Below are 288,358 nucleotides of genomic sequence, written 5' to 3'. Positions count from 1 at the left end.
GTTCGCACACTCCCACCGGTACGACCATCGTTCTATACATGCTTCTAGCAAAGCGTCAATAGAGCCATTTAATCCAAAGATCTTGTGTAGTCTGGCTAGCTTTCCTTACTGACAATAGAATCCTTTCAGTCTGGAGAACAGTCCCAGAAAAGCCTGCCGCAGCTCTGTACGGAGTAGGTGTGGTTTTGTTCGACGCTGTAGATGCAAATGCAGTGTCTTTTGATAACAGAACTGCTGTACCGCACTCTCTGAATAGGAAGCCCTCCTCAACTTGCATGGGGACCTGAATCTCTGTGTTTTCTTTTATAAAGTGAATAAAGAATTATCCGAGACAGGTTCTCGCCCCATCTGGGGAACCATCTGAAGGGTCTAATTTCCATCTTAAAGCTCCCATTTCGCTAAGTTGCCAAGCTGACCTTGGTTACCAGAGGTTTTTCAGTAGTTGAAGGATCTGCTGCTTTTTCTGTCATCTCTAAACAAACTGAATGGAGAGCAGTTCTCTTTCACGCCAACAGGCTTGAAATGCCACCACTATCTTGTCTAGTCTACTTCCAGAGAGCTTTGCAACACTAACACACCACATAATAGCACCATGCACAGCCTCTTCTCTTCAAAAATGGGTATGTAAAACCGGTGCAGGACAGAGGCGAGATTGGAAAGAAAGCTACACAGATTTCCTTTGATAAATGAAACTATATTAAGCTACAGTTCTTAAAAAGGGGAGAGATCATTCCCTCACTCCCCCTCCACTTTATTGATAAAGCCCAAATGGCCTAAAACTCTCACACTTCATCTTTGGGCACATTATAGTACAGGAGAGAATAGGTGGGGGATTTGTTTTTTCTTTTCAGCCATCTCAGTGACAATTGCTAAAGTTGAACATTACCCAGCATAACAGAAGGTGGAGAATCGATAAAGCCTATTCAGGTTTTATTTTATAACCAAAAAAAATCATGAAAAAGAAGAAAAGTGCACTTTATAAACCAGATTTTTTTTTAAAATGGCTCTTTGGAGGGAATTTCTACATGTGCTAATTCCACAAAAATTAATTACATTGTCAAGATTTTTAAAATCTTCACCTTTTTAGTTATTTCCTTTAAAAAAAACACAAAGATTTTAACTGAATTTTCACTATGCTGTTTGCTTGATTTCCGCTTCTGGTTCAGTTTATACAGCAAAACAAGACTGGTCAGTTTCACTTTGTTTCCAATCCATTTCGCTTGCTGGTTCTCAGACACTAGCATTATGTATTCCTTCTGTGCCGCCGCCCTCCCAAGAACATTTTGATCTCCAAACTCTCAAAACTTAGCTGAAGCTGAAGAGTGTCACAAAACCATTCCTATGTAGTTCTATAAAATGCTTTTCCTTTAAACAACATTTACATTTTATCCTTAAAAATCTTACTAGAAATAAAACAATCAGTGGTAGAGGATCAAAGGGAGAGGGGAAGGGACAGGATTCTTTCCTTGATTGTGACTGAGGGTTCACCTAAACTGCAACGACAACAACAATCTCCCGTGGCAGTGAGTTTCAGAGCATGGGTCAACTGACTCGGGCTTGCGCTACACAGCTAAAAACAACAGTGTAGACCGGGGTAGGCAACCTGCGGCACACGAGCTGATTTTCAGTGGCACTCACACTGCCCGGGTCCTGGCCACCAGTCCGGGGGGCTCTGCATTTTAAGTTAATTTTAAATGAAGCTTCTTAAACATTTTAATACCTTATTTACTTTACATACAACAATAGCTTAGTTCTATATTATAGACTTATAGAAAGAGACCTTCTAAAAACGTTAAAATGTATTACTGGCACACGAAACCTTAAATCAGAGTGAATAAATGAAGACTCGGCACACCACTTCTGAAAGGTTGCCGACCCCGATGTAGACATTCTTGCTCTGGCTGGAGCGCAGGTTCAAACTTAATAATGGTGGTGGGTCTCAGAGGCCAGGCTCCAGCCTGAGCAGGAATGTCTACACAGCTATTTTTAGCCCTGTAGCACAAGTCGGACTCAGGTCACCTGGGATCTGAGACCCTCTGCCGCAGGATTTATTTGCAGCGTAGACGTACCCTGAGTTGCAGAGGTGGGGGAGGCCATTGTTGGAAGTTGGAGTCTGGTCAAGATTTTAAAGAGTGCTTAGTGATTTTTGGTATTCAGCTTGTGTCACCTTGAATGGGGCCTGTTGTGCACGAAGTATCCAGCACTCGTGTCTCTAGTTGGGCAGCCAAAAGACAGGCATCCATAACTGATAATCCCTTTTGAAAATCCTGACCATGCATTCTTACCTATCATGCAAGGCAGCAGATTAAAGGAAGGGTAAAAGGTCAGCTACAGTAGAATTTAAAGCAACAGCAGCATGTGACAAACCACTGCAACTAGAACAGAAGGTGGCTGGATGTATACACAAGTTTGTGATAGACCTGGTATACAGAAAAAGTTCCAGTGTAAAGACCTAATGGAAGACATCACAGTCCTCCTGCCCAGCCAGGATTCCAACACCACTGAGAAAAACTGAATCTGACAACGGAAGAGAGATTGTATTGGTTACAACCAATAACCACAGCAAGGGGCCTGCCAAAGGAAAGAAAAGTTCAGAAATTCCCAGTGGGAGTAAGGGTGTGGAAGGAAACAGGAACTAAAGATGAAAGGCCTGGAGGAAAAAAACAACCCAACATCTGCACACAGAGCTCTAAGTGATGACTGGGAGGAGACTGGGCCAGGTGCAGCGCTGCCAAGCAGCCGGAAAAAGCAGATCAGTGTCACCAATTCGGGCCTCGCTCTCTTTTAACAAAAGCCACGAGCCACCATGCAATCTGACATTCAGGCGGGACAAATGCATCAGTCAGTAGAGGGAAAGAAGAGGCACACGGTGTAGGTACATCTGCCTCCAAGAAGCTGCTTGAGAAATAAGTAGAGCTGGTTGGAAAATGCTATGTTACTTGCCATGAAAAGTTTTGAAATAAATGTAAATTTGTGAGGTTTCCTAGAGAGTTTTTGGAAACTGGAGATTTGGGGAGGGAGGGGGCGGAAGGCAGAGAAAACTGGACATTTTTAAGACAAATGAAAGTTTCTATTTAGAATACAAGAGGCCATTTTTCATTGAAACTGTTAGAAAGACATTGACCAGCTCTAGCAATAAGCATGCAAGCGAGTGGCAAACCCAGCCATGTTGCTGGAGGAAGAGGAGAAGGGTCATTCAGGAACATACATACACAGATCTAGCGTGCACATGAAGAATTCATCACAGAATGTCTCCCGCTCTCTCCTTTGCAAGACATGGCCACATCTTTGTCACAGGCCTGAGATGCAGGAAGGGGCGGTGGCAGAAAGTACAGGATGGTAGTGGATGGACCTCCCAGGGTAAATGCAAAGCCTATTCCTGCTTGAGAGTTTCGATCAAGATGACCAGTCCCAATAGACAAGAAGAACGAGAGGTGTGTCCTTTGAAGAAGAGTGCCGCTGAAGGTCTGTGACCCTGCAGGGATGGTAGGGGAGTCATGCAACCAAACAGTTTTGCAAATGAGAGAAAGGATGGCCCAGTGGTTAGGGCAGCAGCCTTGGGAGACTTGGGCTCAAATCCCTGCTTGGTCACAGGTGACGTTGGGCAAATCACTGACTCTGTCTACATGTCAGTTTGCCCATCTCTAAAATGGAGCTAACGGCACTTGCAAATCTCACCGGGTGTTGTGAGGATTGAGGGGTTTGGACACCACAGTGATGAGGGGCATATGAGTACTTAAGATAGATACCTGGTTCACAGAGTTTCTACAGTACTTACCAGCTGACCTGTATTTGTTAAAAACTACAGACCCCAGGCTGGATAAGGTTACGTGATCCTGTTTCAACCAGCAACTTCGATCACATTTTCCCAACAGCTGTAGGCATCACATCCCACCGAAGGCCAGTTTTCCTCCAATGGACAGAGCAATACATTTTGCACTATCAACTCAACTCCACTTAGGCTACGTCCTCACTACAGGGGGGGGTCGATTTAAGATACGCAAATTCAGCTACGTGAACAGCGTAGCTGAATTCAACGTATCGCAGCCGACTTACCCCGCTGTAAGGACGGTGGCAAAATCGACCTCCGCGGCTTCCCGTCGATGGCGCTTACTCCCACCTCCGCTGGTGGAGTAAGAGCGTCGATTCGGGGATCGATTGTCGTGTCCCGACGAGACGCAATAATTCGATCCCCGAGAGGTCGATTTCTACCCGCCGATTCCGGCGGGTAGTGTAGACCTAGCCTTAGTGTCTCTACATCTCCATACGACCTGTTGCTAGTGCAAGTTGTTAACCAATGGTTTCGATCTAAACTTACCGCACAGCTTGACTTGCTTCCATGCTCGCCCCTTTCATTTAACCCTTCCTTCCTCACACATCGCACAAGGTGTAACAGGAGAATCTTGCAATTCACGCCTTTGCTCTGCAAGGCAGATGAATCATTTAAAAACAACTATCAGCTGTAAAGACGGACTTCATTCAGCATTTAGGTCTGGTGCTAGTGCGGAGGTCTTCAAATTGACGGGAATCAGTAGGCTATTAGGTAAGGTGTGCAGGGAGGAGCAGGGGAGGAAAACAAACACCTCAAGGCACCTCAGTGTAGTTGGTATGGAATGCATCTGAAGCTCAGAGAAGTTGAAAATTCTGTCAACTGCCATTTAGTTCTTTACTTCTTATTGAACTACAACAGTTTCTGCCCTTAGCGGAAAGCAGAGAGTTTACCTACACCGCCGCAGGGCTTGTCTACACTTGGAAATCTACTGAAGTAGCTACTCCTGTGTGGACACACTTATCCCAGAATAAGAACACATCCACCTGGAAAAACTCAAATATCTGTATTGGGAGAGTTATTCTGGTAAGTTACCAAAGTTACACAAGCCCTTAGTCTATGGCAGGGGTTCTCAAACTGGGAGTCGGGGCCACTCAGGGGGTCATGAGGTTATTACATGGGGGGTTGCGAGCTGCCAGCCTCCACCCTAAACCCTGCTTTGCCTCCAGCATTCATAATGGTGTTAAATATATTTACAATTGTTTTTAATTTATAAAAGAGCGGGATTGAACTCAGAGGCTTGCTACCTGAAAGGGGTCACCAGTACGAATGTCTATGGCATCATCTAGCCAGTCTGTCTCTGCACACTCTAGCTATCGCAACAAAGCGATGATGAAAGCTACACAGTCTGGAAGCCCTGACATTACTGTTGTGTGACTCACGAATGAACACACAGAACAAGCCACCCTTGACTGTGCTGACGCAGATGACCACTCCAAGTGCTGCTCTCTAGCAACAGTTTGTCTAACCAAGCAAGGACAGCGAATAAAAACGGCCTTGACGGTGCCCGGAATTCTAGCACACGGGAAAATGAAAAAATCCAGATTTGCCTATCTGCTCTGAAGAACACACATCATTAACATCCGTTTTATTATCTATTATGTACCTAACAGGCCCCAAGGAAGAGCAATGACCCATTGTGCTAGGTGCTGTACAAACACAGAGTCAGTCCCTGTCCCAAAGAGCGTATCATCTACATAGACAAGAGAGGTAGAGGGCGGTAGGGGAGAGAGGAAGTAACTTGCTTAATGTCACCCAGCAGGTCAATGGCAGAGCTGGGAACAGATCCCTGGTCTCCTGACTCTCTCTCCAGTGCCTACCCACTAGACCATCTTTCCTTCCCTAAGAACTGGGTGGCCAACAGATTAAATCCTTTATTTTCTTGGAGTTCAGGCAGGAGCCTGTGAATCTAGATAAGAATTGGTCTATAAACTTGCCCTGAGAGTTCCATGGTTGTGAGGCACGTGCCAGCCTCACAGCACTTGCCTGACTGTTAAACTGTGTGCACGGCATGTCGAGCGACACTGTTCCAAAGGACGGTCTGTTGGCATTAAGGAACACAGGGGAGTTTTACGTCTCTGACTCCAGAGCAGGACACATCAGCCTTTCCTCCTTGCTACTCACTCCTGGTCCTCTTATGCACCCCAGAGCCCCGTGCACCACTTCCCGTCAGTGGGCAGGACATCCTGTGCGGATCAGCAAAACTACTTCTAGGGTGCTAGTGGCACCGGAGCAGAAGCGGAGGCGGAGAAAATCAGCAGGCTTGGAACACAGCATTCAGGGCGCACTAAAGGAGCTCAACTACAAAGCCAACTAAGGGCAAAGCACCAGAGAACTGCGCTTTCGAACAGGCCTCGTCCGTGCATTTCGAAAACTCCACGCCACTGAATTCAAATACTCGCCATTACACAGAACCACCGAGGGGAAGGAGTTTCTTGGTAGGAAGGAACAGGAGAAATTTCAACCCTCAAAAGGTGCTTCAAAACAGAGAGAGACCAAGGCCCTGATTCAGCAAGGTACCTAAACACATACCTAACTGCAGGGTGAAATGCTGGGATGCTGCTTAGGCTCATGTTTAAATACCTTGCTGAGCGTTCGTAGATTTTGTCAGACAGGACCACTGCGATCACCCAGACTGACTTCCTGCATAACCCAGAATTTCACTTACTGATTGTGCACCAAGCCCATCACTTCTCTCTGAAACTGGGGTACACGTGCTCCCTCTAAGGGTCTGTTGATAGACGCAGTGCTAGGCCTCTCTCTACGCTTCAGAGCCCGAGCCACAACGTCCGCACAGCCTTACTTAGCACTGCGCCCTGTGAGCCCAAGTCTGTTGATCCAGGCTCAGAGGCTCATTGAAGCAGGCTGCATACATATAGAATCATAGAAGATCAGGGTTGGAAGGGACCTCAGGAGGTCATCTAGTCCCACCCCCTGCTCAAAGCAGGACCAATCCCCAGACAGATTTTTGCCCCAGAACCCTAAATGGCCCCACTCAAGGATTGAACTCACAACCCTGGGTTTAGCAGGCCAATGCTCAAACCACTGAGCTATCCCTCCCCCCCCAAGTAATAAAAGACACCCTTATTTAACCTGTTTAAAGCTTCATTGAGATAGTATTCCAACCACTCTTATAGTATTCCAGCCACATACCCTAATTGGGTAGTCCATGTGTTCATTTATTTATCGCTTTTCCCCAGAGGATCTTACCAACATTAACCCTCACAACACCCCCAGCGGGGAAGGCAATCATTCATACTCCTCTGAGAGACAGATCAACAGAGTTCGCCGAGAGCCAGCAAGAGAGCGTCCCGGTTCCCAGGCCAAAATGAACGACAGCCTCACAATGAACAATTAGCTCCAGCCCCCAGTCCTTCTGCAATATCATCTACTAAACCTCAGAGACGCCTCTGCCCAAAGCCACTCTGAGCAGCCTCAGCTGCTAAGCCCACGGCTGGCCATGTGTAATGCCAGACTTCTGGATGTCTAGCAGTAATCCAATCACAGTCACTGCTTGCCTGTCCACCTCCTTTATTGTATCCTGGCTGGATTCCTGGGAACAGTCCAAAAACGAACAAATGCTCAACCTACAAGGCAACTGGGTTGGATTATCCATCTCCTCTAGGGGGAGAGGTAACCCTGCATCTCTTGGCATGAAAGCAGAGCTCTGTTAGTCTGCACACAGCTTCCTTATTAACAAAGGAGGCTGAGAATATTCCCCTCCCCAGATGTTGAGAGCATGACTCTTTAAACAAAAAAAACCAGAAACCCAGCATCAAGCATGAAATCCATACAAAATAGCCAACACAAGAAGCTCTCATGACCCTGACTAATTTAGTTTTATGAAGACTACTCCCAGTACCAACCATCTGAGTTTGCACCAAACGCTATCTGGGAGGCTTAATAAAGGAAACCTTTACACAGACACGGCTATGCTTTAAAAAAGCATGGCATTTCTGGATCTGTATTTAAAATACACTTGTCAGGAAGACACAGATGTCAACTGTCAGGCGAGAACGCAACAGAAATGCTCTTTTTATCCTAGAAAGGTTGGTAAAGACAAGGTTGAGCTACTTGACTTCTCAAGCCGCAGTCAGGAAAAAAGGTTACCCCAAGGACAGCCAGCGTATATGGCTAGCAGCACCCTTTCCCTGCATTGCTGTACATCTGGATACTTGAGAGAATTAGCTAAAGATTTATTTACTTTTCACAACCACCGCATGCATCACATCAGCCTCTCCCACGTGGCACTAAATTACTCCAGCTTGAAAGAATTAGCCCCGTACGGCAGCGCAAGGAGCCACAAAGCATTCAATATTTCAGCCTTTAAATGCGAAGAGAGACATGACAGTGAGTGCAAGATAACAATCAGCTGCAGATAACTCACTCGCACTGGAGGCTGTGACTCCTTCTGCGTGCGCACGGGGGGGGGGGGGGAGGGGGAAGGGGGGGTGCAGCAGAATGAGTTACCCCCGGCCTCGCTCAGAGTGAGATCCGGGGTTGACTTTCTGCAATATCCCCCCACCAGCAGCTTGGAGCACTCAAAGGCTGCGTCAACGTCAGAGGTTTTCCTGACTTCGATTCCAAGCAAGGCTGATAAATCTTGGGGGGGGGGGAGAGGCAGCTCTGAGAAAGCTAATGCACACACTGAGGTAGAAACACCAGCCACGCTCGCTGGAAGTGGTTAGTTACCCCTTCGGCCTGCAGCCCAAGCTGCCTCCAGACCCACCATCAGCCTCCAGACAACAGCGGCAGCCCCTTGCCCCTGTTTCAATGGATTAGAAACCAAACCCAGGGCTCGGGGAAGAAGAGGATGAATCAACGTGCTCCCTGCTGCTGAGCGCTGCGATGTCTGTGTTCAATTAGTGATCTCAAATGCCAGTTCGGTGCAGGAGGGGGGTGGGGAAGAGAGGCCAACTCCACAGGGAATCGTAATATAATCATTTAAGCTGGCTGCCTTGCAAATCACAGAGCTCCAGTTCTGCCCTGGCTCGGCGCCAGAGCCTGAAGCACTGCGAAAAGAGGCCTGACTGGTAAGCTCGCTAGTGTGGCTTGGATTTCAATGTAGGTACCAGCCCCGTAGGAAGCTGATCCAGATCAAACAAGCGGATTACACATCGGGCTTTCAGCAGGAGAAGAGGAAGAGGGAGAATCTGAGATGGTTTCCCATTCCCCTCACCCAATCCCAACAATTCCCCTCAGGAACGTTGGAGGGGGCCCACAGGATCACTCCTTTTTCTCTCCCCTGGTCAGGAAGCGAGCCATTCCCGCAGTTTGCAGTGTCAAACCCACAGGGAAGGCAGGTTTGGTAGCTGAGGTGCGGGACTGGCCCTCAGAGATCTGGGCTCAGGTCCCTGCCCAGCCCCAGGCTCCCTGCATCGCTGAAGCACACAAAGGTTAAGCTTCTTTGTTTCTAAACTGGGGATCACGATACTTGCCCACCTCACAGGGCTGCAGGGAAGGCTCATCCCTTCATTAAAGTCTGTAACGTGCTCCAAGATCATCTGAAGGAAGGTGCTATACGAAGCACAAAGGATTATCAGGACTTGGAAAACTGGAGCCATGATCCTTCCTGTAAGACTACGTGCCTATGGCCTGCCACAGTCTATGGACTGATGGGAACCTAATGGCCGAGATGGGTGCTCTCTTGTTCCAGGTGGAACTGGAAGAGGAACAAGCGATGAGGAGCCTGTTTCCTGGCACCGGAAGAAGATGGTGGCTCCAACCGAAGCTGGAGACATCAGCACTTCCTGTTGGCCCTACAACCTGAGCTCACATGACCTATTTCCCATTATCCTCCAGTCAATTCAATGCTTCAACATCTTGGATTGCTGCCATATCTGGAGTGCTGGGATCATTACCAGGCAGTTTAATGCCAGACACTGGAGGGGAGTTCAGAGAGAAGCAACAACAACAAGGAGATTGGCAGGAACGTTTCTATTTTAAGAGCTTCCTCCTGCTTAGCAACTTGAATCTGGTACCTACCAATGGCCGATGTACGAACAAAGAAACCACAATGACAGCAACATGTGGAGGTGGCAGAAGTGGAGGGATGTTTGCTGGATAGTAAAATGCAAATAGGTAGCAAAATAAACTATTTCATAGTAGGTGTGAATAAGTAACTGGTTTGCACAGTCACTGACCTCCAAGGGGAGATTGTTCCCTAGGAAATTCTGCAGCAAAACCAGTCCAGGGCAGAAAAGTTTCAGCGCACACTGGAGTTTTCAGGCTACCACTGTTCTTTCTCCTCATCCTGCACCCATTCCCCGCTCTCCAACGATATAAACCGTGGAAGGGATGTTAAATCTTGTGCTTCAGGGTTAAAGCTAATCTGACTAATAGAGACCAGGAGGAGATCTAATGTAGCGGGCAGATTATCCCACACCTTCTTGCACCTTCCTCTGAAGCACCTGATGCTGACCACTATCAGAGACAGGACACAGGGCTAGGTTGACCTCAGGTCTGAACCAGTCTGGCAATCCCTAGGTTCCCTCCCTGTTACTCTCTTCTTACTGCCACCCTCTCCGCTCCAGAAGATAGCCCCGTACTCTGTGCGCCCCACATAATCAGCTAGTCTCCCCCACCCCAGAGTTTTCGTACTTCCAAAGGGCATCTATGAAAGAAAACAAATTTGTCTCCTCCTCTCTACCCCACCCCAATAAAACCCAAATAAGGAGGCTAATTACCTGATGAGTGCGAGAATATGCTTTGTGATTCCTCCCACCTTGCATTAAGCTTGTCGCCCAATTAATCCGTGAACCATGTTGTCTAGCTAATGTTGTCTCTGCTTCTCTATTGCAAGATGGTCTTCTTTGTTACTTGCCTGTACAACACCTAGCACAATGAGTCCCCAATCCTTGATTTGGGCTCCTAGACGCTACCATGATAACCACCACCCACTTCTTGTTTTCTCCCCATTCACAGATTTGAAGGGCAAAAGGAACCACTGTGATCATCCACTCGGACCTTCTGCATAATCTAGGCCACAGACTTCACCCAGTGGTTCCTGAGCCCAGCCTAGCAGCCTGTGGCTGAATTCGAGCATCTCTTTTAGAAAGCTGGTCAGTGATGGGAAGTCACCACAATCCCTGGAAATAGCTCCTATTCCCATAGTTCCTGCTACAATGGTTAATTGTTAATTGGCATCTTATTTGCATTCTGAATTTTGCTGACTTCAGCTTCCAGCTACTGGCTCCTGTTATAGCTTTGTCAGCTGGAGCCTGCTAGTATCCTAACTTCTCACTATGTCGGTAATTAGACTCCGTAGGAAACCCTGTACGAAGACACGGTCCCTGCCCTGAGGGAATTACAGGTCCATAGCACCCACATGGCCCAAATCAACCAACAGGCCTCAACCCTGACCAGTGGGTATAAGCAGCTGTGTTTAGGCTCATTGAAATTCCTTGGCCTTTCTGCCAAGACGACCAACCAATCTAGCCAGTTGCAGCAGTAACTGTGGACATTTGTTCCCTAGGAACTGGACTGAGACCATCATACCATTTTATGGGTCCATCAGCGGGACAACGTCAGCCCTTGCTGGAATCTGAACCCTCAGCCTCAAGATAAAAGGGTTGTGTTCTATTCATGCCCTGCCCACCTTTTAATAAGGGGTTCCCACAAAAATATCCCAATTAGACTGCGGACAGGCTCATGCCCTCCCAGGGTGAGGATGCTGCAGAGGAAGGAATCCCCCCTCGCCCCTCCCTCCCAAAAAAGTAACAAACAAAAATTCCCCTCATACCAGTTCCAGAGGCAAAATAAATAAAACCTGCTCTTCAGAAGTATTTTTATGAGCCCCAGAGACATGTCATCTCTGACAGGGCTTAACAGAAGCAGAGAAGAACTGGTGAGCTCCAGCGATAGGGGAACCATTCCAGTTTAGTGGCAGAATTTTGACAAGGAGCTCACATGACACCCTACCCCTTCTGGCGCCGTATCCCTGTCTACAGCCTATCGTAACTTCCCTCAGTCATCAAGTCCCTTGCTCCCATCTGGTATTCTTGTCAATCTTTCCATACCTTGTAGGCAAGGGTCTCCCAGTGCCCCCAGGACACAGTATCTCACAGTGGTCCAGTCTATGCCAGGCATGAGTTTTGCTCTGGAGGCTTCGCATGCCACAGCTGCGAATGGGCCTGTGGGTTTTTGTAATGCCCTGTAATGGAGGCAATAACAGCTTTTTATGCCTCTGCTGAAGCCATTGTCTCTTACTCATCACAGACACCAAGCAGCTTTTCGAACCACCCAAAAGCTCCTTAGGATGTTGCTTTACACAAAATTCCAGCTTGCTAGCAGACTGTTTCCTCTGTGGAGACGGGGGGGGGGGGGGGGGGGGCGGGGCGGGGGGAGGGGTATTTACAAGAGAAGGGAGAGAGGAATGGCAGAGTGTGGGTTGAGTGGTTTCAGCATCAGATTAGGAATCAACTCCTGAGGTATAGCCACATCTTCTGCCTCAGTTTCCCTATCTATAAAATGGGGATAACACTGTGTAAGACCTCATTAGCTGAGGTCTGTACAACACTATGAATGTGGAAAGCGTCCTGTAAGTGCTAATGGTCACTGTACTACTCGGTCAAATAGGCTACTTTTCACGGGGGAAAATTCAAATGGTTCACCAGCCACAATTAACCCATCTTTTCCAGCACTGCCGGTTTACTCCCTGGCTCTGCTCATTGGACTATGGGTTACGTCTACACTTAAACCGCTACAGGGGTTCACTCACTATAGCCACAGGAGGGGCTCTCCCATCCCAATAGTTAATCCACCTCCCTGAGAAGCAGTAGCTAAGTCGACGGAAGAATGCTTCCATCGCCCTTGGGCTGTCTAAACCAGGGGCGAGATCGGCTTAACTATGTCACTCAGGGGAGTGGATTTTTCACACCCCTCAAGGAGGTAGCTGGGTCAACCCAACATTTTAGTGTAGGCCTGGCCTGAGAGCAATACCTATTCTCATTGCTCACCAACCTTCAGAAACATACACAGGTATGGTCTTTACCCATCACTGAAAGTCAACCTCCTCTGAGAGGGAACATAGCAGCGGTTTAAACTGTTCACGGGAGCTCTTAACTCTTTAGTGCAAGATATGAAGAAACCTATATGTAGGTAATCTAAGATACCCCTCTGGGGTACAAACAGTATATTGGTGAATTTAGCAGGGGGGAAAAACACCATGCTTAAAGAACTTTATGGTTAGTGCTGGCCAGGAAGTCAAAAAACTTGACCAATCCCTCCCCCCAGGAAATCTCTCTCCAGTTTTCCTATCCGTGCTAGCTCGGCTGCTTAAGACAACGCACGATCTACCACACTAGTAAATAACAGCTAATGTACTCCACATAGTACAAGGCTATCAGCTACAGTTGAGCAATACCATCACAGAATAACTCAAAAGACTCTACAAGCATGGCTCTTCCCCTGGTGGAAAAATGCCAGGACCTCTTTAAATGAACATGGATGGTCAAGAGCAAAATTACGGCATCTCATGCAGAAGCTGCAACGATGGTGTCAAAGATAAAGCACTTTCTGCTCACAAGCCAGGCATGGGCCGTATCTTGCATGGAGGGGGGCCTCTGGGGGTCTGGAGGGCAGAAAGACATCGAGCCAGCAAGCATTCTGTTCCACAAGCCCTGCTGCCCCCTGAATGATTAAGCACAACTTGCTCACTGGGCTTCCCAGCGAGTCCAGCCCTTCCGTCCCAATCATTTACACTGTAAATTCTTTGGGTCAGGGATTGCGTCTATCTGGGTTCTTAGGTGGCCCCTGCCTCCACAGTACTGAACATCTTCACTTTGCGTCCTGCAGACTTTACGCTTGGGGCTGCACGTTTACAACAGACAAGAACATGATGATCGTTTTATCATGGTGTCAGCAAATTCCCTTCTGGGGATACAAGAGGATACAAGAGGAATACAGCTGCAAAGATACAAGAGATAATGCTTTATCCCTGCCGCCACCCCTCCCCCGCACCACACACACACCCCTTGACTCAGATTAAACAGAGATAATTACACCACCAATATCTACAGACTGGAATTCAGGGTATTATTTCAACCCTTTGATGCCAGTCTCTCTATACACAACATGATTAGCTTGATACATGCTTGTCTCTAATCCATGCAAACTTTTCTGGCCTATCTTGTTCAGCTCTCCTGCTATCTGGATTTCAGACCGCCACACTCAGCCATCCCTGCATTTTCACAGCATCTATTATCTCCTGTGTGACTCAGTCCTGAAAGAGCCACAGTACCCTTTCCACGGTTGCTGCAACCAGACATTTTGTCCAGCAGTGGAAGGCTCATCGCTGTGAAACATAAAAACAAGACCTCAGCCTAGGACTCTGTGCTCTGGACACTGCCAGACAGATCTAGAGCGATAATGCACCTGAGAGCATTATTTACAGTGGTGACAGCAAGAGCAGACGGTGCCAGGGAAATAACTTTTTTCAATGCATCGCGTACTCTGGATTGGCATAATTTTGTAACCAGCCTTACTACAGGATCTGTTCAGTCTTGATAGGATCCAAAATGCAAATTAGAATTTTATTACCAAATTGAGTTGACTCAGGAGAACGCCATTCTGCCAGCAGTACTTTGCATGACTTGTAATCTAGTCTCCACAAATGCGCAGCGTGCAAAAGAGGCCTGCAGCCAGCACATGGAGCAGACTTCTGTTACATCTGCTACCCCCCCCCCCCGACCACCTTCTGGCTTGAGGTGTACGAAACAATCAGGTGGCTCGTAAAGCTCTCCCTCAATGTCAGAGCACTGTACGAACGCCAACTCTCATTACTCAGCCGTCCTTATTTACCGGTACTTGACCTCTTGTGTGTTTATCAACTTTGTTTCTTACACATCAGGCCAGAAGGTGGTCTGCAAAGGAAGTCAAGGCTCCACTGTGCTAGGTGACGTACAAACACATGGTAAGAGATCGGTCCTGCCCCAGAAAGACTTACGATCTAAGGGGATGTCTGGAGCTGTAATTTTCAGCTCAGGTAGATGTAGGTGTGCAAGCTTTGAATGACCTAGTGCGCTAAAAACAGCAGCATGGTTGCAGCGACGCAGGTGACATGACAGCTACCTGCCCCAAATATGTATCAAAGGTCTCTGACATGACTGTATTGGGGGCGGCTAACCTCTCCCATCGCCCATGGCATCATGGCTACACTGCTATTTTTAGTGCACTTGCTTAATCAAAGCTAGCACATGTACACCTACCTGAGAATGAAATCATACCTTCAGCTTCAGCATAGACACACCCTAGCCAGACGTGGAAAGACACAAGATGGGAGGAGAAAGAGACACATGGAGGGGATGTGACTTGCCCAAGGTCACAGCACATCAGTGGCAAGACCGGGAACGGAACCTACATCTCTTGGCTTCTGGTCCTGTGCACTCTAGCTGCTAGACCATATTAGCCTACTGATCAGCCTGCTATATATGCCCATAAAGACTGTAATGTAAAGCACAGTTTCCCCTCCTCAACCAGCCACGTCTGGTGTGGTGAGACCCAATCTGGAACACAAAGTTCTGGGCATCTCGCCATCATAAAGAAAGGATAAATTGGCAAGGACAACAACAACAAAGATCAAGAGGCTGAGAACTTGGTTTAAGAGGAAGAGTTTAAAGAGTTAACTGTTTATAGCTTGGTTAAAGGGGTCCTGCCAGCTGCCTACATAGAATCATAGAAGATTAGGGTTGGAAGAGACCTCAGGAGGTCATCTAGTCCAATCCCTTGCTCAAAGCATTACCAACACCAACAAAATCATCCCAGCCAGGGCTTTGTCAAGCCGGACATAGAGTCGGCATAGAGTGTCTGCACCAGACACGCTACAGCGGCGCAGCTGAGCCGACGTAGTGTTTCTAGTGTAGACTTGCCCACAGGCTCTCTTGAGCAGCCTATCCAAGCCAACTAGACGTGGGGCTGGCATAACGCAGAAGTTGTCAAAAATGAAGCCTGCCTCACCTGAAGGATGGGTCACGTGGATGAGTCTGTGAAAGGAAAATAATGGAGCAGGGAGGGGAGGGCAGGGCAGACAAATCAGAAAAAAGACTTATCCCTCGTGAAACACAGCAGAAATCCCAGTCAACCTTTTCACTGTACACAGGGATTTCCCTGTTGACAGAAGGGAATGCTGGAACTCAGCAACCCAGAACAGGGTCTTGTGCTGGAAAGAAGTGAAACGCCTGCCTTATTCCATATCTATCTCTTGAGAAATGGAAACAGTTTCTCTACTGAGAGAGTAAAAGAGAGCATGTGGAGGGAAGAGATTTGGAGACAGTATTATTCACACGGCCAGTCTCCGCTTCTGCCAGCCAATCCGCGTATCCCAGCTACCGGCACAACAAAACGGGAACAGCTTTGGCTCCCTCCCATACCGCTGGCAACATGCAGGTTTTCTGGTTTCTATCTGGGTTGTGAATCAGAAGCGGAAAGTAGGTTACTGTCTCAGCAGCCGCCACCGCCGCTGCAAATGAGTGTTTTAAACACAATCAGCGCATCAGCAGGCTGGAACTCAGCAGTCCCAACGCATAAACCCAGCTGCTGAGACTGGCTTTCAACATTGCTACGGACGTTACTGGGAAATTGTTCAATGCTCCTGAAGAGGATTTTTCTCACCCATGGGCGGATAGGATAATCTCTAAGAACATAAGAACTGTCATACTGGGTTAGACCAATGGTCCATCTAGCCCAGTATCCTGCCTTCTGACAATGGCCAATGCCAGATGCTTCAGAGGGAATGAACAGAACAGGGCAATTATCAAATGACCCATCCCCTGTCATCCAGTCCCAGCTTCTGGCAGTCAGAGGTTTAGGGACACCCAGATCATGGGGTTGCATCCCTGACCATCTTGGCTAAGAGCCATTGATGCACCTATCCTCCATGAAATGATCTAATTCTTTTTTGAACCCAGTTATACTTTTGGCCTTCACAACATCCCCTAGCAACGAATTCCACAGGTCGACTGCGTTGTGTGAAGAAGTACTTCCTTTAATTTCTTTTAAACCTGCTGCCTCTTAATTTCACTGGGTGACCCCTGGTTTGTGTTATATGAAGGGATAAATAACACTTCCTTATTCAGTTTCTCCACACCATTCATGATTTTATAGACTTCTATCATATCCCTTCTTTAGTCATCTCTTTTCCAAGATGTACAATCCCAGTCTTTTTTAATCTCTCCTCATATAGAAACTGTTCCGTACCCCTAATCATTTTTGTTGACCTTCTCTGTAATTTTTTCAATTCTAATATATCTTTTTTGAAATGGGGTGACCAGAACTGCACATAGCGTTCTAGGTGTGGGTGTACCATGGATTTATATAGTGGCATGATGATATTTTCTATCCTTTATTATCTATCCCTTTCCTAATGGTTCTTATCATTCTCTTAGATTTTTTTGACTGCTGCTGAAGACTCAGCGGATGTTTTCAGAGAACTATCTGGGAGGACTCCAAGATCACTTTTTGAGTTGTAACAGCTACAGTAGAACCTCAAAGTTAAGGACATCTCAGGTATGGAGGTTGTTTGTAACTCTGAAATGTTTGTCACTCTGAACACAATGTTATGCTTGTTCTTTCAAAAGTTTACAACTGAACATTGACTTAATACAGCTTTGAAACTTTATTATGCAGAAGAAAAACGCTGCTTTTAACCATCTTAATTTAAATGAAACAAGCACAGAAACAGTTTCCTTATTTTGTTAAATTGTTTTTTCGTCTCTGCTGCTACCTGATTGTGTACTTCCAGTTCCAAATGAAGTGTGTGGTTGACTGGTCAGTTTGTAACTCCGGTGTTCGTAACTGAGGTTCTACTGTAATTTAGACCCCATCATTGTATATGTATAGTTGGGATTATGTTTTCCAACGTGCATTACTTTGCATTTATCAACATTGAATTCATCTGCCATTTTGTTGCCCAGTCACCCAGTGTTGTGAGATCCCTTTGTAACTCTTCACTGTCTGCTTTGGACTTACCGTATATACTCGTTCACAAGTCGAATATTTTGGTAAAAAAGTGATGCATCAAAGAGCGGGGGTCAGCTTATAAACGGGGTCTACACCAAAATTTGATGATTTTAAACTCTATGGAATCATTGAATTGAATATCTAATACATTGTCGTTTTGTTTACCTGGAGTGTCTGCAGGCATGGAGCCCCTCAGCTCCCTGTGGCCGCGGTTCACCATTCCCAGACAATGGGAGCTGCGGGATCAAAGGACAGCAAGCTCTCAGCCTTGGCTAGCAGGCCGCTAGGCTCAGCACTCAGCCCCCCAAACAGACCACACTACCAACTTCAATCAAGCAGCCACATGGCAAGCAAGTAAGCGCACAACAAACTAACAGAGAACTAGAGCAAACAAATGCGATGTCAACAGGGCCCAGTGCAGCAAAGAGTGAGTTGCGATTCCCTAGCACACAAACAGAAACAGAAGTTGACTTCCAAGAGAAGGCAAACGGAGGAGGAGTCCAACTCCCACCCCACCTGCTATGGCAGACAGAGGTCCATACTCCTGTAGTTACCTTTGGGACAGGACTCACTTGCCATTATAAGCTCAATAGTCACATATATGTCCTCCCACTTGGGAAAAGAAAATAAAGACTCCTTTCTGCATAGAATTATGTGTGTCTTCCTGACAGAGGAGACTTTAGGGGGAAATATTGAGGCTAATCAGACAGGGGACAACGGCAGAGGGAAATGAAGCAGCAGATGAGAGAGGAAAAAAGCAACTCTCCCCTAGCTGCTCCTGTGGAAGATAGACCAGGTTGGACCTCATGTGGGCCTTTGTTTTGCAATAATTGTTTTAAGATTGTCGGATGCTAGGAGAATGAAAACAGCAAACAACAAGATTAGATAGCTATTCACCTTGCAGGTTGATGAACACAAGGAAATCCAAACGAGAATATTGCCTAACCCCTTCCGGAGATGGTTTAACCACTTCAGACAGGGAAGGAACAGGGAGACAAAGGTAGGGACTGCTGGCTGGAACAACTCAAAACCTATCTGATTACTGCCAAGAAAAGGAGCTACTCATTCATTCTGCATTGGCAGCATCGGTGTGGGGGGAGAGCTTCCAACTTCAGATGTTGCAATACTGCTTTAGAGGCAGGCGTCAGGACAAATCTGGCCCAAGATGCAGGTTTTGCAATAAGGTTATACATCAGCTAAAACTATTAGAAATGCTTTTCATAAAAAAACTGTTTCCATTACAGATATTCCCTTGCAACGTTTGCAACCCTCTAGAGTATCTGAAATGTGGCAATGCCCAACAGTGACATAGACTAGTCCATGGTCATTGCTCAAGCTGAGAGAAATTCAAGAGTAAACCAGATACATAAATAATGAGACGTCAGACTGACGACTTTCACTTTAATAGCCGATAGCGTTTCTGGTAACTGTGATTTTAAAAAAAAACTTGACAGTGTCCCTCAATTATAATATGAAATAGAAACATTCATATGGTTGATGAATACATTTAAGATTCACTGCTGTCATGGCAACCAACTATTCCTAAAAAGCTGAAATGATTCAGTGAAAAACAGAGTTAAAGCTGGAGTTCTGTACTGCAAGCTACAGGACACTGCAGTTCAGAAATAATGGAAATCGGAAAACTTCTGAGAGACAAGACCTTCAGAAATAATTAACCTTAACTCTGCCTTCCCATATGCTTGACTAATCTCAATTTATATCCTCAGAACACCCTCATACTCCAATACAGCCCCTTTTCTACATTTCCAATATAAGTAATATAGCAATACTACAAGTACACAAGGCATGTGTGTGGCCTATTATCCATTACCCTCTCTCTCCAACAGTAGCCAGTTCTCGATGCCTCAGAGAAAGGTACAAGAAACCCCATAATTGTCCATTAGGGGACCATTACCCCACACTACTACATAACTATACAGGGTCACCCGCAGCCATTTTCACATGGTATGCCCTCCCCTCCCCACCAGCCTGACCCCCCTGGTTCATGAGATCCTATACCCCGCCCCCCCAGGAGTCTCAACCCAGGGAGTCAGCCTCCCTTCCCCTCACAGGAGTCCCTCCCTCTCCCACCACAGCCCCCATCCTCCTGGCGAGCCATGGGTCACCCTGCTTTCCTGTGCCAAGAGGAACAGGAGCCTCAGCCACCACGTGGGTACGTCGAGGACCTAGTACGCGGAGCAGGACCCAGGTGCCATGCCAGCAGCGCTCCAAGAGGCCATATGACCTGCACGCTATAGTGGAAGCAGCTGCCAATATTCATGCATGCAGCAACAGTTGCCAGTTGCAATGGGCCTGAGTTTTTTTCCTCACTTGTAAGTTACAGGTAAAAAAACGCAACACAGGAGAAAAACCAGCCAGGTGAGAGCCCTAGCACCCCTGCCTGTGGCACCCTCCTCCACAGGCCATCTATGAAATATAGATCAAACACCATTCCTTCCCCATCCCACTTTTCTATTCTAGGAGAGAAACCACCCCAGTGTTACATTTCCCGCCTACGTACAGCTCATCCCACCAGTTTACTCACAACTGACACTGGTCTTTCTGTAAACAGAACCCTGAAAATCACCGGTTGCTATTGTGAGGAGGCAGCGCAACTCATTACCAGGTTATTTGACAGGTCTGGCCCTGTCTCCTCAACTGCCCGGGAATGGGGATCCTGCATGAGACACGCCCACTGCCTGCAGCTGCCTGTCAGTTCGCTAACTGGCAGCCAGGAACTCCCGAGTTCTAATCCTGCCTTCGACGCCGACTCTCCATCTGTGACGGGGCACGTCAGCTAGCCACACTACCCCCGTGACGGGGCACGTCAGCTAGCCACACTACCCCCGTTCTGTCACCTGTAGAACGTGGTAACGCCCTACCCTCGCAGGGGATAGAAGGAGTCGGGACAATAAGCACAACATGTAAATTGCTGAGATTTTTGACTTCACACCAGGACAAAAGCAGGCCGAGAGTATCCTCGTATGAACAAAACCGCTGAGTTAGCAGCAAACGGGGTAAGTCACAAAAAGTTGACAAGTAAAAGGTCTTTGTTCTGTTTGTGTGAGCTTTCCTTCTGTCCCAGCTACTCACCTGTCCCCCATTACTGGAGTCTCCGAGCACCTCAACCTGTAATGCACTGATCCTCCCAACGCTTTGTGCGGTAGGGCACTGCGGTTACCCCCTTGCACAGGTGGGAACTGAGGCACAGCAGAAGGGAAGCTGCTCGCCCGAGGTCACACAGCAGGTTCAGTGGCGGAAAAGAGAACTGCTCCTAGATCTCCCAAGTCTCAGGCTCGCACCTATAAAGGGGTCCACTCACAGCAGGTGCGCCTCCTTGGGGCTGGGAATTCACTCTCGCCCCATCTGAAACCCCCTTCTCTCAGTTGTTTGTGCTGTGGCCCCTCGCTCTCCAGGACTTGGGGTGCTCCTTCTTCTTGTCTCAGCCCCAGCATGATGCCAGGAGGTTCTGTGTGAGGTGCCATCTTTTACTTTAGGCAAATACCACCAACGGTCACTTGTGTTCATTAAAGGTGCCCCGGGACTTTTCACAGGAGCATTAACCCGGATGCCTTGGCTAAGACTGGGTAGTTGTATTCAGTCCATCTAAACCCGCCACGGGTACAATATTATTGACTTCCTGTCCTAAACTGCTACACAGCATTTCTGCGAGTGGTTCAACTGCTCCCCCAAGAAGTAGCTGCATTGTGACAGCAGGGGAAAAAAGCAAGAGCCACCAGTATGTCGTTTGGGATTCTTCAGGAGGACAGTGCCACCTGAATCTAAATCATCAACAGCCAGGCCTGAAGATGCAACGTAGTGGCACGTCCCCTAACCAGGACCACACTGCAGAGGAGCTGTGGTATCATTTCAGCACTGTTCGGACACCATAGGACTTGCTTTGGAAAGAAAAGCCAAGAGCCGCCTATAGTAAAGTGATCTCTACCCTTAATCTTTGCTACTTGAAGTCTCCAGCCCATGAAAATCGCTTCCAAGAGGAATCGCTGTTCGGGAGACTGTCTCCTTCCCTTCCCACCATCATTCCTCTGTTGTTCCCAAGCCAGGCAGCAGGCCACGCCTGCACAGAATGCACCTCTACACTAGGGGGCAGGAATCGATCTAAGATACGCAACTTCAGCTAAGAGAATAGCGTAGCTGAAGTCAACGTATCTTAGATCGACTTCCCGCGCCATGAGGATACGAGGTATCGATGGCCGCAGCTCCCCCGTCGACTCCGCTTCCGCCTCTCGCCCTGGTGGAGTTCCGGAGTCGACGGGGAGCGCGTTCGGAGATCAATTTATCGCGTCTAGATGAGACGCGATAAATCGATCCCCGATAGATCGATTACTACCCGCCGATCTGGCGGATAGTGAAGACCACGGCCGGCTTGAGCAGGTGCGGGGCCCCACGCCCAGATGGAAATTGTCTCGCGCCCCCCCCGCCCCAACTCCGCCCCATTGGATCCCTCCCCAAATCCCCGCCCTGGCCCTGCCCCCAGCCCCACCCCCTCACTATCCCATTGGATCCCTCCCCAAATCCCGGCCCTGGCCCCGCCCCCAGCCCCACCCCCTCACTGCCCCATTGGATCCCTCCCCAAATCCCTGCATCTTCGCCGCATTCCTCCTCCTCACCCCTCCCTCCCAGGCTTGCGCTGATCAGCTGTATGACGGCGCACGCGCTGGAGGGAGGGGGGAGAAGCAGGACGCAGCTTTTTTTGTTGTTGTTGGTTTTTTTTCCGCTCCGCCGGCAGCCCCGGACGTTGTGGGGCCCTCTTAGGCGCGGGGCCCCATTCCGGGGAATCGGCCGAATCGGCTTAAAGCCGGCCTTGGTGAAGACATACCCTCAGAAACCACTAGTCTGCTGGCTCAGGCTGGGTTGCACAGGAGCATATTTGAAGAGATCTCTGGGCATTTCCAAACCATGCTCCTGGACTGAGCTTCAACAAGGGGGGGAGGAGACCCCGCAAGATCGGTCCAAGAACAGCAGGTCTGCAGGCACGGTCACAGAGGAGCTTGCAGGACAGAACCTTTCAGACCGTGGAAGAACAGGCAGATGTTGCAAGCCTGGTCCATGCAGGGGAGGGAGACATTGTCCAAACTGGGGCTTGGGCCATCGCTGTAGCTGCATCTGCATCAGGGGTTTGCACCAGTGACAAATCCCAGCACCAGTGAGTCCTCACCCCTTCAACAACAATTCCAACTCTTGCTGTCGGCTTGTAGCACGACTGTCATACAGCTGAGCCCGTAGGACAGGCAGACCAGTCGGGGGAAGATTATTCATGGGAGTATGATGGGAAGGGCTGAAATGAAGCCTAGCACCAGAGTAGTTTCTTCTTGGGGCCCAGAATAAAGTGGGCTCCCCAAATCCCTTACCTTTTCCTTTGCTAGCCCATTTCCCCGAGAGCCATTTTAACTCTGTCTGCCGTACCCCCACCCCACCAAGACACATAGTAAGCATTTGCTTCCAGGATGCACGCAGACAACCTATCGCCTCCCCAAGCCTTTATTAAAAGTCTTGTGAGAGAAAACACTAACAATAAGCATCCCATCCCCCATCCCACCCCAGCGGGCCAGGCCAGCTCTACGGATTTCATGGTACAGTTCCACTGCTCACCGCACAGGGTTCTACCCCTTTCGAGAGGCCCAGTCCTGGGATTCTATACCCACGCTAGGGACTTCAATCGGATTTCTGGTAAGCAGAGCGAGACCAGCTCAGATCCCTATGCTCATCATGCTGTGAGTACAACCATGTTCCGTACAGTTACCCTGATTTATAAGAATAGGTGGTTACTGTCTGAGAAGCATGCCTGCAAAGCCATGCTCTGAACATGCTCATGGGATGCTCGTTAGCAGGATGGCTCAGGTGTTTAAACAATCAAAGTTAGCAGGATTCTGCATCTTCCATATGCCAGCACGTGGCCTGGTAATCGGTGGTTTCTATTACAAGCACACGCTTCTAAGAGGCACCTGTTGCAGAAAGTCCTCTGGGCGCTTGAACAGAAATAACTGGAAGCAACTGCATTTTTTGTATCATGGCTGGAAAAGAAATTCGGAACAACTTAATAAGAGATGACTGCTGGGTTACCCTGGTTTAAGCATCTAATGTGCATTAAGCTAAGATTTCTTAGTGAGTTACATCAGGCTAATGCTAAATGAAAGCACAAGTAAACGTAAAACAGAAGCGAAAGTGTATAGAATGCCATTAGCCATCCCCTCACAGAGCAGAAGTTATCTGTGTATCACATCCGACAGTCCTCTGCCTATGGACTGTTCACTGATTACTGCAACCAGATGAGGAACACAACTGTCTCATATGACTATGATAGTGTAGAGGAATGGACTGGGGAGAAACCAAAACGTTTACATTTATGCAACATCTTTCATCCAGAGATCCCAAAGAACCTTACAGACAAACTGGACCCCTACCCCACAAAGGACATGCAATCACTTCTGGGGGTGGCACACACAAGCTCTCTAACAATACACAGGAACACTACTGAACGGCTTAAGGCAGGAAGGGAAAAATACAACGTCCAACAGAAACTGTACATCCTGTTAATCCCACACCCACCACATACACATTACCAGCTTTACAGACAACATAGACAGTTACCAGCACTCAAAAGCAAATCAAAGTTAGTGAACTAGTTTTCATGCTAAAACGGTTCAAAAATGAAAAACTGTAAGTTTCAGAACATAACACACTGGAGAAGAGAGTGAGATTTACCCCAATATTTACCCAGAAAGCTGCAAAGTTTTTTTTTGCACAGATTTTCACCAGTTATTACATTTTTGTAATAAACAGTGATTAAAATTTCCTGGGATTTTTTAAACAAAATAAAAACCAAAAAGAAGGGGCCTTTCCAATCACAAACTATTTTTTAAAACTAGAAACAGGGTGTTGAATTACTGACACTCAGAAGGTGCTTCTGTAAGAAAACCCACATATGGAAATGTATTTCCCTTGGATCACAAGCAGTTCTGAAATGGAGAACTTTTTAAAAAGAGCTGCTGGTTCCCCAAAGAATACCTAGAAACGTTTCCAGTTTAGCACAGTTCTGCTTCGACTTTTCTTCCTTAAGGTTATTTGCATGAAAACCGCGTCTTTGGTGAAATGCAAATATTTTACATCAATGACGGTGTTTTACATACTAAATTCCCCTGGAGCATGCAAGAGAGGGGGAGGAAGTATTCTTTACATTTCAGACCCTGCAAGTCATACAATCAAGGTCCAAATGGCTATAATTCCCCCCAAATGCAGCATTCTGAAACATCACAGGGCCAGGAACTGCAGGATTTAGAATACTACACGGTTTCTTGTTTTTACTGCATCCCCTTTGGGCTACAGCATAAAAAGTTCATTTTCAAGTCTCGAAGTCACACAATACACTTAAACCCCCCTCTAGTCTGAGCCACTGTGGGATGGGTCCAAAGAATCCCTGGAGCCTGCGTGGAATCCAGTGGAATTCCTGGTAGCTGGGACACCACAGAATCAGGCATTTTGCTACACCAGAGTAATCTGGTTCCTGCTGGTGACTTTGCTCATCTCAAATGGATTGTGCGCCGCATGCCCCTCACTTCCTTACCGCTGGGGGGGCTCATCGGGCTTGGGGACACATACTTTACATTAACTTGTCCGATGGCAACCTGGATCTTGCCCACGGCTGTCCCAAAAAACAGGAGTGTCCCTTTTTCTTGGTGCCACGCTGGAGTTAGCTAGTATGTTAAGCTGTATTGGATGCAGGCTGTACGTGCCTTTTCCTTTGGAGACAAGCTACTCTGACCTGATGTCCTCCTCAGAGCATCGAATAACCTACGTATCTGACCAAAAGAAAATTTGGCTTCCCAGCGTAGCATGCCGTGGCCTGCGCTCTAGGGACAGGGCATACTGACAGGAAGTAGCCATGTGCACCCTGCTGGAAGGGTCCATCCAAGCTGGAGGTTCGTTTTCTTTTCCTTCACGTCGAATGAACTAATCCATTACACGGTCTGAGACACCAAGCCGCTCAGCAACACATCCCTGAGGGATGCAACACGTCCCATCCAAGCCACCGTTGCCAAAATCATCTCCAACGTCACCCGTCTTCCTCAACCACATCCCTCCCTTCTCACTCACCTCGCTGGCTCCCAGCTGTACTGCAGAACAAGCTCAAGCGTCTTCTCTTTGCTTTCCAGGCCCAACACACCTCCGCCCTGCCCTCTCCTCCCTCGCCCTTTCTACCCCAGTGACACCAGCCTTTATACCCTCTATGTCTGTCCCTTACAGCACGTCTCTCTCTGCTGCCTCTTATGCTCTGAACGCCCTTCTGTTTGCCAAGCTCCCTCCACCCCCGCCCCCCTCAAATCACTCCTAAAAACTTAGTGGTGGATGTTTACAATTTACAGATGTGGCCCCCAAGTCAGCTTACTGGACCATTGCATTTCTGTCACCTGTCTCCTCCCCTCCCCAACTCCCTTTTCATAGATTCAAAGGACAGACGCAATCACTGGGACCATCTAGTCCAGTGGTCACCAAGTGGCAGATCGCGATCGACTGGTCAATACAGGAGCCTCTGCCAATCAATCGCGATCTCCGGCTGCTAAAAGTCCGGTGGCACAGCAAGGCTAAGGCAGGCTCCCTGCCTGATCTGGCCCCACACCGCTCCCGGAAGTGGCTGGCATGTCTCTGCGGCCCGGGGAGGAGGGGAAGCGGCTCTCAGTGTGCTGCCCGTGTCCGCAAGCACCGCCCCTGCAGCTCCCATTGGCCGCAGTTCCCGGTGAATGGGAGCTGCGGAGTCAGCACTAGGGGGCAGGGACAGTGGTAGCACATGGAGTTGCCTGACTCCACCCCCACCCAGGGACCGCAGAGACATGCCAGCCACTTCCAGGAGCGGCGTGGGGCCAGGGCATGCAGGGAACCTGCCTTAGCCCCGCTGCACCGCCAACTGGGAACCACCTGTGGTAAGCTCCTCCTGGCCAAAGCCTGCACTTCGCACCCTCTCCTGCACCCCAACCCTCTGGCCCAGCCCAGAGCCCCCTCCTGCACCCAAACTCCCTCCCAGACCCTGTACCCCGTCCCGCATCCCAACCACCTGCCCCACACCCTGCACCCAAACTCCCTCCCAGAGCTTGCACTCCTCACTCCCCTCCTGCACCCCAGCCCCCTACCCCAGGCTCAGCCCAGAGCCCGCTCCCACACTCCGAACCCCTCAGCCCCAGCCCAGAGCCTGTACCCCATCCCGAACCCCAACCCCCTGCCCCAGCCTGGTTAAAGTGAGTGAGGGCGGGGAAGAGCGAGTGAGAGGAAGGGGGAATGGAGTCAGTGGGGCAGGGCCTCGGGGAAGGGGCGGGGCAGATCCTGGGTTGATCTTAAATTCAAAAAGTGATCATGTGTGTAAGAAGGCTGGAGACCACTGATCTAGTCTGACCTTCTGCAAACCATGGTGTGTCCTCATGTGCCTATCACATTCCTAGTTCAGCATTTATGCTCTCTAAGGGTGTGGTGGGCTGGGTGTATGGTTAAGCATCTAGAACATTAGTCGGCACTAGACATTAGGTTTTATTTAAAGAGCTCAATTTTAGGTCACAGTTTGGCAGGCAGCCAAATCTGAGATCCAGGTTGTCCTTGAACCAGTCAGCTCACAATATTGTTATCGCGCCGGCACTGAAGCGTCTTCAAACAAAGCATTTCTCAGAGTTCTCGCGAGCCCCCAGCCCATCTTTAGAATGGCGTTTCTGCCTACAGAGGGAATCCAGATGCAAGTTTGTGAACCAAGCCCAGGATGGAAAGGAACAAACTGGGCAAGCATGCATCAGTTCCATTCCTCGTTACGCTCCAAAGATTCTCCCATGCATATTGCTTAGCAAGCCCTTTGCTTCTGCTGAATGCAGACTTGGCGATGTCCCAAACACAGATCATGTTCACTGTTTGAAAAGAAAGTTCATGGGGGAGGGTAGAGAAAGCTGTCCCCTCTGGAGAGCAATATTCTTCCACCAACAATGAGCTTCTGCGAGGGATAACTGAAGCTTATGCACCTGCAGCAAGAGTACAGTTTACCTTGACCTGCATTAAGTAATGCTAGCCCAGACCCCTCCTATTTTGAGTAAATTAAGGATGCAACTGAAGCCTATAAATCATCATCTTTTTTTACATATAGCTGAATAATGGACATCCCGACACAGATATCTTGTTAGGAATGAGCCCAAAGTGCTGTATGAGGAGTCGCATCAGTACGAAATGCAGCCACTTCGGGGGTGGGATCCAACAGAGTCCCAGAGTGAGGGGATTGAACATTTCTGGCTCAGGAGAGCTCACCATGGCAAACATTTCCTCTTGTATAAAGTCAGGGGGAAATCTAATCTCCAGGCTGAGCAGAAGACCTGTGTCCATGAGCTCACCTGTACGTACATTCCTCACACAGCATTTCCCTCATGAGCAGTCACACAGTGCTCACTGCACAGTATCGGAGTACACAGATTCATTAAAAAAAAAAAAAAAAAAAAAAAAAAAAAAAATTATAGCACGAGAGCCTTGGGGGAAAAAACCATACACATCCCCCCCCCCTACACACACACACACACACACAGCAGCAGCCCTGCCCAGCCTCCTGGGGACTTCAGGTCCACTCCAATCACTTTCAGTACAAACCTGCCTCAGCCAATTAAGTGGTATCATGCAGCGATCTTCAGGCTCCCGGCTGCCCTTTGGGTAGATTTGCTCGGGAGAGAAGACAGCTTTTCCAAGCTTTAATGCTTACAGAGTGCCAAGTTATTTATAACCAGTCCTGTGCTATAACTTCTCCTTGGATCGATACCCAGCTTCGTACGTCAAACAGCGACGGGCAGCCGAATTGGTTTGTCTGAAACAACGCACGTCTTTCAATAGCAGAGAAACTGCCAGTTCTTCTCTCCGCTACGCATTTGCTGTACCTGTGGGCAACACGCTCTGGGAGTGACATCACGGGATGCTACACAGCAATGTTATGTTATGGCACTGCCACAGCGCTCCTGTCACGAGGAACTTGGAGGCAAAGTGACTTCTGCTCCCATTTACGTCCGAGTGGTCCAGCAGATAGAGCACCGGACTGGGATTCGGGAGAGCTGGGTTCTATCCAAGCATCCACTTCACCTACATGTCCCTCAGTTTCCACATCTGTGAAAAGGGCTAATATTGCCAACCCCCTCTGGAAAGAGCCTTGAGATCCATGGGGTGAGAGGTGCTCCAAAAGAATGAGGCATTATTGCCATTGACGACTTATGGAGCAGAATTAGGCCACAGTTTAGACACAATTCAGATCACGATATTTGCCCTTCTCTCCACAAGCACCTGGAAAATATACAGTGGGGAATCATCCTGCACTGGCCCCAGGGCAATGGACTAGCTGTGACCCAACAGGCCTTTTCCAGTTCTAACTCCTATGGCACAGTCGCCGAGAGGAAGCTCACCATGGCTTTTCATCACGTATGGAATATGTCATTTGATGTAGGATGCTTTCAGGAACAACCTCCGTTGCTGCATCTTTTCCCAGCGACGGGGCAATCCTAACTGCCACAGCCAGATAGTTTTCTGTGCATAGACCATCGGACAGGACTTGTCCCACTTACAACAAACTAATTCCTTCAGAGCAGGACTTTAAAGGCTGCCCGACGTGTAACACAAAACCCAACTCTCTTGCAGTCAAGGTAAGTGGCAACAGCATGCAGCTAGTTATCAGTTTTCAGAGTAGCAGCCGTGTTAGTCTGTATCCGCAAAAAAAACTTGTGGCACCTTAGAGACTAACACATTTATTTGACCATAAGCTTTCGTGGGCTACAGCCCACTTCATCAGATGCATAGAATGGAACATATAGTAAGACGATATATATAGATACGTAAGAGTTGGTATGGCAACTTCCACCTTTTCATGTTGTGTGTGTGTGTGTGTGTGTGTGTGTGTGTGTGTTTTATATTATATATAAAATGGATGTATGTTCTTACTATATGTTCCATTCTATGCATCTGATGAAGTGGGCTGTAGCCCACAAAAGCTTATGCTCAAATAAATTTGTTAGTCTCTAAGGTGCCACAAGTACTCCTATTCTAGTTATCAGGGTAGCTCTGCCTGGCAAATGTTTGAGGACAGCTATAGTTCCTTAAATTAATCTGATCAACCACCACCCACAATATCCCAGCTCCGTTGGGAACCTGAGCAGGGGAGAAAGTTTCAGGGCTACTAAACTCCCCAAACGACCACCATAAAGCAGTCACTGATGAAAGGCATTACTGACAATCCTGCCTCCTAGGCTGCGATCATGTCATCTCACAGAGTAAGTAGGGTCTGGCTGGGTCAGGATTTGGATATTCCTTGCAGGTGCCACCTTCAGATACCGAGGTTAGCAAGGGGCGGCTAAAATTCCACGCACCAGGACAGCATTAAGCAGCAAAGTGCTGTCAGAGGTGCTCACCAAATCACAGCCATGCCAGCACTGGTGTCCTGGACAAACAGCAGCTCAGTGATGTTCTGCCTACCTTTACTCACCTGGCACTTGCAATGGCATTGAGTTTCTTCACGTTGCTTCCCAAGCTGTGGTGCAGCATTGCGGTGATTGCTACACCGCTCCCACAGTCTCTGCACTGTAGCGACTGGCTAAGCAGGGTGTTTTTATACCTTCACTGCTATCACCCAAGACGACCCAAAGTGCATGGAGAGCTAAGGGAAGTACTTAAGGAAGCAAACTCTATGCAATGCTATAGAAGTGAAAGTTGACGCATAATGAAATAGCCCTTGGAACAATGCACAAAGCAATGCCTGGTCCCATCTGCTGACTTCCAGTTGTGTGTTCAGCCTCTCCCCCCTAGTACTGTGAAAAGCAAATCTGTCACAAAGTACTGCTTCCAGCGCTCGTCTCTTGAAGGGTCCAATTTTCCAGTGGGGCTGTGCTCTCTAGTTGAGGGTAGACGCTGACCGTGGGACTGCAGCGAGAAGCAGAAACCAAACTGATCTGGTGAAGAGGAGACGGGAATCTTGTCCTGCACTATTCTTGTATTAGACTGGTCACTCCCAAAAGGCAGAGTCAGTAGGAATGCAATTCTCAAAGTCAATTGCAATAAGGAGCACTCATCAACATGCCAGTTATGTGGCGCTCCGCCTCAGGATGGCCCTGTGATGCAGCCGGGCATCCCTACTTCAGAAGCAAGCGGACTGAGACAGATGCTGAGCAGCTGACCCAGGGGGAGACAGCGAGCGGAGCTGGGAATAGAATCCATGCTCTAGCCACTAGACCACAATCACCTGCCAAGCCAGTCTGATCAGCATGACACACGCGTTTCTAAGAGTCAATACACACAAACTCATCGAGATAAGTCTGCCCACCTGAATGCTCTACGCCGGGGTCCCCAACGCGGTGCCCGCCGGGGCGTCTAAGTGTGTCCGCGTACTGGCCGGCGGACAAGCATCCGCCGAAATGCCGCTGACAAGCAGCGTCATCCAGAGGCGTCACCGCCGAAATGCTGCCGATTTTCAGCAGTATTTCGGTGGCGACACCTCTGGATGACGCTGCTTGTCGGCGGCATTTTGGCGGCGACGCCTATTGACGTTGCCGCTTGTCGGCGGCATTTCGGCGGATGCTCGTCCGCCGCCACGGTCCTCCGTGGCTCGTCGTCTGGCGCCCGCGAGACAAAAAAGGTTGGGGACCACTGCTCTATGCTATCTGCCCCAAAAAAACGAGTTAAAAAAAACACAGGGAAGTGCATGCCTGGAAGCTAGAAACAAATGAACATTTCCTGTGCCCTCTCCACCACATTCTCCTGAAGCGAAAATTATAAATTAAATACCCCCTGGAATAAGGCATTCAGCACTGTCCACTAGCTTTCAAGGCTCCTCTCAATGGAAGGCAGCCGAGAAACAAGTCGCTTAAAAAAAACAAAACTGGGGAAAAAATCCCATCTAAGAATCCTTATGGAACAAAGATAAAGTTCTATAAGGCAGTGGTTCTCAGCCAGGGGTCCGTCAAGCATGGCTGGCGTTAGACTTAATAGGTCCCAAGGCAGAAAGACAAAGCCCCCAAGCTCCACCACCCGGGGCTAAAGCCGAAGCCTGAGCAACTTAGCTTTGTGATGCCCCCTGTGGCCCTGGGCAGTTGCCCGGCTTGCTACCCTCTAACGCCATCCCTGGCTTTTATATGCAGAAAAACAGTTGTGGCACAGCTGGGCCATGGAGTTTCTATAGCATGTTGGGGGGACCTCAAAGAAAAAGGTTGAAAACCCCGACAATAAGGGAATGTAACACACTGTGCACCAAATACAAGCTAAGTATTACTACCACCACCTGATACTCCTGGGGGAATTCTGTACCACCACGTGTGCATAATTAATGAGCCGTGCATATTTTTAATTATTTGTGCAGAAAAAAGCTTTTGCTGGAAAGTTGCTGCAGTTTCCGCCTTCTGCCCGCCAGAGGACGCTGTGGCAACAGAACAGAGCAGCAGCTCCTGGCCAGCTAGAGAAGAGAAAGAGCCTGCCTTCTTCACAGTGCCTGTCAGGTCAGATCAGGAGACAGGGAGAGACAGACAAAGTGGGGCTGCTGGGGGGTCACAGACGGGCTCATAAGGGCTAGTGGGGGAGGATAGACTGGGACAGAGGCTGAATAGGAGTGGAGGCACAGGGCCACAAGGGGGAGGGAGGTGCAGGGCCACATGGGGACAGGGGGTGGCTGAGTGGGGCCACAGAGACACATGGGGGCAGGGGAAGAGGGTGCAGGGCCACATGGGAATGGGGGGAATGGGTGTCTGAGTGGCGATGGAGGGACAGGTTGACAGGGGGTGCAAGGACACACGGGGGTGCAGGGACGCATAGGGACGGGGCAGTGTGCCTGATTGAATGGGAGAGGGTAGGGGTCAGCCAGGGTCTGTATGGGGGAAGCTCTCTAACAATCCATCCCCACCCCCCATAAAAACCTGTTTCACACTTTTCCCCACCCACACCCAACAACCCTCCAAGTTCACTCCCAGGCTCCTTCCCAGCAATTACTTCCCTCAGCTCCTCCACTACCCCTGACTCCCCCAAGCCTTTGCACTGCTTCTGAGGGGTCCGGGAAATACGGTTCTGTGTTGTAGTTTAAATGAATTATTACTCAGAGTTCTGTATTAATATGCCTAGTAAGGAATCTATTTCTCAAAAAACATTTCCTGAATCTTTTTTATTATTTTGACAAATAAAATATGTAGAATTTGAAAATATTGTGCGCAGAATTTTTAATTTTTTGGCACAGAATTCCCGCAGGAGTAACCTGGGAGCACCTGGAGAGAATTTCTAGGCTAGTGGCACCCAAGCTTTAAATAACAGAAAAGCCTCTTTGCTGCTGCAGCACTACCAACCCCATTGCTAGTCAGCCCCCTGCCCCCCAAATCTTTATTTTTAAAAATCTGTGATATTTTTCAACAAATATGTGGAGAGGGGGGAAGAAGGGGGATTATTTACCCTCTGGCTTCAGCTTTTAGGATGCACTTGGGTCACACTGTCAAGCTTTTTTCTTAAAACACGCGGGTGAGAAGCACTTTTTTGGTAAAGGAAACCTGAGGATCTCACCTAGTCACCTGGCTCCAGGAGCTGGGGCTTTAGACCTGCGTTAAAACTCATGAGAGTTAGGGGCACGGAGCTTCCAATGAAGATGCACAGAGCTACCGAGAGACCTTTTTAAAGGTAAACACGGTAGGTAACAATCACCTTTTTTAGAAAAAAAGCTAAGCAGGCTTCAACCTGAGCAATGAGACCTACCAGTTAGTCCATTGCAGATTTTGAGAATGTGAGCTATCTCCGCTACCTGCCACTGTCCACGTCCCTACCCCCACTGCGGGTATTAATGGTATGCTCTTGCATTGTTTCTCGCAACACAGGAAGTAAATTGCTACACAGGCGTATCTACAGTTACACAACAAAGTGCAGTCTCTTTCCATAGCACACAGCATTGAACTGTGTTCTCACCACACAGGCCAGTTTTTAATTCAGAACTTTATATCTGCACCTATCACCAAGGAACTTAGTTACCTTGCATCAGTAAAATCATTCAAATCAAACACCCGCTCCCTATTATGAAGTTCAAACAAAACCCTGGGCCAACAGATAGGTCTTCTGTCTTGAGGTCTGTCGAACTCTGGGTTTGACAAGCCCCCGGAGGGAGCAGGTCACCAACACACAAGAACCAACAGGGGGCGTGAGCCAAATGGGATTAGCGCTCAGGGTCTGCTGTGCTGCAAACACAGCATTTAAATTTAAGGAAAAATCTCTGTTAGTGCCAGTAGAATTGTGATGTACAGTAGCGATGTAGCCTTAAGCAGGCCAGCCACTAGAGCAGTGGTTCTCAACTTACCATTGTGGCCCATATATGCAGCGCTCTCACATATCATGTGACATGTGGGCCTCATCCACACAATATATATACTACCTGTATGGCCCTGAGGATGTCGCATGGGCCACAGCTGTGTGCTGATTGGGCCGCAAGGAGCCCGCGGGCCACGGGTTGAGAACCACTGCACTGGAGGGAGATAGAACCACACAAGCAAGTGCAACTACCAGCCAGCAGAGGGCAATATATCACACACCTACACACATTTCCCCCCAGCCTGGCCAACGCAGCCCGTAGGCTGCCATTTCCCTTGGAAGTGCCTCATCCAACACTGATCAAGCCTTCTTTATTTATTGGTTTTTCTTTGACGCTCATCTCCATGGTATCTAAGCACCTCAAAAACCAATGAATGTATCCTCACAGGGATCAAGTATCATCACCCCCATTTTACAGACGGGGACTGCAGCACAGCTATTGAGTGCCTTGGTCAAGGCCACACAGGGAGTCTGTGGCAGAGCCAGAGACTGAACCGAGGTCTCTCAAATCCCAGTACAGTGACTTAACACAAAGTCATCCTTCTGCTTTTGCTCAGCTTTCACGTTCACCCCACTCCCCAACCTGCCCCAAGAGAGAAACACCAGCTGCTCAACACAGCCATTGCTTTGCCGCTTTCTTGTAGGCTCCACTGACGTGTGAATGACCACACACAAATTTAACTAGCCTTAAAGCTGGGCAGCTTTTTGCTTTCAAGCTCTCCCTCCCTCACCACCACCACTTTCCCTTTTGCATTTCCAGCCTCTTCCCTACATGTCTTAGTAACACCCCATCTGCACCGATTCCCTGCCAGCTCCTCCCTCTCGCCTCCACATTACCTGCCAGGGGGCAGAGCCTGATGCAGGGGGCTGTTGATGGAGCCACGGAAGGACCGGAGCAGCCTGTGCAGGTACTCACGCCCCTGCTCGGTGGCACCGTCAGAGGAGCAGAGCCTCAGAGCATGCTGCAGAGGGAAGGCAGGCAGTCGGGCATGAGCGGCAGAGAACACCTGCATAGCAGATCCCTATGGGGGTCATTCCCTTGCTGCTTGCAAATGGAGCAAGAGAGCGGTGGGAATAGCACTGCCCATATAGCCCCTATAGGCATGAGGCCAGCAGTGCCCATTCACCCTACTTCTGCTGCTGGCTCAAGCACTCTCCCCACCCAGGCAGGCATTGCCATGCTAAGCCTTGCAGGGCAGACAAGATCGGGCTTCCGAGCCTGGGAAAGCCACTTGCTCTCAAGCAGCCGAACGCGGCCCCTTCAGTGGCAATTCAGGGAGACTGTCTGAACTGTAGAACAAACTCTGGGAGTAAACAAACAGCTGGGCAGGTGGCAATGCCGCCAGCAGAGGGCAATGAGGGAAGCAGACAGCCAGTTCCCAGGGGAAGTAAGCTCACTATATAGAAAAGGGCAGAGACAACCCGTACCTGCTGGTAGTGGGAGGCAAAGTGAGAGCAGCAGTTTCAGCAAATGTTACTGAAAATGCTCAGGCCGTGTGAGCTCGCTCAGTACAAGCCAAGCAGCAACTCTGAGGGAGCATGTGACCCCATGTGTCCCCCCTCACCCGTCGCCTCTGGAGAGAGTTCCCCTGTCCTCTGCTCCCAGCCTCTTTTTTTAAAAGCATTTATTGTTTGTATTACTGTAGCGCCTCGGCGCCTTAGTCATGGACCAGGACCCCCTGTGCTAGGTGCTGTACAAACACAGAACAAAAAGGCAGTCCCTGTCCCAAGGAGTGTACAATCTGAGTGTAAGACAGGAGACGACAGATGGATCCAGGCAGACGGCGGAGTATTTGTCGTCATTATAGCTATCACGTAGGGGGATATTACCCACAGCGGCTGCCTTTTCAGAAATACCCACCCCCAAAGCGTATGGGTCACCACAGCGTGGTGGGGGTGCTCCTGGAGTGACAGGAAACTTTGCATTGCACCCTCAGACTTTGTTCCGAGCGGGCCGTCCTTGGAGAACCGCCTACGTTCCCGAAACAGCGAAGTCTGCATTCCTCAGGTAGAGCTACAGGCTTGCCAAGTGTTTAACAGTGTCAGAGTGCTTCCCTCATCTAGAGAAACGTCACGTCCGACAGAACAGATGCTTGTGAAACTCTTTTTTTCCTCCCCCCCCGAAAAAAGGGAGCTCATGACCAAGCATCAGGGAGTGACAACACATTAAATTCTGGGATAAGTGAACGAGAAGGTTATACCGGAAACAGCATCACAAACGCCCAGAGGGCCACTTTGCCACACTGGGGAGATGCGGGAGGAGCTAGCACCAGTGACATAGCTGATGTGAGCAGTCGCAGGGCCCTGGCATGGAAAGAGCAAGACATCTGCTAGCAAAACTCCCCTGCAAGGGCCAACCCATTCAGAACACCGCACGTCCAGTTCAACAGCCGTCACCTTTCACCTGCCGTGAGGACAGGCTTCTTTACCTTTCCAAAAAGAGTCCAGGACAGCAGTGGGAGCTGGACCATATTCTAACAGTTTTGACCTCTCACTCTTCAAGGGAAACTGCCCCCCAGCCCCATGCCACCCCAAAAAAGTGGTGAATTCCTCTCATTTTGTGAGGGATGGTCTTCACAAGTGGTTGATGTGGTGGGCCCTGGTGGGGGGGAGGAGGAGGAAGGGGGAGGAAAGGGGGGAAGGCCAGTACTGTTCCAAGCTCTGCCCCCTGTCCAAGCTCTGCCCACTCATGCCAAAATGAGAAGCTCCTCAGAACACTGGAGTTCTTAATAGGATAGTCCCTCCTTTTTGCATACTGTGCCCTGGAGTGAAATAGTAAAGCTGACACTGAGAGACAAATTAGGATTTAGAGTCAACATCCTATGCCGATGAAGAGGGGACAACGCAGGCCTCTCAGCTATTGTTACAGGCTGTTTGGAGACTCAAGCAGACCTTGCTGCATTGGTTTGCACTGTATTTTGAAGGTCCTCTTCACAACCACGAAGGGCTTAGAGGCTCAATACCGGTTTAAAAATTAAGGCTTAGAGACTGGAGATTCCAGCTTGCCAAGGCACTCCAACTCAACCCCCGGTCCCTCTCTCTCTCCATGGCTGTCCTTTCATTCCATCTTTAGATGGTAAAACTGTCTGAGCAGGAAAGCACATCAAAGGTGATGTACACACTGGGGTAAGTTACAGGCTGAAGGGCAGGATTGCAGCAGGACAATGACCAGAACAGAGGTGTGATGTGGTGCAAGATACAGTAATTCCCTGCACTGCCTCTTTGCACATACTTCTGCCTTCCTGTTGATTGCTTTTCCTGCTACTATCCTGCCCGTCTGCCTCCTTTGCACGGTGCGAGCATTCTACGTGACGACCGTATATTGCATTCGCTTGCCTTCACATTTGCATATAAAAACCACAGCACTCACCTAACAGGCAATACAAAGACTAAATTGCACGCATGTGCATGCGTACACGCACATCCCCTTAAAAGATGAAAAGATCATTAAGGTTGCAAAGCCAGGCACGCGGAAGTTAGGAAATGCCAGAATTAAGGTTGCCTGGCTCTTCTTGTCTCTGGGCCCAGCAGGAGGGGCATTCACAGTGCGCGCACGCACACACACCACCACCACCAAAAAAGAGAATTCTGCAGTTTGGACCTACACTCAGGCTGGAGCAGCTGGAAACCACAGTTGCAAGGAAAGTCCTGCTCAACCCCAGACTGGAGCATGCTCACTGCAGATGGAATCTTCAGGGAATTTAGCTGCAAAGCTCCAGTAAGTTGCTACGTGCGTTTTTTCAAAGGCTTAGGAAACTCTGCCAGATTTGCGTGGATTTTCACGGGGATGACAAAAAGTCCAGCCCTGACCCAAAGAACACTTCCCCCCGCCCCAACCCCTCTGCCAAATTTCAAGTCCTTGAGCCAAACCACGGGGGCACTAGAGCTTCTAAAAAAAGAAATCTGGTGATTTTTTTAAAACATCACAAAACATATTTTTCCTTAGCCTCATTCTCTGAAACTGCTTAACTGGTTTGGCTGGGGGAGGGGGAAAAAAAATCAGCGTGAGGCAGACACCTGGCATTAAAAGTTTCAGCCCAAACAGTTAAAGTTTGGCCAAGTTATAAGCAACTGAAAACAGAGTGGCCGAGCAACCTTAACAGATGGCGGTACTAGCTCTGCCTACCTTATATACTGTAAGGATTGAATATGCTACTGTGCTGGAAAGGGTTAATTATTTTTAATAAGCAGAGCTTCCAGTTCACATCTGTACACGTCAATAATTCCTTTTAAAATAGCTTAAGAAACCTACTTTTTTTTTTTTTAATACATACACTTACATATGCGCAAAGCAAGGGTTATGAACCAATGCAAGACTTTCTCAGACTGTAGCCAAGCATCTGAAGAGCTCTGGAAAGGAGCCCTAAACCACAGAGTTTCCTATCTCCAACATATCTGAAATCCCATCAGATCCAAGAAGCCACTTTTTGACCCTGGACAAAAGGGGCTGTGAAGGCGGGGGGGCGGGGGATGGGGGGGAAGGGGGGAAGAGCCCAGTGAAAATAGGAGACCTCCTTAATGTCACTCAGTGGAAAGGGAACTACCCTGGGTGTTCTGAATCTGCCAGCGACTGAGGTCATGTGGAAGTGCTTAAGATTTAAGTCCCCCTAAGGGATTCATTTCAACATTCCTATCTTTCCTGAGAATGCCCCTTCTTGTAGGCTTAGAGGTCCCCTCCCCCTTCCCTATAAGAGCTGCTTTACTGATGTGGTTTAATTACTTGCTTTGAAATTCAAATTCTCAGCAGAGTCCCGGGTGGTCTCTCCATGTCAGCTCCCATTACAATTACACTTGGACATATGTGCATCTGAAATGGCACATAGCATTCCAGTTTCTGGGGTAGGACAGATTCTCCCCTCTACCTGACAATGTCTGCACCCAAATAGAGGCATTTAAAACTCTCTTAAAAAAACAACAACTGTTTAATTCATATGGGATCTTCAGAAATGGATTAACGGAGAATATTCCTCCCAGCCAACGTGAGCCAGTCATGCTGCCAATGTGATTTAGAAGGGAAAACAAAAAACAGCTGAAGGTTTTATTTATTTATTAACCTTGAGTGATTTCCTTTAACCCTCTCCAGAAGTGCAGAGGACATAAGAACGGCCATAGAGGGTCAGACCAATGGTCCATTTAGCCCCGTATCCTCTCTTCTGACAGTGGCCAGTGCCAGGTGCTTCAGAGGGAATGAACAGAACAGGGCAATTATTGAGTGATCCATCCACTGTCATCCAGTCCCAGCTTCTGGCAGTCAAAGGTTTAGGGACACCCAGATCATGGGGCTGCATCCCTGACCATCTTGGCCAATAGCCATTGATGGACTTATTGTCCTCCTTGAACTTATCTAATTCCTTTTTGAACTCAGTTATACTTTTGGCCTTCACAGTATCCCCAGCAACGAGCAATCTACAGGTTGCCTGGGCACTGTGTGAAGAAGTACTTCCTTTTGTTTTAAACCTGCTGCCTATTAATTCAATTGGGTGACCCCCCCCAGTTCTTGTGTTTCTTGAAGAGGTACATAACACTTCCCTGTTCACTTTCTGCACACCAGTCATGATTTTATAGACCTCTATCATATCCCCCTTCAGCCGTCTCTTTTCTAAGATGCACAGTCCCAGTCTTTTCCAGCTCTCCTGTATGGAAGCTCTTCCATACCCCTAATCATTTTTGTTGCCCTTCTCTGTACCTTTTCCAATCCTAATATATCAGTTTTGAGAAGGGATGACCAGAACTGCATGTATTATTCCAGGTGTCGGTGTACCATGGATTTATAAAATGTAATGGCATTATGATATTTTCTCTCTTATTATCTATTCCTTTCCTAATGGTTCCTAAAATGGTCAGCTATTTTGACTTCTACTGCACATTGAGCGGATGTTTTCAGAGAACCATTCACGACGCCTAGATCTCTTTCTTGAGTGGTAATAGCTCATTTAGACTCCACCATTTTGGAAAACATAATCCTAACTATACATACAATGTGCATTACTTTGCACTTATCAACACTGAATTTCAACTGCCATTTTGTTGCCCAGTTTAGTGAGATCCCTTTGCAACTCTTCGTAGTCAGATTTGGACTTAACTATCTTGAGTAATTTTGTATTGTCTGTTTATCCCTTTTTCCAAATCATTTATGAATATGTTGAACAGCACTCGTCCCAGTACAGATCCGTGGGGGGCACCACTATTTACCTCTCTCTCTTCTGAAAACTGACCATTTATTTCTATCCTTTGTTTCCCATCTTTTAATCAGTTACTGATCCATGAGAGAACCTTCCCTCTTTATCCCACGACTGCTTAGTCTGCTTAAGAGCCTCTGGTGAGGGACCTTGTCAAAGGCTTTCTGAAAGTCCAAGTACACTGTATCCACCCTTATCCAGATGCCTGTTGACTCACTCAAAGAATTTGGATAGATTGAGGCATGTATTTCCCTTTACATCAGCTGTGTTGATTCTCCCCAAACATATCATGCTTATCTATGTGTCTGATCATTCTGTTCTTTACTACAGTGTGACGTTGTGCAGTCTATATGGTTTTTACAAAAATATGATAATACGTGAATATAATGTAACTGGGATATGCTTCATGCAAAAGGTCTCTTGTAAGGTATCATTACAAAGCTTATAATCTACTGAGTGTGATCATCCTATTTGTATAAATGTACCACTCTTGTATCTAAAACTAGAAATATAAAATATAACTCTGAGAGCCTATTGTAAATTATGCAAAGTGTGGGCCATTAATGGTGGTTTGGAATCTTGATGACTCCCATTGTCTGCAGATGGCTGTGTTTTTACCTGTGAGTCTTCCTGTATGTGTGTGTGCTGGCAAGTGGGTAACGAAGTCTTGCAGTGACATGTGATCATGTCACCTGAACTGGAATCCATCTTTAACCTGGTGCTTTTCCAGTGAGGGGGGGTGGAAACCCAGAGGGACAAAAGATATATAAAGGGGTGGAACAGAACAAAGTGGGGAGAGAAGAATCCCCTAGCTACCTCCTAAGCTGGAACAAGAGCTGTACCAGGGGAAAGAATTGTGCCCAGGCCTGGAAGGTGTCCAGTCTGAGGAAAAAACTTACTGAAGCATCTCTAAGGGTGAGATTATCTGTATTTAGTTTGATTAGACACAGATTTGCGCATTTTATTTTATTTTGTTTGGTGACTTACTTTGCTCTGTCTGTTACTGCTTAGAACCACTTAAAACGGATTTATTTGGGTTTAGACCCCATTGGGAGTTGGGCATCTGAGTGCTAAAGACAAGCACACTTCTGAGAGCTTTTTTCAGGTAAACCTACAGCTTTGGGGCAAGTAATTCAGACCCTGGGTCTTTGTTGGAGCAGACGGGAGTGTCTGGCTCAGCAAGACAGGGCTCTGGAGTCCTGAGCTGGCAGGGAAAACAGGAATAGAAGTAGTCTTGGCACATCGGCTGGCAGCTCCCAGGGGGGTTTCTGTGATCCAACCCGTCACATACAGTTTCAACCAAGTTACCTGGTACTGAAGCTGGCCTTACTTGGCAGAATCACCTCTGAAGCCTTTTTTTTAAATTTTGGTGTTACAGTAGTTACCCTCCAGTCATCTGGTACAGAAGCTGATTTAAGTGATAGCTTACATACCAGATTTTCAAGAAGAGCTCAGGACCCCAGCACTCCCAGCTGGGTGCTCAATGTGGCGGAGAGCCTGGCCATTTCATTTAGGTGGCTAAATGGGAGCGGTGTTCTTTCCAAAAATCTGGCCTTACATTCACTAATGCAGGCTGAGTTTGGAAACAGCAAGGCTCTCAAAGGTAGCGGTCAGCAGTCTGGGTCTAGAGTCTAGTCTAGAGTGGTCATTTATGACATCGGAGCTTTGTCATAATGAAGTGGCTAAAAGGTACGTGGCTCCACCAGCCACTGCTAGATAGGACCAGAAATGCTCAACTGTGCATCATAACCTGAGCGCTCCCTTTAGGGATGGGATCACATGAGCCTTAGACAATAACCCTGTTTGGGCAGGTCTTCATTGCACAGTTAGCCTGGGTGGTTGGCATTCGGGTCGAAGCACTCGGGTTAGCTTAGCGCGGGTGTGAGCAGCCGTGCTGCAAAGCCCAACCCTAGTTACTTCTCCCTGTCAGGTGCTGCATTCCCTGGGTTTGTCACTAGGGCTTCTGGGGGCATATCCCATGGTTCTTTGTGCTGCACTAACCGGAGCTACTCTACGACCCAGGGAATTGTGGGAGAACTCGTCTCTCCTTCGGGGCACATGGGGCAATTGTGGGACAACACTGGAGGCCTAGCAGCAGTGGAGCGATTTAGCCTACGTTCCCACGGTAAAGCGGATGGGTTACCACCCCGAATGACAGCAGAACCTGGGCTCTAGCCCACCTCCCCAGCCAGGCCAGCTAGCCTGGGTTAAAAGTGCCAAACTCATGCGAGAGGGTTGTGTGTGTGGATGGGAGGGGAGATTAGGGCAACACCTGGGCTAACTGCAGTGAAGAAATACCCTTTATGCCTTCATCAGCACCTTGAGCAGGGGAGCAGGGTGATGGAAGTCAGGCTTTGCTCAGGGAAAACGCAAGCTAGAAGGGCGTAAAGTTTTAATCGGTGAGAGTAATTAACCTTGCTGAATTGTTCCAGTGGGTCGTGGTAGATTCTCCATCACTGACAATTTTTAAATTAAGACTGGACGTTTTTAAAAGATGTGATCTAGGATTTATTGGGGGGAAGTTTTCCGGCCTGTGTTACACAGGAGGTCAGACTAGATGATCTCACAATGGTCCCTTCTGTCCTGGAAATCTATGAATCAAGTTACAACGTGAGGAACCTAATGTTGCTCTGTTCCTTTGGGAGAGGCTGTTCATTCAGACTGGGACTGGAGTTCAGAACAACGGCGGTAACTAGCTTGTCCCAGCTTCAGACTATTATGTGTGAATGAACACAATGGCAGTCACCAAACCAGCTGAAACACATCCAAGAGAGACTGTTAAAGTTACCAAGGATTTGTCTGTGCAAGAACTGTACTGTTTTAACTCTACTGGTATATAGTTAAAGCACCACAACACCCTAGCATGGACTCTGTCATATTGGTATGTATACCAGTAGTATGACTGGTCCCACTTGGGAAGGAGAATAAAACTGCATGAGTATATGGCACCTTTATATTGGTACGACTGCCTCCATGCTAGGTGTTGTACCAGCCTAATTGTTTTGGAAGAAAAAAAATCACACCCCTAATTATATCAGTACAAGAAGCATGTTTTGACCAGCCCTTAGAGTAACACAAAGGTTTCCAGCGGCAGTGTTTGTAAAATACTAGTGGTAAGGGTGTTATTTTTGTTAACTAACTAAACGTAAGTTGCCCAGCAGTGTTTACAACTCAAATACTGAAGCACTGCACTAGTGCCTGAGAACCTAAAGGTGAAATCAACAAGAATGTGATGGTCTTCCTACAGATCTAGTCCAATCTGAGAGAATTGCAGGAAGTTAACAGTATAATTAGGGAACAATGAACTAGATCAAAGTGTTTCACAATTAAAAACAAAGGTTACAGTACAAATAAGGATATTCTTTAATCTGAAAATCCCCTTTTAAACAATCTTTCCATGTAAGGAAAAGCAACAAGGAGATCCACGCCCTACCTAATTCAATATGAACGTCCTTGTAAACCCAGACAGATCCACTGGCTGTTCTCAGCAATCGCATCTCCATTTAACGGCTTCTATTCTGGACTTGTTCTTCTCAGGCACTACCCACGATTCATATCTGCGAAGAGTAAAAACAGATCTCTCATTTACAGAGGTCCCAGATTACGCTATAAACATTGCAACCAATAGAAGGAGAGTAGTCAACGTATCTTTTACTCAGGAAAAACCTCATCAGAAAGTTGTGTGTTTTTTGTTTTTTTTTAATGTTAAGCATGGAAATTCCTACTTCCAGGGACACCATCTTCTTAGGAGAACACTACTCTAAACATCTTTTAAAATCCACTATTGTGGCAATTAACACCCAAGATCACGATCATTGGAAAAGATTAGAGAAACTGGAGATACCTTGACCAGGCAACGTGTTAAAACTACAGCTTGCCTTGTCTACGCTAGGATTCGAACATGTTTTAATAATACACTTTCTTCCTAGTGTACACGTGACCTACATGTATGCACAGCACCCAGCACAATAGGGACTGATCTCCATTGGGCTTTTAGATACTACTATAATATAAAGTCCCCTGCCTTCCCACTTCTCTGGCATTTTTAGCACAAACCAAGGAAAGAATTGTACCACCCCTGCTCCAGAGAGCTACTCTCCTTAGTATCCACCTATTAGAGCTATTACATCCCATCGGTATTAGTTAGCATATCTTCCTCATTTACTAGACAAGCAGCAGAGTACCACTGAAGCTTTAGTTACATACACATTCAATTCCTTCAAGATTATCACTGTAACTGGCAGAGTTAATGCAGCCGGCCAGGAAGCTCACAGTCCTCCGCGATACAACCCCTCCTCCTGCCAAGGTGAACAGCTGAAAAATTTGCCACCCAATCTTGCTTAAAGAGGGAGAACCCCACATGAGGCAGATGCAAATCACAGGGGGTTAAAGTCAAGGAGAAAAGCTCCCCTGTCTCTGCTCCATTCCCCCGACAGTTCAGTCTACTTTAACCGCTGCTAGTCTCAGAACTTCAGCCATGATCCATCAAGCACTTAACCACGGGAGTGTCCTGGTGAATCTATCTCAGCACCGCACAATGCATTTACCCCCCAATGCCCCCACTGGACAAGGACGTACTATTATACCCCCATTTCACAGCGACATAGACGCCAAATAAAAGGCCCGCTGGAGCCTGGGCTCTGAAACCCAGCGAGGGGGAGGGTCTTGGAGCCCTCAGAACACCTACACTGCTATTTTTAACCCTAATGCCAGGTCAGCTGTCCGAACTGGGCTCTGAGACTCAGTGTTGTAGGTTTTTCTTTGCAGCACAGAGATCCCCTCAGCGACTTGCCCAACTCACACAGGAAGCGAAGCCTATGCCAGAGCAGGGAACTGACCCCAGGTTACTTGAGTCCCAGATTAGCACCCTAGCCACTGGGCAATCTTTTCCTCTTCTAATCAACAGGACTGCCTCCATGCTTTCTTGAATCAGGGCCTGTATGCATTGAGATGCCACAGTGACGGGTGAACTACAACAACCTTAAGCAAACAGATCCCTTGTGGAGGGCAAGGGAACGAAGCTAATTTGGAGTTTACAGGCCAAGTCCTTGGTGGTAGGCTCCAAAACACAAAATCAGACAATGTAACAGAGGTGAAATACCACTGCCTTTGAAGATTCCTTTGCAGGGCTCAGCGGCTCTAACATGCTGCATTTCAGCCATGGCAGGACACCAGCGGAGTCCCCAGAGGCAATTCAGGCTGCTCCAGGCAGAGAGCTGAAGCCAACCAGAGGGCAATCCATAAAGAGAGTTCGGATAGCCTGCAAGATTATGAAGGTTTATTTTGACTGTCGCAACTCTCATTCTGTGGCTCACTCACTGCAGATCAGCAACGTCCAATGCTGACAGCGTACAGCACTTTGCATCTGTAAGTCACAGAGCACTCTGCAAGTGCAAGCGAGTATTATCCCCATTTTACAGACATGGAAGATAGAGGCACAGGAAGATAAAGTGACTTTCCTATGGGCAGAGAGGGAGTCCATGCCTGTGTGACGCTGGCAGACCAGGTGCCAGCTCATGCCAAGGCCCCTAGGCCTCAATAAACACTGACAAATACATCAGTGGAAACCAGCCTGGCTCACCGGTGTGTTAGCACTGTTCAAATAGGTGTTAGATTTATAAAACTGTGTTTAGTCTCTGTGAAATGCCTGTAAACTGCTGCATGCATTAATCCACTAACAATATTTATATTCCATGTGATAGGGTAATATTTAGGTGTTTGCTCTGTGACTATGAAAGTGTTTGCTCTGAAACTATAAACCCACAGTCAGGAGAAAAACATTACCAAGTGTGAAATACTAGTTAATCACAAGACGTGTCATCTCCTGCCCAACAAAAGAAGGCCTACAGACATCAGACAAGACACTGTGGAACATCAGTGGACAAAAGACTTTGTTGATTGCTTCCACCCCACACTCACGAAGAGGAGATGTGCACAAACACTTGTCCGATCAGCTTGAGCTCTGGGGGAAGGGAATAAAAATCCCTGTCAAGACAAAACTCTTCTCTCTCTACTGCTTGAACTCTGAGAGGCCAAGCCTTCTAAGCATAAGCAAGGGATCCCCAGCTGTTTAGCTGCCAAGTGCAGTACCTGTGACTGAACTGCATGACACAAAGCCAATGCATGAATTCACCTGCCAACTGCAAACCCCCCATTCCCAGAATTTCTTCTCCTTACCCTTCAGAGTTCTCTTTGCCCCAGGCAATTCCTACAGACTTATCTATAAAGACATGAACCAGGAACTGTGCCAACCGCTGATAACCCAGGCAGATTCCTTTGATATCAGAATGCCTGTAAAACACTGGTCTTTGGCCTGTACACTCCAATAAAATAAACATAACTTAACAAAATTATCACAGCCTATTTCAGTTACTGCTCTTTCTTCTGCCTTTGGAGCTTTACCACTAACCTTATCCGATGCCAATTTTAGCAGCTAGCAGAAGGAATTTTTACCCAGCTGTATGCTATGCTGATGCCAAGTTCCAACTACAATGCAGCTATAATACAAGGTTGAACAACACAAGGTGAACCCACTGGACGGTGCAAAGAAAAGTTTTAATTTATAAATTCATCCTAATGGCCCAAGCTCACACCTCAAACATCTGTGGCAAAGACGTACTTTACCTTTGTGGCGACTACAAAGTTAGATGTGTAACCACCCATACGATGCACTGTATCCGATTCCTCCCTCTGGGTATTGGTTTTCTAATTATTTTTATCAGATTACTTTACTTGTATATGCCAATAGATATTTTTTAAAACTGCAATCAGAATAGATGGCAAAGAAATTACAAACACCAAAGCAAAAATCCATTAAAAACATCAGAGGAACACATTAATAAAAACAGGCAAGATACACAGCTTTTGAGAGGAAATCTCAGAAATTGTTTCAGTTTTCTGAGGTAGTGGGAAAAGGAAATGCAAATTGTCAATATTTTAAAGATCCCTTTACCCAAGCAAAAGCCTAATCAGGGTTGCCCTCCCCCACAAAAAGAATGACAATCACATTTTTAAACACTAGTTTTTCAAGGGACTAACAGGTTGCTTTGATTTTCAAGGCAAAAACTTTTAAAATCTTGGGTAAAGCTTTCAAAATTGCCTAAGTTAGAGAGCCCAAGTCCCATTTTCAAAAGTAACTTAAGCACTTGGGAGATTAAATGAGACTCAGGTAATTCTGAAGACCGTAAATCTAGTCTCTAGAAATTAGGCTGTTAAATTCATATTTAGGCACCTAAACGGAAGTGGCCCATTTTTCAAGGGTGCTGGTTTTAAGCAGACTAACTTTTAGACATGCAGGTGTGATTCTTTTGAATGAGGCAACTTTCAAAACCCTGTTCAGCATAAGCCCCTGAAACATTCCTCTTTGGCTCACAGCCATCAAACCGGGTAGTTTCGAGTTAAGTAGGTTTTCAAGTTAAGAACATATGAAGTCAGCAAGCTGAAATCTTCATTCTTTTTTAAAAAAGCAATTCAAAGCTAGTGTGGGTTTAGAACATGGGCTTGTTTCCAATTCTAAACTTTAAAAAAGCTACTCAACCAAATTACTTCAGACTTGGTTTTAGGCTTTAAGTCTCAGTCAGATCTACAAAATAAACCAAGTCTAAAAACCAGTCTGTAGAAAGAAGTTCCAATTTGTATCATAGTAACTGGCATATTTGTAATGAGAGAGAGAGAGACACACACATTTTTTAAAAAGAGACAAGGTGGGTAAAGTAACATCTTTTATTGGACCAACTGCTGTTGGTGAAAGAGAAGCTTTCGAGCTCCACAGACCTCTTCTTCAGGACCTGAAAAAGAGCTCTGTAGAGCTTGAAAGCTTGTCTCTTTCATCAACAGAAGTTGGTCCAAAAGAAGATATTACCTCACTCACCTTGTCTCTATCATATGCTGGGACCAACATGGCTATAACAACACTGCTAACCATATTTTAAAGACATACAGTAAGTACAAAGGAGACAGAGCTAAGGCAGAGGTTTCAATTTTAATTCTGCATTTCCTGATTTCTCAGTGTTTGATTTCTCAGCCCTAATGTTGCATGAATATGAGGAGTTGTTTGGATAGTGATTTTTAAGGGTGACAGTAAAATGCATACTCCGCTACATCAGTACGAGAGCTCTTGCTTCCTTATTTCAACTGTGCTGAATTATATTTTTGGCCTGCAAAGTAAATAAAACAAAAAACTTTTTGGCACCAGTTAAAACTTTGCAATCCAAAAGTTCCAAGAAAACCAAAGCTTTTAATACACTAGTTTGTTCGTCAATAGTCTGATTTTTGAGGGACCTGACCCTGCATTTAGAGAGAGGAGCATTGCATTGACAACAATATTTTTGGTTCTTATGTGAAAACCCCTGTAATGCTCAGCTGCCAAGTCTTGAAAAAGTTCCCAGGAAACTAGCTACAGTTTGCAGAAAGTCTGTTCCTCAGCAGATCTCAAATAGAGCATTCCCTTGCTGGCTTACCACCACCTTGAAAGGAAGGTCACATCAATCGTAGTGTTCGAGAAGTTGCAGAAGCATTTCAGTGGCCAGCAAAGGGCCAAATGATCCATCAAAGCCGCCCTCCATATCGAAACATGCCAGACTGAACTTCCAGATATTTTGCAGCTATATGTCCAAGTACTCTACCTTTAAGGTATTTATATAGGAAAACTAACCATAACCTACTCCAAAAGTTACTTTCTTTTAGTGGGAAATCCACAAAACCAACCTACCCGGCACAAGGATTATAGTTAGAGGAGCTAAAACAGTCGTGCACTCTTCCACTTTCCTTGCAAGCATGTTTTCTATTATCTCTCTCCTCCAGTAGCTGGGGTCGAAATCTGAAGTTGCTTTGTAGTAGGAATTGTTTATATGAATTTATTGTTTTAATAACCTATGAATTAAAGTTTAAATGACTTAGCTCTACAAAGTAGCTTTGGAAGTATCTCATACTGGCTAGGTCTCTGCAGGTGTGGCCACTCCCAGTCTGCCTCAATAGACAGGTTTGGTTCTGCCTCCGTTGAGCTCCAAAGCACGAATAAGTTCTATTGTAACACACCTGCATGCTTTCCCGCTAGAAAAGGAAATTTCCAGTAAGTTATAATTTTCCTATTTTTTGTAGGGAAATTCTGCAGATCCATTACAATAGCAATGTGTCACCGAGGGGGAAACAAAGGATGAACAAGGAGATTTATATTAAAAAGAGACAGTGGAGACCTGGGAGTTCCATTGGTAGGGTGTCCCTTGCAATGATCGTGGCTGGAAGACGACCAAGGGGAAGACCAAAGATTCGGTACGTGGACCAGATCTCAGCAGACCTTAGAGAGACCAATTTGCACGACAAGCCAGGTGTACAATCATGAGTTTTGGAAGAAGGCTATAAAAGTTGCAGACCCGGAAAAGGGAAGTGACAACAAAGATGACAAAAAAATCAGTGACTGGCTGAGCACAGGCAAGATAAAGAAGAGATCAGTTATCTGATGAACACAGTATGCAGAGCCTTTACGCCAATGGCAAGGACCAATAAGGCCTGCATGTTTAATTTATTAAAAAACCTTCATGAAGGTGTAGAAACATTACAAGGAGGCCATGCAACATTTCTTTATGTGTTTCATACTAGTAGCTGAAAACTCATGCTGTCACACAGGTGTAAATCGCAAAGTCATGTAAAAAAGCTGACAATGGCTGAAAACTTAAAACTTGGATGATAACAGACCGCAAACCCCAGAGATGACTGAACCTGGTGATATTCCGAACAAGAAGAGCTCTCAGTCGTGTTTGTAGCTGCTCGTATTACTCCACACGGACTCCAACATTTCAGGTTTCAGAGACAGAGTGACAATGCTGGAATCTGATTATACAGATTCCTCCTACCCCCACCCCCATCCCAATTTCTTGTAACCAGGTTCATTTGAAGAATAAAGCCTGTGTTAACTCTTACCAGGACTTAGCCCTCATGAGACATTGGTACTACCGTTCCTCAATGAGACGGTAACCTCCAGAACTGCTCCTTTCTATTGTGACTACAAACAGGATGACAACCTTTAAGGACAGAAAATCTATGGGCACTTCTGACAAGGGATCAAAAGATGCTTTGGCAGGGCGTTTAGTACAAGGTTTAGGTCCCAAGAGCAAGTTCTAATTGGTGTAGACTTGAGAAGCATGGCATCTTTAAGAAAGCTACTTACGTCTGGATGAGAGGACAGTCGCCCACTTACTGTCTCTAGTGAGCTGGAAATGGTTACCACTTGGACATTAGAGTCTGAGGTTTTAGGTCCATATCAAGACTTTAAGAACTCCAAGAAAGATAGGCTTTGGCCTTCTCTTGACCAGATCCATCCATGCCAATGGCTTAGCACCATGTCTTACCCCTAGACTGGGCCCTTGAAGATGCTCTTTTTGTGGAACATTTTTGTGGAACAAGCTAAAAGGTATGATAAATACCGCTCCTATTTTAATTGGAACCTCTTAAATGTTCTGGAGCTAGACTAACTACTCTGTGCTTGGGTGTGGAATCCGGTCCTTGAGAGCAGATCCTCCTTGGACAGGAGGCATAACCAAGTGGTGGTTGTCACGTGAGTTGGATACGAAAACCAGGACGTCTTCAGACTGTCCTGCAGAACACAGTAAACAGAAAGACAGTCATACTTCTGGCCATGGGAGAAAGTGCCCAATCATAGCTGTGGCCTATTAATCTCTTCGTCTGGAATACAACTTCATCATCTTTGCAAGATCCTGGAGGCAAACAGGCCTTCTGGGGTTTGGGGAGGAATGACAACTCGGGGCCTGAGTTTCCACCTGAACACTTTGGGAAGGAAGGGAGACAAATTAGCCTCACGGGTCTCAGACACTGAGCATACCCTGATTGTACAGAATCCCCAGCCCCCAGCTATGTAGGGCAGAGGGAGAGTGGCCTGCCTGTTCTGAGATAAGATATCACTGAGGGGGAATCTGAAGGGAGAACCACACCTGCTGCTGTGTTATAGAAATAAGTCTTGAAAGGGTCACTCTTGAGATGATCCTTAAATAGGCTCCTTGAATTTTGTCGATTCACTCTAAGCTCCCTCCACCCTGACCCGCTTCCAGGAGAGGAATGAGACACCTTCCCAGGCAGCAGACCTGTAGTAGGCCAGGCAGGGCTCCCTAAGGCCGGACACGCCTTGTTAAAGGGGGCTGGAGAAATGGGACAAAGTAAGCAGTAGTCTGTCTGTTCCTGTGTGGCTGGGCTGCTCTCCCTCTTGTCCCTCCATGGCTGTGAGAAAGTTGTGGAGCCTGGCCGACCCACAGCATAAGCGGGATCCGGTTAGCCTGGCAGGTGTGGCACAGCCAGACTCCTGGCACCTTGGACTCCCAGTATGGTTTTACATTCTTTTCTGCCAGCTTCTCTGTTCCTCTGGATGACGGTGAGGCACATTCCTGCCAGAAAGGCCTGCTGCACCAGAGGCTACTGCAGCCAGTGCCCTCAGTATCAGAGAAGGGTTTCCAGCATGCTTGCCTCAGAGCCCCTCAGGCTAAATAATAGCCCAGCGATGCTTAGACTCCAATAAGCCAAATATTAATACAAATGATCCTTTGTGGGGGTTTTTTTTGGTCTTTTTGTTGCTCTGATCAGGCAGACTGGTAAACCCTTCCTGCAGTTCCAGGAGCCAGATTGATTTGGCTGGGTCTTCATAGGTGTGGCCACTTCCAATCTGCCTTGATCGACAGATCTGGTTTGGCCTCCAGTGACCTGTTCAGGGGAGCGAGAACCATTGTAATGGATCCTGTGGAGAAGAACAGCAGTATCTCCGAGCCTCAGAACACCCGTGAGGTAGGGAAGTGCTAACCACCTGTAAAATGGGATAGCGATGGCAGTAGGGAGACTCAGGGTCGTGGCCAATGTCAAAACCTGCGGTAGGCAACCTATGGCATGCGTGTCAAAGGCAGCACACAAGCTGATTTTCAGTGGCACTCACACTGCCCGGGTCCTGGCCACCAGTCCGGGGGGCTCTGCATTTTAATTTAATTTTAAATGAAGCTTCTTAAACATTTTAAAAACCTTATTTACTTTACATACAGCAATAGTTTAGTTATATATTATAGACTTATAGAAAGAGACCTTCTAAAAACGTTAATATATATTACTGGCACACGAAACCTTAAATCAGAGTGAATAAATGAAGACTCGGCACACCACTTCTGAAAGGTTGCCGATCCCTGATCTAGGTAATGAACCTATGTGCCCAGAACCCCAGGCTACCACCCTTACCACTGAGCCATTTTTCCTGCTGCCGGTTTTTAGTTCCAAGCAATAAGAGCACTTTGAAGATAAAGGTACTAAGTAACATATCACTGCATTGTCTCTGCTTTAATTCTTACCTTTTTCTTTAAAGAATAAAAGCCACGACACCAATCTTACATGTACATAGCGCCTGCCATCCAGAAGGATCTCAAAGCATCTTACAGACTTTAATAAACTGCACAGTACAAGATTTACTTTGCCTACCGCTGACCTGCAGCTATAGTTGGTGTGAAACACAGCCACAGTTCAATAGAACACAGCAACTGTAGACAACACTGAAAGCGAAGAATACTGCACCCAGCAGAAACTGTAGGGTGGAAAATTGGACTGATTATATTTATTTTTGCTATGCAGAGAATAGTTACCCAATCTGAAACCCGCGTTAACACCCTTATCACCACAGACTGTTCTATGGGATCTTCAATAGCTACAGGTGGCCAGGATCTTGGTTTTACAGCTCGCCTGGAAGGAAAGCCTCCAGCAGCACAGCATGCCAACACCGTGCCAATTCAGTAGCATCCAGAAGAAGAGAGACAGTCTACTCAACCACCTCCAGCAGTGTTCACTCAATTAACAATTAGGCCGAAGACCACTTAGCTTATGAAACCCAACAGCCTGAGCTGGTATGGACAAACAGTTTTCATGAAACTTGTGCAATAATTAAAAGAATAAAAAATTAACATTCCGTGTTTCCCCTCTCCATTTTCCCCCTACCCCCCCCCCCCCCAAAATTGCAATAATTTGATTTTACATGATAAGGATGCGAGAATGAGAAGAGGCTTCACTTTGCTTTCTCGTAACTCATCACTAGTTTATGTTTCAAAGCGAAGTAGTTATATCAATCAAATCCTTAACACTAGTTTAACGCTTTGAGTCTTTGAGCGGGGAGATGGGGAGGAACTACCAAAATACTTTAAAGGTGCTCTGCTCCATTTACTAATATTTAGTGTTTGGGTTCACTTACGTCTTCAAAGCACCAGTACAAAAATGAGTTAGTCCCCACATCAGCCCTAGGAAACTACAGTCCAATGATTAAGGGCAAAATTTTCAAACTTAGTTGTCTAACAATGGACACTTAACCAAAAGACATCTCAAACTGGGTACCCAAGATAGCAGCCACTTGAAAATTCTGGAATAAGTGGCCTGTCCAAGGGAACAAGGACCAACTATGGAGTTCAGACACCCAGCCCTCTACTCAATAATCCAGACCAGTGGCTCTCAACCTTTCCAGACTACTGTCCCCCTTTCAGGAGTCTGATTTGTCTTGCATACTCGAAGTTTCACCTCACTTAAAAACCACTTGCTTACAAAATCAGACATAAAAGTACAAAAAAGTGTCACAGCCTGCTATTACTGAAAAAATGCTGACTTTCTCATTTTACCATATAATTATAAAATAAATGAATTGGAATATGAATATTGTACTTACATTTCAGTGTATGGTATATAGAGCAGTATAAACAAGACGCTGTATGAAATTTTAGTTTGTACTGACTTCATTAGTGCTTTTTATGTAGCCTGTTGTAAAACTAGACAAATATCTAGATGAGTTGATGTACCCCCTGGAAGACCTCTACGTACTCCTGGTTGAGAACCACTGCTCCGGACCCTACTGTCCGAAGTCAAACGTAAGGGAAGATTAAGGATTACAGGTTCTACTTTGGAATTGCAAAAGTACAGGATTAAGAGTTAGGTGTATAAAAGCAATTGTCCATGAATTCCGGAGATTACAGACAACACTCGAAACAACTCAGGAAAGCCACCATCAGATCATTGTAGCTATGTGGGAAATGCAAGTCAGCGTCTGCAGAACTTCTGGGATTCTCATTACAGCAGAAGCAACAATGACTGCTAGCGTAAAGGTTGCAGAACTCTGCTCATCCTAGCCTGTTGTCATGCATCCAGGTCACTCAACTTTCTGGAACTTTTGCCTTTCGGGCTGAAGCTTTCCAGGCTTAGTTTCTGCCCAAAAGTGAAGCGCTCTGCTAAGTTTGTGCAAAAAAGTTCAGTCGTTTTGGGGGTAGAGGGAAAGATGAACGTTCTCTTGGTAAGTCGCTGAAAGCAATCATGCCAAACACGCATTCACAAATGACCTGCCGCATACCCACCCACCCACATCTGGGGAACTTGGCCTCATTCACTGTGCATCACATAAGGTGAACGTAGATGGAGAAGAGCTCTTCTCCTGCACAACTTAGCAGCACCACTCCCATGCAACTTTTAAGAGGGAGTGGATGTTGTTCTCCAAGAAGAGACACGCAACATATGCTGCTGATCGGATCAGCCCTAAAAAGCTCTGGGTGCCTTACCTGACCATTAGGCCCACCCCCAGATGCTGAAAATAGAATTTGGACTCCTGCCTTTAGAGTTCCTTCTAAGCAACACCAACTGGTAGAAGCATTAGATTCTCTGACCAGCCAGACTGATACTTTAACAAATGACTTCTGTCCCGTAATGTGTGCCACAGGAAAAGTGTATAGCTAATAGGTTCTACTTCTAGTAACCTGCTTCTACCTCTGAATAAGAGTTTTCTCATATTTTTTTAATTATAATCTTCATTGCAGATGGTTATGTCCTAATCCTACAGTTTTTAGTAGACTTGGACATAATACCAGGATTTTCCCCCACAAAAGTTTTCCATGGGGAAAAGTCTCCTTTCCAAATTTTCCCCCCCCATCAGGAAATTCCAGATCTTCTACAAGAAGTTAAAAAAGAAGTGGGCTTTTCGGCCCACTTTCAGGCCATACCCCTCTGCCTCGCAACTTTCGCTAGTTGGGAAAACTGCCAGAAAGTAGGAACAACCCCAACCTGAAAAGTTAAAAAAAAAAACTGTTTACCCAAAAAATTGTTTGGAAACTGATGTTTTTCATGAATAATTTTGTTCTCAACTAAACCTTATTTTCCAAAGGAAAAACAAAACAGTTTCTACTGAAAAGTTTCTAGCCAGCTCTAGCCTTTAGTGATCCAAGCTTCACAGCATCTTGGGAGTCCGACAGGATTTTTTTCACTTCTATTAATTTTATTAATGGATTACAATAAGTGAAGTAAAGCAAAGGGAAGTCCATTAAATAAGCACAGTAGCTTTGAGCGACAGAAAAGCAAGACCTTGACCTGACCTCTTACTGCAAGATTGTAAATAAAATAAGCTCCTGCCTTCAATACCTTCCGACTTAAATTTTAAGTCAGGTAAGGAAAAGGTGGCCTTTTACACATGATAAATAAGTCAGCTTTTATGCACACACACTTTAAAATAAGCCTGCAAATATTAAAACATAGGGTCTTTTAAAAAATAATAAAAAATAAAAGATTCACCCCCACTGGAACAATCATTCTCTGTTGAAACAGATTTCCCTCCCCACTTCAGACATCTGGTCACCATATCGCAAACTTCAAGGCTATTAAAAGATATCCTTCCCACCAGCCAGTTTTATTGGACATATTTAAAAAACCCACCGCCTTCGTGATGGATTTGAAAAACCCAATAAAAGATGTGTAGGTACATCTAAGTGGCATCACCATTCTGAAAAGTTATATTTCTATCTCAGGTTTTCTTTAACCTACTGTTATAAGCACATCGAAGGTTTAGAGAACATATCTTTTTCCCCCCTAATGTGCTTACTCTGTGCATTTGACTCATTGTGTTCAGACTGTTCTCCATTGTAGAGTCAGGCACTTTTCTATCTGTGCGGGTCTCACACACACCAGTAAAGGGAGGTGGCAGTTTAAATTACTGTATATAAGAAAATTTGATCGTAAAAAAAATCAAAATTAGGGCTCAGGAGCAACAACAGAAACTACTTGTAACTCCTATTCCAAAAGCGACTCAATTTCAAGCTGATGGCATCCCTGTAAACTCTGCAAACTTCATTAAGAGATTTAAGAGGTGTAGGATAGTCTTGTGGCAATTAATCTTGGTGTCAGGTACCAAATGGGATACAATGGACATCAAAGCATTCCTAAGATTTGCTGGTGAAGAAGGATAGGCAGCAGTCTGTGTTCCCTCCCACCTTACACACACCCAGTCTGCTGGTTCTCAGAGGATCGGTGGCCAGTAGAATACTATTGCTACTTTCCAGAGATTTTTCTTTTGCTCTAGAGGAGGTTTGTTTCAATTGCAATTCGAGGGCTTGGAACTTCCCGCTAATCTTCTAATCAGTTTAACTGGTCACAAATGATCAGCACTCCCAGATTTCTCACGCTTTCATCCCAACATTGGCCCAAGTCAGATCAAATGTTTCGAGGTGATGAGGGGGCACAGAAGAAGAGAATGAAATGTTCTCTTAATGGAGCTCTACACCAACCTCCATCTGGGGTGGCCAGGTGCCAGGTTTTCAACCGGACTTTGGGGACCTGAGAGTGTCCAGTCAGATCTACTGACCGGACACCCAAAGTCCGGTTACTGCAGGCAGGGGAGGCAGGGAGGTGCCGGGTCATCACTCGCGCCAGCCTCTACTCAGCCGGGGCTACCTCCTACCTGCATCGAGCAGCGGCAGCTCCCAGCCCCTGCTCCACAGGTGAGTTCCTCCCGACTCCGGAGGTGCGGGGAGGGGAGAGGAGAAAAGCAGTGAGCAACAGGGGAAGGGGGGGGGAAGAGGAGCAAATGGGAGCAGGGCCTTGGAGGGAAGGGGCAGGGCCTTAGGGGAAGAGGCAGGGCAGGGGAGATTCCGGCACTCCTGCTGGAGTGTCCGGTTTTTAAATATTACAAAGTTGGGAAAACTATCTCCATCTCACCAAAGGACAGTTCATTGCAATCAAGATAAGCCAAGCTTTTTCATCCAGTAATGAGAGAGTCGTCTTCTCTGCCCCGTCACAGCAAAGAGTATTTTCTCTTGCACATTCCTCTGCCTCCAGTAATCTTGTGAGAACCTAGAACGACTGCAATTCTGAAACCTGAATCTTCCCTGCAGGCTTGCTGGAAGCAATGGCCAAGAGCATTTGGCCAGCATCCCCGAGTAGTGTTCCACAGGACACCAGAATAGAGTTTTCTATAGCAGCATCTTGCCTCAGCGAAGTATTTTGCTCAGCAAAGGCTAAGACACGTCAGTGACTTGGGAGTGGCAAACGCTGCAGCCAAGATGCTCTCAGCACCAGCATGCATGCAGGCCTCGTCCTTGTTGCTGGAACTGGAGTAGCGTTCCAGCCGCCGATGCGGTCGCCACAGTGCAGACAATGGGAGCAGTGATTTGCACGAGTGGAACTTAGTCGTGGAGTAGTTGCAGCTTTCCATATCTATGCCTGGGGTTTGCATAGGGGAGCCACCCCAGGGGCTGGCCGGCCACTGGTTGCTTGAAATGTCTATGCTAGGAATGAAATCCAAGACCACAACCCCGGATGTCAGAACTGATCTGAGTGAATGGTGGGGGAACACTGGCCAGGATCCTGATGGAATTCACTACCCTTTTCCTGAAGGGCCATGGGACGGCTACTGGCCCAGGAGATGCTCACAAACAGGCAAGGAGAGGGCCTAGGACACTGGTCTCATCCAGGTTAGGTTTAGATGTGGGGTTGGAGATTGAGCTAAAGGACAAAGCAGAGCTAGGGATGGTGGTGCTGAAACACCATGAGCTGTTCTCAGAGGTCAGGGACAAGTCTTGCATTTCCACTGCCTCAGGCTATATTCACCAAATCTGGAAAATGGGTCCCTGTGGGCTTTGGATCCAATCCAGACTCAAAACCCTACAGGTAGGGTCAGATCAGAGGCACAGAAGTTAGGTGGCTCAGAGCTGGGGTTCCAGTTTAAGCCAGAGATGAGCCTCAAGTCCCAGCTGATGAACAGCACCTCAAACAAGTCAGCTTCCCTGGTGCTATCCTGTGGCATCAGCACTTGGCAGGAGGCCAAGTCTTGACAGGTGGGATTTAACCCATGTCCTTCTGGCCTAGTGGAGGACACGCTGCATGTTAAACCACATAGACAACATGTCCGTGTTGGCTGGAAGGGGGGGTGGGGGTGGGGGGAGAGGGATTGTTAAATACTTTGCTCATCTCTGGCTGCAGTTAGAGTCATGCATAATTTCAGCAATGAAACCCAAACCAAGCCATTTGCAAGCCCACAACGTGAGCCTACACGAGGCAAGCCTCGCTGTCCCCAGGAAACACGACAGGTGTGCCATTGTAGAGAAGGCTCCGGGGTTACCAAAGGTAGATGGATCTTTGCTAGCATGAACGCACCCTTCCAGACAGACAGCAAACTCAATGTGAAACCAAGCAGGCAGACTATTAGGAATCAGCCTGAGTGAAGTCCTAGGAAACATCATCGTTTTACTTTGGGCATCCAAGACCCTTCGGTTTCTATTGTACGTGCGAGTTTGCCAGAAACCAGTTGGTAATGACATGCCCATGCCGCTTCTGTAGCTAGGGAAGAAAGCCGTGTGCATGTTTCTGCTGGGCTCATTATGCAAAAGATCACCTCTCCCCTTCCCAGAATCAAAGAGGGAAGTTCCCTTCCCAACATACTGCTGCCTAACTCCTACAGTGTTCCTTAGCTTACCCAGGATATTCACGTCAGCAATTGGCACCATCTTCCTTATTCGCTTGGGAACATGAAATACCTCTCCTTGTTCAGAAATGCTTCAGATATTTACTACCAGCGCTTCAGGGTAAAACAAGCTGCACCTTCCCACCTAACCAGTATGGACATCAGGGGAAAGCAGCAAGTGTGAGATTCCCCGGTATTAACATGGACAGGATTGGGTCTCTTACGAAGCCACGCCCAGAGTTATCACACATTTTCAGTTGCTCCGCCTGCCGGTCACCTCAAGAAAGTTACATCCATTGGTTCGCCTGCCCAGGCTCAAGAAAACTGCACCAAGTAGCTTACACTGGTTTTTCAATTAATATCGCTAAACTGATACAAACCCCTCTGGGGGCAGGTATTCTGGTTTCAGAGTGGCTTATTTGGGTTTATCTTATAATCATAAGACCTACAATGATTTAAGAGAAGCAGAAATCCATTGCACTTTTTGCATTAATTTAAAAAAATATTAAGGATGTGTTTAAACAAGCTACAGAAATCAGACATAGAAAATGTTACAGTCTTGATCTGAAGACAATGAGAGATGGAGAATTCGCCACTTCCCTTGGTAGTTTGTTCAAGGATTCATCGCCCTGACTATTAAAAATGTGTGCATAATTTCTCATCAGATTTTCTCTGACTTCAGCTTCTACCTATTGGTTCTTGTTATGCCTTTCTCCAATAGATTAAAGAACCCTTTAGCACCCTGTATTTGTTTTGCATGGAAATACTCATACATTGTAACCAAGTCCCCTATTAGTCTTTTTTTTTTTTCCTAAATAAACTAAACTGACTGAACTCTTTATATCTCTCAATATCAGGCATTTTCTCCAACCTATGAATCATTTTAGAGCCCCTCTCCAATTTTTAACTTCCTTTTTAAAATGAGGACTCCAGAACTGGACATCATAGTCCAGTATTGGTCTCACCAATGCCGTACACAGTGAACACCCAAACGGACCACACATCTCTAAAAGTTTCGGTTTCTATGAGGTAAGTAACCTACCTTCCTTAGACATCTAAGAAAAAGGAATGCAGGTTGTACCTACAAAATGAGAGACGGTATTGTAGAAAGCAGTGGCTCTGAAAAGGATTTAAGGATTATAGTGGACAAGCATCTGAAAATGAGCTTCCTGTGTAAAGCTGTGGCAAAAAAGGCCAATGTGATCCTTGGATACACAAATAATAGAGTAAGTATTGCAGGTGCGCTCACTCCAGTGTCACAGATAACTGCACGCTCCGGCTACTTGACCACAGCCTTTATGTCTCTATATTTGCAGCTCAAAATTGCTTTCTCTTTTTATTTGATTGTTGGATTGCAAGCGCCCACCTAATCTGTAGTTCTGTCACACCCCTGGCCTCTTCCAGCATTTACTGCTGCCTCAATTTCTCCTTTCTATTGAATAGGTGCATTTGGGATTTATGTATATTTCTTTACAGTGAACTCATTTTTATAATTTATTTATGATCCTAAGTTCTTCAGCTCCATTTGTATTACTTCCCCCTTTCTCCCTGGTCTTTGCACCACCTCCCAATTCACTGTCTGGATTTTCTTATACTGCTTCTTATTCCCTCTTCTAGATCATTCAAGATGATAAATAATTGAAGCACTGACCCTATTAGACTCTTCCAACTTAAAATACGTGGCTATTTATTCTCATTCACTTTGTTCCTTCTCATATTTTGAACCATACGAGCATGCTCATACTCAAGCTAATTTAACTAATTCAGGTAAGATTTCCTGAGACACCATTAAATGTTTTAGCAGTCCCAATACGTTACTCCTTTTTCATCCATTAAATGTCTATCTTGGTTTAACTAGCTGTTGTAAGTCTGACCTAACTTCTTCAAAACCCAGGCTTTTTACTGCTCTTGGTTCCTTCCCTCTACTATTTTAAATATCACCCAGTATTTAAAAACTCTGTTCCAGTCAGATCCTTACACTGCGTCCATTACTGCGGTATCTATGCGCTTTCCAGTAGAACACGAAGTGACGTGACTAACATCTGTTGTGTGGGGTTCTTTCCCATTTCCTCTCACGAGAGGGACAAATTGCATGGGGATTTTAAAAGATTTATAGCTATGTTTTGCCAGCTGAAGCCGCTCACAGAAGTACATCGGCAAAATGTGAAGACTGGGCTAGGTTTCGGACTCAAGGCCCTCCATGAAATTGGACTTGGCTCCTCTTAAGACATCAATTCAGTTCCCCAAGCACCCTACAAATATTTCAGAAATAGCTGGGGAAGCACAGAACTACTTGTAGAGTGGGTTGCTATTTGTGCAAATGTGCTGTACTGGAAGGAAACTTGAAGAACAAGTCCCCCTTTTATAATGTATTCTCTGCTGGCGAGATGCCTATAAATTAGGAGGAATTCAGAGAAGAGCAACAAAAAAAGCCTAAGGGTCTGAGGGATTAGTTTAGGAGGAACAGACTGAGAGCTACATGTGTGACTAGGAGTTGGACCTGGGTCCTCTTTGTAGTTCTGCCCCTTGCTCGTCATGTATCCTGGCAAGTTACATGCCTTCTGTGTCTCCATTTCCCACCCATACAAATGGGGAATCTATTTATCCACCTTGGTGCAGCGGTTTGACTTTTACAGATGAAAAGCATTAAGCGCTAACAACAAACACTCCTGGACCAAATGACAACCCCACTGTGTGATAGAGGAACAGAAGTCTACACGTAATTGAATAGAGAAGAGATGCTAGCTGGAGTGATGGGGTGACAGGGAGGGGGACAAATTTAAGACACAGTTGGAGGGGGGAAAGTGTCCTGATTCCGGTGTATTATCCAAAAGGACGTGATGGAAATCTCATTGTCAAAGATATCCTCAACCGAACAAGTCATTGAAGGCCACACTGTAGTCAGTGCTGCAACAAGGCAGAGTTGCAATGCACTAGCTGACGCAATTAGTCTCTTCTTTCTCTGTTATGTTTCTGTGTTTGTGACTCTGAAGACGTGTGGTATTACGCCCTTCATGCTACGCTTGTCTGCAGCCACCCTGTTCAAATAAAAATGGCATCAAAGCAAGACGGCAACAAAGTGTACCTACAAGACTGTACCATTAATTGAAGCACTGGATTAGGATAGGCTTGCTCTGTTGCCACGAGCTGTTTGGTCTCATCCTACCACTCCTCTATCACTGCTATCGTTCAGCAGCTCAGCCTCCGTTCTGTTTTGCATCTCATTCCCCTTTTCCCGCCTGTTTCTCCTCTCTCCTACATTTCCCTTGCACCCCGATGAGTATCTATAACATTAACAAGTGTGCGCGGCATAAAAAAAAAAAATTGAAACAAGGCATCTGTGACGTTCCCCTCTGGTGTTATCCGAACCAGTGATCTGCTAGGTCACTCCAATCCTTGACTCTGGGAGACAGCCTTACCCTGCTCAGCTGTGAGAGCCCCCACTCCTGGGCTGCTCACGCACAGCCTCTGGCATGTAAGTTGCTCCTTGGATTGTGCAACCGAATGACACTAGCCAATATCTCCGGTCCCAGAAACAACCCTAGGAACCTCCGTCTTGCAGTGCCCAGTTATGCCCGCTGGACGCTGCAAGCTTATAGGAGTTCATCAATTTAACAAAGAAATTGATATGTACCAGGCTTGTTCTCCCAAGGGGAGACGCTGACACACTTCAAACCAAACGCACTGCTTCAGGTAGAATAAACAAACAGATTTATTAACTACAAAGATAGATTTTAAGTGATTATAAGTCAAAGCACAACAAGTCAGATTTGGTCAAATGAAATAAAAGCAAAAGGCATTCTAAGCTGATCTTAACACTTTCAATGCCCTTACAAAGGTAGATGCTTCTCACCACAGGCTGGCTGGTTGCTCTTCAGCCAGGCTCTCCCCTTTGATCAGTGCTTCAGTCGCTTGGTGTGGTGTCTGTAAATGTATGTGGGGGGGAGGGGGAAGAGAGAGAGAGCGAGAGCATGGCAAAATGTCTCTCCCTTTTATCATGTCCTTTCTTCCCTCTTGGCTTTTTCCCCCCACTTCAGAGTCAGGAGAGCATTACCTCATCTCAGTCCCAAACTGACCAAAGGAAGGGGGGTGACTCACTGGAGAGTCTAACAGATCCTTTTGTTGTTGCCTAGGCCAGCGTCCTTTGTTCCTGTGAGGCTGGGCTGGGTTTGTCCCATACATGCCCTGATGAGGTGTGAACTGCCCCTCTGTTCTTGGAGAGTTTTTGCCTGGGCTTGCTTTAAGCCATGAGGATACATTTTCAGCCTCATAACTATATACATGAAATTATAACCTATAACCTTACTGTAACAATTACTATAACATCACTATAACAACCATGCTCAGTGCATCATGAGCCTTCCGAAGACACCCAACATGACAAACTTTGCATTGGATACCACACAATCATTTTATAAAGATGAACGTGTTCTCCCGAGGTACAGAGCACCACAGCATCTGTCTGTGATCACACTGGACCCTTGCCTTGTATGTGGTTATCCCTTTCCTGCATCTTTTACCTGCTCGTGTCTTTTCCGAGCGCTAGGTCCTTGGGGCAAGCACTGTTGTCCTGTAGGACTGTGCAATGACTTTTTGGGCACATCTGCAGTTCACTGCTACAAGCATGGAAGAGTCATGTAAAAGTTGTTGCCTTTCTGACTCCGCAGTCAGACAGCTCCATTGTCTCCGCTGCCACTTGAGAAAGCTAAGCTCCTGAGACTCAGCTCAGTGCCACGGATGTTACTGAGTATGCTATGGGCAGCAGTGAGATGGTCAAGAATCATGTCCAGCCCAAGGCTGCATGGCCAGGGAAAGTTACGAGAAGCAGCAGCAGCAAGAGGAGTAGCTGTTATACATGGGGAAGATGATGCAAAAGCAGTAGCTGTGGACAAATAGTGGAAGTCTTTCTTCCTCTCTTCACGCAGCAGCTGGGAGGCTGGGTAAAATGCAGTGCAGCAGAGACCCAGCATGCCTGCTGTGGAAGGAGACACTGGAGCAGAAGATGCAGACAGCTCCCTCTTCCTTCCAGGGAAAAGCTTCATGGTTATCAGACCTTTAACTAGCCAGAAATCAACACAACACACACCATTCCCCAGCAGCGTCAAGACAGCACCTTGGTAGGAACTCTAGTACCTTTCACACCAGATCCTAGAGAAAGAGGAGGCTCTAGGTTTCTCTGGCCCACACTAACAAGCCCCCCATCTGTGCCTTTTATAACTCCTCCTGGCTAGCGGGTGTTTGGCAAGTTCTTCAAAAATCCCAAGATAAGCCTTTAGCCTCAACAGCACGGCAACTCCACATTTCCAATACTTTGCTGAGCCTTACCCTTGCTTACAAGTGGGGTAAGCATCAACAATGCCAGCTGTGACTTTCTTTGGGGTTTGCACACATGGAACAATCATGGTTATTGAAATCAGTGCAAACCAATCCTCCCAAGAGACAAGGCCTCAGATACATTGCACGTGAGCACATCCTGTTCTTTGTGCTTAATGATGAAGTGACTGAAGACCTTCTCATGTGGCTTGTAGCTCATTTCTGCTTCAAAATTCCAAATCAGAAACATATTGCTACCAGGAGAATTTCTACTTTTTCAAACCTAACTTGTAAGCTTTTGGAGGGCGTGTGACGGGTTGGATCACAGAAACCCCCTTGGGAGCTGCCACCCAATGTGCAAAGACTACCCCTGCTTCTGTTTTCCCTGCCAGCTCTGGACTACAGCACCCCGTCTTGCTGAGCCAGACACTCCAGTCTGCTCTAACAAAGACTCAGGGTCTGGATCGCTTGTCCCAAAGCTGCAAGTTTACCTGAAAACCAGCTCACAGAAGTGTGCTTGTCTTTAGCACTCAGATGCCCAACTCCCAATGGGGTCTAAACCCAGATAAATCCGTTTTACCCTGCATAAAGTTTATGCAGGGCAAACTCATAAATTGTTCGCCCTCTATAACACTGATAGAGAGATATGCACAGTTGTTTGCTCCCCCAGGTATTAATACATACTCTGAGTAAATTACTAAATAAAAAGTGATTTTATTAAATACAGACAGTAGGATTTAAGTGGTTCAAAGTAGTAACAGACAGAACAAAGTAAGTCACAAGCAAAATAAAATAAAATGCGCAAATCTATGCCTAATCAAACTAAATACAGATAATCTCACCCTCAGAGATGCTTCAGTAAGTTTTTCTCAGACTGGACACCTTCCAGGCCTGGGCACAATTCTTTCCCCTGGTACAGCTTTTGTTCCAGCTTAGGTGTTAGCTAGGGGATTCTCCATGATGGCTCCTCTCCCTCTCTGTTCTCTTCCACCCCTTTATATATCTTTTGCATAAGGCGGGAACCCTTTGTCCCTCTGGGTTTCCACCCACCCCCACTGGAAAAGCACCAGGTTAAAGATGGATTCCAGTTCAGGTGACATGATCACATGTCACTGCAAGACTTCATTACTCACTTGCCAGCACACACATATACAGGGAGACTCACAGGTAAACAGCCATCTGCAGACAATGGGAGTCATCAAGATTCCAAACCATCATTAATGGCCCACACTTTACATAATTACAATAGGCCCTCAGAGTTACATTTTATATTTCTAGTTTTAGATACAAGAGTGGTACATTTCTACAAATAGGATGATCACACTCAGTAGATTATGAGCTTTGTAATGATACCTTAGAAGAGACCTTTTGCACAAAGCATATCCCATTTGCATTATAGTCACTTATTATCAAATTTTTTATAAAACTATCCCAGTTACATTATATTCACTTATTATCATGTTTTTATAAAACCATGTAGACTGCACAACGTCACAGGGCGGGACTGTCTTTTTCTAGGTTTGTACAGCACCTAGCCAATGGGGCTCTGACCTCAGTGGTCTCTAGGTGCTACCCCAATACAAGTGTTAAATAAATAATAATCCTTCATTGTCAAGAAGGAGTGGACAATCAGATCGGTTATTATCCTGCGCCTACCTTCTGAGAGTCTATGCTAGGTTTTTCTCTCACTCTAGCCTAAAGCCACTTAAAAAAAATATTCAGTGGAGATCACTCAGTTGGTCTTGAGAATTTTCAGGAGTATAAGAAAAGGACTACATTGATCCAACACTTTTCAGGGAGTTCTGAGAGAGCGAGAGTAGCTGCAAAGTTTGTTTTTGGTTATGTCACGTTACCAGGCAAACATGAACAAAGACAGAAAAATGAACTTCCCTGTTAAAGGAAAACAGTTTTAATATTAAAGATTTAAAACCCCACAAATAAATACCATCCAGGCACAGCAGCAAAGAAATGGTTCACGGAAACTTTAATATTGAACAAGTCTGATATAATCTATAGCCCATCACCATATATTCAAAACTTCAGCTAAAATAATGTTGCATCTTCACAAAAGCTCTTCCTAGTTTAGTAGAAAGCTTGTTTCAATAACGCTAGACTTCTGAGTGTCACAGCAATATAAAACCTGCCTGTTTTAATTTTTTAGTTCATCGGAACATTTCCTAGTTTCCAGGATAATTAAACCCATTCCCTCATCCCCTTCTTTACAATGCCATGGCCCAGTGTGGAAGAGGACAAAACTCCCAAAGCCCGCTCTGCAATGTTCAAACCCTTAAATACTTGGCATCTCTCTTTAAAAGAGAAAATTTATTTTAAAAGCCGCTTTAATGGCAGCTGGGAATTACCACGGAGGCACTTTGTTCTGCGATTTCCCAGCTGCTGACCCTATTCACAAGAACAAGGCCTGATGCATACTCCCAGCTCCAGAACGTGTGCTGCAGGCCGATCTTACTAGGCCTTCTATAATGAGCAACATAAGCTGTTGAAAGAGCCGGTTCTGCACTCCGGCTGCCCCTTTTACCACATTCAGGAGCCCTTTTAAAGTCCTGTTCTTCTTTTTGCATCCCTGCTAGCTAGTACAATTGCAAGATTACTGTAACACTTGCTTGCTTGTCTTTCAGACATTCACTGGAAAAAGACGTTGTCCTGCACTTCGCCCAGGCACACCGGAGAAGGGTTGATTTTAAACAGCAAAGAGAGGATAGTTATATGTCAGCATCTTATGTTTTATTGCAAGAAGCTCGTTTTATATACACAAGAGCACCTACGCATACCAAGTACGCAGATGGCATTTACGGCTATGTAAGGGCATTCATTTCCTTGCCCAGGAGCGGTCCTAAGTGTTAATAACTGCTCCTAATGGCAGACTCTCCTATTAGGACGGCATTGCACCACCCGTATGGAGGAGACCAAAAGAGGCTGCAAGGAGATGCTGAATGGCTCGTGACACTCCCCCCCAAGAACAGGACAATGTCACCTGGAAAACAGAGGTCACCGAGGGCTGTTTTCCCTGTGCTGACACTTCCCTCCCCCGCCCCACATCCAGGGGGTCTCACATTTTTTTCTTAACATAAAGCATCTTAGGAGAGATCAGCTTGCGGGAAGCCTCCCACTCATCAGTCCCATTTGCAATCATGCAACACCTCCTTACGTGGAAAGGTATTCATGGTTAGCTTTAAATAAAAAAAATAAAAAAAATAGTGCAATGCAGGCAATGTTCTGCCACCGTTAAGAAATATTAATCACCATCCCCTTTTGGCTCATCTTTTCATTCGTTGCCTCCTCCCCATCTGTTCCGTTCCTGCCATCCCTCCTCCACCACACACTCCACCCTGCTGCCTGATCCTCCACATCTTTCTGGCATAAACTTCTTTCCCTTTCCCCCCTCCCCCTCGAGCTCCTTCGCACATGCTGCCCTTTATCCCTTCACGCTCCCCTCCTACCAGATGACTTCAGACTCAGAGGCTCCTTTTCCTTTCCTATGCAGCAGCAGGCACGGGAGGCGTATCAGGCTGGCTCCTTGTTAGCTGCCGAGCTGATAGGAAACCCGCTCGGCTGCAGAAGCTGCTGGCAATGTTGCCATGTTACCTGCCAACTCCCCATGGACCCCCAACAGGCGCACCACACCTGGGGACTAAACTGGCTTTCCTTATCTCCACGGCCCTTCGTGGTATCCCCACCGGCCCAAATGAGCCCGGGTCTCATCTCCTTCTATTGCCCCTTCCACGCTGCCATTTCCCGCATCCTCTCCATCCCCCAACCCCTCCTGGGTCAGAGGCAGATTGTCTCACTCCTTCTGTACAGGGCAACTGCCTCCACTCAGAGGAGAATGGGGGCTTTGGATCTTCAGGGCCTAGAGCCACAAAGCAGCAGGTCAGCCAGCCTGCCAGGCAGCTCCCTGCCCCGATAAGTCAGAGCGCAGCAGCAGCGCACCGAAGAACCAAGTTCTTGTGATTAAACACACTTGAGTAGATAGAAGGGAGGAGCAGACACGTAGGGATAGCTCAGTGGTTTGAGCATTAGCCTGCTAAACCCAGGGTTGTGAGTTCAATCCTTGAAGGGGCCACTTAGGGATCTGGGGCAAAAAACAGTACTTGGTCCTGCTAGTGAAGGCAGGGGGCTGGACTCGATGACCTTTTGAGGTCCCTTCCAGTTCTATGAGATAGGTATATCTCAATATATTTAAAATATATATATATATATATCACTGATGCAGCTGGGGAGAGAGAGAGCTTACGGCTTAAAGAAAGGTGTCCTGGGGAACTCCAGGCCCAAACCCTCACCCCCACCATGACATCTATGGGAAAGTGGAGAAGTTTGGCTAGTTTTCCCTCTCGGTTCTTCTTTAAAAAGTCACCCTACGGAAAGAGATTCCAGGAACAGCTAGAGACCCCATTCCAATCCGCCGCCCTCCCCATCCCCCTTTCTATATGTCAGACTCTGATCCACCATCTTCTATAAAGGTTAATCCACGAGAAACTACACTTGTTTCCAACCCAAACTTGCTTGCCTTGACTACAGCCATCAATTATTTTCTAAGTTCTGCGCAAGGTTGCAATGGTAAATAGCAATCGCCTGCTTATGGGGATCAACATCACAGCAAGAAAGAGCCGTAAACAGCACAGCATTAGCTTCGTTAGTCTGCAAACAGAAGCCTGAAATGCTAGTTCAGAGGGATGCGACTCCCATCCCATTCAATGTGGCGTTAACTCTGAAGCTGAACGGTGACTGTTTACCTCAATGCTTCCCCTTATTTCACTAATATCTTAGTAGTAACATTTAGATAATGGGGGTTTAACCTTTGTTGCTTGATGCGGCAGCAGCTATTCTAATGGCAAGTGTAACAAAGGTAAGGGTGCTCTTTAATAATCTTCTAAATGGTTATTTCACCCTGTGGGTCTGTCTGGGTAGCATCTTGGGGGAGAAAGAGGAGCTTGAAGGGTCATTAGGAGGCAATGCCAGAGCAAAAATCTTTACTGGCTCTAGCCTGCTTTCTTTGGGGAGCACTCAACCCAGTGTGAATGGGGTGGGTCAGAGAGAGAGGCCAGACCGAGTCCCCCAGACACACAGGACCATCGGAGCTCCACTAGGAGAACGTCAATAGGTTCCGTTCAGTTACAGGAAGAGACGAGGAAAACCTGTCTAGCTCAGTTTGTAGTGAAGGGCAAGATTAAAAGAGACTATGTTCCAACTACTAAATAAAAACCCTTTGTTTTAAGAAGACTGTTGGTCACTATCCATGGTCACAGATTCCTGACAGGAGGGCAGGCAGGTGCCTGGAACCCAGTCGGGCCTGCAGTGTGATCAGCGGCTGGTGATGTACCCAGGTCCTGGTCTGAGAGTGGTAAGATTATGAGATTTCCCCCCCCCCCCCCCCCCAAGACAGGAAAAGGCAGGGGGCTGACCACCTGAGAGGGTGCACTCAGAGACCAGAAGGGTGGAAAAGATGCAGCTAGCCCTGTAACTGTGATGGGAGACTGGCTGTTTCTTGGGGTCTCTCCTCTCAAAGCACCAGAGAACCTGCTCCTACTTCAGAAAATCAACACAGATGCCTCCTGAGTGCAAAGGCGGCTCTTCCCTGCCCCTGACTTTCCATGGATCTGCCATCTTGTCCGCCAGTAAATGATAGCTATCCAGAGGGGAGGAAAGATCACGTGTGCTGCTGGGGAAGTGAGAAGAGATAGGGGGAGGTGACAGCACAGATGAAGAATCCGAGCAGGAAGGGTGGGTTTGGAATACAGACACAGCCGCTCTCTGCTGCGCTGGGTGCAGGGAGCTCCCGGCTCCCATGCACCGTGGCTGCTCAAAGGCAGTAGGGCGTAGGAAAGAAGCTAATGAGCAGGTGCTTTCACTCTGCTCCCCCTTGCCTAGCAGCTCTACCTGCCTCCACTGAACATACTAAACCCACCTGCACCAGACTGCCTCCCAAGACAGCAGCTCCCCGACTCATCTGTAGCAGGGCCATCAGCAAGTCACCTAGAGGAAAACTGACAGATACAGGGCTGATATTTAGCTGACTTCTGAAGGCTAGATTTCTCTCTCTCTCTCTCACACACACACAAACACACACACACACTTTCCCCTTTTGTTGCATGATCTAACAGAAAAAAACAGGTTACAGAAAATGGTGAGAACAAGAGGAGAAAGCTTGACCGAAAGGCTTAAAAAAAATTGAAGGAAAAAAAAAAAAAATCAACCTTGGCTCCAATGGAAAGGTTGCTTGGCACCGAAAGGCACAGGCTTCCTGTTTAGTACCAAACTCCCCAGGGCACCCTCCAAGTGTTTATTCAGCAACTCCTACATTTTCTTCTCAACAAGCTGGCCTGGTAAACTGTTGCCATGAGGGACATAATCTGCGTCGGGAGCCACACACGCTGAGACTGTTAACTCTGTGGTGGAATGCCACACAGCAATACACAAGGCACTCAGGGAACAAACTCAGCTCGGACCATTTTAGAGCATCCAGTTCTATTGCCATGACAGCAGCTGCTCCCTGCTGCTATTACAACAGTTTGCCCAAGCATAGCAAGACAAGCAATATGTTAATTATCTGCCTAACAGCAAAGCCTAGCGCCCCAAATATGGTCAGGGCCCCATTTTGCTATGCACTATACAGACACACACAAACTGTCTCTTCCCTGCACAGCTTATAATGGTAACAGACCAAACAAAAGGTGGGAGGGGAAACTGAGGCACAGAGAAAGGAAGTGACTTGCCCAAGGTCACCCAGCAGGTCTGTAGCAGAGATGAGAACAGAACCCAGGTCTCCTGACTCCCAGTCGAGTGCCCTCCCCACTGGGTCATGCTGCCTCTCAGCAAGCAGAGTACCCCACAACCTGACCAAGAATACTTGTCCCCTATACTTGACCCCAGTTCTTCAAACTCCCATGTGTCTTGCCTCTGAACAGGGAGAGGAGAAAACCCCTTTCCCCGATGCAGTAAGTGTTTACTCATTGCACATGTGCAGATTTCCATGACAGAAGCAGAGAACAGCTATTCAAGGTGGGAAATATAAATAATCACTTCCTTGCCAATAAAAGCAAGCCATCACCTGCACTCAGGAGTCCCTTGCCATGGCTGCTTCAGATCTGTAACCTACAGATGTTAAAAATACTGGGCTGGTTACACTGTGTAAGCTGGAGAGATCTGGTCTCATGACTCAGCTCAGTGGGGGAAGCAGTTCTTGGCTCCCATGGTGTGGCACTACAGAGTGGTGATCCCAGCTCTGCCAAGGCCTTGCTGTGTAACCTCGGGCCAGACGCGTGACCTCATCTAGAAGATGGGCAGTAAGAGTGACTTGCGTCGCGGGCGGGGTTGGGAGGATGAAGTGTCTGTGGTGCACTTTGAATAGTAAGTGAAGCTGTGTGAGGTAGAAAGCAGGATCTGGCTCCTGGTTTGGGTTTTTCCATTTCATTTAATTACATTTAATCTCACTCACTCGCACATGCACACGCACATGCACACGCACACACACCTCTCTTTACAGAGGAAAAAAAAAGACTGTTAGCTGAAGGTTTCTGCAGCTGCTTACCAGCCCTAGACAGGGCTAACCATCCTATGAACTAAGGTCTTGGCTACACTGGCGCTGTACAGCGCTGTAACTTGCTGCGCTCAGGGGTGTGAAAACGCCCCCCCCCGAGCGCAGCGCTGTAAAGCACCAGTGTAATCAGCTCCTGCAGCGCTGCAAGCTATTCCCCTCAGAGAGGTGGAGTACTTGCAGCGCTATGAGAGAGCTAAGAATGTGGCTTTTGAACGCAAGCGCTCAGCTGACGGAAATCACACAAGCAGGCTGTAGGAATACAAAAAAAGAGAGATCTCTTATAATTGCAAAGTAGGTTCCTGTACGCAGATAACAGGACCTGTATGCAGCTATTGTGCAACGCCATGAGCTGTGCCCATGAAGACGTGTCAGAACAGTCATTCTAGCCCGATGTGGGGGAGTGGCAGGCTGGTGCTACGCAACGATGCCAAATGATCCAACTCCATTTGCAGAATGATCCCTCCCCGCATCATTTCTGCTCGAGTGAAGCGACCTCCCTGTCCTCCAGCCAGCTATTTAGGATTTCCATTTTGGCTCAGCCACTCTGATCTTCCGCTAAGCCTGGTTCTATTATGAAAGCACTGGCAGGAGCGACTCAATACAAGGGTAATTCTGGCAAGGTGGCAGGGCTAGAAATCCCCTTTTTACACCATAAGGATTGAATCATGTCTTCGCATCTGACAACACTTCAGAGGACAAATGAGTTTTCTATCTCTACTAGCTTTTGCAAAAGAAACATTTTAAGATGCTCCCTTTTGGAGATTCCCCCACCCCTCTTCACGTTCCTTACATTCCTCTACCCTATGGGTTTCTCAACAGGACAGGAAGTTACCAAAGGTCTGAGGAGGGGAGAGGCTGCAATCACAACCCTTTTCTTTGTGGCTAATCCAGCTTTCTCCATCACCCCTTCAACTTCAACCGCTTCCCCACAAACACACACGCTCTGTGAATACTACCCAAATCTGTATGCCAAGTCAGAACTCAGGATGGGGGTGTTTTTCCCCCCACCTCTTCCTTTCTGATCACTGGTCCAGGAGCCCAAAGAGTTTGCTGGATCAGAAAAATGCATCTAGCCTCGACAGTCTGCAATATCAGATGATCCCAGGACAATAGATGCCCTCCAGTTTACAGGGAGCCTTAAAAGTGAAGCAGAAAAAAGAAGAGGATGATAAAACATAGGATTTGCCATACCACCAGATCAAATCATTTACCCATCGAGTCTGACATTCTGTCTCCAGTAGCGACCAACACCAGATAGTTCAGAGAAAGGAAATAAAACCAGCTAGCCAGGTGCTTTATGATTATATATCAATGTATAGAGAGGGAATCGCCTTCCTGATCTCTGCAATCAGCTCATGTCCTGATGCATGAGATTGATTTACCCGTATCTTAGATCTGGGGGCGGGGTGAGAAACAGACCACATCATGCAGGTTTCTCAATGTTAAGAATCAAGTCTGACTCCCAACCTGACACTTGTGGCAAAATATGCAGGCGAGTTCAACTGGAAAGACTCCGAGTCAATCTACCATAGTGCACAGAACTGTGCATGGGAACTGCTATTGCCCTGTTTCCCCGCACCCTCACTTGCAACAGGATAACACACAAAACTGCTTTCAGCTCCCAAGTTAAGCACCCAGTGATCTTCAGGGACGTAGAAAGGAAATTATCAGGCAGTATTAAAAAGACGAGATACAGCAAATTTACCATTGATTGGATGAGATACTATAGCACAAAGACTTACATAGAAAATGGATCCCTCCCACCCCATGCCTTTCAAATCGCCCAGTGTCATGGGAAACTAAACCTGACATCCGAACAGCTAAGATACAAGAGACTAAGAGTAAAAATATTTCTAAGATAAAAACTTGCCTTCCAGGAAAACAGTTGGCTATAAACACTGCACAGCTGCAGACACCCCCTATCAACTCCATGCCTCCTGCACAGACTTTGAATTCGAGGGGAGGGGAAGGAGATATTGCAGCTGATCAGTTGCAAGGGCCTCTTAGCAAAGTGGTCCAGCAATCTCATCTGAAATTCAGACAGTTGCAATGAGCTTGTCGGCAGATCCCACACAGCTGAGAATTAGCACTCATGTGAACTGCACACATAGCAATTCATTACATCAATATCCCTCTTCCAATTGCTTTCCCCCACCCCCACCCCAAACCCACATCCATAAAAAGTGTTTGGAGTGTGAGTGGAGCAAAACCCTATACTATTTGACCAGCAAATCCTGCTTGACCTCAGGATACCACCACCACCACCACCTTTGGTTGCATTAACCAAAATCCCAATGCCCTTTACAGTCATTGATCAAAGCTCAGGACATCTGTGAGAGGTGGATGAACAGGTAGAGAGAGATTTCTTTGACAGGGTAACAAGCCTTGTGGATGGGGGGGGGAAGTGGTAGATGTGGTATATCTTCATTTTAGTAAGGCTTTTGATACTGTCTCACATGACCTTCTCATAAACAAACTAGGGAAATGCAACCTAGATGGAGCTACTGTAAGGTGGGTGCATACCTGGTTGGAAAATCGTTCCCAGAGAGTATTATCAGTGTTTCACAGTCACGCTGGAAGGCCATATTGAGTGGGATCCCACAGAGATCAGTTCTGGGTCCAGTTCTGTTCAATATCTTCATCAGTGATTTAGATAATGGCATAGAGAGTATACTGATGAAGTTTGTGGACGATACCAAGCTGGGAGGGGTTGCAAGTGCTTTGGAGAATAGGATTAAAATTCAAAATGATGTGGACAAACTGGAGAAATGGTCTGAAGTAAATAGGATGAAATTCAATAAGGAGAAATGCAAAGTACTCCACTTAGGAAGGAACAATCAGTTGCACACATACAAAATGGGAAATGACTGCCTAGGAAGGAGTACTGCAGAAAGGGATCTGGGGGTCATAGTGGATCACAAGCTAAATATGAGTCAACAGTGTAATGCTGTTGGAAAGGGAAAAAAGCAAACATTCAGGGATGTATTAGCAGGAGCGTTGTAAACAAGCCCCAAGAAGTAATTCCACCGCTCTACACCACGCTGGTTAGGCCTCAGCTGGAGTAGTGTCCCCCATTCTGGGCGCCGCATTTCAGGAAAGATGTGGACAAATTGGAGAAAGTCCAGAGAAGAGCAATAAAAATGATTCAAGGTCTAGAAAACATGACCTATGAGGGAAGATTTAAAAAATTGGGTTTGCTTAGTCTGGAGAAGAGAAGACTGAGAGGGGACATGATAGCAGTTTTCAAGTACATAAAAGGTACAAGGAGGAGGGAGAAAAATTGTTCTCTTTAGCCTCTGAGAAAAGGACAAGAAGCAATAGGCTTAAATTGCAGAAAGGGCGGTTTAGGTTGGCCATTAGGAAAAACTAACTAGCCAGACACTTAGGAAAACACTGGAATAAATTGTCTAGGGAAGTTGTGGAATCTCCGTCATTGGAGATTTTTAAGAGCAGGTTAGAGAAACACCTTTCAGGGATGGTCTGGAGAGAATATTTATTCCTGCCTTAAGTGCGTGCAGGGGACTGGATTAGAAGACCTCTCGAGGTCCCTTCCAGTCCTACAATTCTATGAATAAGTGACTTGGCCAAGGTCAAACAGCAAGTCAGTGTTAGAGCTGGAAGAGAACCCAGACCTGACGTATTCCCTTGCTCTAACACAGGGGTCTCTTGTCATCCTGAACAGCCTTATTGTATTCACCGTCTTTCCATCTTATTTCAAATCTCTTTCAAACACATCATTTAATCTTCACCTGGACCACTTAACGTTGTGACCCAAGATCTAGGATCTCTACAATGCTTTTATAGAAAATCAGAAACCAGCAGAAAAGTTTCAATTAAAAACAAATTTTTAGAAGCAGCAGTTAGAAAACCAACTTGCAGTGTCTGCAACTCATACTGTAGCACTGGGCTAGAACGTGAGAGAAATTAACACCAACTATTAACACCTGCCCAATGCTGAGAGAAATACAAAAGAAACAGCAGACACAGCAACAATTCTTTTAAAAGTACTTTTGGTTTTAAGCTCGTGTGCAGTTTATTAGTAACAGGTAAGGTTATTTAAAAAACAAAACAAAACAGGCTCTGATTTTTAAACGTAGAGCCTCTTTAATTTATAAACCCAACAAAGGCTGAGAGTAGGAAAGAGGTGGAGAACTCAATTCATGGTGACATACTGACTGATGCCGCAATTCTGATGACCATGCCAGGTTCTGCAGGGCAAGCACCATCAGAGAGAAGAAATAAGAGGGGAATGTGAGTAGGTAAAACCCAAACAACCCATCTAAAGGGGGGAAATGCCAAAGACATCCACTGCTCCACCAGTAAGGTCATGTCTTCACTACAGAATCCACTCAAGTTACACCTCTCACATTAGCCTAGCTTGAGGCCTTGGCTACACTCAGGACTTCACAGCGCTGCTGCGGCAGCACTGTGAAGCGCGAGTGTAGTCACGCCACCAACGCTGCGAGAGAGCTCTCGCAGCGCTGTATGTACTCCACCTCTCCAAGGGGAGTAGCGTGCAGCGCTGCGAGCGAGCATGTAGCGCTGCAGGCACTGATTACACTGGCGCTTTACAGCGCTGTACTCGCTGCGCTCAGGGGGGGTGTTTTTTCACACCCCTGAGCGCAGCAAGTTACAGCGCTGTACAGCGCCAGTGTAGCCAAGGCCTGAGTGAATGCGACCACACTATGAAATAACACTCAACATGACCACTCTGAACAGCTTAACTGCTGATGAGTTGTGCTAAATTGATCTGTAGCCTATAGCTACGCTTAGCAGAATTCGGAGGTGGAGGGGTGGTTACTCATTTCAACAGATGATACTTGTGTTTATTTTAAACTTTTTTTTATTTTTATCTATTTCAAATTTTCACAGTTGTGGGAAATTGGGGGGGCAGACAAGGGAAAGGGGTCAGAAATTATTTAATGACAGTAGACATTGAGACTCTAAATTAAAGCTTTAGAACAGTTAAAACACACAGTCAGCATCATGTGTCAAAATACACAACGTAAATATCCTTAAATCAAACTCTGACAGGTTCTCAAGCAGCATTCTTCTTACTTTGCCTATCCATACATTTCGATTATCGCCGACTGAAATATTTTTTCGTCTGTGCGTGCGTAAGGTAAAACTGACATTTACTGATAAAAATCTAAGGCGTCCAAGTCTATCTGCACCCGAGGGGCCAGCCAACTCGAGTAAAAAGCACCACCAACACTCAAGGTAAGCGTTTGTGTGTGGACAGGACTAGAGTTAACTCTGCAGTGAAGACAAGCCCTAAGATATAAACTTAAAAAAACCCTCACACTCCCACCACTGTGATTAGCCACTTGGTAATTCTCTACACAGACTGCCCTACTGAATGATCAGTTAGCTGGTGCCATTATATGCAAGTGGATATACAGAAGTTCTACCAGCACTACTAGCTTGAGAATGAAGTCTATTAGTCAGGTTGAGAGATTCCTTTGCTGCCACTACCCCCAATCAAATCCCTGAAACCTGCAATTTAGAGGAATAAGAAACTGTCTTGTTTACTGAGCCCTGTATTTAACAATAATCTACAATCAGTTTTCTATTCGATAATCACTCTTTAAGTGCATGCACAGATTTTCCCTTGTTTCTGTAAAACCCCTGCTGGCTTTGCTCCAGTTTTACTCTCTTCTTTTCTGTAGGCGAACATGGCCTCTTTTCTTTTGCATTGACCCCAGTCAATGTTTCTGTAACACCTTGGCCCAGCGCCCCCCTGCACAGTCCCCAACCGCTGGGTCCCACATGCTTCCACAACAAGTGGGTCTGAGTTGAGCTGTCTCTGTTTCTAGCTCTGGGTCTACAGGGCCACACTCCCAGGCTCAGACTGACTCTCCCTCCTTGTGGCATGGGACTCCACATTCCAGCTGCCCTAGACCTTGAAACAACTGCCTCAGACCTCCCAATCCCTCCTCCCCTCCCCGACGAGTTTTCTGCCCAACTGCAGGCGCTCTGGGCTTCTGGGTTAACTCCTTCTGGACAATATGGCAAGAAGCAAGAAACAGGCTTGGGAAAAGACCTCATTTGCCACAGTCACTTCAGTCTTGAAAGCACTCGAGAATAACAGATCTTTGCGAGATTAAAGCCTCATGACACACCTTAGTCTGCTCTCACCCAATCTGAGAGCCTGGGGTTTGTCAGCGTTTCAGGTTGGGCAGAGTCCCTCCTGCATAGCCTGCTTCCAAGCAGCAATGGTCAGCTTCCCGACCCTCTCCCCCGCATCAACTCAGAGCAGCATCCCACTCAAAAAGTCTGTTCCACTGGAAAGCCCCAGCCCTGCCCACAGTCAGGCTCACCACATATATGGAAGAACACAAGAAACAGACATTTAGGGTCAGACCAATGATCCACCTAGCCCAGTATCCTGTCTTCTGACAGGGACCCGCACCAGATGCTTCACAGGGAATGAACAGAACAGGGCAATTAAAAGTCCCTGTGGTGAGAAACTTCCAGCTGAACTGGACGGCTCTCTCCTGGGAATCCCCTGTCATCCAGCTCCAACTTCTGGTGGTCAGAGATTTAGGGAGCCCCAGAGCATGGGGGTTGCATCCCTGACCATCTTAGCTAATAGCCACGAATGGACCGATCCTCTGTGAATTTGTCTAATTATTTTTTTAATCCAGTTACACTTTTGGCCTTCACAACGTCCCCTGGCAACGAGCATGTTGTGTGAAGAAGTACTTAAACCTGCTACCTATTAATTTCATTGGATGACCCCTGGTTCTTGCATTACATGAAGGGGTAAATAACACTTCCCTATTCAGATTCTCCATGCCATTCATGGTTTTACAGAAAATCCGTTGTTCAATAGGCGTGAGTAAGTGGTTGAGAGACACTTTCTTGGGCAGGCACTGTCTTCAATGCAATAAAATAAGCTGCCTAGGGAAAGTTTAAACATGCTCAGCACATATTACAAAAATGAAGAAGGCCCTAATACAAAATGAGTTCACAATTTGATACACACATGCCACAGTCATGGTTTCCTTCCCTCTAACCCCACATTGTGTTCTAGCCTTCCTTCTCCATATTGTCCTCTTGATTTCTTCCAAATACTTCACTTCCCTAAGGGCTTGTCTACACATGGAATTGTTCCCGATTAACATCATATGTGGACACTTGCTCTGGAATAAGAGTCCACACATGGAGTTATCCAGGAACAGCCACGGTGCTTTAAATTCACACCCTACCTTAATCTACATTAATTTTCAAGTGTAAACAAGTCCTAATCTATTGAGCCTTCTTCACATACACCCGCCCTTGTACACATCCACACCTCCTAGTCACACAATTCAATGAGGGTTAATCAGCACAGTAAGCAACGCAATTGCTTCCAGAGTGTGAACACAGACAGACCCCTCTGAATTCTGCCCGACCAGCAAGATCTGCCCAGACCAAGGCTACGCACCGGACTTAGTATTTGATTCCAAGTGTCTATTTTTCAGCAGTGTCTAGACCTGATCCTGTGTCAGGTTGATATACAGCACAATGACATTACTTGAGTATTTTAACCAGATAATTAACAGCTAGACAAAACTTACACTCTCCAGGGTTAATGCTCAACACAGAATCCCTCCACTCCCCCTCCTTCAGCTGAGGCAGGTGCTGAGATTCCTATATGGATGCTGTTCAGAAGCTCTTGTCTTTCCTAGCAACCTCTGGCTCACTGGTATCTGAAAAGTTTGAGGCCTTTCTTGCCATCCCTCTCTAGATCTTGGAAGGGATTAAAAACCACTCTGTATTTCCCACCCATTCCAGAGCCACTAGGGTGCTGTAGAGATGGGAGAGCTTCCATTGTTCTCTGCATCCCGAAGTCTCTTTTGGATTGTGATACTTTGTGAAAAGCTCCACTCCCTGCTCTGGAATTTCCCAGACACCAGCAACACGAAACTGACCCAGATGCTGGCAGGAGTCTCAGAAGGGGCACTGACCTCTGAAAAGACTGCCAGGTTGCAGCAGAGAAGGAACTGGCCAGAGATATGAGCAGCAGCAGCGGCACTGAAGCCATCTCCTGGCAGATTCAGAAAGCACTGCATTGGTTTACACACCAGTCATGTTTTGAAGTCTATCATCACAGCCATTAGAGATGAACATTATTCACATGTTTTTAGTGAGTTCTTAGATTCCCAGGAGAGAGCCGTCAAGTTCAGCTGAAAGTTTCTCACCACAGGGAAGTGGATTTTTTCTCAAGATTCAATGATTCATTGCCAAAAAGTCTGCTCACCTGTTTGACACAGTTAGCTGCCAGTTAAATGCTCTCATCTAGTCTAGTAGAGGCTGGATCCAAACAGATGTGTTTAAGATTTTACATTTTTCATTGTGGGGCCATTTTATAAACACGCATGAGCTGCAGAAAGCTGTAATAGCACCCTATGGAAGATCTTAGAAGAACTGCTATTCTTGGCTTATTCCCAGGAAGTGGAAATGACTAGAACCACCACCCCAGACTGAATGGCTGAAAAACAATCTGCAAAAGCACTCAAAACTCCATCCACTTGAGAAGTAACTCCTAGATGCCCACAGCAGCCATGCTAAGAGCAGCACTGGAGATATACCTATCTCATAGAACTGGAAGGGACCCTGAAAGGTCATTGAGTCCAATCCCCTGCCTTCAGTAGCAGGACCAAGTACTGATTTTTGCCCCAGATCCCTAAATGGCCCCCCTCAAGGACTGAACTCACAACCCTGGGTTTAGCAGGCCAATGCTCAAACCACTGAGCTATCCCTCCCCCCTTACATAAGCACATAAGATGGCTATACTGGGTCAGACCAATGGCCCATCTAGCCCAGTATCACATCTTGAGATAGTGGCTAGTGCCAGATGCTTCAGAGGGAATGAACAGAACAGAGCAATTATCAAGTGATCCATCCCCTGTTGTCCAATCCCAGTTTCTGGCAGTCAGAGGTTTAGGGACATTCAGATCATGGAGTTGCATCCCTGAGCATCTTGGCTAATAGTCATTGATAGACCTATCCTCCATGAAAGTATCTAGTTCTTTTTTGAAAGCAATTATACTTTTTGGACTTCACAACGTCTCTTGGCAATGAGTTCCACAGGCTGACTGTGCCTGGTGTGAACTACTTCATTTTGTTTGTTTTAAACCTGCTGCCTATTAATTTAATTGGATGATACCTCATTCTTGTGTTATGAGAAGGAGTAAATGACACTTCCTTAGTCCCTTTCTCCACCCCATTCATGATTTTATAGACCCCTACCGTATCCTTCGTCGTCTCTTTCCTAAGCTGAACAGTCCAAGGGCAGTTCTACACTTAACATGCTGCATTGGCCCAGCTGTGCCATTGTAGCACTTTAATGAGGACGCTCTAAGCTGATGGAAGAGCGCGTCTCCCGTCAGTTCAGTTAAAAAGCCGTCCCGCTGACATAGCGCTGTCTACACCAGCACAGAAGTCAGTATAACTATGGTCACTCAGAGGTGCGGATTATTCTCATCCCTGAGCAATGTAGTTATACCGAAGTAATTCTGTACCATAGACAAAGGCCCAGTCTTTTTAACCACTCCTCATATGGAAGCAGTTCCTACCCCTAATCATTTTTGTTGCCCTTCTCTGTACCTTTTCCAATTCCAAGGTATCTTTTTTGACATGGGGTGACCAGATCTGCACAGAGTATTCAAGGTGTGTGGTTACCATGAATTTATATAGAGACCTTGTGCTATTTTATCAACTATCCCTTTCCTAGTGGCTCTTAACATTCTATTCGGGGTTTTTTTGACTGCCGCTGCATATTGAGAGGATGTTTTCAGAGAACTATCCACAGTGACTCCAAGATCTCTTTCTTGAGTAGTAACAGCTAATTTAACCCAATTTAGTGAGATCCCTTTGTAATTCTTTGCAATTTTTAGGATTTAACTATTCTGAGTAATTTTGTATCATCTGCAAACTTTGCCTCTTAACTGTTTACCCCTTTTTCCAGATCACCTATGGATATGTTGAACCACACAAGTCCCAATACAGATCCTTAGGGGACCCAACTATTTACCACTTTCCATTGTGAAAACTGCCCATTTGTTCCTACCCTTTGTTTCCTATCTTTTAAGCAGTAACTGATCCACGAGAGGACCTCAGACTCATAGACTTTAAGGCCAGAAGGGACCATCGTGACCTCCTGCACACTGCAGGCCACAGAAACTCACCCACCTCTCCTCGTGTAATAAACCCCCAACCTCTGGCTGAGTTACTGACATCCTCAAATCATGATTTAAAGACTTCAAATTACAGAGACGCCACCATTTATTCTGGTTTAAATCTGCAAGTGGCCCATGCCGCAGAGAAAGGCGAAAACCCCCCAGGGTCTCTGCCAATCTGACCCGGGGGGAGATTCCTTCCCAACCCCAAATATGGCAATCAGCTGAACCCTGAACATGCCAGCAAGACCTGTCAGCCAGACACCTGGGAAAGAATTCTCTGTAGTAACTCAGAGCCCTCCCCATCAAGTGCATCACCTCCGGCCGTTCCGAATTTTTGCTACTAGCAGTCGCAGATCAGCTACATGCCATTGTAGGCAATCTCATCATACCACGCCCTCCATAAATTTACCAAGCTCAGTTTTGAAGCTAGTTAGGTTTTTTGCCCCCATTGCTCCACTTTGAAAGATATTCTGGAACTTCACTCCTCTGATGGTTAGAAACCTTTGTCTAATTTCAAGCCTAAACTTGTTGATGGCCAGTTTACATCCATTTGTTCTTATGTCCACATTGGCACTTTACTTAAATACCTCCTCTCCCTCCCTGGTACTTATCCCTGTGATGTACTTATACAGAGCAATCATATCTCCCCTCAACCTTCTTTTGGTTAGGCTAAACAAGCCAAGCTCATTGAGTCTCCTCTCGTAAGGTAGGTTTTCCATTCCTCGGATCATCCTAGTAGCCCTGCTCTGCATCTGTTCCAGTTTGAATTCATCCTTCTTAAACATGGGTGACCAGAACTGCACACAGTGTTCCAGATAAGGTCTCACCAGTGCCTTGTATAATGGCAATAACACTTCCCTATCTCTACAGGAAATACCTCTCCTGATGCATCCTAGGATCGTATTAGCCTTTTTCATGGCCTCATCACATTGGCAGCTCATAGTCATCCTATAATTGACCAATACACCCAAGTTTTTCTCCTCCTCTGTCGCTTCCAACTGATACATCCCCAGCTAATGGCAAAAAAATTTGTTTATAGTCTCTACGTGCATGACCTTGCAATTTGCACTACTAAATTTCATCCCATTTCTATTACTCCAGTTTTCAAGGTCCTCCGTATCTCCTTGTATGATATTCCGGCCCTCCTTCATATTGGTAATACCTCCCAACTTTGTGTCATCTGCAAATTTTATTAGCAGTCTCCTACTTTTTATGCCCTCTTTGGTGTGAGATCTTCTCAAAGGCTTTCTGAAAGTCCAAGTACATTATATCCATTGTTGACACCAGCCTGTAATTGCCATGATCACCTCTGGAGCCTTTTTTTGTTTGTTTGTTTTTTTAAATCTACATTACATTAGCTATCCTCCTGTCATCTGGTACAGAGGCTGATTTAAGTGACAGGTTACATACTACAGTTAGTAGTTCTGTAAATTCACATTTGAGTTCCTTCAGAACTCTTGGGAGAATACTATATGGTCCTGCTGACTTATTACAGTTTAACAATTTATCAATTTATTTCAAAACCTCCTCTTATTGACACCTCACTCTGGGACAGTTCTTCAGATTTGTCACATAAGAATGGTTCTGGTGTGGGAATCTCCCTCACACCCTCTGTAATGAAGACTGATGCAAAGAATTCATTTAGATTCTCCACAATGGCCTTGTCTTCCTTGAACGTTCCTTTAGCACCTCGATCGTCCAGTGGCCCTACTCATTGTTTGTCAGGCTTCCTGCTTCTGATGTACTTAATTTTTTTGCCATTGGTTTTTGTGTCTTTTGCTAGTTGCTCTTCAGATTCTTTTTTTCACATGCCTTATTACACTTGACTTGCCAGAGTTTATGTTCCTTTCTATTCTTCTCAGGAGGATTTGACTTCCAATTTTTAAAACATGCCTTTTTGCCTCTAATTGCCTCTTTTACTCTGCTATTCAGCCATGGTGGCTTTTTTTTTTTTTAAATCCTTGTTTTTATTTTTTTATTCGGAGTGTACATTTAGTCTAGCCTCTATTATAGTGTTTTTAAATAATCTCCATGCAGTTTGCAGGCATTTCACTGTTGATTGTTCCTTTTAATTTCCGTTTAGCCAGCCTCCTCATTTTTCTGACCAAGGGCCTATTGTTCCAGCCCTACTCAGCACTTCATCTTCCTTGTCCCAGCAGTTCCAGGGGAATAACAGCTTTAGACTCTGCCAGACTCTAGAACTGAGTGCAGCAGGGTTCCGTGTTCCAGTGTGGGGCAGAAGATGAGCATGTTCACAGGGCAAGGAAGGACAATGTGCTCTGACACTACTCAGATCCTTCAGCTAGTTAAGGTCACAAGTGTGTTTCTGAGGACAGTAAGAGCTCACTGGCCCTCTCCCCCTGAGGTTTGCAAACTGCTGCTGTTGCAGCTATTTTTAGGGAAAGAGGTAAGAAGGAGAATTCAACAAGGGGAGCAGAACAGAGCATAGAGGAAGCAGCAGCAAAAGGAAGGGGAAGGGAAAAAAAGAAATGCCACCCACTTTGTCCCCCACAGAGCTGGTTGGGAAAGAAAGCGACAACAGAAAGCATAGGGCTTGTCTACAGGAACCACAGACCACAGTAAGCTGGGGTGTGAATTTACCCTACACTAGCTTGCTGTGGTGTAACTGCATGTACCCTGCTAATGCGTGTTAACAGTTCGTTAATGCACTGTGAGCTAGTCCCCTTCCAAAAAGAGGATCACAGCAAAGCGTTCAACAAGCTGTTAATGCATGTCAGCAAGGTGCACAGGGAGAATTAGACAGCTGCAGGCTAGCCCGGGGTTGCTGTAGTCTAATTGTTGGTGTAGGCAAATCCTTAAAAAGAGAGGTGCATTCTAAACTCTAGTGAAGACAAAGCAGTTTGCACACAAGTTAGCAAGTCCAAGGTAAACCCTAGGGTCTTCATAGTCTAACTCGATCTGGTAACTACAAAATTGCCTTGCTTTCACTCAGATTTGACTTAAGAACACACAACCTTAAGGTGTTAGAACATGGTTAAACAAGAGGAATCTGACTTAAAGCCCAATTTTTAACCATGGTTCCCCTGCACTCAATTTTTTTTAAAAAACTTATTAACTTATAATGAGCTCTGTAGTCAAACTTCATTGCTGCTATTATTGATTACTTTTTTACTGGAAGCAACCTAGCAATTTTTAACTACTAGGACATATAACAATAAAAAAGAATTTTTTGCTTACGCTGTATAAGAATTACTTAAAAAACAATGAGTGTTTCTTGGGAGCTGTTATATTACCTAATTAACAGCCATGTGCCAGTGACATTTTTAAATGTTGTGGAAGTAACAAAATATCACTAAGTAATTAAATTGAATTTATTGTGTTTGCTGGGGTGCAGCGGGGAGAACCTCCTTAGCAGCCCTTGCTCAGGTATGGGCCCAATTATCTTCTCAGTGGATGGCTGATTAATCAGAGGGCTGTTATCTTTTCTCAAAGCACCAGCTGGTTCCTAGATCTGCATTTACTCATGCTTCCTCTCAGGTGTAATTAATTCTATAGCAGAAGGTAACATGGGGCATCACCAATAGGTGGCATTGCCTAGAATAAAAAGTAGAAATATGCACATGTAACTGAAGTTGCCGGGAGCTGTGTATACACTGCCCTAAACGTGACTGGTTAGATGGTAAAGATTTCTTTCTTTTTTTTTTTTTTTGCATTGTCTTCAGGAGAGTAACATGGCTTAGTCTCGTTTCTAAGAGCTGTCTCCCGTTGCATGACTTGTATTTAAATATATAACTGTAACTCTGTGTGCAGATAGGTATTCTACACTTGGGACCCAAACCACCTCCCACTGAAGTAAATGGAGGCCTTTCCTTTGGCTTCACTTAGCATTGAATCTGACCCCTAATGTCCTTCTTTTATTTGAGGGTACATCTTCACAGAGTTCACTTGAGTTATCTACATTTAAATTTAATCCTAACCTGAGTAAGAGCAGCCACATTGTGAAAAAGCTTTCAAGTTGCTATGTCCACACTTCTCTGCACTCACTCATGCGTGGCACTAAGATTTCTGGGGGCATACACCAGGGTTCTTTGTAATGCCGTAAGCTGAGCTGCTCTAGGAATTCTCTCTCCCCCAGTGAATTGTGGGAGAACTTTGTCCTTTCTGGGCACACAGGAGGAATTATAGGAAGGCACTGGAGGACTAGCAGCACATGAGTTGAGCTGGCCTGCGTCCACCACAGTAGTCACGTTAGCAGCTGGTTGTGCTTCCTCTAGCATTAGCCTTTACCCCAGACTTGCCAGCCAACTCAAGTTAAAAGAACCACCACACTCAAGATCAGTCCACTTTGAGTGCGGACAGGACTTGAGTCAGGGCAGTGGTCCCCAAACTGTGAGGTGCGCCCCCCGAGGGGGACACAGAGGAACGTTGGGGGGGGGGTGTGGTATGCCCCACAGGGGACAGGGAGGGAGCGCCACCCAGCCCCACTCTACCCCCAAGCCCTGCTCTGCCCCCCAGCCACAGCTCCACTCCACCCTCTGCCCAGCTCTGCCCTCATTCCCTCTTCGGCCCCAGGCCAGCTCCGCCTCTAGCCCCTCCCCCCATCCCCAGTTCAGCCTTCAGCCCCAGCTCTGCTGTGGAGGAAGCCTAGGCTGTGCGGTAATGGAGGAGGGGCATGGATCGATTCCGTTACTGGTGGAGGGGACACGAAAAAATTGGGCACCACTGAGTTAGGGGCTGTGTTCAAATTATAACTCAAGTTCCTCAACTTTTGGAACCCGGGGCACAGTAGGCGCCCCCAGCAGGGGCACCCCAGCCCTGCCCCTCCCACACATACCCTAGATTTCACAGGGAGGGGGTCTGATTTCACAGCCCATGATACATTTTTCATGGCTGTGAATTTGGTAGGGCCCTACTTATAATTAGGGTTTGTCTACACTGGCAATTTACAGCGCTGCAGCTTTCTCGCTCAGGGGTGTGAAAAAAACACCCCTTTGAGCGCAGCAACTTTCAGCGCTGTAAAGCGCCAGTGTAGACAGGGCACCAGCGCTGGGAGCTACACCTCTTGTGGAGGTGGGTTTTTTTAGAGAGCTGGGAGAGCTCTCTCCCGGCGCTGCACCGCGACCACACGAGGCAGCGCTTTAGCATTGCCAGTGTAGACTAGCCGTTAGATTGTAATCTCTTTGGGGAAGGGACGGTCTTTTTGTTCTACATTTGTTCAGTGCCTAGCTCAATGGGGTCCCAGACTCTAGGGTAATACAAAGAATAATAGTGAAGACAAGCCCTGTGAGAAAGAGAATCCACTCACGTATGCTAGCATTTAAATAGTCACAACAAGGCTTTGAAGATCACACCTCACAAACATGAACAGGGTGGCAGTGGGACGAGTTCACAGCTTTGCTGTTGAGCTGATTTAGCTGGAGACTTTTTTTATTTATTTTTTTTGGCAAGACTGGGTCAACAGAACAGCAGCAGCACACCTGGGAAAGCAGTGGAGGAGGGCAGCAGCAACCGAACAAAGCAGACTTCAGTTCCTGTCTACACACAAAGTTGGACCGGTTTAACTAAAAGTATTTTTTTAAGTCACACACATACATCCAGCTCCATTCTATGTGGATACTGTAGAACCAATGTGAATGAAATTGTTTTTAGTTATTCACTGTACCATTGTAACTTCTGTTCACCATTTCATTACACTTGCCATTTTGCCTACATTGTAACATTGTAACTTCTGTGCAATATTGTAATTCAAAACCCATTTTAAAATGCTAACTCCATTTTGTAAAAGGCTTGTGCTGCAGCCTCCATTTTTGCAAGCCATACTGTAATTTTATTAGTCTAGTTGAGATGTGTGAATGAGGTATGTATGGGTGATAGAATCAACCTCCAGCACCAGCCCGTCCTGATGAGATAAAGTTCAAATACCAATGGCTGAAGAACTAGACAACAGCCCTAACTCAAGCAAGAAGCATCCACCCTAAAAAGAAAAAAAACAACAGAAGGAAGATCAAAGCCAGGTCCCAGGCTGACAGTCACGCCTGCAATTGACGGGTGATCAAGCACCAAACCCAGAGGCGGCGTGACACAGCAAGACCTAGAGACTTTGAATCCAAACTAAAAGCCTATAAAAAAGGAAGGGTAAGATGAGAGACTTTGGGTAATGTTCTGCTATCAACATCAAGGAGCATCGGTGCGCGCCCGACAGAGACCCGGCTCCTCTTCGTGCTCAGCTTTCCTGGCCAGTTAGCTGCCAGGAGCTCCGATCCCAAGCTGCGAACTCAAACTACAATCAGGACCGGTAACTATCCAGCAGCTGCAGAACATTTTGGTGTGTGTGTGTGTGTGTGTGTGTGAGTGTATGTGTATAAGCATTAAGGTATTTGCTAATAGTTACAGCTTAATAATAAATGTGGCATCTTTGTCTTGACCCCTAAAACGATCCTGTGTAAATTTGTGGGACAACAATACTCAATCTGAATTTTGGTAAGGGACCCCTTTAAACTAAGTCAATATAAACAAGGTTTACATTCAAGAATGTCCACGCAGAGGTTGCACCAGTTTAACTAAATCACTTTAAAATGGTGCGGCTTTGTACGAGGATCAACACTTGCATCATTGGGATGACTGTACTGTGTGCGTTCGAATGAAACTTTTACACTCTCCTTCCCACAAGCTACGCTAGGAGCAGCAGCAGTCACCCCCAGGGATCCTGCATCCTGGGAAGCAAAGGAGGTAGACCTTCATTGGGAATTGTTCAAAGATGCCAGGTGCCCAGGCCCACAAGTGATTTTTCAATCATCTCTCTTTACGAGTGTTTAAATTTCCCCCTCCAATGCTACCAAGGGCCAACTCCTCAACAAGTGCTACTCTGGAGGGTTTTTTTGATCACCTGTTTCAGTTACTGATGAGTAAAGGGTCTTGAAATGCTGTGTTTCACCCACACACTGTTGCCAGTAAAATACCTAACGGGACTTTCCCTCTAACTTTCAAAAATATCTATATCTATATCTATCTATCTATCTATCTATCTATCTATCTATCTAGAGAGAGAGAGAGAGAGAGAGAGATAGATATCTCTATCTATCTATCTATATATATCTCCCTCTCTCCTCTATGCTGAGACCAAGAATGAGAAATTTCAGTTGGTCCCAACTGAGAATTTCACAAAATAATAAGCATGTGAAAACAAATAAAGTTTTAACTTTGCAGGCACAGAGTAAAGATAGGGAAAGACACCTATGTTTGAAGCCAAGTGATTAAGCACCTATTAGCCTGCAGTTGTGCTCCATAATTTAAACTTTTATTTCTAATGACATTTCTAATCCTTATGGTTGAGAAGCAAACCTACCAAATTTAGCTTGATGCAGCCCTGCCTTCCTGAATTGCCAGCAGACTGCCTCAAACAGTAGCTCAGAAGAGAGTGAATTACCACGTTCCTCTCCATTGGTTAACTCTGGAACATAATGACAATTTTGATGTACTGCTAGGTGCTGCCAAGAATTGCTAAAGTGGAGAACAGGCAAATACACCTGTATTAAGCATTTGTGAAACACAAGATAGAGTCCCAAATCCGTAAAATCTCCCAGTTCTGAATTTAATTCCAACTGTTGTAGAATATAGCACAAACATGACACAAATCAGGGTGCCTTTAAATCCAGTCTGGTGCAAAGTAGGGGATCTTATGAAACGAGTTGGTTATATACACAAGGTATCAACTTCCATTGACTTGTGGTTTGTTTCTTTCCATGGCCATCAGTAACTGCACGTGCATCCCTATAGGGCTATACTGTGACGGGTTGGATCACAGAAACCCCCTTGGGAGCTGCCACCTAATGTGCAAAGACTACCCCTGCTTCTGTTTTCCCTGCCAGCTCAGGACTCCAGCACCCTGTTTTGCTGAGCCAGACACTCCAGTCTGCTCTAACAAAGACTCAGGGTCTGAATCACTTGTCCCAAAGCTGCAAGTTTACCTGAAAACCAGCTCACAGGAGTGTGCTTGTCTTTAGCACTCAGATGCCCAACTCCCAATGGGGTCTAAACCCAGATAAATCCGTTTTACCCTGCATAAAGCTTATGCAAGGCAAACTCATAAATTGTTCGCCCTCTATAACACTGATAGAGAGATATGCACAGCTGTTTGCTCCCCCAGGTATTAATACATACTCTGAGTAAATTACTAAATAAAAAGTGATTTTATTAAATACAGACAGTAGGATTTAAGTGGTTCAAAGTAGTAACAGACAGAACAAAGTAAGTCACAAGCAAAATAAAATAAAATGCGCAAATCTATGCCTAATCAAACTAAATACAGATAATCTCACCCTCAGAGATGCTTCAGTAAGTTTTTCTCAGACTGGACACCTTCCAGGCCTGGGCACAATTCTTTCCCCTGGTACAGCTTTTGTTCCAGCTTAGGTGTTATCTAGGGGATTCTCCATGATGGCTCCTCTCTCCCCCTCAGTTCTCTTCCACCCCTTTATATATCTTTTGCATAAGGCGGGAACCCTTTGTCCCTCTGGGTTTCCACCCCCGCCCCTCACTGGAAAAGCACCAGGTTAAAGATGGATTCCAGTTCAGGTGACATGATCACATGTCACTGCAAGACTTCATTACTCACTTGCCAGCACACACATATACAGGGAGACTCACAGGTAAACAGCCATCTGCAGACAATGGGAGTCATCAAGATTCCAAACCATCATTAATGGCCCACACTTTACATAATTACAATAGGCCCTCAGAGTTACATTTTATATTTCTAGTTTTAGATACAAGAGTGGTACATTTCTACAAATAGGTTGATCACACTCAGTAGATTATGAGCTTTGTAATGATACCTTACAAGAGACCTTTTGCACAAAGCATATCCCATTTGCATTATAGTCACTTATTATCAAATTTTTTATAAAACTATCCCAGTTACATTATATTCACTTATTGTCATGTTTTTATAAAACCATGTAGACTGCACAACGTCACACTAGCCACTACAATTAGGGCTTCTGCTGGCACAGCTATGTCAGTCTGGGATCACCTCTCTTCAAGCTCACACCCCTCACCGTCACAGCTGTGCTGGCAGACGTCTGTAGTGTGGACAGAGCCTAAGGCTCGTATTCTTGCTGAACAAGTTTACCAAGAAGAATGCACATAAAAAAAATCCATTCATTCGGCTTAAATCTCAGTTCCTCTGAGTGGGCAGATAAAGTTATAATTGAATTCGTTAGAAGCTGGCAGTAACATAAAACCCAAGATTTAGACTAATTGCTGGGATTAGTAATTCTGGTTGTATAAGATGTACACCACACACATTTTGGAATAAGACACCAGCATCCAGAGCTAGCGTCTCAAAAGGGTCTGTCTGGCTGAACATTGGTATTTTTTAATCTAAGCCCCAAAATGACGGTCACATGAAGAAGGGGTTGTTTTTTATTAACGATATCACACTAATGCCTAGAGCAGGGGGTGGCCAACCTGTGGCTCTGGAGCCACATGTGGCTCTTCAGAAGTTAATATGCGGCTCCTTGTATAGGCACCGACTCCGGGGCTGGAGCTACAGGCACCAACTTTCCGATGTGCCAGGGGGTGCTCACTGCTCAACCCCTGGCTCTGCTACGGGCCCTGCCCCCACTCCACCCCTTCCCACCCCCTCCTCTGAGCCTGCCATGTCCTCGCTCCTCCCCTCCGCCTCCTGCACACCACGACACAGCTGATCAGGAGGTGCGGGGAGGGAGGGTAAGGTGCTGATCAGGGCTGCCGGTGGGTGGAAGACACTGGGAGCAGGGGAGCTGCTGACGTATTACTGTGGCTCTTTGGCAATGTGCATCGGTAAATTCTGGCTCCTTCTCAGGCTCAGGTTGGCCACCCCTGGCCTAGAGGGCTCAAATGAGATCACTGCCCCATGAGCCCTATTGTGCAAGACACTACACATGTGCATGCACATTCCGCAAGACACAGTCACTGCCCCCAAAGCACTGAGAACAGAACTCAGGACTCCTGATTTCAGCCCAGAACCCATCCACTGACTAGACCGGGGTAGGCAACCTATGGCACGTGTGCCAAAGGCGGCACACGAACTGATTTTCAGTGGCACACTCACTGCCCGGGTCCTGGCCACCGGTCCGGGGGGGCTCTGCATTTTAATTTAATTTTAAATGAAGCTTCTTAAACATTTTAAAAACCTTATTTACTTTACATACAACAGTAGTTTAGTTATATATTATAGACTTCTAGAAAGAGACCTTCTAAAAAACGTTAAAATGTATTACTGGCACGCGAAACCTTACATTAGAGTGAATAAATGATGACTCGGCACACCGCTTCTGAAAGGTTGCCGACCCTGGACTAGACCATAGCCCTCTGCCATTTTCCAGATTCAGATCATCCAGTACAAATAGTCTGCAATAATTTGAGTTAAATACATAGCCTGAGAGGGAAACTGAAAGCTTGTCTACACATACAGCGAAGCACTTTAGTGAAGATGCTACTACACCGACAGGAGAGCCTCTCCCGCTGGTGTAGTTAATCCACCTCTGCGAGAGGCAGTAGCTATGTCGACGGCAGAAGCTCTCCTGGATTTTTCCCACCCCTCAGCGATGTAGTTATACCAATGTAAGTTTGAAGTGTATACCTGGCCAAAGAAATATTATGAGTCTAACCATTTAAACACACATTTTCATAATTGTAATTGGGTGGCAACTGAGAGATGCTGAGGACTTTCACCAACCTAGTTTTTATTTACTTAAAGCTGAAACTAATGGCAAGGAAAAAGGCAATCAAATATACTCAAGTATCTAGAACCATGCCAGTTCTGTGTGGCCACTACCACTTTTGCCATGCAGCACCTATTACTTCTGCTGCTTCAGATCTCAGAGTCCTCATGCACATTGCAACAATGTATACCACCACATATACACACATAAGAACATGAGAACAGACATATTAGGTCAGACCATCTAGCCCAGTATCCTATCTTCCGACAGTGGCCAATGTCAGATGTTTCAAAGGGAATGAACAGAACAGGGCAATTATTGAGTAATCCATCCGCTGTTGTCCAGTCCCAGCATCTGGCAATTAGAGGCTTAGGGACAATCCAGAACATGGAATTGCATCCTTGACCATCTTGGCTAATAGCCATTGATGGGCCTTTCCTCCCTGAACTTATCTTATTCTTTTTTTTAAACTCAGTTATACTTTTAGCCTTCACAACATCCCCTAGCAACAACCTCTACAGGTTGACTGTGCGTTGTATGAAGAATTACTTCCTTTTGTTTGTTTTAAACCTGCTGCCTATTAATTTCGTCAGGGGATTGCTGGTTCTTGTGTTACGTGAACAGGTAAATAACATTCCTTAGTCACTTTCTCCAGTCCATTCGTGATTTTACAGACCTCAATATCCCCCCTTAGTCGTCTCTTTTTTAAGAAACATGGTCCCAACCTTTTTAATCTCTCCTCATATGGAAGCTGTTCCATACCCCTAATAATTTTTGTTGCCCTTCTCTGTACGTTTTCCAATTCTTTTTTGAGATGGAGTGACCAGAACTGCAGAGTGTTCAAGGTGTGGGCATACCATGGATATATATAGCGGCATGATGATATTTTCTGTCTTTTTATCTATCTCTTTCCTAATGGTTCCTAATGTTCTGTTAGCTTTTTTTGCCTACCACTGCGCATTGAGTGGATGTGTTTAGAGAACTATCTATGATGACTTCAAGATCTTTTTCTTGAGTGGTAACAGCTAATTTAGACCCCATCATTTTGTATGTATAGTTGGGATTATGTTTTCCAATGTGCATTAATTCGCATTTATCAGCACTGAATTTAATCTGCCATTTTGTTGCCCAGTTTTGTGAGATCCTTTTGTAACTCTTTGCAGTCAGCTTTGGACTTAACTATCTTGAGTAATTTCATATTGTCTGCAAACTTTGCCACCGCACTGTTTACTCCTTTTTCCAGATCATCTATGAATACGCTGAAGAGCAGTAGTCCCAGTACAGATCCCTGGACTGCTCTGCTAGTTACCTCTCCCCATTCTGAACACTGACCATTTATTTCTATGCTTTGTTTGTTGAAAGTGTCGCTAGGCATCATAGTTTGCATGGCTGTACCCCCACCGACTTTCTCCAAGTGCAAAAATGTTCAGCGCGACTCTGCCTCATGCACGATGCTCTTCTCCCAACCAAAAATTAGGACATCCTACCCAGGGGATTTAACCCCGTCAGCACCCTCCTCCAGACTGTAAGGCACAATCTCTACCACCTAAGGATGCACTAACAAGAGGGAGCATTCGGCCAGCTCCAGGACATCATATACAGGGGGCATCCCCGTCTGCAGGAGCTGCACCCAGCTACAGAGTTCCCCACTCCAGAGCATCCTGTGCATGCCACCCTCCAGGGCAGCCCGGAGGCGGGGAGTGTGTGGGAGGGGGCAGGCTCATCCCCAGCGCCCCCCACCCTGGGCGCCCAGCCCCAGTGACCCGCACGCACGGGGGCGGGCTCAGCCCCAGCGTGCTGAACGCACCGGGGCAAGGGAGATGACCCCCCCCCCAAACTCCCAGCGTGCCCCACACACGGGGTCTGACCAAGCCGGGGGAAGTCACGGTCTCACCCCCCCCCCGCACCTTCCCATTGTTGCAGCTGGAGCTGGCACCGCCCCGCACCACCCGGGCTGCCCCCGCCGCGCCTCGTCCCGCACACTCACCTGCCTGCCGCGCACTGACCCCTCCCCCCCGCAAGGGCGCAGCAGTAGCAGCAGCTCGTGCACTCCCGCCGCCGGCCGTCGCGCGCCGCACGCGCTGGCTCTGAGCTCCCCCGGGGCCGGCGCGCACCCGCGCACGAGACACCACCCCTCCACTGCTCCGTCGCGCGCCCCTCGGCTCGCTCGCACGCACGCAGGCACGCTCATCGCCCCGCCCCCTTCCCTGCCGCTCGGAGGCGCTTGGTCAAGAGCTTGCCCCCCTTTACAAAGGGTGTCACGTGGGTGCCGGCGGAGCCAATGGGAGGTGTCAGAAGGGCTGTGATGCTCTAACGGGGCTGTGGGGGTGAAGGAGGAGGGAGGTGACTGGAGAAGTTAGAGGGGACAAAGGGGAGGGGCCAGGGGGAGGGGTAAGAGATAGGAGGGGCCAGGGGGAAAGGGGGAGGGGCAAGAGGGGGAGGGGGAGGAGAAGATGGGTTGGGGGTAAGAGGAGATGGGGAGGGGCAAGAGGGGAAGGAAGGGGGTGGGGTAAGAGAAGGAGATGAGGAGCGGGTAAGAGGAGAGGAGGGGGCAAAGAAGGAGTGGGGGGGGGCTAGTATAACTGCAAGATGGCTAGTTCTGCTGTTGCTAGGATGACCAGCTGTTCCGATTGTATAGGGACAGTCCCGATATTTGGGGCTTTTTCTTATATAGCCACCTATTACCCCCCACCCCCGTCCCGATTTTTCACATCTGCTATCTGGTCACTCTAGCTGTTACCGACATTAACGATTTTTACACAAGTGTCGCCTATGCCCCCCCCCCCAAGTTCAAGGAGCATTTCCTTTAACTGTTAGCACTATAGGGCTAGTGACACAGACAATGAGTAGTCTTGATTCTCTGCAGTATAGGACAATGGTTAACTTGCGTCCTAACCTGCTAATTCAATGACTCTGGAGGAAGAAGCTAGTGAAACTGTGAGAAATCCCAGATGGAGTTAAACGGCACAGCACGTTGGAAAATGAAACGTAACTTGTACAGCGTAATGTCACACACATATTTCCCAAAACAGGCAGATATCTCTACAAATACACCAAGAGTTTGGCACTTGCAGGCTCCATCGAGGAAGATGGCTCAGGAGTCTCAACCAAGTTACTTGCCCAATGTGAAACAGCAGTTAAAAAAGCAACCACCATACTAAGGAGCATTGAACAAAGGTGCAGAAAAATAATATTGAAAGGAACTAAGTAATGTGTATGTGCACCACTACCCTCTATTGGAGGGGATTTGGACTGTCCAACTGTGTGTCATGGGCTCTATACAAAAAGCACCTGAAGGTTACTCTCACTTAGCTCAAGTGGAAAAGGCCTCATCCAAAGCCCACTGACTTCAGAAATATTTGAGTTCTAGCCTTGTTAGCAGGTTCCATGCAGGGCCGGCTCCAGGCACCAGCCCACCAAGCTTGTGCTTGGGGCGGCACCTGGAGGGGGGCGGCGCGGCGCTCCGGCCGCCGGGGAGAGCGGGGCCACGGCCGGGCTCGCCGCCCTGCCCCCGGCACTCTGGCCGCCCTCCCCCCCGCCGCCGGGGGGAGAGCGGAGCCCCCACCGGGGCTCGCCGCCCTCCCCCCGGGGCTTCGGCCGCCCTCCCCCCCCCCCCCCCCGCTGGGGGGGGGGGGGGGGGCGGGCAGCCAGAGGCTTTTTTGCCTGGGGCGGCAAAAAAGCCAGAGCCGGCCCTGGTTCCATGCTGGCAGCCTGTTGACAGATGTGAAGTCCTAGGTAGCTGAGGATTTGTACAATGTTATAATGACCTGACATCAAACAATGATCTATCTTTCCTCTGGAGTACAGTGGTCAACTCACTTTAAACTGAGATGAAAGGTTCAGAGAAGTACAACAAAGATGACTAGAGGTACTTGCATACTGTGAGAGATTCCAAAACCTAGGATCAATTAGCATGGGAAGGAAAATAATTAAAATATGAAGACGAGTCACCTGAGTGATGTGTTTAAGATTCGAAAGGATAGCATAAAAACAGAAACATCCTTTCCTGCTTATACCATCCCCATAATTCTACAATAATGAGTTACTTGAAGTTAACAGCAGATTAATTTGGGACAAGCATATGGAAATATTTCTTCACACAGTGCATAGCCAATTTGTGGAATCGAGTGCTGAGGTGGGTAGAAAGCCAAATGCTGTTGCTGAACTCAATAGAAGACGAGAATTTCCTAAGCAATATAAATAATAAATTTAATATGGTGCAACTCGCAGTAGCAAAACCAGATAAACTCTAGATGGAATGACGTTACATCAGTGGTCACTACCCTGGAGACGTGAGTGATTTAAAAGCTGCAAATGCTTAGCTGTTCAGGGCAGGGGTCTTGTCTTGGGCTGTCAATATGTTACTTTATTATTATAAATCACCATGTATATCTAGGGTGCTATATAAATATCGTAAAGTTGAAGGAATGAGAACAGAGCACCTGTCTTCAGCACGAGCTGCCTCTCTTAATTTATTTTTGATTGATAGGTTTTTTTATGGCACTCATCACTATAGCATCTGAGTGCCTCACAGACATTAAAGAAGTATTATGGTCTCCTTTTTACAGAGATGAAATGAGGCACAGAGATAGATTAAGCACCTTGCCTAAAGTCACACAGAAAATCTGTAGTAAATCTATGAATAGACTCATAGAAAAGTAGGGTTGTAAGGGACCTCAAGAGCTCATCTAGTCTAGCCCCCCACGCTAAGGCAGGACCAAGTATACCTAGACCATCCCTGACAGATGTTTGTTCTGAAAAACCTCCAATGACAGGGATTCCACAACCTCCCTTGAATGTCTAGTCTAGTACTTAACTAACCTTATAGTTAGAAAGTTTTTTTCTATTATCTAATGTAAACAGATTAAACTAGTTCTCAGGAGTCCCAGAGATATGCTTTAATCTCAAGACCATCTTTCTTCTTTGGTGAAAGACACTGAAACTTTGTCTTCTAAAACAGAAATTCCTGAGAATACTTTTAACTTCTGAAAGCATTAATGAACAAATGTGGCCAGCAGCAGACTTTCAGCGGGGAAGGGATGGGAACTGCTTCCAGCCACAGGGCAGGAGGAGACGGATGACCTGGCCCGTGTCTTTGCAGAGCTCATCTCTTCTTCTCTCCTAGAGTGACCAGACAGCAAGTGTGAAAAACCGGGACAGGAGGTGGGGGGTAATAGGCGCCTATATAAGATAAAGTCCCAAATATCGGGACTGTCCCTATAAAATCGGGACATCTAGTCACCCTATTCTCTCTGCCCCTTGACCCCCCCCACCCCCGCTCCTCCCTCCCGTGTGGCTGGAAGCAGGAATCCCTTCCTGCCCGCACAGTGTTGAAAGGCAGCTAACACCTCCAGGCTGCTGCTGGCCACCAACGTAACCCAGCCGCCTCCTGTTCCCCCGGCTACAGCGCGGGCAGGAAGGGGTTACGCCCTAAGGCTGCATTGTGCACCAGGGCCCAGGGAACCTTACTGCAGGGGCTTTTGCGAACTCGGCCAGAGAGGTGGGTCAGCAGGTGAGGGTGCCTAGGGGACAGAGAGCCCTGCGCTCACTGCCAGGTTTCAGGGCAGGGGTGTGGGGTGTGAAGAGTGTGCTGAGCCCCTGCCCCAGAGGCTGCTGTGGAGCCTGCAGGTTCAGGGTGTGAAAAGGCTGGAAATTGCTTCCCCCCCGCCCACCACTCCAGAGCTTAGCTGAGGGGCGGAGAGGCTTCCCCGTGCCAGCGCTGTGCGGGGCTATGGCACATGCAGGGCTTGGCTCCTCCTGGCCAGTGGCCCAGGCTGGAGGGTCTTGGGCTTTCCTGGGGTGCCAGCTCAGCCAGAGGCAGTGGGGGAAGGAAGGAGCCTGCCGGCCAGGCTGTTGGTGAGCTGAGCAATCCGACTTCTCCGCACAGCGCTAGGAGCGGGATGCGCCACGCCGGGGGGGGGGGGATATGGAGGAGCAGCAGGGTTGGGGGGGGCAGGGCGAACAGGCAAAGCAGGGAGAGGTCAGTGAGAGGGGGAGGACATAAAGGGCCGATGGATGGGCAGCAGAGGCGACACGTAACCAGCCACCACCTGGCGCCTGCCTGCACTCATGAGCCATCGCAGCTCGCAGCACGCAGCTAGTGCCAGCCAGAAATGGGGTGGGGGGGCGGAGCCCTGCTGGCCGAGAGCTGGAACGCAGTGGGGGGCTGCGCTGACGGACCAGCGAGGAGAGCGGCCGGCCCCACGCTCCACATCTTTGCCCCACCACCAGCCTTGCACACCCACTCCCATCGTCAGCCACTGGACCCCCTCCCCCCGGCACTCTCTGCTGGTCGGAGGGCAGCTGGGGAGCAGGGATCCGGCCAGCAGCAGGACCCCCAGTACTGATGTGGGGGAGGCAGAAAACATGGGACAATTTGTCTGTTTTTAAGAAAAAATCGGGAACCTTCAGGAGAGCTTAAATATGGCACTGTCCCTTTAAAAACAGGACATCTGGTCACCCTAAATCTGGGTCCATATCCCATAGCCACTCTAGACCTGCCAGACTTCTATCTAGTTTAGAAAACCCACATTAGTTTAGAGAAATGTTTCCACATTTGGGTCACTGCCTTAAGAGGATCAAGTGGGATCTACGCTAACTGTAATTTCCTGGATTTGGAGGGCTTATTCAGCACAAATATTGACAATCTCCTTGCATTTCAGCATCATGTAATGTCCTTTTCAGCATAATGCACTGAAAAGCAATTTGGGATCATTGTAACCGTGCTGAAATTACTAACCTTATAGGGCTCTATCCCTCTAGTCAATGGGACTACTCACATTCTTAAAGATAAGCACATGCCTAAATCCTTCAGTGGATTGGGACTACAGTGTTCAGCACTGTGCTAGTTCAAATCTATACACGGAAGAAGAGGCTCTTTCTGCAGTAGTTAAGTTTAGAGGGAGGGGTTTACACTCTTGAAATGATTCTCATACACCTGCTTTGTCACAATTTCTGGTCCCTAATCTTTCCTTTTTTTTTTTTTTTTTTTTTTGATCCTTCCCTGCTCTGCCATAATGATTTTAATTTCAGCAAAATTCAAGATCTTTCACCTAGGATGACCTGAATCAGTGGAAATAATGATCCTATTTTGTGTCACAGCTGACAATACTTCTCACTGCTTCTGCAGAAAAGTGGTGATGCATTTCTACTGTTAACTCACAAAAAGTTGCTACAAAAGCCACTTCTCCAGGACTGGAAAGAACAGAGATTGCTTCCTAATATCTTTTAGTGTCACTGTCCCAGCACTGATGCCTCCTTCTCACCTTCCTGTTACAGACCAGATTCTCTCCTGAGCTCCATATACTCTTAGAGACCCAAGACAGACACTCTGCTTTTAATACTTTCCTTTAGGTTATCCTTAGAGTCAGGTGACGTTTTTGTGACCAGGCAGTAGGTTTATCTACAAATCCCAAACTTAAGCCTAATTTGTTGAGGTTTGTGAACCTTTAGAGAACCTTCTCTGAGTTCCAAGTGATCCTGCAGTTACGTTTTGGTCAATTGTGGGGTCAAAGAGATAAGGAGATTACAATTTATGGTTGCAGGTGGAAACTAGATAAAACTTGGCAATTTCTCATAGTCTTGAAGTTGTAATCAGGGGAAAATTGGTGGTTGCAGCAGGGTTTCACTTTAGATTTGAGGGTTGTTCAAACTCAGAAACTCAAAATGAGCCTCAGGGGGTAAGAAGTTAGAACCCCATGAGACCTGAAACAAAAAAGACTCCTTTGGATCTAAACTGCTAAACACCATACAGAGCTGGTCAACACCACTAATGTTCTTCTCACAACCAGCTAGAGACTTCAGTCGTGCACTACAGGCTTCACATCAGTGACTGAGGTTTCACCATTTTGTTTCACATCAGTGTCCTGGTTAATAAGCAACACCACTGATGAAGCCCCAGTTATTGTAGCATCTTTTCCTACATTGCCTCACCTGCAATCTGAACAGTATCAAAAAGTCTATTGATATAAATGAGCAGGTATCAGTTTAGGTTGTGCAACTCCTGAAATGGACACTAATGGGTAGAGGATAACAATTGCACAGTTGACTCACTTGATTCCTCCAGAATTACAAAAAGTAGATGATTGTTTTTAGTTGTCTTTCCCAGCACAGAGGTCCACCCAGCAACAAACCCACTTGATCTCATGGAGACGTTGGATTTCTTGAACTTGCAGAAAAGTCTTCAATAGCGTCTGTAACACTGTGAGTGGCTTGCGGATGCTCTTTCTTTCTGGGTGAGCTGGAGAGGAAACAAGACCGTCCAAAAACTCAGATTCCGATTTTTTCTTTATTAGTCTTTCCTTCTCACAAAAGGTAAAAACTGCAGCCTGTGCTTTTAAAGAGTCGAAGGATATATAGGATCACTGTCTGGAATTCACTTAAAGACACTAATTGGACTGCATTCTGCACACAAATGAAACTGAAATTCACTCCCGTGTGGTACCACTTTTCTTCTTCCCACACACATCAAAACCATGGTTGTATGCTTCACTTATTACCCAAGTATTGGGACCCAGGGGCAAATTCAGGCCATCAGGAACTGGGAGCCCTGAACAGAGACTGCATCCAGATCTGGAAAGTTATACGTGCATGTGGCCCTGGGAAAGAAGTACTGTATAAAGGTCTGACTCCACACAGCTGCATCAGACGACCTGGTTCCATTGCAGCGGTCCTCTAACCCAGTTAAAGTTCAATCCCATTTTGCCATGTAAACGGGCCAGTCCAAGGCTTTAGCATTGTCTGGGAACATGGTTAAATTCCTGCATGTACCACAGTGTGGAATGGTGACTTAACCAGGTCAGGAAAGGGCCATATTGTAACTGGGTCCACCAACATGGCTGTAGTTGTAGGATGTGCAAGGAAGAAAGGAGAGCAACAGAATACGGACCCTGGACTTCAGAAAAGCAGACTTTGACTCCCTCAGGGAACTGATGGGCAGGATCCCCTGGCAGAATAACATGAGAGAGAAAGGAGTCCAGGAGAGCTGGCTGTATTTTAAAGAATCCTTATTGAAGGCACAGGAACAAACCATCCCGAGGTGTAGAAAGAATAGCAAATATAGCAGGTGACCAGCTTGACTTAACAGTGAAATCTTCGGTGAGCTTAAACTCAAAAAGGAAGCTTACAAGAAATGGAAATTTGGACAGATGACTAGGGAGGAGTATAAAAATATTGCTCAGGCATGCAGGAGTGAAATCAGGAAGGCCAAATCACACTTGGAGTTGCAGCTAGCAAGGGATGTTAAGAGTAACAAGAAGGGTTTCTACAGGTATGTTAGCAACAAGAAGAAGGTCAGGGAAAGTGTGGGCCCCTTACTAAATGGGGGAGGCAACCTAGTGATAGAGGATGTGGAAAAAGCTAATGTACTTTTTTGCCTCTGTCTTCACGAACAAGGTCACCTCCCAGACTACTGTACTGGGCATCACAGTATGGGGACGAGGTGACCAGCCCTCTGTGGAGAAAGAAGTGGTTCAGGACTATTTAGAAAAGCTGGACGAGCACAAGTTCATGGGGCCGGATGCACTGCATCCGAGGGTGCTAAAGGAGTTGGAGGATATGATTGCAAAGCCATTGGCCATTATCTTTTAAAACTCATGGCGATCGGGGGAGGTCCCGGATGACTGGAAAAAGGCTAGTTGGCAGCTGGTATCAAGCGGAGTGCCCCAAGGGTCGGTCCTGGGGCTGGTTTTGTTCAATATCTTCATTAATGATCTGGATGATGGCATGGATTGCACCCTCAGCAAGTTTGCAGATTACACTAAACTGGGAGGAGTGGTATATCCGCTGGAGGGTAGGGATAGGATACAGAGGGACCTAGACAAATTAGAGGATTGGGCCAAAAGAAATATGATGAGGTTCAACAAGGACAAGTGCAGAGTCCTACACTTAGGACGAAAGAATCCCATGCACTGCTACAGACTAGGGACTGAGTGGCTAGGCAGCAGTTCTGCAGAAAAGGACCTAGGGGTTACAGTGGACGACAAGCGGGATATGAGTCGACAGTGTGCCCTTGTTGCCAAGAAGGCTAACGGCATTTTGGGCTGTATAAGTAGGAGCATTGCCAGCAGATCGAGGGACGTGATCATTCCCCTCTATTCGGCATTCGTGAGGCCTCATCTGGAGTACTGTGTCCAATTTTGGGCCCCACACTACAACTAGGATGTGGAAAAATTGGAAAGAGTCCAGCGGAGGGCAACAAAAATGATTAGGAGGCTGGAGCACATGACTTATGAGGAGAGGCTGAGGAAACTGGGATTATTTAGTCTGCAGAAGAGAAGAATGAAGGGGGATTTGATAGCTGCTTTCAAGTACCTGAAAGGGGGTTCCAAAGAGGATGTATCTAGACTGTTCTCAGTGGTAGCAGATGACAGAACAAGGAGTAATGGTCTCAAGTTGCAGTGGGGGAGGTTTAGGTTGGATATTAGGAAACACTATTTCACTAGGAGGGTGGTGAAGCACTGGAATGGGTTACCTAGGGAGGTGGTGGAATCTCCATCCTTAGAGGTTTTTAAGGTCTGGCTTGACAAAGCCCAGGCTGGGATGATTTAGTTGGTGTTCATCCTGCTTTGAGCAGGGGGTTGGACTAGATGACCTCCTAAGGTCTCTTCCAACCCTAATCTTCTATGATTCTATAAAAAGTAGAAAAAATTGTATGGCCTTCTTTATCCATCATACATCAGCAAAAAGAGGGCCCAACTCATTTTTCCTCTTAAGGTTATCATAAAAAAAGATGAATGTTTGAAGTCCAGATAGAAAGGTTGTAGCCATATGTGGATGAGTGGCCTGCTGACAGTAGTACTATCTCCTTCCTAATGACAAGGGCTGTTGGGTCCATTATTTGGTGAATTGAATTTAGAGAGAGAGTCTGTGTGAGCATGTCTCCCTTTAGTGGTTGATCCCAGTAGCGTGTGTGTGTTTTCATGTTTCCTTCTAGAAGCGGGTCCCGCTGAGTATGCAGCCTACCCTTGTCTCCATGCTGAAGGAGTTCTGTGTTAGTTCAAGTGGTGGGCTTGCCATTTTGGTGTTGAAGGTCACAGGCTTGATCCCCATGGATGACTGTTGGGTCTGTAGCATGTGATTCGTGTTGCTATAGCCACTAGACCACCTCTGCTCCTGCCGAGTGAGAGGGAAGAGGGGCAGAGCAACAAAAGAGAAATATGAATAGATTTCCTCTACAAGCCTACTAAAAAGAAATGGGGAGGGGGATATAGAAAGAGAGAGCTGTGTTTCCATGGTAACTGCCAATGGTTTATTTAAGAAAGACAACGAAACAAAAAAAAAAAAAAAGGCAAAGTCAAGTGGGAATGAAGATCATTGCAAAACCCCATGAATATACTGATGCCCGTATATTTATAGTGAAGTTCCGTGTAAGAACAACTATCTGTTACAAATGGTGTGCTTAAAATATTCATACCACTCTACCTATTTATGAATACATCCTTGAAATGCTATTTTTAAATATTCATTTCTGGTAAGGGAATAAGGAAGAAATGAGGCAATGCACTATAACAAATGTCAGGATGATGAAATGGTCCTGAGTGGAGCAACAGATTCTATCTGCCCTGTCAGAACACAAATGAACATTGGTTTAGCTCGAGTCCTTATTCATATGGACTTCAAAAAGAACCAGCTGAGGACATTCCATTGGAGTGAGTGGGGGAGTGACGGTCCATTGGGAGACATGCAGCTCTATGGGCTTTATTGCGTCTACATTGCACGGACCACATTCAGCCTTGGCAAAAGTGGGTGCAGCCCTTATTGACCTCAATGATTTTAGTTGCATTAAGAGCAGGGAACTGGGAGATTTTGCAGCTGAGTGGCTCTCACATCTTGATGGCCTATGTCCAGGGCCGGTGCTACCATTTAGGCAAACTAGGCGGTTGCCTAGGGCGCCAAGATTTGGGGGCGCCAAAAAGCGGTGCCCCCAATTTTTTTTTACAGTGTTCCTACACCCCCTCCCTGAGCGCGCGGTTGCCGCTCCACTTCTCCCGCCTCTCAGGCTTGCAGCGCCAATCAGCTGTTTGGCGCCGCAAGCCTAGGAGGGGAGGAGAATTAGAGCGGGGGCGGCATGCTCGGGGAGGAGGCGGAGCAGAGGTGAGCTGGGGTGGGGAGCTGCCGCATAGCTCCCCGGGGGGGGGGAGCTGCCGCAGGGGGGGGAGCTGCCGCGGGGGGGGGGGCACCTCAGGGCTGGGGGGGGGGGGGCGGGGAGCTGCCACAGGGCTGGGGGGGGGCGCAAGGTGGAAGTTTCGCCTAGGGCGCGAAACTTCCTTGCACCAGCCCTGCCTATGTCAGGACTTCTCAACCATTGATACGAATCAGCACTATTGGGAGTCAGACTTTTGTGACTGTTTGCTCTAGGCTCCCATCCCTTCTTCAATGCTAAGCCTCTGTACTGAGTCTTAATCTGCAATCATTTCCTGCTTTCCATTCAACAGTGCACACCTCCTCCGCCACACTAACTCCAGACCAAAAGCTCAGCCATGAGGGCAGCCCAATCTTAATAAGGTGCAGAATGAAGTCATTAGTCTAGTAGTATACAAATGATTTTTTCCAGTATATAAAGGTATAAGGTAATGGTCACACCTTCCTCTGTGTCTGTGAACTCAGATAATCTGCTGGCGTCAGGTGGGGATAATAAACTGTTGTGGCTAGAATGTATACCTCACCACTGCCTTCCACTGGATGTAACATATGAACATGTTGCAATCCGGGGGCTGCAGCCCCTGGATCTAAGATCTAACACCACTACAGCCAACTGAAATTCCCCTTTAGCTCACTTGTGTTACTGGAACAAAAGGTCCTGAGTTACATCCCCACCAAGGACAGTCAAGTTCATGAGGCTGTGGAGTATGGAATCCTTGCCAGGAATTAAGTTTCAGTGGCCATGGGATTATTACAGCATCACAGTCTATCTCACTGTTTCTCAAATGTGGGGGAGTGAGGAGGCGAGAGGCGAGTGGGGTGGGTGAGGCGGCGAGCAGCGGGCGGATGGGGAAGTGAGGAGGCAAGCGGCGGGGGGACGAGGAGGGGTGAGGAGCACATAGAATCATAGAATATCAGGGTTGGAAGGGACCTCAGGAGGTCATCTAGTCCAATCCCCCACTCAAAGCAGGACCAATCCCCAACTAAATCATCCCAGCCAAGGCTTTGGCAAGCCTGACCTTAAAAACCTCTAAGGAAGGAGATTCCACCACCTCCCTAGGTAACCCATTCCAGTGCTTCACCACCCTCCTAGTGAAAAAGTTTTTCCTAATATCCAACCTAAACATCCCTCACTGCAACTTGAGACCATTACTCCTTGTTCTGTCATCTGCTACCACTGAGAACAGTCTAGATCCATCCTCTTTGGAACCCCCTTTCAGGTAGTTGAAAGCAGCTATCAAATACCCCCTCATTCTTCTCTTCTGTAGACTAAACAATCCCAGTTCCCTCAGCCTCTCCTCATAAGTCATGTGCTCCAGACCCCTAATCATTTTTGTTGCCCTCCGCTGGACTCTTTCCAATTTTTCCACATCCTAGTTGTAGTGTGGGGCCCAAAACTGGACACAGTACTCCAGATGAGGCCTCACCAATGCCGAATAGAGGGGAATGATCACGTCCCTCGATCTGCTGGCAATGCTCCTACTTATACAGCCCAAAATGTCGTTAGCCTTCTTGGCAACAAGGGCACACTGCCGACTTATATCCAGCTTCTTGTCCACTGTAACCCCTAGGTCCTTTTCTGCAGAACTGCTGCCTAGCCATTCGGTCCCTAGTCTGTAGCAGTGCATGGGATTCTTCCGTCCTAAGTGCAGGACTCTGCACTTGTCCTTGTTGAACCTCATCAGATTTCTTTTGGCCCAATCCTCTAATTTGTCTAGGTCCCTCTGTATCCTATCCCTACCTTCCAGCGTATCTACCACTGCTCCCAGTTTAGTGTCATCTGCGAACTTGCTGAGGGTGAAATCCACGCCATCCTCCAGATCATTAATGGGCAGTGGATGAAGCCCCACTTCGGGGAGGCTAGCCTCTGACTCCACCCCTTCTGCCCGCGCTCCCCTCCACCCCCAGCACCTGGAGCCCTGAGATCCCCTGTGCCTGAAGACACAAGCTCCCCACCAGAGAAGCCCTGAGTGCCCCCACCCCCGTGGCCAGAGAATCCCCAGGCTGGCTGAAGCCCCGAAACCTGTCCCCCCCACCTGCCCAGAGAAGTCCTGATGGGGCTGGCCGAAGCCCGGAGCACCCCCTCCTCGTCCAGAGGAGCTCCGGGCTGGCTGAAGCCACGAGCCCCCAACCTGCTTGGAGGAGCCCCGGGCCAGCCGCAGCCCTGCCTCCCCTCTCCTCCCCCCTCCCCTCCCCTCTCCTCCCCTCCCCTCCCGAGATACAAGCCACCCTGATATGTTTTTCATTATTATTTGGACTTCTATTATGTCAAAGCATTTTTAGATTTACTTCAGAATTGCTATATAGACCACCACTTTTACCAAAAAAGCAAAAGAAACAATAATAAAAAAGACAAGAACGTGCAAAGCACATTATTTGTGTTTCTATTCTGTTAGGTCCAGTAAGGAATAGAGGTAACTATGCATACTTTTTATTATTGAGTCTGCAAAAAACCCCAAACCTTACATAAATAAATTACAATGATTTGGATGTATATATGTGCATATTACTTTATTAACTTTAGGAAAAATAAATAATTTTAGGAAAAAGTGTCAGTGCGGCCACCAGCAAGAGTTGGTGGCTGCACTCTGAGGCCACCAAAAAATTTGTTGGGAGAACCCCTGGTATCGATTCTCTGCGAGTGCTTAGTGGGAGTCCCTGGACCCCATTCCTCCCCTTCTTCTTTTACTAAATTTCTGTCAGTGGTTGACATGCAATATGTCCTGTGATGGTCTGGCAGATGTGACGGGTATACATACCTGGCTGAGATGGCTGGAGAATTGTGGCCTCTACTTCATCATCATAATACAGAAGAAGAAATTGTTTTTAGATCTGGTTGATTTGAAAGTGCTCTCAGCCCCACCAGCATCCACCACAGAAAACATATGAGTGAGTCTGGACTGTGCACACCAGTGGCTCTCCACCTTTCCAGACGACTGTACCCCTTTCAGGAGTCTGATATGTCTTGCATACCCCCACGTTACACCTCACCTAAAAACTACTTGCTTACAAAACCAGACATAAGAATATAAAAGTCTCACAGCACACAATTACTGAAAACTTGCTGACTTTCTCATTTTTACCATATAATTCTAAAATAAATCAATTGGAATATAAATATTGAACTTACATTTCAGTGTAGAGTATATAGAGCAGTATAAACAAGTCATTGTCTGTGTGAAATTTTAGTTTGTACTGACTTCACTGGTGCTTTTTATGCAGCCTGTTGTAAAACAAGGCAAATATCTAGATGAATTGATGTCCCCTGAAGCCCTCTGCGTAACCCCAAGAGTACACATACCCCTGGTTGAGAACCACTGGTGTGCACAACTATTACTCCATCAGACAATGCTATCAGGGGGTCGTCTATGCAGAGCCAGCATCTCTATGCAATACAGACAGTGCCCATTTTCTATGGGTTTCTTAGGGCTTGTGTACATTACCCACTGGATCGACGGGCAGCGATCGATCCAATGGGGGTCGATTTATTGCATCTAGTGAAGATGCGATAAATCGACCGCTGAGCGCTCTTCCGTCGACTCCGATACTCCACCGTCGCGAGAGGCGCAGGCAGAGTCAATGGGGGAGCGTCAGCCGTCGACTTGACACTGCGGTAAGTAGGTCTAAGTACGTCGACTTCAGCTATGGTATTCGTGTAGCTGAAGTTGCATAACTTAGATCGATCCCCCCACAGTATAGACCAGGCATCAGTCTCCGCCACATCTCTATCCTGAGCAACAAGTTGGGGTTTTAGCCATCTTGTTAGAAGAGGCGCTCCAGTCACATGGATTGTGTGGTAGCATCTAGGATCCTCACTCATAGACTGGGATCCATTGTGCTAGGTGCTGTACAAACACAGAAGAAAAAGACAGTCCCTGCCCTGAAGAGATTACTGTCTACATGTTGTTCTGACAGGCTGCATTCAGAGAACTGTAGATGCAGCTATGCCAGTCAGATCCTGTGTTCCAGCTTTCAAGATGGGCTACAGCAGATTGCATTCTGCCTCTTGTGGGAATATGTTCTTCTGGACACATGGGGAGCACAGCACAGGAACCATGGCATTTAGAGATGGGGAAAGACCTAGTAGGACACCTAGGCCATACTTGGCAAGTGCAGGGTGGTTCCTTTTGGTAGATTTGCTGGTGCTAGATCACCGTGTGTTACAGGCAAAATGCATGATGGTGCGTACAAACCTTTCTCTAAATGCTGAATGGAAACAAATGAGGCCTTGGGAGATGCTAAGCAAGATGAAATGGGTGCAGAGACAGGCATACTCAGGTCTCATAGCAGAGATATGTTGGAAGTTAATTGCACAGAGCCCATAAAGATGCTAAAACTGTTCGGCTTATCTCTTGTGGAATCTGAAACTGTGCTGTTCCTACAGCAGGAAACGGCTGCCTCAGAGGGGTTAAAAAAAACAGCCGTTACCCTCCTGATCACACGATAGGTCTGTACTAGTTATGGCAGCTGTTTGGAACTGTGATACTGTCACCTAGTTACAAAAAGTCATTTGCACAATCTGATGCTAGCAAGGTCTTGGGGTTGAGGCATTGGTCAGTGAAGATCTGAGTTCAATTTCTGCCCCCAATGTGCTGTGTGATCTTGGGTATTTCCAGGGCCGGCTCCAGGGTTTTTGCTGCCCCAAGTAGCGAGAAAAAAAAAAAAAAAAAGCCGCGATCGCGATCAGCGGCAGCTCCACCATGCTGCTTTCTTCTTCGGCGGCAATTCGGTGGCAGGTCCTTCCCTCCGAGAGGGACTGAGGGACCCGCTGCCGAATTGCCGCCGAAGAGCCCAACGTGCCGCCCCTTCCCCTTGGCTGCCGCAAGCACCTGCTTGCTCAGCTGGTGCCTGGAGCCGGCCCTGGGTATTTCACTTCATCCCTCTGGACCTCAGTTCCCCACCCGTGGGGACAGTAGTATTTTTCTCTTTCCCCCTCTCTGCACGAGTATTTGGGCTGTATGCTCTTTGGGGCAGGGTTGATCTGTTTGTACAGTACCTAGCACAACGGGGCCCTGGTCTCAGTTGAGGCCTCTACGTGCTACCACAATACAAATAAATAATAATAGTTCTGCATATGAAAGGGTCAAATACTGCCTCGTATTGCCCTTTGTGAGGGCTCTATTTGGACATACGCAATACTGCAACATACCTTTTGCTGCCCACTGAGGAGCTCTTTTGGCATATGTGCCTGCATCAATTCAGGAGCAAACTTCAAAGGCTTTGAAAACGCTGACAGCTGTGGACACCGCTGATGACTCTGAACGTTACCCTGAGTTTTGCACTCAGTTGTTTTTGGTCAGGTCTTTTACATCGTATAACCTTTCCCCTCCTCTCTGCAGGGGATGAAGAAAAATCTCAGTAATGGTGTCACCAAGTTACCAGCTGCCCCAAATCTGCTGTCTGCATGTAACTAAGAGCAGACTGAGTCCTTTGGGGGTAAGGACTGTGACTTAACCCTGGTCTACACTTAAAATATAGATCGCTCCAGCTACGTCGATTGGGGTGTTAAAAATGAAGCTGACCTAACCCCTGGTGTAGACACAGCTAGGTCTACAGAAGAATTCTTCCTTCGAATTCTACCAGCACTTGGGGATTACCTCCATCGACGCAGGAAACATCTACGCCACTTCAACATGCCCTTACTGTGTATCCATACGGTGCCTAGCTCAATGGGGCTCTGCTCCTGATTGCATGCTCCCACGATAGAAAAGTTAAATAGCAACAACAATAGTAGACAGCTTTGGTAATGCACACTGCAGGCCAAACTCAACCCTGGTGTAAATGCGGGCTGCTCCATTGAAGGAAATGGTTTAGAATTAACTAATGCTAGGGATAATTTTAACAGAATATCTCTCAGCAGATAAAGGACGGAGTGTTAATTTGGACCAACAGATCAAACCACAGAATCCCTTAGAGTAATGTGCACAGATCCTCAGCTGGTGTAAATTGATTTCAAAACAGCAATGTGGATTTACACCAGCTCAGCCCCTAGATTTGTCCACTATGGGCATCTAAACATTGAAACTTAAAGCTTTACAGCAGCCATTCCTCCCTGTAGTGAGGCGGTGTGGCTCCCCGCCGCCCCAGAGAGGGAAGAGCCCGTCCAGAGGCCAGAGTGGGCGGAGCTAGGGAGCTCTGAGCCCACCCCTCAGAGGGTCAGGCGGCGACCCGGAAGTATAAAGGCTCGTCCTCAGAGCTCAGTAAGGCCCCAGCCGCCGGAGAGACCAGACATCTTTAGCCTAGCTCGTGACTGGGAAAACTCCGCGGCCCAAGGCGGCCGCCAGGACTGGCCGGACCCGCCCTGCGCTCGCTACCCGGAGGAGTTGCCGGACCCGCCCTGCGCTCGCTACCCGGAGGAGTTGCCGGACCCGCCCTGCGCTCGCTACCCGGAGGAGTTGCCGGATCTGCCACTCACTACCCGAAGGAGTTGCCGGACCCGCCCTGCGCTCGCTACCCGGAGGAGTTGCCGGACCCGCCACTCACTACCCGGAGGAGTTGCCGGACCCGCCCTGCGCTCGCTACCCGGAGGAGTTGCCGGACCCGCCACTCACTACCCGGAGGAGTTGCCGGACCCGCCCTGCACTCGCTACCCGGAGGAGTTGCCGGATCTACCCTGCGCTCGCTACCCGGAGGAGTTGCCGGATCTGCCACTCACTACCGGAAGGAGTTGCCGGATCTACCCTGCGCTCGCTACCCGGAGGAGTTGCCGGGCCTGCCGCTCGCCCACTACCCAGAGGAACCTATGGTGCTGCATCCCCCAGAGGACAACACCCAGACCCAGGTACCTCTAGAGGGGGAGTTAGGAAGTAGCCTGGGAGCAGCTGACCCTAGTCTGGCTGCAGCACTGCCAGAGCCCATGTCAGTGTGTTGCAGCCAGGATCCCCACTGACTAAGCAGCGGGTCTTCTGCCGCTGCTAGGGCCCCGGGCTGGGACGCAGTGGAGTGGGAGGGCCTGCGTCCCCCCTGCCACCCAACCCGTGGGTGGCCGTCTCCCCCTCTCCCAGGCCTTTGGAGGCTTGGGGCCTACTGTTGTTGCTCAGCCCTGCCTGAGGGCCTGAGCCCTGACCCATTGTTGCCCCGCCCTGACCCAGGGCCTGAGCTCCCTACTGTTTGTACTGTTGTTGCTCAGCCCTGCCTGAGGGCCTGAGCTCTGACTCTGTATTGCCCCGCCCTGACCTAGGGCCTGGGCCTGCTATTAATTGTACTGCTCCTGCTTAGCCCTGCCTGAGGGTCTGAGCTGGGGCCTGGGCTTCCATTGTTTATTTCAGTTAGCGCAAGGGCTGCCGAGGGAGAGCCCCGCGGACAGACTAATTCCCAGAACAATAACTGTATGTAGGGAGCCGGTGTCGCGCCCCGGTTAACCCTTGTACACTCCCCATAAATCCTCCTAAGTGTGCTCCTAGAGATCAGAAATTAGGGCTTGGGATCTGAGCAGCTGGCCCTACGGGCATCCTGCAAGAGACACGAAAGGGTTAAAATAACGGAACAAGTAAAGACACACATCGTGGCCAACTCTCCTGATTTAATCACAAGTCTTGTGATATTTGGAGTTTTTCTTAAAGCCCCAGCACCTGGAGTGCTGTGAATATGAGAGGATCTCATTTTGTTTAAAGTAAGTTTTTCTAGCCTTTGCAATTGCAGAGAAAAGCTGGAAAATATGAACTCTACAGCCTTACAGAGCAGAGGGCAAATGAGACCCCACTTTTATTATTCTGAACAATCTCTTATGTTTTTAAACCCATCATATCATTTTGGGGACCTGACTCGTAATATGTGACTGCTTGGGATGGCAATGCTGGAACAGAAATGGTTAAAAACAAAATGAAATGCCCATTAAAAAGGAGGCCTTTCCCTGTCCTGCCTGGCTTCCTGCTACAAATGTAAAGCAAACAGTGCCCATATTCATGCAACAGGAAGGGAAAAAATAATGTCCATGGACACCTTTTTCATTTGCCCTTCATTTGGCCCATCTCCATTTCGACTGCCAGCTGTTTGAGGCAGAGAACTCTCTCCTTCCATGCCCACTCGCTCGTTAATTAAATTCTTAGTTGTCATCCGACAACCCCATTTCTACCAACAGGAATAATCCTTGGGTTTCGTCCCACTGGGACACCTTTTCAGATGCCTCCCAGTTCTGCCTGTGCAGATAGTTTGGGTAGAATAACTATTCTTGATTGTCCATTCCGATTCCAGCTGAAATTTGATGCAAAACAAATGGAGGCTCAAGGCCTCCTGTGTAAATGAGCATGGAAAATGTGGCTGAAACATGTCAATTATTCCAGGGCCCCATTTCCGTTAAAATGGGCCATTTCTGTGAAAAAACAAGTCCACAGTTGAGTAGATATAGGCTCGGTTTTGAGCCTTTTTTATGTCCTCTGAAAAATGAGACAAATCGGAGCCTGAGTCACCTCTCGCTTATACCAGTTCTGTCCTATAGCAATTCCATTGACCTCTGTGGCGTGTTCTCCAGGCTTACACCAGCCTAGATGAGGTCAGAATCAGGCCCTCAGGGGGGTTGCAAGCAAAAATAGGCATTTAATTCAAAGCACAAATACAGTGAAACTGGAGGGGTGTGTGAAATTACACCAACTGGCAGCTCACACCATGGGATTCTTAGGGCAAGCTTTCCAGGGAGATTTCACACAGCTCTGGTCACGCCTTTGATGTCTGCTAGCCTGGGAAAGCTGTCCTTCCTGGTCTGGAAGCCTCATTGTTAATCTCTTAAAGAGAGAACATTCCCTTTCGCTTAGGACAGTGCGGGCCATTCGTGATATTTGCCTCCTCAGTGCTGGATCGCAGAAGAGGTTTCCTTACCATCAGGAATATCTTCCCCCAGTTACGCATTCAGGCATCCCCTTGGTGATGCCAGAGCAGCTATCCTCACAGAGAGTGCGTTATGTCAAGCTTTGACCTAAGCAAAACTGCTGACGGTCACAGGGATTTATGATTTATGAGGAGAGGCTGAGGGAACTGGGATTGATAGCTTCTTTCAACTACCTGAAAGGGGGTTCCAAAGAGGATGGATCTAGACTGTTCTCAGTGGTAGCAGATGACAGAACAAGGTGCAGAACCCTGATGTTCTATGATTCTATGATTTGGCTGATTTTCTTAGTTCCCTGTGAAATCTGAGACTCCTTATAGGGATTAGAATTTTATTTCAAGCTAATGCGCAATATAAAAATAAACCCAACTCATGATGGGTGATTAATACTCCGCTAATTCCAAAGGGATAGTCATTCAATACAAGATACCCCTTGGTCCAGCCCAAGAGAACGCTGCTCATGAGATAGCTGCCCCTGGAGCCTGCTATATAACCTTTTTTCCAGCACATGGTTCCCCCTCCCCATAGCCTCTCTCTCACACACACACAGCCTGGCTGTCTGATTCCAGCCCTTGGGCACATCCCACGCTATTAGCCCTGCCACCTTTCAGCTGGTGTCGACTTCTAAAAGCTTTGCAGATATTACTGAAACCTCACATCAGGCCTCCAAATATCAGGCAGTAAATGGTTAAGTGACCTGGGAAAAGTCACTAGCAGAGCTGGGCATGGAATCCAGGCATTCCCTGCTCTACACACCCCTAGACACACTTTACTCCTCCAAATCTTAACAATGGGAAAACCCTTGTACCACAGCCCATCATCCTCTGTATATCCAGGTGGACTCCACCAGCGCTGAATTGCACTCATTGCTAATTAGCATGGCCTCAATTCTGCAAATCATTCTGTGCGGGGCATCGGGAGCTTTTTGCAGCATCTGACTGCACTGCATTGAATTTGTGCTACTCTTCTTCACCCCCCCTCCAACTCCTCTTGCCTTGATGCTTCCTCCCTGCTTTGTTCATTTCCTTTCTGTGTGAAAACCAGAAAGAATTTTACTGCAAACATCTTTCCCCTTTTCTCACCGTCTGCACTATCTGATCTCCTCACGTCCTGAGCACTGAAAGGCTGCAAGACCTTGGCCTTTATGCCGCTTCCTATTTTCAGCTGCTTTTTATTACACCATAATGCCAAGCTCACTAGCTGTTCCCAGCAAGAATGACATTTATTACGCTATTCCCTAGGCCTCATAACCTACCCTGTACATTTTATAACACACACATACAAAAGGAAAGTGCAATTCCGCTTTTTTTTTTTTGGTAACTGAATTATTCAGTTCTGATACTGCACAGCGATGCGAGTCCCCCTTTGTATACCTATGTTTGTATACTGATCTTCATGAAGAACAAATGTCTATAAATGTCCTGGCTCACATTGTTGATGCAGGTCAAAGGGTAACGAACTAATTCCTAGCATTTTCACTGGATCATATTATTAGATATCCTTGGGAATTCAGGTGAGTGCTGGGTGTGGGCTTGTGAATCTCAAAAGTTTAATGAATTTTAGCACGGAAATCCATACCACCAATTCTGTAGTAATTATTGTCCTGTCTTAAAAGTTTCCAGTCCTCCAATTAAAGAGCATGTGACTTAGGTGACCAATCACACAACACAAATAACAGACCCATCAAACTGTGCCTATTGCTAGCCTATGTAAATGCATTCTCATTACTGTTACCCTCTGTGATGAATTTGGGCTATATCTGTACAACGTATGAAGCCTGACTGAGATTGTGAAGTTGCATTAGGGAAAAACTGTTGTATCATCTGTACCTATAAGTATTTGGATCCAACACTGCTGATAGTCCCTGTAGCAGATACACACCAGACAGGAACAATGGGAAACACTTGAGGGTAATGATGATACTTAAACCTCACTGAAAGGTAAGCGAAAAGCAGCTGCAGCCTTAGGCTGTGTCTACACTACAGACCTTACAGCAGCACAGCTGTACCACTAGCTGTACCACTACAGCAGTGCTACTGTAAGGTCTCCTGCGTAGCTGCTCTTTGCCGGTGGGAAGAACACTCTCACTGGCATAATTAAAGCACCCCCAACGAGCGGCGCTAGCTATGTCAGCAGGAGAGCCTCTCCTGCTCACATAGCGCTATCCACACCGGCACTTTTGTTGGTGAAACTTATGTCGATCAGGGGGGTGGTTTTTTTCATACCCCTGACCGACAAAAGTTTTACTGACAAAAGTGCTAATGGAGTCAAAGCCTTAGAGAAACCAATTTAGCCGATTCCTCTGAAGTGGGGTGGGGTGAGGAGGTAGGAGCGATGGAAAGCTACTCGGAGGAACAAAAGAGGCCAGGTGTCCAGGAGGGGTTTAAAATAAAGAAACACAGAGGAACAAGGGCCAGACAGGAAGAGGAAGAGTGGGGTTGGAGACAGCCAGGTCACACAAGCTGGATAAGAGACTCCATAAAGGAGAGAGACCAGCTAGCCTGCAATAGGCTGCACAAGGAAGGGATACCCTGCCTGGACACCAATGGTCCCTAAAGACGCCCAAGAAGGGATGAGAAAGGAAGGGACATGTGTTTAGTCTTTATTGTTTTGTATGATCAGTCTTCGCCCGGGCATTACATGATTAACTATAAAAGAGCATAAAGGTGTTAGACTGTGCAAAATGTGTGTGTGTGTGTGCGAGCGCGCGCGCATGCGCATACTGACTGCTTTACAACTGCTATGGACGACTGAGGGAGTTAAACTAGAACCAGATGCGTCACACCTTTGGGGTGAAGTTCTGGGACAGGGTATGTTTAAGTAACTGGTGTATCCCAGGGGTCAGCACTGGGATGAGCTTGAGGGGTCCCGTTTCCAAGAAGGTGTAAGAGACTGAGAGTTGGCACCTGGGGAATGTGTCCGAGACGCCAAAGGAGGGACCAGTGCTGCAGCCTGCTGCAGATCCAGGAGCTTGATGCAGCCGGGGATCCAGAGCAGCAGAGACTTGGATTCCCCCACTGCCATCCTAGGGGGTGACCGACAGGGAGCACGTGGTAGAATCTGTGATGCCCTCATCCTTCCTTTCCCCTCCCATGCACATAAACGTGCCTGGTGCATATATTCAAGCATCATTGTCTTGTTAAAGCTCAGGGTAGGGAGCCAGAGGTTTGATTTCTGGCCTCCCCATACATAGTGGTACAATGTGGTGGAGAGGTGCTACTGGCATGAGTTTGGGGTGGCTGCGTTAGTCACAAGTGGCAAAACCTGCCTAGAACCCAGCCCCGGTCTCTGCTTTAACACAATACCCTCCCTTCTCCCTCGTGACCTGGGCATATAGGATTGAACAGCAATGGGCATGTTGGAATCAGAGCATTGTTCACAGACATAGCAGTGGATGTATCTAAAGAGCACCGGCCAACAAGCCAGGAGACCGGTGCTGATCTGAGCTCTCCTACTGACTTGGGCAAGTCCCAAACTCTTGCCCATGTGTAAAACGGGCAAAAAGCAACTTCTTTCTTTATCTACCCTGTCGGGGTGTAATGAGGATTATTTAGCTAGTGTTTGTCATTTTAAAGATGGAAAGTGGCAAGCACCATTGCTAACAACGCATGGCCACACAGTTAGATAAATGAAGGAAACAGGTAATTGCCTCAGGAGGAAGTTTGGCTCAGTGCGTCGGTGACGAAGGGCAGACTGTTTCATTAGGGTTGGGATCAATGCTCAGCCGTTCGAGGGCTTTATTGTGCAGGGAATGGCATTCGGCTCTTTGCAAACTCCCAAGGACAAGGGTTTTATTCTCGCAGTGTATATTACTAGAGGTTTATTTAAAGTTCTCCCCAGAATTCCCTGGGTGGGTTATCCCTAGAAATCACTGGATGAGAAGCAGGATTAACCAGCAGCTGGATCTTCCTTATCTGAGCCCCAGGGGCATCTCTCTGACGTCACCCAGTTTCATGAACTGCGTTTACCACCAGCTTTCGGGGGAGGAGGGTCATTATTTCCCCTGTGAGTATCTATTTATTGCTCCAAGTGGTATGCAACAAACCTCAGAGTCAGGGGCCTGAAATAGATGTGACAGACTGTAATTGGCATAGGCGCCTTGGAGAGGGGCATAGAAGAGGGGCCTAGCAAAGGCTGAGGCTCACAGATAGCTCTGTTGTGGTCCAGGTGCATCTCTCGCATCGCGCCTCCCAACTAAAGACCTTGTTTTGAGAGAGTAATCTGGTTTGTGGGGAGCGCTGTCAGCCGAAGCAGCCCTAAGAGCTTGAGGGATGCAGTTTATTTGCAACCTTGTGCAGTGTGCAAAATATGCAGACAAGGGCACTAGCTACATAAGAGATGAGACAAGAGAGCTTGGCCATATGGGTCAGATGATCATGAGTTGCTCAGGACTGGAAGGTGAGATGATTTTGAAGTCAAATGTCAGTATTAGCCCTGACTGACACGTCAGGCAAAATTCAGCTCCCTGACTTCAGGAGGAGTTACACTTCCACAAGAATTTGGCTCAGTCTTAATTCTTAGTATTTTTGTTTTGGGGTAGCACTCGCAGTCCCCAGTCAGCAGCTGCACCCTATTGTGCTCGGTACTGTACAGAGACAGCCCATGCCCTCAGACAGCTGTTCTCTCTGAGGGCAATGAAGCTAGCCATTGTAAGCATGAGTTAGAACCTTACATATTTATTCATTTGGACTATCATAATGGCATACTTTGAACTTGTAAAGTGCTTTTCATTGCAGCTACATAGACGAGGGCAGTGCATATGCTTAGAGAGATTAAAATAAAGCTCAAACCACTTGTGATGGGGTGTACAAACCCCATAGTGGGCAACAAGGGGTTAAGGAACTGCTCTGGGCCCAGCCAGCCCCACCCTGCCACACCTGTAGCAAATGCACCAACTGGAGGGGGAGTTAAAAGTCAGGGGAGCGGAACATTTGGTGGCAGCCCAGGGAAGAGAGCAGACCTGCAACCTGCAGCTCCAGGAGAGAAGAACTGAGGGAAGGCAGAATCTCTCTCTAAACAGCTGCCCAAAAGGTCCCTACCTGAGGGAAGGGAAGGTCGGCTGCACAGGCAGCCTGAGAGGGCAGCATTCCCCTCTCCCTCTCATACGAACTCTGGATTTGGTTAATCGCCCGTTATTTTTATCTGAACTACCCTAGCAGGGGAAAGCCCTGGGACTGAGCTGGCCCCAGGAGGCTGGCCCATACCGCTGGAGCAGGAGTTACTGCTTGAGAGAGAAAAGAAAGTGACCTCCCCCACACCGCCTAAACCCAGACAGCGACTTTGGGACGATTGCAGAGCACTGACAGTCCTCAAAGTGCCCTGGATCAGAGCTCGGTGGAGTGGGAGGGGCCTGGGTTCCTCTACCAACAAACCCCGCTGCATTTCATGAGCCTAAGCCCTGACAACTAGGCGGCACTCCCCTACCAACCACCCTGAACGAGGGCCATCACAGCACTATAAAAACTTTACCAAAATAACCTTCACAGCCATCCCTTATGTCCCCATATTAATATATAGCAAAATAGGAAGCAGAAAAGGTAAGTGAAATCCTCGAGAAGATATAGCAAGCAGTGTCAGCAGATTGGAAAGAAAAAAGGGGTGGGACTTTCCTCAAGTTCCTCCCATGATCCCAGAGTACACGGGAGTTTCTGCTAAAGGATTAAGAGTGCAACAGGAAACAGAGTTGACACAGTTGTTGTCATCATTAGGTTTCAGAATTGACACATCATTGATCTGAATAGGGAGCATTCATGCTCGCCTTAGGGTATGTCTACACTGCAAAAAAACCCCTGTGTCTCAGAGCCTCGGCTCCAGGGAACGTCTACACTGCTATTTTTAGCCCCATAGTGCCTGTGAGCCTGAGTCAATTGACCTGGGCTCTGAGAGTTGCTGCCTCTGAGGTTTTTTCTCCAAGGGCACCCTAAGAGACTCTTCTGTTCTCACGGCCTACAGGCTCACAAAGATGTTGCAACATTGGTTCATATTTGGAAGGCTTTTTCTTCACAGATTTATGGGCTAGAAAGTTAATATTCAGACTAAGCACTCAGCTCCCTTTTGGAGGTTGCATAAAAAATAATTAGTCCTTTCTTAAGGCTTGCTTCTTTGATGAAGCCCAAGAGAGCTTGAGTCATTTTTACTTTAATTACTTTAATAATTATTATCACACTAATTAAATAATAAAAATTCTAACAGTACCAGCAAGACGTGCTCATGCCTACATTGATTAACAACATGCTCTTCTTGCTTTCTCTTTGTAACCCAGACTCGTCATCAATTAGGCCTTGATCCTTTGAACGGATCCAAATGGTCCCATGCGGAACCCCATAGAAATCAATCGGGTTGTACCAACACGGATCCAGTCACAGGATTCGGCCTTAAATTTCAAGCCCTTTGTGGGACTGGGACCATATCATCCTATTTCTAGCCCTTGTCTCTAAGGTAGCACCTCTCTCTCATTTATAGAAAGGCCCGCTCTAAACATTCATTGTATTGTGTGTAGTTAGTCTCCGGCTGTGGATGAATGCTTAAATTATACTTGGAAATAAATTCAGTAATAGGGAATCATTAATTATTATACAGCCATATTCTGCTCCACTGACTTGCTGAATTGTACCTCACTCTGCATGTGAGGTACTTCCCAGGGTGTGTAATGGTAGCAGAGTCTTGTTCATATAGAACAAGGCCAAGCTTTTAAAAAATGACGAGTGATTTTGGGTGTCTCGACTTTTGGGAGCCCAGCTTGAGACCCTGGTTTTCAGAGGTTGGTGCGCTGCACTTTCTGGAATCAAGCCCCTTTCAGGCTGCCTCAAGTTGGGCACTCAAAAAACAGAGACACCCAAAATCACTTGGCGCTTTTGAAAAATTTGGCCTAGAGACATAGTGCTCTGTATTATGATACTAGAGGGCTTAGGCCTTAAAAGACATCAAGAAAGCAGAGATCCTGGTCTAGCTTCTCTCTGTTACACCAGTGCAATCCCATTGGCATCATTGTCCTTCATGGAAGTCAATGGGTTGTACTGATGTAACAGAGTTTCTGAGTTCCTAAAAGATACAATATTAGAGGCGCAACATCAAGCTATTCTGATGCAGAGGAAAGATAAGAAGAGCCACAGGAGGCCAATGTGGCTGCACAAGCAGCTTTTTAGCAATCTAAAAACCACAAGGGATATGTACAGGAAATGAAAGGAGGGGCATGTCACCAAGGAAGCATACATGGGAATAGCGCGAGTATGGAGGGACAAAATCACGAAAGCCAAGGCAAAGAGTGAGTTACAGCTGGCAAGAATTGTTTATAGATTCATAGATTCTAGGACCAGAAGGGACCTCGAGAGGTCATCGAGTCCAGTCCCCTGCCCTCATGGCAGGACCAAATACTGTCTAGACCATTCCTGACAGACATTTATCTAACCTACTCTTAAATATCTCCAGAGATGGAGATTCCACAACAAGAAGGGGTTCTTCAAATATGTCAGACAAAAAAGAAAGATCAGGGATGGTGCGGGTCTGCAGCTCAGTGCAGAAGGTGAGCTGGTAATGGAAGATGATAGGAAGGCGGAGCTGCTCAATGCCTACTTTGCTTCAGTCGTCTCACAAAAAATAACATGACCAGACGACTAGCGAAGTTACCATAGACAACAAAGGGGAAGGGATGCAGATTGGGATAAGTAAAGAAAATATCAGAGATCTTGTGACCAATTTGAATGAATTCAAGTCAGTGGGGCCTGATGCTATTCACCCCAGGCCGCTGAAGGAATTATCTGAAGAAATCTCACAGACACTGGCAATAATATTTGCAAACTCATGGATGACAGGAGAAGTCTCAGAAGACTAACCAGTGCCCATCTTTAAAAAAGGGAAGGTGGAGGAACCAGAAAACTATAGACAAGTCAGCCTGACTTCAATAGCTGGGAAGCTTCTAGAGCAATGTATAAAACATTCAATTTGCAAATACCTGGAGGATGAAGGGGTGATCACTTAGCAGCCAGCATGGATTTACTAAGAACAAATCATGCTAAACCAGACTGATTTTTTTCTTTGACAGGGTAACTGGTTTGGAGGATAGGGGGAATGTGATGGACCTAACATACCTGGACTTCAGCATGGCTTTTGATACAGTCCCACATGACATTCTGATACATAAGATGGACAAGTGCTGGCTCGGCGGAGCTACCATTAAGTGGATACATAATTGGCTAATCGCAAACAGAGTAACTATAATGGAATGATGTCAGATTGGAGGGAGGTCTCAAGTGGGGTTCCACAGGGATCTGTTCTGGGTCCAGTATTGTTTAATATCTTTATTAATGACCTGGATGTAGGAATAGAGAGCACACTGACTAAATCTGCAGATGACACAAAGCGAGGGAGAGTTGCAAACACTGTGGAGGATAGAGCTAAAATCCAGAGGTATCTTGATAAATTGGAGAATGGGGCGATAGACAACAAAATGAAATTCAACAAAGACAAATGCAAGGTGCAACACTTAGGGGGAAAACCCAAATGCACAAATACAGAATGGGGGAAAACTGGCTTGGCAGTTGCACAGCTGAGAAGGAGCTGGGAGTTGTGGTGGATCACAGCCTCGACATGAGTCAGCAATGTGATGCTGTTGCAAAAAAAGCAAATTCAATTTTGGGTTGCATTAGCAGAGGCATAGCATGCAAATCACAGGAGGTGATAGTACCGCTCAGCTTGGTGCTGGTTAGGCCTCAGCTGGAGAACTGTGTCCACTTTTGGTCACCAATGTATAGAAAGGATGTAGAGAAACTGGGAAGGATCCAGAGATGAGTGATGAAGATGCTCAAAAGGTGCAATGCAAGACATATGAGCAAAGACTGAAGGAACTGGCTCTGTTTAGTTTGGAAAAGAGGAGATTAAGGGGCGGGACGGACATGATAGCGGTCTTCAAATACTTGAAAGGCTGCCAATAAAAAGATGGAGAAAAGTTGTTCTCTCTTGCCACAGAGGGCAGGACAAGAGGCACTGGGTTCAAACTACAGCACAGCAGATTTAGATTAAATCTCAGGAAAAACTTCCTAACTGTAAGAACAGTAGGACAATGGCATAGACTGCCTCAGGAGGTTGTGGAAACTCCTTCACTGGAGGTTTTCAAAGAGAGGCTGGAGAGCCATCTGTCTTGGATGGTTAGACACAACAAATCCTGCATCTTGGCAGGGGGTTAGACTAGATGACCCTTGCAATCCCTTCTAACCCTATGGTTCTATGAACACGGTGAGTTTGCCTAATCAGGTTCACAGAGGGAGTCTCTATCAAATGGTGTAAATACCCTCAGGAGACAAGGCAATTAAGCTAACATAAGAATCACTCCAAACAAGGCAGAGCCCTGAGTTGAGGTTTCAGAGCAGTTTAGTTAACGTTCTCATGTGTATGTCTCCTGTTGGTTCCCACGCCCCCTCACTTCCTCATTCAGCCCAGGCCCGGAAGCAGAAATACTGAAATATCATGAGGAGAGCTGTTCTCATGGCGTTTCCAGCCCAAACAGAACCAGGACATGCTGGAAATCTCAGGAGAGAGCCTGTTCTTGACACGCTTCCAGCCTGGCTTCCCACTCAGAGGCATTGGGAGAAGCAGGCGAGTTCTTGGAAGCTCATCTGCACCTTTAAGGGCTGTGGGTGCCTCCCGTCCTTAGGCTGGAGAGCCGGCATGCAGCAGGATCACTGCGGTTCTGCTGGGAGGTCTGGGAACGTGATTCTGGCATTCATGCAAGAGGACCAGACCCTGTATTGCTCCAGGACTCAGTTCCACCTGCCCCAGGGTGAGTAGGCGTAAGACCAGGGGCTCTGCCACTTGACTGATTGACATGGCCATTCCCTCCACCATTGAGGGCACGCTAAAGCCATGGGTGGGACCACAGGCCAGAGATGGCAGTAGAGGCCATGGAGCAGCTGGGGGAGGTGGGATTTCTTCTCCCCGGAGAGCATATAAACTTGCGACACAGGACAGGATGTGAGACGTTGAACGCACTCAATCACTAATCCCCAGGCTGACAAGTTGGCCCTGAGCCTAAAACCTGAGGCTAACAGGCCGGCCCATAAACTGCCACTGCAATGAGAAGGTCTCCAGCCATTTGGCCTTGTGACACATTTAAAGCAGCTACACGGACCTCTCGGCCTTTGAGAACACAGGAGGTGTCACAGTAGAACGTACCGATGGTCAATGTGGTCCTTATGCACCCTACGACGGTGATCCTTGCAGGATGCATCAGAGGACAGCATCACCCAGTCCTCGCTCTCTGCTCTGAGTGGTGCAGCAGAAACCCGGCAGTGGTGACGAGGAGAGGGCAGAGTCCAGCCTGTCTTCCACTGGTGCTCAGTTGATGGATTAGTCCTTGCCATCTCTATCCCAGTGAGTGTAACTGTCGATGTTAAACTTGTCGTGCACTGGGAATGTCTTGTCCCATTTGCCTTGATAATAGCCCATGGCAGCAATCTTCATGGGTTAAATGTGGGGTTTGGGTTTTATTTTTCCCCCCCCTGGTATCTGGTTTACATTTGTTGCCTTTTGCTCCCAGGGAGCAACCATGGTAATTAAGAGTCTGCAGCTTTAACTTCTGCAGCAGCAATTAATCCCCTGTGCAAACACAGCCAGAGTGCAGAGCAGATGAACAAAACAATGCTGGGGACAGATAATCTGGGGATAATTTATTATCCCAAAGCCATGCTCAGAGCGGGAGAGACCACTGGGGTTTGCTTTGCCTTTCATTTCAGGGATGGGGCAGGTTACTGATTTATAATGCACTGGGTGCTGGGTGGCTTATTTGGCCTGTCATCTGTATGGTTCCTCTCCAATTTTACGGTGCTGATTCACTGTTTCTGGATAGATTTTAGCTTGTGTAAAAGCTCTAAACTGTGTCCAATTGCTACAGAAATGCTGGGTCTGGAGCCTGGCCCCTATGTCATCATTGACCTCTGGCCAAAAGGGAGAGCTAAAGGGGTGAAAAATGTTACCAGGTCGGAATGGTAACAAAAACCTTCTGCCAGGTGATGTCAGCAGCACCAGAGGCCGGGTTCAATAACTAGTGGGTTCCTCTTTACATTACAAAACAGAATTGGCTCAAGCCTCCACCCAGAAACCGGGAAAACTAAACACCCCCCCCCCCCCATAGTGCCTTTAAGAGGTAACACTTCCCCGCTCGCAAACACTAAGTCTGTGTGTCACAAAAGAAATCTTTGATTAAAAGGAGAAGGAAACACAATGTTAATTTGGGAAACCACTGCAACAATGACTCAGAAGTATGTGAACCCTAAGGAAAACATCCGCCTCACAGTATCTTGGACAGTTTCCTTTCTCCCAGTTTCCCACCTTGCAGTGTGAAAATCCGATGGATGAATATCTCGGTAACACACTGCTCCCCTTTCCCTCCACCATACCCCACTCATGGATGGAGATCAGCAAAATCCCAGAACCCAGGGGTGTGGTCAGGTGGGTTCGGGTCCTCCTGCCTCTGCGGCTGATCGCCGTGGCACATCTGCTGCTGCTCACCGCTGTCTCTGCTGCTGGTCGCCAGCACCTCTGCCACCTCCCAGCCCTTCGTGATTCCCTGGGTGGTGGGGAATCTCATGCCTGCTGCTCTCTCCGCATTGTCTTTCACCACAACACTGTCCACCCCACCAGGTCTAAGGCCCCCCTTCAATTGATGTAGGCTGCGTCTACACAATGGGGTTATGCCTGCATAGCTATGCCAGTATAGTCTCCAACACTTTAGATACAGCCTAAGGCTTAAGCCCCACATCAATTTATCGGTGTTACCGGTTCTAATGATCTCTGAGAAGAAGCCAGGACACTCAACTGAGTCTGGTCAGTCTGTTTTTAAACACTGGAGGGAAAGGATCAAATGATTTTTAGAACGCTTTAAACAATTCTTTAAACTCCTTCTATGAGGAGATAACTGACTCTGTGGATGAGGGGAAAGTAGTGGATGTGTTATTCCTTGACTTTAGCAAAGCTTTTGATACAGTCTCTCACAGTATTCTTGCCAGCAAGTTAAAGAAGTATGAGCTGGATGAATGGACTATAAGGTGGATAGAAAGCTGGCTAGATCGTCGAGCTCATAGAATCATAGAATCATAGAATATCAGGGTTGGAAGGGACCTCAGGAGGTCATCTAGTCCAACCCCCTGCTCAAAGCAGGACCAATTCCCAACTAAATCATCCCAGCCAGGGCTTTGTCAAGCCGGGCCTTAAAAACCTCCAAGGAAGGAGATTCCACCACCTCCCTAGGTAAAGCATTCCAGTGCTTCACCACCCTCCTAGTGAAATAGTGTTTCCTAATATCCAACCTAGACCTCCCCCACTGCAACTTGAGACCATTGCTCCTTGTTCTGTCATCTGCCACCACTGAGAACAGCCGAGCTCCATCCTCTTTGGAACCCCCCCTCAGGTAGTTGAAAGCAGCTACCAAATCCCCCCTCATTCTTCTCTTCTGGAGACTAAACAATCCCAGTTCCCTCAGCCTCTCCTCATAAGTCATGTGCTCCAGACCCCTAATCATTTTTGTTGCCCTCCACTGGACTCTTTCCAATATTTCCACATCCTTCTTGTAGTGTGGGGCCCCAAACTGGACACAGTACTCCAGATGAGGCCTCACCAATGTCGCATAAAGGGAAACGATCACGTCCCTCGATCTGCTGGCAATGCCCCTACTTATACAGCCCAAAATGCCATTAGCCTTCTTGGCAACAAGAGCACACTGTTGACTCATATCCAGCTTCTCGTCCACTGTGACCCCTAGGTCCTTTTCTGCAGAACTGCTACCTAGCCATTCGGTCCCTAGTCTGTAGCAGTGCATAGGATTCTTCTGTCCTAAGTGCAGGACTCTGCACTTGTCCTTGTTGAACCTCATCAGGTTTCTTTTGGCCCAATCCTCCAATTTGTCTAGGTCCCTCTGTATCTGATCCCTACCCTCCAGCATATCTACCACGCCTCCCAGTTTAGTGTCATCTGCAAACTTGCTGAGAGTGCAGTCCACACCATCCTCCAGATCATTAATGAAGATATTAAACAAAACCGGCCCAAGGACCGACCCTTGGGGCACTCCGCTTGAAACCGGCTGCCAACTAGACATGGAGCCATTGATCACTACCCGTTGAGCCCGATGATCTAGCCAGCTCAACGGGTAGTAATCAACGGCTCCATGTCTAGTTGGCAGCCGGTTTCAAGTGGAGTGCCCCAGGGGTCGGTCCTGGGGCCGGTTTTGTTCAATATCTTCATTAATGATCTGGAGGATGGGGTGGACTGCACTCTCAGCAAGTTTGCAGATGACACTAAACTGGGAGGAGTGGTAGATACGCTGGAGGGTAGGGATAGGATACAGAGGGACCTAGACTGTTAGTGACTTGTCTGAGGTCACCCAGCCCTGAGCGAATTCAATGGGACTATACCTCTGCTTAAAGTTCAGCACATATTCAGGTGGATTGGGGTCCCCGTGAGGGTCTGATCCAATGCCCATTGGAGTTAATTGGTGCCTTATCGGAGATGGAAATAAAACTCTAGAGTTTTTTCTTCCCAGCCCTCAGTTCTAACCCTCAGACAACACTGCCTGCCTGGGCTGTTTCTCCCCATTTATCAAGTACATTGGGCAGCCCTGAAGAGGTTAATTGTTGATTTGTGGGTTTTTTCCAACTTTAAAAGTTTGGGATAAAATTTTCAAAGCACGGGGCAGCATCTGAGCCATGAAACTAACACTGATAACAACTGAACTCTTTGGAAACATGTCCTGGTTTGATAGTGCTGTTACTTAAAAGGAGACTGATTACAATATAGTTTACTTAATCAGGGAGGCCACTGACTGGGAACCAAATTAGCCTAAAGATAATGGATGTTAATGAACATTAGTGCAGGGGTGAAGAGCCAGGGCCAACTCCCATTGACTACCATGTACAGAGGTGAGTCTTTCCTAGGTGTGAAAGTCCAAGGTTTGATCTTTTAATAAATAAGTAAAAGGTTAAAAGAAAACAAAGTTCTTTTAAAAAAATAAAAGATGAAACACAGCGTTGCGTTGTCTAATTTCCAGTCTGAATTTGCTCAAGGTTGGTTTATACCCATTTGTTCTTGTGCCAACATTGTCCTTAAACAGCTCTTCACTCTTCCTTGTGTTTACTCCGTGACGTATTGACAAAGAGCATATTGTATCCCCTCTTAGCCTTCATTTTTCAAGCTCTTTTAGTCTCCTCTTGTAAGAAAGGCCCTCCACCCCCCGGAACATCTGAGTAGCTTTTCTTGTCACCTGTCCCAGTTTGAATTCATCTTTCTTGAACATGGGTCACCAGAACTGTATATAGCATTCCAGATGAGGTCTTACCAATGCCTTGTGTCATGGCAGTATTACTTATCTATCTCTACTGGAAATACCTCACCTGATACATCGCTTGCTCTTAATGGGCACGGCTGCTTAATGGGTACCACACAACAGGGCTAGTATTGTTCATTGCAAATGATTTATCCCAGCACGTGTGGGTCATTTTCCACCCCTTTGGGCTAATTATTTAACAACAGACTTTAGATTTTATAAATTCATTAACAAGTCCTAATTACACTTCTACCCTGATATAATGCGACCTGATATAACACGAATTTGGATATAACGCGGTAAAGCAGCGCTCCGGGGGGGCAGGGCTGCACGCTCCGGCAGATCAAAGCAAGTTCGATATAACGCGGTTTCACCTATAACGCGGTAAGATTTTTTGGCTCCTGAGGACAGCGTTATATCGGGGTAGAGGTGTATTTGAACAGTTTGTACAAACATGTCAAGCCAACAGGTTATTGCTGTCCCTATGTTCATTGGGAGGGATAGCTCAGTGGTTTGAGCATTGGCCTCCTAAACCCAGCATTACAAGTTCAATCCTTGAGGGGGCCATTTAGGAACCTAGGTCCAAAATCTATCTGGGGATTGGTCCTGCTTCAAACAGGGGGTTGGACTAGATGACCTCTGTGGTCCCTTCCAACCCTGATATTCTATGATTTGACACCTAAGCCATATGGTATAGCTTCTGCCCCCTCACTGCATGTCTGAAATGTTATTTCCCAGGAATAGAATAATAGATATGGGTATTTCACAGGTGAATTAAAACTAGCCATTTCCCAAACATATGTTTGAGTGGGTCAGCCACTATTTTGGTCATGACCAAGGATTGAACCTGGGACTACCAGAGCTAAAAAGCATGAGTCATTACAATTTGAACTAAAGAATAACATCCAGCTAGGGGGAGCTGTAACAGACTCACATCCCTCTTGGATCAAGCAGTGGGTTAAATGTGCAAAATCCCATTCATGAAAACAACACAAAACAGCCCCAGGCTGATTGGATTGACCAGAAATTTGCAATGCCAACACATGATCACAAGCACTGTGCTACTATAGGTACCCTGCTGTGGTCCTGCAGGGCATGTTCTAATAGGTACTCAAACGTGTGTACTGTCCAGGGAATAAAGCCTTGAACACATGCAGTTGTTTTGATGCCAATGGGTGCCACAGAGATGCTGGGCTTGATTTTCTAGTATTGTCAAGTGCCAACCCCAAGCAATCAAAATGTCTGAGACAGGCCCCCAAAAGTCATGAGATTTTGTTATTAAAAAAGAGTCGAGTTCCTTCCATTTGCCTTCTGGTTCTAAGACTCAGGTCACATTTTCAAGCTTTCCTTTGCAAGCACAAGGGCTAGTTACTTAGGTGTTTTTTCATTAAAGCCAAGATTCTCAAGCCATCTCTTGCATTGAGCAGCTGGGGCTGGAAGAAAAACACTAAACGCTGCCAGACTTGTGATAAAATCCCAAGAGCTCGCAACACTGTCCTCTCCCTTCCACGGGTGTAAATCAGAAGTAGCTGCACTGAAGGCAGTTGAGTTGACACAGGGATAAACCTCGTGTGAAAGGAGAATCCGGCTCTTTTGAAGGCACAGCCTGAGGCGTGACCCAAAATAATAGCAGCATAATCCTCTAGCCTTACCTTTGCCACCATCAGCAAATCACCACTGGGAATGGCTAACAAACCCCCCATTTTCTCCCCTGCCTCCTCACCCCCACGAGCTGGGACTTCCTGTGGTTTGGCAGAGCCTATGTAAACATGTTCCTTTAAGTGCCGCCAACCACCAGTCACCATCGCACGCTTTTCCAAGCGAGGAAACACTACGGGCTGGAATGTGAAAGGCTTGTTCGTCCTTCTGCAGCGCTGGGACTGGGGTGGGTTATAGCGCTGGGATTCATTCACCTGGCATATAGACAGCTGCCTCTCGCTTGTCCGAGAAAGCCCAGCCGCCCTTGTTGTGTCCCTGGGAAAATCGACAGGAGATTGTCAAGTTGCTTACATACAGGATTGCAGCGCCAGTGAGAGAGACGGTTTCCACCTGGCACCCACATCTGGATCTGTCCTAGCAGTCCTATCCAGCCTTTTCAAGCCTGTGGACTTGACACATGATTTCTAACGGCCACAGCCAATTTTGCACTACTCCCTCACCGAATGCACAGCCTGCTGAGCTCCTGTCTCCGTCTTCCTGGGGCTCCCGCCATGTGGTCGCAAAGCAAGGCACTGGGAAGCTATAGCTACTCACGCCTCCTGCCCCTGCAGTGCAGCGGGGCAGGCCTTGGGCAGCTGGGAGGAAGAAGGCCCAGCAGCTGCTCGGCACACTCTTGGCACACCCCAGCCTGCTGGTGGGGCTGCAGGGTGGTGGCGGGAGTCAGGGGGGAGGCAGTGCCCCCTACCGCCTCCAGGTGATTCAAGCCCTTCAGTTTAGAAGTTGCAGGGACACGTTTTCAGTTCATAACCGGACCCACATGTTCTCAAGGGCCCCCGGTCGGATACCCCTGTGTTAGGCCAGCATGATCGGTTTTCAAATTGCCCCGGCAGAGTGACCAATCCCGGTTTGTAGGCACAGTCCGGGCACGGACACTGGATGGAGCCTTCTGGGCTTTCCTCTTGAAATCTGGGGAGCTGGATAGGGGCAGGAATTGGAAAGCATGATGTCTTGGCGACACCCAGTGGCAAATCAGAGTAATACAGGTCTGATTTGTAATCAGGAGTAACTTGGCTGAGCTCCATGGAGGTACACCAATATCAAACTGGTGTAAGGCTTACGTGAGGGGACAGTCAGGCCCTATGGCTCTAAAGGGGCATCATTTGCTGTAGGAAAGGTCCCAGGGAAGAAGAGAGCAGGGGGACAGACAAAAGGAGGAAGTTTTGCTTGCATGAAATGAGTGAATCATGGGCCAGATCCTTAGCTGGTGTTAATGGCCAATGGACACCAGCTGCGGACCCAGCCCCTATAGCTTTCTGTAGCACTTTTATTTCAAGACAGGCCCAACTGATCCATGAGCATGCTTTTGAGGGGCCTGAGTCTCATACTTCTCATTCTCATGTTCTGTCCAGCCTTTCAGCTCCTGCAGCCAGCCAGGAGCAGCAGCAGCACCTCTTGCTTTCCCAGTCCCTGCTAGCAGACTGATCTCACAATGGCCTTGCAGTTCCTTTTATATGGCCTGCTGGGCCCTGATTGGCTGCTCCCTGCAGCCCCTCTCATTGATTGTGTCCCGCACAGCTGCTCTAGGCAGCTTGGAGGACCTCTTTATTGCTCTTTTCTGTGTTTACACCGGTGTGGTGCCCTGGGCTTGATTTTGCATTGCCTTGTGCACTCATTCCCATCTGTGCACCAGAGGCTCTGCCGAGCTCCCATTCCAACATGGTAGTAGTGTACACTCACCCTGCACAAGGGGCACATGACTACACAAGGTGTAAAGCAGGGGACAATCAGGCTCACTGACTTCTGCAGCGTTACACTTGATTTACACCACCGGCAGGTGAGAATCAAGCTGCCCCCTTGTTTATTTTTTTTGGTTACACTAATGATCTCTCCACCCCAGCATGCCAAATAACTACAATGATCTAATTAAAGGCCTCCAAAATAACCCCTCTCCTGTGGGACTCCTAGGGTACCTCTTCTGATCTGTCAATCTCTAGGTCTTCAGGGCAGAGCTTGTCCCTAATTCTGTGTCTCATGCATCATTGAGTACATTATTGGCACTTCACAAATAACCAATAATCATAAAATATTTAACACTTTCCAGCTCCAGCCCTCCAGGAGCCTGGCTAATTCTCACAGCACTCTCTAAAGGCAGGTGTAATGGGGTGCACTCACCTCTAGCGAGCTCCCCAGGTCGAGTGTGTGCGTGCCTGCAGTTTTTCCTCAATTTCCTTGGCTTATTGCGCCCCGTCTGCCGCTGCGCTTGTCAGGCAGGTCTTCGGTGACTCAGCCTTCTGACCGAGCCAAACTGTCCACGTGCCAAACAAACAAACCCCGTCCAGGGCACACAATCCAAAATACCCTGCAGCTCTCCCTGAGCTCAGTCTGTAACCAGTCCAACAGGGCCCGTTGCGGTACCCTCGCTAGGTCCGGCTAGGTTGCAAGGCTCCTACTCTGGAATTGAGCCTCCTTGCCTTTACTTGTGTCCTCAATGACACCAGCCTTCCTTCTGAGTGAGCAAGGCTCCTTCCTTCTGGACTCAGTTCGCTGACCACAGCTTCCTGCTGAGTCACTCCCAGTAACTACCTGCTTAATCCCTTGCAGCTCCTGCTGCTAGCCCTGCTAGCTGCTGTTCTGGCCAGCCTTTCAGCTCCTGCAGCCAGCCAGGAGCAGCAGCAGCACCTCTTGCTTCCCCAGTCCATGCTAGCAGACTGATCTCACAATGGCCTTGCAGTTCCTTTTATATGGCCTGCTGGGCTCTGATTGGCTGCTCCCTGCAGCCCCTCTCATTGATTGTGTCCCGCACAGCTGCTCTAGGCAGCTTGGAGGACCTCTTTAATGCTATTTTCTGGGATGGGGTGAGACAGGGCCATGAGGCCTCCAGCAGAGGGCCTCTGGACCTAGTCCACCCTGTCACAGCAGGTCAACATGATTATCACTCTCCACCCCCAACCTTTTGTAGGCAAGGAAACAGGCTAAGGCACCAATCCTGCAATGAGTTTGATGTGAGCGTGCTCCTGAATCCAGGCACGCACTCCAGGGGCCCATTGCTGGACAAGGAAGACATTGACCCTATAATGCTGCTCAGCATCGGATTCAGCAAGTAAGTTGCGATTGGTGGAGAACTCAGATGAAATGCCAATATTCTATGCTACTAATTTGGACTCAGTCAGGATCGCATCCCATTGTTCACGAATCTATTCAATGTCATTGATAAGACTTTCAATGTCATCCCTCTCGACATCAGGTGTAGCACTGCGGGCTTCAATTACCAGATGAGTTTGGTGGATCATTGTAAGTAGCTTCATCCACACAGATGACATCAGAATGCATTCAAATTTGGACATTGCTTCTGAACAGACTGAAGTTCAGTTCAAGCCTGTGCAGTGAGATTGAGAGATTCAAGCTCATTTAAAGCCTGTCTCACTGAATTCAAATGCTGCGCAACTGGTTGAACACCACCAAACCGTGCAGACCAGCTAGTTTTGGACATCCCATGCAGTGAAGCAGGAAGATATTGCTTCAGAATTTCCCACCTTTGTGGACTGCTACTGAAGAGACTGTACATTTGCTGAACAGTTCCAAAGTAAGTAATTGCCTCCTTGCATGATTCAGCACAGTCAACACCTACAAGATTTAGTATTTGGTTTCCACAGCTGGAGAAAATACAGTTTGAATTATGCTAAAGCAGAACTGCTTGTACACCTTTGTACTTCCCAGCCATATTCGATCCATTGTCATAGGCTTGACCAATGCAGACTTGAAAATCGAACTTAAAACTTTCTAGAATTGCTAGTACTCGAGCAGCAATTTCTTTTCCAGTTTTTCTCGTGAAATTATCAAACAAAATAAACCTTTCTTCAATTGAAAATTTTGAGCTGTCTACAATCTTAACATATCAAATAACCATAGTAGTCTGTTCCTTGTGAGACTAATCTGGAGTGGCATCAACAATGATTGAAAAATACTTGACATTTCGAATCTCATCAAGAATTGTTGTTTGTACGAATGACTCGTTTTGTATGCGTGTGGAGAGATAATAGACTTGCATGTGTTTTTGACTCTCTTGCGATTCTCGAACACGTTTAACATGCTTTGATAAAAGTGGGCCATATTTGCTGAGGAGCTCAACTATGCCTAGAAAGTTTCCATTTGCACGATCACCAATACGTTGACTGGAACGAAAGAAAGTCAATCCCCGCTCAGAAAGAAAAAGGATGACATTCAAGATGCGCTCAAGACGTTTTTTCCAGTTATTAGTTTCTGTAGAGAGTTCAGTCAAGAGTAAATTCTCAACTGAACTTTCAGCTGATGCTGCCCTACTGGCTGATTTCTATGCAACATAGTTTTCTTTGTGTGACGTTGAACTCTCATGGGATGGTATTCGGTCTTTCAACTGCCTCCAGCTTCTGTTGATGCTCCATCCTGATTGATCAGAGAGAACTGATACATTTGCAGCATTTTTGTTCAAAATGAAGCAGGGTGCACAGTACAGAGATTGTTTTTCCGTACTCCAGAATAACCAGTCTCTTGTGCAGGTCTCACCATTTGGAAGAGTTTTTGTCAGCAGACGAGTAGGGAAAGCATGATTATCAGCATCTCGTGGAATGTTACTTGGAATTTCAAAACAACTAATTTGAAGAAAAGATTGCATTTGGGCAGCATTGCTCTTGTCAATAATTCCAATGTCAGTTACAGTCAAATCTGTAGTACTCATGAATTGCTCTTGCTGCGTAAGATCTACATCTTCCTGTTGCTGTTGAGTTTCTTGATTGTACACAGGATCTTCTGCTGCATCTGTTACTATTGGCACATCTCCTTCTTGACTACTGTTCTCATGTTCAGGTATTGGCTTTGAAATATCACCTGTTGCAGTTGTGGAGTTTTCATTATCTGTAACGTTGTTTGTTGGGGAAGGTGTGTTTTCCAGTGGTTTGAGAAATGAAGTTATTGACTTTGAGCTCTTAGCTGCTGCTTTGCTAAGTTGTTTTCACCGTCTCTAGCTTGCACCACTTTCAAATCTCCTCTTCATAGAATCATAGAATCATAGAATCATAGAATATCAGGGTTGGAAGGGACCTCAAGAGGTCATCTAGTTCAACCCCCTGCTCAAAGCAGGACCAATTCCCAACTAAATCATCCCAGCCAGGGCTTTGTCAAGCCGGGCCTTAAAAACCTCCAAGGAAGGAGACTCCACCACCTCCCTAGGTAACGCATTCCAGTGCTTCACCACCCTCCTAGTGAAATAGTGTTTCCTAATATCCAACCTGGACCTCCCCCACTGCAACTTGAGACCATTGCTCCTTGTTCTGTCATCTGCCACCACTGAGAACAGCCGAGCTCCATCCTCTTTGGAACCCCCCTTCAGGTAGTTGAAGGCTGCTATCAAATCCCCCCTCATTCTTCTCTTCTGGAGACTAAACAATCCCAGTTCCCTCAGCCTCTCCTCATAAGTCATGTGCTCCAGACCCCTAATCATTTTTGTTGCCCTCCGCTGGACTCTTTCCAATTTTTCCACATCCTTCTTGTAGTGTGGGGCCCAAAATTGGACACAGTATTCCAGATGAGGCCTCACCAATGTCGAATAAAGGGGAACGATCACGTTCCTCGATCTGCTGGCAATGCCCCTACTTATACAGCCCAAAATGCCGTTAGCCTTCTTGGCAACAAGAGCACACTGTTGACTCATATCCAGCTTCTCGTCCACTGTGACTCCTAGGTCCTTTTCTGCAGAAAGTGATCTATCTGGTCAATATGTAGCCTATCCACACTTGAAATATTCTGCTGTAAATAAGTAGCTTATCTACACTTGAAATCTTCTACTATAAACATGTACACAAAGGCTGAATGGTACACAAATGCTGAAAAGACTTAAAATGAAGGAATACTAATTAAGAACACAAAATGAAAGAGTCAGACAGGTTATTAGCCTTATCACTGAATCAAAACTCAAGCACGCAAGGTATACTATAACAAGCTGAGCAGAAGACAAAGGGATGACACATATATATATATATATAGTAAACACAGACACGGATACAGACAGAGGGATAATATCCCAAAATTTCAAACATGTGTCCTCATGAAACTCACTGTACAAGATTCAGAGTAGCAGCCGTGTTAGTCTGTATCCGCAAAAAGAACAGGAGTACTTGTGGCACCTTAGAGACTAACAAATTTATTAGAGCATAAGCTTTCGTGGGCTACAACCCACTTCTTCGGATGCATATAGAGTGAAACATATATTGAGGAGATATATATACACACATACAGAGAGCATGAACAGGTGGGAGTTGTCTTACCAACTCTGAGAGGCCAATTAAGTAAGAGAAAAAAAACTTTTGAAGTGATAATCAAGATAGCTCAGTACAGACAGTTTGATAAGAAGCAAGTGTGAAAATACTTACAAGGGGAGATAGATTCAATGTTTGTAATGGCTCAGCCATTCCCAGTCTTTATTTAATCCTGAGTTGATTGTGTCTAGTTTGCATATCAATTCCAGCTCAGCAGTCTCTCGTTGGAGTCTGTTTTTGAAGTTTTTCTGTTTTAAGATAGCCACCCGCAGGTCTGTCATAGAATGGCCAGACAGGTTAAAGTGTTCTCCCACTGGTTTTTGAGTATTATGATTCCTGATGTCAGATTTGTGTCCATTAATTCTTTTGCGTAGAGACTGTCCGGTTTGGCCAATGTACATGGCAGAGGGGCATTGCTGGCACATGATGGCATATATCACATTGGTAGATGTGCAGGTGAACGAGCCCCTGATGGTATGGCTGATGTGATTAGGCCCTATGATGATGTCACTTGAATAGATATGTGGACAGAGTTGGCATCGGGCTTTGTTACAAGGATAGGTTCCTGGGTCAGTGTTTTTGTTCAGTGATGTGTGGTTGCTGGTGAGTATTTGCTTTAGGTTGGGGGGTTGTCTGTAAGCGAGGACAGGTCTGTCTCCCAAGATCTGTGAGAGTAAAGGATCATCTTTCAGGATAGGTTGTAGATCTCTGATGATGCGCTGGAGAGGTTTTAGTTGGGGGCTGAAGGTGACAGCTAGTGGTGTTCTGTTATTTTCTTTGTTGGCCCTGTCTTCTAGGAGGTGACTTCTGGGTACTCGTCTGGCTCTGTCAATCTGTTTTTTCACTTCAGCAGGTGGGTATTGTAGTTTTAAGAATGCTTGATAGAGATCTTGTAGGTGCTTGTCTCTATCTGAGGGATTGGAGCAAATGTGGTTATATCTTAGAGCTTGGCTGTAGACAATGGATCGTGTGGTGTGTCCTGGATGGAAGCTGGAGGCATGTAGGTAAGTGTAGCGGTCAGTAGGTTTCCGGTATAGGGTGGTATTTATGTGACCATCGCTTATTAGCACAGTAGTGTTAGGTAAAAAGCAAGTCCTTACTCACCTCTCCAGCACCCGAGTTCGTGCGGAGTTGGTATGGGGCTCACAATCTGTCAGAGACCAGACACCAATTCGTTGATCAATGGGCTCACACTATCCTTAGCTTAAAAGGCTTCGGAGTAAGTGTGGCGAGTTTATTAGGGGTGAGCATCAATATTTATACACAGAAGTAAACAAAGTGATTAACAGATCATAATGGTCATGCAAGATTCTACAGGATAAAACAGGTTAAAATGTAAACTTAAAAAGACAAAAGGGGAGATGGCTACTTAAGGGGAGGGGGGTGTCATGAGTAGTTAGCAGGTCAGAGCTTTGATTAAAACTTTCAGACAGAGACATCAAGTCTGGGTTAAGTTTAAGCTCATCAAAAGTTCAGACTCAACAGTAGTGTCCAGGAAATGGACCGCTTGTGTGGATTGATCTAGGCTGAGGTTGATGGTGGGATGGAAATTATTGAAATCATGGTGGAATTCCTCAAGGGCTTCTTTTCCATGGGTCCAGATGATGAAGATGTCATCAATGTAGCGCAAGTAGAGTAGGGGCGTTAGGGGACGAGAGCTAAGGAAGCGTTGTTCTAAGTCAGCCATAAAAATGTTGGCATACTGTGGGGCCATGCGGGTACCCATAGCAGTGCCACTGACTTGAAGGTATATATTGTTCCCAAATGTGAAATAGTTGTGGGTGAGGACAAAGTCACAGAGTTCAGCCACCAGGTTAGCTGTGACATTATCGGGGATACTGTTCCTGATAGCTTGTAGTCCATCTTTGTGTGGAATATTGGTGTAGAGGGCTTCTACGTCCATAGTGGCCAGGATGGTGTTTTCTGGAAGATCACCGATGGATTGTAGTTTCCTCAGGAAGTCAGTGGTGTCTCGAAGATAGCTAGGAGTGCTGGTAGCGTAGGGTCTGAGGAGAGAGTCCACATAACCAGACAAGCCTGATGTTAGGGTGCCAATGCCTGAGATGATGGGGCGTCCAGGATTTCCAGGTTTATGGATCTTGGGTAGCAAATAGAATGTCCCTGGTCGGGGTTCTAGGCATGTGTCTGTACAGATTTGTTCCTGTGCTTTGTCAGGGAGTTTTTTTAGCAGATGGTATAGTTTCTTTAGGTAATCCTCAGTGGGATCAGAGGATAATGGCCTGTAGAATGTGGTGTTAGAGAGCTGTCTAGCAGCCTCTTGGTCATATTCCAATTTATTCATGATGACGACAGCACCTCCTTTGTCAGCCTTTTTGATAATGATGTCAGGGTTGTTTCTGAGGCTGTAGATGGCGTTGTGTTCAGCATGGCTGAGGTTATGGGGCAAGTGATGTTGCTTTTCCACAATTTCAGCCTTTGCACGTTGACGGAAGCAATCTATGTAGAAATCCAGTCTGTTGTTTCGACCGTCCGGAGGAGTCCACGCAGAATCCTTTTTTTTGTAGTGCTGGTAGGGGGGATTCTGTGGGTTAGTATGCTGTTCAGAGGTATGTTGGAAATATTCTTTGAGTCGGAGACGTCGAAAGTAGGATTCTAGGTCACCGCAGAACTGTATCATGTTCGTGGGTCTGGAGGGACAAAAGGAGAGGCCCCGAGATAGGACAGACTCTTCTGCTGGGCTAAGAGTATAGCTGGAAAGATTAACAATATTGCTGGGTGGGTTAAGGGAACTACTGTTGTGGCTCCTTGTGGCATGTAGCAGTTTAGATAGTTTAGTGTCCTTTTTCCTTTGTAGAGAGGCAAAGTTTGTCTTGTAAATGGCTTGTCTAGTTTTTGTAAAGTCTATCCATGAGGAAGTTTGTGTGGAAGGTTGGTTTCTTATGAGAGTATCCAGTTTTGAGAGCTCATTCTTAATCTTTCCCTGTTTGCTGTATAGGATGCTGATTGTCCTCACAAATTTTCACCTTGAATCTGGGCCTATAGACTACGAAAGCCTATGATGATGGCCAAGCTACCAAGCTAGGGCTCAACCAACCAACCAACCAGTCACCTCTTTTAGCTACCATATGAAGATAATAATGAGGAATTCTCACACATCAATAATTCCTTAGTCAACTAGACATAAAACCATAAAGACACTAAAATGTAACAATTCTCTACCTTTCAACACGCACTTGATCCAGCACCAGTCACTAATAGTGGTTTATTTATATAATCAGCTGATCTGAGAGGACATGTTCATCACGGTCTAATCTTGTGCCATCAGAACCGATATATTTTTATTAATATTTATTAATAGTTATTAATTTAATATTTTATTAATATTTACCTAAGGAGGTGATGGAATCTCCATCCTTAGAGGTTTTTAAGGCCCGGCTTGACAAAGCCCTGGCTGGGATGATTTAATTGGGGATTGGTCCTGCTTTGAGCAGGGGGTTGGACTAGATGACCTGCTGAGGTCTCTTCCAACCCTAATATTCTATGATTCTATGAACATTTTTAACTCTTCAGTATGACAAAATCTATATCAGTTAACAAAAAAATTATGTCTTTTACCAAATCACATCTCTTATTTGCTTAAATTTGCAGCTCTAAGGTGCGAGAGTGGGTCACCTTTTGGTCCGATAGGGATGCACATAAAAACAAGTTGAGAAACTTATCAAACGCCAAAAAATTAACAAGTGTCTAAATTTGAGCCCCCACTTTGAGCTTGAGGCCCAGGCCAAATGGCCCTCCTGGCCCCCCCTCTGATTGGCCCTAGTGCAGACCACACCCATCTTCCATTGATGGGGGCTGATCTGGCAGCTGCTGCACCCACAGCAGCCTCCCTCCCCCCGCCCCATTGACTTCAGTGCACAGGTCAGCAGCAGGATCAGGCCCGAAGCTGAAAAACCAGGTCTGGCTTGCTGGGGCGATGTGCCAAGTTCCAGGGCTGCCTGAGCACAGTGGCAGGAATTGCGGTACTGTGTGTGAGCCAGGTGTGCTGCTCCTGGCCAGCACCCCAGCCGGCAGCCCCATCCCTGAAGAACAGACACAGCGAGTTCCCAGGCTAGTCTGACTCAGGTCTGGCCTTGTTTTTGGAGATAATGCGATCAGGGTAACAGCAATTACATTGCACAGTCCACTTAATTGGGACACGCTTAATCAGGAAACCTGCTTAATCGGGATGTCTCCCTGGGAACTAATCGAAACCTAATGATGCCTAATGACAGTGACTGCTGCTTAATGGGGACAGTAATTCCCTTAAATTGAAGAGCTCTCCGGGGATTTAATGGAGCATGTGTGTCGGAGTCTCTTCTCCTCATGCTGCTTCTGGCTCTCTGCTCCCAAAAGCAACTGCCTGCCCCACCTGCAGGCATGAATGTGGGGTGAAGTGCCTGCTATCATCCCCCAAACACACCACCCTCTTGTGGCCATGCCAGTGCTGGGCAGTCCCCAGCCTGGGGCCCCCTCCTGAGCATCGTGTTAGCACTAAGTGGTGTGATGAGCAGGCAGAGTTGTTGATAAGAGATCGATATTGAGCATGCTGAGAGGCCAGTCTTGCAAGCTGAATGGCCCGTGGTTGTCTGGTAGCAGCCTGCCCCTAGCTTGTGTTCCTGAGCTCCAAGTGTCATAGAATCATAGGACTGCAAGGGACCTCGAGAGGTCACCTAGTCCAGTCCCCTGCACTCACCAGTCCCTGCTCCCACCAAGTTAGGTCCCTCTTGAAACTTGATCCTCTTTCTCCAGTTGCACTTATATCATATGACACCGACACCAAGGAACAGTCCACTGCCCTATCGGACTCGGGGCAATGCTGCACCTCCCTTCTGTTAATGGGGGATCCCACTGATCCTATTGGGATCCAGGAAGTGGGCAGGAGAATCCCGCCCACTGTTAAAAGACCTCCCCCCAGCCTAAGGGGAGGATCCACTGGGCCTGGAAACCAGATGATTCCGGGGGACAACTAATGAAATAACAGGAACAGGAGTGCGGTCAAAGGGTCAAATGACGGGAACCTGACTGGGACACCGAACAGAGAACCCCAGACAGCGCCCACTGCTCCTCGGAGGCGTCAAGGGAGCCAGTGGACGCCACCCAGAGGAACTCTGCCCGGATGCATGAATGGACGGAGGATCGGAAATAGGCCCGACAGTCACAGGAGACCCCATCGGCCAACCTCCTCTCCCTGGTTTTATAGATGGCTGTTTTAGCCAGGGCCAGGAGGAGGTTGACTAGGAGGTCCCGTGACTTTGTGGGGCCACGGATAGGGAGTGCATAAATAAGAAGGTGAGGGGAAAAGTGCAACCAAAAACGTAACAGGATGTCTAAGAGGAGCCGGAATAGGGGCTGCAACCTGGCGCACTCCAGGTAAACGTGCTCCAGGGTCTCCCTCACGCCACAGAAGGGGCAGGTGTCTGGGACAGGGGTAAACCGCGCCAGATACACACCCATGCTCATGGCCCCGTGAAGGAGCCGCCAACTGATATCCCCGGTGGGATCCCACTGAAGTGGGGCAAAAGGCTTTCTCCCATTGCAGGGAGGCAGGTTCAGTTGTAGCTACTCCCTAAATCTAGGCTCAATTCTATGCTAAATGGCACTCTGGCTCATCTGCTTTTCCCAATGCAGAATGGCCTCCTCATAGGATAGTAGGACAGGAAGGGACCTCGAGAGGTCATCTAGTCCAGTCCCCTGCACTATTATCTAGAACATCCCTGGCAGGTGTTTGTCTAACCTGCTCTTAAAAATCTCCAATGATGGAGATTCCACAACCTCCCTAGGCAATTTATTCCAGTGCTTAACCACCCTGACCAGAAGTTTTTCCTAATGTCCAACCTAAACCTCCCTGCTGCAATTTAAGCCCATTGCTTCTTGTCCTATCCTCAGAAGTTAAGAAGAACAATTTTTCTCCCTCCTCCTTGTAACAACCTTTCACAAACTTGAAAATGGTCATCATGTCCCCTCAGTCTTCTCTTCTGCAGACTAAATACACCCAATTTTTTCAATCTTCCCTCATTGGTCATGTTTTCTAGACCTTGAATCATTTTTGTTGCTCTTCGCTGGACTTTCTCCAGTTTGTCCACATCTTTCCTGAAATGTGGCGCCCAGAACTGGACACAATACTCCAGTTGAGGCCTAATCAGCGCGGAGTAGCATGGAAGAATTACTTCTCGTCTTGCTTACAACACTCCTGATAATACAGCCCAGAATGATGCTTGGTTTTTTTTGCAACAGTGTTACACTGTTGACTCCTATCTAGCTTGTGATCCACTATGACCCCCACCTTCTTTTCCGCAGTAAAAGCACTTGCACCATTCCCGAGCTCCCTATAAAAACATCAACTGAAAGAAGTAAGGAGGACGAGGATTCTCCGTCCAGACTCTCAGGAGATGCACGCACAGCTCCCCAGTGCCTTCAACATTACTGAAGGGGTGGCTCTCCTCTGAGCAGTTCTGGTGTACCAAGGGTTCCTTCTTCCTCAGCTCCCCGTGCGTGTCCATAGCCAGGTCTGTTCATATGGGTCACACAAATCAGGGGTTTCTGCGCTTTACTGCCCTGATTCTAGGCCTCCTACTTCAGCAGCAGAATTGTGTCTCAGTGGATTATCACAGGGATTTAGGAGCCTTAAGAGGCAGATAGGCATCTAGTGGGATTTTCTAAAAGTGCCTAAATACGTTTGAAAGTCTGGCTGTAAATTCCAACCGGTGCCACCCACTGACAGGTTACAGAGACATAACTGAGGGCACAATCTGAAGGCAGTGCGGTGATGTTGTGGGTCTAATTTGGCCAGCAGAATCTTTATTCCCAGTGACAGGGAATAAGAAGGAACGAACCGAGCTGAACAGGGTTTTATTACTCTTTCAAAATACTTTTGCACAACACTTGACACGTAATAAAAGTCCCCGCCTGAATATTCCCTTCCCCTCTGCCCCCACTTGCTACCATGTGCCCTGGTTATGTTTGCTTGCCTTGCCTTATTGAGACTGTGAGATCTTCAGGGCAGAGAACATGTAGATGTATTTGACATGTTCCCTGCCCTGGAGAGCTCACAGTTTCAATAAGAGAAGGCAAGCCAACCCGAGACAGAAGAGCCGTTTCGGAGGGAGAAGGTTCAGCAGGGTCTGCTAATGTTCAGAAGAAGGGAGGAGGGTTGATTCCAGGATGTGAATTTTGAAGGATGACTGAATGCACCTGTAGCCGATTGTGATGGGTTGTGCTCGCTCTGGACTAGGCAGGAAGGGGTTAACCTCACACTCTGGCCAGAGGAAGCCACGTCCCCGTGCTGTTGCTGGGCATGCGCCAACTGGAGCACCAGTATAAAAGAGAGCAGCTCAGCTCACTCTGAGCTGACTACTGAGGAAGGGGGATGTGTGTTGCAGCCTCCAGCCTGGGAGCTGCTGAAGCCTCAGACCATGGAAGCCAGAGTCACCAAGACCCAGGCGGATATCCAAGTACTTGCGGACACCCAAGAGAGGTTGGAGCTGCTGGGAGCAGCACAGGCTGAGGAACCTGGAGGTGCCTAGATCACTGCATTGGGAGGTACAGTAGGGAGTGGCCCAAGGGAACTAGACATTGGACCGGTTATAGAACTGGGCATTAAGTCAGTGTATTTTGGTCAGATCCCTGTTGACTCCATGGCAAACACACTTGCCACTGGCAGGGCCCTGGGCTGGGACCTGGTGGAGTAGGGAGGTCCTGGGTCCCCCTACCCTGGCTACCACCCACTCCTGGGTGGTGGCCCCTCTTCCCAACAGTCCACTAGGCAGCACAGCCCTGAGAGGAGGGGCAACATATTGCCTCCGACTGCTGAGCCACACTGCCCTGCAAGGAGAGGGCAGCCATATTGTCTCTGGCCCTTAGGTTACACTGCCCTGAGGGAGAGGGCAGCCATATTGTCTCTGGCCCTTAGGTTACACTGCCCTGAGGGAGAGGGCAGCCATATTGTCTCTGGCCCTTGGGTTACACTGCCCTGAGGGAGAGGGCAGCCATATTGACTCTGGCCCTTGGGTTACACTGCCCTGAGGGAGAGGGCAGCCATATTGACTCTGGCCCTTAGGCCATACTGCCCTGAGACTGAGGGTAGTCAGGGGAAACTTAACCATGGGGCTACAATGGCCTTACCCTGCCCCAAAGGGGGACAGGGTATGCTTGCTCTGCGACACAAGTTTAGAGGAGACCGCTCCAGTTTTAGGGCAGCCAGGTTTCCATATGAACTGGTCCTTTAAAATGTCAGAGGAATGAGCATGGCTAGGATCCCATCGTACTTTTCCATAAGAGCTGTAACAGAACCAAGCAACAGAGAGGCTCAGCTTGGGCTCCAGGACAGATGAATAGGCCAGAAGGGACCATTACAATCATCTAGTCTGACCTCCTGCATAGCACAGGCCTTAGCATTCCCCCGAGTGGCTCCTGTCTGAAGCCCGTAACTCCTGTCTGAGCTAGAGCATCTCTGCTGTGGAAACAGCCCCGTTTGATTTAAAGACTGAAAGTGAGGGAGACACCATCACAGCCCTAGGGAAGTTGGTCCAATGCTTAATTACCCTCACTGGTAAAAAAAAAAAAGCTCCTTGTTTCTAGTCTGAATTTTTTTTTAGCCTGTTTCTGATGGAGTAAAGAGCCCTCCACGACCAGGAATCTATTCCCGAGGGAGGTCCTTGTAGACCAGGATCAAGTCTTAACCGTCTCTTGGATAAACCACAATGGCTGAGTGTCTCCAGCCTCTCACTCTACAGCAGCTTTTCCAGCCCTTGAATTGTTCTTATCGCACTTTCCTGGACCCTCAGCCAGTTTTTCAACCTCCTCCCTGAAGTGTGGGCACCAGACCTTTTACAATGCAAGGCTGTTTCTCCTTAAAGACTCCCTCGCCCTTCTGCCTGCCACGGAGGTACTGGTGCAAGGATCGCTGGTTCCCTCTGCAGAGCTAAGATGAGCTTCAGGCACTGCCCACTTACTGCCCACTGCACCTGCAGGAAGGTTAGTTGGGGCAGTTAACCCTCTGTCTGCCAGCCCCCCCAAGCAGGGCTGCTGCACCTTTGGATACACAGATATCTGCCCTCATTTCAGGGAGTGCCAGGGAACCCAGAAGGGGAGGAAAGGTGGTTGAGTTCAGCTGGCAGGGAGTGCTCACTGAACTCTGGCTGTGGGGGTGTTTTCCCTTTACCCGGCTTGGCCTTGACAAATGTTGTCTTTGTCCATCTATCCACATAGATGACACCATTGTATTGGTTAGGCCAAACTCATCCCCACAGTGTTTAATGGAGTTAGACTAGCAATGTATCAGGCCCATTGCTTTTAAAGCAGCGGTTCTCAAACTGTGGGTCAGGACCACATTTTAATGGGGTCGCCAGGGCTGTTGTTATACTTGCCGGGGCCCGGGGCTGAAGCCAAAGTCCAAGCCCCACCACCCAGGGCTGAAGCCCTCAAGCTTCATCCCCCCTTAGGGTGGCGGGGGGGGGGAGGGGCTCAGGCTTCATTCCCTCTTCCTGGGGTTGTGTAGTAATTTTTGTTGTCAGAAGGGGGTTGTGGTGCAATGAAGTTTGAGAACCCCTCTTTTAAAGAAAGCTCAGCTACAGAGCATGAGGGAGTAGTGTTATGAAGGGCTTGTCTACACTACAAATGCTTTGCTGGTGTAGGGAGTCACTGACCACCACCACCCTTTGTTACCTCTAAGGAGTGGTAGCTACAATCCTCCTGGCCTTGCGGGTTTGTGGCTGCTCCTCCTCCACCTCTGGGGGGAGAGTCCTCATCCCTTGTTGCCAGGGCAGCACACCCATTTATATCTATGTGTGGTGGGTTGGGAGCAGGGATGGAGCACTGCCTGCTGCCAGAAGTAACCTGCAGCCGGGTCCTTCCCTGTGAAGGAACCATTTCCTCCTCCACTGGTGGTGCTGCTGCTGCAGACATCTGGGTTGCTTCCTCAGCCTTGGTGGTCTCCATATGCATGTTTTCAATGAATTCCTGGTGTGCATGGTGTCCCGCGGTCTGGAGTCGCCCCCATCTGAGAGCATCAATCTCAAGTCAGACTGGGGTCAGACATCCCAAACTAGTGGTATATTCTATACTTAGATTTCACCAAGACAGTAACAACTATGCACTCCTGGATTACTATATTAGTCTTACCATAGAGCCACAGACAGTCCCCCTTAGGCTCTCCAATGCATCCTGCCACCCAGACAAAGGGGACTAAGTGATGAAAAGTTATTAACACCAACATTTACCGCACATTAGGTCACTCCCAAGCCAAAAGGGCCAGTCACTTACCCCAAGTCAGTGGATGCTCTTGATCTCACACCAAAGACAACACTGTAGCCAATTTCTCTAGTAAACTAACTAAAGATTTATTAGCTAAGAAAAGAAATGAGTTATGGAGAGGTTAAAGCAGGTAAAACAGATTACAAGTGAATCAGAATGTGTAAGTCCAAAGAGTAGCAGAGGTATAGTAATCTGCTAGGTCTCTTAGGGTTATCCAAAATGCCTTTGGGGATCTCGGTCCAATTGCTCAGAATTCCCTCTGTCAGAATCCATCAGTCCAAAGATACAGGGTCACTCCCAGGGTTCATTTGTATAGCTGTCTCCTCCAGAAAGCCACCTGGCACGTGTTCCCACCAAAGCCTGGGTCTGTAGAGTTCCCATTGTTGAACACAATGACCCATGCTTTGAAGTTAGCCTGCTTCTCATTTACAGACCTCAATCCCGGTGAATGGGCAATTCCATTACAGAGACGTACACAATGCGTTTAGTTACAACCATCCAGACAATTTTTCATTCGTTTTCATGAACAATATGATAGCCAGAAACAATCCTTCATTAGTTTTCTTGCAGTTGTACATATAGAGTAAATTCTCATCTAATCGCTGATACTTTCTTTGATCGAGGGCTAATTAAGTACCGGTATATATATATATATATATAAAATGTGAATTGTAATGTAATAACATTCAATGGGTTACAGCTAAATGAAGACAATACCATTGCATTTCCTTTGAATTGTGCCAACACACGTGTGAATTGGCCTCATCACATTACAATGCCTTTTGACACTCCTTTGATTTCTATGAGTGAGTGAATTAGCCTTCTGCTTCGGTTTGAGCTGGTGACTTACTGGACAGCATCACACATGGATGTTCCTCAGCCTGTCTCCTCCTGTAGCTCTCCAACCTGCTTCCTGAGAGATTCTACCACACCTCTCGCATCGGATGGTCTCCTAGCCTAGCTTTCTGGGTCGGGGAAATGCAGGCCACAGTCTCTGCAAAGCCATACCAAGACCTGAGTAGAAGCATCCATGGTCGGGTTCTCTGTCTGGACACAGGTAGAAATGCCATGAGCAGCGTTGGCACTGGCCATATGGCCTGTCCAACCCATGCCAATTTTACTTTAACTCCCTTGTTTGCTGCCCCCCCGCTTGCTAGCCTGGGCTATTTTGGGGCTCTCTGAGCTATTTTTGTCTACTCACCTCATTTCCAGGAGCAGGGAACTCAGCTGTTAATAGTGGCAGACCCAGTGTCAAGTCTCTGCTCTATTTGGATTTGTGGCAGGTATTTGTTTGTTTGCTTTTATGTTTTCCTGGGCTCTTTTAGCACCACAGGGAGCCACTAACAGCCCCATAAATGGCTTGCTGACTCATTAACAGAGCCCGGGAAAACAAGCATAATCAGAACTAAAGCAATTGTGTGACTGATCCTTTCCCACTTAATGATGATAATTAGCAACATGTAGCACTTTGCAAACTTGAACTAATTAATTTTCACAGCACTCTCCCCCCAAGAGAGGCACGTAACTTTTGTTTCCATTTTAGAGATATGGAAACTGAGGCAGAGAATTGAAGAGATTTGCCCAAGGCTATAACAGAAGACAGTGTCAGAGCAGGGATTAAAAATCTGCTCATAGGCCTGAATGCAGACCATGCCTCTCTGCTTCTTCCAGATATACTGAATTAGAATAAACATGTTAAAGTTATATATTTCCACAGAGATGACTGAAGTTTTTTGATTTGAAAACGATCTTTATTCAAAATGGGACACTTCCTCAAATTGTTTTTTCCCCTCCACATTTACAGATTTTTGAAAAATGAAATTGGAAAATGGAAAATGTAATTATTTTTACCTTTATTTTTTCCTTTCCTCCCCATCTCTCCCCTTTTAATGTCAAAATGGAAAAAGTGCAAATAAGAGGGAAAACGAACAATTTTAAAAGCAAAAATTTCCCAAGAAGAAAGAAGTCAAATACAAGAAAAATTGTTCCTGGTCAGAAACTGAAATAAATGACTTTGAAATGTTTCATGTCCCTGCTTCCCTTCCACCCCCCCACCCCCCACCCCCCGTGTTTCAATCAGCTGTAATATATGACTTGGTAAATTTTTTTTTAAATAGCCAATAATTAATTGCTTTCAGTCTATTTGTATGCATTGTGCTTTTCATGGTTTACAAAGATCCCCAGATCCTATAACGGATTTCTTATTATATTAGCTAAATCCAGAGAAGTCAATGGGAATATATGGACCTGATTCTCCAATGTGCCAGGCTCCCACAATGTTGCCAATTCTTGTGATGTCATCACAAGTCTGGCAATATTTGGTGTTTTCCTGGTTTCTTGGCTCCTGGATTCATCTGAATACGTGTGGTTCTTAGCCTTCATGAATAAAAAGTAAGACGTTAGGCCTCCTAGCTGGAAAATATGAACTCTAAAGGCTGAAACACCAGAAGGCAAATAGAAAGATTCAAATATTATTTTTAAAAAAAAATCTCACGATTAAGCCAATCTCATGAGTTTTGGAGAACTGACTCATGATTTATTTCAGTCCATGGGATTGGCAATACTGTCTACAACTCCAGTCCAAAGCAGGGGAGCTGCAAGCACCCCTAGACACAAAACCTGATATAGGCGCCTGTTTCCATCAGCCCATTTGGAGCATATGTGTACAGTTTATGGTCTTCAGAGAAATGGCCAGGTCCTCGTCTCAGTGACAGAATTTCCATTGACTTCAATGGCCCAGGGCTTGACCTGTTATTTACCGAAATGGGGTTCACACATCTCAGGGGTGCCCCCTTATGACTGGGTCTGGGGATCAGCTCTTATCCGGTCTAGTGCCCACTTCAGTTGCTTGCTTGCCTCTCTTGCTCTCCAAGACGCGGGGTGCTCTCTCTCCATGACTCAGCCCTTTGGCCAGGTCACTATAGTTTTTCGGTATCGACACGTTGCTGGACCAAGTGTCCATACACCATCCTAGGCACGCCTCCTTGCCACTTCCCCAGTGGCTGGTAGGGGACAAAGGTGGATGAAGCTTCCTAACAGTGTGGGGGGGGGGGGGGGGAAGGAGAAGGTGGCTACCAGCACCTGAACCATGGCCCCTTCCTCCCACACCACCCCTTCCCCCCATGCCCCCATGCCCACACCACCAGTTCCGCCGAGGCCCCACTTCCACAATGCCTCTTCCCCCCAAAGACCCTATCCCCACCCCCCAGTTGCTCATCCTTGCAGTCAGTAAGAAGTGGGGGGGCCCTGTTCCGGTGCCCCTGGTAGGGGAACCTGGCATAGGCGCCATCTTTATGAGTTGCTAGGGGGGTGCTCGACCCCTGCTCTGCCCCAGGTCCTGCCCCCGCTTCCCAAGCCCCCACCCTGCCTCTTCCCACCCTTGCTCCACCTCTTCCCGCCCCGTTCCATCCCCTGTCCGTGCCCCACCCTCACTTCTCCCCAGCACCTCCTGTGCACCACTGAACAGCTGATCTGCGGTGGGTGCGAGGCACTGGAGGGGAGAGGGAGGAGATGATTGGTGCGGCCACCAGGAGGCTCTGGGGGGAGGGGGTGGAGCTGATGGGGGGCTGCCAGTGGGTGCTGAGCACCCACTATTCTTTTCCCAGAGTACTCCAGCCCGAGAGCCCCCATGGAGTCAGCACCTATGAAACCTGGGACCGCCTGCTACTCCAGGATCCAGCCCAGGGACCCTATCAGCAGCAGCCACCGTCTACACAGTCTCAACCCTTGCTGCTTTTCCCCTGGCTTTCTTCCCTGCAACTCCTCTGGGGAAACCCCTTCCCTCAGGGACAGGATCCCTGGGCTTTTGCTCCCCCTGGGTTTACTCCTATCCCCTCTGTATGCACAAAGAAGCCTGCAGACTCTCTCTCCTGCGCTCAACTGTCCTGCTTTATACAAGCTCAGTCTGCCCCTGGCTGGCTGGGCTTCATCACTAATGAACCTTATCATTCAAGCCTGAATCTTCCTCTCCTCCCACCATGGCCTATAAGGTTAATTGGCCCTTTCTGAGCCACTTTAACCCTGTCAGGGGTGGTGTGCAGTGAACACCCCACCTCATTTACCTATAGAAAGAAAATCTCACCAAGGCATTTAATAAGCGTACCTCGTTAATAACAATTTTGGTTCTGAGGCCCCCAGCCCAAAGGGGCTTAGGTTTCTGTGCGGACATGTTTGTACCTGGCCCTCCTCACTGCAGTATGGGAGTGCCAGCCAAAACCCCAGATCCAAACACCCGCCCCGGAGGGTGCTAGAATAGCAAGGCCAGATCTAAAGTATGCAAATGGCCCCTCTCTTTAAAACAGGCTGAACCAAATCCCCAGATCTCAATGCCTCTGCACTTTGCGGGGTTCAGAATCTAGATCTGGATCTAAATCCAGATTTTTCTGGCTTGGGCTCATCGATAACCCCAACCCCAACATTTTGCCATATCAGAACTCAGCGGTCTGGGCCTATCTCAGGCCTTGTGACAGTCTGTTCTGGGGGCAGCTCTGGGTTGCTCTGGTATGTCTGGGTCCTGTTGGCAGGCAAACACACTGTAACAAGCCCATTCTGCTCATTGCCCACTTGATGGCACTTGTGGACTACCTCAGGTACAGGCGTCTGTGGGTGATGGGAGCAGGTTTATCATATTCACTCACTTTCCAGGCTGCCAGGCTTATTAACTGCAACTTCACATGCCAAGTAAAACAAAACCTCTTCCCCTCGCTCCCCCCGGTAACTTCTGTTATTACGGGGATTGGAGGGTGCACGGACGAGGGTTAATTAGAAGCCGAGTGGAAGGAAAACCAGGGTGTGGCGATCTCCCACTGATGGGGTTAAAAATACGACTCGGCTTACTCCCAGAACTAAGACACCCATTCGGCTCCTCCAGGAACTGGGCCGAGCCACCCCGACTGCAAAGTTAAGGGGGTGTTGGGTGGAAGTTAGGCCTGACATTCAGGATTTGTAAGAAAGGGCTTTAGTTATTAATGTTTTTTGTGGTAGCACCTGGAGGCTGCAGTCAGGAACTATCGGAGGGAATTGTTTGGCTCCCAGGACCACAGCATCTGAGCACCTCAATCACTGATGCCTTTGCCCTCACAAGAGGTAGGGCAGTGCTAGTATCCCCACTTTACAGAAAGGGAATAGGGACACACAGGCCCAAATTCACAAAGGGACTTAGGCACCTAAACCCCAGATTTAAAACCAGCCAGGCAGCTCCCATATATGCTCTAGCTCCATAGTTAGAACACTCACCTGGAAGACCTGGGTTCAAGTCCTCCCTCTGACTGAGGGGGGCAGAGCATTTGAACAGGGATCTCCCTTGACAAAAATACATCACGGGTGGGAACATGGCGCAGGGCGTGTGTCTGCCCTCCTGCAAACCTCCACTGCCTCAGACTGTGCTGTAATGAACTCACATGTGTGCTTACGTACTACTGCCCTGTGTGTCATAAGACCCCAGGGCACTAACCACTAGAGGAGGCTCAGAGACACTGGTGAGGAGGGACATATAAGTACCTAGATAGAGCTGCAGCTGGTTCCATCCCTACTGCTGCAGTGAGGTTCAGAGAGCTGTGAAACCACCAAGGGGATTCTGTTTGGTTAGTCTACCTCATTATCATCCTAAAATCATAGACCCACAGGGTCAGAAGGGACCGCAAGGGTCAGCTAGTCTAACCTGCTGCCAGAATGCAGAATTTGTTGTGTCGAAACCAGTGGTGCCCAACATAGGTGCCGGCTTCCCCTCTGCCCGGTGGGTGCTCAACCCCCCCCGCCCGCTCTCGCCCCACCCCCTTCCCCAAGTCCCCGTCCCTGCCCTGCCTCTTCTCTGCCTCCTCCCCTGAGCATGCCGCGTCCCTGCACCTTCCCCTCCATCCCGGAAACTCCTAAGCGCCGCCAAACAGCTGTTAGGCGGTGGGGGGGGGGGAAGTGCTGGGAGGGAGGGGAAGAAGCGGAGACACTGCGCGCTCAGAGGGGGCAGAAGGAGGCGAGGAGGTGGGAGCTTGACTGCTGGTGGGTGCAGAGCACCTGCTAATTTTTCCCTGTGGGTGCTCCAGCCCAGGAGCACCAGTGGAGATGGCACCTATGGTGCCCAACCTTATTACACAGAAGGGCCACATAAACGTAAGCACAACCTTGTGTGGGCCAAAAAAAGATTGTTTGGTATGTATTTAGATAGGTTGTTTCTATGTACAGTATTGTTTATTTAAAAACAAATACAAAAATCAGTGTATAAAACGTGAATTATAGAAACCAGAAAATGAACAGCAAAGAACACATAACTATTCTAAAATGATGTAAACTTGACGACAAAATGCTAAGAATCGTCCATTAGTATATTGTGTTGAAGCAGGCAGTGGCCTAATGAAATGCTCCAGTGGGCTGTGTACGACCCATGGGTTGTAGGTTGGGAACCCCTGGTTTAAACCATCCAAGAGTTTTTTTGAAAACCTCCAGTGAAGGAGCTTCCATGACTTCCCTAGGTAGTTTGTCCATTGTCCTACTGTTCTTACAGTTGGGAAGTTTTTCCTGAGATTTAATCTAAATCTGCTATGCTGTAGTTTGAACCCTTTGCCTCTTGTCCTGATCTTTGTGGCAAGAGAGAATAATATGTCTCTGTCTTTTTTAGGGCAGCCTTTCAAGTATTTGAAGACCACTATCACGTCCCCCCACAATGTCCTCTTTTCCAAACTAAACATACCCAGTTCTTTCAGCCTTTGCTCATATGGCTTGTAGTCCATCCCTTTGATCAGCTTCGTTGCTTGCCACTGGATCTTTTCCAGTTTCTTTACATCACTGTTGTAACCCTCAGCCTGCCGATTGCCCAGGCCCTGCCATCCCAAACGGGGCCATGCCCCTCTTAGAACATAGCGTATGAGAAGACACCTGTTTGCAAAATGCCAGGCACACCTACGGCATTGTAAAGTAGCAAATAGGAATGAGGTGGGGTTAAAGCACGGGACTGGGAGTTCGGTGATTTTTCATCCCTGGCTTGGTCATTTTATCTCCTTTGTGACATCGGCAAGTTGCTCGGACCAAAATTTGCAAACACGGAAGCCTCAATACATTAAGGACTGTGAAGCACTTTGAGATCTACTCATGACAAATGCTATAAAATCCATACCAAATCCACATGTAGGCACCCAACTATGTGGCCTGATTTTCAGAGGCGCTGAGCACCTTTAACTCCCATTGGAAAATCTGGACACTTAAATAGATGCCCGAACATAGATTTAGGTGCTTAGTTTGGGGGACATAAGCTTGAAGATTTGTGCTGTAACCTCTCTATTCCTCAGTTTCCCCATCTATGAAACAGAAACAGTGGTGCTTATCCACTTTTAAAGCGCTACAGAAAGCTATTACTGTATTACTAGTAAACTGAAGCTCATGCCAGCACATGGAGATCCAAAGTGAAAAAAACTTTGTTCATGTCCATGCGAAGCACCAAACAGCTGGCCTGTATCACAGGTTGGTTTGCTCCAGAAGAACTGGGAAGCAAACCAGAATGTGGCAAATGCATCTGAGCAGGAAATGCCTGTTACCATATGTCTCTAGTGACCAAGGAAAGATGGGGCCTAAAGACAAGACCATCTGCAATGAGATTTATACTATTCGTGAAAGCTTTTACTGGACCCTCCATAAACCCAGCCTTTAATGGAACCTGGCTAAGAAAGCTCCAGAAAAGATGGAATGTCTTCCTTTCAGATTCCGGTGGGATCTAAAAGTAGCAGAGGATGAGAGGGCTAGAAAAGCAATCAGTTGGCGACAGCTGTTTTGCATAAGACCGTTTTAGCTTTTGGCGTCTGGCAGCCCAATTTCTGCACCCATGCTGGGTTCAAAGAAAGGCAGAGGAAAGGGCTGCTGCTGGAGGCGCAAGTATAAACAAGAACAATTGTAGCCACGTCTATTTCCCTCCCTCCCCCCAATTGGTTTTCAATACATAGATGATAGAACAAGAGGGATGTTCAAGATGCCAAGCACCAGACACTGAGTCCTTACGCCATTCCCTCACCTCCTGGCCTGGGTTGACTTCCAAGCTTCACTTGGAATTTCCAGAGCATTTCTGACTTTCAAGAGAGGATGGCTGCCGGGTGGAGAACTCTGTGCAGCCTTGCAGGATGTCGTCACGGCGCCTGCTGAGCCACTCCGCTCCGTTCCGTGCCCTCTTGTGGCTCGTGGGCTCTGTATTGCTGTGGGCACTTCTGACGTTGCCTCACGAGCATGTTCCCACAATGGCTTGTGGTTGTAGTTACACAAATCCAGACCCTGGGCCAGTTCTAGGGGTGGACAAGCAGGGCACCAGCTTCCAGTGACAGTGTGGTGCGGCTTAGTGTTTGTTTTCTTTTGCTTCGCTTATTGACTGGCCCTGGGTTGTTTTTTTTTGCTCAGCTGCTTTGGGAGTGGGTTGGAGTCGGCGGGAGGGCAGGGGAAAGAGGGGGCTGTTTGCCCAAAATGGATTCTGCCCTGGGTGGCAAAACAGCTGGTTCTTGTCCAGAGCAAGGCAAGCCCTGCCTGCCTGGGTGGAGAGGTTCATGTCCACAGCTACAATTCTGGAGCTCTGGAGGGCAGGGGGCCCTACTGTGGGGCATGGACCACAGCTTTGCACTGGCTTCCATCACACTCTCATGGGACATGGAAGGTGGGGTTGAGGACAAAGAGGGAGGGAGTTGGGGAAGGAAAACCACGGGTGAGTCTGTGACTACACTGATCAACCGTCTGGACCTCCTTCCCCTTAAAGGGACTGGGGGTGCACAGGGGCTGCATTAGTATCCACAGAGTGGTGCTCAGAGACCAAGGTGATGGGCATCTCAGAAATACCATTGCTAGGTAGATCTGCTCCTTGTGTGTGGCCTGGGGGATTTCCCAGGATGCCCTGAGTGCCAGTCCTGTTTACTAGGGCTCAGGGCAGGGAAGTTAGCCCAGTGTCACCAGGCAATGTTAGATTTGCTAGGGAATCAATTTGCCAGCCATTAGGAGAATCCCACTGAATTCCTGGGGGAAATAAAGGGCAGTTCTCTCCTGCAGGGCATGGAGATATTGAAGCCGCATGGCCCACTAAACCCTGTTGGCAGCACACAACCCTTTCCTGGGTCACAAACTTAGCAGGGGGATCATACAATCACAAGGAAGGATGGAGCAGTGGCACTAGGCCAACAAGACCTGCTACTTCTGCCCCTTTCTGCTGCATCAGACCCCCTAGAGCTGCCCCGAGAGTAGATGACCTCTGTTGCTAAGAGGTAAAATGTAATAGGAAATGGACCCGATAAGAGAGCAGCATCCCATAAATGAAGGCATGTTGCCTGTGTGCCAAAGCCCAGCATATTTCACAAAACCCTACAGACCCCTCTCACACGAACAGGGGAGCTCTCAAAGAAGCAGTGCAGGTAAAGGGAGGAACATTCTGGTATAATAAGGTTATGTGCTTAACAGGTTTCTATAGGATTATTTCCTATGGGCTGATTTCCTTCCAGCCTCTGTCTGCTATGAACAGACTGGAAGGAAACTAAATTGCTATTTGAAATGTTACTCTGTGATTCAACATTCAATTCCCCCTCCTCCCTTTGCTACCCTAATTATACTTCCATCTGGCTTCTGCTTGTTTTATAGTCTATTTGAATCGTATTGACCTGTTTCTTCATGGGTTGGAGGGTTTATTTATTTAAAAGCCCTTTTTACTTATTGCAGAAGTAGCCTGTCTCTATCGCTGCTTAACTGGAATGGCCTTTATTACTGTTATTTATTTTTCACACCTATTTGGGTTTAGAGATAATCCTCAGACACCATCTCACCAATTCTTCCTTCAGTATTTCCTAACTTTTCTCAATAGATTTCTCACCGGCTGCTGAATGTAAATCAAAATCCCCCTGGGCATTTTTTTTATTAACTCTTATTTCCTAGAGTCAGAACCTTGATATGGAAATCCAGGCATCTCGTTAGAGATAAGGAAGTTCTCTCTTGAGAGAGAGAATCATTTCCTTATTTATTTCATATGAGAGATGAACCCATCAGAAAAATGTCTTCCTATAGAAATTATATCCTGCATAGCAGAGACCTGGTCTTTATTTCATTTCTGAAGGTAGGGAGAGGTGAGGATGAGAGGAGGACATGCAGGTGCTCGGTTGTTGCAGTGATAAGCCGAGTAGCTAGGGGTGGAAGGAAGGTCCCATGGCTAGTGTAGTGGGTTGGGACGCAGGTGATCAGGATGCAATTCCCAGCTCAGCTGCAGGCTCCCTCTCTGAACTTGGACAAGTCACTTTATCTCTCTGGGCCTCAGTTCCCCAGGTATAGAACATAGGGGATTGTTGGGCGTTAATCCAATTATTATTTGAGTCACTCCGATGAAGGCCATGTAAGTATCTAGATCAGGGGTTCTCAAACTTTTGTGCTGGTGACCCCTTTCACACAGCAAGCCTCTGATTGTGACCCCCCCCCTTATAAATGAAAAACACTTTTTTATATGTAACACTATTATAAATAATGGTGTTGAAATTGAGTTTGGGGTGGAGGCTGACAGCTCGCGACCCCCATGTAATAACCTTGCGACCCCCTGAGGGGTCATGACCCCCAGTTTGAGAACCCCTGACCTAGATAGATTTCAGTCCAGAGTTAGTCTGGATTGACTCCAGGCTAACAGAGAGCAGAATCTAGCCCTTGAAGTAGATTCTTGGAACCAACAGTTTCAGTGGGATGTTTTGGATATGGGCCAAATTTTCCAAAGCAGGCACTTGCCTTGGGCCCGTAAGCAGAGCTGTGCAGATATCACAGGCAGGGATGTGTGAAATGTTGCTTTAGATCCAGCTGGGATGGCACTCACTGACATTCTGCATTAAACCAGAAACCAGAGGTGAAGAGCCATTCCCTTGTGCAATTCTGTCTGACTGACGCATGTTGCTGGAGCACTGTTTCTCAAGTACTGCTCCTTTAACTGTAAGAGCCACCTTCCTATGGGAGCTGCAGGTACCCTTTGGTGTGTGCCTCCAGTGTGAACTTTTGGGCCAAAGTGGCTGGTTTTGAATATTAGCCCCTTGGACGTGTCCTGATTTTGTGTATTTTCCAAGGACTCTTTTCTCAGCCAAAGTGCTTTGCTTTGCTGCAGCAGGATGCCACAAACAGCTTTTCTTGGCTGTAATGGGGAAGAGCAGTTGCCATAATGTTGGGTCTTTAAGGGGAGGATAAAGGTGTAGGATCTTGAAAGACTGGATCAAGAGGAATAAATGGTCCATTTTCAGAATGGAGAAATGTAAATAGAGTTGTCCTCCAGGGGACCAGTGCTGTTCAACATATTCATAAATGATCTGGAAACTGGGATAAACAGTGACGTGGTAAAATTTGCAGATGATATAAAATTACTCAAGATAGTTAAGTGCAAAGTGACTGTGAAGAGTTACAAAGGGATCTCACAAAACTGGGTGACTGGGCAACAAAATGGCAGATGAAATTCAACGTTGATACATGCAAAGTAATGCATATTGGAAAACAATACCAACTCTACATACAAATGACCCAGATGATTGGGTCTAAATGAACTATTACCACTCAAGAAAGATCTTGGAGTCATTGTGGATAGTTCTCTGAAAACATCCGCTCAATGTGCTGTGGCAGTCAAAAAAGCTACTAGGAAAGGGATAGATAATAAAATAGAAAATATCACAATGCCTCTATATAAATCCATGGTACGCCCACATCTTGAATACTGCGTGCAGACCTGGCTGCTCCATCTCAGAAAAGATATATTAGAATTGGAAAAAGTACAGAGAAGGGTAACAGCTTCCATATGAGGAGAGATTAAGAAGATTGAGACTTTTCGTCTTGGAAAAGAGACAACTAAGAGGGGATGTGACTGGTGTGGAGAAAGTGAATAAGGAAATTGTATTTACTTTTTCCCATAACATAAGAACCAGGTTTCACCCAATGAAATTAATAGGCAACAGGTTTAAAACAAACAAAAGGAAGCATTTCTTCACACAACACACAGTCAACCTGTGAAACTCATTGCCAGGGGATGTTGTGAAAGTATAACAGGGTTCAAAAAAGAACTAGATAAGTTCATGAAGAATAGGTCCATCAATGGCTATTAGCCAAGATGGTCAGGGATGCAGCACCATGCTTTGAGTGTCCATAGCCTCTGTTTGTCAGAAGCTGGGATTGAATGACAGGGGATGGATCACTCAGTGACTGCCTTTTCTGTCCATTCCCTCTGAAGCACCTGGCATTGGCCACTGTCGGACTGGGCTAGATGGACCTTCGGCCTGACCCAGTATGGCCATTCTTATGTTCTTAAATAGCCTGATAATACCAAGGCAGCATTCCATTCTCCTTGGTAGAGATTCTCTTCTTCTTAGACTTGAATAATATGTGCAGGGCGGGCTCACCATGGAAGGAGAGGATTTTGGGAATGTTCCCATCACATGAGACATTTGAAAGTGGACCGGATGCATGAGACTTTACTGCAGAAGGAGACCTGCCCTGGCTGCATGGGTGAAAGGAGTAGCTGACCTAAAGAATCTCTTCCATCTATGATTCTATAGCTTATCCACACGGCAGCCCATTTATTGCCTTGTAAAACAGAGCATCCCTTCCTTTTCCCTCTTTAAATAGGCAAATTAGCTTTATTGACCAAATAAACCTTGTAAATGAAAACATCAAATATCTTCAATATGGTTTTCTTTACGGTGGCTGATAGATGATCTAATAAAAAGGTATAAAAACCATTAATCACAATAAAAGGAGAAAGGCCCTGATGCTGTTTAAAAATCCCTCCGAGGAATATTTTTTTTTACGCCTCTGCCTAATGTACTAGCAATGTTTGCTTAGGCAAAGAGTATCAAGGAACGCCTGAAATATCACCACCCGGAAATGTTCTGTTTGCCTTGCAAAGGCATTGAAAGAAGTCTGAATAGGTCAGGAACGGATCAATAAAAGGTATCCACGTACTGCCCCAAAGAGCCTCATTGGCCAATAGCTGAACGGGAAGAAGTTTAACATTTGTGCTGCCGAATGGCACTATGTGACCCCATGGAAACTAGGTCCCTAGTTAGATCCTGAGTCCAGCTATGCATGCCTCTGCCTACAGCAGCAAGGGAGCAGAGAGAGCCTGAGGGCTACAGAGGTGCCTAGGCCTTGCGCTAGTTCTCTGCACAGGGGCAAATGTCAGCATCGCCCAATAAACCCTAGGCTGGTATTTGATCTCATATGAACTGTTTGGCCAACACTCTAGGTTAACAAAGCTATTGGTAGGAATCAGGATCAGTTTTGAGCAAGTCACTGAGAGACCCGCATGGCTGATGCATTCCCAGTGAATAGCTTGAACACCATGTGGGACCCGCCATGTGGCTAAAAGATTTCATTCTGCGGGGCTGCCAGTCCAGCATCGTTCAGCAACACAACATTCCCTAGAGAGAGACTATATTTAAAGCAGTGTCCTTATCAAGTCTAGTGCCGATGGAAGCATCGGCTCCAATGAACGTTTTCCAGCTCAAAAAAGATACATTAGAATTGGAACAGGTACAGAGAAGGGCAACACAAATGATTAGGGGTGTGAAACAGCTTCCATATGAGGAGAGACTGAAAAAACTAGGACTGTTCAGCTTAGAAAAGAGATGACTAAAGGGGGGATTTGATAAAGGTCTATAAAAGCATGAATGGTGCGGAGAAAATGAATAGGGAAGTGTTATTTACCCCTTCACATTAGATAAGAACCAGGGTCACCCAATGAAATTAATTGGCAGCAGGTTTAAAACAAACACAAGGAAGTATTTCTTCACCCAACACAGAGTCAACCTGCGGAACTTGTTGCTAGGGGACATTGTGAAGGCCAAAAGTGTAACTGGGTTCAAAAAAGAACTAGAGAAGTTCAAGGAGGAGAGGTCCGTCAACAGCTATTAGCCAAGATGATCAGGAATGCAATCCCACACTCTAGGTGTCCCTAAACCTCTGGCTGCCGGAAGCTGGGAGTGGACAACAGGGGATGGATCATGTGATAATTGCCCTGTTCTGTTCATTCCCTCTGGGGCACCTGGCATTGGCCAATGTCAGAAGACAGGATACTGGGCTAGAGGGAACATTGGTCTGATCCAGCATGGCTATTCTCATGTTCTGTGCCACACACAATACCAACGTGCTTGTAGATGAACTGAATTGTTGTTATGTTTCTAAGAGGAATGAGTTGATTGACCCGCCGAAGGCAGCGAATTTCCTGAAAAGCCCTTTAATAAGCAGCGCTGCATTTTCTGCCTTGTAGACTTTATAATGGCAGCTGCTTTACAATAACCAAATGAACCGATAAAGCCCTTAATCTTATTCATTCAGCTGCCACGTGCTCCTGAACATTTATCATTTAACATTTAACACAGCCGCCGGTGTGAAAAAGATCATTTCTGACACACAGAGGGGGAAATACGTTATACGGCTCCCTGGCTTGGTTTCGTCTTCAAGGATATGCTGCAAGTGCCAGTGACAATGGAATGAGCAAATGGAGCAGTGGCCTAGGAACGTGAAGGAATTTAACACTTTTGAGTCTGGTAGTGAGAAGGTGGGACTGGGAGGCCAGGAATTCTGGGTTCTTGTCCCAGCGATCTCACTGACTCATTTAGTTCATTAGCCTGGAGACCTCACCCACTCAGTGTGGCACTCTGTCTCCTCCTAGTTGTGGCTGTGATGTACGTAGAGGTTGATGAATCTGCTACTGAGATCCAGAGTTTCCAGGTTCAGTCCCTGTTATCAGTGGTCCCAGACACGTGGCATTACACAGCCACAACATTATTATTAGGGGCCTCATTGTAGTAGGCACTAAGATATATAAAGATCTTACTATTTAATTAGGTAAGAGAGACAAAGGTGGGAGGGGACAAAAGAGGCACAGAAAGATGAAGAGACCTGCACAAGATCACACAACAGGTCAGTAGCAGGAATAGAAGCCAAGCCTCTTGATTCCTAATCTGCTGTCTAGTTCATGAGATCACACTGTATTCGGATGATCATCCCTAGCTATTGAGCTAACTAGAGCTGGCTGGAAATTTTCAAACAGAAAAATGTTTTTCAGCGGAAAAATGCTGGTTCATCACCCAAAAAGTGAAATATTTCACAGCAATGTGTCAATTTTGACAAAATGTCATTAAGAAAAAAATCGGAAAGGTGTGTGAGGTCAACACATTCCATTCCAACCTCTGTGGCATGGACTGTTTCAATTTTCCATTTAAAAGGGACTCTTTGTTTCAATTTGGTTAATTTTATAATATATATATATAAAGATCAAAACCTGAATTAAACATTTTGATCAGCCCCAAATTATTTTTTTTCTCCCCAGATTTCATTTTGCAGGGTTTTTCCCCATTCTATTTCAAAACAGAAGCAATTTAAAAATCACAGAATGTGTTGCAAAAGGGAAAATCCCATTCCTGTCCAGGTGTAGGACCCAGTTTCCTTTTCTCTTGTGTTCAGGCAACAGAGATGGGAGTAGTCGGGGTTTCAGCTTCTGTTTGCCAGAAGCTGGGAATGGGAGACAGGCGATGGATCACTTGATGATTACCTGTTCTGTTCATTCCCTCTGGGGCACCTGGCATTGGCCACTGTCAGCAGACAGGATACTGGGCTAGATGGACCTTTGGTCTGACCCAGTAGGGCCATTCTTATGTTGAAAAATGACATCTCTTCTTAAAGAGTGTTTCACTCCCAATCCTCTGAAATGCTTCATGGTAACACTTGGCAGGGATTGGGATAATCATACTGTCTCTCTTTTTAAAGTGCCTCTAGTATTTTGGACAAACAGGGATGTTTTTGTGCACTGCCTGGTGCGGATAAGCAAGGCTGAGTGGTGAGAAAGTGACTCTGGTAGCAAGCGTGACAGATGCAGCCCCAGCTTAGTGAAGGGGGAAAGAGCACCATAACAACATTGAGAAACAGGTTAAAATCGCATCAGCTAAAATGAGATATTTCCCAGAGGTGACCATTCTGGCGGGGCTAGAAAAAGCAGCCACATGGCAATGTTCTTTGTGGTGCATGGTGTGATGTTGCACCCCATAAGGCTTTATGGAAATATGCTTATGAATGTATATATGACATCACTGGAATATGTTTTATGCTACATATGCCATGTAACATATCTATATAAAGGTTATGATCTACTGAACATATTCATCCTATTTGTATGCATGTGTCATTATTGTATTGGAAGTTATGAATATTGGCTGTATACTTGTTTGATTTTAAATAGCCTTAGTAAGGCATTTGGTCAGCTTCTTTAGAAAGAAATTTGCAAGTTACGTTCTCAATCAAGAAGCACTTAACGGACACTGGATCTTGGAAGGCTCCAATCCACATAAGAAGTCTTCCTGGAGACATTCAAGATAGCATGTGGGCAATGGCTGCTGCATGTAAAAACTGAGTCATGCATGGACCTGTGACTTGCCCATGTGACTCCAAAACTCCATCTTAGCACTGGACTTTGCATAGGAGAGAGGAGGGGGTCTCCACCCACAAGAAAGGGTCTATTTAAACCCTCCATTTTGTCTTCAGCTGGCTCAAGAGATAGCCTCTCCACCCCCAAAGGATACCTGAAAGAAACTGGAACAAAGGACAGTAACTACAGGGGGTGTGAGTGATTGCTGGACCCAGACTAGAAGGAGACTAGTCTGTAAAAGGAAGCTTACTGGAACACCTCTGAGGGTGAGGTTTTATCTGTATTCAGTTTTCTTACTGTATTAGGCATAGACTTTCATGTTTTATTTTATTGTGCTTGGTCATTCACTTTGTTCTATTTGTTACTACTTGGAACCACTTAAATCCTACTTTCTGTATTTAATAAAATCACTTTTTACTTATTAATTAACCCAGAATATGTATTAATACCTGGGGGGCAAACAGCTGTGCATATCTCTCTATCAGTGTTATAGAGGGCGAACAATTTATGAGTTTACCCTGTATAAGCTTTATGCAGGGTAAAACGGATTTATTTGGGGTTTGGACCCCACTGGGAGTTGGGCACCTGAGTGTTAGAGACAGGAACACTTCTTAAGCTGCTTTCAATTAAGAGTGCAGTTTGTGGGATGTGGTTCAGACCTGGGTCTGTGTTTGTGGCCGGCAAGCGTGTCTGGCACATCCAGGCAGGGTTCTGGAGTCCCAAGCTGGCAGGGAAACCAGGGGCAGAAGTAGTCTTGGCACATCAGTTGGCAACCCCAAGGGGGTTTCTGTGACCCAAACCGTCACACACGGTGACAGCTAAATATGCATCTTTTGCTAGATGTGTATGGAGGAAGAAATAGAGGGGGAGATAGATAGAAACACCTTTATTTTTATTCTCTAAAGTGCCAGGGTTTCTTTCCCACTCCCTGCCTTGCTATGTCATAGCACAAGGCTTGTATTTAGTTGTGATACTTGGACTATCTTTCCCAGACCTGAAGAAGAGCTCTGTGTAGCTCGAAAGCTTGCCTCTCTCACCCACAGAAGTTTGTCCAAGAAAAGCTATTACCTCACCCGTTTTGTCTCTCTAATATCTTGGAACCAACCCGGCTATAATAACAGTGCAAATAGCACAAGGATGTCTGTGACAGGTTGGATCACAGAAACCCCCCTGGGAGCTGCCAACTGATGTGCCAAGACTACCTCTGCTCCAGTTTTCCCTGCCAGCTCAGGATTCCAGCACCCTGTTTTGCTGAGCCAGACACTCCCGTCTGCTCCAACCAAGACCCAGGGTCTGAATTACCTGCCCCAAAGCTGCAGGTTTACCTGAAAACAGCTCAGAGAAGTGTGCTTGTCTTTAGCACTCAGATGCCCAACTCCCAATGGCATCTAAACCCAAATAAATCCGTTTTACCCTGTATAAAGCTTATGCAGGGTAAACTCATAAATTGTTCGCCCTCTATGATAGAGAGATATGCACAGTTGTTTGCTCCCCAGGTATTAATACATACTCTGAGTTAATTAATAAGTAAACAGTGATTTTATTAAATACAGAAAGTAGGATTTAAGTGGTTCCAAGTAGTAAGTCAACAAGCAAAAGAAAAGAAAATGCGCAAATCTATGTTTAATCAAACTGAATACAGAGAAGATCCTCACCAGTTCCAGAATGCTCCCTTTTACAGGCTAATCTCCTTTTAGCCTGGGTCCAGCAATCACTCACACCCCCTGTAGTTACTGTCCTTTGTTCCAGTTTCCTTCAAGTATCCTGGGGTGGGGGTGGGGTGTGTGGAGAGGCTCCTTCTTTAGCCAGCTGAAGACCAAATGGAGGAGTCTCCCACGGGTTTAAATAGACTTTGTCTTGTGGGTGGCGACCCCCCTCCTCACTCCTATGCAAAGTCCAGCTCCAAGATGGAGTTCTGGAGGCACCTGGGCAAGTCACATGTCCATGCATGACTCAGTCTTTACAGGCAGAAGCCATTGTCCACATGGTATCTTGTATGTCTCCAGGAAGACTTCTTATGTGGATTGGAGCATTCCAAGATGCATTGTTCCCCAAATGCTTCCTGATTGGGTACTTAACCTTGTGAATTCCTTCCTAAAGAAGCTGACCAAACGCCTCACAAAGCTTACTTAGAAATCAAGCACGTATACATAACTTCGAACACACGAATGGTGCCTGCATACAACTAGGATGAACATAACCAGTAGATCATAAACTTTACATAGATTTGTTATATGGCATATGTAGCAAAACCCTATTCCAGTTATATCATACATACATTTATAAGCACCCCCCCATAAAGTCTTATGGGGTACACTGTCACAATGTCACAGCAGTGGCTCTCAACCTTTCTAGACTACTGTACCCCTTTCAGGAGTCTGATTTGGCTTGCATACCCCCAAGTTTCACCTCACATAAAAACTACTTGCTTACAAAATCAGACATAAAAATACAGAAGTGTCACAGCCCACTATTACTGAAAAATTGCCGACTTGCTCATTTTTACCATATAATTGTAAAACAAATCAAGTGGAATATAAATATTGTACTTACATTTCAGTGTATAGTACATAGAGCAGTATAAACAAGTCATTGTCTGTATGAAATTTTAGTTTGTACCGACTTTGCTAGTGCTTTTTATGCAGCCTGTTGTAAAACTAGACAAATCTCTAGACGAGTTGATATCCCCCCTGGAAGACCTCTGTGTACTCCCAGGGGTACACATACCCCTGGTTGAGAATCACTGACTTGTAGTTTGCCATGATTGTCAGTGCAGCAGGAGTCAGGCTAGAGGCTGGATTGTTTTCTCCATGCTGTGAGCAAGCGAGTCCAGGTTGGTATAGATGGAGGGAAATTTGTGTGTGTCCCAGGAGAGGGAAGGGAGATTTCAGATCTTCTCTCCATCCTCCCCTGGCTCTCCTGCATCGTTACGCAACTTTAATACACCTGCATTAGGGATGATTTACAGCCTGCTGCTGAGAGTGGAAGTCCCAGCTGAGGATTTAATCTTCAGCCCGAGCTTTCAGATGTTAATCACCCTGGCATTTGGGCTGGCAACCTCCTTGGCAATCAGGGGACAAAGAGACCCGAGGGAGCCAGGCAGGGGAATTGGAGTCATCCCTCATTGTTTAAGTCCGGGCCTCCTTCTCACTCAGAAACAACAGATGCTTATAGACCGTCCCTCCATGGGGTGGGGGCAGGGCCGGTGCTACCATTAAGGCAAACTAGGCGGTTGCCTAGGGTGCCAAGATTTGGGGGCGCCAAAAAGCGGTGCCCCCAATTGTTTTTTTACAGTGTTCCTACGCCCCCTCCCCGAGCGTGCGGTCGCCGCTCCACTTCTCCCGCCTCCCAGGCTTGCAACGCCAATCAGCTGTTTGGCGCCGCAAGCCTGGGAGGGGAGGAGAATTAGAGCGGGGGTGGCGTGCTCAGGGAGGAGGCGGAGCAGAGGTGAGCTGGGGTGGGGAGCTGCCGCAGGGGGGCGCCTCAGGGCAGATGGGGGGGGGAGCTGCCGCGGGGGGGGGGGAGGGTGCCTCAGGGTGGGGGGGGCGGGGAGCTGCTGCAGGGCTGGGGGGGGCACAAGGTGGAAGTTTCGCCTAGGGCGTGAAACTTCCTTGCACCGGCCCTGGGTGGGGGAGAGTCTGCTCCCTGGTGCCACTGCCAGCAGATTAGTGATGGTGGGGAAAATCAGATCAGGACCTAGAAACCAGAATCTCCTCTGGGGCGGGGGGGATGCGGGTCTCCCTCAGATGGGCTGGGATTGGTGGGGCACCAGGTTTGGGAGCAGGAGATGGGAGGCCCAAGCCTGGCTGGGCCAGATCAAACTTCACTTGGATTTCTGCAATTGCTCGAGGCACATGGGGCCGGGTTGTCCCAAGAGCTCGGGATGCGGAGTGCTCTTTTGTGGCTGTAATGGTCACCCTGGGAGCTGCTGAATGGTTGGACATCTAGCCCAGAGCTGTTGGTAGAAATATCTCACCTATGGCATGGGGGAAGCTTGCCCTGCTGCTTCCTGATCCATGGATGAGCAGAGCCGTCTTGTCACCACAGCTGCTGCCATGCTGCTCCAGCACTTTTCACTAATTGCACTCGAAGGAACGTTGCCTGTTCAGCTCACAGATGCAGTGACATGTCTGCGCTACGGCTAGCGGGAGGTATGTGACGACGCGGCACAGGAACAAAGGGATTGCTCTACTAGTTCAGACCAATGGTCCATCCAGTCCTGTCGCCAGCCATGGCCAGCGCCAGATGCTTCAGAGAAAGATGCTGCAGGAGCACTTCTGGGATAAACCAACTTCAGGGAAAGTTTCTACCTGACCCCCTAAAGTTAGAGATGGCCTCATGTCCTGGAGCATCAGGGTTTATATCCCCTGCAACACTGTCAGACAGATGCCTGTGGAAGTGCCAATGAGGGGTGGCCACTCTCTAAGCAAGGCAGAAACTGATAACAAACAAGTGCAGCCCCAATACAAATCATGTGAAGAGTAGTAGATTTTAAAGCCAGCAGGAACCATTAAGCCATCTAGTCCAATCTCCTGTACATCACAGGCCAGAGAATTTCACCCAGTTATTGAGCCCATTAACGTGTGACTGGTCAATCATATTGTCCAGAAAGGCATCCCGTCTTCATGGAGAATCCACCACTTGCAGCGATTAATCACCCTCACTGTTAGAAATTGGTGCCTTTATTTCTAACTTGAATTTATCTGGCTTCAGCAGCCAGACATTGGGTCTTGTTCTGCCTTTCTCCACTACATGAAAGAGCCCTCTACTATCTGGTATTTTGTCCCCAGGAAGGCATTTATACATTGGACTGGAGGCACTTCTTGATCCTCTTTGTGCTCAGTTGAACAGACTGGGATCTTTAAGTCTCTCACCGTCAGGCATTTTCTCCTGCCCCCAAATCATTTCTGTGGCTCTTTTCTGCACCCTCTCCAACTTTGCAACATCCTCTTTATAATGTGGACACCAGAACTGGATGCACTATTGCAGATCACAGGGCTGGCTTCAACCTAGCGCTTGCTACTCAGGGCTGAGCCTCGGCTCGCAGAGGAAACGACTTTCCCACAGTTCACTCTCTCCCTTCTGAGTGGACAGCATCTAGAGCAGAATAATTAGCTCCAGCTGAGCTGAGGCGTCCTAGTGCCTGCATTAAGTCCTTCCCTACTTTATGGGTGCATAAACCCCATCTGAGTGCCCACACAGATGACAATGGCAGGCACTTTAGAAATGCATGTGATCATGAGAAATAACCTGGGGAATATGTGTGACTAGGCTACGCTATGTTTTAGTACCATAGGCTAATGGCTAAGGCAGTGGATGGGGACTCAGGAGAGCTAGGGTCAATTTCCACTCTGCCACTGACCTGCTGCATGCCCTGGGTATGTTACTTCACCTTCCTATGCCTCCACACTCCTTCCAAGCTCTTTGGGGTAGGGTGTATCTCTTGCTATGAATGTGTACTGTGCTGGGCACAATGGGACTCCAATCTGAGCTGGGACCACTATCTTCTATAGAAATACAAACAACAACTGTATGCTATTTCCTTCTGTTAAAATCAATTTGCCATAAGAAAGAGCGGATCCATATTTGATTGTAATAATACGCTGATTTATATGGCATGTTTCATCCAAGGATCTAAACCTGCTTTTATTCCCCTTTTATCAACAGGGAGACCAAGGCACAGAGAAATGACATGACAAGTCTGTGGCAGATTGGGGAACAGAACCCACAACGCCTGAACCAGTTAGACCCCTAAGCTAACCATAGGCCTCCCCCCGCCATTTTCCTATAGCATGAGAAGTCATAGGGACAAGTGACTTTGGTTGCAAACCGCTCCAGTACATCCCCCCCCGGGAAGGCCCGTCTCACATCACTTCGCATAAAAGGATTCTATTATTTGTGCTGCTGCAGGTGTGATTTAAATAATTGCATTTGCTCACAGGCCTTCCCCTATTGGTTAAGGTGTTCAAGCATTGAAGCAATGAATTGCCAGCCATAAAAGTGCAATCTGAAGAGGTGACCTCCACAGCCTCTGCAGTAGCCCACTGTTAATCTGCTTAAACACAACATTTTCACTTGACTTTATGGGGACCTGGCAAGTCATTAGCCGAGGAGGGAGGGATTTGGATTTGCTGAGGAGGCAATATTTTGGGAGTTTTAAAGCTCAGAGCTCCAGCGCCGGTGTCCTTAATGGGCCATTTTGATGAAAGACTCTGAACTGCCTCAATTCTGTCAGTTTGCAAATTTCGTCTGTGCTAGAGATGCATGAAATTTGAGTGACTGTCAAGTGCTGAGAGCAGGGTGCTGTGAACCAGGAACGTCTGTTCCAGACTCACTTTATGATCTCAAGTAAATCCTTTCCCACTTTGTGCCTCAGTTTCCCTGCCTATGAAATGGGGATAATACTCCTTTTTTTGAGGATTCATGAGCAATTATTATTTAAAGGTTTAAGGCTCAAGTCAGGCCAGCAGTGAACCCTTCTCTGCCCCAGTTTAACAAAACAGAGGGACACTGCTTATTTGAGGCCTGCCCTTGCTCTGATTAGGTCGACGGGAGTTTTGCCACTGACTTAAATGGGAGCGGCACTGGGCCCTTGCTGGCTTTCTGCGTCACCTGCATGTCTAGGTGCATGCTAGTCAGAGCTGCACTGGTGTCTGCACAACCTTTACTCCAGCCCAGCAGTTACAAATTGTGTTGAAGAGAGAGCAGCCTTGTTACCCATCCCCTCTTTGTGCCTAATGAACGTCCTGCTTCTCTCCTCATGAGGGTATTCTGGGCGGCCGGTTGTTGAGCATTCCCAGATTTCTAAGGCTGCTGCTTAGACTAGAGGCAGGCCATTGTTGGGCGGGATAGTGAAACACTCTAAAGTGTTGATGTTTTTATTTTGAGAGCAGCCAAATATCCGCTGCTTAAATTCCAGTTCAGGTGGAGCAGAACTGTGTAGAACATTGTCACAGTACAAGGCAGCTGTACCTGTATTTCTCCCCCCGCCCCGTCTCGATGGTCCCCCAATGCCAAGCACTCCGGGCTGCTGGCTCTCCAGCTGTCACCGCTCTTGGGCAGAGGCACACGTCTCTCCCACTCCTGATCGGGGGTTTTGCCAGGTGCACAGCTCCCTGCCTACACTCTGAGTTCCCCAGCAAGTCAGGCCGCTTAGGCAGGCCTGCTTGGCTTTCTCCTCAGAGGCTATCAACAGTGTAGTTGCCCACAGTTATAAGGTACCACACAGCCCTTTCTAAGGAAGTACATTTGTTCCTAAGGTGAAAGCATTACAGAGAAAACATATTAAAGGAACTTACACGCATGCTACTAAGCTTACCAGAAATCATCCTCTGACTCCAGCCTCAGGCTCTGGTAGGAGTCACTCCTTGTTTTCCCCTGTGATTGCAAGTTCACAACAGCTGTTAGCTCAGACCAAGCACGGCCATGAATCGGAGAGTCACTCCTTTATCCAAGTTTGGGCCTTTGATCTGCAGAGACCCTGAATAGTAATTTGCATTCACTTCCCCCCAGACATTTCCTAGGAACCCCACTTAATGTGTCAGACAGACAAACAAAGTTATTTAAAATAGTCCTTTCCAGTTCATAACCCTTCCCAAGGTCATGTCTCCCCTCTAGAGAAGTTATAGATAAGCCCAAAATAATACATAAAGTTTGCTTTTTTAATACAGTTGACACCTAAGATACTTAACTGAATGATGTTTGTCCAGGGTAGTGCAGGAAATTACCATATCTGTCACAAACGTGTTGGTAGATATACTGACGTTGAGGGCCAAGTGTCTAGATTTTACTATATTTCATTTTGAGACTGTGCAGATTTTGTCCTGTGTCCTCTCTGAATATCAGGTATCAGGACTGAACTGGTCACACATACACAGGTGTGCAAGAATGATCAAGATGCAGGTGTGACAGTGCACTGGTCTGGTAATCAGGAGATCCAGGTTAATTTCCTGCCTCTGCCACAGACTCCTTGTGTGACTTTGGGCAAGTCCCTTAACCTCTCTGAGCCTCAGTTACCCATCTGGTAAAGGGGGATAATATTTCTTATCTTGGCTATTGCTCTTCTGGACAGGGACTGTTTCTCAATGTGTGTATGTGTGCAGTGCCCAGGACAACAGGGCCCTGCTCTTGGTATGGGCCTGTAGGTGCTACCATAATACACATAATAAATAATAATAATAGTGACAGTAAGAGACTGGAATCCAGTACTCCTGGATCCGGTTCTCAGAGGTGGTATGAACCTGCTGGGCAACCTTGGACATGGCCCAGGCTCTGTGCCTTCAGTTTACTAATCCATAAAACAGGCAGATTAATACCTATCACCCTCACGTGGACATTGACAGATCTCGTGATTTTATCATGAGTCTCGCAATATTTGGTGCGTTTCTTGAAGCCCCAGCTCCTGGAGTCATGTGGTTACATGCAACTCCCTTTGACATTTAGGGCCAGATCCTCAGCTGATGTAAATTAAGGTTGCTCCGGTGAAGTCATTTTACACCAGCTGAGGATGTGGTCTATATCCCTCAATACATCATGAACCGAAACTTGTAAGTCACATACTGGATTATTTTAACTGAAGACTGCCAGCTAGAGGACTATTTCCCCAAACACACCTGCAAGTGAGTAACTTTAGTCAGGTGAATAGTCCCACCGAAATCAGTGGGACTATCCTTAGTGACTGAAGTTACTCGTGTGCATAAGTGCTTGCAGAATCGGCCCTTACTGTGTCCAGAGTTCAGAGATGTTCCTGATTATTCATGAGCCCTGCGCACTAAATATTATGACAAAGCAGAGATTTTTAGAATGATGCAAAGTAATTTTTTACTTTTTTTTCCTGGTTGGGAAAGATGCAAAGATTTTTTTTTAGGTCTGGAAAAAACCAGTCCTTTCCCTTGGTCACAAGTAGCCCTTAACTGTTGGATCAGCAGCCCCGTGTCCTTTAAGTATAAAATTTAAAAAAAAAAAAGTTTCCTTTTCTCCATTGCCCTGCACCTTGGGCCTTCTTTTATGTCCCTTTAAAGCAGGACTCATGCAAAGAGAGGGGAGGGCTTTGGTTTTTTTAGTAAATGAAACGATACTAGTTATCCCTTTGGATAATAATGCTGTATGAGTCGCAGAGGAAGGAGTGAAGGAGAAACAGATATGCGTTAGAAAGAGGTGTAGTCAGCATATCACACTGAACCCTGACTAATATTCCCCTGGATTATAAAGATTCCGTGACTTCCAGAGACCTCTGTGACATTTTCTGCTTCAGCCCCGGGTGGCAGGGGGACCCTGCAGCTCTCAGCCACCAGTCCCAGAGCTCTGAGCTGCCATGGGCAGCAGGTGCTGGACTACAACCCTAACACCTCCCCCCCCCAGCAGGGCTCTGGCTCTCAGCCCCCATTAGCCCCATTTTGTCACAGTCATTTGTAGTAAGTCAGGGACAAGTCATGGGCTTCCGTGAATTTTTGTTTATTGCCTGTGACCTGTCCCTGACTTTTACTCAAAATAACCATGACAAAATCTTACTCTTAATTATAATCCTGTCTCTGACTCCCTCTGTGTCCTTGGTCAAGTTGCTTAACCTCGCTGCCTCAGTTTCTCAACTCTCAGAACTGACCCAATCAAAGATTTGAGGAGCTGCCACCATTAAAATAAACAACAGTACATCACAGACTGAATTCAAAGTCTTTCCATAATGCACTAAGAAATATGCAATCTAGGTTCCAGCTCACCACCATGAACTCAGAGTCCCCACAAAGAGCCAGAGGATTTGAACAGAAAAGGTGAGAGACCATAAGTGGGTTGTAGCCCACGAAAGCTTATGCTCTAATAAATTTGTTAGTCTCTAAGGTGCCACAAGTACTCCTGTTATTTTTGCGGATACAGACTAACACGGCTGCTACTCTGAAACATAACAGGCTGGAGATTTACAGGTTATCAATTGTCTTAAGGAGAACAAAAAATCTCACAGAAGTTCTGGGAACCTTTCAAGAAATTTCTAGCTGAGTTGCTTGATAGAAGTGTTCTAAAAATAGCCCTTTGCATACCCAGCACAATCTGTCAGTCAGCTCAGCTTCTGTCACTCTCTAGACAGAAGAATCTCTTATTCTCAGGACAGAAACAGAAGAAAATAGGACATTTCTGGTCTACTCTGGCTTATTCCTAGTAATAATAATGTAGCAATTTCCTATCTGCACTGAGAGTGGAAGAAAGTATATCCCAGCAGGTCTTTTTGGATATGAAAAGCCGCCACAAAGAGGCACTTAGCTACTACCACAGTGATAGGTTGGTTTATGGGCCTGATCCAGAGGTTAGAGAAAGGATCTCATTGACTTCCATGGGCTTTGGATCAGGGCATAACATCCCGATCATGGAAAGTGCTTAATTTTAAGCATGTGGATAGACCCTCTGACTTCAGTGGGACTAGTCCCGTGTTTAAAGTTAAGCATGTGCTCGAGGTTATTCATGGTCCAAAAAACTAGAGCGAACGATTATCCCAGGAAATACCTCGTCCCTCTGGGATGAGATGGAGGTGCAGTAACACGACCCTTTTCCTACCAGTACTGGCTTCATGCTGTGTGACCCGCGCCGTTGAGTCTTTCTCAGTGACTTCCTTTGCCTCGGGTAGCTAGGTGCAGCTGCTACCCTCCATCTTTGCCACCTGCATTAGCCATCATTTTCAGGGTCCACCTTGCATAATGCCCAAGGTGATATTTCAGACAAGCCTTCATCACTGATGGCATAACTCCAACAAGCAATCCCCTACTTTAGATGTTACACCCCCCACCACCACCACAATGAGGTACAGGTCGGACTTGGAGGGGCGGGGTCCACCTGCGACTCTAATCTCTTTGAACAATGAAACCGTTGAATCAGTTTCCAGCTTTTGCTATCTGGGTTCTATACTTACCAGCTCCTCCAATTCTCACACGGAGGTCCTCCACCGGATTGGCATCACAGCATCTGCCATGGGCCGTTTACAATGGATATGGAATCAACATCATCTTAGTGTGCTGTCAAAGCTGATTCCCCACTCTGGCACTTTGAGTGCAGAAGGTGGGGGCCCGCAAGGATTCTAAAAATTGTACTGGCCACTCCAGGCTGGTATTAAACTCCCAAGGTCACAGCTTCTTTCTGACCTTGGATGGGTAGATGCTGCCACCACACAAGTGCAAACCCTCCCCGCCCTTTTGAGAGCCCAGGAAGGAACACTTGGGAATTCCTTCCTGTGGGATTCCCTCAAGCCCTTTCACCCCCCTTCTGAGGAAGAGCCGAGAAAGAAAACAAAGGAAATCAGCTGTTGCCACCAGCTAATTAAACAACATGCACAAACCTCTTAGGACACACAACCCCCCCCCCATCCTGTTCGTAAAAAAGGTAAATTTCATTAAAAACAAAAAGAAAGAAAATACATCTGGAACTTAGGCTATTGCTAGAATTAAAAAGAGCAAATATAATAATTAAGCATCAAGAATGGTTTTCTTGAGATCCAGCTTAAAGGTTACAAGCAAAACACAAGCATTTGGGGGTTAGCACAAAGGAGTCCACAAGCCAATAAGAAATAAAAGAAATAACCCTAATCACGTCTTCCTAGACATTCCCCAATTTACTTACATATCTGGGGTTCAAACAAGTTGTTCTAGGTATGATCTGATGATTTTCCATACCTGGCTTAAAGCTTCCTACAGCATTGCTGCTCTGTGTCTCCTTTCTCTGGAGAACAACAACGGACAGACAAAGGGAAAGTTTTCTCCCAATTTTAAAAAGTTCTACCCTTCCCATTGGCTCTTTTGGTCAGGTGCCCACTCACTTCCCTTTACCTATGCATCGCAGTCAGACTTTTTAACCCTTTACAGATATAGCAAGTAGAGAACAGCTACCGAGAGGGATTCTATAGCTAACTGGCTGGCTGGGTGTCCACAAAAGGGAGCTACCCCCCTATCATTTGTCACATATAACAACCAAGTTCAGGATTTATTCGATCTGTATCCTTCCCATACTGTTGTACGGCTGCAAAACATGGACACTAGGCTGCGCAGACTGGACAAAGCTGGAGGCTTTCCACACAAAATGTCAACGTCATAGACGGGGCATAAAGTGGAATGACTTCATCTATAATCCAGATGTTTATGGTTGTTCAGGTCAACAGACTATGGGGGCCGTTGTCCGCAGGCTGCACCTTATGGCTTTTTGGACATGTCACAAGGATGCCATAAGATGTTCCGGTGAAAGCCGTTCTCTGGGTGGCTTGTAACATCTGGGATAAAATTCCACCAACTGAGGGGTGGAGGCGACCCAGAGGCCGACCCCCTACTACATGGGTGCATCAAGTCTGTGGACTCTCAGGCCATCAAGCCTTTGTGGTTGCGCAGGAACGGACCAAATGGCGAACGATCGCTACTGCCGACGGTCTGGCTAAGCGTTGAAGAAGAAGAAGATGTGCTCAAGGGCTATCCTGGACTGTCCAACCCCTGGATTTTGGGTCCAGTGGTCTGTACCCCCTTGCCTCAGGGCTTCATGACCTCTCAATTTTCCCAGACTCCATGGGCCTCTCAAGATTCACCCTTCTTTCAGGAGAAGGGAATCCTCTAGCAAATCCCAAATGCAGATACAGATCTCAACCACTTCTGCCCTCCTCAAGCTCCAACTTTCATCCCTCTTAGGTTTCCCTCTGATCCTCAGACATATGCCACCCTGGGGTGCCTCCCTGAAGGCCAGCATGCTGCCCTTCTGTCAGGACTCACCCCCAGAGCATACTCCACTCCAGTGGCTTCTTCATCTCTCTTCTTGCTTCTTTCCAGAGCTCTCTACTCATGCAATCTCATGGCCAACTCTCCCTCTGGGTTTCCTGCTCAGTCCTGCCAGTGGCTCTAGTCCCAGAGAGAGACTGCAGAGACCCTTCCCCCTTCTACTCTGGGCTTCCCCCCTTTATAGAACCACCCAGCTCCTCCCCCAGGTGAGGCTCACCTTTAGCTGGGCCTGGCCCACAGTCTCGCCCACTTATGTGGCTGTGTAGTCCCCTCCGCACAGCTGGCATTCGGTTCCCGAAGTCCTTGGCCAGGGTGTTCTCTGGTGGGAGGCAGTGAAAACACTGCGGTGAATGGGAGGGGTGGAGGGGTCATTCTTTGAAAATGAGAGTAATTCACCAGCAGGGTTCTTAGTGTTTATTTCCCCTGTCAGATCACCCTGGAAGCTCCCTCGGGGTTGCATGGTTTGAGTGACGTGCGGCTGCAGCCTGTTAGGAGTAAAGAGCCCTCTCCCAGCTCTGAATCAGAACATGGCCAGAACTTCCCCCAGGTGACACTACTGTATGGGTGTTACATCACATCAACTAAGGGGACATGTGTCCACCACCCCACTGTACTGGCGTTGCAAAGTGGGTGAGCACCCAGGGTACACTTCACTGCGTCCAGGCTCACAGCATTCTGGGTAGTTTTCAGGAGATATTTCCTGGAGGCCAGAGGAAGTGAGGGGCCATTTAAACGTTTTAATGCACAGTTGTATTTTTCTGCGAAGGGGACGCAGGCTGCACTCCTGGGGATGTCAGAGAAAGAGATGCCCAAAAGGAAAGCCCCGCCCTTAATCAAACTCTAGGGTCAGGCTTCCCTGTTGAGCCCAGCCTGCATTTTAAAGCTCCCCATCCTGGCTGGAAACGCAAGGATGCCCTGGAGGTGCCCTGGGCCACCCGTTTTGGAGAGGCTAGTGCCAGTAGTAGCCCCCTAGCCTTGTGCTCGGTGGAGGATTAAGGTTGCCAGGGTCTGGCCCCTGCCTAGGTGTGAAGGGATGGGGAGGGGAGATACTTGCCCCCTTTTCTTGCCCCGGTGCAAACATGAAGGGCCAGGCACAATCTGGACTATAGCCCAAGAACTTCCCATAATAGTCCATGCCCCCTTAGAGGCTTTATAGGTCACCCCTGTGTTGCCACAACAGCCACTTGGGACTTTGCAGGTGGGGAAAAAAATTCCATCATTTTGCTCTACGAACACAGGTCCTCTACACCTTGAGCTAAAGGAGAATCCCCGTTAGCAATTAGCCACATAGGACCTTGACACACAGCTGAGCAGTTCAGATTCTAACCAGTAGAGGGCAGTCTCTGTCTCTCTCTCACACACACCAGCCAGTTAATTATAACGAGGCTTGGCAGGATTAGATTTGTATTGTAAATATTAGTAAATGTCGCTATCACCAAACACACCAACTAATGAAAAAATCTTTCCATCAATAATAATTGAAATTTACAGGTAGGCAGAGTAAAAAAAATGCCACTTTAGAACTTATTAGAGTTTAATTGAAGGATGTGTACATTGTATATTTTGACATGTGTTGACAATTTGTGTCTTAATGGTTATAAAGCTTTAACTTTTGATATCTCAATGTCTACTGTCACTAAATACTTATTGGCCGACCCCCCTAACTCCCTGCAACGGTGAAAGTTTAAATTGATAAACATTGAAAAATGCTTACGAGCCATAGTTTTGTGCAACTGTGAAAATGCATAAAAATTAAAAAAATGCTTAAAAATAAACAGTGATATCTGTTGAAATTCTAAAAAAAAAAAAAGAATTAAATTCTGCCTAGCTTATTTACAACACAAACTGCATTGATCAAATGGGGGGAGGGATAGTTCAGTGGTTTGAGCATTGGCCTGCTAAACCCAGCATTGTGAGTTCAATCCTTGAGGGGGTCATTTAGAGATCTGGGGCAAATATCTGTCTGGGGATTTGATCTGCTTTGAGCAGGGGTTGGACTAGATGACCTCCTGAGGTCCCTTCCAACCCTGGTATTCTATGAAAATGCCCAGTTCTCTTAGCAATACAGTGCTGGGCCCATATTTAATAGATTTGTGAGGTTTCGGTTGGGTTTTACAGTAGAAAATTGAAGTGCTTTTCATGGCTGAGCTCCATAACCGGAGTAACAAGAGCTCCGAGGAACACATGAGGGGGCAAGTGAACATCTCAGCATGCAATTACCAGCAAGGCGATTGTTGGCTGAGTTTTGTTTTTCCTCCTCACGAATGCCGTTCTGCTTCCAAAGATGGCTTACTGTCGAGGAGCGGAGTTAGCATGACATGCGAGAGACGCATGCGGGAGGCAGTATAAATGCAAAGCGTGTTAAGGGAGATGCTGTTATATTTAATGCGTGCTTGCAAGCTTAACAGGTCAAGAAGGAATACTGGTGGGAGAAAACACTGTGGCCCTGAGTCCTCATTGCCCTGAGCCTACTGAAGTGGTTCAAACCAGTGCTAAGTGTCAAACGCTTTTGATCCTGATTTGGCGACATTTACACTTCCCTCACACTAGGGTAAATGATGACACGAGATGCTGGGGAAGGGAGAGTTAAGCCCTGTGGCTTTCTTTTATTCTGTGTATTAATCTTGTCCAGGTCCAAAACCCAGTGGACTCAAGAGGACTCTTCTATGGGGTTTGGATCAGGCATCAATGATCAGCTCCAATATTAACTCCTTCCGAGGTGGAACAGGAATTCGTAAACGGGGGGTGGGGGAGTTTGTATGGAACAAATGGGTGAAATTCACTTACTGGTTTTAGATACTCATTAGTTTACACATTAGTGATAACTGTAGCTAAAAACGCATCGCCATTAAGCAAAGTCTCATTAATCACTTGCTCTGCCAGCAGGAAGCCCAAACGGTCTCTATACGCACCGAGGACAGATCGGTATTGCATAGTCTGGTCGCCGTTCATAGTAATTTGATAAGAAAGAGAAAAGCACATTTATCTCAATTAACAGCAACGAGCTGGGAATTATAGAATTTACTGCTCCCCCCGCCCACCGCTGACAGACAGTAGCATGTCCCCTCACACCCCATTACCTGCAAATGGCAATTTATTGAACTAAGAAGCAGAGCTGGCAATAATCCCTTTCCCCTTTCTTTGGTCTGTCTAGGTGCTGTCTGATCCCATCTCTGCCATCGCTGGGGGAGATGAAGGCATTTAGCCTTACAGCATCCCTGGGAAGTGGGGCAGGAGCATTAGCCCCTCTTCATTGATAAGAACCTGAGGGAACTGGGAGATTAATTATCTTGCCTAAGGTCACACAGGGAGAGCCAGGAACTGAACCTAGATTTCCTGAGGCCTGACCCACTGCTTAACCTCCAGATCGTCTTAGAATCATAGAACCACAGGGTTAGAAGGGACCACAAGGGACAGCTAGGCTAACCCCCTGCCAAGATGCAGGATTTGTTGTGTCTAAACCATCCAAGACAGATGGCCATCCAGCCTCTTTTGAAAACTTCCAGTGAAGGAGCTTCCATGATTTCCCTAGGCAGTTTGTGCCATTGTCCTACTGTTCTTACAGGTAGGACGTTTTTCCTGAGATTTAGTCTAAATCTGCTATACTGTAGTCTGAACCCATTGCCTCTTGTCCTGCCCGCTGTGGCAAGAGAGAACAACTTTTCTCCATCTTTCTTATGACATCATTCCATTAATAGTTACTCTTAGTTTGCAGTTGTTTAACCAATTATGTATCCACTTAAAGGTAGTTCCGCTGAGCCTCCATTTCTCCAGCTTACTTATTAGAATGTCATGTGGGACTGTGTCAAAAGCCTTGCTAATGTCCCAGTATATTATGTCCACCACATTTCCCCTATCCACCAAACCAGTTACCTTGCCAAAGAAGGAAATCAAGCTGGTTCTTTCCCCCTTAAGGATGGTCTTGGTGCCTTTCTTATTCTCAAAGACGTTGTAACCAATCCATAACTCTGTGGCCCCTAAGGATTCATAATCATTACTATGCCTCTCGCCATGGATGCTCAGAATTTCCTGGAGATGGCAGGGATAGAAATCAGATCTCCCTGCTTATTTTTGAGCTGAAGGAGACTCTCCATTCAATGTCAGTGATATAGGGCCTATGACACAGAGCCTGAGGGGTGAAAAAATTATCCACCAGAAGTCAGTGATACACATACAAACCTACAGCCAGTATTTTACAGTATATCCCTTGCTCAACGAGGTTAGCTTGTGTGACAAAGTTCCTCCTCTATGTTGGTGGGTCTTGCGCTTATTGGCGGATTTTCTTGCCTCAGAGATTACCCATGTGGGTTGGGGAACAGCCCAGAGACCTTCCCCTCTGGAAGAACCCACAGTCCAGGTCAATTGGGAGGTTTGGGGGGAATCCGGTCCCGCCCTCTACTCCGGGTTCAAGCCCAGGGCCCTGTGGACTGCAGCTGTCTATAGTGCCTCCTGTAACAGCTGCATGACAGCTACAACTCCCTGGGCTACTTCCCCATGGCCTCCTCCAAACACCTTCCTTATTCTCACCACAGGACCTTCCTCCTGGTGTCTGATAACGCTTGTGCTCCTCAGTCCTCCAGCAGCACACCCTCTCACTCTCAGCTCCTTGTGCCTCTTGCTCCCAGCTCCTCACACTCGCACCACAAACTGAAGTGAGCTCCTTTTAAAACCCAGGTGCCCTGATTAGCCTGCCTTAATTGATTCTAGCAGCTTCTTCTTAATTGGCTCCAGGTGTCCTAATTAGCCTGCCTGCCTTAACTGGTTCTAGCAGGTTCCTGATTACTCTAGTGCAGCCCCTGCTCTGGTCACTCAGGGAACAGAAAACTACTCATCCAGTGACCAGTATATTTGCCCTCTACCAGACTCCTGTACCCCATTGGTCTGGGTCTGTCACACTTGCAACAGCTGGGAAGGCTAGACAATGGAAAAATGAACGACGTCCCGTCCTCTTACTTCTTCCTGTCTCACTACATCTCAAGGAATAAGTGAGAATCGGGGACACATCTTTAACCCACCACTGCAATGCAACCCCCCCCCCCAGCAGAACCCTCTCTGCTCTTCCCGCCATTTCAGAGCGATGGCTTAGCAGTGCAAGCCTTTGATTTCACTTGCTAGAACCGCAGGTTTTGTACTCTGTTCCGTACAGGTTCTTGTACTGGGCTGTAGCAGAGTTGCCACCCACAGTAACCTATAACAACAAATAGTGAGGAGGTGGTGGAAAAAGGAGATGAAGACTGAATTAGTCCAAACAAAAACAACTGTTAATATTACTCAAGGACTGTGTTAAGATCATTCCTGGTAAACACGAGAAGCACAGAACTGGAAATCAATGAACCAAAAATGATGTGTTGGAAATTAGGCCTATCTGGTGAACAAAATAATGAGAGGATGGGCTATCCTTCCCTTTTGGGGTCCTGAAAAAGAGACTTTTGGGGGAAAAAGCTGGTTACCATGACACTGGCTGGCTGAAAGACAAGAGAAGGGGAAGGCGCAAGCTTCCCCATCATGCCTGCCACCCTAGGGTTGCCAATTATGATTGGATGTATTCCTGGAGATTTCATCACATGACAATCTTTAATTAAAGATTAATCTTTAATTCCTGGAGACTCCAGGCCAATCCTGGAGGGTTGGCAACCCTATGCCACCCCACCATCATCTGGGATCCACTGTGACATTGTTGGGCCTTTGTCATCCTAATCCTGAGATGTTCCCTGAGCAGATCAGGCCAAGAGAGGTACCCAGACAACATCTCCACCCCTACTGGCTCTGGTTACAACCCAAACAGCCTCTGAGATGTGAGACTACATCCCCCATTTGCCGTGTGTCCTTTTCCTTCCCTATCTCTCTCCTTTTTCCTTCTGTCTAATAAAAGTTTGGCTGTTGGCTAAGACTCCATGTTTTGCAACACTGCTATAAGCCTGTGACCAGAAAGGCAGCTAAATGCAATGTCCTAAATAGTCCAGTGCTGCTACACGTTTGCCAGGGCTCAGAGTGGTTGATCAGACCAGGTGCAGGGGCCTGTGTTTTTCCAGCCATGATGTTACAAGTGACACCAGAGACTGAAGCTGCATTTTCTGTCTTTGCTGTTATTTTCTTTCCCCTTTTGTGTGTTTGTCTTCTTTTGTCTCCTAGGAAATGGGATTGGACTGGAACAAAAACAGCAACAGCTTCAGCCCATCGTCACTACTTCTCTTTTCCTCAAAAGGACAATTACCACCATCTTTGATGCACCAAAGAGCCTGTCAAACTCTGTCAAAGAGATTTGTAAAAACTCTCTTGAGCTAAAGACAAAGGGAACAAGGAATGTTGTTAAAATGAAGGCTTTATTTAATACTTTACATTTCAAATACTTGAATTGTTTTTTCTTTCTCCCCGCATCTTTAATAAAGTGTTAAAAGAATTTTTAATGGTGTGTTTGGCCTGGTGCTAACGTAACCCACACACCTCCTGGGTGTAGTGTTCTGTGCCATCTAGTGGCACCGAGACCACTTAGAGAGAGATTAATGAGTCTGCTCTACACCGTTAGCTAAGGGCCAGGTAGCTTTTAGCTCATGCAGTAGAGGCTCGTGCACTAAGCTCTAGAGGTCCCAGGTTCAAGCCACCCGCTGACGACTGGGGTCTGTCGGTGTTACACTAATCAAGGTTGCCTCTAATTTTTTATATCCATGTGCGGAATGAATTTTGTTATGTGCACCAATATGGAGGTGATGTGTGGCAGGGGTGGGGCCAAGGGCTTCGGAGTGTGGGAGGGGGCTCAGGGCTGGGGCAGAGAGCTGGGTTGAGGGCTCTGGCTGGGGGTGCAGGCTCTGGGGTGGGGCTGGGGATGAGGGGTTTGGGGTACTGCCTGGATCCATATGTTTGAGACTTATCTGCTTGCAATCAGTGCTACAGAGATTTCTGAAGTAAGAAAGCGTGCTCTGCTAATCCACTGCCTTGGAGCAGAAGGGCAGCGTATATTTTACACTTTCCCCCTTGCAGATGATAAATATGAGACTGCACTCACTGCATTAAAGAACTTTTTTGTGCCAAAAGTGAATGTAGTAGCTAATCACTACAGATTTCGCCAGCGTGAGCAGAAACCAGGGGAGACTATAATGCAGTATATTGCTTCCCTGAGGAGTCTGATTGTAACTTGTGACTTTGGGAATATGGCAGATGAGATGATCAGAGACCAGCTCATTGAGAGTTACAGAGGGTGCAGCAGCAGCTTGGTACAGAGGTTTCCACTGTAAAAATAAAGTCCTGTTGAAGTTGTTAGTACCTTGCTTATAGATTCTAGGACTGGAAAGGACCTCGAGAGGTCATCGAGTCCAGTCCCCTGCTCTCATGGCAGGACCAAATACTGTCTAGACCATCCCTGATAGACATTTATCTAACCTACTCTTAAATATCTCCAGAGATGGAGATTCCACAACCTCCCTAGGCAGTTTATTCCAGTGTTTAACCACCCTGACAGTTAGGAACTTTTTCCTAATGTCCAACCTAAACCTCCCTTGCTGCAGTTTAAGCCCATTGCTTCTTGTTCTATCCTTAGAGGCTAAGGTGAACAAGTTTTCTCCCTCCTCCTTATGACACCCTTTTAGATACCTGAAAACTGCTATCATGTCCCCTCTCAGTCTTCTCTTTTCCAAACTAAACAAACCCAATTCTTTCAGCCTTCCTTCATAGGTCATGTTCTCAAGACCTTTAATCATTCTTGTTGCTCTTCTCTGGACCCTCTCCATTTTCTCCACATCTTTCTTGAAATGCAGTGCCCAGAACTGAACACAATACTCCAGTTGAGTCCTAACCAGCGCAGAGTAGAGCGGAAGAATGACTTCTCATGTCTTGCTCACAACACACCTGTTAATACATCCCAGTATCACGTTTGCTTTTTTTGCAACAGCATCACACTGTTGACTCATATTTAGCTTGTGGTCCACTATAACCCCTAGATTCCTTTCTGCCGTACTCCTTCCTAGACAGTCTCTTTCCATTCTGTGTGTGTGAAACTGATTGTTCCTTCCTAAGTGCAGCACTTTGCATTTGTCTTTGTTAAACTTCATCCTGTTTACCTCAGACCATTTCTCCAATTTGTCCAGATCATTTTGAATTATGACCCTGTCCTCCAAAGCAGTTGCAATCCCTCCCAGTTTGGTATCATCTGCAAACTTAATAAGCGTACTATCTATGCCAATATCTAAGTCGTTAATGAAGATATTGAACAGAGCCGGTCCCAAAACAGACCCCTGCGGAACCCCACTCGTTATGCCTTTCCAGCAGGATTGGGAACCATTAATAACAACTCTCTGAGTACGATTATCCAGCCAGTTATGCACCCACCTTATAGTAGCCCCATCTAAATTGTATTTGCCTAGTTTATCGATAAGAATATCATGCGAGACCGTATCAAATGCCTTACTAAAGTCTAGGTATACCACATCCACAGCTTCTCCCTTATCCACAAGGCTCGTTATCCTATCAAAGAAAGCTATCAGATTGGTTTGACACGATTTGTTCTTTACAAATCCATGCTGGCTATTCCCTATCACCTTACCACCTTCCAAGTGTTTGCTTGGTTGATAAAACAAATATTCAGAGTAAAATTCGTCCCTCAGATCCTAACTGCGGGTTGCTAGCTGTGTGGGTCCGAGAATAGAATTCAGCCCTGAGTGGTGACAATGGATTGGAGCCTAAATGAATGCAGCTAAATGAATTGCAATATTCCCACAACCTTGTTCTTGCCTGGAGAAACAGATCCTACTGGACCCTTTGCTTCCATTGACCCCTGGCAGGAGTGCTGTATATAAAGAATGGCCTGATATAGAGAGGTACTAACTAAATCCCATTGGTTTCAATGGCAGTTGCAGATAACTTTAATTTAAAATTTAAAATTTAATTTAATTTAAAAAATTTATAACAAGAATCTTTCAGGGTCAGACACAGTGTCCCCAAGGTCACACTCTGGAGGCAGTTTATGGATTTCAAGTACGTATTCAGATTACCTTAAGGGACTTCTGGGCCACAGGGTGATGGATGAGTCTATGTCTTTCAGCTTATGGCATACTGGTAGATTGGCAGTTCTGTAAATAGCCAAAGCGCAGTATGCCGGATTGTAGGGTTACTTAGTGTCTGTGACAGGTGATGAATGTTATTGCATGAGCTGTGTGAAATATGGAGGGCTTTTGTTTTTAATATAGCTTTCTACTGAGTTCATAGCCATATACAAATCAAACTAATAGAACGCGTTGCCAAGATACATTCAACTTGAGCATTAGTCTTGGACTTCTAATTTTAATTTACCACTCTTCTGTATTTGCCAAATGGAGCCGAAATAAAGTTCTTACAGTTAGTTTTGAAAATAGGAAGTTCAGCACATCTTTCCCACCATGTGCGATATTCTTTGGAGCTAGTCAGTATGGCCCTGGTACAGAAAAGCACATGGTTGAGGCTGAGCCCCATGCTTAAGGGTGGTGCTGAAACAGGGCCTGTAAGAGTGGTGCGGCTCAGATTTCCAAGCTCTAACTGTTGGATGTTTCCCTACTAGGAATGATATTTTAACAAGCTTTTGTGCTTTTGCATTCACTGTTTTGATATTATCTATTCCCAAGTTTACCCTCTGTTGGGAGAGCGTAATAGTTCTCATTCCAGTAATAGTTTTGGTAAGATTTATAATTTTCTGCTAATACTGATGTATTTTTGGGCAATACAAAATTACCAGTTCCAAATTCCCTTGACCACAGACTTGCAGGGAGACAATAGACTCTAAATAATAATTCATATTGAGTTTCCATCAGGTTGCAGGCAATGGCACTGCTGATGTTCATTATTATTGCATACCATTCTTTTTTCTTTTGGATATCAAAGGCTCTCTAATGTACCTTTCTAGCTTATTATGTTAATTACATTATATACTGAGGATATGCATAAGAGTCTTGATGAACTGGTGCCTTAGTTAGGCAGCCATTATCCAGAATACTACTTCTTTGGGTTAAGTCCAAGCATCCATTTGTATCTTAAAATTGGGGCTGCCCATAATGTTCAAGACAGCTAATTAAAACTAGCCACTCAACCCTGTCAAAGGCCTTCTCTGAATCCAGAGATAACAAGGCAAGTTCCTGTTTCTTTGACCGTGCCAAGAGAATGCAATTTCAGTCACCATGATAGACTATTTGAAGACTGAATTCTGGTAATATGGCTTGTCTGACCTTCATATATCAATTGTTTGATTACAGGCTCCATTCTTGTTGCCAGTATTTTAGCAAAAATGCTTCTATCTATACTTAAATGAGAAATCAGTCAGGATTTCCCAGACCTGTGAATTTCCCCTCCTTTGCTAGATTGCCAGGAGATTACCTTTGGCAGAACTTCAGACACCTTATTTCCAATCTGAATTTGTCTAACTTCCACTTCCAACCATTGGATCATGTTATACTTTTTTTTGCTACATTGAAGAGTCTATTATTAAGGTATCATGTAGGTACTTATAGACTGTAATCAAGTCACCCTTAACCTTCTCTTTGTCACTATAAGGCATGTTTTCTAATCCTTTAACCATTCACATGTCTCTTCTCTGAACCCACTCCAATTTATCAACATCCTTCTTGAATTGTGGGCACTAGAACTGGACACAGTAGTCCAGCAGGGTTTGCACCAGTGCTAAATATAGAGGCAAAATAACCTCTCAACTCCTACTTGAATTCCTCTGTTTACTCATTACAGGATCACATTAGCTTTTTTGGCCAAAGTGTCACATTGGGAGCTCATGTTAGCTGATTACAGACATGCCAACTCTCAAGGAGTCCGGAGGCACCTTAAAGACTAACAAATTTATTTGGGCATAAGCTTTCATGGGTAAAAAACCCACTTCTTCAAATGCATGGACTTATGCCCAAGCTTATGTCCAAATAAATTTGTTAGTCTTTAAGTGCCACCGGACTCCTCGTTGTTTTTGTGGATACAGACTAACACGGCTACCCCCGATACTTGATGCTAACTCTCGTGAATTGAACGTGAGAGTCACGATTCTGAGTAAAATTAAGCCTCACTCATGATCTCATGATAGGACTCTCAAATGTCAGGATTTTTTTTTCATCCACAGAACATTCTTCAAATGTGTTTCCAGTGAAACAGGAGTTACCCTACCCTAAACAAAGGAATGTGATTTCTCCGCTGGGCAGTTGCTTCCAAAGTACTTTGAAAGAGGATGAGAATACATTTACATATCAGATAAACAAAGCTATCAAGCTAGCAAGGGGCGGGGGGGGGGGGGCGGTGTCGGTGGGCGGACAGACAGCGTGGCTACACCCGAGTAGGGAAGAGAAACTAAAATTAAAAAATCCTGATATTTGAGAGTTCTAAAAGCTAGGCTTAATTTTACTTAGAAATCCTGCCAGCTGCCCTGCATTCCCCTCCACCCCCCACCCCCGGCCTAAGGAGGGTGAAGAACCCTAAGGAGCAGAGCTGAGGCTGAGGGCTGCAGGGGGACTGAAGTGAGGAGGGTGGGGGCTGATGGGGTGAGGGGGCTGTATTGATGGTGGATTCTGAGCTGATGGGGTGAGTGCTGGGAGGATGAACTGAAGTTGGCAATACTGTGATTTTTCCACCACGACCCCCACATCTTTTTCAGAGTCACTGCTTCCCAGGATAGAGTCCCCCATCCTATAAGTATAGCCTACATTATTAGATGTACACATTTACATTTGCCCGTATTAAAATGCATATTGTTTGCTTATGTCCAGTTTACCAAGGGATCCAGATCACTTGAACCAGAGGCCTGCCTTCTTCATTATTTACCACTCCCCCATTTTTTGTATCATCTGCAAACTTTTATCAGTGATGATTTCCCCCCCAGGTCATTGGTAAAGATGTTAAATAGCAGAGGGTCAAGAACTGATTCCTGTAGCACCCCAGTGGAAACACACCTGCTCGATGACAATTCCCCATTTACAATTACATTTTGAAACCTATCAGTTAGCCAGTTTTGTATCCATTTAACGTGTGCCAGGTTAATTTTATATTGTTCTAGTTTTTTTAATCAAAATGTTGCACAACATGCAGCCAAACACCTGACAGAAGTTTAAGTGTATTATATCAACACTATTATCTTTATGAGCCAAACTTGTAATCTCATCAAAAAAAGGTAAAAGTTAGTTTGACAGAATCTACTTTCCATAACCCCATGTTGAGTTTTGTTAATTACATTTCTCTCTCTTAATTCTTCATTAATCAAGTCCTGAATCAGCCTCTCCATTATCTTGCCTGGGATTGATGTCAGGTTGACAGGCCTGTAATTATCAGGATCATCCTGTTTACCGTTTTTAAAAATTGGCCCAACACTAGCTGTCGTGCAGACTTTGGGAAGTTTCCCAGTGCTCCAAGACTTATTGAAAAGCAACATTAAAGGTCCAGCAAGTTCCTGAGCCAGCTCTTTTAAAACTCGTGGATGCAAGAGAGAGAAAGGCGGGGGAGAGAGAGAGGGTGAGTAACTTTATCAGTGGAGAGAGAACAAAAGGAAAAATAAAGGGGAATGAGGGGAGTGTAAATGCTACATAATACACCTCTACCCCGATATAACACTGTCCTTGGGAACCAAAAAATCTTACTGTGTTATAGGTGAAACCGCCTTATATCGAACTTGCTTTAATCCGCCGGAGTGTGCAGCCTTGCCCCCCCAGAGTGCTGCTTTACCGCGTTATATCCGAATCCGTGTTATATCAGATCGCGTTATATCGGGGTAGAGGTGTATATATAACCATGTATTTCTTGACAAATCTCAATAAAGGGAGTGTATCTACCTCTTTTGCCTGCCCTTCAGGTAGAAATAGAGTGAGTAATTTTATATCCCAACCCTAATTGTGTTCTGTTCCGTCCCTTTCCCTTCAGTTCCTCTTTCACCGGAAAAAAGAGCATCCTTCTTCTCTGAAGCCCTGATTGAGGAAAGCCTGATGCAATCCACTGCCCAGTGTGTTATTTGTCCCCCACCGCACCTGCTCTGTAGAAGCAGTGTGTCTATTACAGCCCACAGCTACAGAACTGGGTCTTTAGCTCAAGCTGTAGAAAGAAGCACATGCTTTTAGTGCTGGGTCCCTGGGTCAGTCCTTGGTGTTGGTCAAGCGGATGGGTGTCACACTAGCACAATAAGGCCCTACTGCAAGACAAATAATAATAGAAGCAATCTTTTTCGGGAAAGCTCTTCAGCGTGTCTTTAATTAGTGTGCAAGCCCCTCTTAAGTCAGGGATGGATGTGTAAGGACTTGAGTATATGCTTATCTCAATCTCAGGGCCTGAGTGGACAGCACAGACATCTAGGAAGAACATTATTCTTTTCCCATTGTAGATCAGTGCAGCCACGTCCCTGGCTAATTGTAAGACCTTTTCTTTATCTTGAAATTATATTACCCCTGCTGCTCTTGTTGCTCTGTCAGCCGAGGGCTTTGGAAGGGGTCAGAGGGGCGTTCTCAAGATCTGGCTCAGCATCCTGTACTGCAGAGATTTCCTTGAGGAATTTATGAAGCAATGCACATCTCCTCTGCCCCACAGAGACCCACTAACTTCAAGTGGATAAATAGAAGGTGGGAGTAAATAATATGCAAGGATCTCCAGTGTTCAAAGAGGGGCTGACAGAAGGCATACAGGCCAGGAAAAGCCCTAAGCTACGGCTGGAGCACTGGACAGGCTGCACTGGTGTTCACTATACTCTGTTTCTGCCGTGGACAATTAGCTCCATAGGACTTTTCCAGACACAGATGAGTGCTAATGGTGCACCATGCATTGCCTGCCTGCTGTCTGTCTATCTACCACACCTGTCAGCTAGGCATTGATCTAGCAAAGACATATCCGGCACAGGATGGAGTTTGCAATTCTTTCAGGATCCCTGACAGGTGGCTTGCGAGAGGAGCAAATGGACATGCCTTGTTTGGGAGGTTTATGTGAGATTTCTCAGCCAAGCAGAAGAGGGCAGCAAAGCACAGGGATAGAGAAGACCACCTCCTTGCAGATCTTGACAGAGAGTGTTGAACAATTTCAGAAAGCGACCATTCATGCAGAGTCATCGCGTGTTGTGTGTGCCTGAGGATGCTGTTTGCACTCCCGCCCGGAGACGTCGATCCTGGCAATTAGCTAATGAAGGCTACTCAGAGTAAGCTGCTAGCAGAGGGAGTTATGCTGGGCTAGAGAAGGGATCTGTTAATGATTTGAAGACCCTGTCCTGAGAGCCGGCTCTGCACTCTGAGGCTCATATCCTCCAGAATGGCCAAGCTGTACTTGGTGCAAATCCAGGGAGGGCGAAGTGGGATTTTAGCCACCAATGTAGCTTCTCAACAGTGGCGTAGCCAGGTGGAGGGAACAGGGGGAGCAATAAAAAAAGCACTGCGGCGCTTTTACTCACTGAAGGTCCCGCCACTGAAATGCTGCCGAAGACCCGGAGCGAGTGAAGGTTCTCACCACCGAAGTGCTGCCGAAGACCCGGAGCGAGTGAAGGTCCCGCCGCCAAAGTGCCGCCGAAGACCCAGAGCGAGTGAAGGTCCTGCCGCCGAAGTGCCGCTGAAGACCCGGAGCGAGTGAAGGTCCTGCCGCCGAAGTGCCGACGAAGACCTGGAGCGAGTGAAGGTCCCGCCGCTGAAGTGCCGCCGAAGACCCGGAGCGAGTGAAGGTCCCCCCGCCGAAGTGCCGCCGAAGACCCGGAGTGAGTGAAGGTCCCGCCGCCGAAGTGCCGCCGAAGACCCTGAGCGAGTGAAGGTCCCACCGCCGAAGTGCCGCCAAAACCCGGAGCGAGTGAAGGTCCCGCCGCTGAAGTGCCGCTGAAGACCTGGAGCGAGTGAAGGTCCCGCCGCTGACGTGCCGCCGAAGACCCGGAGCGAGTGAAGGTCCCTCCGCCGACGTGACGTCGAAGACCCGGAGCGAGTGAAGGTCCCGCTGCCGAAGTGCCGCCGAAGACCCGGAGCGAGTGAAGGTCCCGCCACCGAAGTGCCGCCGAAGACCCGGAGCGAGTGAAGGTCCCGCCGCTGAAGACCCGGAGCGCCGCCGGGTGAGTAAAATAAAAGCACCGCAGCGGGTGGTGCCTTTTTTTTTATCGCTCCTCTGGATGAGTAAAAAGGTGCCAAGAAATTGACAAGGCGCCACTTGTGCTCAGTGGGGGAGCGGCCGCTCCCCCGCTCCCCCCTAGCTACGCTACTGCTCCTCAATTGAGGGGCTTTTGGGTGTTGGACCAGCCCCTGCAGCAAGACAGAGCAACTCGAGTTCTATCTTACACTAGCTGCCAATGGCCATGAGGGGCTCTGTTAGTGGTCAAGTATGGCCAGGGCAGAGGAGGGCCAGCCCAATTTTCCCAGCCACACTCCCTGCACCAGGGGCCCCAGGCCACTGGACGATACCCCTATGCAAGAGGAATCACCGGGGGCCACTTAAGCTGAGGTTACAGCCAACATTCCCTCCACATTTTCTTTGTACAGAGAGAGCTACAAACACCCCTGAGACCAACATTTTTGTCCTTGGGCAAGCTCTAGGGTTGCCAACCCTCCTGGTTTCACTGGGAGTCTTGTGGAATCAGGCTCTATCTCCCAGAGGCTACTGAAGCCAAACTGGGAGATTTTAGGCTGCTAAAAGTCCGACGGCGCAGCGGGGCTAAGGCAGGCTCCCTGCCCGCCCTGGCCCCGCACTGCTCCTGGAAGTGGCCTGGGTGGGGTACAGGGGGTCTCTGCACACTGCAGAGACATGCTAGCCATTTCCACAAATGGCACAGGGCCAGGACAGGCAGGGAGCCTGCCTTAGCCTTGCTGCGCTGCTGATCGGGAGCCGCCCAAGGTAAGCGCTGCCCAGCCAGAGCCCATTCCCCTCATCTCCTCCTGCACCCCAACCCCCTGCCCCAGCCCTGAGCCCCCTCCTGCACCCAAACTCCCTCCCAGAGCCCACACCCCCTCATGCACTCTAACCCTGTGCCCCAGCCATGAGCCCCCTCCTACACCCAAACTCCCTCCCAGAGCCCACACCCCCTCGTGCACTCCAACCCCCTGCCTCAGCCATGATCCCCCTCCTGCACCCAAACTCCCTCCCAGAGCCCACACCCCCTCGTGCACCCCAACCCCCTACCCCAGCCATGAGCCCCCTCCTGCACCCAAACTCCCTCCCAGAGCCCACAACCCCTCATGCACTCCAACCCCGTGCCCCAGCCATGAGCCCCCTCCTGCACCCAAACTCCCTCCCAGAGCCCACACCCCCTCATGCACTCCAACCCCGTGCCCCAGCCGTGAGCCCCCTCCTGCACCCAAACTCCCTCCCAGAGCCCACACCCCCTCATGCACTCCAACCCCGTGCCCCAGCCATGAGCCCCCTCCTGCACCCAAACTCCCTCAGAGCCCACACCCCCTCGTGCACTCCAACCCCCTACCCCAGCCCTGAGCCCCCTCCTGCACCCAAACTCCCTCCCAGAGCCCACACCCCCTCATGCACTCCAACCCCGTGCCCCAGCCATGAGCCCCCTCCTGCACCCAAACTCCCTCCCAGAGCCCACACCCCCTCATGCACTCCAACCCCGTGCCCCAGCCATGAGCCCCCTCCTGCACCCAAACTCCCTCAGAGCCCACATCCCCTTGTGCACCCCAACCGTCTGCCCCAGCCCTGAGCCCCTTCCCAGAGCCAGCACCCCAAACCCCCTCCCATACCCCAACCTCTGCCCCAGCCCTGAGCACCCTCCTGCACCCAAACTCCCTCCCAGAACCTGCACCCCTCACCCCCTCCTGTACCCAATCCCCTGCCCCAGCCTGGTGAAAATGAGTGAGGATGGTGGAGAGCGAGCGACAGAAGGAGAGGGGATAGAGTGACCAGGGCGGGGCCTCGGGGAAGGGGCAGAGCCTCGGGGAAGGGGCAGGGCAGGGGGTGGAGCAAGGGTGTTTGGGTTTGTGTGATTAGACAGTTGGCAACCGTAGCAAGCGCACAGGAACATTGCTCCTAATTTATGCGTGGCCATGGTGTTGTGTATGCAATTTACAGGGCGCGTGGGACCACGGCGTGCATTGCAGGAAGATGCTGCTGTCCAGCACTTGTACCTCCACGTCTGGGCTGTGGAGGGACTGTGTGTGTGTGTCACTGAGGGCGCTTGCTGGGATTGGTGTCACTGAGCCTGTCCTGCTCCTGACACCCAGGCTCGCCTCCCCCCGCACCCAGACGGGATTGAGCCCAGCCCCGCTGAGCCCGGGGGAAGGGAGGGTGGGGCTCACAGGGTGACCAGCCCCAGCCGAGGAGGAGAGTCAGGGGCAGCGGGAGAGGTTGGGTTGTCAGGGATAGGAGCAGGAACGGGGTGGGTGCTCTGCATGAGCCATGGGGGGAGCTCCTGAGAGTTGGCGGGGGAGGAGTCCTGGCACTTCATGTTTCCCTCTCTGGGTGTAGCAGCTCCCAGCCCATCACCCCCGATGCTACCAGCTCCCTGGTCTGCTCCTGGGTGCTGTGGCGGCTGCCTCAGCCTCTTTGTGTCCCACTCCTGCCTCTGCCCCCAGCAGCCATGGAGCCCCACCTGGTCCGAGTCACTGGCCAGCTCCTGCAGCACTGTGATGATGTGTGTGTGCGTGTTGCCTTCCTGCTTATTGCCTCCGGTTCGTACTGCTCCCCAGATGCAGCGTTCTGGTTCCTCTGGGTGTGCTCACAGCACTGGCTGTGTGTGGTTACTCAGACCTGCCATTTGGACTGTGAGGATGTTTTGTTCAGACTGTTGTCTGGCTGCCATTTCCAGGGGCGTTGGGATTGCTGTCCTGGGGGGCATCAGAGCATAACTGCCCAGGGACAGAGGCAGTTGTGAGCGACATGGTTTGTGACGTGTGTGGTATATGCAAAACTGCTGTGCGGCTGCACTTGGGTGCAGTTTGCAGGGAACGTTGGTTATGGCTCCTTTGCATACTGAGCATACTAATGGACCAGGCCAAAGAGCATAAAGTTATGGGTGGAACATACAAATTGCCAGGCTGGATCAGGCCTAGGGTCCATCTAGCCCAGTATCCTGTCTTTAAGAGTGGCTAGTACCAGATGCTTCAGAGGAAGCTGTAAGAACCCCATAGTAGGCAGACAGTGCCCCCCACCTAGGTCCCACCCTGGTCTGAAAATTGGAGATTGGCTCCAGCCCTGAAGCATGAGGTTTAATATCCCTTCCATACATTTTTGTTGCCATTAATTATAACTCTGACTCTTCTTGCTATGCATATAAATGTCCAATCCCATTTGGCATTAACTGGAAACTAAGTAAGCAATAGGATCGGACTTACAGGGAGTTTCTTCATATGTCTGGAAAGGGTTGGTGTGCTGTTCTTTGCATTAAAGCTGCAGGGCTTGTATTTTAATAGTTAAATTATTTTATTTAAACATTACATAACTCTGACATAGAATAATGGAAATGGAGGGTTGGGAGGGGCCTCAAGAGGTCTTCTAAACCAGCACCCTGCACTGAGGCAGGACCATGTAAACCTAGACCATCTCTGGCAGGAGTTTCTCCAACCTGTTCTTAAAAATCTACAAGGACGAGGATTCACAACCTCTCTTGGCAGCCTATTCCAGAGCTTAAATATCCTTATAGTTAGAAAGCTTTCCTAATATCTTACCTAAATCTCCCTTGCTGCTGATTAAGCCAATTATATCTTGTTCTGCCTTCAGTGGACATAGAGAACAGTTGATCATTGTCCTCTATTATAACAGCCCTTTACATATGCGAAAACTGTTACCAGCTCCCCATTCAGTCATCTTTTCTCAAGACTAAACATGCCCCGTGTTTTTAACTTTTCCTTACTGAGGTTTTCTAACCTTTTTATCAAGAACATAGGATGGGAAGGAACCTCCTGGGTTATCAAGTCCAGTCCCATGCTATAGCAGCAACCCCGTCATATAAACCCAGTCCTAAACTTATCAAGCTCCATTCAAACATTATCAACATTAAATGAGAAAGTTGAAATGATTAATTCTGACATTTTTCCACTGGAAATTTCATTGAAATTTACATGCCCCTGCAGAATGTTTCCACTAAAGCTGCATTTTCTGATGGAAAACTGTTCTCTCGAATTTCTCTTGACCAGTTCTAATTGTAACGTACCAGAATAGTGGCTTGTGTGTGGCAACCTGAGCTGAGCCATCTTCGTGAATGAAACCAGGGCAGGTGTCCCAAATCCGCCCTCTGTGGCATGCATTTGAGCTCTTGAAATTGAGGATACACGTCTTCCCAACCTCCCCTTCCCTAGCCTAGCTAGGATGTGGTAATAACACCCCTAAATCATTCGGTGATGAATTGGAATCATTAGAATTCCACCCCCTGCCTGACTCTTGTTACCTCATATTAATCACAACTACAGTCTGAAATTGCCAGTATGCAACTGCTAAGCAGGGCTTTTATTGTATGTCTTTCCTTATGCTGGCATGTGGACCATCAAGATTTGTTCCTGGTGATTTAAAGGAGGAACATGATTAGGTTTTGTTAAAGTTGGATGTGTAGCTGAAGCACCTGGCCTTTGTTTCACGGATTAAAATTGTGTTCCTGATGTCCACACTGACATATTAATTTGATATTCAGCTGACGTGATCTTCTCTCATGCTTGCAGATGAGTGAAGGACTAAGTTTAAATGGCAATTATACAAGTGCTGTTATTATTATTATTAGTATTACTTATTCATTATCTTCTATATTACAGTAATGCCTAGAGACCCCAACAAAGTGAGAGATGCTCCTTCCCTGAAGACCTTACCATCTAGATGGACAAGACAGACTGAGGGTGAATGAGAAGATTATTATCCCCACTAGATAGATGGGGAACTGGGGCATAGAGAGGTTAAGGCCAAAAGTGATGATTAATTTTGGATGTCTCGAGAAAGTGGTGAGCACCCAACTGAAGACTAAATGTCTTGGAGGTGTTTCAAATAGGTCACCCCAAAATAACGTCAGGGCACCCAAAAGTCACTTTTGAAAATCTCAGCTCCTCCAGTGACTTGCCTCTGAGGTCTCACGAAGTCTATAGCAGAGATAGGTAGTGAACCCACATCTCCTGAGTTACACGGCAGTGCTGTAACCACAATACCATCCTTCCTCATGACTGAAGTCCTTTAGAAGATTAGCTAACTGGGTGAACCTACCATCTAAACACCATCAACTGTGCCCAGACATAGGTGCAGGCCTAAAAAAGGAAACCAGGGTTTAAAAATCTGGGGTCTAAATCCTGTCCCCACTGAAGTCAACAGGAGTTCGGTTATTGACATCAATGTGGCCAGGATTTCATCGCTGGCCCCTACCCTTGAGAGCCCAGATCAACTATCCTGAGGTGGACAAATCTCACTCAAGGTTCTGTGGAATGGAGAGGCACGGGAGTGGGGTGTCTGGTGGGCAATCTGGAGCACCAAGCCTAGAATATTTGGTCCTTTGTAAACCCAACAGTGATGACTCCCTCAAAGTCACAGCTCCATTTAGTGCTGGTTTGGATGGTCTTCATTTAATTGAACTTCTTAGTTAGCTGGTGGGGTGCTGTCCCAGGCAGCTGCTTGTGGGAGACACTAGAGTATTGGCTGAGCCTTGGTAACCATCCCTGGTTACCGACTTTCCACGTGATAAGTTTATAGCTCTGCTTACTTTTGTGGGATGACAATTGGTATGTTGCTAATACAGCAAAGAAATGAGGAATTACCACTGGCATGCTGTGTGACTTCAGGAAAGTCACTTCACCTCTCTGGGCCTCTCTTTCCCTTCTGTGCACTGCCGCTTACCATGTGTTTGTAGAGCACCTAGAACAATAGGGCCTCTTTCTCAGTGGGGCTTCTGGGCACTACTATAATATGGATAGGAAATAATCAGATTATCTCTGCATTAGAGAGCCCAAGAGCAAGCCAGCCAGATGTAGCCCAGGCCCTACCATTCCCTGCCTCTTCCACTTATCCCTAGCTCAGTGTGGCTAATTACTCAATTACAGTCACATTTCTTACGTGTTTCTTTGCACGGGTGCTGTTAGGGGCTGCCTGCTCCAAAGCCCATTGGAGCCAATGGGAGTCTCCATGGACTTCTATGGTCTGTGGCTCAGACCCTACAGGAGAAACTGGTGAAAAGCTTGAATTTCATGCTTTTCACAGAGATTTTAACTTTTCCATGGCAAGCGGTCATTGAGGGGAGCCCTGAGGACTGTGGAAAGAACACAGCCTTAATCAGTTGCCTCATTTTACAGACAGGGACGCCGTGGGGCAGGGAGGCGAAACAGCTGGTGCAAGGTCACGAGTGACCTGCGTGGCAGGGCCTGGAATAGAATGCAGCCCTGTGCGTGAGCCCCAGCACCACGCTTCTTCCCCGGTCAGATTGAATGGTCAGGCACGGCCTCGCTGACTCGCCTGAGGTTACAGACAGATAGAAAATCAGCTCATCACAAAATTACACAACCACAGAGCAGTGCCTGGTCCCATCTCATGTATGTATTGTGTGACACCCTGTGAGCATGAGACACGGAGCCTGAGACACTCCCTCTGAAGTCAATGGAAGATGTCCCATTGACTTCAGTGGGGCAGGATTGTATGCTAGTGGGGCAGCAAGCCAGCCAGTGCATCACATAACTCTCAACAGCCACAGGATACAGGCTCTTTGCTTCAGGGGCTGAGTTTAAGTTCCTGGGGTCACCTGCAGGATCCTATCTATTCCCCCAGTGCCGCTGCCTGGGAGTCAAGGCAATTCTCTGTACTCCCACCTGTTGGGCTTTCCTCCTACAGACCATTTTCCAGCCTTCCTAGCCTGCTCTTTGCAGGGCTGCCCATCTGCCTGGGAGCTAAGGAGAACCTCTCCCCTCCCTTCTTGTCTCCAGCCTCCTCCGTGAACTCAAGCGGCCCTTTATATCCCAGCAAGCCTGGCTCTGGAGTCAGTCTTCCACCGTGTGACCCTGGGAATGTGGGAGGAGCCTGGCACAGGGCACAACTGAGCTCCACCCTCCTTAAAAGGCCAGCTCACTCTGACAAGGATGGAGCCAACAGTGTAGCCACCGAGCAATGACTGGATGAGGGGGTATAAAGTTTAGGAACAGTGACTCTTGAAAAGGATAGAGGTTCCGTTCCTTGGTGCTTCACTCCTTGGTAGTACCCATCAGAGCTGCTTCACCTCATAGTTCTTCTCCCTGCTGGTTTCTCTCCACTCTGTTAGAAACCAGGGCCGCTTCCAGCATATGCACTGTGTAGCCTTTGATTAATTTAGAGTGTAAAATGCACAAGTCACTCATAGCAGGTTCTTTTACCCAGGCGTCTCTGTAAATGTATCATAGGAGATGAGGTTAGTGAATCACACATAGGGACATGAGGACTTTATTCATACTTAAATACATACAAGTAAAGAGAAACCACAGCAAAGCAATGTAAGTATAGCAAAACAACCCCCTGCATTATGCATGCGCACAAATTTATGGAGACCATGACAGGTACCAGAGGAGGAAATGACAGAAGGAAAAGTAAGTAGAGAAGCACCGTAAGTGGGAAAGACATTCCAAGTGTCTACCATCCTGTCACCCTGATGTCCCAACTAGGGGCTGGTCTGCCCATCTTCATATACCCTTTTTTCCTTACATCCTGCACACATCTGGGACCATATTTGCTTTAGGTCTGAGCCCCCTGCCCACGTTTGTCATTCTGGGGGACCATAGTGAAGGAGCGATTGCTAGCATAACTATTTGTGACACACCTTTCCCAATATTTCCAACATGTTAAAGCAGTTACCAAAAATGGCTTACAAATCTGTTATTTCAAGCTTAAGCTGCCCTTTTGGTGGTTATGGCAACATACATATGGGTAAATCTCATAACCTTGATCAAGCACTTGCGCTAACTCTAAGTCTCATATATTTGCAAATCCTATCACAAATATTTTTTACATCTGTTTTTCCTGATCATCTGCAGGTGGGATTGAACCTGGGACCTTGGATGCTAAATGCATGAGCCTCTATGGCATGAGCTAAAAGTCACATGGCTCTTAGCTAAGGCTGTCATAGACTCATTAATCTCTAAGTGGTCTCGGTGCCATGAGACGGGACAGAACACCACACCCAGGAGGTGTGTGGGTTGCACTTGTATTACAGCTTTTGATACGGTCTCCCACAGTATTCTTGCTGGCAAATTAAAGAAGTATGGGCTGGATGAATGGACTATAAGGTGGATAGAAAGCTAGCTAGATCATCGGGCTCAACGGGTAGTGATCAATGGCTCCATGTCTAGTTGGCACCCGGTATCAAGCGGAGTGCCCCAGGGGTCAGTCCTGGGCTGGTTTTGTTCAATATTTTCATTAATGATCTGGAGGATGGCGTGGACTGCACCCTCAGCAAGTTTGCAGATGACACTAAGCTGGGAAGAGTGGTAGATACGCTGGAGGGTAGGGATAGGATACAGAAGGATCTAGACAAATTAGAGGATTGGGCCAAAAGAAATCTGATGAGGTTCAACAAGGACAAGTGCAGAGTCCTGCACTTAGGACGGAAGAATCCCATGCACTGCTACAGACTAGGGACCGAATGGCTAGGTAGCAGTTCTGCAGAAAAGGACCTGGGGGTTACAGTGGACGAGAAGCTGGATATGAGTCAACAGTGTGCCCTTGTTGCCAAGAAGGCTAACGGCATTTTGGGCTGTATAAGTAGGGGCATTGCCAGCAGATCGAGGGATGTGATCATTCCCCTCTATTCGACATTGGTGAGGCCTCATCTGGAGTACTGTGTCCAGTTTTGGGGCTCACACGACAAGAAGGATGTGGAAAATTTGGAAAGAGTCCAACGGAGGGCAACAAAAATGACTAGGGGGCTGGAGCACATGACTTATGAGGAGAGGCTGAGGAAACTGGGATTATTTAGTCTGCAGAAGAGAAGAATGAGGGGGGATTTGATAGCTGCTTTCAACTACCTGAAAGGGGGTTCCGAAGAGGATGGATCTAGACAGTTCTCAGTGGTAGCAGATGACAGAACAAGGAGTAATGGTCTCAAATTGCAGTGGGGGAGGTTTAGGTTGAATATTAGGAAAAACTTTTTCATGAGGAGGGTAGTGAAGCACTGGAATGGGTTACCTAGGGAGGTGGTGGAATCTCCTTCCTTAGAGGTTTTTAAGGTCAGGCTTGGCAAAGCCCTGGCTGAGATGATTTAGTTCAGGATTGGTCCTGCTTTGAGCAGGGGGTTGGACTAGATGACCTCCTGAGGTCCCTTCCAACCCTGATATTCTATGATTCTATGATACAGCTTTAATTATTTTTATTCTCAATACCTTTAAACATTTTAACTTTCTCGATATAGTTTAATTTTTAGCATAGATCTTCCAAGATCAGGTCAGGGGCCAAGGGCCAACCACTGGGCCCGTGGGAAGAATCAATGAGCAGGAGTTTGTACTGACAAAGAAAAAACTACTTTACTCCGTCCTCACAATCATCTTCTACTTTTGTTTTTGGGGACGTTTTTTATCTTAACCAAAAAACAAACCACCACCACAAAAGCTGAAAAGGCCAATTTTCGGAGCCATTTTTTGTACATGTTTGCCCCTTTCCTGAGGTGCCCAAATCTCAGCTGTTCACCTTGAGTTGCTCACTCGGTGGGAATCTGAGAGATGCGTGAGGCAGATGGAGGAGGGTGCATGGGGACTAGTTGCTGGATAAGCAAATTGAAGGGTCCAGAGAGAGCTTTGCGTAGAATACAAAATTCACCCCCAGTGAGACTAGACTCAGTGGTTATTGACTGCAGGCGACATGATCTCAGGCTCAAGGAAGACTCTCAAGCCTGGGCTTGTGCTACTTACAGAGCCCTCTGGCAGACGTCTCCCCAGTCAATCCCTTTCTTTTAGGTTTTCTGAGTCATCCTACAAAATTTTATATAACATCCCTGCCACAGAATTCTATAGGATGGTTAAAAAAAAACCCCACTATAGAAGAGAGCTCATACCCTATTAGATTATATAGGGCTTTAGAGTAATTTCTCAATGCCCTATTGGTTTCATCCCTATAGAATGCTATAGGACTGCCATAAGCGTAGTAGGGGAACTGGTACATTGAATAATGTATCCATTACCAGCCCTGAAGAATTGGCCCTGCCCCTGCTGTACAAGTACAGATTGAGGGTATGGACTCACTTTAACCTAGTCTATGTTGGGAATTTGCTCCAATTCCAGCAGTCGACAGCCAGTTCCTGACACAGCTGCACCACTGATAATCTCAAACTTAGACATGGCAAGCCACACTAGTGTGCAGTAGGATGAGTGAATCTGGAGAAAAAGCCTCAGGCAGGAAACACTGGCCTCAGATCTCTTTCCTACAAACTCCGCTGGCTCACTGCACCATGTAGCGTTACTGAAACACAGTGGATCTTGTTCTGGTATCAAGCTGGAAGTGGGGAAATTTCCCAATGGAGAGAAGGCCATACTCAGTTCCTGGCTAGACCCTCTGGACTTGAATGCATCACTTCCCGAAGCCTAAAATGTGAAGGAACAGGAAATGGAGACTGGGAAGACAGAGGACGACTGGGCAGGGCCCTGGTATGAGCGCTCGTTGTTTTGATGACACACCTGTTGTTGATTTATTCTGAAACTACCTCCCAGTAGAACCCAGTTGTCAGGGTTCCTTCCCCACTCTGAACTCTGGGGTACAGATGTGGGGACTCGCATGAAAGACCCCCTAAGCTTATTTCTACCAGCTTAGGTTAAAAACTTCCCAGGGCACAAATTCCTTTCTAGCCTTAGTATTGCTGCCACCACCAAGTGATTTAAACAAACATTTAGGGAGGGCCACTTGGAGCCCTACCTTCCCCAAATATCCCCCCCCAAATCCCTACACCCCCTTTCTTGGGGAGGCTTGAGAATAATATCCTCACCAATTGGTACAGGTGAACACAGACCCAAACCCTTGGATCTTAAGAACAATGAAAAATCAATCGGGTTCTTAAAAGAAGAATTTTAATTAAAGAAAAGGTAAAAGAATCACCTCTGTAAAATCAGGATGGTAAGTACTTTACAGAATAGCAAAAGACTCAAGAACACAGAGGATTTCCCCTCTAGGCAAAACCTTAAAGTTACAAAAACAGGGATAAACCTCCCTCTTAGCACAGGGAAAATTCACAAGCTAAAACAAAAGGTAATCTAACGCATTTCTTTGCTATTACTTACTATTTCTGCAAGACTAGATGCTTAGTTCAGATATACTTAAGAAGATGGAATTTCCCTGCCTGGTTTCTTGGCTGGCTCCGAGAGACACAGACCAAAACCTTCCCCCACCGATTAGAAAGTGTCTTCTCCTCTTATTGGTCCTTTTGGTCAGGTGTCACCCAGGTTATCTGAGCTTCTTAACCCTTTACATGTAAAAGAGGAATTAACCCTTTACAGGGTAAAGAGGGATTTGATGCTACCCTTAGCTGTATGTTTATGACACCAGTGAAATAGGACTCCAGGCTGCAGGACTGTCTCACAAGCTTTCTCCATCCCCCTGAATCGCCAGTATCTTTGCTGCCGCATTGCTTCCATCATGCACAGGGAGGGGGAAGCATTCTGCCTGGCCTTGCAACTCGTGCAGCAGTTTTCCCCCCTGTGTAGAGTGGGAATCGGACATGGTCACATGGTTCACATGCACTTTGCAAGAGTATAAATTGATATGGGGGTCCATGGTGGAAGAAGGCCGGAGCAGTGTGGTTTCATAGGGTGGTGGGGGGGAAGGATCCTTCCTTGTGACTCCATTTTCTTTATCTGCCTTGCCTATTTGGGTTGACTTATTTGAATTACACCATGAGGAGGGGTCTGGGCCTGGTTTGAGGGCCTCTGGAATCGGAGTCATTTTCTCTCCCCTGGATTTCTGCCACCTGTCAGTAGGGCAGTGTGTCACTACATGCAGCTGCGTACACCAAGACACTCTGCCACAGATGCCAGCCAGAATTGCCCAGCAGTCCAATTTTCCCTCAAACATCTTTGGCCTCTCTTCCATGATAGCCCATTGTGCATGGGAGGAGCTCCCTGTACAAATCCTCCTTCCAATTTCTCTTTCAAACCCACTTCTACCACACTGCCTACAAAACACTCCACAAAGGCTGGCCTTCTTCGTCTCGTGTCCTCGTCACAAACCAGATGCTTTTCCAGCATCGTGCACAAGTGATGGCTCTTTCCGTTGCTGCCGCGAGGTCCGCCTTCATACAGGCCTCCCCAAACGAGCTGGTGCTCCATGGCTCGCACTTCAATGCACTCGCATGTCATTAGAGTCGTCCCGTTTGATCACGTTAGTCCTTGATCTCCCAGTTTGCATATGCAGGCGGTTCAGGCATCACCACATTGACCAGTCTATGTGGGTGCTTCCGGGAAGGTCCTTCTGGGGTTCCAGATCTGTTTCAGTGCATCCAACTGTGCGTAGCCTTTCATCCCATAACCTCAGTCAGGTTGCGGACAAAGGCTGGTGAGCTGTTATGCTGATCAGAATCACCTTGCCACTTCTGTGAGCTCCCTCTCTCTGTGTGTTGTGCCTCCCTATTGCCTCTTATCAGACTTAGATTGCAAGACCTTTGGGGCAAGACCCATCTTTTAGTTTCGTGTCTGTCTAGTTCTTAGTACAAAAGAGGCTTTGTGTCTAGGCGCTACTTTATTAACAGCAGCAACAATAAAAAACAATCGGAACCCTTTGAGCAAAAGGACAGGAATGGATGCAGAGAGCAAGCAGAAAAACAGCACATTCTGTATGCTGCGGTTTAGATCATTCAGCAGCTGTACAACCTTTCCTGAACCATGCATAAAATGCACTGATGTTTCTGCAAAGGATCCCCAAGGCTGGGTGTCACTGAATCAATTCCCCTTCTCTCTTTTTTGTGATGGGAAGAAAATGCCTTATAAACCCCCCCACCAACCCACTTTTGCTGCTGTTCTAACAAATGAATGCCAGTGTGGTGTTTTCTGCAGAGGCTAGTGGATCGATTCAGAAAGCAGAGTTCATTTAACTAACCAGAATAAAATAAGAAATTTATTCCTTAAAAAAAAAAAAAAAATCGTTCAGGCCTTGCGGCCAATTGTCGTAGTTCAAGAGGGGCTGAATCCATGCTAGAGTTTGTGGAGAAAAGAGAAGCTTCTCAAGAAAAAAAAAAATAGCAACAACCCCAAATTCCTTTCTCTCAGGGAAATGACAATAAATCAGCTTTAGGAGATACAATATTTTTCTAACTCCCACAGTATTTTGCAATCAATGAATGATGTCCTAAGAGAAATAGTTAAAACATTATCTCTTTCCTAGCACTCTTTTTGGCTGCATTCTGGCTTTGTCACATTCATGACCCACGCAGTCTTAATTTCTAATCTCACCATTAGCAGAATTTATACTGAGATGACTAATTAAGGTGTCTGCCACATGTAATTGCACCACTGGATATCTCATATTCTCACATTGTGTTTTCAAGTGTCTTATATTATCATTTTGATCCAGGATTCCAGAACAAGGTGAAAATGAGTAAATGTCTCTTCGTGTTACTTGAGTTTTCCGTTTGGCTGGAGAACAGACTTGGATGGTCTCAATGTATCTTTGCGCCACCTGTTAATTAAAACTGTAGTAATGATGATGCTCAGCACTTTCCTAGAAGTTTTCATCTTCAAAGCATGTTGCAAACATCAAAAGTCAGATTATGGCTGTTCAGGTGACAAGATGCTGTAAGGAGCTTGTCACAGGACAGCCAGCAAAAGAGATCATAGAAAATACCATTCACCAAAATACCGTTACCAATAAATAAATACCATTTATTTTATCTTGCTCCCCAAAGCAATAAAAAGTACTCAGTCTCAAAAGTTGTTCCAGACACTTCCCTGAGGCGTCTGCCTCAAAGTCATTCCACAGAAAATAATCACAAAATAAAATATAAGAAGAATGGGTTACTTGCAAGTTCCCCCGGGACAGAGTGCCTAGATAGACTGGAGCCCTCCTGAGTGCTCCCTAGTCTGTTATATATATATTGTGACAAAGTTCCTCCTCTATCTTGGTGGATCCTGCGCTTATTGGCAGATTTTCCTGCCTCAGAGATTCACCATGTGGGTTGGGGAACAGCCCAGAGACCTTCCCCTCTGGAAGAACCCACAGTCCAGGTCAATTGGGAGGTTTGGGGGGAACCCGGGCCCGCCCTCTACTCCAGGTTCCAGCCCAGGGCCCTGTGGACTGCAGCTGTCTATAGTGCCTCCTGTAACTGCTGCATGACAGCTACAACTCCCTGGGCTACTTCCCCATGGCCTCCTCCCAACACCTTCTTTATCCTCACCACAGGACCTTCCTCCTGGTGTCTGATAACGCTTGTGCTCCTCAGTCCTCCAGCAGCATACCCTCTCACTCTCAGCTCCTCACACCTCTTGCTCCCAGCTCCTCACACTCGCACCACAAACTGAAGTGAGCTCCTTTTAAAACCCAGGTGCCCTGATTAGCCTGCCTTAATTGATTCTAGCAGCTTCTTCTTAATTGGCTCCAGGTGTCCTAATTAGCCTGCCTGCCTTAACTGGTTCTAGCAGGTTCCTGATTACTCCAGTGCAGGCCCTGCTCTGGTCACTCAGGGAACAGAAAACTACTCATCCAGTGACCAGTATATTTGCCCTCTACCAGACTCCTGTACCCCACTGGTCTGGGTCTGTCACAATATATACACCCATTTCCCATCAACCCTTGCCAGAAGCTAGGACTATAAATATGGCTGCCAGGATGGACTACAGCTCCCAGACTGCCCAGTATCTCAGAGAGAGACCAAGTGGTAACTACCAAGAGCCAGCCTTGTCCCTCACTGCTGAGGAAAGAGGTGAATTCCAGCCCACCATGCTCATGATGCTCCAGCCCAGGCCTGCACAACTCGTAAAGCGGTGAGGGCCATATTACTCCACAGAAAATAGCTGAGGGCCGAAACCCTCTGACAACCCCCCCCCAGCGCCACCCAGCCCCCCCAAAACACAACACCCCCCCCAGCGCTGCCCGCCCCACGGAAACAACCCCCCAGCGCCACCGAAACACCCCCCCCCACGCCACCTGCCCCACGGATAAAAACCCTCCTTCCCCAGCGCCGCCCCACCGAAACAGCAGTATTGAACCTCGGTAATATGTTATAGTGGGCCCCTAAGGTAGTATAATTAAGGTAAAAGAAAAATGTCTCTTTGCTAGAAGTAGAATAAGATCTTCCCCCCACTTTGTAATCAATTGCCCTGTTGAATGAATGAGGTGTGAATGAGGAAGGCATGGAAGGCAGGCACCTCCAGACAGCTGCAACCCTTGGAGAGGGCAGGGCTGGCTCTAGGATTTTTGCCGCCCCAAGCAAAAAATTTTTTGGCTGCCTCCCCTTTCTTTTTCGTGTCCCTCTGCCCCCGGCCCCACCCCAACTCTACCCCTTCCGAACCCCTTCCCCAAATCCCCAGCACCACCTCCTTCCCCGGCGTGCCACATTTCTCCCCCCCATTGCTTCCTGCGGGCCCCCCGTGACCTCCCGCCCTAACTCACCTCCGCTCCGCCTGCTCCCCCGGGCGTGCCGCCGCTCTGCTTCTCCCCCCTCCCTCTCAGGTGAGGGTTGGGGGACGCAGGAAGTAACGGGGGGTACAGGAACCGCTCCCCGCTCCAGCTCACCTCCACTCCATCACCACCGCCTCCCCCGAGCGCCCGCCGCTCAGCTTCTCCTCCCTCCCAGCCTTGCTGCGCGAAACAGCGGTTTTGCACGTGGCAAGCCTGGGAGGGAGGAGGGAGAAGCGGAGTGGCGGCGCGTTCAGGGGAGCAGGCGGAGTGGAGGTGAGCTAGGGTGGGGGGGTGCAGGAAGTAACGGGGGGGTAGAGGAACCACTCCCCGCTCCAGCTCACCTCCGCCGCCTCCCCCGAGCGCCCTGCCGCTTGGCTTCTCCTCCCTCTGGGAGGGAGGGGGGAGAAGCGGAGCGGCGGCGGCGCGCTCAGGGGAGCAGGCAGAGCGGAGGCAAGCTGGGGCGGCGAGGGCACTTTTTCCCCATGCCCCGGAGTCGGCACCTATGATGGCCGGCACCAGAATGCCGCCCCTAGAAATGTGCCACCCCAAGCACCTGCTTGTTTTGCTGGTGCCTGGAGCCGGCCCTGGGAAAGGGGATGGGAGCCAGACCAGATCAGTAGAACAGGTCAGCCACCGACTCACCACTCGCCTCCTCAGCCCCCCTCCCCCGGCTCGCCTACTCACGCCCCGCCACTGCCTGCTCGCTCGCCTCCTCAGCCCCCCACCCCTCCGGATCGCTGGCTCACCTGCCCACCCGCCACTGCGCGCCCGCTCGCCTCCTCAGCCCCCCACCCCACCGGCTCGCCTACTTACCCCCCGCCACTGCCCGCCCACTCGCCTCCTCAGCCCGCCCTCCCCCGCCACAGGCTCACCTGCCCCCCCGCCACTGCCCGCCCACTCGCCTCCTCAGCCCTCCACCTGCCCGGCTCGCCTACTCACCCCCCTGCGGGCCGCACAGTGAGCCCATCTACTCAACCCCCGCGGGCCGCACAGTGAGCCCACGCGGGCCGCATGCGGCCCCCGGGCCGCATGTTGTGCAGGGCTGTTCCAGCCTATGGTCTGACATCAACTCCAGGCTGCTTCCCTGAGACCATTTCCTCCTTCTTCTCACTCACACAAGGATGGAACAGGGTGGTACTGTCCCAGGAGAATTCCCTTCATTGTAGAATGAGGAGTGGGACAAAGAGAACGAGTCTGGATTTGGAAGGGACCTGGTTTGGTTTTTCCCCAGAAGCTCAGCAGTGCAAGCTAGACCAGGTTGCTACCACATAACCGCAGGCCATTCAGTAATGTAACGCTGGCCTCTCAGCATGCTCAATGTAGATCTCTTACCGACAGCTCTGCCTACTTGCTGCATCATTTATTACTAACATCAAAGAGCCTATATGCCCTGTTATAGACCCTCCCCCTAATCCTGTTTGTGCCCTGGCGTAGGGAGCAGTCACAACCACAGTCCTTGTGCTCCAAGTCTACAGGGTAGAGCCAAGTCACCGCACTCTGTGAGTGGAGGCGCAATGCACCCAAACTGAATTGTACTGGCTTGTAACAACAGGAGGGAGTTTTAGGGGGGGGAAAAAGACTAGTGTCGAAAAGACCCGCATTTGAAGCCACTTATTACTTGCCAAGGTGTGACGAGAGCTCACGCTGAACTTGGCAACGCGGCTGCAAGACTATTTTTTGATGTTTTATTTGAAGGAGGAAGAAAAAAAATCTTTACAAGTTACATTAAAAGAAGTGCTTTTGAGGAAATCCTGCTGCGTGCCAGCATGCCCCAGCAAGGCAAAGTCACTCTATTGTGTTCGTGGTCCTTTATGGGTGTGGGTAGTGGGGCTGCTGCATGGCTCACAGCTTCCAACCAAAAATAAGGAGGCTTCAAGGAATGGGTGATTTCACTGAGTGAAGATTTATTTTTTTAACTTTCCTCCTGGCAAGTCTTGGGTAAATCCCCTCCAGTCACCGCCGAATGGATCCCTACCAGGCCCAGAGCGGCTTTCTTTGAGTGTCCCAAAACTGTCTGAGTGGTGGGCTCAGCCCAGGGCAGTGTGTGCAATTTCACCCTTCCGTAATATGTCCAGGTGGTCTGGGCAAATCAGGGATTTGGTAATGAAGCAAAGATGTATTGTGGCAGAAAGATTCTCTGTCCCAACTCTTACCGGGTTCCAAGAGGGATCCTTTAGACCAGAGGTGGGCAAATTACAGCCCGGGGGCCACATCCGGCCTGCAGGACTGTCCTGCCCGGCCCCTGAGCTCCCAGCCAGGGAGGCTAGCCCCCAGCCCCTCCCCCGCTGCCCCTCCTCCCCCACAGCCGCAGCGCGCCACGCCATGCCGCCAGCGCTCTGGCCCACCGCTTCTGCCAGGCAGCGTGGGCGGCACGGCTGGCTTCGGCCGGGCGGCGGGGCTGTGAGCTCCTGCTGCTCCGAGCAGCATGGTAAGGATGTGGGTGGGGGTTGGATAAGGGGCAGAGGGTCCCGGGGGACAGTCAGGGAACAGGGAGCAGGGGGCGGTTGGATGGGGCGGAGGTTCTGGGGGGGCAGTCAGGGGATGGGGTACAGGGGGGGTTAGATAGGTGTGGGAATCCGGGGGGGGAGGGCTGTCAGGGGGCGGGAGTGTGGATAGGGGTCGGGGCAGTCAGGGGACAGGGAGCGGGGGGGTTGGATAGGGGATGTGGTCCCGGCGGGGGGGGGCTGTCAGGGGGTTGGGGTGTGGATAGGGGTCAGGGCAGTCAGGGGACAGGGAGAAGTGGGGTTCGGATGGGTCGGGAGTTCTGAGGGGGGCAGTCAGGGGGCGGGAAGTGGGAGGGGGCAGATAGGGGGCAGGGGCCAGGCTGTTTGGGGAGGCACAGCCTTCCCTACCCTGCCCTCCATACAGTTTTGCAACGCCGATGTGGCCCTCGGGCCAAAAACTTTGCCCACCCCTGCTTTAGATTATAACAAGCCTCTGTGGGAACAGCACACTGTTTGGGCATATGTGCTCTGTTTCTTTAATACTGTAGCTGGAAGTCTGGCTTGGTGGGACTGGAAAGAGTCTAGGTAGAAGCTCTACAGTGAAGCGAAGAATGAGAGACGGGCTGAATAGTTTTTAGGTTGATGCTTGTGGTATATTAAGAGCTATGTTAAAATTATAAGGTGTCATTTTAAATTCTCACAGGGTTTCCTGGTCCTGCCTGCAGGCTAGGGGGATCTATAAGGAAGCCTGTGATCTGGGTCTTCCAATGGGCAGTCTGCAAAGAGCCAGCCTAGAGCCAGGTGGGTTGAGTTGTGCCTCGCTGCTTTGTGAGCAGCCTGCTTTCTTTCTCTCTGGTTTTGGTTTTTGCTTGTCAAGGTTTGGCATTTTAAGAAATACAGTAGTGTTATGTTGCAGCCCTCCAAAAGAATATTTTGTGTTTTTAATCACACTTCTCTGTTTGTGTGCTGTTAACATAACAGTACTATTTTCCTTAGTCTAATGAAGTTCCTGTTTCAGGGTTAGAAAAAAGTGACTCTGACTGTGATTCTTTACTAATGCTACATGATTCCACCATGCCATCTACCACCAACAATTGTCATGGTTCACAGCCTTTAGATATATCTTTTAGATATACTGAGCTGCCTGTGGCACATACTATGTGACCCTGAGCACCTCGGTGCTTTATTCCAATTCAATATTCCTTGCGACTGTTCGCAAAGATTCAGTATTCCATAGCAGCTCAGTATATTTTTCTGCTTATTTTCAGATACCATGGTGACGGGCAAACTTTATAAAAACATACTCAGATAGCTAACTAGCAGGCGGCTCACTCCTCTACTGCAGTTCAATACTGTTCATGAACAAACAAGTCAGTCCTCTGCTGCGTTTCAATGCTCTGTGAAACTGAGCCAGTGAATTCTCCACCACAGCTCAGACCTACATTGCTCCTCACACCTCCAGGCACCCAAGCTGCTCTACACTCCGTATTACTGCCCATCTCAGTATTCTGTTCACATAATCAGCCAAATACTCCATGCCAATGCAGTATGTCAACACGGGGCTACTCACAACACATCAGTAGCCAGATGCTCAGTAACGGACAGGGGTAATTTTTCATCAGGAAGAAACTAGGCCCAGTAAAGTGGGTTTCAATTCCTAGCAAGAGATGTTTTTTCCAGTACTTCATTCCCTATTCTTTGCTTCGGGATATTCCAAGTTCTTCCTGAAACATGAGTCTTATGAAAAAATCATAGAGATGCCAAAAAGAAAAATGAACCATCTACATCTAGGTGACAGGAACATTTTTTCCTCAAGTAGAAGAGAAGGTTGCTTGCCAAAGACCCCAGATGTCAGTCTGAATGTAGAGTCGCTAATGAGAAAAGCCATTTGGACCAGAGAGATGCCAAACTACCTCGAGATAAACTGCCAGCTTGGGGAAAATGTAGATGTTAAAAAAAATAAAGAAAATGTTCCGCCAATTTAGTGTTAGTAAGAGCAGTTAGATTGACAGCCCTGGACACATACATCAGCAAAAGTTCCTTTGCAAGAGGAACTCTGTGTAGATGTTCATTGTTCATGGATGTTCAGTCCTTGGCCTTGCTACCAAGACAGCCAGCCATGGGGTAATCATGGTGTCTTTAGTGATGATGTCAAGTATCCAGTAGAAACTGGATGGAGATAATCAACTCATTTCACACAGGCCTTCAAACAGCCATCATGTAACATGCACAAGCTTCCTGTTTGTACTGACAAAAAGCCTTTCACGATTTAGGCCCCACCTTGTCTACTCGATATCTCATCTTACTGAGGCTACTGCTACTGTGCCAGTACTTTTTGTCAAGAAGAAAGACAGCAGTCTTTGACTCTGCGTTGATTACCGTGCATTAAATCAGATAACTATCAGGAATTATTACCTGCTACCCCATAAGGACATAAGAATGGCCATACTGGGTCAGATCAAAGGTCCATCTAGCTCTGTATCCTGTTTTCCAACAGTGGCCAATGCCAGGTGCCCCAGAGGGAATGAACAGAACAGGTAATCATCAAGTGATTCAGCCCCTGTTGCCCATTCCCAGCTTCTGGTAAACAGAGCCTAGGGACACCATTCCTGCCTCTCCTGGCTAATAGCCATTGATGGACCTATCCTCCATGAAGTTATCTAGTTCTTTTTTTAACCCTGTTATAGTCTTGGCCTTCACAACATCCTCTGGCAAGGAGTTCCACAGGTTGACTGTGCCTTGTGTGAAAAAATACTTCCTTTTGGTTTTTTTAAACCTGCTGCCTATTAATTTCATTTGGGGACCCCTAGTTCTTGTGTTATGCGAAGGAGCAAATAACACCTCCTTATTTACTTTCTCCACACTAGTCATGATTTTATAGACCTCAATCACATCCCCCCTTAGTCGTCTCTTTTCCAAGCTGAAAAGTCCCAGGCTTATTAATCTCTCCTCATATGGCAGCCGTTCCACGCCCCTAATAGTTTTTGTTGCCCTTTTCTGTACCCTTTCCAATTCCAATATATCTTTTTTGAGATGGGGTGACCACACCTGCTTGCAGTATTCAAGATGTCGGCGTACCATGGATTTATATAGAGGCAATATGATATTTTTTGTCTTATTATCTATCCCTTTCTTAATGATTCCCAACATCCTGTTCGCTTTTTTGATTGCCACTACACATTGAGTGGATGTTTTTAGAGAACTATCCACAATGACTCCATACTCCTGGGGGAATTCTGCGCCAAAAAATTATGCAACAAAAAAATTCTGCACACATTTTCAAATTCTGCATATTTTATTTGTCAAAATAACACAATATGATCACACCAGTTTCAATTATTTTTGATCATTTATTTCAAAATACTGTCAGCAAGTATGTTTGTAACAAAACAGACAAAAAAGATTCAGAAAATGTTTTTGACAAATAGATTCCTTACTAGGCATATTAATAGCGAACTCTGAGTAATAATTCCTTTAAACTACAATACAGAACAGTATTTCCTGCATCCCTCAGAAGCAGTGCAAAGGCTTGGGGGAGTCAGGGGTAACAGAGGAGCTGAGGGAGAGGGAAGTAATTGCTGGGAAGGAGTCTGGGTGTGAACTTGGAGGGTTGTTGGGCATGAGTGGGAAAAGTATGGAACATGTTTTTTTTGGGGGGGGGGGGGGAAGGGACTGTTAGGGAGATTACCCCATGCAGACCCTGGCTGACCCCTAGCCTCTCCCATTCAGTCAGGCATATCTGCCCTGTCCCCATGTGTCCCTGCACCCCCATGTGTCCTTGCACCCTCCCATCCCCATTTGTCTCTGTGCTCCTAGTCAGCCACTCCCTTGTTCCTATGTGTCCATGAGCCTCCTCCCCCGTCCCAGTGTGTCTCTGTGTCCCCACTCAGCCACCCCCTTCCCCCTGTATCTCTGTACCCCCCCACTCTGCCCATGTGGCCCTGCACCTCCACTCCCATTCAGCCTCTTCCTCAGTCTGTCCTCCCCCACTAGTTCTTCTGAGCCCCTGTCTGACTTCCCAGCAGCCCCACGCTGTCTGTCTCCCCATAGCCCCTGTCTCCTGACCTGGTCCAGCAGGCACTGCAAAGAAGGCAGGCTCTTTCTCTTCCCTAGCTGGCTGGGAGCAGCTGCTGTGTTCTACACCAGAGTACCCTCTGGTGAGCAAATTGCAGAACTGCAGAAGTTATTTTCTGCTGGGAGCTGCTGCTGTGTTCTAGCACCACAGCACCCTCTGGTGGGAAAAAGGCAGAACTGCAGCAACATTCCAACAGAAGCTTTTTTCTGCACAAAAAAATAAAAATATGTGTGGTTTATTAATTATGCATGCATGTAGTGGCACAGCATTCCTCCAGGAGTAACTCCCAGATCTCTTTCTTGAGTGGTAATAGCTAATTTAGACTCCATCATTTTATAGTTGGGATTATGCTTTCCAGTGTGCATTACTTTGCATTTATCAACATTGAATTTCATCTGCTATTTTGTTGCCCAGTCACCCGGTTTTGAGAGATCCTTTTGTAGCTCCTTGCAGTCTGTTTGGGACTTAACTATCTTGAATAGTTTTGTATCATCTGCAAATTTTGCCACCTCACTGTTTACCTCTTCTTCCAGATCATTTATGAATATGTTGAATAGGACTGGTCCCAGTACAGACCCCTGGAGGACACCACTATTTCCCTCTCTCCATTATGAAACCTGACCATTTATTCTTACCCTTTGTTTCCTATCTTTTAACCAGTTACCAATCCATGAAAGGACCTTCTCTCTTCTCCCATGATGCAGCTTACTTTGCTTAAAAGCCTTTGGTGAGGGACCTTGTCAAAGGCTGTCAAAGATTCCTGGGGTTTGCCAATTTTTATAGATGATTTATCCTGAACTTTTCAAAAGAAATTGAGCCCCTCACCACTCTCCTCCAGAAAAATGCCCAATTCCATTGGTCTCCTGAGGCCCAGCATGCATTCAATCAGCTGAAACCCACCTTTACTACAGCACCCATATCACTAGAGTGATCAGGGCTGTCCTGTCTCAGTGATGTGGTCCCAAACAAATGTTACACCCTGTGCGCTTATTACTCAAGGACTCTGACCTGCCTCAGGACTAAATTGCAAAATGTCAGCACTATCTGGAAAGAAGCTTGTAACCCGGTCCAGATATTCACTGAGCCCTGGTCTACACTACAGGGGTGGGGTGGGGGTCGATCTAAGTTACACAACTTCAGCTACGTGAATATCATAGCTGAAGTCGACATACTTAGATCTACTTACTGCGGTGTCTTCACTGTGGTAGGTCGACTGCTGACACTCCCCCATCAACTAAGCCTACACTTCTCACTCTGGTGGAGTACCGGAGTCAACGGGAGAGCGCTCGGTGGTTGATTTATCGCGTCTTCGCTGGACGAGATAAATTGACCCCCGCTGGATCGATCACTCCGGAGGTAAGTGTAGACATGCCCTGACTGTAAAAACCTGGAATATCTACATAAGGAGAACGCCTTAAACCAATAGCAGCTTTGATGGGCCCTATTTTTCCTCACAATTCGATTTCATTATTGCCTATCACTCCAGATCCAAAAATGGCAAGGCCCTGTCCTGAAGATACAGTACCAACCCATGAGGCCCCATCCAAGAGCCAACCTTCATTTTCAAATCCCATAACTTTCTCAATGCAGCTAGTCACCAGGATATACTCAGATTGATATGTTCTGCCTGACAAACAAACTATTATCCACAAGCAGCCGCATGACTCCTGGGAAGGGATCACATATGTAAGAGCCCATATCTTTGTTCCCCCTGGACTTACAAGAGTTGCAGTCCTGCAACTATGCCACGATTTTCCCCTAGCAGGACATGTGGGGTGCTTGACCCAATGACTAATAGCCCGCTGTCATGACATGTGGGCCTTGAACCCAGGGCCACAGGAGCAGCTACGCTTCAACCCTCCACTTGGTGGCCTGCTGACCCATAAATCCCAGCCCCAATTTGAGGCTTCACCCCTGACATTCTATTGGCAGAGTCCCAGAACAGCTGATTGGCCTACTAGAGCTACTTAAGCCAGTAACAGGAAGCTATCTGAACAACTGGGATCCACTCTGCTCTTGACTTGTGTACCTCCTGCTCCCCTGGCTTGACTTCCCCGAGTCCTGACCTGGTTTAGCTTCTGACTTGTGGTTGTGAACTCTGATTTGTCTCCTGCCTCTGACCCCTTGGTATCCTGGATTGGACTGACTCCGGTTACCAACTTGTGGTTCTGATCTCTGGTTTGTCTCCTGCTTCTGATCTCCTGGTATTCTGACCCAGCTGACTCTCAACTTCTGACTGTGGAGTCCAGCTCTGCCCACTAGGTCTGGCTGCCCACGATCTGGCCTAGACACCCACTCCTTTTGGTGGCCCCAGATGTGCCTGACAATACAGTCATTAATTGCCTCCTGCAATGTTTGTGCCCCCACCAAGACACCACACCACAAGCCCTCTGGTCTCCTCCAGCCCTTGCACACCCCATCTTGACCCTGGGCAGCCATCGCTGTAGACTTTATTGTCGAATGACCAGAGTTCAACAATTTTACAATAATTTTGACAGTAGCGGACCACTTTACCAAAATGGCCCACTTCATCCCTTGCACAGACCTCCCCTCTGCTGAAGAGACAGCCCAGCTATGCATTAGCCATGAAGCCCATCTCTTCCTGAATGCATCACATCCAATTGGTTCACAGTTCACAGCCCAGTTCTGGCATGAGGCCCTGCACCTGCTGGGAGTCAGCACATGACTTTCCTTCACTTATCATCCCCAGGCCAACGGTCAAATGGAAAGGGCCAACCAAATTCCTGAACAGCATCTGCTGCGCTACATCAATTACCACCAGGATGAATGGTCTTCACTTCTCCCCTATGCAGAATTTGTCTACAACAACACAGACCATGCATCTCTGAGTAAAGCTCCTTTTTCACCAACTATGGGTACCACTCCTGATTCCTCCCACAATTACATGCGTCCTCGCCCAACCCGGTTGCCTCAAATCTGATACAGCAGCTTCATTGGCCCCCGGAAGATGGGAATGGACACCGAGACAAAACAAGAGCAGAATATAAACGGTATATGGACCAGCATCAACAGCAAGGCCCCACCTATTCTGTGGAATAAAAGGTACAGTTCTCCATGGAGCATATCCGCACAGGCAGACCTGCTCGTAAGCTGAAGTTTTGATTCCTTGGTGCTTTCAAGATCCTGCGGCAGATTAAACTAGTCGCCTTTGAACTACAACTATGCTGCTCTCTGAAGATTCACCTGGTGTTTCATGTATCCCTACTCAGAAAACCCTGTCCACCACAGGACCCAGCCACCCCCTCCACTGGTAGAGGTATAGGGCCAGGAGGAATACATGGTCATGAAATCTGGACTCTAAATGTATACATGGCAGGCTCGGATACCTTGTTGACTTGGAGGGATATGGTCCTGAGGAATACCCCTGGGAACCTGCAGAAAATGTACATGCCCCTGCGCTTGTACAAACATTCCCTAGGAACCACTCTAAAGAGCCTGGTCCCACATTGCCATGAGGCTGCCTCTTGGGGAGGGGGGTGATATCAGGGACCCTGGGTCTTGAAAACTGGTCTATAGGGTTCTTCGGCACTAGTAAGCGCCTACCTGCCACCCAGTGACCTGCTAGCTGCTGTCAAAATAGGAGCTGAACTCAGACAGAGGACCCAGATGACGTTAGCTAAGCTTACAGAAGCACTCTTCTGTCAGCATAGTTGTGTCTACACTGGGGATTTTGCCAGCAGAACGATGTTGACTAGAGCTGTGTGGTTCCCCCCCAACTCCTAGCCAACTGAACTATACCAACTCGACAGAGTTAGCAGTTTGCGTTAAAGCCTAAAGGGGATCTTGGGTTGAATTTGTGCTGCTAAGCTGAGTTAAAAGCTGAGTGGCCCTGTCTTCACTGCTCTTGTAATGCAAGTTCGCTAATGTGAGTTAAGAACAATGTAGACATACCCTACATCAGTAGCACAAGGCGAGGGTACTTTCTGCTGGCCATGCTGTATTTTGCATAAGAAATAAAATTCTCACCCCTGAAGGGTAATAAAAATCCCCTGGCAGGAATACCAACCCTGGTGTCCTGGCGAAATCCCAGTCACACTCTCCCCAATCAGAAATGGTCCTTAAAGTGTCAGTTGGATAGTATTTCCCCCTCCTTGTCCTTATGTGTATTCTTGTGCTGTTAAACAGCTGTCACGTTCCCTTCCCCAGAGGTGGCTGCATTTCAGTGGCTGAAGTGATTTCAGGATGGATGAAATTTGGGATCCTTATGTAAGAAAAGGTGCTACCTAAATATCAGTCATTAATCTCCCTTTCCACGTAAAATGCACCCACCACAGTAGTGTTGAGACAGCATATACGGAATGAAGAGTAGCAGCATTGCTGTCCAGAGATCTTCTATATACAGTCCAGCCTTCCTTTGCTTTATGTTGGGGTCCTAAATGAGATCATTCTTAATGGTTGTCTTTTCCCAGGAGAGAAGCTGGATGGCCATTACAGAAGGTAGGGCTTGAACGAGCATGGCACTGTGGCCAGACATGGGTTAAATCTGATATGCAGTGTCAGGGAGTTCCACAGTCAACCTGTTCTTCGCAGAGTTTCACCCACAACATCCTTGTTGATTGTAGCTGTTGCAGTGGGGTCAGTAAAAAATATGTGGTCCCAGAGAAAGCCAGGCCTACCCCACTAAGGGCTTTAAACATGAGGTGCAGACTCATGGATCCAGAATTGAATGGGGGAAACCAGCACAGAGTCAAAAGCAGCAGTGTGCAATGTTCTCATCAGACCTCCTGACCGGGAAGACGGCCTGCTGCTGCTACAAACCTGTCAAAGATTCTGCATGAGCCTCAAAGTCAGGCCCAGGAGGTGACAGTGCAGATCACCCCGTCCTCCATCCATATGGAGGAGCCGACAGGTTACAGTAGCCAAAAAGCTGTAGTGGTGGCCACGGGGGGGCTGTGAAGCCAACCTGTGACTTTAAAGACAGCAGGGTGGAAGATTCCTTCCCTCCCAGTGTGCTGCCCAGCTAAGCAGGCTGGGTGCTGGAAACAGTGGCTTGGGGCCAACGTGTATATTTTCTGGCTATTAAAAAAGTGAGATAGTCTTCATGGAAGGCGCTGGATTGGCAGCCCTAGATACTGATGGCCATTAGCAGCAATGCAACCTTCCCTCCACTGTGCCTTTCTACAGGGCTTCTATGCTGCCTGACAGTAACCACCATTCGAGTGTTAGGAGATCAGCCAATAGGCCCATTCCGTTTTTGGCTTCTCTGCTGAGACTGCCCGCCAGCTAGTGACACTAAGAGGGGTGGCTCTTGTGCTGTGGATGCCTGATCTCTAGCACATTTCTTCATCTTGCTGTGTAGTCTCTCCTGAGATGAGCCTGGCCTCCTGCAGCATGGTCCCTCCTCTGGCAAACCCTATAGGAACCGTATGTAAAAATGATGCAGTGTTTCAGAGTCTCCTGGGTGAGTAAACTGACATGGCATATGTACAATAGTAATCTGCAGGTGTTAGCGTTTGAAATACGGCACAGTGTGTTCACCATTTTATTAAATATTAGCCAAGCTGAACGCTCACGCAAGTCACCGGCAGAAATCTTTTCTTAAGTAATTATTCTTCCTTTTAACTTCCATATGAAATGGGGAAATTTGGAGTTGAGCGAGACATTTCTTTTTATGACAATACCATTACTGGCAGTCCTCAAAGGTGGACTCAAGGGCATTATTAAATGTCATTTACTTTTTCTCATTACCGTTCAGAATTGGAGATGGTGTGGAGTGAAATGGGCGTTCGCTGGTGGAATCGGCTAGCGTAAATCTGTCTCTCATCAATTGCGTCTGCCCCGGAGAAGTATTCTAATGCACTGTCCCGAAATAAAAAGCATAAATACACCAGATAGCTTTGCAGCTGTGTTGTTTTGTCATTTCTCTTTTAACCTACTCCTTTTGCATCCCTGCTCTCTGCCTTACCGGAGGACTCCTCTTTTCAAAGATCCTATGTAAATACAGTAACTCCTCGCTTAACGTTGTAGTTCTGTTCCTGAAAAATGCGACTTTAAGTGAAACGATGTTAAGCAAATCCAATTTCCCCATAAGAATTAATGCAAATGGGGGAGCTAGGTTCCAGGGAAATTTTTTTCACCAGACAAAAAACTATATATTATATAGATATACACACAGTATACGTTTTAAACAAACAATTGAATACTGTTCACAGCTATGATGATTGTGAAGCTTGGTTGAGGTGGTGGAGTCAGAGGGTGGAAGAGGGTGGGATATTTCCCAGGGAATGCCTTACTGCTAAATGATGAACTAGCACTCGGCAGAGCCCTCAAGGTTAACACATTGTTGTTAATGTAGCCTCTCACACAAGGCAGCACGAACTCGAGGGAGGGGAGACTGCATAGCAGACAGAGACAGACACACACCTTGTGTGTGGGAGAGAGAGAGAGATGCACACTGCCCCTGTAAGTAAGCTCTTAAGTGCATTGTCTTTTTTAGTGGATCAGGAAGTTGAGACAGCAGCTGCTGCCCCAAGCTCTCTCTGTCTGTGTCCCCTCCCTGCTCTATATGGAGAAGGGGTAAGTGGGGTGCAGGAGCAGGGGGCAGGGGGACACCCTGACATTAGCCTCCCCCTTCCCCCCCTGCCCAGCAAGCAGGAGTCTCTGGGAGCAGCTCCCAGGCAGAGGACAGGAGCAGGACATGGCAGCGGGGGGAGGGACAGCTGAACTGCCAATTGCTAGCCTGCTGGGTGGCTGCAGCACAGGGAACTTAGGGAAGCGGGGCGCTGATAGGGGGGCTGCCGGTCCACCCTGGTTACAAGCCCCCACCAGCTAGCTCCAACGGGCTGCTCTTCCTGCAAGCAGTAGACAAAGCAGGCAGCTGCCAAACGACGTTAGAAGGGAGCATTGCGCAACTTTAAACAAGCATGTTCCCTAATTGATCAGCAATGTAACAACGAAACAATGTTAACCGGGACGACTTTAAGTGAGGAGTTACTGTACCTGTGATAAAAAATCAAAAAGGATTCTATTAATAAATAAGATGCATTTGTTTATGTAACCCTTCTGCCCCTCTGAGTTGGCAGCAACAAGGGCCGGGTTCAGTATCTAGGGGTTCTGTTTCAATAACACAATGCAAAACCGGCTCAAGCCCCCACCCAGTGACCTGGGACAATCACATACCACCCCCCGGGCGCCTCTAATAGGCAATACTTCCCCTCTCGCAAGCACGGAGTCTGAGTCTATTAAAATCCTTTTAATAAAGGAGGGAAACAATGCGGCATTATGTTGGGGAAACACCACAAACAGGATTCATAACACAAACCATGAGCAAAAGACCCACCCCCAAGTAAGTTTGGCAGTGTCCTTTTCCCCTCAGGGTCTTAAGTCCAGCAACCCCAAAATCACCCAAAGTCCCAAAAGTCCAACACCCTAAAAGTCTCTTGAGTCCAGCAACCCCAAAATCACCCAAAAGTCCGACAACCCAAAAGTCTCTGTCCCTGGTCAGTGCGGACCCAGAGTTCAAAAGTTTATCTGCAGAGTTTTACCTCCCAGCCTGGGTGGAAATGGGGGGGCGCACAGGAGTGTTAAGGGGTACCTTACATGGTCCGAGGACAACTGCCCGGCCTCTCCGTGGGGTTCTGCTGCAGCCTTCACCGCAAGCCACTCCGCCAGCCGCTCCGCTCCACCAGCCGTCCCACAAACTGCTCCATTCCACCAGCCATCCGGTGAGCCGCTCCAGCCGTCCCACAAACTACTCTGCTCCACCAGCCGCTCTACTCCACCAGCTGTCCCGTAAACAAGCTCTGCTCCACCAGCCACTCAGCAATACATCTTCAGGGCCCCCCCTACAGCACTTAGTAATATCAGCTCTTTAGTGATTTCAGCTTATAGTAGGGGAGCCCCAGTGCTGGTGCACCATTAGCCCAATGTGAATTCAGCTCAGCAGCCTGTAATTAGACTCCTAATAGAATCAAAATTAGCTCTGATATTCCACAGTGGAGAGAAGAGAAGGTGCAATTTATGTTTCAAGCCCTCAAAGGGGACCCACACCATCAGATACACATACCTGTCCCCAGCCTCTCTCAATTGATTGGGTTTTGGAACCCATGTCCCTTGTCTAGTGAGTGCTACTTAGTTGATGGCGAGTCCCTCTATCATAAAACAGTTCCACTGCCCTTGATTCACATAATCAGGGTAACAACACTTTATTCTTCCTGCCCCAATAATAGAGAAACTGGGGATCCCACAGCAGCCAAAGTGACCATTTGGGTGGCTGTGGGATCATGCTAGGCAGTGTTGGTGTGCCTATGCAAACAAGATCAGCTCCTGAAGTTCTTTTCCACACTTGTATTATGCTTGCGCCAAGGGGTGCCAGTCAGGAGCGGTGCTCCATTGTGGTGGGCACTGTGTAAACATACCATACAAGAGAGGCTTTGCCCCAAGGAATTTCTCCAAATTGCCAGTTCTTATCCATCCTCAGACACCATTATAGTGACTGCCACATTTGGCACCAGATGCATTTAAGTGGTGGTGGAAGTGGTCTCTGTTACCGTGGCTGCCACCACACTAGTTAAAATAAAAATGTCAATTTAAAGCCTGTTTTCACACATTTAGGTTGAAATGCTCCTTGTTTAGTTTCTGCTCCAAGAGGATTTTGTTGTTGTTGAAATAAAACATATCAACCACAAACCCACACAACTAATTAATCAGAGACACAGATAGAGACGTCTAGGATGAAGCTCAGGGCAAACAATCCCAGCACTCCTTGAAGAGAGAACTGGGTGCAGCATGAACTAGTCTTCTGCCAAGGAGTGGACACAGACTGCACTTAAATTCTGTGCATGGGAACCTAAAGATACAACGTAGTAGAGAATGTAAGAGTGTGTAACCTTGAAATGTCTTGAAGTTAAAACCACTATAATCTCAATTCTATGCTGCACATCCCATGGAAGCAATGCTGGCAAATTTTTCTTTGAGTTTCAGCGGGACTCGTGCTCCTAACTTATTTAGATGCTTCTGAAAATCCCACCCCAAGCGCTATTTTAGCCTGAGTGAGCTTTCGTTCTTACTTTACCCAACAAGCAGGTTTCTTAGGACTCCTGTCTCTGAGCTATAATGAGTCACTTGTCACCTGCTAGTGGAAAGAGCCCTGAGTGGGATGAGACAAACTGATAAATGAATTACAGGGGACAAAGTGACACAATCCGAACCTGCTTCCTTCTGCCCTGTAGCATGTGGGAGAAGAAATTCTTGCTGCTGTTCAGAAGCTCCCTCAAAAAACTACCTATTCAAGGAAGAGTCTCATTGAAAGAATCCAGATTCTCAGCACTGGCATTGCACAATGTGGGCGTCTTAAGAAAAAGTATTATCAGACCCTTATTTAGTTTGCAAAGCAGAAGCAGGGCGTCATGGCTAAAGCCAAGCAGCTAGCACTAGACCAATTAAAAGGACTAATGGGTCACGATACACTGCTAAGGGCATGGAAGAGAAAGAGGCTGGTTTTTGATTGAGACACTGGACTAGGATTCAATGAGTCTGAAGTCAGTTCCTGGCTCTGCCACAGACTTCCTGTGTGACCTTGGGCAAGTCACTTGATCTGACTGTGCCTCAGTTCCCTGCCTCTAAAAGGAGGATAATAATGCTTCCGGTCTTGTCTAGTCTGCAGTGTGGGGCATGGGTCAGTTGCTGGTTTGAACTAGAGTAAATGGTGGATTCTTCATAATCAGAAGTCTTTAACCTACGATTTGAGGACTTCAGTAACTCAGCCAGAGGTGAGGGGTCTATTACAGGAGTGGGTGGGTGAGGTTCTGTGGCCAGGAAGTCAGACTGGATGATCCTGATGGTTCCTTCTGACCTCAAAGTCTAAGTCTATGAGTCTATTTAGATTGTAAGCGCTACAGGGCAGGGATTGTCTCTTACTGTATATTTGTGCAGCGCTCTAACCAGCAGGTGACAGTGTCAGTCTCATGACTGTGCTTTTCTCACTCTCTCTGTGTCGTAAGGAGTCATTTGGGCCAGAGAACAAGCATGAGAATGACTCCAGACCCCGGTGGGTATAGCCCTCACTCAGGATGTGGGAGACCCCTGGTCCAATGACTCTTAACTATTTATCCACAGTGCAACAGGTGAGATGGAGGGAGTTTCACCTCAGAATACCCCATAGCTCAGTAACTAGGGCACTCCCTGAGGAGGCAGCAGATCCCCGTTCAAATCCCTTTGGGTGCAGGGGGGATTTCACATCCCAGGTGATCACCCTAGGCTAAACGTTACGAGAGGTCCACCTCCTGCCCCCAGGGTTGTTTTGTGTGAAACTCACCCGAGGGGCTTGATCCGGTAGATGGCCTCTGAGCATGCCTACAGATTGGGCCCCACACATGACTTAGGCACCTATCTTCCCCTAGTTTGTGCATCACTGTGGGGCTTAGGTCAGAGATAGGCAGCTGGACACTTAGAGGGAGACTGCAGTGTACAGGCCCAGAGGCTGAAACATAGGCACCCAGGGAACTTTTACTGTAAAATCTCAGGCACTAAGTGAGTTTTGGTGCCTGCAAAGTTTGCCCGGAGGTTGGGGGTGGTGTTGTGCATCGCCGTGATGCTAAAATCTAGGTGCCTAAAAGAGGGACTTAGCACCTACCTCCTTTTGTGCATTCAGGCCTAAATGGGCATAGAAATGGAACTGTCCTTACAAGTGATCTCTCCAGTGAGGCAGGAAATATTATCAGAGGACAGCCTGGGGAGGAACCTTGCAGCGCTGCTGCCCATGCTAATCCTACTCTGTGGATAAAGAGAGAAGTTTCCCATGGAGGGACGTCAATCCCATACCTCTCATAAGAATTAATTTCCCTTATCGTCTTTGAAAGGAATGAACCTGCGGTGCATAAAATCATCAGCCGCTATATGAAGCGTATCGATTCGTCAAACGAATATTTAACCCTCTCGTTGTAGGGAAGCTTGCGTAGAGAAGCTGGAGATGTGACAGCTTCACTCATTAATGTCCTTGCTCCGGTTGGATTTTCAATCTGGAGATGGAAATAGCAGTGTTGATATTTTCGGTAGCAAAGCTTCTCCCATTGGTGTCCTTGAGGATTGGGTTACATCTCTCAGCATCGCTTGACACCATGTGCCCCTTTTTAGATTTTAGGACCAGAAGGGACCATAATAATCATCTAGTCTGACCTCCTTCATAACACAGGGCACAGAATGTCTCCCAGGGATTCCTGTATTAAGCCCAACAATGTGTGGTTGAACTAGAGGTGGGAGGGATAACTCAGTGGTTTGAGTATTGGCCTACTAAACCCAGGGTTGTGAGTTCAATCCTTCAGGGGGCCATTTAGGGATCTGGGACAAAAATCTGTCTGGGAATTGGTCCTACTTTGAGCAGGGGGTTGGACTAGATGACTTCCTAAGGTCCCTTCTAACCCTGGTATTCTATGACTCTAGAGCATGCATGTCTTTTAGAAAGATGTCCAGTTTCTATTTCAAGCCTTGAATGATGGCGGATCCACCATATGCCTTGGTAATATCTCCCACTGCCTAATTACCCTCTGTTAAAAATTTGCATCTCGTGTTCAGTGTGAACTTTGTTAACTTCAACTTCCAGCCAACAAGATCTTGTTATGTCTTTGTCAGCTGAATTAAGCAGCCCTCTGGTATCAGCTAACGTCTCCCTATGCAGGTACTTTTAAACTGTTATCAAGTCTCCTCCTTCACTGAGAAATCTCAGGAAGAAATATGGGTGGATCTTGTCATTCCTCTTACTCAGTGTGCACATACTGCTCCCTGGAGGGGTTGCAAGGAGTTATGGGGCCAGCCATGGGGTTTACATCCTCTACAGAACAGGTCCTCAGCTGGTGAAAAGCAGCTTGGCTCCGTGGAAGCCAATGGACCTTGTGCGGAGGAGCTGCGGTGACACCAGTGACACCAGGATGCAGATTGACCAATCAAGGAAGACTATTTTTCTTTCATGCAGTGAGCCCATGTAATAAACAGGCTCCCCTTTAGTAGAGAACTGTTAGAAAGCAGCTAATATACAGGGAAAAGACGTCACCTGCCTGATGTACCTCTAGCTCCCTGTGTTGCTGTAACTCGAAGGCTGGGAAATTACAGGGCTCACAGACTGGTCAGTAGGAATATAAAGATGAAAAGGAGAAAATTCAGCAGTCCTTTCCCACCCTTCCCCCACTGAATTCACTGCTGCCTTGCAGATAATGAAGAGTTCCAATTACCCTGGTAGGCAGCATACCTTGTACAAGAAGAGGAAGCGTGACATTGGTTCAGAGTGAAGCAGCCCATTTGCTTAGCGATCAGCTCATTAAAGCTGAATCAAACAAGCGGCTTCCTTCAAATGGCTTGGAATCAGGTAGGAATGTAATTGAACAAGAGCAATAATGTACTTATTGATCCCTCAAGGTCTTGAATTTTCCTTGAAGACAAAGAAAGCAATGACCGGCTTGGAACAATAATGCCCATGCATTATGCAAACCGGGTCGCTTCCTCTTATGCAGTACAAGCTAAAGGTGACAGATTTCTGCTCTGTAAGTGCAAGCCACAGTTTCAAACCTCTCTGCTTATATGCCCCCCATTAGTATTATTATTTATTTGTATTGCGGTAGCATCTAGAGATCCCCATCAGGGATCCAGGCCACATTGTGCTAGGCACAGGGCCTGTACAAGGAAGTTTCGCGCCCTAGGCGAAACTTCCACCTTGTGCCCCCCCCAGCCCTGCGGCAGCTCCCCGCCCCCCCTCTGCCCTGAGGCGCCCCCCCCCCCCCCGCGGCAGCACCTCCCCCCGGGGAGCCGTGCGGCAGCTCCCCACCCCAGCTCACCTCTGCTCCGCCTCCTCCCCGAGCACGCCGCCCCTGCACTAATTCTCCTCCCCTCCCAGGCTTGCGGCGCCAAACAGCTGATTGGCGCTGCAAGCCTGGGAGGCGGGAGAAGTGGAGCAGCAACCGCGCGCTCGGGGAGGGGGTGTAGGAACGCTGTAAAAAAAAATTGGGGGCACCGCTTTTTGGCGCCCCCAAATCTTGGCGCCCTAGGCAACCGCCTAGTTTGCCTTAATGGTAGCACCAGCCCTGGCTAGGCACAATGCATACATAAGGAAAAGACAGTTCCTGGTGCAAAGAGCTCCCGGTCGAAGTGTATGATGCGACACCAGGTGGATGCAACAAGCAGACGGCGTGGGGGAAGCACACGGTAAGAGTGAGACAAATACGCTTTGTGTAATAGGCAGCTGTTGCAGCACTCCAGCTGCCTAATCACTGTTCAAAGTTATGCAGCTCTCACTACAGTATCTGGTTTGAAGCTATTCCACCTGAAAAACAAAAGCTGGTTCCAGAGGCTTGGCAGCATGGCCTTTGAATGATAGTTTAATCAGTACAGTAACCACCGTAAATATTAACAACACTTTGTGCTTATTTAGCACCTTCCATCTAAAGATGCTAATGGACTTTCTGAACATTAAAGTGCCACAGCCATTACCCTCGGTGACAAACGTAGTCAGGGAAGGAGGACCCGTTGCTTTTTAATCCTCTGCTTGCCACATCCTAACTGGTTGCTGTGACTATAATTTTGTGTCACGGAGGATTAGGGCATCAGGTGAGGAATAGGTGGTGTAAGAAGATGAATGCCCAAGAAACACAGATCCTTTACAGAGATGGAAAAGATTTATCGGTTTATAGATTTTAAGGTCAGAAAAAAACATCATGATCATCTAGTCTGACCTCTTGCATAACAGCCTCTTGCATAATCCTTCACCCTCTTTTCTCTCTCTTTCTCTGTCTCTGATTTACACTGCTACCTACCATAGCATCTGAGCACCTTCCAGATAAAATCAACAGCAGCAAAGTCCCAAGTTGGCTTCATGGATGTCTCTTGCCAATGCAGTATACTTCCAAGTGCTTTGTCTAACCTGAAGTGTCTCAGGTGAAGTGGTTTCCAATAGTTCCTCTGAGAGACACTTTCTGCCGTTTCCCACCACGGCCCTTGGGGGTGACCCAGTCTACTACGGATTCGGTAACAATAGCCGTCAACCTGCAAACATTATAGAAATAAGATAGATTCTGAGTTTATTCATGGAGTGGAACCCAGCCCTAAATTTGTAGGGACATCAGCAGATTCCTGGCATTGGCCACGGTCGGAAGACAGGATACTGGGCTAGATGGACCTTTGGTCTGACCCAGTCTGGCTGTTCTGATGTAGCTCAGCAGGTGTAAATCAGTCAGCCACAAGACATTGGTTCAGCCAGCTAGTTGTTCTACTGATGGGTGGTTTCAAATCCCATCACCAGTGATTGGGCTCCAATGGAGGAATCACTGGGTGGAATTCTGTATCCTGGGTTATGCAGGAGGTTGGACTACGTGAGCACAGTGACCCCTTCTGGCCATAAAATGTATGAATCTCTGAGCCATGGTGATTAAGTAGATTCTCACCAATGCTCTCCTGAGAACCACCCCCTCACAACTAATTGGGACAAGTCTACTAAGCAGTGGCTTGTGCTTACATCCCTTTCATAAGGTTAACTAAAGCTCTCTGGTGATAGCCCACACATAGCAGCTTGATGTGGTAACACTTCCCTAGTTAAAAATAAATTATCTTCAGGCAACTGAAACAATCTCCAGGCAGCTTTTCCAGCAGTGGTTAGGTTGTTGAGTTTTTTCCTAACAGTGCTTGAAATTGACATTTCAATTTATGCTAATTTATACCATTTGCAAAGCCCAAATAAATCACTCGGGAGGGACTGAAGAAAGGGTGAGTGTGAGGAAATTAAAATGATCAAGTTGATGTCTGCGCTAAGATAGCACTTGTGACACAATGTATTTGCAATCACTCTAGCATGCATCAAATCTGTATGATACTTAATTAGTTTTCCAACAAGTGGTATGAGTTCCTTTTGAAAATTTGTGGACCTTTGTTTACTACCAACCAGCCTCCTTGTGTCCTCACAATAAATAATCATAGAACGGGGGACCATCTGGAAACCTGAAAGAAGGATATTTTTCAAGTCTTGATAAAGAAGATCTTTTGATCAGCCAAGAAGGTACCACAACTTTCTGTCTTCTCCCTCTTATTTCACATAGAAAGCGTTTTTCAAGGTGTTTTCAGATTGGCGGTTCACTCCATTGACTTTTCTTTTCTATAATGTTAAAAAGAAACTATCTGAAAGGGACAGGATGGCTTAAGGAATTGGTAATGGCATACAGATGTAATGCTAACCTGGCCCAGGCTGACCAAAGTTTTTCGATTGACTTCAATAGCCTTTGAATTGAGCTCATATTGACAAAAAGCCATTACAATCTACTTAATTGTTTATAAGTGAAATTCACCCCGGACTAGGCCCTATGCACCACTTAAGCACTGACACTAGAGCTGAAGTGAGATGTAAGTGGTACATAAGACTGGTGCTGACCCTCATACTTTCACCCGATATGAAACCCTTAGTGGACAGTTGTTTACATTGTACAAATCACCACCATACCCGGCTCCCTTTGTGGCAAGACTCAGAAGAGAGGCCAATAACTGAGCATGGAGACTAATATACTCTCGTTCAATCAGAAGTCACAGGCTTGATGCAGGAAATCCTGGGTGAAATTCTCTGGCTTCTATTAAGCAAAAGGGTCTGATTAGATGAAAATAATGGTCCCTTCTGGCCTTTAAAATCTATGACTCTCTGAACTCCCTACTCACTGCTACAGTGGCTGGCCCAGTGAGCCATGTTTCTGAGGCAAGATGGGGGAAGATGGTGTAAATCACATTAGGAAAGGCAGGTCAGTGTCCCCCTCTAGGGCCGGGTCTACCTAAGAGGTTTTTGAATCAGTTGCAGCTTCCAACATATAGACTTAGGCCTGAATGCACAAAAGGAGTCAGCCAGCATCACAACGCCTAACTTTTAGTTGCCTGGCAAATCCTTGTGATTCACAAAATCTGAGTTAGGCACCTAAGCTCCTATACAATGAACGGGGAGAGATGGGCACCTGAGACTGTGATTCACAAAAGCTTGCTAGGCAGGGAGCTGCCTAAGCTAGTCAGTGGGAAATGCTAATGAGAGGGGTGTGTCCCATGCCCCACCTCTGTCTTGGACACAGGTGCCTAAGTCTGGGCTGCAAGGAGTCACCTATCTCTGCCTGGGATTCTCAGCTGCATGCCCTCTCCTGGTGGTAGGCACCTACGGTGTCAGCAAGAAGCCAGGTGGGGAGGCAGAGAGAAAGATTTACTTCTTCACTTTTAGCCCAGTGGTTAGGGTGCTTACTGGGGATGTAGGAGACCCACAATCAATTCCCTCTGCTCCCACCACTCTAATTATTTATCTGGAGTGCAACAGGAGAGGCTGAGGGAGCCCCCATCAGAATATCCCATTAACCTGTGGTTCGAGCACTCTTATGAGAAGGGGTGGAGCTTTCTTCAAATTCCTTCTCCCCAACCGCTAGGGCGGGGACTTGAACTGGGGGATCTCCCACCTCTTGGGGGAGTACCCTCACCGCTTGGCTACAAGTTGTGAAGGAGGGCCTCTTCCCCTGCCCCAGAGCACACCCACCAGATCAGGTCCTGCATGCAACTTACGCAGAAGTAGCCAATCTTCCCTGGGTTGTGACTTGGTCTGGGGTTTAGGCAGGAGATAGGTGCCTCGGTAGGTATGGGGAGGCAGCAGTGTGCATGCTCAGAGGCAGAAACATGGGCAGCTGGGGAGCTTTCCTGCAAAATTTTAGGTGCTAAGGCGCCTACAGGATTTAGCCGGAGATTTGTGCATTTCAGTGGCCCTGAAACTGAGACTTAGGTGCCCAAAAGAGGGATTTAGGTGCCTAACTCCTTTTGTGCATTTAGCTCTTAGTCCTTTACCTGAAGACATTGAGGTTCACATGCTTTTAATTCTGAAGGTCCTGGATTCAACCCTTGCCGATGGCCCAAATGGAGCTGGCTATACTTGCACACCTCTGCCTGCTCAGGAGATACACAGGAAGCTACAATTCTCCAGACCAGCCAAGCCAACACCATTCAACAGCCGTAATTTTGCTCTTTTCAGAGTGGTAGCCGTGTTAGTCTGTATCAGCAAAAAGAATGAGGAGTCCTTGTGGCACCTTAGAGACTAAAAAATTTATTTGAGCATAAGCTTTCGTGGGCTACAGCCCACTTCATCAGATGCATGCAGTGGAAAATACAGTAGGAAGATATATATACACAGAGGACATGAAAAAATGGGTGTTGCCATACCAACTCTAATGAGACTAATTGATTAAGGTGGGCTATTATCAGCAGGAGAAAAAAAACCTTTTGTAGTGATAATCAGGATGGCCCATTTCAAACAGTTGACAAGAAGGTGTGAGTAACAGAAGGGGGGAAATTAACATGGGGAAATAGTTTTTACTTTGTGTAATGACCCATCCACTCCCAGTCTTTATTCAAGCCTAATTTAATGGTGTTCAGTTTGCAAATTAATTCTAGTTTTACAGTTTCTCATTGGAGTCTGTTTTTGAAGGTTTTTTGTTGAATAATTGCGACTTTTAGGTCTGTACTCTTGGGTATTTTAATGTAAAAAGTGATTAACTTGCCTGCCAGATGCACCCTTCTCACCATGGCTGGAAACCTCTTTTTTAAAAAGCCTTGTTCTTGAAGGAAGAGCCCTTATCAAAGATGACCCAGTCACATAGGTTGCCAACAGGTGAAAACACAATGCTGTGCGAATGAAATATTTGTGTGCCGATTTGTAATTCACAAAGATTTCCGATGCTCAAGTGCATTAATTCAATAGGCCGGTTTAATCAATGGTGTAGAGTGAAAGACAATGCCCTAAGAAAGCCTTGACACCTTACTGAAGGATTTCTTATAGACATTTTTCAGCAAAATTACACCGCAGGTGGACTACAAAATATAAAGGTATATGGAAACAGAAAATTACACGGAGGTAATGGTTCACGTTTGGCTTAAACCTAATTAGCAAAGTCAGAGTTATTATTCTTTAGTCAGCTGCTTGATCTCAGCAAGAGTTTTGCCTCAGTAAGAAAGACAGCCGTTGAGTGCAATGAGCCCTGAGTGAGAATTTGGCCCATTACTGTTATTTATTGTGTCTTCAGTACCAGAGGTGTAAATAGTGCTATAATGAGGGGCCCCTGGCCAGACAAGCTGTAGCGCAGTGTATTCTTTACTAGGAATCTGACTGATCAAGGACAGTGCAGCTGTAGGGGTGAGGGTTCAAACCGGGGGTTGGAAAGTTCTCCACACATCAGTGGGACATCAGCATGGCCAGATTTCCACAGCACGCTGTTATTATATAAACACAGGACAAAAGGATGGTCCCTGCCCCAAAGAGCTTACAATCTAAGCAGTGTTAGCACAGGTTTCTGACATGCTCCTTCCATGATTTTGATGTCTGCTGCACCAGCTGGACTTCCCAGGCAGTGGAGTTAGGTGATACGGTAGTTGGCTCTCTTTTCTCTCCATCGCCCCAGCATAGGGTTAGGTGCATAGGCGCCAACTTTTCCAGGCCCCTGGCCCAGCCCTGCCTCCACCCCGTCCCACCCACTCCTGTCCCTGCCCCGCCCCCTTCCCCAAAGTCTCTGCTCCAACTCCGCCCCCTCCCTGCCCCATTGGACCCCTTCCCCAAATCCCCGCCCCAGCCCCACCTCTTCCCCGAGCACACCGTGTTCCCCCTCTTCCCCCCTCCCTCTCAGCGCTTGCTGCCGCGAATCAGCTGTTTTGCAGCGGGAAGCGCTGGGAGGGAGGGGGGAGAAGTGGAGCCGCGGCGCGCTCAGGGGAGGAGGCAGAGCGGAGGTAAGCTGGGGTGGGGAGCTGCCGGTGGGTGCAGAGCACCCATCAATTTTTCCCCATGGGTGCTCCAGCTCGGAGCACCCACGGAGTCGGCGCCTATGGTTAGGTGGTGCTGCCCCTGTTATGGATGTGGCAGAGGACATAGGTCCTGACACAGTCCTTCAGATTCGTGTCACTATCTACAAAAATGAGGATGTCGGCCCTAGTGTTCAGGCCAAGTTCCTGTTTGATGATTCCCTCTGCTACCTAAATCCTGGACGATGTATTCTTCACTCTGCGCTCAGTCCTGCCAGGTGCTCCACTGCTGCTAATCATATGAAAGGTGAAAACACTCAGTACCATATGAAAGTAGCCGCCTTTGGAATGGCTTCTGATCTCTCTCACTCTGATATTAACCAGCAGTAACTCCACTGAAGTTAATGAGTCAGGTCCTCATCTGGTGTAAAATCAGCATAGTGCCCACGACTCAGTGAAATCACCAAGAGCTGAAATCACTAAGCACTGGGCTAAGTGGGAGCACCTCCGAACACGGCCCCTCAGCTAAAGGCAGAGGTGGAGGAGCAGCAAGCAGAGGTGAGCAGCGGCAAAGGCAGCAGAGATCAGAGTGGCAGAGGTGAGCAGCAGCAACAGCAGAAGCGTTGCTTGACTCCCCCTTCAGGGGTGGGACGTGAACCCACATGAAGGCACCCCGGAATTCTGGGTCTTCACTGACCTCGGACAACCAACTGAGAGTGGGGTGCAGCAGAGGAAAAGCGAAGTGGCATGTTAAAGGGACATTTGTCTGTTTTTCACACCGCAAGGTGGGAAACTGAGGCAAAGGACACTGCCCAAGATACTGTGGGGCAGGTTTACTTATTACTTGCATACTTTTGAATCATTGCTGCAGTGTTTTGCCAAATTAATGATGTATTCCCTCGGCCTTTAATAAAAGTTTTCTTTTGTTAGGCGCAGACTCAGTGCTTGTGACTGGGCAAGTATTGCCTAGGGACAATGCTTAGTTTTCCCAGATTTCTGGGTGGGCCCTGGAGCCACTTCTGGTTTGTAACATTAGGAGGAACCCCTAGATATTGAAGCTGGCTGACCCCACCTGGCAGAAGGGTTACACTTGCAGTGTTTTTACACCTTTGACTTCAGTGGAGTTACTTCCAATTTATACTCCCATGCACCAGAGTAGAATCAGTTCCGGCTCATGGGTTGCAAAGCTTGTCAAGCACTTTGAGGCTTTTGCATGGGAACTGTTATATAAATATGCCTCCCTACCAAGTGGTTGGTGTTTCAATTAAAGTTCTGGCCATGTTGCTTGGTCAGCAGTGTGCTGAACCTGTGTTCCAGAACTTTAATTGGAGGCTCTAATGAAGCCGGTTAGCTGTTCTGCTGAACAGCTATGCCAGTCTGTGCTCTGTATCTCTCTTTTCAAACATGAACAGGGTGTTGCTAAAAGTCACCAATGACTTGGCCTCTCGCTTGCTCTGATTGTGTCCTTCTTGTGCTGAGTATTTCAGGGACTCTCTTCAGACTGGTGTCTTGGTAATTTTCACCTGATGAAAGAGCTTTCATTCTTCAGCATGGTGGGGGCCCTCCCTTGTTCAAATCTGGGTTTTTCTATTTTCTTTTTGCTCTTTCAAGCCTGAAGGATTTTTTTTTCTTCTCTCCCAGTGTGGTACAATGTCAAGTGTAAAAAGAACCATTACTGCTCATGGCTACATTGCTGCATTTTGTGTGGTCGCTCCCGGTATTGGAAGGTCTTATTTATCTTTTGATGGCTTTTTGCCGCTCAGAGAGACAAACTTGGTTGACAGGTCTTACTCTAAGGCTGTTAAAATTGTTCTTTTAGCTGCTAGCATTACTTATCCTAAAGCTTTCTTTCAATCTGGTTTCCATAATTAGATGAAGCTGTCAATGAAATGCATCTGTAGAACAAATGTTAAAGGGATGCAAGTGCCAAATGTGTTTCTATAGTTTGCTGGTTCTTTTAAAAAACTTTTCATTGTGTCAAATAATCTTTAGAATCCTGAAAATAAAATGCCTTTCCCTATTAATTTGTCATCCTTTTTCATCTGACAAACACAGATTTTTTTTTTATCTCTTTGTGTTTTCAGTGCAGTGGAAGTCAATTTCATATTATTTACTTCTGCTTGCAGATCAGAATTAGGGATGGTAATGTTCTAAATAAACTGGAACCAATCATAGGCTTGAAGTTATCTAGTCTTGTTGTTACGTATTATGAATTGCGAATGCATCTTAAAGGGACACTGGCAACTCAATTTTCCCCCCACAATGTACAGTTTGTAAAAATGAGCATTTGCAAAATCCAAGGATAATAGAAGTACTCCCATGTTTGCAATGGAAACAGTTATCTTTAAACAGATTAACACTCACCATCTAGTGTTTGCCACTCAAACACTGCAGTACTGAAAGTGAAACAGAACATAAACAAAAGTGAAACTCCCTTTTATTGACTTTCAGTGTCTGAGCTGAGAGAAAAGCAGAAAGTAAACTGAAAAATGAACTAGATTAAAAAAAATTATTTCATTGATAAGCATCAAAATAGTTTACAGTGATGCTAACTCATAAATTTTGTCATAATTCTCATAACACTTGCTGTTTTTCTTAAACCCTCAGCTCCTGGAGTCATGTGATTATGTGAAAATTTTAGCTTTTTTTGTTTTAAGTATATTTCCTACCTTTAGGGTTGCAGAGATAATGTGAACCTTGTAGGCTGCAGTGCCAGAAGGAACATAGGGACATAGGACTGGAAAGGTCTGTTGTGATAACTGGGCCTACAAATTTACCCTAATTGTGAACTCAGCTGTAAGAAGTGAATGTAAGATGTCACAATAACCTATGTTAATGCAAATGTCAATGGGAAAAGGTGCGAAAGGGAGACAGACTGAATTAGTCCAAACAAAGAGGCCGACTGTGTTAAGATTATGCCTGATAAACGAGAACAGTGTGAGACTGAAAATTAATGGATCAAAATTGGTAGGTCAGTTATTAGGCCTACTTGGTGGATAAAATAATGAAGGGGTGGGCTATTCCACCCATCACTCTCTTTTTGAGGTTCATAAAGAAAAAGATTTTGGGAGAACAAATGGCTACTGGAGCAAGCTTCACCAACATGGCTGCCACCCCCGCCATCACTTGGAACTCTGGATCTCCTTCATCCTACTCCTGAAAGATGTCTTGACCAGGCCAGACCAGAGGGAGGGACCCAGATGCCACCACCACCTCCACCAGCTCCAGATGAATGCCGAACTCGACCTGGGATGTGAGACTTTCTCTCTCTCTCTCTCTCCCTGCCCTCCATGTGTCCTTTTTCTTCCTTACCTTATTTCTTCTCTTTCCTATCCCTCTCCTTTTTCCTTCTGTTTAATAAGACTGCATAGTCTGCAACACTGCTGGGAGCCTGTGACGAGAGACGCAACTAAAAGCAACACCTTCAATAGCCTGATGCTGGTACAGGTTTGTTAGGTCTCAGAGCGGCTGATCAGACTGTGTGCCAGGCCTGTGTTTTCCCAGCCGTGAGGTTGCGAGTGAAAATCAACACCCGAGACAGAAACTGTATTTCCTATCTTTGCTGTTCTCTTCTCTCCCCTTTTGTGTGTGTTAGTCGTCTTTTGTCTTGTAGGAAACTGGATCAGAATCTAACGATCTAACAACAGCAACAACAGCTCTGGCCCATCCCAACTAACTTCTTCTCTTTTCTCCCAAAAGGATGGTTATTACCATCTTTGTAGCCCACGAAAGCTTATGCTCTAATAAATTTGTTAGTCTCTAAGGTGCCACAAGTACTCCTGTTCTTTTTGATAAGCGAATGACAAACCATGGGTTTTTGTCTTCTAAAAACTCTCTCCAGCTAAAGGGAAAGGGAGCAAACGATGTTGTTAAAACGAACACCCTATTTAAATACTTTACATTTCAGACGCTTTACTGCTTTCCCTTCTTTTTCTGTATCTTTAATAAAAGGTTGAAAGGATTTTTAATGGTGGGTTTGCCATTTTACTAAGCAGGCTGCGGTCTCTGTATGCCGAACCCCAACTTTGTTATACCAATAGAATAAAAACCAGCAGGATCTTATTAAGAGGGATAAGGCAAAGATGCCACATTTATTGTAAATATAATGATAAAGCAAAATATAAAAGTAAACAATGTTGTTTGACTACTTATTCCTATCACTACTTATTCCTTATACACACACACACACACACACACACACACACACACACACATATATATATATATATATATATATATATATATATATATTCATGTACACAATTATTCATTTAAGTTCTGTATAGGTGTTATAGTTACCAGCCTAGAAGTTGCTCATGCCAAGTTACTGGCCAGGTATCTTGGTCAGGAGGATGGAGCCGAGTCTGTGTCAGGTGCACCTGATGCTCTTGGAGGCTGGCAGCAGAACCAGAGACTCAAAGTCCTTAGTCTTGAGAGTCCATTCTTATAAGAATTAATTCCTATGTTAGTCTATGGGAGCTGTTTCATTCTGCTGTTGCTGACTCAATCAGCAGATGGCACATTCCTGGGCACATTCCTGGTGGCTCCAAACTATCCAAAGTTTGTGTTTCTCATCCTTCCAGGTGATGGGGTGGATTCCAGTTTACCCTCCGGGGGTTGTCTGGTCATCCACTTGACACATTCTTCGGCCGATGGATACTCCCTTTTTAGGCTGGCACCTTTCTAACCATTTATGTATATCAAGCATTCATCAGCATACATTCCATATCTTAACCATATTTTAATTTACTGTCTCCACCACTTTTGGGGTGTGTGCTAATTCATTTGAGACTCCCGGCCCTTTAATCACAGAGGGTGGGGGTCTGTCCTAGGAGCCGTTGCTATTACAATGAAGTGAAAGTCACTTAAAAGGGCTTATAGTGTTTGTTTACATTGTATCAATTACTTCAAGAACAAAGTCAATTAACTTGTTTGTAAGTTTTACATAGTAATAAAGTATCTTTTACAGGATAGATACAATTAATGGTTTCTACAGACAGTAGCTTACAAGTTTTAACAGAAGACCCAAGAGATTTTTGTACTTGGTGAAACTGTTGGATTTTAAAGTGTGGGGGACAAATTATGAGGGGGTCACTGTCACTTGGGGGAATCACTGTTAGTACCTTCTTTAATATCCCTACAACTTTGTTTAACACGTTTTAATGTTGGGCAGTGACTGGGTTATGTTTGTACCTTTGATTCTTTGGGCCCCTATATTCCATCTAAATTAATACAACAGGGTCTTCTAGGTCACTGAATCCAGACCCCCTGCTGTCGCAGCTAATAAAAAGAACCTAAACATTATTACTGTCAAAAATCTCACCATTTTAAAGCCAGTCTCATGATTTGGGGAACTGCTGATTTTTTAATACTTGGGGTTGGCAATACTGGGAAAGACATTTGTTGGCCTATAGCTGGCTCCCCTTTAAGTTCAGTGGCTGCCTATCAGCTATCAAGGGATCAGATCTATTTCTGAGTCCTGCGTGTACCAGGTGGAGAGCCTGACCCTGAAAATCCTCACACTCATGAATACGCCTTGCAAACATGAGCAGTTATATGGACTTCAGCGGGCATTCCGCATGCAAAGGGATTGCAGGATCAGGACCTAAATACTGCTGCAGAACCAATGGGAATAGCAAGACGGTCACAGAAACATTGATTTTGTGTATGTGCTACAGAACTCATAGCTGTCATTACTGATAGTTTAGTAGCTTATTTTGACAACAGAACAATGTATTTGATGGTTAGAATCCAAAGAGACTTTCTCTACCAAATCATAACCATTTTACATCTGGACATATTTGAGGGGTTTAACCAATTGTCCCTTTAAAGAGAAGGGTTTTCTGTGGATGAACTTTATTTCTATGCATGTCTGCACCAGAGTTTGGCAAGGCTCTCACCACTGGGGGTCAGGAGGAAGTTTTCCCTGAAGGCAGGTTATCCAATAATTGTTAAGGCAGAATTTTTTACACCTTCCTCTGAGGCTGCTGGTATGGGCCATTGTCAGAGGCAGATACTGGATTACATGGACCGCAGGTCTGATTCAGTGTGGTGGATTCCTATTATATTCCTGTAAACTGGTTCAGATAAATGTTGGGGCTGATCCAGCTCTTACTCCAAACTATCCAAAGTTCAGCTGCAGGTCAGGTTACAGCCTTTTGCACTATCACTACTGAGGTCCTCCAGATCTAACGAAGGTCCTCCAGCAAACAGTGAGGACCTGATATTCTGAACATGAACAACAAACAAGAAAGAAAATTAGAAGGGGAGTAAAAAAACTTCGAAACAGTCTTTATACAAGATAATGAAGCAGTAAAGGGACAACCCTTAGCTGGTGTAAATTGCCCCTTTGGAGCTACAATGATTTAAACCAGCTGAGAATCATAGAATATCAGGGTTGGAAGGGATTGCAGGAGGTCATCTAGTCCAACCCCCTGCTTAAAGGGGGACCAATCCCCAATTAAATCATCCAACAGATTTTTACCCCATATCCCTAAATGGCCCCCTCAAGGATTGAACTCACAATGCTGGGTTTAGCAGGCCAATGCTCAAACCACTGAGCTATCCCCCCAGGCTTTTTTTTTTTTTTTTTGGCCTTGTTGCCATTGACTTTAAACATGAATTGCAAGGCAAAATAAACCAGGCTCTCAGAGCCCTGACAGTGGAGCAGAATGGCACAAGGCAACCACAGTTTAGATCTTTGCAGATCAGATCAAATTGGCCTGACTTTGGTGAGATTGTGACATGAGAAGGAGCCCCCACGTGTCCATCCATCCCTGTGAGGAACGTCACAAAATTCAAAGGCGAAAAGAACAGTGAAAAACAAAATCTGCTTGATAATATGGGATTACGCCCAGCTTGTCAAACCACTGCTGTTTGACAAGACAGAGACACGAATCAGAGCAGATCTTGTTGCTTTCTCTTTGGAATATGGTTTGATGATTTTACCCTTTTGATGCATCTACATAGCCATCCATCTGTTTGCCTGCTCATGTAGGGAAAATGTCTTCATTATTTACTTTTTTATCTGCAACTAAGCGTGTGGCCTTGATTTCATGTCTCTTAAGCTTCCCGTCATGTCTGTTAGAGCTGCAGCCAGCTTGGCTTATTCATGTGCATTTGCTGCTGTTTTGTCAAATGTTAACAAAGGGCTAGTGCTGGTCCAATTGTACACTGTGACTAATTTATCCGACAAGTGCGGTTCTCTTTCAAACACAGATAGTTTGATTTGGACGAATATAGACCTCCATCCTGTACAGACATAAGCAGATGAGTCATCCCACTGAACTCTATCTAAACCAGCTGAGCGGCTCACCCAATGTGACTCCTCCTGCGCAGAAGGTTAAACACATGAATAAGTCTGAGTGAGTGCAAGAAATGAAAATGCAATGCAAATCTGACCAGGTCACCTCCACCTGGCACCTTTTTTCTGGGCAGCTGCAGTTCCCTAGGTTGAAAATAGCCTGGATGGTCAGGATGAGACGGCAGAGCTCAATTTCTTGGCTAGTCAGGAATTGGTGAGTTCATGGCAAGACAGTACTAAGTAGCAGGGTACCCCAGAGTGATTGATGATTTATTTGTTTGTTTGTATTGCAGTAGCACCTAGGCGCCACAGTGGCAGACCAGGACCCCCTGGTGTTAGGCGCTGTACAGACAAAGATGTTCCCTGCCCCAAAGAGCTTACAATCTAAGTATAATACAAGAGAGAAGAGATGGATACAGACACATAGATGGGAAAGTACAAGGAAGCAAGGAGAGGTCAGCATGACAGGCATTGCTCTGTGGCCTGTCAAGTTTTTGGTCTGCATCACAGGAAAAGGAGAGTTTTACGGAGGGATTTAAACATGGAGTATAAAATCTCCCAAAAGTGAGAGCCAGCCTGGGAGATTGCAGCAGTAACATTTGCAGCACATCGCAGATCCTGTGTCCAGCATGTTTTGGTAGCTAGAATGTTTGCGCCATGTGATTGGGGCTAGATGTGCTGGCCTTGACTCTGGCCACTACCTGAGCCACAGGCCACTTTCTCTAACCGCCCTCTGCCTACATTCTGTGTGAGCACTTTTTACCTCCACATTGTTTGCTCTTAAAATTTGCCTGCAGACATACTTGTCTTTGCCATCTGGTTCTATATCGCTATTGCCCCCATGGAGTGCCACCTGACCCTGGTGTTTCGTACAGACACAGCCATTGAGTCCTGTATGGCCAGGAATTTGTTAAATATGTTCCACGGCTTGCTGTTACCTGTGCAATTGATATCTGATCTTCATGGCAGGCACCGTCTCTCCTGATTTGTCCCGTTTAATAAATATTCAGTGTGCGGGCCTGTGCGTGTGATCTCTCTACAGTTAGCAAACATTTTTCAGGGTCTCAGGCAACCCATCTCGCTGTGCTGAAAGCAACACATAGCCCTGAAATGTCATATGGATTAAAAATCTCCATTGTTTTTGCACATAAAAATGCACCTTTCATAGCCCAGTGACTTCCTGGAGCTGTCTGAATAGTTGTTTTGCTAAAGCAGCTCTCCGATTCTCTCCATAAAAGGCATAAACAGCGACTCAGGTCACACACACGGTTCATCACTGTCCTGTTAATCAGAACGGTTGTTTCCCCCCCTTTTCCTGACCGTGTTTCAGAATCTCAGAGGCCTATTAGGGAGCCATTAGTAGAAATAAGAGCCATGCCTGGGAATGCTCCATAATGGGTTGCATTTCACTGTTGTGGGTATGTCTGCTATCAGAATGTGCAATTTCATCAGTGATAGCAGGGATGTGTTACACTACCCTATGCCACTAATGATCCAATTACCATACACTAATGGGTAGTTGGACAGGTATTACACCTCCTGTGAGGCACAACAAATGCTAAATGCCATTTATTTAACTTTTACATATTAGCCGGAGACAAGGTTTTTTTTGGGCGGGGAGAGGGAGGTTGTTTGGTAGGGGAGGAAAGAATACAGGAGAATGAAATCAAGTACCTTTAGACATTGAGATACCTTTTTGGATTTGTTACCTGCTAAATGAGATGCCCTAAAACAACAGCTCCTCTAGGCAATAACAGTCAAAGTGTCTGATTATGAGAATAATTTTAGTTCCATAGAACAAGTCCAAATTGGCCTCATTGTGTTTTGCCAGTAGAATGAGCTGTTATCTTTTCCCCCAGCCTGAAATTGAAGGTTTCCCAGTACCTGTTAAATTTCATAAATGAAACATAGTGAAAAACAACAGTAAAGCACCTTCTCCAAACAATATACAGAAAATGACAGTTAAAGGAGAACAGGGGAATGGGGAAAAAAAATCTCAGTAAAAGCAGATAACGTCCTTTCTTCCAGCCTTTTTCTGTCTTGTCTACTCAGATTGTAAGTGCGGGATTGTTTGTGCAGCACCTACCACAATGAGGTGCCCTCGATCTTGAATGGGGCATCTACGGGCTATCATAGTAGTGAAGAGGAATAGAGGTCATATTTAAAAAACAAACAAAAAACAAACTCTTGAACATAAGAATGGCCATATTGAGTCAGCCCAGTAGCCTGTCTTCCAATAGTGGCCAGTGCTAGGTGCTTCAGAGGGAATGAACAGAACAAGGCAATTATCGAGTGATCCGTCCTGTCATCAAGTCCCAGCTTCTGGCAGGTTTAGGGACACCTGGTGCATGGGGCTGCATCCCTGACCATCTTGGCTAATAGCCATTGATGGACCTATCCTCCATGAACTTACCTAATTCTTTTTTGAACTCAGGAAAAGGAAATTCCACCTCTGTAGGGTCCAACTCAGCAAGGGCACAATCGCCTAGAGACCTAACTGATGATGACGGAATCCTAAGAAGCTGGGTAATGTCCGATTACATATGCTATGCTCATAAGGAGAAGGCTAAAGATGGTGGGGTCTTGCATACAGCCACAGGGGCATACGATCTGAGCTGTGCCCTTGAGACATCGACTAAGCACTGGGGCCTTTCATGTTACATCTTCTTCAAACACTCCACTGATGTCAGCACCTGTAGGCAGAATCTGTGAAGCTAAAGATCCACACCATCAGACAGCTATTTGATGCTGAATTGCCAACCCAGAGCAGTTAAAAAATCATGAGTTAGGCCCCAAAATCATGACAATGTCTTAAAATCTACGAGATTTAACAAATAATAAATGTGTGTGTGGGGGGTCTTTTTATTTGCCTCTTTGAGCCTTTAGGGTTCACATTTGCAAGTGTTTCTCTTCAACCACAGGATCCAGAAACTTACCTTTTAAAATGGAAGTCAAGAGTTTTACACAATCACATGACTCCAGCAGCTGGAGCTTTATGAAAAATATCCAAATATCATGAGCTTGGAAATAAAATTGCAAGAGTTGCCAGCACTGCTGGCAACATCCTTTTATGAAAGTATCTGGTAGCTTCCATCCAACTCTTAGTGGAGAATAGCCCACATGAAAAAAAAAATCAAAACTATCACCACAGCTCTCTAGATTGTTAGTTAAATAGAACTAATTTATTAAATTAATATAACCTAGTCATGAGCTGATTTTGTAATTCTTGCATTTTGTTACTGGTAATTTTTTTTCTCCTATAAGAATAGCTGGCAAACAATGTATTGTGAATAACTCGTCTCTGATTTCATGGGCGTAGTTTGGGGATGGCGCAGAGGGGCATTGCCTTCCCACACAGAGGCGAGGCATGGGGGAGCATGCGCAGTCACGTGCCACTCCCTCCCCCTGATTTCTGCCAGGCCTGAGCTGCTCTGCAGGGCTTGCCCTGCTCAGCCTGCTGGGGTGGGGGGAGAAAGGGGGCTCTGTCTTTCCCACACTGTACCTCCGCCCAGCAGACCAAGCAGAGCAAACCCTGCAGCCAGGCAGCTGCTCCCCAGGCCGGGAGCAGGACAGAGCAGCTGCTGGACGCCGCCTCCTAGGTCCTGGTGCCTGCCTGCTTCTGTACCCCCATGGGGGGCAGGGCAAGGGGGGGAGAGGTGGGGCTGGGGGCAGAGGGGTGGGGGGAAGAGACAGTGGGGAAGAGGGGAGATAGGGCAGGGAGAACAGAAGGGGATGGGGGAGGGAGATGATATGGGGTAGTGGGGAGGGGAAGGGGGATGGGATGGGGAAGAGAAGGGGAGACGGGAATGGGGGGGGGAGCAGGGGCCTGGCATGTGGGGTCCCCTCAGCAGCAGCAGCCCCAGCAGGGAGGTGACCGCAGCAGCACCCGGAGACACCAGAGCAGCCATATTGCTGCAGCAGCGCGTGCCAGAGTGGCCCCGGCTCCCGTGCTCAGGTCGCCACAGCACACAGCAGCAGCTGGGGCTCCCCCATTAAGCCACCCTCCCCCCCCCAGCACTGGCAGCCCAGGTACCACTCCAGGTGTGGGGAGAGAGCCAATGAGCCATGGGAACTGGCTTCAGCATGCAAGTGTGTGTGCGTGCGTGGGCGGTGCGTAACCTTGCACTGCCTGGGGCAGAGGGGTAGGGTTGGGGACAGTGGCAGATTTGGGGGCCCTGAAAACTCCCCCCCCCCTCCATGGCCCCGGGGCTGGAGCAGCTCTCGCACAGAGCTTTTCCAGTCTTGGGCCGCAGCGGGGCTGGGGGTAGGGTGACCTGATAGCAAATGTGAAAAATCAGGACGGGGGTGGGGGGTAATAGGCGCCTATATAAGACAAAGCCCCAAATAGTGGGACTGTCCCTATAAAATCGGGACATCTGGTCACCGTAGCTGGGGGTGGAGAAGGAGCGAGTGGGGGGTGGGGCCTCAGGGCGAAGTGGTGGAGTGGGGGCTGAATGGGGACGGGGCTGCGGTGGAAAGGGCAGAATGGAGTGGGGCCATGGGCGGAAGGGGTTCCGGGCTCCGGGCTCGGAGCTCCAGCCAGGGCAGAGCGCTCCGCTGCAGTCCCAGCCCCTGGTGTGTAAGTGCACAAGGGGTATGAAGTTGCAACTCGACACAATTCACTATTGTAGTGTTACAATCTGCAATGCAGATACCAAGGTGCCATGACAATGACAGAATACTCTCCTTGCTGGTATTTGCTGTGTTGTTTCCAGTGTTCCTTCTCCCATCCCCTCACCTCACTCCCAAGAATCACCCTCTGCATCCTCCACATCCCTACCTCCCTCTAACTTCCCTCACATTACAACCTTGTCCCCCAGCTTCAGGGGTTCCCTTTGAAGCTCGCTAGTTTTTGTTCTTTAATGGACCACAGGGGGTGCTGTTGAACCAGCACAGAGTGTTCCAAATACATGCCTCTCCTGGTAGCAGAGAATGCTGCTCTTGCAGCGGTAGAGGGAGGGGTGCAAGCCCCATCCCTCAAGAAATCGAGAGGATAAGCCTGCATTGACCGGAAGACATAGAACTTTTCTATATCTGACATCTGTGAATGTCTGATTCCTTTCCAGCACTCCTGCTGATCCTTGCGCACCTTACCGTAAACTGATTCTACCAATCCATGCTCTTACACCAACAGGGCATGGTCTAAATCTTGTAGAAGTTGGTGGAAAGATTCCCATCAAGTTCAGTGGGCTTTGGGTCAGGCCTTGTCTTTCCCTGATGAACTAGAAGACACAGTGAGCAAACAGATACTCACGAGCTGATAGGCAAGCCCAGTCATGGGGGAGGGTGCCCTCTACCATTTGCAGCCTCTTCCAGTAGGTGTCACTGGAAGCCTACACTGCAAGCTAGAGCTCTTTACACGCTGTGGGCATGGTTTAAATTGAGAAAGTGGAAGCAATCTGATGCCAAAGAAAAGTCATTTGTTTTGCTTCCTTCATTTTCAGTGCATTTTCCTTCTAAATTAGCTGGCATGATCGTGCAGCCAGCGAGAAGAAAGAGAAAAGGTCTGAAAACCCATTTCATTTGTATTTCCTAGAGAGCTGAGTTTTAGTTAATAATGCTTTCTGTGAGGCAGAAAGGAATTTGCTGTGTGCACAAATCAGATACATCGTGTGTGCCACTTTTTGCACACAGAGGGCATCAGAAGCATGTCACCATCCAGCCATAACAAGGGTGTGCAGACCCCAATGCAAAGGGTCTGACCTCTTCTGAGAGAGTTCAAACAGACCCCAGGTACAATGTAATAAAAGGAAATGTGCTTTGTTTCTTCATCATTGCTGTTAAGATCACCAGTGAGATTACAAGTTGAGAGTCTTGGGGTTCATTTCCAGACTCTGCCACTCACCTGCTGGATGATCTTGGACAAGTGACTTCAGCCCAGATCCAATAGGAGTTAGGTGGTTAAATACCTTTGAGGATGTGGGCCTTCCTTCTGCACCTCTGCGCTTCAGCTTTCCCATGTGTAAAGAGGGTAGGGTGGCCACTCATGCATCCTCAGAATACCTGACATTCGGGTACCTCCAGTAATGACATAACCCCGGCCCCGTTGGCATGATGTCAAACGCACCGTGCATGTGAGGTCATGCTGGTGGGGACGCAGCAGCACACTCTTCAAAATGGCGCACCCCCCCCCCCATCCATGATACTGGACAAAAGCATGTCCAGTTTCGTCTCACTACAGGACAGAGCACAAACCATTTAAAAACAGGACTGTCTGGTTTAAAACTGAACGAATGGCTTGCCTAAAAGAGAGCGGGGGAGAGGTGGGTAATTGTACACTCCTCCCTCCTAGGGGTGTTGTCAAACTTATTCAATGAATGTCAGGGAAGTACTTGGAGAACCTGGGATGGAGGATATTATACACTGATGTAACCCCCAAGGAGCTCACCTAGGTCCCTGGGGCTCTGTGTGAGTGTAACTTGGAGGGGAAGGGGGGCCAAGGGCAGATTCAGAGTCTGCTCAGCAACCCAAAGGGAGAGAGGGGAGACATTATTTAGAACGCCAGGGGTCCTGTCGGCCTGGGGGAGGATAGCGGGCATGCCTGCTTGGAGGAGGGGGCAAAGTCACATGATTGACAAGGGAAAGCCCAGGACGAAGAGCTAGCCTGATCAATAGGGATATGCCCTTCCCGGAAAGCCTTTGGGGGGAGGGGGGGCAGGGGAGAGAAGCCATTTGGAGCAGTCTGGAGCTAACCAGGGAAAAGGCAGGGCTGGCTGTGTGGGCAGCTGGTGAGTCCCAGCCTTCATGCCTGGTTCCCCCTGAGAACTGGCCACTGGGGACCTGGAAGCAAGACCCCTCAGCTTGGCCCTTTCCCTCTCCAAAGTGATTCCCAGTTTAGAGAGTTTTGTTGGGCAGTTCGCCCTCCAGCTCCCTAGATGAAATCAGTCGCCACACGGCAAGCTCTGCTCTGGCTGCTTTCCAGCCAAGTTGCTCACTGCTGCACAGAAGATATTGTGGTCACAGGTCATCAAGGGCCCCTACCAAGTATGTGTACCAACAGGACACTAAGTTTTATGCTTGCTATATCAGGTCATGTGACTGGGGAAATTCACGGGTATTATCAGCGTGGGCACTGGTGACCTTGAAAATAGTGTTTTACCCTGTTATGTTATATTTACTTCCTGTTTAATATAATTACTGTGTTGAATATTGTATGGGTTGGTGTTATTTCTTGGGAGTGTCCAACTATCTGGCAAGTAAGGAGGGGTTACCCTGTGGTTAGTATTTTCCTCCCAAACTGCCCTGGTGACCCTTCCATGAAGAAGTGAGGGGGATGGAGTCACTGCCAAATAAATTCATATGGGAAGAAAATAAAGAGGTAACACCCTGCTGAGTGGGAAGCAGGATCAAAAAGAATTCAGGCCTGTCCATCAAATCCCCTAAGGAGATTGGTGCTACAGGAGGTAACTGGGTGGATAGGGAGTGCTAAGCAGATGTTGAATGTTTGATACTGGTGTTCTTCACACATTTTGGGCTTTGCATTAAAGCCAGTTTTAAGCATGACTAAAACCAAGTCCTTTGGTTTCATATTGAGTGATAAATGAAACCTAAGAGAGCAAGAAAAACGAACCGTCTGCCCCAACCACATGTTTAAATAGATTTAGCCAACAAATGCACTTGATTATTTAGAGTTAGGATTTCTTGTCTTCCGTCCTTTCCTCTGTTGATGCTATGTGTTTACTTTCTGGATTTCTCTCAGCCTGAGCAGGAAACTGAGATGGGTAGGTTTGTCTTGGATCCTCATGCATTGAAACAAAGCTATTGTTTTTGAACATGGTTGGATGTGCGTGTGTGTGTGTGTGTGGGGGGGGGGGGTGAACATGCAAACAAAACTGTTTTCAGTGAATTAAAAAAAAACCTGGAACCCATTCCTATTGATATTTGTGCAAGCAGGCGCTGAATGAGCTATCCCCTGACATCTAGCGATGAGCTGGAGCAAGAGACTTCAGGAGTGATCCGTGCTTGCATAGATATACCTACTCTGCCTAAGTGCACAGCATGATGAAGCTGCTTTGCCAAAATGATCAGTGGCTGGTTTTGGGTTACAAATCTCTCTAATATTCGAATCCAGAGGTAATGAAAAGTTATCCTTATTGTACAAGTGAAGGGTGGCAGAACTGTGCTAGCATGCCCTGATTGAGGGCGTCACCCTAAACTGCTTGCTACGCTGGGGGTATGGATGCCAAATCCCCGTGAAGAGGAGAGTGGGAGGGGGATGGGTGTTTCTACGTGGTGGTGTGGCTGATGCTGAAAGAGTCCTAGATACGCTGCTCCTGTCCAGTGTTTAAAGATAGAGTTGATTAGGCTCAGTTGAGAGTCCTTGTTTCTGGTTGGTGGTTCCTGGAGCTGACATCATTGCTAAGTAGGTCTAGGGGCTCAGCCTTAGGCCTTGTGTGTGTGGGGGCAATGTTGAAATGAAAGAGCACAGAAAGTGTGGTGGCAATGAGGTTCCGCACAACCTGCTGAAATCACTAAGAGCTGGGTTAACCTCAGAGCGTGATGTGCAGCGTGGTGGCAGAGACACACTACAGCATCGCCAGAGAGACATCGGCGGCCGTGAGCCAGTTGCAGAGACAGCCACAGAAGAGCCATTGCTCAATGCCCCCTCCCTCCACGGGTGGAAGGTGAACTCCCGTGAATACACCTCTGAACTCTGGGTCTTTGCTAACCAAGAACTGTCAACTGTGAGTGAGGTACAGCAGAGGGAGAGGGGAGTGATGTGTAAAAGGCACATTTGTTCATTGGATTTTTCCACTGCCAGGAGGGAAACTAAGGCAAAGGACACTGCCCAACTCACTGTGAAGTCAGGCTTGAAAACTGAAAGTTTGGGTTTCTTTGTCCTCACCAAAAGACAATTTTTTAAATGGAAAAGTGATAAAAAAAACATTAAATTTTTTTTTTACCAAAAAATGGATCTTTTGATGAAAAATTTCAGCCAGCTCTATTCCGTATTTCACAAAGTAACACCTTCCAGGTTTGCTTTGTAAGGGCTTGTTAATTTTTTTTGTGACATGATAATAATACTTAGCTCTTATATTACTGTGCTCTTTAGCCAAACTTCAGGTGCTTGGCAAAGGTGCGTAAGTTATTATACTCACTTTACAGAAGGACATTTCTTAGTTACCATGAGAGCTGTCTATGCCTAGATGCATGGTGACTGGTGCTGTATAAATCCATAACTAAAAGGATACAGTTTGTCTGATCTGCTAGAACAGAACTATCACACACTGAGTTGCTTTCTTTACAAATACCTATTTGCCCAGTGGACCTCTTGCAATTCAAACTCTATCTGATCTGCTAATACATATAATCTCTGCATGATACATCTGAGAGACACTCTGAAGAAGACATTCTTGCCTCTTTAATGGATAATATGCACTTTCTAGCCTTCCAGTAAAGGAGACTTTTAATGCTAGCTGTAAATTATACTTTAAACAAATCTGTATTAAAGTGACTAAGACACAAATCTGGACATTTTCCAAGGGCTCACCATAAAGAACCAAAACCAGATCCTTACACAGGGATTGTTTGGATGTCTTCACATAGAAACGTATGAATGGCCATACTGGATCAGACCAATGGTCCATCTAGCCTCATAAGAACATAAGAACGGCCATACTGGATCAGACCAAAGGTCCATCTAGCCCAGTATCCTGTCTTACAATAGTGGCCAATGCCAGGTACTTCAGAGGGAATGAACAGAACAGGTAATCATCAAGTGATCCATCCCTATTGCCCATTCCCAGCTTCTAGCAAACAGAGGCTAGGGACACCATCCCTGCCCATCCTGGCTAATAGCCATTGATGATCCTATCCTCTATGAATTTATCTAGTTCTTTTTTGAACCCTGTTATACTCTTGGCCTTCACAACATCTTCTGGCAAGGAGCTTCACAGATTGACTGTGGGTTGTGTGAAAAAATACTTCCTATTGTTTGTTTTAAACCTGCTACCTATTAATTTCATTTGGTGACTCCTAGTTCTTGTGTTATGAGGAGTAAATAACACTTCCTTATTTACTTTCTCCACACCAGTCATGATTTTATAGACCTCTATCATATTCCCCCCTTAGCCGTCTCTTTTCCAAACTGAAAAGTCCCAGTCTTATTAATCTCTCCTCATATGGAAGCTGTTCCACACAATCATTTTTGTTGCCCTTTTCTGAACCTTTTCCAATTCCGATACATCTTTTTTGAGATGGGGCGACCACATCTGCACGCAGTATTCAAGATGTAGGAGTACCATAGATTTATATAGATCAATATGATATTTTCTGTTTTATCTGTCCTTTTCTTAATGATCCCCAACATTCTGTTAGCTTTTTTGCTGGCCGCTGCACATTGGATATTTTCAGAGAACTATCCACAATGACTCCAAGATCTCTTTCTTGAGTGGTAACAGCTACTTTATACCCCATCATTTTATATGTATAGTTGGGATTATGTTTTCCAATGTGCATTACTTTGCATTTATCAACATTGAATTTCATCTTTTTTTTCATCCATTTTTTTGCCCAGTCACCCCGTTTTATAAAGTCTCTTTGTAACTCTTCGCAGTCTTTTAACCAGTTACCAATCCATGAGAGGACCTTTCCTCTTATCCCATGACATCTTACTTTGCTTAAGGCTTTCTGAAAATCTAAGTACACTATATCTAGTGGATATGTCCACATGTTTGTTGACCCCCTGTAGCGGGGTGGTCACCCCGCTCCTGCCTGGAGGGGTTAAAAGCAGCCCTGGAGAGGGCTGTGGCTGGAGAAAGGCTGATTGGGGAAGCAGCCACAGCTGTGGCCAGCTTAATCAGGGCCCAGCTGGTCCTTATAAGAGGGCAGTGGACCAGAAGCTAACAGACACTCTCTCTTTAGCCTTTTGAGAGAGAAGGACCTGGCTGCCTGGGAGCTGAGCAGGGTACCTGAGGCGGAGCAGTGCTGGGGAAGGGCAGAGGGAGCTGGGGAGCTCCAGCCTAGCAAAGCCCCAGGCTGCAGGCCTAGTTAAGGGCCCACAAAAGGTACTGGGGCTGCAGAGGGGCAGCCCAGAGATAGGCAGGGGCAGCTGGTTCAACCCCCCTTGCCGATGATGAGTGGTTTATAGACTGCCGTCTGCCCCAGGGAGCGGGGGCTAGATGAGGACTGGCAGTAGCCACTGAGGCAAGGTGGGGATAGAGGGTTGGGGGTTCCCCTGGGAGGGGAGACCCAGAGACTGCAGGGTACTGCAGAGGGCAGAACGCCAAGAGAAGGGACACCGGGGTCCGGGAGGGATACGGGAGCCAGAGGCAGGCAAGACATCAGCCGGCAGAGGGTGCTCCGGAGTTGGAAAAGAGCTAATTCCCAGGACAACCAGCAGGAGGTGCCCTGCTGGTGAGTCGTCGCCCTGCCACACCCTCTCAACAAATTCTAGTAGATTAGTGAGGCATGATTTCCCTTTACAAAATCCATATTGACTCTTCCCCAACAAATCATGTTCATCTATGTATCTGACAATTCTGATCTTTACTATAGTTTCAACCAGTTTGCCCGGTCCTGAAGTTAGGTTTACTGGCCTGTAATTGCCAGGATCACCTCTGGAACCTTTTTAAAAAATTGGCATCACATTAGCTATCCTCCAGTCATCTGGTACAGAAGCTGATTTAAATGGTAGGTTACATACCTCAGTTAGTAATTCTGCAAGTTCACATTTGAGTTCATTCAGAACTCTTGGGTGAATGCCATTTGGTCCTGGTGACTTATTACTGTTTAATTTATCAATTTGTTCCAAAACCTCCTCTAATTACACCTCAATCTGGGACCGTTTCCTCAGATTTGTCACCTAAAAAGAATGGCTCAGGTTTGGGAATTTCCCTTACATCCTCAGCCATGAAGACTGATGCCAAGAATTCATTTAGTTTTTCTGTAATGGCCTTATCGTCCATGAGTGCTCCTTTAGCATTTCAATTGTCCAGTGACCCCACTGATTGTTTGGCAGGCTTCCACCTTCTGATGTGCTTAAAAAAATTGTTATAATTTTTTTGAGTCTTTGGCTAGCTGTTCTTCAAATTCTTTTTGGGCCTTTCTAATTATATTTTTACATTTCACTTGCCAGAGTTTATGCTCCTTTCTATTTTCCTCATTAGGATTTAACTTCCACTTTTTAAAGGATGCCTTTTTGCCTCTTATTGCTTCTTTTACTTTGTTGTTTAGCTACGGTGGCACTTTTTTGGGTTTTCTTACTATGTTTTTTTTAATTTGGGGCATACATTTAAGTTGAGCCTCTATTATGGTGTCTTTAAAATCTTTCCATGCAGCTTGCAGGGATTTCACTTTTTTGGTGCTGTACCTTTTAATTTCTGTTTAACTAACTTCCTCATTTTTGTGTAGTTCCCCTTTCTGAAATTAAATGCTGCCGTATTGGGCTTCTGTGGTATTTTCCCACCACAGGGATGTTAAATGTAATTATATTGTGGTCTCTATTGCTAAGCGATCCAGCTATAGTCACCTCTTGGACGAGATCCTATGCTCCACTTAGGACTAAATCAAGAATTTGCTCTCCTCTTGTGGGTTCCAGGACTAGCTGCTCCAAGAAGCAGTCATTTAAGGTGTCAAGAAACTTTATCTTTGCATCCCATTCTGAGGTGACATATACCCAGTCAATACAGGGATAGTTGAAATCCCCCATTATTATTGAGGTTTTTTATTTTTATAGCCTCTATAATCTCCCTGAGCATTTCACAGTCACTATCATCATCCTGGTCAGGTGGTCGGTAATATATCCCTACTGCTATATTCTTATTATTAGAGCATGGAATTACTATCCATAGAGATTCTATGGTACAGTTTGGTTCATTTAAGATTTTTACTTAATTTAATTATATGCTTTCTTTCACCAGCACGACCGGTTCTGTCCTTCCGATATATTTTGTACCCTGATGTTACTGTGTCCCATTGATTATCCTCATTCACCAGATTTCTGTGATGCCTATTATATCAATATCCTCATTTAATACGAGGCACTCTAGTTCACCCATCTTAGTATTTAGACTTCTAGCATTTGTATATAAGCACTTTAAAAAATTGCCACATTTTTAGCTGTCTGCCATTACGTGATGCAATTGAATGGGACTCTTTTTCATTTGACTGTTTCTGATCAGATCCTACCCTGATTTTATCTTCCATCCTCTCCTTCTTACTGGGATATAGAGAAACTTGCAGTCAGATGCTTTGGGACACCCAGAGCTCAGGGTTCAATCCCTGACCATCTTGGCTAATAGTCACTGATGGACCTACCCTACATGAACTTATCAAATTCTTTTTTGAAACCAGTTATAGTTTTGACCTTCACAATATCCCCTCACAATGAGTTCCACAGGTTGACGGTGCATTGTGTGAAGAAGTACTTCCTTATGTTTGTTTTAAACCTGCTCCCTATTAATTTCATTGGGTGACCCGTAGTTCTTGTGTTATGTGTAGGGGTAAATAACACTACTTTATTCACTTTCTCCACACCAGTCATGATTTTATAGATCTCTATCATATCCCCCCTTAGTCTTCTCTTTTCCAAGATGAACAATCCCAGTTTTTTTAATCTCTCCTCATATGGAAGCTGTTCATACCCATAATCATGTTTGTTGCCCTTCTCTATACATTTTCCAATTCCAATCAATCTTTTTTGATATAGGACAACCAGAACTGCAAAGAGTATTCAAGGTGTGAGTACACCATGGATTTATAATATTTACTGTCTTATTATTTATCCCTTTCCTAATGGTTCAGAGTATTCGGTTAGCTTTTATGACTGCTGCTGCACATTGAGCGGATGTTTTCAGAGAACTATCCCCAATGACTCCAAGATTTCTTTCTTGAGCGGTAACAGCGAATTCAGACCCCATCATTTTGTATGTATAGTTGGGTGTCACGGGGTCCGCACAGGTTTCCGCCTTCTCGCCCTGTGCTTAGGCTGGTAAAATAAGAGTTCTCATGCCTTCTTCTGGTGTTTCACCCTTGTGCTTTATTTTACAGTGCCCCCGTGCAGTCCCCTTTATCCCCCAACAGTTATCCCCTTTCTAACCCATTCCAGGATCTCTTGGCCCTTGAGGCTTCCTTCCTATGGTGAGGAGACAGAGCTGTAGCCTCCTGTCCCCTCCTAGGCTAGCCTCCCAACTGAGTTTTGTTCAGGGCTTTTATAGCCCTCCCAGCCTTCAGCCCAGCTGTCGCTGCTTAGTTCAGTCTATTGCAGTGAGCCAGCCCTCCTTAGGGCCCGCAGCTGGGCTCCCTGCTGGCTGCTTTGAGCCTCTGCCCCTGGCCTCTCGGCCTGAAAGCAGGGCTTAGCCAGCATTTTAGCAGGGCATTCAAGGGGTTTCACTCCTGCCCTGCCACATTGGGATTATGTCTTCCAATATGCTTCCGATATTACTTTGCATTTATCAACATTGACTTCACCTGTCATTTTGTTGCCCCGTCACCCAGTTTTCTGAGATCCCTTTGTATCTCTTTGCAGTCTGCCTGGGACTTAACTATCTTGAGTAATTTTGTATTATCTGCAAATTTTGCCACCTCACTGTTTACCCCTTTTTCCAGATACCTGGAGAACACCACTATTTACCTCTTTTCATTCTGAAAACTGATCTTTTATTCCTACCTTTTGTTTCCTGTCTTTTAACCAGCTACTGATCCATGAGTCACCTTTTCCCCCCTCATTTCCCCTGATTTCCATATTTATCACAGACAAAAAATAATAATATTCAACTAACATATTTTTTTAATAAACAGAAAACAGAAAAGGGGTTAAAAAAAGATATAATAGGCAAGAATTAAAAACCTATTTTAAATGGCAAAGAGGAATGGGGTAAAACACAACACACTCACACAACGGTGTCTAGGGGAAGAGGACATCAGATTGGAATTCAGGACTGAGATCTAGTCCCAGCTCTGCCACCAACCTGCTGTGTGAACCTGGGCAAGTTGCGTCCTCTCGCTGTGCCTCCGCTTCCTGTACAGTGCATTGCCTTTCTTAGAGAGTGTAAATTCCTTAAGGGTAGGGACTGCCTCTGACTTTGGTGGTAGGGACTGCCTCATTGTTATTAATAACAATACCTAGCTCTTACACCGGGCTTTTCATCCATAGATCTCAAAGCACTTTACAAAGAAAGTCAGTAGCATTATCTCTAATTTTGCAGGGTGGGGAAACTGAGGCAAGGAAGTGACTTGCTCAAGGTTATCCAGCAAAGTAGTGGCAGGAGTTGAACCCGCGTCTCCTAATTCTCCATATAGCACCCTAACCACTAGTCCACACTGCCTCCCTCTTTAGCCATCATCTAGCATTTTGGTTGGGGCCTCCAGGCACCACTCTAACACAAATAATAAGAAAAACAGCATAGGATAACTTAAAAAAATAGTCTTGTGTCCTACTTTGTCTGTCTGCATCCTCTCTGTCTCTACTGCCTATTTAAAGCCTGATTCTGCAAACACTCACAGAAGTAGTCCCACTGACAGTGACTGCAGTGGGAGAACTGACACAAGTAAGATGTAATTGCATGGGCCAGGATTTTCAGGACTTAGTCCTCGATCCCCCATTCTGCAAACACTTATGCAGAAGAGTAACCTCATGCATGGAGGAAGGCCCATTAAGTAACTGCACTGGGGCAGGTCCCTGAGGCAGATATGGTTTAGATCAGGACAAATTCTGGCGCACTGGTGTAAGTGATATCCACTAAGTGGTTGGCACTGGTATAGTTACACCAGTAGAGCTATCCCAGTGGACAATATGCCAGTGTAGACAAAGCCTTTGATTGTAAGCTCTTCAGGGCAGGAATCTATCTTCTTACCTGTTTGTAAAATGCAACTTGTTAAGAGCTCCCTGTAAAGAGATGCACCCTTTGCAGTCCATACTGCCAGTTTTCATTGATCCTACAAAACCTCTGACCCATGCTGTCTATTCTTGAGCAGGGCTGGCGTTTCCACTAGGCGACCCTAGGCGGTCGCCTAGGGCGGCAGGATTTGGGGGGCGGCATTTTGCCGCCCTCGGCGGAAATTCGGCGGCAGGGGGTCCTTCCGCTCCGGATCTTCGGCAGAAATTCGGCGGCGGGTCCTTCACTCGCTCCGGGACCCGCCACTGAAGTGCCCCGAAGACGCGGAGCGGATGGACCCCTGCCGCCGAATGCTCAGAGGAGGAGCGCTGCCGCCTAGGGCGGCAAAAACCCTGGCACCGCTCCTGTTCTTGAGCACCATCTACTGGCACATTATCTATTAACTAATTACATATATACTGACATGCCTTTTGCAGAGCCCTCTTACACCATTCACACCTATGGCACTAGAGTAAATAATTGTCTAATACTTTTAAATGAACGTACTTCCGACAAGAATCTCCAATGCTTGCTTTACCGGAGACAATCGCCTGTGTAAAGCATAAAGTAGACAATTATTCTGAAAGAATAAGCCGAGGCGGAGACCCTTTTTCTGATCTGAACTTTGTTCCCACTCAGAGGACAGCTGTCACCTGTGGCAGTCACAGTTAAAGCTGCAGTCTGGAGTTTCTTTAGTGAGCTAAATGGATTCTCTTAACTCTCCTGTTCTTACCAGGAAAATATCCAATTTTGTGAGTAACATCTGTTACTTTAAAAATGACAGGCTTTACTCAGCTAAAACAATCTCTGATCTTGACAATAAGCCAAACTGGAGCTGACCCACAGAAGCTCTTTTCTACAATTCTGTGACAGTTGTAAACACCAAAAAGGAGGGAAATTGTTTTATCTTGTCAGGGAGGGAAGATGGCTTAGCTGTTAAGGGCCTGATCCAGTGCTCACTGAAGTCACTGGGGGCTATTCCAATTACATCATTGGGTTAGACTGTAAAAGAATTGGACAATGAGTCAGAGGACTTGGGTTTGCTTCCCGGCTTTGCTACCTGTTCTGTGTGACTTTGAAAAAGTCACAATGTCAACTATTTTGAACATGTCAACATTTTGAAACATTTGTAGAGCTATTCAGTCTAAATTTTTCTTCATGCCATTTCACCCCCTTATAATAATATCTGACATTTCTGTATCATCTCCTGTCCACAGATCTCAAACCAACTTACGAGGAGTCTGGTGGCACCTTAAAGAGTCTTTAAGGTGCCACCGGACTGCTCATTGTTTTTGTGGATACAGACTAACATGGCTACCCATCTGATACAACTTACAACTGTTAACCAATTTAGCATCACAAAAGTCATATCCATTTTATAGTTGGAAAAAACAGTGGCGACAACTCTCATGATTTTACTGAGAGTCTCACAACATTTGGATTATTTCTTAAAGCCCCAGATCCTAGAGTAATTTGATTATGTGAGGATCTCATAAGAACATAAGATACCATACTAATTAAGAGGAACAGTGATCATAATTAAAAAAAAACACCAAATAAACTCATGAACATAAGACCGCAATACTGGGTCAGACCAATGGTCCATCTAGCCATAGGCGCCGACTCCGTGGGTGCTCCGGGGCTGGAGCACCCACAGAGAAAAATTGGTGGGTGCTCTGCACCCACCGGCAGCCCCCCAGCTTGTCTCTGTCTCTGCCTCCGCTCCACCTCTGCCTCCTCCCCTGAGCATGCCGCCCAGTCCTGCTTCTCCCCCTTCCCTCCCAGCGCTTGGCACCGCGAAACAGCTGTTTCATGCGGCAAGCCTGGGAGGGAGGATGGAGGAGGGGGAAGGCGGCATGCTTCGGGGAGGAGGCGGGGCTGGGGCGGGGATTTGGGGAGGGATCCAATGGGGGCAGAGAGGGGCAGAGTTGGGGTGGGGACTTTGGGGCAGGGGTGGAGTCAGGGCGGGGCTGGAGGGGACACGAGCTCCCACCGGCGCCGAAAAAAGTTGGCACCTGTGCATCTAGCCCAGTATCTTGTCTTCTGATAGTGGCTAGTGCTAGATGTTTCAGAGGGAATGAATAGAACAGGGAAATTATCAAGGGATCCATCCCCTGTCATCCTGTCCCAGCTTCTGTCAGTCAGAGGTTTAGGGACACCCATAGCATGGGGTTGCGTCCCTGACCATATTGGCTAATAACCATGGATGGACCAATCCTTCATGAATTTATCTAATTATTTTTTGAACTCAGTTATATTTTTGGCCTTCCCAACATCCCCTGGCAAGGAGTTCCACAGGTTGACTGTCCATTGTGTGAAGAAATACTTCACTATGTTTATTATAAACCTGCTGACACCAGTATTTAAATTGTAAAGGGTCATCTTCAGTTAGTTAGAACCTTTTCAAGCTTTGGTTTTTCTGGATTAAATTTGACAAATTCCTTCTCTGTAAATAAGGAAATGTTATTTACTCCTTCTCATCACACAAGAACTAGGAGTCACCAAATGAAATTAATAGGCAGCAGGTTTAAAACAAACAAAAGGAAGTATTTCTTCACACAATGTACAGTCAACCTGTGGAACTCCTTGCCAGAGGATGTTGTAAAGGCCAAGACTATAACAGGGTTCAAAAAAGAACTAGATAAATTCATGGAGGGTAGGTGCATCAATGGCTATTAGGGTATGTCCACACCACCCGCCGGATCGGCGGGTGGCGATCAATCTATCGGGGATCGATTTATCGTGTCTCATCTAGATGCGATAAATCGATCCTCACTGTGCTCCCCGTCGACTCCGGAACTCCACCAGGGTGAGAGGCGGAAGCGGAGTCGACAGGGGAGCCGCGGCCGTTGATCCCACGCCGTGAGCAGGGCCGGCTTTAGGCACCGCGGGGCCCGATTCGAAGGAGCTGCTGCCGAAGTCCCACTGCTGTCTTCGACGGCAGCTCAATTGCTGCCACGGAGGAAGATCCCTCCGCCGAAATGCCACTGGAGACAGCGGCAACGATTGAGCTGCCGCCGATGACAGTGCCGGGACTTCGGCGGCAGCTCAATTGGCTGCCGGTCGCTTTGGCGGCATTTCAGTGGAGGGACCTTCCTCCGTGGCAATGGTGGGACTTCAGTGGCAGCTCCTTCGGGACGTTGCGGGGCCCTCTTAGGGGCGCGGGGCCCGATTCCGGGGAATCGACTGAATCGCCCTAAAGCCGGCCCTGGCCGTGAGGACGGGAGGTAAGTTGAAATAAGATACGTTGACTTCAGCTACGATATTCTCGTAGCTGAAGTTGCATATCTTACATAGATCCCCCCACCCCTCCAGTGTAGACCAGCCCTTAGCCAGGATGGGCAGGTTTGGTGTCCCTAGCCTCTGTTTGCCAGAAACTGGGAATGAGTGACAGGGAATGGATCACTTGATGATTACCTGTTCTGTTCATTCCCTCTGGGGCACCAGCATTGTCCACTGTCAGAAGACAGGATACTAGGCTAGATGGACCTTTCATCTGACCCAGTATGGCTGTTCTTATGTTCTCTGCTTTAATTTTTTTTTTTAAAGGATCTAGTTTTCCTGGTGGTGGAGAAAAGCTTGAAAATGTGATGCAAGGGCATTTTAAAGATTCAAAAATGAAAGGCAGATAAAAGTAATCCAATATTTATTTATTTTTAAAAATCTCATGGTTTTTAAAATTAAATACATGATTTTTCTCCAGCCTGACTCATGACTTCGGTGCTTGGGGTTGGCAATACTGGAAAAATGTAAACACAAGAAAGATCAAGGTCAAAATATTCAAACATGGAAGCCTAATGGTAGGCCTCTAAATCCATTGTAGACACCTAAATAAAAGCAGTCTGTTTTTACCCAGATCTTCGGTTTTCTTTTATTGAATACCCCTTCCCCCCCCCAAAAAAATCTGAATAACACAACAAAAGTCCATGAGACTGAGCAGTATCCCAAGGGAAGTGATGAGATCCCCAACCTATAATTCATTTCAAATTAGATTGGACAATGTCCTGGAGAGGACAATTTTTCCCTAGTTAGGATATACAAGAGAGATCAAATAGAACTTTCCTTTATCTTTCTTCCACGCCATTTCTCTGAGATAGCTACAAAGAGCCCTGTAGATCTATAGAAATTGGAGAAGCTTATGAGAATTCTTTCTGGTACTTTTCTTTTTGGCTACAAAAGTGTCCCTAGATGTTCTTCTCTTTGTTTACTTGTTACTGAAATAAATGGCTGGAGTAACCTACCTAAGAACTCTTGGTTGGAAAGATGGATGTGTTGGTCCCCTGAAAATTCAGAAACTACTGTGCATATAGCATGGGGGTAGCCTATAACAATAAACGTTGACAGGAAGAGGTGCAAAAGCAAGACAGGCAGACTGAATTAGTCCAAAGAAAAAGGCCTGCTGATACCATTCAAGGACTGTGTTAAGATCAGGTCTGGTAAACAAGAAAAATGTGGTATCAGAAAGCAATGGACCAAAATGGGGTGTGTCAGAAATTAGGCCTAATTAGTGGACAAAATGATGAGGACGATGGGCTATTTCACACATCACTCCCTTTGGGATTTCTCAACAAGAGACTCTTGGAGAAAAATCTGGCTACCACAACACTGGCTGAGTGAACGAAGGGAAAAGAACAACTTTCACCATCATGGCTGCCGCTGCCAGGATCTCCTGGAACTCTGGGATTCAGTATGGCACCATTGTGCCTTGTTTATCCTGATCCTGAGATATGTCCTGACCAGATCAGGCCAAAGAGAGGGACCCAGATAACATTGCCACCTCCACCAGCCATGGCTACATGCCGTATCCTACCTGGAATTTGATACTTTGTCACTCCTCCTTGTGTGTCCTTTTCCTTTCCCATCTTATTTCTGTTCTTTCCTATCTCTCTCCTTTTCCCTTCTGTCTCATAAAAGACTGGCTCAGCTGGCTAAGACGGTATTGTTTGCAACACTGCTGTAAGCCTGTGGCAACTAAAAGCAATGCCCCCAAACAGTCCAATACTGGTACAAGTTTGCCATGTCTTGGAGTGGCTGATCAGACCGTGTGCTGTGCCTGTGTTTATCCAGCAGTGAGGCTGCAAGTGACAGTCAACATCAGAGACAGCAGCTGCATTTTCTGTCTTAGCTGTTCTCTCCCCTTTTGTGAGTGTGTGTTTGCTCGGAAATGGGATCAGAGTTTAACAGCAACAATAAAACCAACTTCAGCCCATTTCGACTAACTTTTTCTCTTCCCCTTCTCCCCGCCCCCCCAAAAAGAACAGTTATTACCACCTAAGACAGTGTTTTTCAACTTGTAGTCTGCAGACCCCAAGGTCTAAGGGGTCCACAAAGGTTGTTGTTACCATGGAACAGTGGTTTTCAACCGGAGGTCCATAGATTTCTGGGGGCTGGCAGACTATATCTCAGATTTCCAAAGGAGTCCACTCCATTTGAAATTTTTTAGAGGTCTGCAAATGAAAAAAAGGTTGAAAACCACTGATCGACGAATGCAACAGAGGGTCCTGTGGCACCTTTAAGACTAACAGAAGTATTGGGAGCATAAGCTTTCGTGGGTAAAAACCTCACTTCTTCAGATGCAAGTGAGGTTTTTACCCACGAAAGCTTATGCTCCCAATACTTCTGTTAGTCTTAAAGGTGCCACAGGACCCTCTGTTGCTTTTTACAGATTCAGACTAACACGGCTACCCCTCTGATACTGATCGAAGAGACTGTCAAACAAAGTCCCCCCCACCCCGCTCCTTTTAAAAACCCTCTTTCCAGGTAAAGGGAAAGAGAAAAAGGGCTGTTGTTAAAATGAAGGCCTTATTTAATACTGTATAATTCAAATCCTTAAACTATTTTCCTTCTTTTTCTGTATCCTTGATAACAGGTTAAAAGGATTTTTAATGGTACACATCTGACCTGGTACCAAGCATCAGTGTTTCTCAAAGTTTGGGTTGTGACCCAGGACTGGGTCGTGGCATGTAAGGCACTGGGTCACCTTGCTCAGCAGCCAGGGACCCTAGTGACTCTGGTCAGCCCCGCTGACCAGGACGTTAAAAGTCCTGTCGGCGGTGCTGCCCAGCTAAGGCAGGATAGTGCCTACCTGTTCCGACCCTGCGCTGCGCCCCGGAAGCGGCCAGCAGCGGGTCTGGCATCTGGGCAGGGGGGCCACAGGGCTCCGTGCGCTGCCCCCGCCCCGAGCACCGGCTCCGCACTCCCATTGGCTGGTTTCCAGCCAATGGGAGATGCGGGGGCCGGTGCCTGTGGGCAAGAGCCGTGTGGAGCCGGACCTGCTGCTGGCTGCTTCTGGGGCGCAGCGCGGTCCATGGTGCCAGGACAGGTGGTAAGTGTGCCTATGCACCCCGGCTGCACTACTGACTGGGAGACGCCGGAGGTAAGTTCACACCCCAATCCCCTGACCCAGCCCTGAGCCCCCCCAAACCTGGAACCCCTTACTGAACCCCAAACCCCTCAGCCCCATCCCAGAGCCTGCACCCAGAGCCCTGACCCCCTCCTGCACCCCAACCCCCTGCCCCAGCCCTGAGCCCCCCTAAACCCAGAGCCTCTCCCACACCCCAAACCCCTCATCCCTGACCCCACCCCAGAGCCTGCACCCCCAGCCCAGAGCCCCCTTCCATACCCTGAACCCCTCATTCCAGGCCCCACCCCGCACCCCAACCCTCTGCCCCAGCCCTGATCCCTTCCCACACCCCAAACCCCTCATCCCCAGCTCTGTTGGGTTGTGGGCATCAAGAATTTTCTTCAACTGGGTCCCCAGGAAAAAACAGCTTGAAAACCACTGGTCTAAGGTCTCTGTATGCCAAACCCCGCACCGTGTTTACACTGTTTAATACTGGAGACTGACAGTGTCATGTTAACACCTTTGACTCTTTGGGCTCATATAGTCCATCTAAACTAATACAACACCTCCGCTGACAGTATCATGGTATATGGCAGAGATTCTCGAATGGTGTCTGCTTAGCACTTGCTGGTGCACTGCAGAGAGGTGGCTGGTCACATAGTGCTGGCTCTTCCTCCTCGTCTTCAGCTGCCAAACTGCACTGGAAGAAGGTAAACTACGTTCAGTACTTCTAATTGTAGTTTGTCAGGCAAGCAATTGCTGTGGTGCCGCCACTCAGGGATGTTTCTCAGTCACTAATGGGTGTTAGTCTGGATCTGTAAAAAGCAACAAAGAGTCCTGTGGCACCTTATAGACTAACAGACGTATTGGAGCATACGCTTTCGTGGGTGAATACCCACTTCGTCAGACGCATGTAGTGGAAATTTCCAGAGGCAGGTATAAATATGCAGGCAAGAATCAGTCTAGAGATAACGAGGTTAGTTCAATCAGGGAGGATGAGGCCCTCTTCTAGCAGTTGAGGTGTGAACACCAAGGGAGGAGAAACTGCTTTTGTAGTTGGCTAGCCAACTAATGGGTGGAGAGGTGTTTGTGGGACAACGTCTCAATGAAGACGGGATCCACCTTATGAAAATGTTTGGGAAACCCTAGTATACGGTGTACATTTTATTTCAGGCCCTGGATCCAAATCTTCTATTTTAAAGCCACCCTGGGTTGAAGGGCTACGATATTAGCTGCCAATCAGCTATGGGCAATGCCCTTGCAATGACTCTGGGGCTTCACGTTGTGATACAGGAGGGCCAGGGAGCAGTGGGAAGTGGTAGAAGGGAAGTATATAAACCCTAGGTTAATTAAGGCGTGGTTCCCTGTAGACTAGGGAGGGTTGCTACAGGTTAATTGGAGCACCTGTAATCAATTAAGGCCCTGTTAGAAACCTAATAAACCCCCCTGCTTCAGGCAGTCAGGGGGAAGGAGAGAGGACTGGAGCTTGGAGGTGTGCTGTGAGACTTGGAGGAACAGAAAACTGGAGTAAGGGAGACCCTGTCCCAGCAGGGGAGGGACATTCCCTCCCCCAGCGTTTAAGGACTGAAGGTACCCCACCCAAGGGGGAAGAGGGTAAGAACCTGCAGGGGTTGAGAGGGGCTGGGACTCAGAGTGAGGAGCAAACCCAGACCCCTCCCCCGCTTCCCTCCTTTACCACCTTCCTGGGCCACAAGTGGGGCCCTCGGTGCCCCAAGAGCAGGGGTAAGGGGTGGTATTTTAGCCCCCCCCCCACCCAGGAAAGCGCAGGACCCACCATACTATATCGACCATCTTGTCACAACGTATACAGGTACCATGACATTTGCCAGCTCAGCCATGGTTTGGACTGACACCCTTCATTGTGGTATCAGAGCACCTCCCAAGTTTGGCGTAGCAAGGTCTCTTTGGCTTTTCTTCCTCCCCTGGTTATGGGATGTTCTGCTTGAGGTGGCGAAATGATTGGGGAATGACATCAGGACACTCCCTTAGCATGCTCAGTGGACTCCTGTACATCTTTGTTAAAGGGTCATCATATATCCTATAAGGCCATGGCTTGAAGGAGAAATGATTATTTTGGGAGGCGGGGGTGGGGGTGATGAGTTGAGAGAAGGCTATGGTTTTTCAAATGCAGAGCTAATTTGGGGCTGAATCAGTCCCTGTTCCCAGTCTAAATTTCCCTCCAACAGAATAAAATGCTTGGTCTTGGTCCTTGCTGCTTGACAGTTCAGGCCGGGGTGCTGACTCTGCTGTTAAGTATCACTTTCCTACTAGCAGGAGGAGCAACTTTCAGGCGCTTCCTTGGGATTTTGGTTCATCTTTGGGGCTCGTTAAGAAAACTCAGGAACCGCTCTTGTGCTGTGTTAGAAAGCTTGCCTTCTCAGGCTTCCAGAGGCTAAATGCTTCTTATTACACATCACACTGACTTTACGGTACAGCATGACACGTAGTGTAACTCAAAGTGATCGACACAGCTGGATGTGACACTGGCCCAGTGAAACTAGGAAGGCGGCTAGGATTTTGACCCAATGAAAGCTAATGAGCCATGAGGCCAGGCAAAGCAATGGACCCTGTTCATGACAAGTGGTCTGTAAGGCTCAGCATAATTTATGACATGTGTAAAGTGTTATTGCTAGGGTTGGGAAAGCCCACGTACTGAGCCAACCTGGTCCACACACAGCCTCTGTAACTGCCAGCAACCACTCTCTTTCTGTGTGTGTCTCTCTCCCCCTTTCACATGCATGCTGTCTGCTTCTCCCTCCCCTTCTGTAAAACAACCAGTGTCCCCTACAGGGCCAGGAGCTACCATAGAATCATAGACGATTAGGGTTGGAAGAAACCTCATGAGGTCATCTAGTCCAACCCCCTGCTCAAAGCAGGACCAACCCCAACTAAATCATCCCAGCCAGGGCTTTGTCAAGTCGGGCCTTAAAAACCTAAGGATGAAGATTCCACCACCTCCTAGGTAACCCATTCCAGTGCTTCACCACCCTTCTAGTGAAATAGTTTTTCCTAATATCCAACCTAGACCTCCCCCACTGCAACTTGAGACCATTGCTCCTTGTTCTGTCATCTGCCACCACTGAGAACAGCCGAGTTCCATCCTCTTTGGAACCCCCCTTCAGTTAGTTGAAGGCTGCTATCAAATCCCCCCTCACTCTTCTCTTCTGCAGACTAAATAAGCCCAGTTCCCTCAGCCTCTCCTCATAAGTCATGTGTCCCAGCCCCCTAATCATTTCCATTGCCCTCTGCTGGACTCTCTCCAATTTGTCCACATCCTTTCTGTAGTGGGGGCCCCAAAACTGGACGCAATACTCCAGATGTGGCCTCACCCGTGCCGAATAGAGGGGAATAATCACTTCCCTCGATCTGCTGGCAATGTTCCTACTAATACAGCCCAATATGCCATTAGCCTTCTTGGCAACGAGGGCACACTGCTGACTCATATCCAGCTTCTCATCCACTGTAATCTCCAAGTCCTTTTCTGCAGAACTGCCACTTAGCCAGTCGGTCCCCAGCCTGTAGCAGTGCATGGGTTTCTTCCTTCCTAAATGCAGGACTCTGCACTTGTCCTTGTTGAACCTCATCAGATTTCTTTTGGCCAAATCCTCTAATTTGTCTAGGTCACTCTGGACCCTACCCCTACCCTCCAGCGTATCTATCTCTCCCCCCAGGAAAACCTCGTGTTTTCCTGGGGCGAGCACGGAGTGGGGAGCCCACCAGCTGTCACAACGCTGCTCCTCAGGATGGGCATTCAAAAGGGCCAACCAGGCCTGTCGGCAGCTATGCCACATGCATGCACATACACGTGCTGCTATGCCCCCTCTCACAAACACCCCATGGATTCACACTCGGACTCCTCACTCTTCTCCATTCTCTTCCCCTCCCACCCAGCTGTCTGAAAGGAGAGGAAGAAAGAGCAGAGCCCCCGCTCCGCAGTAGTTCCCTCTTCCACAGCCCCAGTTCCTCCACCGGGAGGGTCTACGGCTGAGGGGCGGAAGTCAGGGGCTGGGCAGAACAGATAGATCTAACTTACAGCCCACAGCAGCACCTGTATTTCCTTCTCTAGGAAATCTGTGTCAGCTGGGGCGTCGGGGGAGTGAGGTGTTTCGGGGGGTGGAGGACTGGCAGGTGGCTGTGGGGATGGAGCTGGAGGCTGAGGAAGAGGAGTGGGAGGAGGGCTGGCTGAGAGGAGTTGTTCCCCAGCTAATCAAAGAGCTAGGGGCTCTGGTTCTTTGTCTACATAGGGGTCAGGGTGGTCCAGTCAGCATTTATATGCCAGCCCTTAGGTACACTCCAGGAGAGTGGCAGTGCACTGCTGTCATACTCTAGGCCAGTGGTCCCCAACCTTTTTGTGGTCAATGGCACATTCATGTTTTCAGAAGAGTGTGGCCGGGGCCAACCATTTTTCAAGGCTTATTTTGTATTTGTACATTAAAGAATATGAAAAACATCATATTTAATATTACATAATATATGAATCCATAAGATAAAAAAGGTAATTTTACATGTAAAAGGTATTAATTACATTATTCGGGAATTACTCTTTCACCTTGCCATGTGAATTAGCTCTTTTTTTAATCTACCTGTAAGAAAAATTATGGAGTTTTTACAAAATAAATATCATAAACAGTTTTCATCTTATTTATTTTAAGAACTGCTGGTCCAAATATATTTATTATTCTTACTTTAACATAGATAGCCAGTTATGGTTAATTAAAAATATTCTTTGTATTGTTACTTGTATCTGGATTTCAATAAACAAACAAATATGAAAAAAAATTAAACACAAGTTAATCATACGCGCTCATCAGCACTTAATGGAAAATAGGTATAATTAATTCACGTGGTTTTTCTAATAAAGTCAGTGTGATTTTTGGCACTGCATTTCTTCAGCCAATTTTTCGTAGTTGGGAGAGTAGGATGATATTCCCGTTCATAAGCAATCGTCCAGATGGGCATCTGTAAGCCGAGATCTGTATTTTGATTTTATGATGTTCATTGTTGAAAACAGAACTTCGCATAGATAAGTGGAACCGAAATAAGATTTTATTTTGTATGCTACATTTTTTAAGCCAGGAAACTTTTTTCGGTCAACCAGATTCTAAAAGTTTTCATCTGTTGTGCAGGATTTTAGAACAATATCATTTTGAAGGTCCAAAATCTCCAGTTCTACGTCTTCCGTTCTTACTTGAATGAGACTTGCAATTGATGTAGCCATTTCTGTTACCTCTATTTGGCAAGTAAAAGGATTCACAAGAAAGGCAACCACAGGCTCAATGATGGTGAACGGTTGAAATCTCTTTTCAAATTGTTCCAGAAGTATTTGAATGTGGATAACAAATGGTGATGGGTTAAAATCACTGTCACATACCATTTTCTTCATACTTGGGAAATGTACGAGAGACTTTGTCTTCATATGTGACATCCACAAGATCAGTTTTGCTTTGAATGATTTTACAGAACCTATCATTTGAGCCACGTTTGTCTTTTCCCTGGAGCTCAAGATTTAAAATGTTCAATTTGTCAGTGATGTCGGCAAGAAAAGCCAAGTCCATTAACCAGCTGGAGTCTTCTAGTTGCTCGAAGTTCTGATTTGTGGACTTCAGAAATTCTTTGATCTCTTCAATTAGGCTTAAAAAACATGCAAGAACTTTACCTTTGCTCAGCCATCGTACTTCTGTGTGCAAGATAAGATCAGATTGTTTATCATCAACATCTTCCAACAGGGCCTTAAAGTCAGTGTTGCAAAGGTTTCGCTCGAACAGAGTTAATTATTTTAATAATGACATTCATGATGTGTTGAAAAGAAAGAACTTTGACACACAAAGCTTCTTTGTGGATAATGCAATGATAAGACAAAGTTCGGAAAGGATTCATTCTTCTTACAGAGTGCAATGAATCCATTGACGCTGTCCATCATTGCTTGTGCCCCATCAGTGGTGATCGCAGACAGCTTGTGTAGTGGCATACTAACTGATGTTGCGTATGATTTGAATAAATTATTTCACCCTTTGTTCGCCCTTTCGTAGGCAATACTTTTAGTAACTCTTCTTTTACGGTGAAGTCACTAAATACCATCCTCACCATTACTGCCAACTGCACTGGATCCAATATATCTGTCGACCCATCGAATTTCAGTGAAAACCAGTCACATATTTCCAAGTCATCCTTTAGCTGAGTTTGCATGTCACTTGAAATTGCATGTATCCTCCTCGTAACTGTGTTGTCTGATAACTGCAAGTCTTGTATTGCCGACAAAATCTCACCCTTGTTAGGAAATCCTTGAAACAGGCAATCAGCACAAGTCAAAAATGCTTCCTTCAACAATTCAACATCTTGAAAGGTTTTTTTCTTCTTTGCGAGCAGATGAGCAATTTTAAAGGAAGCGATAGTAGCACTTTTAGACTTTACCACTTGTCTAGTGAAAACAGATTGCTGGGCAGATAAGTTTGATTTGAGTTGATTAATTTTCTTCTTTCTCAACTCAGATTTAAGTGGACGGCTAATGTCAAAAGAGCTGTGATTAATTTGGAAATGGCGTTCAACATTATGTTTTTTCGGCACTGCAACAGTACCCCCGCACAATAAGCAAACACATTTCCCTTTATTTTCAATAAAACAATAGGGTTCTTCCCACTCTGCGTTGAAATAATACGTACATTGTCTTTTATTTGAACCACTCATTTTGGGGCAAAATGTTTAAGTAATAAATCGCAAAGCACAAGAAAACAGCAGTATCAGGGCTGGCTCCAGGCACCAGTGGAGGAAGCACGTGCCTGGGGCAGCACATGCTACGAGGCGGCATTCTGTCCATTCTTGGGATGGCAGAGTCGGAGCATTGTTTGTTTGTTTGTTTTTTTGTTTTTCTTTGGCGGCAGTTCTGGGCAGCGCAGAGAGAAGCCGGAGAGAAGCCGCAAGGACAGAGAACACCGGCGACCGCAGCCTGCAGCCCCGGAGTTCTCTGTCCCCAGCAGGCGCAGAGCCCCGGCTTCTCTCCCCTGCTGGGCACTAGGCAGGCCCTGTGCTTGCCGGGGACAGAGAACACCGGCGCCCGCAGCCTGCAACCCCAGAGTTCCCTGTCCCCGGCAGGCGCGGGGTCGCGGCTCCTCTCCGACTTCAGAGAGAAGCCGTGGCCCCGCGCCTGCCGGGGACCAAGAACACTGGTCCCCGGCAGGTGCGGGGCCACGGCTTCTCTCTGGCTTAAGCTGCGGCCCCGTGCCTGCCAGGGACCGAGAACACTGGCGCCCGCAGCCTGCAGCCCCAGAGTTCTCTGTCCCCGGCAGGCGCAGGGCCGCGGCTTCTCTCCCCTGCTGGGCACTAGGCGGGCCCCGCGCCTGCCGGGGACAGAGAACACCGCGCCCGCAGCCTGAGTTCTCTGTCCTTGTCAGGCACGGGGCTGTGGCTTCTCTTCCCTGCTGGGCACTAGGCCAGGACGTTGGGGACCACTGCTCTAGGCGATATGCCTGGTGCAGGGCAGCTTTAAGCTTTGTACCGGTCTCTATAGGAACCCTAGTGGCAAAGGCTGCCATGGGAATGCACTTACTCAGTATAACCCCTGGCTTTCCTGAACACACCCCCTCTGCAGCCAGTGCCATCTGCTTACGCCTGTAGTATCTCCAGCAGAGGAGGGCTGTGGGCCCCTTGTGCTGCCACAGAGCTCCTCTGGGCACAATTTCCATGGCCAGGGGCCCTGGATCCTGGCTCATCCTGCTTCTGATGCCCTAACCTTGGGTCAAATGTAGCTCAATGTCCTTGAGACATTTTAAATGAAAAATGTCGGTGTGTGTAAGGGAGCCTACAGATCTGAGCCCCCCTAACAAAATGGAATAATGCTGGGAGCTTCCCATTTACACACGAGCTTCATTGTAAAAATAAATCCATAGAGCAAGAGAAATGAACACCCAGAAAATCCATCAAGAATTCTTCCCACTACTGAGATTATTCACTTCTCTCTGCCGTGCTATCTCACAGGGCTACGAAGTACAGAAAGCTCACACGGAGTGCTCGAAAGCAGTGTTTCCCAAACTTGGGACATCGATTGTGTAGAGAGAGCCCTTGGCGGGCCGGGCCGGTTTGTTTACCTGCCACATGGGAGCCGCGGGAGACCAGTGGGAGCTGTGATCGGCCGGACCTGCGTATGGGCCAGGTAAACAAACCGGCCCGGCCCGCCAGGGACTTCCCCTACACAAGTGGCGTCCCAAGTTTGGGAAGCACTGCTCTAAGGCATCCTGAGATTCACTGATGAACCAGGAACTTATTTAGCAAGACCTTCCTAGCTCAATGCAAGGCCATGCCATATCATCATCCTAATACACACAATCCTTGCACATTGGTTTAGACCCATCTCAATTTCACGGCAAGTATTTTGATCTAACGTTCCACTGACTTTCTTTTTAAAGTTTCTTTTTGTGTTAAATCCCTTCCCCCCCCGCCCCATATACACACACTCTTGATCATTTTAGAGGTTTCCCACACCCCATTTAGAGGCACAAGATTCATTTGCCGTATCCCCCCAGGCTCCAAAACCCCTTACATGAAATTGTCTAGTACTGGACGCAGTCCAATGCTATTATCTTTTGTCAGGTTCTCTAGTGAGCGACCTGTGCTAGATCACTCCTCCTAGACCTCTGTCCATTAATCATCTGTAAGCTCTGTCCACTTAAAGGAACAGCAATTCTTTAAAATATCTGACTTACTAGCACGTCCTATATTAGGAAGTGATGATGGTACAGAGCCAAGACCTTTATTTGACAACTCTTGAAGACCAAAATAAATAGAAGATGCTCACTTAATCAATTGGCAGCATTTACAACAGTATCAGTAAAAGCTGATAGGACACAGAAAGGTTAGTGCCTTTAGCCCTTAAATTTTGTTGAAGGCCGCAAGGGTGTCTGCAAATTATACAGATGACTGTTGTGCCCTGTGAATAGCTGATGCCGTACTAATACGTTCAAAGGGGGCTGCTCAACCCTGGCCTTTCCGATCAAATTGATTAACATTTAGACGAAATCATTGGAATCACAAAGTTTTTCGGAATTTGACGGTGACCGTCCTAAGCAATTTTGAAGTCATGTTGTAGAGAGATTGTTAACATTCCAAAATATACCATTCAATTTCCTAACACCATTCCAGTGGAGAGATGCGATGGCACTTAAGTAAGACGCAATGCAGCTCGGTAATGTGAAACCCTTTTTCCAAGATGCTAGGAAACTTTCTTAAACTCTCCTGAGTAGCACATAACTGGCTGTCCTAAAGTCAAGGTTTATGAATTACCTGCAGGGTATTCTTATCTCAGCATAATATCGAAACTCAGGAATCTGCTGGTATTTCAAGATCTGTTCCAGATTTTGTATTAATCGTTCCGAGGGGACCTCAGATGTCAAATCTTGCCAGAAGTATATTACAATTGTAAAACCATTAAGCTTGCAAGTTTTCTGCTTTTCATTTTTTTGTAAAAGTTTATCAGTTTTCCTAGGTTTACCATTTTATGTGGATTCAATAAAAGCCAATGAAAATTGTATTTATTTGTTTAAAATTCTACAGTGTGTTCTTGATGATCAGTTCCAGTCTGAGTCAGGTTTGTAATGACCCACAGTTGCTATGGATGATAAAAGCATGGTCAATCCAGGATCAGTCCACAGCCAGACCTGGATGGGCCATGCTCACAAAGGACAAAGGTTAGGCTGCTGGGGATGGGGTGCAGAGACCACTCCTCATCCTGCTGACCAGTTATGTCTTATTGTTCCTGTGTACACCCCATTTGTCTAAATCAGTGTTTCTCAACCTTTTTGATACCAGGGACCAGCTTGTGTCTTCCTAAACTGTCATAGACTGATTGAGAGGGGAAAAAAGAACAGCGTTTCACTGGTATTTCTTGCTGTTCTTTCAATATTGTCAGGCATTTCTTTTTTGTACAATCTGCATGTAGGGCATTTCTTACTTGCTTACCAACAAAGGGCCGCTACTCCAGTTCTGTTTATTTGTTAAAATAAAGTCCAGTTCAACAAGTTATGAGATGAAAATGTTAAACATTTTAAACATTGTTTCAAATTAAGGGTACAAATAATTGTCTACTGTATAGCTCATTTTGTACATTAGAGATCATTCAATTGATTTAGCTTTAAAAAATAATAATAATATAAAAACTCAGATGTCTTCACTCACCGTACTATTAATGAGATGTTTGTGCTTGTCTTGTAGACACAAGTCTTTCAATCCGGGGATGAATGTTTGACAAGGACACTCGGCGCATCTTTCCAGTGCTCAGCCAGTTGTGGTATTTTGTTTTCGTTGCAGTCACCGCTGAAAATCCAATTTCGCAGAGGTTTGTGGAATGGAACAGAAGCAAAGTTTTGACAGTAAGTTCACTGAGTTGTGGGTATTCACTTCTGACTTTGATCCAGAAAACAGGTGGAGTTACTTCACGAAACTCTAACTTCAGACCCTCCTCACTTGACAGTTCCAGCAACTTGTTCTCCAATGATGGTGACAGAGGTCTCAGTTTCTAGAGAGGAGACTGGATCATGAACCCATTGATTTCCTTTCTGTGGATAAGAATCTTATGGGAAATAGTCCTCGAAATTTTGGAGAGGTAATTTTAGATGGGATGCAATTATTTCACATAGGAGCGGCAGATCCATGTCTTTACTGTCATCAATAGCCAGAAATGCGAAAGATGATAACATGTCATAACAGTCACTCTCTTTCCAGACTTGGAGCTTTTTTTACAAAGACACTCAACATACTTCTCTGCATAGAGAGATTGCACTGATTGAAGTGATCAAATATATCTTGCAGATATGCAAGCTTGGCAAGCCATTGTAAATCCTGGAAGTATGCTGCCAGAGGAGACTTCTTTTGAGACAGAAAGGCTTCAAGTTCATGTTGCAGTTCATACACTCAGTTTAATACTTTGCCACAGGATCACCACCGCACTTCAGCGTGTAAGAATAAGTGATGGTGTTTGGACCCCATTTCTTCACAGGTTGTAGCAAAGGTGTGAGAATTGAGTCCATTTGTTTTCACAAAATTCACTATTTTAACAGCTATACTGAGGACATCATTAAGCTCCAGAGACAATTTCTTGGCTGCCAAGAGCTCTCGATGAATAAAGCAGTGTGTTGCTTGAGCTGTCGGTGCAATTTCCATCGCTCTCACCACTACACCTGAATGTCTGCCTGTCATTACAGCCGTTCCGTCAGTGCAAATTCCAATGCAGCGGTCCCACTGAAGACCATGTCCTGTCACTTACTCATTTAGGACCCAGAAGATTTCAGCCTCTGTTGTGTTTTGTGGCAGTTCTTCACAGCAGAGTAGATCTTTGTGAAATGTACCCTCATTGGCATAGTGCACATAAACAATAACAAGCGCTGCGTTAGACATGTCCGATGACTCATCCAACTGAATTGCAAAACAGCTTGATGCTCTCCCCCTTTCTATCAGCTGAGCTTCGATATCTTCTGCAATATCATTAATTCGACAGGAGACAGTATCATTTGACACTGGAATGCAACTCACTTTTTTGGCAGTTGCATCACCCAAGGTTTTGCGACAGGCATCTATTACTGAAGGTATGATTAGATCTTCACCAACTGTAAATGGGGAATTTGCATTTAGCTGTGCATAGGACAGCAGATATGATGCTTTTAATATACCTTCATTTGATGTTACAGCAGTAGTTTCTTTTGCCCCTTCACTTCATCTTGCTTCCATTGGAAGAATTCCACTGGCTTTTCTTTTAAACTCTGATGTTTTCTTTCAAGGTGTCAAATCATTTTTGAAGGTTTTATAGCATCATTGCTCAGAGTCGTACCACACACAACACAGATTTTTCGAGCAGTCTACATAAAATAAATAAAAAAGATGAACCGTATTTTCCACTGAAGGCTGAATGTTTTCTTTTCTTTTTTAACCCTTATCCCATGTGGAGTCACTTGCATCTCTGCTATGTTTTTCTGAAAAATCAATCCAGACGGAACTGCTTTGACAATGACGTCGTCTGGTTTAGCTAAGTAAAAGTTTTACTAGAACTTACATTTTGCTCACTGCTAACTACTTCCTTCCAACAAATGCACATTGATGTGCTTTACATATCAGCATTATGGCAGCCGATGTCAACCACATTGATTTATTTGTGTATTTATTATTTTTTTAATGTTCAGAAATAATTGAAGGAATACAGTGTGATGTAAAATGCAAGTACAAAAAACCCTTTACATTTTAAATATTAATATTCTGTGTCAGGAAAATCTCCGGGACTGGCAAGGAGGCTGCCCCGGACTGGCACCATCCACAGACCGGTTGTTTAGAAACACTGGCCTGAATCCTAGAATCCTAGAAATGCAGGGCTGGACGGGACCTTGAGAGGTCATCTAGTTCAGCCCCCTGCACTGAGACAAGACCTAATATACCTAGACTATCCCTGACACGTGTCTGAATCCCACCTCCCCCTCCCAAGCTTCAGAGTCCAAGCTCCAGCCCAAGCTGCAACTTCAAGGCGCTGTCTACACAGCTATTTTTAGAGCAGTAGTGTGAGCCCCACTAGCCTGAGTCTATCGACCTGGACTGAGAGACTTGCTCCAAAACGTTGTGCAGACATAGGCGCCGACTTCTGCTCGTGCTGGAGGATGCTCGACACCCCCCCCACCTCTGCCCCTGGCCCCACCCTGACTCCACCCCTGGCCCGCCCCCTCTTGCCCCTGTCCCACCCCCATTCCAACCCCTTCCCCAAGGTCCCCGCCCCAACCCTGCCCCCTCCCTGCCCCTACTCTGACTCCTTCCCCAAATCCCTCTGTGGCCCCGCCTCCTCCCCTGAGCGTGCCACATTCCCACTCTTCCCCCCTCCCTCCTGATGCTTGCTATGCCACCAAACAGCTGTTTGGTGGCGGCAAGCACTGGGAGGTAGGCGGAGAAGCGGGGCCGTGGCACGCTCCGGTGAGGAGGAGGAGGAGGAGGTGAGGTGGGGCGGGGAGGGGAGCCTGGCTGCCAGTGAGTGCAGAGCACCCACTAATTTTTCCTCGTCGGTGCTCCAGCCCCGGAGCACCCATGGAGTCGGCGCCTATGTGTGCAGACATACCTCTAGGCACTATAGTAATAAAAAGTGAACGGCTGCAGTAGGTGAAAATCATCTCCTGTTGTTGAGTACTTATGATGTGCTCAATGATCTAAAGAACATGGATGATCAAGGGCACCTGGCGTAAGAAGGTTACACTACAGTGAAGCTTACAGTTTAATAAGCCAGTGGTCAAAGTCTGATGGAAAAGAAATGCCTTTTTTCTATGATGTCTTTTGAGTTGGAACAGTCACTTTCTTCTTGATCACTTATGAAAACTATACTGGAGAAAGCAAGTTCTTTTTGCAAAATGGGGATATGAGCTCCTTTCCTTTAAGTGAACCACAATCCTCATGAAAAGGGCCTGTTTTGGGTGCCTTTCAGGTCTCTCATTTAGGAAAATTGTTTGCCTTTCTGAAACCTACAGACAAAAAGCATAGCAGTGCTTGAAGAAACTGATTAGTCAGAGAGAACAAAAGTGAACAAATCAGGCATTATTTCTTGTTAGAAAGTTAACTCTAGCTTGATGCGTGTGTGTGAATTTCACTTGCCTGGGCTCCAGACTGAAAACATTAGTGAAATAACAAGCAGAGAGGGATTATGATGATCAGGTGAAGGTTTGTGTGTTTATGGCAAAGCAACTGCAGTTTCTTCTTCCCTTCTAGAATTATTTCTATCTGCATCTGTCTAATTTATCATTGTTGGGGCACAGTGTACTAAATCACATTTATCTAATGATGAGTACTTGTGGCACCTTAGAGACTAACAAATTTATTTGGGCATAAGCTTTCGTGGGCTAAAACCCACTTCATCAGATGCATGGAGTGGAAAATACAGTAGGGAGGTATAAATACACAGTACATGAAAAGATGGGAGTTGCCTTACCAAGTGGGGGGGTCAGTGCTAGCGAGACAATTCAATTAAAGTGGGCTATTCTCAACAGTAGAATACCAAGGAAGGACAAATCACTTTGAAATGGGCCACCCTCATTACCACTACAAAACAGTTGACAAGAAGGTGTAAGTAACTGTAGGGGGAAATTAGTATGGGGGAAATTAGTTTATGTAATGACCCATCCACTCCCAGTCTTTATTCAGGCCTAATTTGATGGTGTCCAGTTTGCAAATTAATTCCAGTTCTGAAGTTTCTCGTTGGAGTCTATTTTTGAAGTTTTTTTGTTGAAGAATTGCCACTTTTAAGCCTGTTATTGAGTGACCAGGGAGATTGAAGTGTTCTCCGACTGGTTTTTGAAAGTTATAATTCCTGATGTCAGATTTGTGTCCATTTATTCTTTTGCGTAGAGACTGTCCGGTTTGGCCAATGTACATGGCAGAGGGGCATTACTGGCACATGTTGGCATATATCACATCGGTAGATGTGCAGGTGAATGAGCCCCTGATGGCGTGGCTGATGTGGTTAGGTCCTATGATGGTGTCCCTTGAATAGATATGTGGACAGAGTTGGCAACGGGGTTTGTTGCAGGGTTTGGTTCCTGGGTTGGTATTTTTGTTGTGTGGTGTGTAGTTGCTGGTGAGTATTTGCTTCAGGTTGGGGGGCTGTCTGTAAGCGAGGACTGGCCTGTCTCCCAAGGTCTGTGAGAGTGAGGGATCGTCCTTCAGGATAGGTTGTAGATCCTTGATGATGCGCTGGAGAGGTTTTAGTTGGGGGCTGTAGGTGATGGCTAGTGGCGTTCTGTTACTTTATTTGTTGGGCCTGTCTCTTGTAGTAGGTGACTTCTGGGCACCCTTCTGGCTCTGTCAATCTGTTTCTTCACTTCATCAGTTGTTTATTGTAGTTTTAAGAATGTATGATAGAGATTCTGTAGGTGTTTGTCTCTGAGGGATTGGAGCAAATGCGGTTTGTATCATAGAGCTTGTTCTGTAGACAATAGATCATGTGATGTGGTCTGGATGAAAGCTAGAGGCACGTAGGTAAGTATAGCGGTCAGTATGTTTCCAGTATAGGGTGGTGTTTGTGACCATTGCTTATTAGCACGTCAGTGTCTAGGAAGTGGATGTCTTGTGTGGACTGGTCCAGGCTGAGGTTGATGGTGGGGTGGAAATTGTTGAAATCCTGGTGGAATTCCTCAAGGGCCTCCTTCCCATGGGTCCAGATGATGATGTCATCAATGTAGCGCAAGTAGAGTAGGGGCGTTAGGGAATGAGAGCTGAGGAAGCGTTGTTCTAAGTCAGCCATAAAAATGTTGGTATACTGTGGTGCCATGCGGGCATTCACTGGGAGCAATGTATGTTCATCCAAAGTCAGAATATGACCCAAAGACATTGGGATCATTTAACAACATGGCCAATGCTTATCTCCAGAGCAGGGATTGTGTCATGTCTTTTGGGTTGTTGTGGAAAGAGCCAGGCACAATTTGAGGCATTAGATATATAATATTCTCTAAAATTTCCATTTAAAAGGTTGAAATGTTTGCATAAATCAACAATTTCAGGGCTGTATGGCAGAATACAGCACACCTATAAAAGTAATGCCATTTACATTTGCTGGGAACTGAATGGATACTCCAGTGATTTCACATTCACTGGGAATTAAGAGTACTCGGCAGGAAATGCTGTAAGAACATAACATAACAAAGGTCAGCAATTACTTCAAAATCCACACTATGCAATTCTTAAAGGCCTTCTGTATGAAAGCATGACTCTGAACATTCCAGTGTAGCTGTATGGAAGATAAGCTTTGCTCATAGATTTAAGGCTGTATTTACAACCCAGCCTTATCTGGCCCTTCCATAAAAACATAACAATGGCAATATTGGGTCACATCAGTTGTCCATCTAGCCCAGTATCCTGTCTTCGGGTGGTGGCCAGTACCAAATACTTCAGAGGCAATAAACAGAACAGGGCAATTATCAAGTGATACATCTCCTGTTATCCAGTCTCAGCTTCTGGCAGTCAGAGGTTTAGGATACCCAGAACATGGGGTTGCGTCCCTGACCATCTTGGCTAATAGCCATTGATAGATCTATCCTCCATGAACTCATCTAATTCTTTTTGGAATCCACTTATGCTTTTGGCCTTCACAACATCCCTTGGCAATGAGTTCCACAGGTTGACTGTACCTTGTGTGAAGAAATTCTTCCCTATGTTTGTTTTAAACCTGCTGCCTATTAATTTTATTGGGTGATCCCTGATTCTTGTATTGTGTGAAGGGGTAAATATCACTACCCTATTCACTTTCTCCACACCAGTCATGATTTTATAGACCTCTGCCACATCCTCTCTGAGTCTCTTTTCCAAGCTGAACAGTTCCAGGACTTTTCATCTCTCCTCGTATGGAAGCTGTTCCATACCCCTAATCATTGTTGTCACCCTTCTCTGTACCTTTTCCAATTCTCTTGTATCTTCTTTGAGATGGGGCGACCAGAACTCCAGGCGTTATTCAAGGTGTGAGCTTGCCATGGATTTATATGGTGGCATCAGGATATTTTCTTTTTTATTATCTATCCCTTTCCAAGTGGTTTCTAACATTCTGTTCGCTTTTCTGACTCCCGTTGCACATTGAGCAGATGTTTTCAGAGAACTATCCACAATGACTCCAAGATCTCTTTCTTGAGTGGTCACAACTAATTTAGAACCCATCATTTTATATGTATATTTGGGATTATTTTCCACGTGCGCATTACTTAGTCATTTTGCTCTTGTTCATACACGAGCCGTTTCTTTTTGGTTTTCGGGCTTTGACCATCACCCCAGTTCCAGCTCTGACAATCTGATTAGTCTAGTTGCTGGCTGCAGCCTAAAGAGCCATGAGGAGCTACAGAAGTTGCCAAAATACAGCACCTTCCATTCCCTCAGAGGCTGGCATTAAGCAAGCTGTCCTAAAAATAAAATCACATTCAAACTTCAATCCTTGCTGTGGCAACAGACACGATTCATTAACATGTTAATGCATTTTGCACTGTGAACCCGTAGTGATACCAACCCTTAATGTCAACACCGAAGAGGGACTGGGATTGTGATATGTATTGGTCCCAAGCAGCCTAGAGAGATTTGCAGTTCTGCAGGGAAGAGTGTATGCTCCATGCCTGAACTGCACAGCAATCAGTTGGTGCCACTTTTCAAACAGCTTCATCATTCCGAATGACAACAGGAAGGCCAGGTTGCGTGAACGGCTACTGTACACACAGCACAGTGCAGTAACTACACATTGCGGTGCACCAAAGGAGGTGTTCACTAGGCAGGGATGGAGAAAGGGTTTAAAGAAAGGGCATAAGGCATTATTGGCACAAGGAAAGCCATCTAGTCCAGTGTGTCAGTGTACTGTGTCTTAATCCCACCTTTCAAGGAGCTTTATTGGTTGTCTAAATTGACAGGGCCCAATTCTGAGATCCTTCCTTGGGCCAGTTGCAGAGCCCAGATCTTGTGGTCAACTCAGTTCAGGTCAGCCAAACAAAGTTCAGTCTATAACAAAATCCTTATCATTATTATTGGTGGAAGCTCCATTCAATCCTATTTCCTCAAACTGTTAACCCAAATGTGGACCTGCCACAGAGTGAAACATCTGCCAATTTTCAAGCACTGATGCTTCTTTCTAGCTGTAGACCAGGATTCCCCTAAAGCACCAGGCCAATGTACTAGTTATAGCAGGTTGCACTGCAGCTTTAACAGACTGCAGCTAGCGCACAGAGAGTGGCATTAGGAACCAGCAGTGAAGTTGTTAATGTTCTTTAGTAATATATAAGGTTAAGATTTTATCACGGTTATTTTCAGTAAAAGTCACAGACAGGTCGTGGACAATAAATGAAAATTCACAGGAGCCTGTGACCCATCTGTGCCTTTACTAAAAATAACCAGGGGGCAAGGCTGGGGTGTATGTGTGGGAAGAATGACAGCTGGCGCTCCATGGGGGGTGCATCCCCGGCTCCAGACCGGGACACAGCCACGGGGGGTGGGGGAAGGGATGCACAGTCCTGTCTCTGGCCCCAGCTCTGGTCACAGTTGCGGAGCAGGGCCTCACAGTTCTGGCTCCGGCCCCGGCCACAGCTGCATTTTAATTTAATTTTAAATGAAGCTTCTTAAACATTTTAAAAACCTTATTTACTTTACATAGTTTAGTTATATATTATAGACTTCTAAAAACGTTCAAATGTATTACTGGCACGCGAAACCTTAAATTAGAGTGAATAAATGAAGAATTGGCACACCACTTCTGAAAGGTTGCCGACCCCTGTACTATATCATGTATTTTCTTCTCTGGAAATTTCACACAGTCTATATAAAGCTCTATTGAATAAAGGTAATATTTTGAAAGGCTTGTTCATGCTCCAATCTCTTCCATCAATGCCCATTTAGATCTCTTCATCTACCACTTGGATTCCATGACAGCTCCTTTTGAATTCCAAACCCAAATCTATCTGCAGACTTACTATCTCATTCAGCGGGGCAGTCACCTTCTACTAGATGTTACCTCATGACAAATCTTGCCACTCATCTTGGAATTAGTTTGTCAGATAATCTATATCACCACTGAACATGCTCACCTTTTAAAGCAAGGGAAAATCTGAAGCAATTGCAACCTGTTGTTCAAAAAAACCTCAGGCCAGGATTTTCGAGAATAACTGATTTGAGGTGCATCCCTTTTTGAAGTCCCTTAAAGGGACCTGATATCCAGAAAGAACTGGGCACCCACCCTCTGAAAATCAAGACCCTTTACGGTGTCTGAAGTAGGGCACCCAAAATTAAGGCACTCGGAATCAGAAGTCACTTCTGAAAACCCTGGCTGCTTTTCAAACTGTACCTAAGTTTGTGAATTCTGGGTATATAGTACTGTAGAGTGGTGGTGTTCACAGCTATAGCCTCAAAACTCACCATCATTATTAAGGGAAAATGAGATTTTTTTTTTTTTTGCAGGAGTTGTGTAAATTATATCCTTACAACATGAGTTACTGTCACTATGAAGACAATGAAAAAAAACCTGACCTTTGGAAAGAAAAGATAAAGGCCACTTATTTCAAACTTGCACAAACTTAAATGTCTTTAATAATCCCTTTTAATATTCTGCAGATGGAATCATGCACTGAGTTCCAGACTCAAAGGACATATCATCTTGGCCTTCTTTAAAAAAACCAATTTGCATATCGAATCTCCTTTAATTATCTTTGGCTGGTGAAATGAAATAAAGGGGCAGTCATGATTCACTGAAGTATCCACCCTCACTGTGAATGGGGATGGCCATCATCTCAATGATATACATCAATTAAACAAGTCACTTTAAATCATGTAATTATATCAGGTGAGATTCTGATCCCTTAGGTTATTTGAACTGAACCCACAAATTGTGAACTCTGCAATAATTATCTCAGCTGTTCCCCTTTCCCTAGCTCTCCTGCAGGGCTATTACACATAATTCCATCCTGTCTCCTGCTCTGAGTCAGCTTGTCCTCAAAGAGACCTTTACTACTTGCCACACATGGTCATTTTGGTATAAGGACCATACTGGGGGCCCTCAAGAGGATTTTCAGGCCCCTATAGATGCAATAGCTCTTTTCTGATTTATATATATTCTGATCTACTACACCTCTACCTCGATATAATGCTGTCCTCGGGAGCCAAAAAATCTTACAGCATTATAGGTGAAACCGCATTATATCGAACTTGCGTTGATCCACCGGACTGTGCAGCCCCGCCCCCCCGGAGCACTGCTTTACCGCGTTATATCCACAGTCGCGTTATATCAGGGTAGAGGTGTATATATATTAGGAGTAGGGGATATTAATCCTGGACAAATTTCAACTCTGCCTACCTAATTCTCCTGCACTTTCAATTGAACATGGTCATCTTCCCTTCCTGCTCTGGATGGCTGTGTTGTGTTGATATGTGCTGAACTAACAAAAGAGTTTTGTGCCTTTTTGTCTTTATATTTAGGAGTGGAATTGTTCTCCACCTTTGGAGTTGCCCTACTGAGCATGCTCCAAGGGTTCATGACTCCCCCCACCCCATTTGTTTACCTGCTAGTGTCAGGAAAAAAACAAAACTGAGTACTACAGTTTAAAAGCAACAGCGACAGATGCATGGGTTATGTTACAACTATCCACCACCACAGAGCACTTCCTATAATCCCAAACTTTCTTCAGGAACCATAAGAACAGCCATCTTGGGTCAGACCAATGGTCCATCTAGTCCAGTATCCTGTCTTCTGACAGTGGCCAGTGCCAGGTGCTTCAGAGGGAAAGAACAGAACAGGGCAATTATTGAGTGATCCCAGGTCATCCACTCCTACCTTCTGGCAGTCAGAATCTAGGGACACCCAGAGCATGGGATTTCATACCTGAACACATTTGCTAATAGCCATTGATGGACCTATCCTCCATGAACTTATCTATTTTTTTTACCAAGTTATACTTTTGACCTTCACAACATCCCCTGGCAACAAATTCCACAGGTTAACTATGTATTGTGTGAAGAAGTACTTCCTTCTGGTTGTTTTAAACCTGCTGCCTATTAATTTAATTGGGTGATCCATGGCTTTTGTGTTATGTGAAGGAGTAAATAATACTTCCTTATTCACTTTCTCCACCCCATTCATGATTTTATAGACCTCTGTCATACCCCTTCAGTAATCTCTTTTCCCAGCTGAACAGTCCCGGTCTTTTTAATCTTTCCTCATATGGTAGCTGTTCTATACCCGTAATCATTTAGTTGTCCTTCTCTGTACCTTTTCCAATTTTAATACATCTTTTTTTCAGATAGGGCTACCAGTACTGTAGGTGTGGGCATACCATGGATTTATATAGTAGCATAATGACATTTACTATCTTATTATCCATCCCTTTCCTAACATTCTGTTCGCTTTTTTGACTGCTGCTGCACATTGAGCAGATGTTTTTAGAGAACTATCCACAATGACTCCAAGATCTCTTTATTGAGTAGTAGCAGCTAATTTAGATCCCATCATTTTGTATGTATAGTTGGGATTTTGTTTTCAGTGTGCATCACTTTGCATTTATCATCATTGATTTTCATCTGCCATTCATCAGTCACACAGTTTTGTGAGATTCCATTGTAATTTCTCACAGTCCGCATTTATCTATCCTGAGTAATTTTGTATCATCTGCAAATTTTGCCATCCCACTGTTTACCCCTTTTCCAGATCATTTATGAATATGTAGAACAGCATTGGTCCCAATATAGATCCCTGAGGGACACCACTATTTACCACTCTCCATTCTGAAAACAGATAATTTATTCCTACCCTTTGTTTCCTGTCTTTTAATCAGTTACTGATCCATGAGAGGACCTTCCCTCTTATCCCATGATTGCTTACTTTGCTTAAGAGCCTTTGGTGAGGGACCTTGTCAAAGGCTTTCTGAGAGTTCAAGTGTACTATACCCACTGGGTCATCTTTGTCCACATGTTTGCTGACCCCCTCAAAGAATTCTAATAGATTGGTGAGCCATGATTTCCCTTTAAAAAAGCTATGTTGATTCTTCTCCAACAAATCATGTTCATCTATGTTTCTGATAATTCTGTTCTTTACTACAGTTTCAACCAATTTGCCTGGTACTGAAGTAGGCTTAAACTGGCCTGAAATAGCCAGGATTGCCTTTTTGATCACATTAGCTCCCCTCCAGTTATCTGGTACAGAAGCTGATTTAAGTGATAGTTTACATACCACAGTAAATAGTTCTGCAATTTCATATTTCAGTTCTTTTTGAATTCTTGGGTGAATACCATCTGGTCCTGATGACGTTACTGCTTAATTTATCAATTTGTTCCAAAACCTCCTCTATTAACGCCTCAATCTGTGACAGTTCCTCAGATTTGTCACCTAAAAAGAATGGGTCAACTCTGGGAATCTCCCTCATATCCTCTGCAGTGAAGACCAATGCAAGGAAGTAATTTAGCTTCTCTGAAATGGCCTTATCATCCTTAAGTGCACCTTTAGCAACGCGATCGTCCAGGTGCCCCATTGATTGTTTGACAGGCTCTCTGATGCACTTCATTTATTTTTTTGCTGTTCGTTTTTGAGTCTTTTGCTAGTTGCGCTTCAAATTCTTATTTGGCCTGCCTAATTATACTTTTACACTTGACTTGCCAGAATTTATGCTCCTTTCTATTTTCCGCAATAGTATTTGACTTTCATTTTTAAGGGATGCCTTTTTGCCTCTAACTTGCTCAGTTTCCCAGATCTGAAGAAGAGCTCTCGAAAGCTTGTCTCTCCCACAAACCAAAGTTGATTAATTACCTCACCTATCTTGTCTCTCTAATATCCTGAGACTGACATGACTACAACAACACAGCATAAAATAATTAGGAGTCATTTTGTTTGTACAATAGTGTTTTTAAAATCTTTACTAGAAATGGTGTGCAAAGGAAAAAAGTTTTGTTCATTGGTTTGAGACTCTTATTTTATTTTTGTATCTTCATACAACAAACAAGTTAACTTGAGATGTGAGGATGTGATCAGCATTAGAGAGTGTGAGAGAAAATATATTAGTTATTAGTAATGACAGTTACAGAAATATGTCTTAACCATAGTAGCTGAAAAGTCTCAGGCATCTCAAATGACATACACATTTGGCAGCCCTGACAAGCCCGTTTGCAGCCTAGCTGAGGTTGTATGCCTCAAACTGGAGTGCAGGCAGAGCTGCAGTTGCTCCTCCAAGCCACCAGGGGCTGCAATAGTTTTAGGTGGTGGAGTGGCTTCTCTACCTCCCCTCTCACTGCTCTCCTGCTGGCACCAGGCCAGCACCGAACACCCAGGTCTGCCTGTAACATAGCTAGCTCAAGGCATGAGGGCTAGCATCCACACACAGGGAGTGGCACAGAATGGAGCGGGAGGGAAGGTAGTAGCTGTTTCTAAGGAACTTATCACTGTGCTGAGCAAGCACTGAGGCCCAGAGTTATTTAAGCATCACTGTGCTCAGTATTGCAATGCCTAATTGATTTAGGAGCTACAATCTCATTTTCTAAAGGGATTGGGGGCATTTAGGAGCCTAAATTACATTGACTGTCAATGGGGTTTTGGCTTCTAAGTGCCTCAATCCCTTTTGAAAATGAATTTCAGGCTCCTAAATCAGTTAGGCATTGCAACTTTGAGCCAACAACATCTAAATACCTTTAAAACTCTAGGCCTGTGTCTATAAGATGTGAACTACTCAGCTAACCTGAAGAAAGGTCTAGTCCCTGTGACACTCTGTACCTCAGGGGAACACCCTGCACCCCCATGTTCCTTCTTATAATATGATTGTGTGGTCTCCAATGCAAAGTTTGTCATGTCGGGTGCTTCGGAAGGCTCATGATGCACTGAGCATTGCGGTTATAGTGATGTTATAGGTTGTAATTTTATGTATATAATTATGAGTCTGAAAATGTGTCTTCATGGCTTAAAATAACCCCATGCAAAAACTCTCCAAGAACAGAGGGGCAGTTCACACCTCATCAGGGCATGTATGGGACAAACCCAGCCCAGCCTCACAGGAACAAAGGACACTGGCCTAGGCAGCAACAAAGGACCTGTTGGACTCTCGAGTGAGTCACCCCCCTTCCCTTGGTCAGTTTGGGGCTATGATGAGGTAATGCTCACCTGACTCTGAAGCGGGGGGGGGGAGGGGCGCAAAGCCAAGCGGGAAGAAAGAACCTGATAAAAGGGAGAGATGTTTGCCATGCTCTCTCTCTTCTACCTCCATCTACACCACCATCAACTGACTGAAGCACTGATCAAAGGGGAGAGCCTGGCTGAAGGGCAACCAGCCAGCCTGTAGTGAGAAGCATCTAAGTTTGTAAGGGCATTGAAAGTGTTAAGATCAGCTTAGAATGCGTTTTGCTTTTATTTCATTTGACAAAATCTGACTTGTGATGCTTTGACTTATAATAACTTAAAATCTACCTTTTGTAATTAATAAATCTGTTTGTTTATTCTACCTGAAGCAGTGCATTTGGTTTGAAGCATGTCAGAGACTCCCCTTGGGATAACAAGCCTGGTACATATCAATTTCTTTGTTAAATTGACTAACTCATTTAAGCTTGCAGCGTCCAGCGGGCATAACTGGACACTGCAAGATGGAGGTTCCTAGGGTTGTGGTTGTGTCTGGGACCGGAGATATTGGCTAGTGTCATTCAGTTGCACAATCCAAGCAGTGGCTGGCCAAGAGTGCTCACTCACGTAGCTGGGAGCAGCTTACATGCCAGAGGCTGTGCGTGAACAGCCCGGGAGTGGGGGTAAGGCTGAGCAGGGTAAGGCTGGCTCCCAGAGACGAGGATTGGAGTGACCTAGCAGATCACTGGTCCAGATAACACCAGGGGAACATCACAGTCCCACTCTGGGAAGCATACAGAGGTATCATGGATGGAAGTGATAGTTCCTCTCTCTACAGCCCTGCTGTGGCCTCATTTGGAAAAACGTGATCATTTCTGGGCACCTCAATAGAACTGGGAGGAGTTTAATGAAGAGCAACAAAACCAATCAAAGGGGCTGTTGGGACTGATTTATTAAGAAAGATTGAAAGATAGCTTGGCCAAACAAAGACTAAGTGTGTGTCTGTGTGTATGTTGCATAATAATAGTCTACAAATAACTTTTTGTTTTGTGTTTGTACAGCACCTAACACAATGAGGTCATTGTCCATGACTGGGCTTCTTAAGTACTACTCTAATACAAGAAATGATAATATTCACCCATTTGTACCTGCCACTTTCAGAGGAGCTTTAATTACAATGGTTGCTCACAAACTTTAACAAGAACATATATAGTTGAACCCCTAAATGTGTATGGATCTAAACAAAAAAATAGATTCTGTTGCTCCAGTCTGGCCTATTAGAATATGATATAGTTATGCATCTTTATAGGCACTAGAAGGAAAGTTGATGGCAGAAGAACACGAGGCACAAAAATAATATTTTGAATGGATGATGTGCTATCCTGGGTGGATCAGAAGGGCTGTTCATGCACAAAGAGATTACCAGAAGATCATACAGAATGGGCTACCATGGTTGCAAACCTCCATTAATGGAGATGCCACATAAAAAGAAGATAGTTAAAATTTGCTTTTAACTTATAAAGGAAGGAAACTGATATGTAAACTTTTTAATGGCACATGTGTACAATTTTTGGACATTAAAAACGGGGGAGGAAGGTATGATTATCTCTAACTTCTCATCCAATTTCCATTTTGAAAGTCTTTAATGGAGAAGCAAGGCACATTTAATTAATTGCAATTAAAATCTTCAAAGGAAATGGCAAGATGAAAGTTGTTTCTAATTACTGTATTATGATGTAAGCTTAACGACACGCCAGTTCTCCAAATTGATTTTATTAGAATTTGAGATGAGGAATTAATTGAGTTGCTGCATTGATCCATTTTATTTTCCACCCTTTTAAATGTCCAGTGACAAAAAAGACTGTGGAGGTGTTGAATAGTAATGAGGGCTTGAGAGAGGAAGTTGAACTGAAGATGAAAGGACTAATAAAAATAAATTTAAAATACATAATGTGATGGCACACATTACATACAGTTATGACAGGGTATGTAGTGGTAACATTCAATTTATCCCTAAATTAATTAGGATAAATGAAGGTTAATTATTCTGTTATTTATTTTTATTCTTTTGTCTTCTTTTTCCTCACCTGTCTCTAACACCTCTGTTAACCTTCCCTCCAGGACTTCTTAAATGTAGTAATCACTTTTCTCTTCCCTTATAGTTTTCTTTGGAATATGTAGTTGCATTTAATGTTTTCTCTGTATTATTTCTTAGGGCGTGTCCTATAGTCTGTTCCCTGTAAATTAGTTCAAGATGGCCACTGTCGCAGAGTGAGTAACACACACTGTACTCTCTTGTAAATGTTCTCTGTGTTGATTTCTTTGAATCTAAAAGGAAAAGCCATCAAGATTGAAAGTACATGTTGGCACTTTGTGTAATGTAACATAATGGCAAAGAACCAAACATAGAAAAGGGCTTTCTTATAAACACAACTGGAAGCCATAAGACAATCATTTAAATGGTAGTGAAAGTGATTCAAAAATAAAGGAAATTGCTCTTGATGTTCTATTTTAAATTATAATTCCTTAGCATGTTGTATTCAGCTAGCTAATGGTTGCTAGTGGAGATGGTTGCCATCTCCACTAACAACAAATTTATTTGATTAATTTCATGATTTTTTCTCTGTTCATGAATTGTCTGAAAACAGTAATTCCCCCCTAATTTCTTTATTTGACATTTGCCAAATAATTTCAGTGACTAATTTTTGATCTTTAACCTGTTTGCAAGTAGCTTATTTGGTATTTGAATATCATGCTGTTGTGACTGACCATATAGTTCCGGTTGTATCGTTGCATTTTTTCATTGGATGAGCATAGCTCTTAGAATCAAGATTTAAAAATCATGTTGAGGCCATCTCCACTTGTCATGCTAATTTATGCAAATTGGAATATTTTACATATACAAATAGACTGCAGTGATGCCCACTGATACTTTAAACTCCAATAGACTTCAGAGGAAGTTGCGCGTACTTGAATCAAGGCTGAATTGTTATGTTAATACATGGGGCTACAAGGCTGATCATGCAGAAATTTGAATGGACAGTCCTAGAGAAGTTAAACAGTATTTCATCTATTTTACCCTTGGCATTTATACCACATTCATCACTAAGTATCGCATGCTAATTTTCCCAATTCCTGTGTTTCCTTTGTAGAGCCAAATCTATAGTTTACAGTCAAGAAGAGACAGAATTAGAACCACCAGAACCCTCAGTCTTTGGGAACTTGTATGAAATAAGACTTGGGTATGAACCACTCCTTGCTTTTGTTTGCAAACCCAAAACTTGGCCAACAAGGTTCTGCAAAACCAAATCTATTCCAGGTAGTGTAATCAATCATAGTTTTTTTGTGGGATCCTTGAGTGCTGTGGTACACCAGTCCCTGGCAGCATACCAGGTGTACCATGGCTGAGGCAGGTGCTATAGGCACTTCAGCTGTTAAGGATCTAAGTGCCCCTTGTTCATCACCAGTATGCATTCCCCCAACTGCCTTCATCACCCTGCTTCATCCAAGCCAACTCAAACACCCTGGCTCTCTGTGACCACTCCTCCAAACAAGCACAGAATCCTCCCTTCCTGGCCCTTTTTGCCCCCCTGATCCGGAGGCTGGAGGGAAAGAGCAGTGGCAGATTCAGTTGCTGCTCAGCAGGTTGCAGGTGGACTAATTCACCTGCTGTTTTCCCAGCAGGACATTTAACCCCTTGGCTCCAGGATCTCCTGCCCTGGCCACCCACCAGCTCCTTCACTCCCTAAGGATTTCCAGGGGAGATACATCCTTCTTGTGTGGTGGAGGCAGATGTAAGCATGTGGCACAAGCTTGAGGTGGTGAGTCCTGATCTCCTCCACATCATCAGGCATCTGACTTTGTGATCAGTGTGTTGGTCAGGGCTTGCTGCCCATGGAGCTGGGCTTCCCAGCCAAGTTGGCTGGGATTAGGGTGACCAGATGTCCCAATTTTATGGGGACAGTCCCGATTTTTGGGTCTTTTTCTTATATAGGCTCCTATTACCCTCCACCCCCTGTCCCGATTTTTCACATTTGCTGTCTAGTCACCCTGGCTGGGATGACGAATGCAGTTGCTCGTCCAATGTAAGTTGGTGCTTCCTTCCTGCTGGCTCTCCTGTGTCACCCCTTCAATCCCATTGGCTGCCGGCTGACTCTACCTGTCCTGGCCACTTGAAAGCTGGCCCAGTTTAAGGCACCTTCCTTTAACTACCCTGACGGATGGGCCTAGCTAAATCCTAGTCAGCCAAACCAGCTTCATAACAGCTCATGGCTGAGCCTGCTTCAGGCTGCTCCACTGGCCTCTCTTCGTGGACCCACTCTGATCCTGCGTGTTACAAGAGACAGCT

This window comes from Emys orbicularis, chromosome 2, assembly GCF_028017835.1.
Source record: "Emys orbicularis isolate rEmyOrb1 chromosome 2, rEmyOrb1.hap1, whole genome shotgun sequence".
In the NCBI taxonomy this organism is placed as follows: Eukaryota; Metazoa; Chordata; order Testudines; family Emydidae; genus Emys; species Emys orbicularis.
This window is presented reverse-complemented; position numbering follows the sequence as displayed.